At 40.0% G+C, this 241461-nt stretch overlaps 1 protein-coding gene, 1 non-coding gene and 2 pseudogenes across 2 annotated transcripts; 3 read left to right on the forward strand and 1 right to left on the reverse strand.

Annotated features, from left to right (window-relative positions):
• Positions 1 to 23151: 23151 nt before the first annotated feature.
• BMPR2 (bone morphogenetic protein receptor type 2) lies at positions 23152 to 196528 on the forward strand. Its single transcript, XM_035305333.3, has 13 exons — positions 23152 to 24347; positions 101132 to 101302; positions 103277 to 103447; positions 137517 to 137627; positions 138688 to 138779; positions 141753 to 141983; positions 143319 to 143433; positions 155407 to 155567; positions 156851 to 156998; positions 168706 to 168842; positions 182493 to 182665; positions 184982 to 186261; positions 189033 to 196528. The coding sequence occupies exons 1-13, from the start codon at positions 24272 to 24274 to the stop codon at positions 189278 to 189280; spliced, it is 3114 nt and encodes a 1037-aa protein (XP_035161224.1). The 5' UTR covers positions 23152 to 24271; the 3' UTR covers positions 189281 to 196528.
• LOC144576698 (RAD9, HUS1, RAD1-interacting nuclear orphan protein 1 pseudogene) lies at positions 133452 to 134295 on the forward strand (annotated as a pseudogene).
• Positions 149201 to 149308, reverse strand: LOC118154956 (U6 spliceosomal RNA). Its single transcript, XR_004745204.1, has one exon. It is a non-coding gene; the product is annotated as a U6 spliceosomal RNA (small nuclear RNA).
• Positions 196529 to 216092: 19564 nt separating the features above from the next.
• Positions 216093 to 223112, forward strand: LOC100399080 (ubiquitin-like-conjugating enzyme ATG3 pseudogene; annotated as a pseudogene).
• The last annotated feature ends 18349 nt before the right edge of the window (positions 223113 to 241461 follow it).

Below are 241461 nucleotides of genomic sequence, written 5' to 3' on the forward strand. Positions count from 1 at the left end.
AGCTCTGTCTCTTGCCTAATGTACCCTTGAAAGAGTTTTAAAGGAAGTTGCAGTCAGGTGCAATGGCTCATGCCTGTAACCCCAGCACTTTGGGAGGCCGAGGTGGGCAGATCACCTGAGGTCAGGAGTTCAAGGCCAGCCTGGCCAACATGGTGAAACCCTGTCTCTACTAAAAATACAAGATAAACCGGGCGTGGTACCTCACTCCTGTAATCCCAGCTACTCAGGAGGCTGAGGCAGGAAAATCCCTTGAACTTGGGAGGCAGAGGTTGCAGTGAACTGAGATCTAGCCATTGCACTCCAGACCTGGGGAACAAGAGTGAAACTCCGTCTCAAAAAAAAAAAAAAAAGACACTCCTGAGAGCAAGATGGGTCACCAGCATCTTTACTGGAGCCACCCACGAAAATTCGGCCAGGGTTCTCGATCTTGTGTCTACTCCAACCAGCACGGTCTGATCCAGAAATATGGCCTCAATATGTGCTGCCAGTGTTTCTGTATTAGTAAGGATATCAGTTTCATTAAGTTGAACTAAATAATCTTTCTTCAGAGGATTATCCAAGGCATCCACCCAATGAAAAACCATGATAGTTCTTTGTATATAAAATAGACATTTTAAAAAAAGGAAGTAGCAAGGCTATCTAAGCAAAATTTTCAAATTCTAGTATCTACTTTGAGACCTTCTACTTTGAGACATAAAGCTTAGTCTTAAGGGTTCCCCTCCCCTCACCTTTTTATACCCTAAAACAGCTTAAGATTTCAATCTGGTTTGGTTTTCAACAAACCAAATTGTTTACAAGGCCAGGTGCCTATAATCTCAGCACTTTGGGAGATTAAGGCAGGCAGACAGCTTGAGTCCAGGAGTTTAAGACTAGCCTGAGGGCCGGGCGCGGCCGGCCTCAAGGATAAAAGTGAGTTTAATCCCAGCTCCTTGGGAGGCCGAGGCGGGTGGATCCCAAGGTCAAGAGATCGAGGCCATCCTGGTCAACATGGTGAAACCCTGTCTCTACTAAAAATGCAAAAAATTAGCTGGGCATGGTGGCGCGCACCTGTAGTCACAGCTACTCTGGAGGCGGAGGCAGGAGAATTGCCTGAACCCAGGAGGCAGAGGTTGCGGTGAGCCGAGATCGCGCCATTGCACTCCAGTCTGGGTAACAAGAGTGAAACTCCATCTCAAAAAAAAAAAAAAAAAAAAAAAAGACCAGCCCGGACAACATGGCAAAACCCTGTGTCTAGAAAAAAATATAAAATGGGCTGGACTCGGTGGCTCATGCCTGTAATCCCAGCACTTTGTGAGGCCAAGGTGGGTGGATCACCTGAGGTCAGGAATTCTTCCAGTCCTGCTGGCAATTGATTAGATGGTGCCTACCCAGATTGAGGGTGAGTTTGCCTACCCTAGTCCACTAACTCAAATGTTCATCTCCTTTGGCAACACCCTCACTGACATGTCCAGGAACAATTCTTTGTATCCTTCAATCCAATCAAGTCGATAGTTAATATTAACCATCATGGAGGTCTAGCTATGTTGTTCAGGCTGGAGTGCAGTGGTTCTCAGGCATTACGGCAGGTGCGGTGATGCTCACTGCCCCCTCAAGCTCCTGGGCTCAAGCAATCCTCCCACACTAGCTTCTCAAGTAGCTTAGTCTAGAGGTGTGTGCCAGCATGCTTAACTTTTGAAGAACTGTCAAACTGCCTTCCAAAGCAGCTGTATCATTTTGCATTTTTCCAGCAGCAATATGTTGGGGTTCTAATTTATCCACATCCTTGTCAATACTTTCTTCTGGGCCAGGTGTGGTGGCTAACACCTATATAATCCCAGCACGTTGGGAGGCCGAGGCGGGTGGATCACGAGGTCAAGAGATTGAGACCATCCTGGTCAACAAGGTGAAACCCCGTCTCTACTAAAAATACAAAAAATTAGCTGGGCATGGTGGTGCATGCCTGTAGTCCCAGCTACTCGGGAGGCTGAGGCAGGAGAATTGCTTAAACCCAGAAGGCGGAGGTTGCGGTGAGCTGAGATTGCGCCATTGCACTCCAGTCTGGGTAACAACAGCAAAACTCCGTCTCAAAAAAAAAACTTTCTTCTGTCTATTTTAGCCATCTTTTGTTATTGTTGTTTTTGAAACAAAGTTTCGCTCTTGTTGCCCAGGCTGGAGTGCAATGGTGCCGTCTTGGCTCACCGAAACCTCTACCTCCTGGATTCAAGCAATTCTCCTGCCTCAGCCTCTTGAGTAGCTGGAATTACAGGCATGCACTACCACGCCCAGCTAATTTTGTATTTTTTAGTAGAGATGGGGATTCTCCATGTTGGTCAGGCTGGAACTCAAACGTCCAAAGTGGGATTACAGGCATGAGCCACTGCACCCAGCCTTACTTTAGCCATCTTAATGAGTATAAAGTGGTATCTCATAGTTTTGATTTTCCTAATGGCTAATGATGTTGAGCATCTTTTTAAATGTGTTTATTGGCCATTTGTACATCCTCCTTTAGAGAAATGTCTATTCAGATATTTTGTCCATTTTATCTTTATATGTTTATTTATTTTGAGACAGAGTCTTGCTCTGTCACCCAGGCTGTAATGCAGTGGCACGATCTCGGCTCATGGCATCCTCCGCCACCTGGGTTTAAGCAATTCCCCTGCCTCAGCCTCCTGAGTAGCTGTGACTACATATGTGTGCCATTATGCCTGGCTATTTTTTTTGTATTTTAGTAGAGACGGGGATTCACCATGTTGGCTAGAATGGTCTCGATCTCCTGACCTCGTGATCCACCTGCCTCGGCCTCCCAAAGTGCTGGGATTATAGGTGTGAGCCAGTGTGCCCAGCCTATTTTTTATTTATTATTATTTTTTTTTTTATAGAGATGGGGTTTCTCCATATTGGTCAGGCTGGTCTTGAACTCCTAACCTCAGGGATCTGCCTGCCTCGGCCTCCCAAAATGCTGGCATTACAGGCATGAGACACCGGGTCCGGCTTACGTTTTATTTTTTATAAGAAACCAGGTCTTGGGGGTCCAAAGTGGCTCCCGCCGGAGGTCATGGCGCTCGCGAAGGCGAGGTCATCAGTTCAAGGCTAACCTGAGCAACCTCATAAGCTCAAACTGATTGGCAAAAAAAAAAGAAACCAGGTCTTACCTTGTTGCCCAGGTTGGAGTGCAGTGGTGTGGTGTGATCATAGCTCACTGCAGCCTAGAACTACTGGGCTCAAGCCATCTTCCCACCTGAGCCTTCCAAAGTGCTGGGATTACAAGGATGAGCCACTGTGCCTGGCCCCATTTGTTCATTTTAAAATTCGATTTTCACTTTTAGTTTAGGATATTCTGTTTATGTCTTCAATTCATTTGAGAATTTCTCCTGATGCTTCTCTGTTCCTTAGAAAGCATGTTTTGTATTAAATCATTGTTTATTCGAATATGTACTGTATTTATTGAGGAGCTAACATATGTCAGACTTAGACTTGGGGTAAAGTTGCAGACCTTAAGGAACTCATCATCTCTCTTCCTAAGGAGATGTTTGGTGACACAATGCCGTAAATACTGTTGTAGACCTCACAGTAGATTAAAATGGCTTAACAGTAAAACCCCTGTGGGGATACAGACAAGAAGGTTTTAACTAACATTATGGAGAAAATACAATGGAGTTTTTGTGCGTGGAAAAAGTCAAAGTATACAAATTATATCTCTCATCAGTCACCACAGTACAGAAAACACTGATCACATCCAACATGAAGACAGCTGAGTAAGAGGTGCTGGCCTTAGAGCACAGCTTGCAGAGTAGAACAAACAGAACAAAGGCAATTTCCCAGTACTGAGTAAAACTGGGGCTTTTTGCAGAGCACTGCCCAAGCCTCTTCAACAATACAATTTATAAAATCTTTATTTGAAGTGGTCATTCAGAAATAACAGGTTTGCAAAGGATCACTGTTTTTGCCAATAGTAATAAAGGCACTGACCTCAAAAGTCACCTTGCATCCTAGCCAGACCTGCATGGTGTAAGAGAACAGGACACATGAAAGAAAATCATCATTGGACTGTACAAGAAGAGAACTTAAACAACTTAGCCATGTATGGGTAAAGCTTTCATAGTTCTTTTTCTTTTTCCTTTTTTTTTTCAATTTTTATTTTTAGAGACAGGGTCTCACTATTTTGCCCAGGCTGGAGTGCAGTGGCTATTCACAGATGTGATACCACTACTGATCGGCGGGGAGTTTTTGACCTGCTCCGTTTCTGACGTGGGCTGATTCACCCCTCCTTAGGTAACCTGGTGGTCTCCGCTCCTACGTGGTCACCATATTGATGTGGAACTTATGCTGACACCTGATAGCACCCAAAGCATACACTAAAGCCAAGAATTCCTGAGCTCAAGTCATCCTCCCACCTCAGCCTCCTGAGTAGCTGGGACTTACAGGCATGTACCACCACATCCAGCTCACCATTCTGTAATGAAGAGATAAATGAAAATAAATATCATAACCTTCTGCATATTGTTTATGGTTTGTTGCATATGGACATGTTTGTATTGACTGCAAATGAGAGCTTCTTTTTTTTTTTTTTGAGATGGCATCTTGCTCTGTAGCCCAGGCTGGAGTGCAATGGCACAATCTCAGCTCACTGAAACCTTTGCCTCCTGGGTTCAGGTGATTCTCCTGGCTCAGCCTCCTGAGTAGCTGGGATTACAGGCACCTGCCACCTTGCCTGGCTAATGTTTGTATTTTTAGTAGAGACAGGGTTTCGCCATGTTGGCCAGACTGGTCTCGAACTCCTGATCTCAGGTTATCTGCCCTCCTCGGCCTCCCAAAGTACTAGGATTATAGGTGTGAGCCATTGCACCTGGCCCAATATGATTTTTTTGAAAAAAGACATTGCAAATTTAACCTATGATAAACCAGAGTACTAAATAGAATGTTAACATATCCTGGAGGCTTCAATAAATATTAGGATTTAGTGCTGATAATTAAGCATCATCTGTGAAGTAATTTGGATTTTTATAATGAACAGAGAATTTACATAATTTTTTTTCTATTTCTTTTTGCATTTCCTTACCTTGAATATAATTTTTGTTCTGAGGCCGGGCATGGTGGCTCACGCCTGTAATCCCAGCACTTTGGGAGGCCGAAGCTGGTGGATCACCTGAGGTCAGGAGTTGGAGACCAGCCTGGCCAACATGGCGAAACCCCCATCTCTACTAAAAATACAAAAAATTAGCCGGGCATGGTGGCAACACCTGTAATCCCAGCTGTTTGTTGTTGTTGTTGTTTTTGAAACTCCGTCTCAAAAAAAATTTTTCTTTTTGTTCTGATACCAAAGACTACTTTTTAAAAAATTTTTGATTCTGAACTACTGTTTTTAAATAATGTTTATTTTTCTGATAAAAAATAGGCTAGCCATGGTGGCTCATGCCCCTAATTCCAGCACTTTGGGAGGCCAAGGCAGGTGGATCACCTGAGGTCAGGAATTCGAGACCAGCCTGGCCGACATGATGAAACCCCATCTCTACTAAAAAAAAAATTAGCTGGGTGTGGTGGTGGCGGACACCTGTAATCCCAGCTACTCTGGAGGCTGAGACACGAGAATCATTTGCTGTAAGCTGAGATGGTGCCACTGCACTCCAGGCTGGGTTACAGAGTGAGACTCCAACTCAAAAAATAAAATAAAATAAAATAAAATAAACCTGGCGTGGTGGCTAATACCTGTAATCCCAGCAATTTAGGAGGCCAAGGCAGGTGGATCACCTGAGGTCAGGAGTTTGAGACCAGCCTGGCCAACATGTTGAAACCGCATCTCTACTTAAAATACAAAAGTTAGCTGGGCATGGTGGCAAACACTTGTAATCCCAGCTCCTTGGGAAGCTGAGGCAGGAGAATTGCTTGAGCCTGGGAAATGGAGGTTGCAGTAAACCCAGGCTGAGCCATTGCGCTCCAGCCTGGGCGAGAAGAGAGAAACTTGGTTTCAAAAAACAAATGAAGAAACAAACATTGTAGGAGACCAAGGCAGAAAGATCTCTTGAGCCCAGGAGTTCAAGGCTGCAGTAAGCCGTGATCATACCACTGCACTCCAGTCTGGGTGACAAGGTGAGACCTTGTTTCTAAAAATAAATTCTATGACGTTAAAACATATAAATATATATAAATTAAAAAATAATATTTAAAGTCACCCATAATTCTTTTCCTCCCCAAACCAAAACCATAGAATAGGAATGCTACACTACTCCAGATTGTGAACAAATTTCTTTGGGAACATAAAGGACAAGGCAAGTAGTACTGACTGGGGATTTGGAGAATGCTTAACATTCTCCTGTTGTGAGGTGACAATTATGTTGGCTTTAGCCCGGAGAAGGGGCAGGGAAAGGCACTGAAGGTGGAGGGAATAGTCTGCAGGTAATGATAGAATCACTCTCTTATTTTCTTTACTTAGAAAGAAGGTAAAATTTGGGAAAGAGCCTGATACATTCTGAGAACTCTAAGAGGTTCAGTACGTCTAGACTATAAGAGGTAAAAAGGGGGATAAGGTTGGAAACAGTCTTCACACTCTTAGTTTTGAAGAAGCTAAGGAATTGGGCTGCTTCCTGTAGGACTGTCCTTAGTTATACTGAGATAGGCAAGGTAATTGACAACTGGAAGCATGATACTGTTTTTTAGCTCCTTAACTAGAAAATTATTACTTAGCCTAATCACTCCACCAGATTTTCCTCTGTGTCCTCATTTTTCTGTTACCAAAGTTGATGGTTAGAAAAAAAAAAAAAAAAGTCCTAGGCCGGACGCGGTGGCTCACACCTATAATCCCAACACTTTGGGAGGCCTAGGTGGGTGGATCACGAGGTCAAGAGATTGAGACCATCCTGGTCAACAAGATGAAACCCCGTCTCTACTAAAAATACAAAAATTAGCTGGGCATGGTGGTGCGTGCATGTAGTCCCAGCTACTCAGGAGGCTGAGGCAGGAGAATTGCTTGAACCCAGGAGGCGGAGGTTGCGGTGAGCCGAGATCGTGCCATTGCACTCGTCTGGGTAACAACAGCGAAACTCCGTCTCAAAAAAAAAAAAAGAAAGAAAGAAGAAAAACTCCTTATAGGAAGATGTAGGAAGACAAGATAATGGCAAATGTTGGGGCTCAGAAAACAATGTCTCAAAGCATGCTGCTTTGGCATGCTTAGCATGTTGAAATAAAGGAAATTAAAAGGCCTTAGAAATAGCCTCAGAACCAAGAACTTGCTTTCTCCTGTTTCTCCCCGACCCCAAGCTCAGGGTGGAATTCTCTGAAGCTCCCTTATCTGAAGCTCCTCCAGAAGGAACACAGTTGCTTTGATCACTGAAATTTTAAACCAGAGAGGATTAAATTTATATAGTAGGAAGGAAAACTGAGGAAAGTCACCTCATCTAGACAGATTTTTGTCACAAGCCACTGTCTGTTCTTCAGGTCCCATTCAGTTTTCAAATCAAATCATTTATTTACAAACTATTGCCTATTCTTTGGGCCCAGTCAACTCTCCCAAAAAATTATTTACTATTCCTCACAATTGCCTACATTTTTCCCATCTCCCTCTCCCTTCTTTCCCTCCCCTATAAAACTTCAGCCATCTGGCCCTTCTTTGAGGTTCATATTTTGTATGGCTCCTGCATGTTACATACACTTGCATGTTAATAAATCGGTTTGCCTTTTCTCCTATTAATCTATTGTCACTTTATTTCAGTGGACTTGAACCTTTAAAGGAGAAGAAAAAAAATTCCCTTTGCCATGACAAAAGCAAAAAAGATTTCATACAGACATTCTACATAAAGATTTGGCAAACAGAATGGATATGGAGTAATCCTTAGCTGTGAAACCATTCTAGTAATTGTTTGTGTTTGGCGCATTTTCTTAAAGACATTTTTTTGGCATATGGAAAAATTATTCTGTAATATTTGAAAGAGGAAGGAAAACCTCACAGGTCTGATAGCTTTATTTTTTATTCTGTGCTTTATGAAGAATAAATGTATGGAGTCTTTCTGGATGGTAGCAGACATGTTACAGGAAAGGGGTTCCAATCCAGACCCTGAGAAAGGGTTCTTGGATCTCCTGAAAGAAAGAATTCAAGGCGAATCTGTAAAGTGAAAGCACGTTTATTAAGAAAGTAGAGGAATAAAAGAATGGCTACTCCAGAGACAGAGCAGCCCCAAAGATTCCTGGTTGCCCATTTTTATGGTTTTGTTTTTAGATGAAGTCTTGCTCTGTTGCCCAGGCTGGAGTGCAGTAACATAGTCTTGATTCACTGCAAACTTTCCCTCCTGGGTTCAAGTGATTCTCCTGCCTCAGCCTCTCGAGTAGCTGGGACTACAGGAGCCCGCCACCACGACCGGCTAATTTTTGTATAGTAGAGATGGGGTTGGCCCATCTCATGTTGGCCAGGCTGATCTCCCAACTCCCAACCTCAGGTGATCCGCCTGCCTCGACCTCCCAAAGTGCTGGGATTACAGGTGTGAGCCACTGAGCTGGCCCTATTTCTTGATTATATGCTAAACAAGGGGTGGAATATTCATGCCTCCCCTTTTTAGACCATCTAGGGTAACTTCCTCACATTGCCATGACATTTGTAAACTGTCATGGCACTGGTGAAAATATAGCAGTGAGGACGACCAGAGGTCAGTCTTGTAACCATCTTGGTTTTGTTGGACTTTACCCGGCTTCTTTACTGCAATCTGCTTTATCAGCAAGGTCTTTATGACCTATATCTGGTGCTGACCTCCTATCTCATCCTGTGACTTAGGATGCCTTAACCGTCTGGGAATGCAGCCCAGCAGGTCTCAGGTCATTTTACCCAGCCCCTATTTAAGATGGAGTTTCTCTGGTTCCAACGCCTCTGACAGATATACACTGAAAAAATTGATTAGTATGGTAACTATATAATGGGGAAAAAAAATCCCCTGAGGAGGATGAGTCAGTAAATAAAAGGTAATCATGGTTCTGAAGGAAAAGAATGCCAAAAATTTCAGACATAGTAAGTCTAATGCTGGATGAAATAGAGACATGCCCTAAAATAAAATAAATGCCTAAAAGGAGGCTAATGATTAACTTTTTTTTTTTTTTTTTTTTTTTTTTAGTGACGAAGTTTCACCATGTTGGCCGGGATGGTCTCAATCTCCTGACCTCAGGTAACCCACTCGCCTCGGCTTCCCAAAGTGCTGGGATTACAGGTGTGAGCCACCGTGCCCAGCCATGATTAGCCTTTTTAAAAATCATTATTTAAAAAATAAAATTATTATTATTTTTTGAGACAAGGTTTCACTTTGTTGCCTAGGCTGGAATGCGATGTGGACTCACTACAACCTCTGCCTCCCAGGCTCAAGCAGTCCTCCCACCTCAGCCTCCAAAGTAGCTGGGACTACAGGCACATGGCAGCACACCTGGCTAATTTTTTTTTTTTTTTTTTTGTAGAGACGGGGTTTTGCAATGTTGCCTAGTTGATCTTGAACTCCTAAGCTCCAGAGATCTACCTGCCTGGCCTCCCAAAGTGCTGGGATTACAGGCGTGAGTGCCACGCCCAGCCTAATTGTTATCTTTATAGTTGAAACTTGTATTTTTCTCCATAAAAAAGTGTGGAAGTTTGTCTTGCTTTTTGAAAAATGTTGAGACCAAACCTAGACAAAGGTTTTATACTAAATTTGCTGTACAATTTGATTTCCTACTCCAACATGGGTTTTAAAATCAGTCTTTTATTTTCAGGAAAAAGGAATACAGTCAAGTAAAACAGATTTAAATTTTAAATCATGATTAGTTTTGTATTTGGAAAATAAAACCATCACATTTCAGCTCTAAATATCTAGTCAGTTTTAACTAGGGAAATTCTAGATTAAGAAAAAAGAAGGTAAGCTTTGACATGGGTATTTCTGTGCTTCAGGGGCCTGTAAAAGGATGAGTATGTACTTATCTTACATGGGGTGAAGGCTATGGGTATTACAGTAGCTTCATTATTACACAAATCCTGCTCTTGAAATTATTTGTATAATTTTTGCAAGCAGATAGTCCAGTGCAGTTATTTGGAGGTCACTATGAAGAGCCAGATAAATATTTATCAAAAGCCAGATAAACTAGAATGCAAGGCCATAAGAAGGTTTCTTTCTGACTTCAGTTTATTTCAAATGCTTATGCAACAGCCTTACCCTCTAAGTAAGAAAAATGTAGACATGCTTAAGAACTGGCAAAATATTGAACAAATATCAAAGGTTTGTTTCTGTGGAGTACATTATGTTATTCATATTTATTATGATTTTTTTCTAATTCTGAGGATAGAAGTATAAGCCTACACAGGATCAAATATTTGCCTTGTTTTGTGTCCTCAATTGGCTGGCTTTTCACTTCAGTGACTGTGAACATTTTCTGGGTATTTAGCAGTAAATGATTTAGTAATCACTGTCTGATACTATAAATCTTTCTGTGAAAATAAGATTTTCACACATTAAGTAATTGTACATGGAATAATTACAGAAAAATGCTTTATGATTTTATCACTTCTCTTTAGATGACTATGTTATGTTCATCATACTGAAATATAGAGCCTTTAAATATTAATATTGATATAGCATTTGTACAAAGTTATATACCCAGAAGGGATTTGATAAATGCATGTTTGTTGATTAACAACTTTTCTTAAGTAGTAGTACTTTTTGTTTTTTTTTTTTTGAGACAGAGTTTCGCTCTTGTTACCCAGGCTGGAGTGCAATGGCGCGATCTCGGCTCACCGAAACCTCCGCCTCCTGGGTTCAGGCAATTTTCCTGCCTCAGCCTCCTGAGTAGCTGGGATTACAGGCACATGCCACCATGCCCAGCTAATTTTTTGTATTTTTAGTAGAGATGGGGTTTCACTATGTTGACCAGGATGGTCTCAATCTCTTGACCTTGTGATCCACCCGCCTCGGCCTCCCAAAGTGCTGGGATTACAGGCGTGAGCCACCGCGCCCGGCCAAGTTGTAGTACTTTTATATAAGTTTTATAGTACTTCTGAGTAAGCTGGGGAGTCATAAAGGAAAAATCATATTCTCCAATCATATTAGGATTCATGTTTAAATGGAAGAATCTCTAAGCTTCTACATTCTGGCTATGACCAGTAGGAATCACGACATACTAAAAAAAATAATGTGGTTGGGTGCAGTGGCTCGTGCTTGTAATCCTAGCACTTTAGGAGGCTGAGGCGGTGGATCACATGAGGTCAGGAGTTCAAGACCACCCTGGTCAACATAGCAAAATCCTGTCTCTACTAAAAATACAAAAATTAGCCAGGCATGATGGCAGGTGGTTGTTACCCCAGCTACTTGGGAGGCTGAGGCAGGAGAATCACTTGAACCCAGGAGGCGGAGGTTGCAGTGAGCCGATTTTGCACCACTGTACTCCAGCCTGGGCAATAGAGTGAAAAAAAGAGTAATTGAGACCTAGAGAAGTGAGATGATATCCTCATAGTCACAGTTTTCCTGATTTAATATTTTTTCCCTACACACCTAATTGTTTCCTTTAATCACAAGTGGGAGAGATTTAGATGATTTGTTGACAAAGAGATACTCTGTGGATGCTGGATTTTGACATTCTGCTTTGGTTAAAACCAAAAACAAAATACAAAAAAAAATCTCTGAATTGAATTGATCCAGTAACTTGGTATAGTTCTCTTAATATAAAAATAACTGGTTGGGTGCAGTGGTTCACACCTGTAATCCCAGCACTGTGACAGGCCAAGGCAGGTGGATCACCTGAGATCAGGAGTTCGAGACCAGCCTGGCCAACATGGTGAAACCCTGTCTCTACTAAAAATACAAAAATTAGCCGGGCATGGTGTTGCACCCCTGTAATTCCAGCTACTCAGGAGACTGAGCATGAGAATCACTTGAACCTGGGAGGCAGAGATTGCAGTGAGCCGAGATCATGCCATTGCACTCCAGCCTGGGAGACAAGAACCAGACTTCATCTCAAAAAACAAATAAAAAAAAAAAAAAAAAAAAAAAATAAGCAAGCACAGTGGCTCACGTAAACCTAGCACTTTGGAAAGCCAAAGTGGGTGGATCGCCTGAGGTCGGGAGTTTGACACCAGCCTCGGCAACATGGCGAATCCCATCGCTACTAAAAAAAAAAAAAAAAAAAAACAAAAAATTAGCCAAGCGTGGTGGGTGGCACCTGTAATCCAAGCTACTTGGGAGGCTGAGGCAGGAGAATTGCTTGAATCCGGGAGGTGGAGGTTGCAATGAACCGAGACCATGCCATTGCACTCCAGCCTAGGCAACATACTGAGACTCCATCACAAAAAAAAAATAAAAAAAAATAAAAAATAAACAAATCTTGATGCTGATAAAGTACTCAAAAATTTCATATTCAGTTCTTCCATTTCCCACTTTGACCTTTTATTTATTTATTTATTTATTTATTTATTTATGTAGAGTCAAAGTTTCACTCTTGTTATCCAGGCTGGATGGCAATGGCGTGATCTCAGCTCACTGCAACCTCGGCCTCCTGGATTCAAGTGATTCTCCTGCCTCAGCTCCCAAATAGCTGGGATTATAGGCGGCCGACATGATGCCCAGCTAATTTATGTATTGTTAATAGAGACGGGGTTTCATCATGTTGACCAGGCTGGTCTTGAACTCTTGACCTCAGGTGATCCATCCATCTTGGCCTCCCAATGTGCTGGGATTAAGGGTGAGCCCCCCTTTTATTTATTTATTTTTATTTTTTTGAGATAAGTTTTGCTCTTGTCACCTAGGCTGCAGTGCAATGGTGTGATCTTGGCTCACTGCAACCTCTGCCTCCCAGGTTCAAGTGATTCTCTTGTTTCAGCCTCCAGAGTACCTGGGATTACAGGCGCCTGCTACCATGCCTGGCTAATCTTTTTGGTATTTTTAGTAGAGATAGGTTTTCGCCATGTAGCCCAGGCTGGTTTCGAACTCCTAACCTTTGGAACTCCTGATTCACCTGCCTTGGCTTCCCAAAGTGTTGGGATTACAGGCATGAGCCACTGCTCCTGGTCCTGACTTTTTTTTTTGAGTCAAAGTCATGAACTGTCACCCAGGCTGCTGCAACCTCTGCCTCCCAGGTTCAAGCGATTCTCCTGCCTCAGCCTCCTCAGTAACTGGGATTACAGGTGCCCGCCACCACACCCGGCTAATTTTTTTATTCTTAGTAGAGATGGGGTTTCATTATGGTGGCCAGGCCAGTCTCGAACTCCTGACCTTGTGATCCACCCACCTCAGCCTCCCAAAATGCTGAGATTACAGGAGTGAGTCACTGCACCCGGCCCTGACATTTTTATTTTTTAAATTTTTATTTATTTAGTTTTAGGCCAATCACTTTGACTTTTTTTAAACTACTATAGTTTCAGATAATTTTCTTCCAGTGGTCAGTCTTTGCAATTTGCCTTGTATAAGATGTAGCTTTGGTACTGCTGACTGAGGTCAGGTGCTCCAGACTGGCATATTAAACTTTATAAAATCTTTGTACTATTTAATGGTATATCAAGTAGTTCAATTTATTCCACAGAACTGGCAATTTTTAAAAATAAGCTGGGCACAGTGGCTCACGCCTGTAATCCCAACACTTAGAGGCTAAGGCAAGAAGTTGAACCCAGGAGTTCGAGATCAGCCTGGGCAACATAGTAAGACCCTGTCTCTACCAAAAAAGCTGTGTGTGCATGTGTGTGTGTGTGTGTATACTTTTTTTTTTTAGACAGAATCTTGTTTTCTTCCACCCAGGCTGGAGTGCATTTGCACGATCTTGGCTCACTGCAACTTCCATCTCCCAGGTTCAAGCAGTTCTCGTGCCTCGGCGTCCACAGTAGCTGAGACTGCAGGCACGACACCATGCCTGGCTAATTTTTGTGGTTTTGGTGGAGATGGGGTTTCAGCATGTTGGCCAGGCTGGTCTTGAACTCCTGACCTCATGTGATCTGCCTGCCTTGGCTTCCTAAAGTTCTGGGATTATGGGTGTGGGCCACTGTGCCTTGGCAAAAAAAATTTTAATGAGCTGAACGTGTTGGCACATGCCTGTGATCCCACCTACTTGGGAAGCTGAAGCGAAAGGATCGTTTGACAGGTAGAGGCTGCAGTTGGCTGTCATCAAGCCACTCCCAAAGTGCTGGGATTACAAGAGTGAGCCACTACGCCCTGGAAAAAAACCCTACTTGTTGGGGTTTTGGTGATTAGCATATTGGGGATTATTTTACCCATGGGTATTATGTTTGTCATTAGGCCTATTCACAAATATTCAGATGCTCTTTCTCATGACATGGTAGGATTACATTTTCTGCCCTCTTAAAGTTAGGTTTGGCCATCTGACTTTGCTGGCCACTAAAATATGAGTGTAAGTGAAACACACTGCTTCTAGGTGGAAGCTTTCTAATGGCTACAGCAAGACAAAAAACCTCTCTGATTTTGGAATTTAGGCACCATGCAACCATCAACTAAAAGCTGCTTTTTTTTTTTTTTTTTTTTTTTTGAGACAGTGTTTCGCTCTTGTTACCCAGGCTGGAGTGCAAGGGCGCGATGTCGGCTCACAGCAACCTCCGCCTCCTGGGTTCAGGCAATTCTCCTGCCTCAGCCTCCCGAGTAGCTGGGATTACAGGCATGCGCCACCATGCCTCTACCTCCTGGGCTCAAGTTGATTCTCCCACTTTAGCCTCTTGAGTAGCTGGGATCACAGGCATACACTATGGCCTGCTTTTCTTTTCTTTTTTTTGTAGAGACAAAGTCCTACTATGTTGCCCAGGCTGGTCTCCAACTCCTGGTCCTCCTGCCTCAGCCTCTCAAAGTGCTGGCATTATAGGCATGAGCCATCACACCCAGCCTAGTGAAATAATTTTCAAGAATTTGATTTCATTTATTCTTTAAATGCATAAATCTCAGACAAATTATTTTAGACTCTAATCACATAAATTATAACTATAAAGTATGAACAAATATATCCAGGGTGTGAGCAGAAGTTATCTATGAAAATTTTTCTTTATTAAGTCAATTCAAAAGCATGAATAATATTTCAAGTGGATCAATTTTTATTCACTTTTATAGACCCCTTATTTTGTTTAACTTGTTATTTTGACACACAGTGTTTATATCATACAGGTTAGGCCTTATTTACTCATTGACTCAGGTGCCTGTGCCCTTTCCCCTGATTTAGTCAGTATTAGTGAGTGGAAATATAAATCTAGGTTGGGTGTGGTGGCTCATGCTTGTAATCCCAGCACTTTGGGAGGCCAAGGCGGGTGGATCAGTTGAACCCAGGAATTGAAGACCAGCCTGGGCAGCTTGGTGAAACTCAGTCTTGACAAATCATAAAAGAACTTAGCTGGGCATCGTGGTGGCACACCTGCAGTCCCAGCTACTTGAGAGGTAGAGACAAGAGGATCACCTGAGCTCACCAGGTCGAGGCTGCGGTGAGCTATGATCATGGCACTGCAAGACCCTGTCTCAAAAAAAAAAGAATTAAAAAAAAATGTGTGTGTGTGTGTGTGTGTGTGTCCAGCAAACTCATAGTGTCTAACCAATAATATATATCTTAATTAGATTCAACAATAGTGATCCTAGGCTGGGCACTTGTGTATGTCAGACATACTAAGTTTGTTTCCTAAGCCAAAAAGTCTTTTCCATCAGATCTCTGACCAGCCATTGGTTCCTTCTCATCATTCAAGTCTCAGCTCAAGTGACACTTCCTCAGACAGACCTTCCTTGCTGAGTCCTTCTAAGGTAGAACTGTTGTCCCTCTCATTTTGTCTCTTCTTGCTAAAAGGTAACATGGTAAACACACCCTAAGTGACCCCCAATCTTCCACATCCTTGTTTAATTTCTTCCCCTTGAATGTAGGTAGAACCTGCCATTTATTTCCAACCAGTAGAATATGACAAGGGTGATGGGATGCCACTCTCATGATTATGTTGTTATAAAAGACTGTGTCTTAGCAGTCTGGAGCAAGACAGACTTTTTTTCCCTGTTGACTTTGAAGAAATAAGCCACTCTATTATGAGAATGCCTATGGAGAGGCTACGTATCATGGAACTATGTGGGCATCTAGGAGCTGTGAGCAACTTCAGAATTCAGCCAACAACGTGAATGAGCTTGAAAGGAGATTCTTCCCCTGTTAAGCCTCCGACTGGTAACACACTCTGCTTGACACTTTGCAGTCTTGCAAGACTCTGAGCAGACAGACCAGCTAAACTGCCCAGACCCCTGACATGGAAACTGAGAGATAATCAGTACATGTTGCTTTGAGCTGCTAAGTTTGTGGTAATTTGTTACACAGCAATAGAAAATGAATTTAAGTAAGTACCATCAAAGGATGAGAGGAAGGAACTTGTCTCCCTGTTCCTTGCTGTATCTCTAGTACCTGGAACAATGACTAGCACATAGTTCAGTAAACATCTGTTGGTTATATAAATGAATGAATGAATGTATGGTTGGAGAAGGATGGGATTGGATCCTAACAACATAGCTAGTGGCTATTGGCTAAGAAATAGTACTTTCAAATGGGTTTCACTCATCAAGGACTTCAGAGAGCAATAATACCTGACTTCAGTCATATCTGATTTTTATTTTAAGATATGCTTCACTGTGTTATATTATGTTTATACTTTACTTTTTTCTTTCTTTTTTTCTCTCTTTTTGAGACAGAGTCTCACTCTGTCACTCAGGCTGGAGCAGTGGCCTGATCTCTGCTTACTACAACTTCTGCCTCCTGGGCTCAAGTGATTCTCATGCCTCAGCCTCCAGTGCACCACCATGCCCAGCTAATTTTTTGTATTTTTAGTAGAGATGGGGTTTCACTCTGTTGGCCAGGCTGGTCTCAAACCAAAACTTCTGCTTCCTGGGTTCAAGTGATCCACCCGCCTCAGCCTCCCAAAGTGCTGGGATTATAGATGTGAGCCACTGGTTCCAGCCTGCTTTTTTTTCTTTTTTAATTCCAAGCCTTAGTAAAAATCTTAACTACATGTGGTATAACTTGAAGAATAAACGAAGGGTTCTGTATCTACTTTTTGAAGGAATGTAGAGCTCAGTGTTTGAAATCAGCAAGGAAAAGCTTTTACAAGACACCAGAGAGACGTCAAGAACAAATAAGTAAATTTGTGAAAAATAGAAGCTCTTCTCTGTGATCTTCCAAATGCTTGGGGAGAAGCTGGGTTTTCTTGCTGTCGGTCACTCAGAATGGGAAGTTCTGATGCTTTTATTTTGCTCGTGAAGAGAAGGGTGACCCCAGAAGCTAGATTAACTAAAATTTCCAAAGTTAGACTAAAGGAAAGGAAAGAAACGAGACAAATAAATTTAGGTTTCAAAAGGAAGGCTCTTTTTAATTTGTTTACTTTTTTTTTTTTTTTTTTTTTTTTAAAAAAAAGCTTTGATTGTTTTAGGAAGACAGAGAATTAAGGTTGCTTTCAGGCCCAAAGGATGTCAGAGAGGTCAATCTCTAATTTTGTTTTTTCTGTACTTCCCAACTGGATTTTCTTCTTTCCCTACTACTATACTTTGATCTTCCAAAAGGAAGCAATGCCCTGTCCTGTTTCTCAGTTTAAGCCTAAAGATAAAATTCTAAAGTTTCGAAGCTTTTAGTTGTCTGTTTTTCTGACAGTGCTAACTTCTATATTGTTTTTCTGCTAGAGCTATGAGTTTTTCTTCTATTTTACTTTGATACCACCCCTTTATTTTTATTTTTTGTTTTTATTGATTTTTTTTTTTTTGAGACAGAGTTTTGCTCTGTCGCCCAGGCTGTAGCGCAGTGGTGTGGCATGATCTCAGCTCACTGCAACCTCCACCTGATTCTCTGGCCTCAGCCTCTGAGTAGGTGGGACTACAGGCGCACGCCACCAGGCCTGGCTAATTTTTTGTATTTTTATGTGGAGATGGGGTTTCACCATGTAGGTCAGGATAGTCTCAAACTCCTGCCCTTGTGATCCGCCCGCCTCTGCCTCCCTAAGTGCTAGGATTACAGGTGTGAGCCACCACACCCAGATGATACCACCTCTTTATGACCATGATGTTTGTTCTTAGAAGTAATTGGTATTTCTAAGCCCAGGTAATTCCTACATGTCCTCAGTTACTTAACAATAAATTGGCCTTGGTTCTTATTTCAATTCTTGTTCTAATGATCTGCTTAGTGCCCCTCTGTCCCTTAAAACTAAGACAGTCCTCCAACTCAAAGCAGAGATATCACCCATGAGGGGCTATAATTCATAGTGAAGATAAGTCTTGCAGATGCTGTTAGTCTGTCCTCTTGAATTTCTGTGTTGCTCTCCTTCATTTCCTGCTTCTTTACCCCTACCAGGAAAAAAAGTCCTACTTGTTGGGGTTTTGGTGATTAGAGTATTGGGGATTATTTTATCCTTGGATGCTATGTTTAGTCATTAGGGCTATTCACAAATATTCAGGTTCTCTTTCTCATGACATGGTAGGATTACATTTTCTGCCCTCTTAAAGTTAGGTTTGGCCATCTGACTTTGCTGGCCACTAAAATATGAGTGTAAGTGAAGCGCTCTGCTTCTAGGTAGAAGCTTGTTAATGGCTACAGCAAGACACTGCAACACTAGCAATTAAATTTTATGATCCCTACTGTGGCAATTTTGAAAACATGTGTCTCAGTGAAGCCTTTACCAATCTGGGGACCTTAGTGATTACAATGAACAGTCTATGCAGTGGGTGCTGTGCTGAGCTCCCCAGATCCACCCCTTAGGTCTGAGGCTCTCTCCCAACTGCTGAAAATGCTGGTGGCTGACAGTGCTCAGCTGGGTCCCTCACTGGGAGCAGCTGTTGGGTAAAGAGAGCCCTTTTATCAAAGGTCACATCTCCTTTATATGTGCAGCCCACATCCAGTGACTGGTTAGTGTGAAGGTATAAGAACCTCGTTCTCTCTCTCAATTTAGGACAATGCTGATAGGCCAACCCAGCTCCAGAATTCCTGCAGGATTGGCTGATGCCTCAGTTGCAAATATGTTGCAGTTCAACTTCTCCCTCTGCCCAGTCTTGCATCCCTCAATCCCCACAGAGGTTGTTCTTGCCATCATTAGGTAATAACCCCTGCAGACAAATTTCAGAGTTTTGGGGTCTATTTCCTGGTCAACTGAAGTTGCGATGGGCCCCCTGATTTATATCAAACATGTAACGTGTGAGAAATAAACCTTTGTTGCAATAAGATGCTGAGATTGGGGGATGGTACTGTAATTTAGCCCATTCTGATTAGTACAGATGCCAAACCTTACCTGTACCACCAGTACTTTGTTCTCAGCTGAGCTTGACTTACATTATCTGCCTTTTGTCATGGACAAATTTCTTGCCAAGTCCTAATTCTGTTCTTTGATGTTCTTTCTCACTGTGAGTGTACAGCCATGTCACAACTGAGATATTAGAAGAAGGAACAGAAAAGGAAAGAGGGTACAAATCTAGCTGTCTGCCTACCAAGTCAGTGGCATGTATTTTTTCATGTGAATTTCCTAGGACCTTTTCTGTGTTCTATATAATTTATCGTACAGTACACTAGTACTCCCTCCTCCTTATCCACAAGGGTTATGTTCCAAGACCTCTAGTGGACACCTGAAACTGCAGAGAGTACTTAACTCAATTGCTGTAAACTGGAATACATTTCTGTTATGTCGTCCACTCACAAATTTAATATCTTTTCCATTTTAACTAAGCACTTATTATGCATTGTGGCCATCACTTTTGCAGTTTGAGGTGTGGCAGCAAAACTAGCATGAATTTGTTTTTTCTTCTTCACAATTCAGTTTCACTAATAGAATTATTATTATTATTATTTTTTAGCCAGAGTCTCTGTCACCCAGGCTGGAGCGCAGTGGCACAATCTTGGCTCACTGCAACCTCCGACTCTAGGGTTCAAGTGTTTCTCTTGCTTCAGCCTCCAGAGTAGCTGCTGGGATTACAGGCAGGCGCCACCATGCCTAGCTAGTCTTTTGTATTTTTAGTAGAGATGGGGCTTTACCATGTTGGGCAGCCTGGTCTTGAACTCCTGACCTCAAGTGATCCTCCTGCCTCGGCCCCTCAAAGTGCTGGGATTACAGGCATGAGCCACAGCGCCCCACCAAAGATTCATTCTTACCAGAGGTCTTAGCAACTTCAGCATATTTTTTTTTCCTTCCTTATTCAGTCAAAAACTGATGTTTTAACTTACAGGAAGCACTTTACAGCTTCTCTGTGCCTGAATTGCCAGCATCACTACTCTTGTGCTTTGAGGCCTTTATTAAGGAAAATAAGGGTTAGTTGAACACAAGCACTTGGATACTGCATCTTGCCATAGTCAATCTGATGAGACTGCTACTAAGTCATTAAGAAGGTTATAGCAGATACACTGTAAAAACGGATACTTCACATCTCAGCAGGACAGTGTGGGATGGCAGAGATTTTATCACAGCTAGTTAGAACAGTACTCAATTTAAAACTTCTGAGAGGGGTGAGGTGGCTAACACCTGTAATCCCAGTACTTTGGGAGGCCGAGGTGGGTGGATCACCAGAGGTCGGGAGTTTGAGACCAGCCTGACCAACCTGGTGAAACCCTGGTTCTACTAAAAATACAAAATTAGCTGGGCATAGTGGCGCATGCCCATAATCCTAGCTACTTGGGAGGCTGAGGCAGGACAGTCGCTTGGGTCCGGCAGGCAAATGTTGCGGTAAGTGGATATTGTGCCATTGCACTTCAGCCTGGGCAACAAGAGCGAAACTCCATCTCAAAAAGACAACAAAATAAAACAACAACAACAAAAAAAACCCAAAACAAAACAAAACTTATGAATTGTTTATTTCTGAAACTTTCCATTTAATATTTTTAGACCATGGTCGACCGAAGGTAACTGAAACTGTAGATAAGGGGAAACTACCACAAAGGGCACTTAATGTTTCTCGGAAAAAGTCTTAAGCAAATAAAAATTTAATGATGAAGTACTTGATCTCAATTTGAGGAACTTTCTGCATCTCTAACATACAAAAATCCAATTTCTCTTAGTGCTAGAAACTCTCAGTTCTTAAAAGACAAATTGTAAAACAATACTGGTTTCTGATTTTGGTCTTTTGGGCGAAACAAAATATGGTAATAAAGCTAATGAATCAGCCGGGGCTCAGCGGCTTACGCCTGTAACCCCAGCACTTTAGGAGGTCAAGGTGGGAGGATCACCTGAGGTCAGGAGTTTGAGACCAGCCTGGCCAAAGTGGTGAAACCCCATCTCTACTAAAAATATGAAAATTAGGCCGTGCGCCGTGGCTCACGCCTGTAATCCAAGCGCTTTGGAGGCCAAGGTGGGCGGATCACCTGAGGTCGGGAGTTCAAGACCAGCCTGACCCATGGTGAAACCCCATCTTTATATTAAAAAAAAAATACAAAAATTAGCCCGGTGTGGTGGTGGGCACCTGTGATCCCAGCTACTCGGGAGGCTGAGGCTGGAGAATCACTTGGACCTGGGAGGCGGAGGTTGCAGTGAGCCGAGATCCCACCACTGCACTCTAGCCTGGGTGACAGAGCAAGACTCCGTCGCCAAAAAATAATAATAATAAATAAGTAATACATAAATAAATAAAGCTAATGAATCAAAGCATATGCTCCTTGTCTTTTTTAAGGGATTTTGCTATGTAGAACTTTTCTTTGCCTAAAGGGTAAACAGTACAAACATATTTCAATTAAAAAGAGTTTTAGAATCCGGGGCTGGTATTGCTACAACCCCTAATTATGGAAGATGTTTAGTATGATAACAGAAACCAGTTTAAGGAATGTGGAGATTTATTTACATCAAATTCAGATAAAGAGATAAAAGTAGACTTGAAGAAGCAAGCAGAACATGACTTAAGGAGTCTATCTATGACTGTATCTGTGCCCTTGGCCACAATGAAAGACCAGCAAAACCAGCCTTCAGAATAACCGTACTGTCTGGTGGGAGATGGGAAGGCCAGACTTTACCCCTCTAGACCGCCGATCGCCCTCCTACGCGCATTTTCCACCTCGCAGCTAAGAATTCAACCCAGACTTCCGATCATGGCGCCATGTACGTCACCTTCTCCCCTCTCCGCCGGCAAAATCCCACCCACGTCGGCTGACCCCGCAGCGGGGTATAAGGGCGGGATGAATCCCCTCCCCTATCCTGGTCGCTAGTACAAACCAGATCGAAAAAACGCACTACACAAATCCTTGGAAATTGGGGTACCAATGGGACCTTCTCAATTCCTTGAGTGCAAAATGATCCCACTCTATCGTGACACAATTCTAGCTCAATTTTCCTTTCACGTGCCCTAAAAAGCCCTCAGGGTCCCCAGCCTTAGTGAATCCAGGCCCTGTCTCAGGTGGGCATCGCGCTGTACCGACAGGCTCGCGCACGCAGCGGGACGATTTACAGAATTAAGTCTTCTTTTTGTTTGTTTTCTGGCTTCGCATCCTTGCAAATATTCAATATTCCTGTCAGCTAAGGCTAAGGGAATGGGCGGTTGAGGCAAGCAGGACGTCGATTACAGCAAACACATCAATTTAGGGGTGGTCTTTCCAATTCCGGCTTTTGTTTGAGTCAGAGGGGAGCCTGAGGAGGCCAAGGTCTCCGGTTCTGGGAAAGGCGGGTCCATCCGGATTCTCTGGGCTGCGGAGAGGGAGGCACCAGCCCAGTGAAACAACAGAGGGCAGTTCTGTCCCTCAAGGCTTTCCTCCGAGAGTCCTGGGGAGACCAAGACGCCTCTGTCGGAAGAATTCCCGGAGCTCGGAAGTCTGCCGAACACTGGACAAAAAGATGTGGCCACCCTCTCTTAAACACACACGCGAATCCCAAGCCATGCACATTTGGAAGGCGTGTGTGTGTGTGTGTGTGTGTGTGAGAGAGCGAGAGACAGAGAGAGAGGCACACAGAGAGAGAAAGAGATAGAGATAGAGAGAGAGAAAGAGAGAGAGGCCACCGCTGCCCACCGCTGCCCCACCCAGCCCTCGGCCATTCAGGGGAGAGGCCCGAGGAGTTAGGGCCTCGGAGCCCTCAGCCAGCCCGGACGAGGGGCGGGGCCGGGCGGGGCCGTGAGCGCGCAGACTCAGTGCGGGCTTCATCGCGCCGCCAGCGCCGCCGTCGCCGCCCGCGCTGCACCACAGGCCAGAGACAGACTGGGCCGGGAAGAGCTGGAGACTGAGGAGGAGGCGGGGGCGGCGGCGGAGGCGGGGCGACTCCGGTGACCGGGAGCGCCGCAGACTGGCAGCTGCGGCGACTCCCCCCTTTGTGTCTGGTCTGCTCGGAGCCACTGGAAGTGCTTCCCGGAGGGGCGCAGGGTGTCTCGCTTCCTTGCTGCTCACCCTCTTCCCCGGCTACCTTTCTCCGCCCTCCCGCCGCCCCCCGCCCTCGGCCCGCGACGCCCGAGCTCCGCCCGGAGCCCAGAGCTGCGGGAGAACGAGGCGGCGGCGGCGGCGGCGGCGGCTTCCTCGGGTGGTTGTGATTCTCTCACAGGAGCCATTGACTGCAGAAGACAAGGCTTTCCTGGTGGAATTTACCTCAGGCAAGATCGGGCAGCCGGGATAAAAACCTAGGAAGGGAAGGGAGCACCGCCGGGAGGGCCAGAAGGGGCAACCGCTCGCACCCCCTCCGCTCGCCGTCTCGGGGAGCTCCGGCACGGGCCGCGACCCCTCCCCTCCCCCGCTCCACCTCCCTTCAGCCCTCGCCAGGGCTTCGCCGACCCTCGCACGATTGTTCCGCAAAGGCGTGGGGACTGTGAGCTTGTCCATGGAGGCAGGCACTTTTTTCGATCCAGTCGAGGAAGAGGATTTGTTCTCGAAATCACAGTGAGGGAAGCACCGAAGCGAAACTTAAGGAATCCTGCCTTCCTGGAGCCTCTGGCGATGCGACTTGGGCCGCCGGGCGCCGCCGCCGCCGCCGCCCGCCCGGCTTCGCCCTTCCCGGCAGTCGGGAACTAGTTCTGAACTCGTCCCCGGGCCCCGGATCTATCTCCGTCCTCCGCACCCTGGATATGTTTTCTCCCAGACCTGGATATTTTTTTGATATCGTGAAACTACGAGGGAAATAACTTGGGTGATTTCTTCTTGGATCCCTGCTTTCCCCACGGATATGCCTTCACTTTGGATGGCTGCAGCACCCCGTCCGAGGCGAAGGAACCCCCCCCAGCCGCGAGGGAGAGAAATGAAGGGAATTTCTGCAGCGGCATGAAAGCTCTGAGCTAGGTCCTCTCATCTGCCATTTGTCCTTTCAAACTGCATTGTGATACGGGCACGATCAGTCCACGGGAGAGGAGACGAACCTCCCGGCTGTTTGTCCGCCGGTATCCACTTCCCGCATTTCTTTTCTTTGCCCTCCTGCTTCTTGGCTGGCCCAGGGATGACTTCCTCGTTGCAGCGGCCCTGGCGGGTGCCCTGGCTACCATGGACCATCCTGCTGGTCAGCGCTGCGGCGGGTGAGTAGCCCCAGCCGGCGCGTCCCGGCCACTTCCCCTGCGGGTGGCGAGGGAGGGAGCCCGAAGAGGCCGAGGCCTGTGCTCACCCTTCTCGACGCGTCCCCCGGATCGCGGTGGAGTGGAGCCGCGACTCGGTGCCTGCGCGCCTGCCCCGTGACTTCCAGGGAAATCACCTTTAATATTCCTGTGTACTTTCCTATCCCCGCTACCATATTCCCACCCCACCCCCCTTCACGGGGTAAAAAAGACATATTGGGTGTGGTATCTTGACATTTTTAGCTGTGAGGTAATGCAAGGATTAAAAATAATATTTTAATCACCAGTGAACAGTATCTGTTATGAGATCTCAGGAAACAGACCTGTATATGTATTTTTTTTTATTATAAAGAAGCGGTTTTGGCTTCTAGTAAAAAGAACATCAACTAGAGAACACATTGAACCTTAGTTTTATATTTAGATCATGCTGGGAATCCATATTACTTTCATTATTCAGAAATGTTACCGAATGAATAGAAAAAATGTTGAGGAAGCCAGAACTGTGAGATTCTTGACATTTTATTATATGGTTTCCTATTCTTATCAGTGGTATTATTTTGTTCCCAAGTATTTTAATAATTATATCTCCATCTTTTCAACCTGGGCACTCACATATTAGATGCTTTTGGAGAATTACAGTACTGTTGGGCTGTATTTTGATAACTTTACTATTAGTCACCTGGCATCTATTTATTGGCTTTGCTGTCGAGACAACTTTGACCTGACATCAGACTTCTAGGAGATTTGACTCCCGTTGACACTTCTCTAAAGTCTAAAGGGAAATGGTAGTCATCCTTTCCTTTGGATATTTTCATTTCAGTTCTCAGACACCTTAGGAAAAAGACCTTATCTTCTATTTGCAACTCTTTTTTTTCTAGAGGTCTTTTAGGGATTCGCTTTTAGAAATTTTCAGGAGTGAATTCTACATACAACTGGTACACTTGGTTTATGATGAGCAAATGAATTGTGCTTTTAAAATGAATAAAGGACCAATGACCCTTTCCAATTACTTTTTTCTTATGATAAGTGTGTTTCACATTAAACAAATTTCTCATTGCTATGTTAGATACAAAGGTTACTTATTTCATTTTAAAAATCTGAACTAGGAAAATGATGAAAGAAAATTTGAAGTTTGCTATTATGCTTTTGATATTGTTGAAAAATGTCTACTGTTGATTAATGTCTGTTAAATTGGTGATAAATCCATATAGTTCTTTTAAAATAATTTGAATTTTGAATTTACTTTAAAACTAATATTTTAATATTTTTAACAATTGTAGTTCCTTTCAAAGTAAAAATGAATGATTTTTCTTTAAATTTCTTTATATTGTGTTAGCTATTTAAATTCTTTAGCCATAAGCCATGTGGTTCCTGTATAATATTGAATATGAGGCCTTAAACATTCCTTGAGCAGAAATCTCAGAACGTACACTTTTCAATGTTCTTTGTTATTCTTAACCTTTTTAGAATATAGATTCTCATTTATGGTGAAGTCCTCATAATATTGTGATCAGAACTGATAAAAGTAACAGAAAAAACATTGATTTAAAAATAATTTTTTTTGTTAATACAATCATCTTAGAATAGTGTGTCTTAAAAGGGAGAGTAAAAGAATCACTGCTTAAAAGTGGTTTTAGTCCTTTTTTTTTTTTTTTTTCTTTAGTATTGCATAGCACCAAATGACAAAATTTGTGAAGCTGGATTTCAGACCTGTAACAATAATGATAATAATCAGTATCTAAGTGCCTTTCATGCACCATCAGCTAGTCAAATAATTTGCATATATTTTTTTATTTCATCCTCGTGACAATCTATACCGTAGGTTATTGTCATTCCCCTTTTCCATAGAGGGAGAGTAAAGAGAATTTGAATAACTCACTATACAGTGGGTAAATTGTGGAGCCAGGATTACAGTATGTGCCCTTACATACCACATTAATGGTAAAACATCAGTAGCAGCAACAACTTCTCACTCTTATTGGGTATATGAGATGGAGTAATGCCTTCACCAGATCAACCTTTAAAGAGAAGCAGGGACACTTACAAGATGTTAGTGCAGCAGTGGTTATGCAAATGTCGTAGTTCTGAACATGTAAAACTTTGCCTAATATTGAAGTGGCTAGTGCAGCTTCATTAAATGCAAAGTGATTAAAGAGGGCCTGTGTGGATTTGGGTTACATAGCTCTAGTGATGTTAACTGGACAGGCACAAATAGTGCAGCTGAACAGGGAAAAAAACCCTAGAAGACTGATTGATAGCACATCCTTTTTTGGGGTCATGGATAAATTATTTCTTTGAATCCCTCTTTTTCACTTACCTGCTTCTTGGACTCCTTAATTCTTAGAACATGTTTTTTCTTTTCTTTTTTTTTTTTTGGAGGCAGGGTCTCACTCTGTTGCCCAGGCTGGAGTGCAGTGGTGTGATCTCGGCTTACAGCAACCTTCACCTCACAGGCTCAAGTGATTCTCCTGTCTCAGCCTCCCAAGTAGCTGGGATTACAGGCACGCACCACCATACCGGGCTAATTTTTTTTTTGTACTTTTAGTAGAGATGGGGTTTCACCATGTTGGCTAGGCTGGTCTCGAACTCCTGACCTCAAGTGATCCACCCATCTCAGCCTCCCAAAATTCTGGTATTACAGGAATGAGCCACTGCACCTGGCCTAATTCTTAGAACATTTTCTATGCAAAAATAGATGATGAAAAATAAGATGTGGCTGCTTGGTTTATAAATGAATTCTTAATAAAAGGATACAACAGCTATTATTTAAAGATCAACTTCTGTAATACATTTGAAATAATTCACTTGATTAGATTTCAATTTTACATACATCTCGAGAAACACACAGATTATCTAAAGTAAAATTCATCTATCTAGTTAATATTCTTGAGCAGTTAGTGAATATTACTGAGTAAAGTTTAGTAATCTTCATTTTAGTTTTTCTCAGTGTGGGTACTGCAACAGAATTACCTGGGTTTTTTATAAAAATGCATATTTTTGGCCCTATAGTCCAGAGGTACTGAATGGATATCTCTGGGAGAACCCCAAAAGTCTCAGGCAGGTGCTTGAGAAGCACTGCTTAACATCAGTCCTGATTGTTTGGATTTTTTTTTTTTTTGAGATGGAATTTTGCTATTGTTGCCCAGGCTGGAATGTAATGGCACAGTCTGGGCTCACCGCAACCTTTGCTTCCCTGATTGAAGCGATTCTTCTGCCTCAGCCTCCTGAGTAGCTGGGATCACAGGCCTGCATCACCATGCCTGGCTAATTTTGTATTTTTAGTAGAGAGGCAGGTTTCTTCATGTTGGTCAGGCTGGTCTCGAACTCCCAACCTCAGGTGATACACTTGCCTCAGGCTCCCAAAGTGCTGGGATTACAGGTGTGAGCCACTGTGCCCAGTCTGGATTTCTTTCTTTCTTTTCTTTTTCTTTCTCTCTTTCTTTCTTTTTCTTTCTTTCTTTCTTTCTCTCTCTCTCTTTCCTTTCCTCCCTCCCTCTCTCCCCCTCTTTCCTCCCTCCTCCCTCCTTTCTTTCTCTCTTCTCTCTGTCTCTTTCTTGCTTTCTTTTTTTTTTTTTTCTAGGAGTCTCACTCTGTCGCCCAGGCTGGAATGCAGTGGCGCAATCTTGCTTCACTCTAACCTCCACCTCCCAGGTTCAAGCAATTCTCCTGCCTCAGCTTCCTGAGTAGCTGGGACTACAGGCGCCCAGCACCACACATGGCTAATTTTTGTATTTTTAGTAGAGACGGGGTTTCACCATATTGTCCAGGCTGGTCTCGAACTCATGATCCACCCGCCTTGGCCTCCCGAAGTGCTGGGATTACAGGCATGAGCCACCATGCTTGGCTTGGATTTCTTAGATATGGTGATTCAGTGACATTTTGCTGCATAATTATTGGCAACCACAAATCTTAGTGGCATGCAGCAATAGGCATTTATTCTGTCCATGTGTCTCCTGCTGGGGTCCAGGCTAGAGAGAGAGGTAACGTCTATTTGGGGAAAGCTTGTGTCCTGGCATTGGCAGAAGTACAAGAGGCCAAGCCCAATCCTACCAGCATATTTCCAGACTCTGCTCTCCTAACGTCCCATTGGCTAAGTCATATGGCTGAGAGAGATAAGAGGTATCAAAGTACACTTTGCCTATAATGTTAGGCTAATGTAATATATGGATGTATAGTATATTGCAGAAGAATGAAGAATTGAAATCCTCAGTCAACCACACATAATCAGTAAGATTCTCCAGAAGGGAGGCTTTTCTTACCGTTTGAAGAGGGCTAAGCTCTTAATTAGATTTTTGCATTAAAATTATATAAACTTTGGTCTCTACAAAAGTTATTATTCTGGCATGTGGGATGATGTGATAGTAGTGGTATTGATGTGAATGGGTATATGAAATGTGGGGAGAGGGAACTGTTCCACACAAAGACAAAACCTTTCCTTTATTAAATGCCAGCTTTTTTTTTTTTAACAGTGAAAGAGAAGAAATTGAATATTGATCTCTGAAGGGTAAATTCTGACCACAAAAAATACTGAGTGGAGTCTGTGTGAATTAGTTAATTTTGAAATTGGCCACAGCACTTACTTTGGCACATACCCATATATTGTGGTGCTGTTGGATATCAAGTTTTGTTTCTTATTGTTTTTGTTTTGAGACAGAGTCTTGCTCTGTTGCCCAGGCAGGAGTGCAGTGGCATGATCTCTGCTCACTAGCCTCTGCCTCCCAGGTTCAAGTGATTCTCCTGCCTCAACTTCCCGAGTAGCTGGGATTACAGGCCCCTGCCATCATGCATGGCTAATTTTTGTATTTTTGTAGCGATGGTTTCACCATGTTGGCCAGGCTGGTCTTGAACTCCTGACCTCAGGTGATCCACCTGCCTTGGCCTCTGAAAGTTCTGGGATTACAGGCATGAGCCACCGTACTCGGCCAATTTTTTTGTGTTTGGTAGAGATGGGGTTTCACCATGTTGGCCAGGCTGGTCCTGACCTCAGCTGATCCGCCCTCCTCAGCTTCCCAAAGTGCTGATATTACAGGTCTGAGTCACCATACCCGTCTAGATTTCAGTTATGTATTTGCCTTGTCCTCCAAACTGATAATTGTTTCCAGAGGGTAGTGTTATGTCTTACTAGTTTTGTAATTTACCATATTGCTATGCACATAGAATTACTTAGTGAATGAATAATAAATTAAGAAATACTTAATGAATTAATAATAAAAAGGAATTTCAACCAAGAGTATTTATTCTAGGATTGTTTACTGACTCAAATAACATACTAGTAACTTTTTCTTTGTCCTCGTTCCTTTAACTATAAAGTATGTAGTTTAAGAGGTATAGTGAGAAGACCCCTGTTGTGAGTTAATGAGACCTAGATTCTATGTGATTCTGGGCAAATAGATTACTTAACATAGTTATCTCAGTTGTAATAATGTGGGGTTGGACTTGGTCATTTTGAAATACAGATTCATGGGTACCCCACTAGACCTACTGAATCTAAATCTCTGGACACTTGAGCCTGGGAATCTGCCTTTAATGCCCTTTGTGATTCTGCCTTTAATGCCCCCCTCAACCAGTAAATTTTAAATACCTTTGAGAACTACTGGTTCTAAGATTCTAACTCTCAAGTTCTGTAACTTTATTATTTCTACTTTTTGTGGTACTCTAGATCTTTTATTACTTAATCTGGTAAACATTAGGAACAAACATTTCTTAATTTGTGCATTAAGCAATTACCCAAAACCTTTTTCCTTTTTAAATATTTGCAGTGTAGACTGGGCGCAATAGCTCACACCTGTAATCCTGGCATGTGGGGAGGCCGAGGTGGGTGGATCACTTGAGATCAGGGTTTCAAGACCAGCCTGGCCAACATGTCGAAACTCCATCTCTACAAAAACATACAAAAATTTGGCTGGGTGCAGTGGCTCACACCTGTAATCCCAGCACTTTGGGAGGCTGAAGTGGGCTGATCACCTGATGTCAGGAGTTCAAGGCCAGCCTGGCTAATGTGGTGAAACCCCATTTCTACTAAAAATACAAAATTAGCCAGGCATGGTGGCACATACCTGTAATCATTCAGAAGGCTGTGGCAGGAGAATCGCTTGAACCCGGGAGGCAGAGGTTGCAGTTAGCCGATCGGGCCTGCACTCCAGCCTCTGCAACAGAGCAAGACTCCGTCTCAAAAAAAAAAAAAAAATTATTTTCAAAATCACTAATATGGGCTGGGAGGCTGAGGCTGGTATATCACCTGAGGTCAGGAGTTTGAGACCAGCTTGGCCAGAATGGCGAAACTCTGTCTCTACTAAGAATAAAAAAATTAGCTGGGCATGGTGGAGGCTGAGGCAGGAGAATTGCTTGAACCCAGGAGGCGAAGGTTGCAGTAAGCAGTGATTTCATCACTTCACTCCAGCCTTGGTAAAAGATCAAAACTCCATCTCAAAAAAAAAAAAAAAAAAAGTACTGGCCAGGCACGGTGGCTCATGCCTGTAATCCCAGCACTTTGGGAGGCCGAGTTGAGCTGATTATGAGGTCAGGAGATCAAGACCATCCTCGCCAACATGGTGAAACCCTGTCTCTGCTATAATACAAAAAATTAGCTGGGTGTGATGGTACGTTTCTATAATCCCAGCTACTCCAGAGGGCAGGGCAGCGGAATCGCTTGAACCTGGGAGGCAGAGGTTGCAGTAAGCCAAGATTGTGCCACTGCACCCCAGCCTGGTGACAGATCAAGACTCTGTCTCAAAAAAAGCACTAATATGAAAGATTATATGCATGCCTAGAATCACAATGCCCAACACTATACCTTAATCCTGCCTTGTGTATGAGTAACATTTAAAATACATTACCCAAATTATCAAGATATAGTGCAAAATGTGTGCAATCATTCACATCTTAAATGTGTCAATAGTGGACTTGGTGGAAGAATTATGAGACGTGATGAAGCATTGTGCCAGAGGCATTGGCCATAAGAATTGTAGATGAAGTTAGGTGTTTGAGAGAGTTAGACATTTGATCCACATCTGTTTCTGGAAGGTTAGATGTAAATGGAGGTTGAGAAATTTCAGTTTTTTAAAGCCAGATCTCATTTCCCCTTTCTCCTTCAAGACAGTAGTTTACCCTTATAATCGGTGTCAAAAATATACATGATCATGTACTTTCATTCTGCCCCAGTAAATTAAGTGTAAAATAGGATAATTTAGAACAAAATGTGTTAATGATAGTATAAGTGTAAAGGGATATATAAATATTTGGCCAGTAATCCAAACTCTCCAGTTTTTTGTTTCATTTAGATAAGGAAATAGTTAAGCCTTTCTATTATTGTTAATCTGTTTTCAATCCTTGCTTTTGTAGTTAAGAATAGTCTATGAGCAACTGGACGAGGTGGCTCATGCCTGTTATCCCAGCACTGAGGTGGGTGGATCACGAGGTCAGGAGTTCAAGACCAGCCTGACCAAGATGGTGAAACCCCATCTCTACTAAAAATACAAAAATTAACCAGGCGCGGTGGCAGGCACCTTCAATTCTAGCTACTCAGGAGGCTGAGGCAGGAGTATTACTTGAACCCAGGTGGCAGAGGTTGCAGTGAGCTGAGATAGCACCACTGCACTCCAGCCTGGGTGACGGAGACTCAGTTTCAAAAAAAAAAAAAGTCTGGGCAAAGCTGTATAATTGTAATAGACGCACCAGGCTAACCTTTTTAGGGCAAACTTTATTTTTGTTTTCATTTGAAAAATTAAGAGAAAAAAATGTTAATATTCATACAACTGTAACATTTTTTGTTTTGGTATATTCTAATTAAAAAAAGATGCATATATTTTTATATGGTTGTGATTTTATAATATCTATTATATCTGATTTTTTACATAGAATATGTCATAAGCATGTATATATGATCTTAATAACTATCACTTTTTCATAATTGTGTGATATTTCATTGAGTGTATTCCACTGAGTATTTCTTTTCTAATAAACAATGCCGTATTGAATACTTTTGTGCATATGTCCTGCTTGTTTTTTGGTTTATTTCCAAGTTCTTGTTTTGACCTATCAGCAGCATGAGCCAGTTTAATCCTTTTTTTTTCATCCTTCAAGTATTTTCTTCATTTGGCTTCTAAGATACTATTCTCTTTTTTTTTGAGACGGAGTTTCGCTCTTGTTACCCAGGCTGGAGTGCAATGGCGCAATCTCGGCTCACTGCAACCTCCGCCTCCTGGGTTCAGGCAGTTCTCCTGCCTCAGCCTCCCGAGTAACTGGGATTACAGGCATGCGCCACCATGCCCAGCTAATTTTTTGTATTTTTAGTAGAGACGGGGGTCTCACCATGTTGACCAAGATGGTCTCGATCTCTTGACCTCATGATCCACCCGCCTCGGCCTCCCAAAGTGCTGGGATTACAGGCTTGAGCCACCGCTCCAGGCCGATACTATTCTCTCTTATTTTTCTCCTACCTCACTATCTCCTTTGACAGTTTCTCCTTATGTCCCTAACCTAAATATCGTATTGTTTCAGGATTCAGTCTTTAACCCTTTTTTTTCCTGTCTGCACTCACCTTCTTGGTGATCTCATCCAGTTTTATGGCTTTAAATATTTCTTTCTTTCTTTTTTTTTTTGTGACGGAGTCTCACTCTGTTGCCAGACTGGAATGCAGTGGCGCGATCCCAGCTCACTGCAACCTCTGCCTGCTGGGTTCAAGTGATTCTCCTGCCTCTGCCTCCCAAGTAGCTGGGACTACAGGTGTGCACCACCATGCCCAGCTAATTTTTTTCTATTTTTAGTAGAGATGGGGTTTCAAGATGGCCAGGATGGTCTCGATCTCTTGACCTTGTGATTCACCCACCTTGGTCTCCCAAAGTGCTGGAATTACAGGTGTGAGCCACCATGCCCGGCCTCAAATTTATTTCTATCTCAGACTTCTTACCTTGAAATTCTGTTGCATGTAGTCAACTATGTATCTGTCATATCTACTTGGATGTCTCATATTCATCACAAACTTAATTTGTCCAAAACTGAACTTTTGAAGCTTCTTCACCAGTCCTGTTTCTCCTATGTCTTAGCCTATTCAGCAAATATCAGTTCTATCCTTCCAGTTGTTCAGGTCCCAAACTGGATATCTTTGTCTCCTCTCTTTCTTTTTTTCACATTCATATCCAATCTGATAGCAAAAACTCTTGGCTCTACCTTCAGAATATATCTAGAATCTTACTACTTGTCACCTCCACTGTGCTTCTACCTTAATTTAAAAGCCATCATCTTCTCTTACTTGTACTTTTTGTTAGACTCTGTTTTCTCTGTTAACATCTTGGCTTTATTACAGTCTCCTTCCAATATAGTAGCCTGAGTGACCCCCCCCCCGCCTTTTTTTTTTTTTTTTTTTTTTGAGATGGAGTTTAGCTCTTGTTGCCCAGGCTAAAGTGTAATGGCGTGATCTTGCAACCTCCACCTCCTGAGATCAAGTGATTCTCCTGCCTCAGCCTCTGGAGTAGCTGGGATTACAGGCATGCACTATCACACCTGGCTAAGTTTTGTATTTTTAGTCGAGATGGGGTTTCTCCATGTTGGTTAGGCTAGCCTCAAACTCCTGACCTCGTGTGATCCTCCCGCCTCAGCCTCCCAAAGTGCTGGGATTATAGGCGTGAGCCAGTACGCCTGGCCCTTTTTTTTTTTTTTTTTGTATTTTTAATAGAGACAGAGTTTCACCGTGTTAGCCAGGATGGTTTTGATCCCTGACCTTGTGACTCGCCCTCCTCGCTGGTATTACAGGCGAGAGCCACCTTGCCCGGACAGACCCTTTACATATATAACTTAGATAAGACATTTCTTTGCTTAAAACTATTGTCTTCCCATCTCACTCAAAATAATAGTCATTTAAAATACTGTATATGATTGGGCTTCTGCAATTTATGACCTCATGTGCCAATCTCTCTCTTGCTCAACTTTTATTGGGCTTTTAACTTTACAAACTAGGAAAAATTCAGAAAATTAAATATTTTATAAGAGGTTAGATTTAAGATACCTTATTTATATGATTTGACAGTGGCTACAATGAGTAAATCTATATTGGGGAAGTGAAGAGACACATGAGCATTCTCAAGTCTTTAGTATAGTCACTAAGTGCCTTAGATATCTATTACATTATCTCATTATCCTCTAAACAGACTGATCAGTACTATTATTTTTCTTTATTCTGTGGATGAGTAAACTGAGTAAATGCGACACTTGGGGATCAAGGTCAGGCCCCTATGGCTCCAAAGGAGAACATTCATATAATAAATACAGTATTAGCCTAAAGGTATAAAATATTTAGAATCTTTGCCCAGCTCAATGGGTCATGCCTGTAATCCCAGCACTTTGGGAGGCTGACGTGGCCTATCACAAGGTCATGATATTGAGACCATCCTGGCCAACATGGTAAAACCCTGTCTCTACTAAAACACAAAAAATTAGCCGGGCATGGTGGTGTGCGCCTGTAGTTCCAGCTACTATAGGAGCCGAGGCAGGGGAATCACTTGAACCCAGGAGGTGGAGATTGCAGAGAGCCAAGATCAAGCCACTGCACTCGAGCCTGACGACAGAGCAAGACTCCACCTAAAAAAAAAAAAAAAAAAAAAGTGGGCCGGGCGCAGTGGCTCAAGCCTGTAATCCCAGCACTTTGGGAGGCCGAGGTGGGTGGATCACGAGGTCAAGAGATAGAGACCATCCTGGTCAACATGGTGAAACCCCGTCTCTACTAAAAAATATACAAAAAATTAGCTGGGCATGGTGGCGCGTGCCTGTAATCCCAGCTACTCAGGAGGCTGAGGCAGGAGAATTGCCTGAACCCAGGAGGCAGAGATTGCCGTGAGCCGAGATCGTGCCATTGCACTCCAGCCTGGGTAACAATTGCGAAACTCCGTCTCAAAAAAAAAAAAAAAAAAGTAGTGGCCGGGCGCGGTGGCTCATGCCTATAATCCCAGCACTTTGGGAGGCCAATGCGGGTGGATCACGAGGTAAAGAGATCGAGACTATCCTGGTCAACATGGTGAAACCCCGTCTCTACTAAAAATACAAAAATTAGCTGGGCATGGTGGCGCGTGCCTGTAATCCCAGCTACTCGGGAGGGTGAGGCAGGAGAGTTGCTTGAACCCAGAAGGCGGAGGTTGCAGTGAGCTGAGATTGCGCCATTACACTCCAGTCTGGGTAACAACAGCGAAACTCCATCTCAAAAAAAAAAAAAGTATATATTTGGAAACTTTTAGGCATTTGAACATCTTACTGGCATTTTGATCGTGCTAGAATAATTGTCCAGATTGAACTATGTCTTAGGTATAGTCTCTTCTGTTGCTGTAAATGACAGCAAATATCTTAGGTTTTATGTGTAACATTCAAATGTTGGAAGATAGTAAAAAAATTCAAAATTCAAAGCTTTAGTTTTGGAAAAGAACACCAGTTAGAAGAGTGATGATGACATATTTAGTTGAGGATAAGTTTTTGATGTTTCCATGTGTTGTTAGTGATTAAAACCCCATGGGGCCAATCTAGTGTGAAGAAAAATTTTTTGTATTTAGTTACTTCAGAAATGACTGCATTGTGGTGATTAAAAAAAAGGCAAGATTAAAAACATTCAAATGATATGAAGAATTGAATTTATTCATGTTATTTTTTAAAATTTTTATTTATTTATTTATTTTAAGACAGGATTTCACCATGTTTGTCAGGCTGATCTTGAACTCCTGACCTCAGGTGATCCACTCGCCTTGGCCTCGAAAGTGCTTGGATTATAGGCGTGAGCCACCGCGCCTGGCCTATTCATGTTATTTATGGAAACAAAGTTGTATATGAGACATAACTTTTCTGAGCTATTTAATAATTTTTTCCTTTGGCTATCCCAATGTGTTAGCTTGATGAAACATTATCAAGAATGCTAATCTGTAAATTCAGTTTAGCCTTTCACACAAACTTGTTCCATTTGTACAGCTGTTCTTTTTTTTTCTCAACCTCATACCATTGACATTTTGTGTACAGCTATTCTTTAAGAATCATGGTTTGTCCATTAGGTTTATAAGAAATTGAGTTATACTGATTCGTTGCTAAGTCCTTCTTTTAAAAGCAAGATACATTTTACTGTATTCTACTCTAAGTGTCTAATAGCTTTTATATTTCACATTACCCTATTAATGAAAAGAGATTAAATTCAGTAACTGACAATCTTTGCTATATTAAATTTTAGTTATTTGCAGTTAAAAGTTTGGGCTGGGTACAGTGGCTCACACCTATACTCTTTGGGAGGCCAAGGCAGGAGGATTGCTTGAAGGTAGAGTTTGAGACCAGCCTGGGCAATATAATGAGAACCCTGTCTCTACAGTTTTTAAAAATTAGCCAAGTGTGAGTCTGTAGTCCCAGCTACTTGGGAGTCTAAGGTGGGAGGATCACTGGAAGCTCAGGAGTTAGAGGCTGCAATGAGCTGTGATCATGCCGCTGCACTTCAGCTAGGGTGAGAGGGTGAGACTTTGCCTTTTAAATTAAAAAAAAAAAATAATAGAAACTTGTTTTTGCTTTTAGGCTTTGATTTTATAATTTCTTTTAAGAAACTTAAAAAGAAAAAAGTGCTGTGGCTCATACCTGTAATCCCAGCACTTTGGGAGGCTGAGACGGGCAGATCACGAGCTCAGGAGTTTGAGACCAGCCTGACCAGCATGGTAAAACCCTGTCTCTACTAAAAATACACAAATTAGCTGGGCATGGTGGCGTGTACCTATAATCCCAGCTACTCAGGAGACCGAGACAGGAGAATTGCTTGAACCCGGGAGGCAGAAGTTGCAGTAAGCCAAAAGTCTGCCACTGCTCTCTAGCCTGGGTGACAGAGCAGGACTTCATTTCAAAAAAACAAAAAACAACCCCTTTTTGTAATTTAAGATTCTAAAATTATACAGTCATTGTAAAAAGAGTTTTTTAATAATAATTATGGCAAAATGTAGAAATGGTAATGAAGTACAGGGAAAAAAACCCCATCATCTCCTGTTTCTTTAATCCCATTTCCTAGATAAAACCAGTGTTAATAGTTTGGTGTATAATCTTTAATGCTTTTTTGTATAAATACCTGTATAATTACAATTTGCTTCTAAACAAGGTGGAATAATATTGTGCATATTGTACATAAAGTTTTGTTATTATTCCTGTAGGACAGCACTAGAAGTAAGATCATGTGGTCAGAAATTTTTACATTTAAAATCTTAAAATGAACTGCCAGATTTTCTTCAAAACAGGTTGTACTGGTTTTCATTTCTACCAGTAATATATGAGAATCTCCATTTATTTATTTATTTTTTTGAGATGGAGTCTCGCTCTGTTGCCCAGGCTGGAGTGCAGTGCCACCATCTTGGCTCACTGCAACCTCCCGCCTCCCAGGTTCAAGTGATCCTCCTGCCTCAGCCCCCTTGTAGTTGGAATTACAGGCACACGCCACCATGCCCAACTAACTTTTATATTTTTAGTAAAGAGACAGGGTTTCTCCATGTTGGCCAGGCTGGTCTCGAACTCCTGACCTCAGGTGATCCACCTGCTTCAGCCTCCCAGAATGCTGGGATTACAGGTGTGAATCACTGCGCCCAGCAATATAATTCTTTTCAATTTTTGCCAGAGCAAAATAATTGTATTTTGTTTGTTTGTAGTGCTTTAATTATTAGTGGATCCAAGCTTCTCATATGCTTCTTGGCCAGTTGTATTTCTCTGAATTGCCTTTTCATATATCATGTCAATTTTTCTAATGATTTGTTTCTTTTTCTTACTAATTTAAAGGTGTTGCTTTTATGATATAAATGGCTTTATACAAATAGAACTTCCTTTTTTTTTCTTTATGACATCTGATTTTGTGTTATCTTAGAAAAGCCTCTGCCTTATGTGCAACTACCAAAAATCCTGCCTTTAAGTAAGTAGTCTTTTTTTTTTTGGAGATAGTTTCTCTCTTGTTGCCCAGGCTGGAGTGCAGTGTCGTGGTATCGGCTCACTGCAACCTCCACCTCTCGGGTTCAAGTAATTCTCTTGCCTCAGCCTCCTGAGTAGCTGGGATTACAGGCATGCACCACCACATCCGCTAATTCTATATTTCTAGTAGAGACAAGATTTTTCCATGTTGGTCAAGCTGGTCTTGAACTCCCAACCTCAGGTGATTCGCCTACCTTGTCTTCCCAAGGTGCCAGGATTACAGGCGTGAGCCACCACAGCTGACTGGTGTGTATATATATATATATATATATACATTTTAATTGAGATAGGCTTTCTCCTAGGCTGGAGTGTGTGGTGGTGCAATCTCAGCTCATTGCAGCCTCTGCCTCCCAACTCAGGACATCCTTTCACCTCAGTCTTTCTAGTAGCTGGCATTATAGGTGTATGCCACCATGCCCAGCTACAGTCTATACTCTTAACTGCTACTGTCTCTTATATAGCCAAGTTGTCCTCTCATCATGGAATTCCAAATAAAGAAAGTGTCTCATTTTAGCTGAAGGTATCCTTTAGAGGCAGGTTATTTAATATGTGTAAAATATACTTCTGCTGATATGTTACAATATATTTTATGTGTGCAATGGCAAGTTAGGTGACTGATATCAATTGGGTAAAATGCCTGATCATTGGAACCCAGGCATTTCTGGCTTTTATTTAGAGCCATATTATTTTCATTTAAAAATGTCTAAGAACTGTAGTTGTTTGAGTTTCTAGCTGTAAAAAGTTGAAGGAGCATCAAATAGGTAAATAAATGACTACTGTCAATGACTTAAAATGGCTGAACATGTACCTACATTTAATGCATTCAGAACAACTTGGAATTAGAACCTAGTCTCTGCAGTTGGTGTATGGAAATACATAGCATTAACTGGAATTCTTTGTCATCCTAGTAGTCCTATTTCGCAGTATTTGATACACTTAAAATAAGAATATGGTAGCCAGAGATAAAGGGACAGAGTTTGGGAAGTCTGGGAGAGGAAGGAAACAAAATATTATACTAAGTTTCTCTCATACTGTCTGTCTACATCCAAACTGCCCAGCTTGGTCTAGCATTGTTGCCCTTGCCTTTGAGCTATATTGGAGTAGGCTCCAAAGCAGGGTGGGATTCTTTGACTGTAACCTCTGGGAATAATTAAAAACTTTTTTTTTTTTTTATAGAGATGGGTCTTGCGTATTGCCCAGGCTGGTGTCAAACTCCTAGGTGCAAATGATCCTCCTGACCTCAGCCTCCCAAAGTGTTGGGGCTACAGGTGTGAGTCTGTGCCCAGCTGAGACAGTAGTTTTGATGTTAGACAGTCTTGGGGCTGCTACTTGAAGCAAAGAATTTGAAAACAGGATTCTTTCTCTCTCTCTCTTCTCTCCTCTCCCTCTCTCTTCTCTCCTCTTCCTCTCCTCTTCTCTCCCTCTCTCTTCTCTCCTCTCCCTCTCTCTTCTCTCCTCTCCCTCTCTCTTCTCTCCTCTCCCCTCTCTCCCCTCTCTCCCCTCTCCCCTCTTTCCCCTCTCTCATCACCCAGGCTGGGATCCAGTGTCTCACTGCAACCTCCGCCTCCTGGCTTCAAGCAGTTCTCTGCCTCAGCCTCCTGAGTAGCTGGGATTACAGGTGCCCGCTACCACGCCTGGCTAATTTTTGTATTTTTCAGTAGAGATGGGGTTTCACCATCTTGGCCAGGCTTGTCTTGAACTCCTGGCCTCCTGATCCACCTGCCTCAGCCTCCCAAAAGTGCTAGGATTACAGGCGTGAGCCACCCCGCCTGGCCTTGAAAACAGAATTCTAGACCAGGCGCGGTGGCTCACGCCTGTAATCCCAGCACTTTGGGAGGCCGAGGCGGGTGAAGCACTAGGTCAAGAGATCAAGATCATCCTGGTCAACATGGTGAAACCCCGTCTCTACTAAAAATACAAAAAATTAGCGGGGCACGGTGGCACGTGCCTGTAATCCCAGCTACTCAGGAGGCTGAGGCAGGAGAATTGCCTGAACCCAGGAGGCGGAGGTTGCGGTGAGCCGAGATCACGCCATTGCACTCCAGCCTGGGTAACAAGAGCGAAACTCAGTCTCAAAAAAAAAAAAAAAGAAAACAGAATTCTAAACAATGAAATAAATGACAGTACCAGAAGGAAGTTAACAGAATATTAAAATTACTAAGAGAATGTATTCTGTGGGTTGCATTTATCATTCTGTAACTTAGATGAGCTGATTCTTGAAATCTTTTCAAGCCCATGTTACTTAGTTAGGTCACTAATTACAGAATTTGTTTAGAAGATGGCATCTGGTTAAGGTAATGAGAGATTCTTGTGAGATTCAACTGAGTCATATCCTCAGTAATTGTCTTGAGAATTGTCTTGGAGGATTCTGTCTTGGAATTTCTGTTGCTAATGAATGTTTCATTATTGTTTAAAGGAACCTGTTGTATAAAAGATTTCCCCTGGCCTGGCACGGTGGCTCACACCTGTAATCACAGCACTTTGGGAGGCTGAGGCGGGTGGATCATGTGAGGTCAGGAATTCGAGACCAGCCTGGCCAACATGGTGAAACCCCATCTCTACCAAAAATATTAAAAAATTAGCTGGTTGCGGTGGGATGTGCCTGTAATCCCAGCTACTCAGAGGCTGATGCAGGAGAATCACTTGAACCCGGAGGTGGAGGTTGCAGTGAGCTGAGATTCCTGACATTGCACTCTAGCCTGGGCAACAAAAGTGAAACTGTCTCAAAAAAAAAAAAAATTTTTTTTCCCTCAAAATAGCTGATATTCATAAAATATAAAGAGAACCATATTATATGCTTATTAAGAGTAACCAATGAAGTGAAATAGCTACTGTTTAACAAAAGTAACTTCCCCCTTTATGAGTGCCTGCTATATGTCAAGTAAAATGCAGTGTTTTTATTTTTATTTTTTGAAAGAGTCTCATGAGAGAAATGCAGTGTTTTTATATATATTTTCCTTTAATCCTCAGAATGGCTGAAAGGTAGATATTTTTTCTGTTTTAGAGTTAGGGAAACAGATAACAGAGAATAAGTACTTTGTCTAATGGTATATAAAAATAATTATTGAAGTATTTATTGAGTACCTCCTTGTGACAGGTATTATAGTACATGTTTATGTCATCTGATTCTTATATCTTTCTTTTTCATATGTTTATAAAAAATATAGGTTTTTTTTCATAAATAAGATTACTGAGGCACAGAGAGGTTAAATAAAATCACCCAAAGTCTAGAAAGTGACAGAACTGTATTTCAAGCCAGTATATTCTTGAAGTCTAAAAGTCTTTACTCAGCCGTATTTCCTCTCATGACTTTTTCATGTTGTAAGATACAATTGATCACAGTGACTTGCCTTTCAACTTTGAAATTCTGTAAATTTTTCTGTCTGTAAATTAAGCAAGTTAGGACAGATTGATTAGTATCTTTACATCAATTGTGTATAAGGAATGTTGATTCATTAGCAGAAAGATTACTATGCTTGATCAATTTTGTTTCCAAATTAGAATGTATTCACTGAATATCTACTATAGTTAACTGTGTTAGAGTATAGAAGTATGAATCATGGACCTGGAACTTAAGCTATTATAGAATAAGAACATAAACATGATGGTTTATGCTCAACTACTAAATTGTGAGTTAAAAAATACTCTAATTTAGAGTAAGATATATAGAATGCATATAGGTAGTAATAATTTGGGCAATGGATAAGTCACTGTGGCTGGACAGGTAGGGATAAAAGCTTACAATTCCTAGCTGTGCGTGCTCCCACCTGTAATCCCAGTACTTGGAGGCTGAGGTGGGTGGATCACTTGAGATGAAGAGTTCGAGACCATCCTGGTCAACATGGTGAAACCCTATCTCTACTAAAAATACAAAAAATTAGCTGGGCATGGTGGCACACGCCTGTAATCCCAGCTACTCGGGAGGCTGGGGCAGGAGAATTGCCTGAACCCAGGAGGTGGAGGTTGCGGTGAGCCGAGATCGCGCCATTGCACTCCAGCCTGGGTAACAAGAGCGAAACTCAGTCTCAAAAAAAAAAGACGAAGACAGATCATAGCTGGGCATGGTGGCTCATGTCTGTGAGGCTGAGGGAGCAGATTTTTGGAAGGCTGAGGCTGGCAGATTACCTGAGGTTGGGAGTTCAACACCAGCCTGACCAACATGGAGAAACCCTGTCTCTACTAAAAATACAAAATTAGCTGGATGTGGTGGTGCATGTCTGTAATGCCAGCTACTTGGGAGGCTGAGGCAGGAGAATCACTTGAACCCGGGAGGTGGTGAGTTGAGATCATGCCATTGCATTCCAGCCTGGGCAATAAGAGCGAAACTCTGTTTCAAAAAAAAAAGGAAGACGATTACATATAATTAAATGAATAAAGGAACAAGATCATTAGAGATTGTGATAAATGTCTACATATCAGGGTTATATTAGAGGGTAACTGGGGAAGGCCACTCACATTAGGTAAAGAGAGTCACTGAAGCCTGCTTTATGAGGTGAGACCTGAGGAATTAAAATCAACCAGATATGTGAATAATTGCAGGAAAAACAGTCCAAGTAGAAGAACAGAAAGTATAAAGGCTGGGAGATAAGAAAGTGCTTGATATTTCACAGGATCAGAAAGGAGCTTGTTGTGGCTCAAATGTTGTGAGCTAGGAAGAGAGATGCATGACAAGGGGTTAGACAGGCAAGCAGCAGCCAAATCATGTGGGGATTTGTAGGACATGGTAAAGATGAAAAGTTTGAATTTTATTCTGAGAAAGTGAGAAATGCTTTAGAAAGAGTTTAAGCAGAGTAAGTTCATAATCTAATGTTTATTTTTCAAAGATCACTCTGGTTTATCAGTAGAGAAGAATTAAGAAAGGAGCCAAGGAAAAACAGGAAGACTGGTTAGGCAGATATACTAGTCAGGATGGCCAAGGGTAGTGGCAGGTTGGATTTTTTCCTCTAGTACTGCCAACTAGAATTTTGGTATGATTGCATACCTACTTCTGTAATATGTTATTTTTTAAATATCAGAGACTCTTTATTGGATTTAGAATGTAGAGTCAAGTGCTGGGCTTGGTGGCCACTTCCTATAATCCCAGCACTTTGGGAGGCCAAGGCAGGAGGATTACTTGAGCCCAGGAGTTTGAGACCAACCCGGGAAACATAGTGAGATCCCGTCTGTACAAAAAATAAAAAATTAGGCTGGGCCTGGTGGCTTATGCCTGTAATTCCAGCACTTTGGGAGGCCAAGGTGGTCAGATCACCTGAGGTCAGGAGTTTGATACCAGCCTGGCCAACATGGTAAAACCCTCTCTACTAAAAATACAAAAAATTAGATGGGCATGGTGGCGCATGCCTGTAATCCCAGCTACTCAGGAGGTTGAGGCAGGAGAACCGCTTGAGCCTGGTAGGCGGAGGTTGCAGTGAGCCAAGGTCACGCCACTGCACTCCAACTTGGGCAACAAGAGTGAAACTTCGTCTCAAAAAAAATAAAAAAAAAAAAGAAAAAGAAAATTGCGAGGGCGTTGTGGCACTCACCTGTATTCCCAGCTACTCAGGAGCCTGAGGTGGGAGAATCACTTGAGACCTGGAGGAGTTCAAATCTGCAGTGAGCACACATCATGCCCCTGCACTCCAGCCTGGGGTGACAGAGTGAGACCCTATCTAAAAAAAAAAAAAAAAAAAAGAATATATAGTTGAATTAGTTAATTATTATTATTAATTTTAGAGTTGAGATCTTGCTCTGTTACTCTTAGGCTGGAGGGCAGTATTGCAGTCATACCTCACTTGAAATTCTGGGCTAAAGCCATCCTCCTGCTTCAGCCTCCTGAGTAGCTAGGGTGACAGGTATACACCACCATGCCCAACTAATTTTCTTTTCCTTTTTTTTTTTTTTTTTGGTAGAGACAGAGTCTTGCTATGTTGCCCATGCTTGTCTTGAACTCCTGACTTCAAGACAATCCTCCTGCCTTGGCCTCCAAAAGTTCTGGGATTACAGGGTGAGCCATCATGCCACCCTTAATGTAGTATTCTTTGACCACAGAATTAGATTTGATTTGATTTTTAACTGTTACAAAGCATTATAGAAATACATAGGCTGATTTTTAACTATGCCTTGACTGAAAAGCAAATTCTTTAAAAAATACTGATAGAGGAAGTAGTATTAGATTTTAATGGAAGATAATGATAATAGCACACATTGTTGTTTTTTCATAGTTAATAAGCATAATGGTTATACTTAATGAGAGTTTTAAAATGTATGTTTTTATTTCTATTTGGTGATTTTCATAACAAATTATACTTAGGGTCAGATCTTAATTATCTGAATAGTGCATAGTTTTAAATCTTTAACTTTGTCACTAGAAATTTACTTAATTTTTAATTTAGCTGCTAATTGTGAAATATTTTTGATTAGTATTTTATTCTTTTATTCATGTAAATCAACTTAAGCCTTTTCTCATTTAAATTAATTAATTCTAGTTCTTCTGTAATCTATTCTATTACTGAATTTCAAACTCCTAAATTATGCTTGATTTAGATAAAATGGTTTTAAACTGGTAACTTTAAAAAATACGGTTAGTTCAAAATAATATACATACATGACAGAAAAAATTCAAATTGTGAAAAGGCGTACAATGAAAAGAATATTTTATAACATTCTTATTATCTAATCCAGGCAAAGGTTGGCAGCTTTCTTTCAGTTAAGATGTCACTCAACCTATTGAGTATGCAAATGTCTGTTGTTTGCATGCCACCCAACTCAGCAGTAGTGAGTGAAAGGGAACTGATGAAGATTGCCAACAGTACCTCACATCTCATCTTCCCTTTTATGAAAGAGTAAAATTGGATGGCATGTGGTGGCAATACCTGAAAGGAACATAGTTCTAAGAGTGAATTTAAAGAGTTTATCATTTGTATTAATAGATATTTTTTATTCAGTAGGTGCACATTTTTCTGGTAGGGGATACAGTTTACTAAGAACTTTGCTGACGCATTTCAAGGCCAAGGTGTTAAATGAAAATAGATACAAGTGGTTTGTTTTGCTAATGAATTTTGGCAATAATGTGCAGTAGGAACACATTTACCAAGTTTTGCATGCCAGTTAAAATAGCTTTATCTTTTGTATAGGTTGTTAATTCTTAATACACATATAATACTTAGTCTTTTACTTGGTATAAGTCAATAAGATGATAAATCTTTATTATATAACATTTTAAGTTTATATAAATGAACTGTATTTTGGGGGTTTTATTTTTAAAGCAACAGGTGAGCCAAAGTGTTAATTTTTAACAAATACAGTGGAGAAAAATTTGTTGAGAAAGGTCCAGATTAAGGAATCATGCAGCATCAACCAGGAAGCCTCAACATAATAATTAACTCAGCTTCCTAACAAAGATATGGTTTAGTTTTTGTTGTAGAAAGATTTCAAGACTACATTTTCCTTTTGGGATTCTTCTGTATGATGCAGTAAAATGTTGGAAAGAAACAGTGGTAACTTAACATGAACATGCTGCAGAAAGGACTCAAAAGTGCTTTTTTGTAAAGGGCTCTATTGTTAGTACAATTTTGCTTGTGGGTCCTCTGTCTTTTAGGGTAAGGCTGTAAAGTCTAAAAGTTGGCAGTGTTTCATTAAGCTAATGCTGGATTATAGCCAGACATTCAGTCCATCAAGACCCCAAACTTCCCTAAGATCCAAGAGGAGCAGTTGGGGATGGGAATGAGGGGGAGATGGCAGGTGGAATAGGTTTTTTTCACACAGTAACTTTATGTATTTATTGTGTCAAATGAGTTTAGCATACTTGGATTAATAGAATTAATTTGGCTGGTCACTGTGGCTCACGCCTGTAATCCCAGCACTTTGGGAGGCTGAGGCGGGTGTATCATGAGGTCAGGAGTTTGAGACCAGCCTGACCAGCATGGTGAAACCCTGTCTCTAATAAAAATACAAAAATTAGCTGGGTATAGTGTTATGTCCCTGTAATCCCAGCTACTCAGGAGGCTGAGGCAGGAGAATCTCTTGAACCGGGGAGGCGGAGGTTGCCATGAGCTAAGATTGCACAACTGTGCTCCATCCTGGGCGACAGAGTGACACTCTGTCTCAAAAAAAAAAAAAAAAAAAAATTAATTTAAGCCTTGAATGCCCTTTACCTTTTTCTTCTATTGGCCTTCCCATTTTTTTCAGTTAATAGAAATAATACTGATAGCAAGACTTGCATATATATATATATATATATATATATATATATATATATATAATTATTTTTTTTTTGAGACAGAGTCTTGCTCTGTCACCATGCTGGAGTGCAGTGGTGTGATCTTGGCTCACTGCAACCTCCACCCCAGGTTCAAGCAATTCTTATGCCTTAGTCTCCCTAGCTGGGACTACAGGTTGCATGCCACCACACCTTGTTAATTTCTATAGTTTTAGTAGGGTTGAAGTTTCTTTTTCTTTTCTTTTCTTTTTTTTTTTTTTGAGACAGAGTCTCACTCTGTTGCCCAGGCTGGAATGCAGTGACGTGATCTCGGCTCACTGCAATTTCAGACTCCTGGGTTCAAACAATTCTCCTGCCTCAGCTTCCTGAGTAGCTGGGACTACAGGTACAAGCTGCCACACCCAGCTGATTTTATTTTATTTTAGTAGAGATGGGGTTTCATTGTGTTGCTTAGGCTGGTCTGGAACTCCTGAGCTCAGGCAGTCTGCCCACCTCGGCCTTCCAAAGTGGTAGGATTACAGGGATGAGCCACTGCACCCAGCCTTGGATTTTTAGTAGAAAGGGGGTTTCACCATATTGGCCAGGATGGTCTTGGTCTCCTGACCTCGTGATCCACTCATCTTGGCCTCCCAAAGTACTGGGATTACAGGCATAAGCCTTTTTTTCTTGTATACGTTTGAACAAAATAATACTTAGTTTTTTATTCAGAAATCTAGTTAAAAATGATACCTCTAGAAAGTTAATGTTGGACTCATTTTAAGAAAGAAAGATTACATAATAAGGTCATTTTATTTGTTCAGATTCTTTAGATTTCATATTTTTATACTACTGAACACTTATATTTATGTAGATGTACACTCAAGAGTGAGACATAAGGGCTTTTACTTTCTATATTTTATGTTTCTGTGGTACTTGAATATTATTTTACCAAATTCATAAATTTTGTAATTATTGTGATTATAAGTATAATTTTAAGCCCTAATAAAAGGACTTGCTATCATTTTAGAGCTAAAATTTGTCTTTTGCTAGATACATGGATTTACAGATGAGTGTCCAGTAGCAATGACCATCATTTATTTTATAAGTTAATAGTTAAGAAACATCAGATATTGGTGATACAGCAGTAAACTAGATAAATATTCCTTTTGGAGTTCATAATTCAGGTTTGTTACATGGGTTTTGTATATTGTGTGATGCTGAAGTTTGGGCTTCTACTAATCCCATCACTTAAATGTGAACATAGTACCCAATAGGTGGTTTTTCAACCCCTTCCTTTTTCCCTTCCTGCTTTTTGAGTCCCTGGTGGAGTCTGTTGTTCCAATCTTTATGTATGTGGAGACTTTTTTTTTTTTAAAGTCAGGGTTCTTGCTCTGCTAGGTTGGAGTGCCAGGTTGGATTGGAGACTCACTGGAGCCTCAACCTCCCAGGCTCAAGGAGTCCCACACCTCAGCCTCCCAAGTTGCTGGGAGTACAGGTGTGTGCATCACGTCCAACTACTTTTTTTATTTTTGGTAGAGACAGGGTCTTGCTGTGTTGTTCAGGGTGGTGTCAAACTTCTGAACTCAAGTGATCCTCCCAACTCAGCCTCCCAAAGTGCTGGGATTACAGGCACGAGCCACCTTACCTAGCCCTGTACACTTTTTAAACTCCATTTACAACAGTGGTTAGCTTTTTCTTATTGTGCTATAAATTGGACACTAATGAAGTTTTGTGGTCCTGAAGCCTGAAAAGAAAATCAGATACAATAGTTAGAACTGTTTAATTTTTCCATCATTTCCTCTATTTTTTTTTTTGAGACAGAGTCTTGCTCTGTCTCCTAGGTTGGAGTGCAGTGGTGTGATCTCAGCTCACTGCAGCCTCTGCCTCCTGAGTTCAAGTGATTCTCCTGCAGCCTCCTGAATAGCTGGGATTACACGAGCATGCCACCACGCCTGACTAATTTTTGTATTTTTAGTAGAGATGGGGTTTCGCCATGTTGGTTGGGCTGGTCTCAAAGTCCTGACCTCGTGATCCACCTGCCTCGGAAAGGGTTGGGATTACAGGTGTGAGCCACTGTGCCCAGCCTCTACCTCACTTTTCTTCATTCTATAGAAGTCCAGACAAGAAAAGGTTGATGATGGGGTGACTGCATAATTTGCAGGTCCCAGGGCAGAATAAAAATGAGGGCTCCCTTATTCAAAAAGCAGGAAAAATGTGCTGTTAAAGGTACTAAAATATATACCTTTTTTCTTTCCTTGTGATGTCCCTTCAACTTGTCATATTTAAAAAAATTTATCATCTAATGTCATTCTAAACAAAGAAAAATTAGAATTCTATATCATTAACATGAATTTTAAATGTGCATTTCCCATTTAAAATGCAAATAGAATATTTACCTCATTTGTGGAATCACTGAAATTATACAGTCATTTTGTGGCTTACACTTGCATATGTAGTTTGTTTTTACTAGAACAATAGACACTCTGTACAAACTGAGTGGCTTTCTTTTACTTCTCAATAAATACGTAGTCTACCAACATTTCACCTTCTGCTTTCTGATGAGTAGGGAAGGACTGACAGGAGAAGGAATTATGGGTGGCCCTATCTCTACCTTTCCTTTTATGTCATCATATCCAGCATAAGTGGTTGACTAATACAGGCAAGTAATAGGAGTAAGAAAGGATATGATAGAGTTCCTTGGTTGTTAGTTTCATAAAACACCATTGCCTTCTTTCTGTGTTCCAAGTAAGTTGTAGACCCTTGGGGCTGTGAGCAGCCTCCCTCCAATGAGAATTAATATAATTTTCTTTATACTCTATGGCTGGGGAAGAGGCTGTTATTTTATTTTGTTTTGAGAACACTTGCTAGTCCCTGTCAGGAGGATGCCAGATTGTAACCTGGGTTTAAGGAAATTGGTTATATGCTGTTAACCATTTATACAGTAATAAATTGTTTAATAGGAATTTAAGATCCAAGCTGTAACAGGAGTCCTACTGTTCTATTTTTCAGAAAGTGAACATAGTGTCATGAGTGTGGAATATTTGTAGCATATTAAAATTACTCTCTAGGTACAGTTAACTTATCCCTTATGGTTTTACCCTGCTTTAAGGGGAAACCATACAAAATTGAGCATCAATGAATAAATAAACCTCTGTGCCAGAGATTGGCAGGCTTTTTGGCTCATGGTGTCATTCCGAGTTAGGGTTAGGCACACGCTAGAGGCTGTGACTTGGTAATTCAAGTGTTTCACTTTGTTGCTACCGTGCACTGGCTGCTGTGCAAGGATATCAAGAATGGCCTAATAAACTTAAAGCTGTGGTAATGCTGTAATTGTCCGATAGTAGTGGTTGAGGCCTGGATTAGTGTACCTGAGTAGTTCTTTTCAGGTGCTATTCTTTTTTCTTACTTACTCTTTTGTCCAGGCTGGAGTGCAGTGGTGTGATCTTGGCTCACTGCAACCTCTGCCTCCTGGCTTCAAGTGATTCTCCTGCCTTAGCCTCCTGAGTAGTTGGAACGACAAATACACACTAATTTTTGTATTTTTTTTTTTCTTCAGTAGTGACAGGGTTTCACCATGTTGGCCAGGCTGGTGTTGAACTCCTGACCTCAAATGATCCTCCTGCCTTGGCCTCCCAAAGTGCTGAGATTACAGGTGTGAGCCACTGCACCTGGCCTAATTTTCGTATTTTTAGTAGAGACAGGATTTCGCCATGTTGCTCAGGCTGGTCTCAAACACTTCACCTCAAGCAATGCATCTGCCTCAGCTTCCCAAAGTGCTGGGATTATAGGTGTCAGCCACTGTGCCCGGCCTCAGGTGTTATTCTTCATGCTTGTATTTGTTCTGTTCATTTGGGGCACGTTGTTGGTTATCATAAATGTTGGTGTGATCAGGTACTGCTCCTTAATAATTCTGTATTTATACTTTATTCTGCATAACTTCTTTTAACTCAGGATTTCATAAGAAAACAAGATTGAGAAAAGCCCAATTTATTTGTTGTATAAAATAATGTATAGCTCTGAATAGTCATGTCTGTGATGTTGGGTGAAATGCTAAAAGACCATATCTTCTATGAAGTGCTTTTTACCTTTGCAGTTTAAGGTGGCAAAATAATTTCATATTCTCATTCCTCACAGAAACCATATGTTTGTGGTTGCTTCTTAGCTCTATCAAATATCCACCTAAGTACACCAGTAGGTTAACTTATTTCTCTTAAAAGGTTAGTCTTGACAAATTTTGGTATTAGCTTTTCATTATCACCAGATATTGACTGTACTGGCACAATGGTCTATAAAATATAGCGAGGAAACAAATCAGTATGAACCATAGCATAGTTAATAGGTCTTCTCCAAAGTGCTTATTTGGTTAGATAAATGTACATAAAGCACTTCACACTATGCCTGGTACAGAGGGTAGGCATGCAACAAATGTTTTTAGAATATATTAAAATTCAGTTCTTGTAAGCATTAGTATTAATTACATGAGGGACTTCCTGGCACTGTAATCAGTCTTCTATCTTTGAGATTTGAAAGGAGCAGGAAATAGGGCGTAGGACCTACAAGGGAACAGGAAGATTATCCATGTTTTTATTTCGCATTCCACTTGAACTATCTTGGAAACACAGGGTATAACATCAAACAATGGTTGTGTAAGTATTTTTTAAAATTTGTTTTTATCTGTTGCTTTATCTGCTTTGTGCTATATTATTGTATTCTATGTCTGGACATGTCTGGAAGGTTCTGAATTGATTCATTAATATCGGGGGTAGTGTGAGGGTTTCCTTGTCAAGGAGATACTGCGTTTTCTTCCTATTCCCATTATCCGCCAAAGGAACAAAGCACTCTTCTTAATTGTCCATCAAAACAGATATATGAGGCTGGGTGTAGTGGCTCACACCTGTAATCCCAGCACTTTGAGAGGCTGAGGGAAGTGGATCATTTGAGGCCAAGAGTTTGAGACCAGCCTGGGCAAAAAATACAAAAATTAACCAGATGTGGCTGTGCACACTTATAATCGGAGCTATTTGGGTGACTGTGGCACGAGAAGAACTTGAACCCAGAAGGCGGGGAGGTTGCAGTGAGCTGAGGTTGTGCCGCTGTACTCTGGCCTGTGTGATAGAGCAAGACTGTCTCAAAAAATATGTGTAAAATAAGATTACACATACATTTCAAAAAAAAATTACTTTCCAAAACCAAAAACCCCACAGGCATATGATCTCTGAAATAAGATGGACATGTTGGCTCATGACTGTAATCCTAGCACTTTGGTAGGCTGAGGCAAGGAGGAGGATCACTTGAACCCAGGGATTTGAGAGTTGCCTGTGCAAAATAGTAAGACTCTGCCTCTGTTAATTCAAAAACAAACAAACAAACAAACAAAAAAACCCAGGTGTATGATCTCTAAAATAAATAAATCATGCAGGTCAACCAGGATGTGGGGAGAACTCAAAAAGGTATATAAACAATAACACGTGAACCTAATTGTATGTATAATAAATGGATAAGACACTGAAGGGGTTGGGGAAGAAAATAACTAGTCTAAGATACTTTGGAAAATTATAAGGCTAAAGACCAAAAGAATTATATACAAATATGTGGTCTCATTAGTAAGTTTCTTTCTCATAGAGGTATGTGTTGGCAATTCTACTTTAAATATATACTTGTAGTGAACAAATAAGAAAATAATATGGATAATGAGACCTAGGTTCCTAACTTCTCCACTGAGAGGACCTAGAATTAGGTACGTCACAGTAGCAGTGATGATAGTAGTGCTCCAGATCTTGATTTCTTTCTTTCTTTCTTTTTTTTTTTGGTTGGAGTCTCATCCTGTCACCCAGGCTGGAATGCGTTGGGATGATCTTGGTTTACTGCTACCTCCACCTCCTGGTTCAAGTGATTCTTCTGCCTCAGCCTCTCTAGTAGCTGGAATTACAGGCACCCGCAACCACGCCAGCTGATTTTTGTATTCTCTGTAGAGATGGGGTTTGGCCATGTTGACCAGGTTGGTCTCAAACTCCTAACTTCAAGTAATCTGGCAACCTCGGCCTCCCAAAGTGCTGGGATGCCTGGCCCAAGATCTTGGTTTCTAAATAACATTCTCCACTAATAGGAACCCTAGAGAAATGATTGATTCCAGGACTGAAACAGGGAAAATCAAAATGAGCCTGAAACATTTAATGGTATCAGAAAGTAACTCAAAAAATGATAGGGACATATGAAAAGATCTAACCAACTTGAAGAGATAGTTCCATTGGTCAAAGCTGAGACTAAATAACCATAGTATTATATTAAAATCCATAGAATATAATAAATATCAGTGAGTCCATACTAACATAAACACACAAGGGAGAAAAGACAACTCTTTTTTGATTTTAAATAATAATAAAATGATAAAAATAATAGTAAACTTTCCTTTTAGAGCAATTTTATCTTCACAGTGAAATTGAGAGGCAGCTCATTTTTTTTTTAATAGTAGAATTTGGGTCAATAACTATAGAATGAATGATGGAAATAGAAAATTATCATTAGGCAGTGACCATGGCAGGTTCTTGTTCCAGGCAAGAATCAACCAATAGATGCTAAAATTAGTAGGTGAAAGCATGATAATAAGAAACATGGTATTTAAGTGGGCTCAAAGTATATTCCCTACAAAATACCTATTAATTACAAAGGGGAACCTTAGTTACATTGGAGAAATCTGGAGACACCACTCTAACCTGGTGACACATTGACATCTCTCAGAAGACAAAAATTTTGGCAAATTGAGTTTAAAGATTAATTGGCTTTTATTAGCAATTCATGAATCAGGAAGCATCCCATCTAAAGATATACAAAGACACTCCAATGAGCTGAGCAGAGGAGGCAGGCTTTATTGGTAGGAAAAAGCTGAGAAGACAGAAACAAAGAAAAAAAGTGATTGGTCGTTACAAAGTTACTTTCCTTACAGGGTTAAAACAGGGAACTTCGTTATCTTGTCAGCACAAGTAAACTGGGACCCTCTGATTGGCTGCTGTGAATCTCCTGTGTTTTGGAAAACTGGTCTATTTCATTGTTCAGTTTGATTATGTTGTACCTAGCAGGAGTGACTCCATTCAGGTTTTGTGTGCTCTGTTGGGGCCTAGTGTAGAAACAGCCCAGAACAATGGCTTTCTATACATTTGTTTAACATATCTCATATGCTTCCTGATGCAGGGCACTGAGAAGGACATAGGATCACCTCTGTCGTATTTTTTTTGCCAGAAAAGGTAATTTTTGTCTAAACATGAGAAAACAGAGACAAACCCAAATTAAGGAACATTCTGCAAGATAAGTTCCCAGTACTTTAAAAAAGTCTCAAAGTCATAAACAAGAAAGAACTGAGGGACTATTGCATATTGGGGTGATCTAAAGAAACATTACAGTTTGTGGGATTCTTAATTAAATCCTGGACCAGATAAAGGACATTAGTGGGAAAATTGATGAAATTCAATCTTATATTTAATTGTGTCAATGTATATTTCCTTGTTTTCACAATTATAAGTAATTATGTAAGATTTGTTAATATTAGGAGCAATTGGGTAAAGGTTATTCAAAAACTCTATACTATTTTTGCATTTTTTTCTGTAAGTATTAAAATATTTTCCAACTAAAAAGTTCAAAACACATGTATTAGAGATACATGTGTATGTGTCTCTAATAATCCTAAAGATATTTAAGATGATAGAAGGAATTCTTGAGATTCTTGAGATAATAAAATGAAGTCACACACACACACACAAAAATAAATAAACAAAATGAAGTCACCAAAAATCTTTCAATAAATTTCTGGGAGCACTTTTGGCACATTCATTCTTTTTTTTTTGGAATCAGGGTCTTACTCTCTCACCCAGATTGGATTGCAGTACAGCAGTGTGATGATGGCTCACCGAAGCCTCAATCTCCCAGGCTTGGGTGATCCTTCTTGCTCAGCCTCCCGAGTAGCTGAGAGTACAGGTGTGTGCCACCATACCCGGCTAATTTTTGTATTTTTAGTAGAGACGATGTTTTGCCATGTTGTCCAGATTGGTCTCAAACTCCTGGCCTCAAGGGATCCTTCCAAAGTGCTAGGATTATAGGCGTGAGCCACCGTGTCCTGCCTAGATTCATTCATTCTTGACAAATTTTACTTTAAAACTGTCATGAAAGGTGTTCTTTCCCCTGCCTAATAATTTTACTCATACAATAATGATTTAAAAATAATTCCTGCCCCATAGAAATTAGGTAGTAAAGTATTTGAATCTAAAGCAAGGAACTCCCTGACCTGACAAAAATTATAGACATAAGGTAAAAAAAAGGCAAATCCGCTTTAGATCGTGCCATTACATTTTTAGTCAAAAACCAAAACAAAACCCTCTGCTTCAAATCATTGTAGATTGAGGGAATTTTCAAACTAGAGAGGAGGGGTACTATATTTGAGTACAGAAAGCAAATATTTGAAGAAAGAACGTGTATGTTTCAGTCCTGCAAATGAAAAAGATGAGATTAATGACTAGGGTCTGTAAGTAGAATGGTTTGAGGTTGTGGGATAAATTGGGAGCCTTTAATTTGCTAGTGTCTCAGAGATTTCAGGGTGATAAGATGAAGAGTCAGTTAAGCTTTTAGAAAAGTTTTAAATTAAGACAGAGAGGAAAGAGCAACTGGGGGGAACTTCTGTGGGATGTGTTGATTAAGATAGAAAGGTTCAACTTAGAAAAGCTAAAAATGAATCTATACATTTCTGTATTCTCCAAAAATACTAGAGGACAGTTAAGAAATTTCTTTTTTTAAAAAATCCTCCAAAATCTAGGTGGACAGTTAGGAACTTTCTAAGGGAATTGTCTGTGTCAGAAGTTTGTGAGAATGAAGCTTTGACCTTTGAGCTTAACATTGGACAGTGATTCAAAGAATATGCAATAAATAGATAAAAGATCAGTGACTGGAGGATGGAAATAAAAGTTTGTGTTCATACTTTAAATCTGTCCATTCTGTAGAAGAGGATTGCCGATGGTTCCCTTTAGTAGTTCTGAATTTAAATAGAAAACAACAGGGAGTTGCAGAAGAACTTATTAATGTGCATTAACACTTGGACCAAAATTGGGAAATAGATAATGTGATAAACAGTTGACAGATTGGAATACTGTACCTGGGAAACAAGGAAGGTGGGAGAGGGATTGAACAGTTTTTAATGGTAGGTATAAAAGAAGATACCAGCACCAGATATCGGCATACCAATGTCCAAGAGATAGAGAGAACATCTGACTGTTTTTGAAATACTTTAAGACTGGGTCTTCCTATGTTTCCCAGGCTGAACTTGAAATCCCAGGCTCAAGTGGTCTTCCCACCTCAGCCTCCTGAGGAGCTGGGATTAGAGATGCATGTGACTGCATCCTGTTTCTGTTATACTTTAAAATATATAATTTATGTTTGGCAACTATAGTTCTCAATAAAAATATAAGCAGGAATTTTTAGTTTTGTAAATTTTATGATCTGGGTCTAATCATAAAGGGAAACTAGAGTTCATTTAATTGTTAACCACATTAGTTTAGACATTTTTTGTGCAAAGTTATTTTCTTATGTTATACCTATGATCTTCAGTAATTACTATTTCACTGATAGTTGTAAGAATATGAAATTAAGGCAGGAAGAGAAGTATTAGTTTAATGTGTACTATATGCTGTGTGTGTGTCTATACACTTATATGCTGTTGATTTTCATTGTCCATGGATTCCATATTTGCAAATTTTTCTACTCAGTGAAATTTATTTGTAAACCCAAAATTAATATGCATAGTATTTTTGTAGTCAGATAAGGACATTATAGAGCTGTGAGAAATGTAAGTCATGTGATGCACACTTTCTCAGCAGAGGTCAAATGAGGCCACATTCTGACTTCCTGTTTCAGGTCTCATACTATAAATAAACAAGTGTCCTATTCATGGCCTATTTAGTGCCATGTTTTACTCATTTTTGTGCTTTTTGCTGGTGATTTCACTGTTCAAAATGGCTCACAAATGTCATCCTAAAGTGTTATCTGGTGTTCCTAAGTGCAAGAAAGCTCTTCTTAACGGAGAAAACTATGTTAGATAATCTTCAGTCAGTCATGAGTTATCAGGCATGGATTATAGTGCTGGTAGCCAGGAGCTGAGTATCAGTGCATCAACAAAATATATTAAAGTGCCTTTAAACACACACACACACCCACCCACCCACCCACCCACACCAAAAAAAAAACATTATATATTGATCTGTTAATGCAAATGTGGTAAGCACAGGCTCATAGGAATCTAACCCTGTCTTTTCTCCTAGAAGCAATGGTTCAGTATTCACTAATTCAGTGTTTGCAATGACTATATAGAACATACTGTATGTGTATGATATCAATCTATCTGATATATATTACATATTGTTCATTATATATTAAACATGTTATTTTATTACTTTTTTTTTTTAAGACATGGTCTCACTCCATTGCCCAGGCTGGAGTACAGTAGTGTTATCTTGGCTCACTGCAGCCTCCCCTTTCCATGCTCAAATGATCCTCCCACCTCAGCCTCCCGAATAGCTGGGATTAAAGGTGTGTACTGTCATGCCTGCCTAAGTTTTTGTATTTTTACAAAACAAAGAGACAGGGTTTCACCATGTTGCCCAGGCTGGTTTGGAACTCCTAAGCTTAAGTGATCTGCCTGCCTTAGCCTCCCAAAGTGCTGGGATTACAGGCATGAGCCACCATGTCCAGCCTCATATTATTAATATATGTTTAATATATACATATACATAACAGGCATACCTTGTTTATTGTGTTTCACTTTATTGCATTTTGCAGATAACTGTGTTTTGAACAGATTGAGCGTTTGGGGGCAACTCTGCGTCAAGCCAGTCACTCAGCACCATTTTTCCAATAGGATGTGCTCTTTTCATATCTGTGTCATATTTTGGTAATTTTTGCAATGTTGTGAACATTTTTATTATAGGTTATAGTGATTGTGACCAGTGATCTTTGATGTTACTTATTGTAATTGTTTTGGGGCAGCAGGAACCACACCTATATAAAATGGCAGACTTAATTAATAAGTGTTTGTGTTCTGACTGTTACATCAACCATTGTTCTTCCTATTTTCAGGCCTCCCCATTTCCTGAGACACAAATATTGAATTTAGGCCAGTTAATAACCCTACAGTGGCCTCTAAATGTTCAAGTGAATGGCAGAGTTGCACGTCTCTCACTTTAAATCAAAAGCTAAAAATGATTAGGCTTAGGGAAGAAGGCATGCTGAAAACCAAGATAAGCTGATAGGCCTTTTGCTCCAGTTAGCCAAATTGTCAATGCAAAGGAAAAGATCTTGAAGAAAATTAAAAGTGTATTACCCCATTGAACACAAGAATGATAAGAAAGTGAAACAGCTTTATTGCTGATTTGGAGAAAGTTTAAGTCGTCTGGATAGATTAAATTAACCACAACATTCCCTTAGGTCAAAGCCTAATCCCAGAGCCAGACTGTAACCCTCAGTCTTGTTTTTTTTCTTTTGGAGATGGAGTCTCCATCTGTTGCCCAGGCTGAAGTGCAATGGCGTGATCTCGGCTCACTGCTGTCTCCACCTCCTGGGTTCAAGCAATTCTCCTGCCTTAGGCTCCTGAGTAGCTGGGACTACAGGCGTGCATTTTTTTTTTTTTTTTGTATTTTTAGTAGAGATGGGGTTTCGCCATGTTGGCCAGGATGGTCTTGAACTCAGGTGATCCGCTCGCCTTGGCCTCCAAAGTGTTGGGGTTACAGGCATGAGCCACCGTGCCCAGCCCCCTCAGTCTTCTATAAGACTGAGAGAGGTAAGGAAGCTACAGAAGAAAAGTTTAAAGTTAGTAGAGGCTGGATCATGAGTTTAGGAAAAGAAGCTGTCTATATAACATAAAAATGCAAGATGAAGCCGCAAGTGCTGATGTAGAAGCTATAGATTACCCAGAAGATTTAACTAGGATAATTGATGAAGGTATCTACACTAATAAACAGATTTTCAATGTAGGTGAGACATCTTTATGTTAGAAGACTATGCCATCTAGGACTTTCATAACTAGAGAGAAATCAATGCCTGGCTTCAAAGCTTCAAAGGACAAGTCAGCTCTCTTGTTAGGGGCTAATACAGCTGGTGACTTTAAGTTGAAGCCAATGCTTGTTTACCATTTTGAAAATCGTAGGGCCCTTTAGAATTATACTAAATATACTCTGCTTGTGCTCTATAAATGAAATAACAAAGCCTGGATAGCAGCACCTCTGCTTATAGCATGATTTACTGACTATTTTCAACCCACCATTGAGACCTACTGCCCAGAAAAAAAGATTGCTTTCAAAATATTACTGATCATTGACAATGCATCGGATCACCCAAGAGCTCTGATGTAGATGTATAAGGAGATGAATGTTGGTTTCATGCCTGGTAACTCAGCATCCATTCTGCAGCCCATGGATTCAGTAGTAATTTTAACTTTCAAATCTTATTTAAGAAATAATATTTCATAAGGCTGTAGCTACCATAGATAGTGATTCCTCTGATTCTGGGCAAAGTAAATAGAAAACCTTCTGTAAAGAATTCGCCATTTGAGATGCCTTTAAGAAAATCAGTGATTCATGGGAGGAGGTTAAAATAGCAATAGTAACAGGAGTTTGGAAGAAGTTGCTTCCAGCCTTTAAGGATCAGATGACTTTGATAGGTTCAAGACTTCAGTGGAGGAAGTTAACACAGATGTAGTAGTTCAAGAGAACTAGAATTAGAAGTTGATCTTGAAGATGTGACTGAATTGGTGCAGTCTCATGATAAAATTTTGCTCTTGTTGCCCATGCTGGAGTACAATGGCATGATTTCTGCCCACTGCAACCTCTGCCTCCCAGCTTCAAGCGGTTCTCCTGCCTCAGCCTCCTGAGTAGCTGGGATTATATGTGCCACCATGCCTGGTTAATTTTTGTATTTTTAGTAGAGATGGTGTTTCACCATGTTGGTCAGGCTGGTCTTGAACTTTTGACCTCAGGTGATCCTCCTGCCTTAGCCCCCCAACGTGCTGGGATTACAGGCACAAGCCACCATGCCGTTTAAAAGTTGCTTCTTATGGACGAGCAAAGAAAGTGCTTTCTTGAGATGAAATCTACTGGTGCAGATGCTGTAAACATTGTTTAAATTACAACACAGGGTTTACAAAATATTACATAACATTTAATAAAGCAGCGGCAAGTTTTAAGAGGTTTTATTCCAATTTTGAGAGAAGTTCTATTTTGGGTAAAATGCTATGAAACAGCATTGCATATTACAGAAAAATCTTTTCTGAAAGGAAGAGTCCATTGATGCAGCAAAGTTCATGCTTGTAGCAGGGCACGGTAGCTAACATCTGTAATGTCAACACTTTGGGAAGCCAAGGCAGGAAGATCACTATAGCGCTAGAATTAGAGGCTGCATGCGCTATGATTATGCCACTGCACTATAGCTTGGGCAACAGAGAGAGACCCTTTCCCTAAAAAACCCTAAAACCCAAAACAAACTTCATGGTTGTCTTATTTTAAAAAATTGCCACAGTCACCCCACTCTTCAGCAACCACTATCCTGATCAGCAGCTATCAACATCCAGGCAAAACCCTACACCAAGGCTGGGCGTGGTGGCTCATGCCTGTAATCTCATTTACTCAGATGGCTTAGGCATGAGAATTGCTTGAACCCAGGAGGCAGAGGTTGCAGTAAGCAGAGAGTGCCACTGCACTCCAGCCTGGGTGACAGAGTGAGACTCTGTCTCAAGAAACAAACAAGAAATTAAAACCTTCAACCAGCAAAAAAATTACAACTTGCTGATGGCTTGGATATTCACTGGCATTTTTATCAATATTTTTAAATTAAGGAATGTACATCATTTTTTTTTAAACCTAATGCTATTGCAGAGTTAATAGACTATAATATAAACATAACTTTTATATGCACTGAGAAACCAAATAATTCATGTGATTTGCCTTACTGTGATATTTGCTTTATTGCAGTGGTCTGGAACTAAGCCTGCAATATCTCCGAAGTATGCTTGTATTTCCTATCTAATCCTTCTAAAGTGTCCAGGCCCTTCCACATGAGGAATGAGAATAGATAAAATTAAGTGATTTGCTCAATATAATAGCCAGAACTAGGGTCTGGTTCCAGAGTGTACAGATTAAAAATCTCTTTTTAGATGACATTGTCTGCTTTGCCTAAGAAATACGACAAAGTCACCTGTAAATGCATCTTGACATTTAATTAGATGTGTTGACTAAAAGACTCAAACTCTGTAAAATATTTGGAGATTATTCTAAACCAAGTATGAGGGACCAAGAGCCCCTGACACAGCCCTCAGGAGATCCTGAGAACATGTGTCCAAGGTGCTTGGGTCATAGCTTGATTTTACATATTTTAGGGGGACAGAAGTTATAGACATCAATCAACATGTGTAAGATATACATTGTTTCAGTTCAGAAAGGCGGGACTTCCAGGTCATAAGTAGATTTAAAGATTTTGTAATTGACAGTTGGTTCAAAGAGTTATTGTCTAAAGACCTGGAATCAGTAGAAGGGAATGTCTGGGTTAAGATAAGGGGTCCATGGTTTTGCATAAGACCAAGGTTCTTATGCAAATGAGGCCTCCAGATAGCAGGCTTCAGAAAGAATGATTGTAGTATCTTATCAGTCTTAAAAAGGTGCCAGACTCTTAGTTGATTCTCTTCTGGATCAGGGAAAAGACCTGGAAGGGAAGTGGATTCTCTGGAGAATGTAGATTTTTTCCCCACAAGAGACAGCTTTGTAGGCGATTTCAAGTTATGGCAAATAAACATATTTGGGGTTAAAATATTTTTTTTTCTTTCTTTATCTGTCATGTTATGTTATGCCAGAGTCAGGTAGGAAAGTAAGCCACATTATATGGGGTTAAATAAAACCCCTCTGATGAGACTTTATGGTTTGTAAGGCGTGACTCCCCAGGTCCCACAGGTACAAATTTGAGCAGAAGAAAAAGGGCAGAGTGTAGTCCTCAGATGACAAGATTGGTAAGATTTCCCTCACATCTTTTGCCTTCATTTTAAAGTCAAATTTAACGTTCTGTACTTTTTTGTTTTAGCAATTTACTTTTTTATTCAGTGATTCACTTATTTAAAATGCCATGTACTAATTAGGATAACATTTTCTAGGTAGTTTTAAAAAATTTCTTTTGGGGCTGGGTGCGGTGGCTCATACCTGTAATCCCAGCACTTTGGGAGGCCAAGGCGGGTGGATCATGAGGATCATGAGGTCAGGAGTTCAAAACCAGCCTGGCCAATATGGTGAAACCCTGTCTCTATTAAAAATTTAAAAATTAGCTGGACGTGGTGGTGTGCGCCTATGGTCCCCCAGCTGCTCAAGAGGCTGAGGCAGGAGAATCGCTTGAACCCGAGAGGTAGAGATTGCAGTGAGCTGAGATCCCACCACTGCACTCTAGCCTGGGCAACAGAGCAAGACTCTGTCTCCAAAAAAAGAAAAAAAAAAAATTTTGGGATTTATGTTTGTTTTAAAATTTTTATACATTTTTATTTATTTATGTTTTTTGAGACAGAGTCTTGCTCTGTCACCCAGGCTGGAGTACAGTTGGTGGGATCTCAGCTCCCTGTGAATTCTGCCACCTGGGTTCAAGCGATTCTCCTGCCTTAGCGTCCTGTGTAGCTGGGATTACAAGTGTGTGTCACCACACCTGGCTAAATTATATATTTTTGTAGAGATGGGGTTTCAGCATCTTGGCCAGGCTGATTTAGAACTCAGCAGTTCAAAACCTTGTAATCCACCAGTCTCAGTCTTGGCTTCCCAAAGTGCTGGGATTATAGACGTGAGCCACCACTCCCCGCACCTCGTATTTTTTTTTAAAAATTAAGTCTTAACTGGGAAATGTGAAACAGTGAAGTATTTCAGTTTTTTTAAGTAAGATCTTAAATATTTAGAGTATCATCTGTCTCTAGAAGAAAACAATATGTTGTTGATTCTTTTGCTTCTCACTACTCTTACAATGTTTTTCCCTAAAAGCAATATGAGAAATTAGAAAAAAGGTTATTATAAACTATAAACACAAGGTGGGCAGACACAGTGGTTCATGCCTGTAATACCTACACTTTGGGTGGCTGAGGCAGGAGGATTACTTTAGGCCAGGAGTTTCAGATAGTGTGGCCAGCATAGTGAGACTTCATCTCTATTTTACATATTTTAAAAATTTTATTAAAAAATTAAAATAAACCCACAAAAGAATAAATAGTTATTTGCTCTGAAGGAATCAGAAGGTTTTCATAGTAATGCTTTTATCCCTTCCATTTCTTCTAGAGTTATAATTGAATAATTAATTGCCTAATGTTTACTGCTTATAATAATTACAGAAATTAAGATGTCTCTAACAAAAAATTAAATAGAGTAGAAAAATAAAAAAGTAGACTGAGAAAAAAATGCAAAAGACTCTTGACTATCAAGAGGTAGCTTTACAGACATCTATTCAAAACACATTTATTCTACGAAATAATGAGCAATTACAGAATTAAACTGGAAGGGAATATCTTTACTAAATAAGATAGTACAATTAATTAAAATAATTTATACAGGGAAACTGTGAATTTTATTGTTTGTCTTGAAACATTTAGACTCCCCCCTTTTTTTTTTTTGAGACGGAGTTTTGCTCTTGTTACCCAGGCTGGACTGCAATGGCGCAATCTCAGCTCACCACAACCTCTGCCTCCTGGGTTCACGCAATTCTCCTGCCTCAGTCTCCTGAGTAGCTGGGATTACAGGCACACGCCACCATGCCCAGCTAACTTTTTTGTATTTTTAGTAGAGATGGGGTTTCACCATGTTGACCAGGATGGTCTCGATCTCTTGACCTCGTGATCTACCTGCCTCGTAGACTCCTTTTTAACATTGCTTCCAGTTAAGGCTTTTGGGTTTAAGCTGAAGGATGAGGCCTGCTAACATTCCTAAATATGAATTTATAACCCTATACATTGGAGTATGCAAACATCTGTAGAAAGACGAGTTTTTTTTTTTTTTGGAGACAGAGTCTCTTGCTCTGTTGTACATGCTGGAGCGCAGCGGCGCGATCTTGGCTCACTGCAACCTCCATCTCCTGGGTTCAAGCAATTCTCCTGCTTCAGTCTCCTGAGTAGCTGGGATTACAGGCGTACACCACCATGCCTGGCTAGTTTTTGTATTTTTAGTAGAGACAGGTTTTGCTATGTTGGCCAGGCTGGTCTTGAACTCCTGACCTCAGGTGATCTGTCCACCTGAGCCTCCCAAAGTGCTGGGATTACAGGCGTGAGCCACCACGTCCAGCCAGGATGAGGAGTTTTTAAAGGCAATATTTAGTGATTGATTTCTTTAATCGATGAGATCCAACTTAAAAGAAACAAAAAGTTTCCAGGCTTCATTTAAAAAAGAGAAATTGAGGCTGGGCTGTGGTTCATGCCTGTAATCCCAGCACTTTGGGAGGCTGAGGAGAGTGGATCACTTGAGGTCAGGAGTTTGAGGCCAGCCTGGCCGACATGGGGAAACACCATCTCTACAAAAATAGAAAAAAATTAGCTGGGCGTGGTGGTGTGCACCAGCTACTTAGTAATCCCAGCTACTTGGGAGGCTGAGACAGGAGAATGGCTTGAACCCAGGAGGCAGAAGTTGCAGTGAGCCAAGATGGTGCCATTGCACTCTAGCCTGGGCTACAGAGTGAGACTTCATCTCAAAAGGAAAAAAAAAAGAGAGAAATTGTATTGAGGTCAGCTTGGACAATAAGACCGTGTCTCCAAAGTTGGGGGAAGAAAGTTTAAAACCAGGCCAGGGTCTATTTGCAGAGGTACGGTTATCATTGCAGAAGTCTTTTTCCCCAAGAAAATTAAGTTTGTAACTAGTACTCTTAGCACTTTCTATGGTATTTGATAGCAAAGCTACCCCCACTTCTTTTTTTTTTTTAACAAATTTGCATTATACAGGACTGAATGGTGCTTGCCAGAGAGGAATTTTAAAAATTTGGAAGTAAGGAGGTAAGTGGAACTAGATTTTATAGACGGTCTTTGCCCATTCAAAAAAAATAAAGACAGCTCCACTAAAAGATTCATAGATGTTGGGAAAACAGAATTGGGGGAACTTTTGATTTTCTTTTTTAGATGTGGGGTGGGTCGAGGAGGAGTAGTCAAGAAATTGGTAGGTGACTGTACAGTAAATAACATGTAATGTCATTTTAAAGTTTGTGTTTTTCTTAAGCTTGCTTTAGTGAGCAGGAAACCCTTTCAAAGAAACATGTGAATGATAGCCTATTTATCTTGTTGCTGATTAAAATTACTCATCATAAAGTTCTTTAAGTTAGCCATTTCCAGTGTCTGATCTTCAATGACACTTGTGTGTGTGTGTGTGTGTGTGTGTGTATATATATATATATATATTTTTTTTTTTGAGGTGGAGTCTACCTCTGTCACCTAGGCTGGAGTACAGTGGCACAATTTCAGCTCACAGCAACCTCCGCCTCCTGGATTCCAGCAATTCTCCTGCCTCAGCCTCCTGAGTAGCTGGGATTACAGGCAGGCATTACCACACCCAGCTAATTTTTGTATATTTAGTAGAGACTGGGTTTCACCATTTTGGCCAGGCTGGTCTTGAACTCTTGACCTCAGGTGATCTGCCTGCCTCAGCCTCCCAAAGTGCTGGGATTATAGGCGTGAGCCACCACATCTAGCCTGTATATTGTTTTAAAATGAAATAAATATAGGGAGCCAGATATTAGTAAAAAGTAGCAACAAAGATATAAGGACCAGATCATGACCCAAGGACTGTTAGTGGAGGGTTTTGCCATATTGACCAGGCTGGTCTTGAACTCCAGACCTCAAGTGATCCACCCTCCTTGGTCACCCAAAGTGCTGGGATTACAGGTGTGAGCCATTGTGCTCAGCAGACAGGTGAAATATTAAAAAATAACATGGCTAGGCTCAAAAATCAAGCTTAACATCTTCTTGGAATAGAAAGGCAAAGTGTTCTACCTAACTAAATTCTGGGGCCAGAAGTTGGCAGCATTTCCATGAGTTCCTGCCAGGCCAGCAGGGTCTAAAAGTGACCATGTGAGAAGGAGATCAGAAATTGGCTCCTACTTAAACCAGGGGGGCTCTGTCTTCTTGAAAGGATGCCAAAAAGAAAACAGTGTCTCATTTCTTGGTGTTAAAAGTTTTTTTCAGTGGCCGGGCACTGTGGCTCACACCTGTAATCCCAGCACTTTAGGAGGCTGGGGCAGGAGGATTGTTTGAGCCCAGGAGTTCAAGATGAGCCTGGGCACAGTGGCATGATCCTTATCTGTCTACAAAAATTAAAAAATTTCCTGGGCATGTTGGCGTGCCTGCAGTCCCAGCTACTCAGGAGGCTGAGACAAGAGGTATTGCTTCAGCCTGGGAGTTTGAGGCTGCAGTGAGCTATGATGGTGCCACTGTACTCTGGCCTGGGTGACAGAGTAAGATAGCCTCTCTCTAAAAAAGAAAAAAGATAAAAGGCTGGGTGCGGTGGCTCATGGCTGTAATCCCAACACTTTTCAGAGGTCAAGGTGGGTGGATTGCTTAAGGCCAGGAGTTCAAGACCAGCCTGGCCAACGTGGCGAAGCCCCATCTCTACTAAAGATACAAAAATTAGCTTGGTGTGGTAGCTCATGCCTGTTTTCCCAGCTACTCAGGAGGTTGAGGCATGAGAATTACTTCAACCCCAGAGGCAGAGGTCGCAGTTAGCCAAGATCGTGCCACTGCACTCCAGCCTGAGTGACAGAGTGAGACTCTGTCTCAAAAAAAAAAAAAAAAAAAAAAAAGACCCGGGCACAGTGGCTCAGGCCTGTAATCTCAGCACTTTGAGAGGCCAAGGCGGGTGCATCACTTGAAGTCAGGAGTTCAAGATTAGCACCAACGTGGTGAAACCCCCTCTATAATGGAAATAGAAAAATTAGCCAGGTGTAGTGGCGTGTGCCTGTAATCCCTGCTGCTTGGCAAGAGAAGTGCTTGAACCTGGAGGTGGAGATTGCGGTGAGCCAGGATCATGACATGGCACCCCACCCTGGGCAACAGAGCAGGATTTCATCTCAAAACAAATAAACAAAAAACCAGGCAGGGCATGGTGGCTTACGCTGTAATCCCAGCACTTTGGGAGGCTGAGGTGGGCAGATCACGAGGTCAGGAGTTCGAGACCAGCCTGGCCAACACAGTGAAACCCCATTTCTACTGAAAACACAAAAATTAGCTGGGCGTGGTGGCAGGTGCCTGTAATCCCAGCTACTCGGGAGGCTGAGGCAGGACAATTGCTTGAGCCTGGGAGGCGGAGGTTGCAATGAGCCCAGATGGCACCACTGCACTTTAGCCTGGGCGAGCAAGCTAGACTCCATCTTTCTCTCTCTTTATTATTATTATTATTATTATAGACTCTGTCTTAAAAAAAATGGACCTAAGAAATATGAGAATGAAGAGACACCCTTATTACCAGGAATTTAGCCAGTATACTCACTTGCTGTATAATGGTATCTGAAATATCCCCTATATCTTTACAAGGTTGGACTCTCAAAATGCTATTACAGGACCTAGTTTTGGACTGAGAGCAAGAGATAGACATGTTAAAAGAACTTTTAAGGCAAATTTAACACAACTTTAAGACAAACTTAAGAAATTAATTGAGCAAACAATTTTTTTAAATTTTGAGATGGAGTCTCACTCTGTCACCCAGGCTGGAGTGTAATGGTGCGATCTTAGTTTACTGCAACCTTTGCCTCCCGGGTTCAAGCAGTTCTCTGCCTCAGCCTCCCAAGTAGCTGGGATTACAAGCACCCACCACCATGCCTGGCTAATTTATATATATATATATATAATTTTTTTTTTTTTTGAGACAGAGTCTGGCTCTGGTGCCAGGCGCCAGGCTGGAGTGCAGTGGCGCGATCTCAGCTCACTGCAATTTCCACCTCCCCGGTTCAAGCAATTCTCCTGCCTTAGCCTTCCGAGTAGCTGGGACTACAGGCGTGCGCCACCACTCCCAGGCAATTTTTTTTTTTGTATTTTTAGTAGAGACAGGGTTTCACCATGTTGGCCAGGATGGTCTCGATCTCGACTTCGTGATCTGCCGGCCTTGGCCTCCCAAAGTGCTGGGATTACAGATTTTTTTTTTAGTAGAGATGGGGTTTCACCATCTTGGCCAGACTGGTTTTGAATTCCTGACTTTGTGCTCCACCTGCCTTGGCCTCCCAAAGTGTTGGGATTGCAGGCGTGAGCCACCACACCCAGCTGAAATATATGTTTTGGTGTAACATCAAATTTGCTTAATGTGAGCATGTATTACTTATTTAAAAAGTAAATTGTGGGCCAGGTGTGGTAGCTCATGCCTGTAATCCCAGCACTTTGGGAGGCTGAGGCAGGTGGATCACCTGAGGTTAGGACCAAAATGGTGAAACCCAGTCTCTACTGAAAAAATAAGAAAATTAGCCAGGTGTGGTGGCGGGCAGCTCTAATCCTAGCTACTCTGGAGGCTGAGGCAGGAAGATGGCTTGAACCTGGGAGGCAGAGGTTGCAGTGAGCCGAGATCGCACCACTACATTCCAGCCTGGGTAACAGAGTGAGACTCTGTCTCAAATTAAAAATTAAAAGTAAATTGTAGCTGGGTGTGGTAGCTCATGACTGTAATTCCAGCACTTTGGGAGTCTGAGGTAGGAGGATCACTTGAGGTCATGAGTTCAAGACCCATGTGGGCAACATAGTGAGATCCTGTCTCTACAAAAATTTAAAAATTAGCTGGGCATGGTGGCATGCATTTGCAGTCCTAGCTTAAGGAAGGTGAGGCAGAAGGATTGACTGAGCATGGGAGTTTGAGGCTTCAGTGAGCTATGATAGTGTCACTGTACACTAGCCTGGTAACAAGTTAAGACCCTGTCTCTTTAAAAGTAAAATAAAACAAAATAAATTGCTCTGGTTACCATATAGAAATTGGATTATGAAAGGATGTGGAGAAACCAGTAAGGAGGTCATTAAAGTTACTTAGGTAAGAGATGATGATAGTCAAGACTAGGATGGTGCATTGGATAGAAAGTGGTGTATTTAGATGGAATGGAGAAAATATTGAAGATGGGCTTGTCAAGGTGTCTCACACCTATAATGCCAGCACTTTGGGAGGCCGAGGCAGGAGGATCACTTGAGCCCCAGAGTTTAAGACCAGCCTGGCAACATAGTGAAACCCCATCTCTACAAAAAATACAAAAATTAGCCAGGCATGGCGGCATGTGGCTGGTACTTCCCAGCTACTCAGGAAGCTACGGTGGGAGAATCGATTAGGCCCAGGAGATTGAGGCTGCAGTGAGCTGAGATTGCACCACTGCACTTCAGCCTGAGTGTTGTAGCCAGAGCCTGTCTCAAAAATAAAAATAAAAATAAAAATTAAAAAATGGAAGGTATATTGGATTTAGCGATTAATTGGGTGTGTTATGTATTTCTGCAACAAAATTTTTACAGTAAGCAAACAGTGCTTTTGTGGACCAAAAATTAAAAACAAAAAACAAGAAGCAAGCCCATAATAAGGCTTTATTTTCCTCTGAACCTTAAGACTTTTTTATTGCTATATTATCATTTTTCTGTGATAGTTTGATTTCTTCACTTCATTTACATTTTTTCCATTCTCACAGTATTTCTCTAGTTAAGAATTATTCCTCTACTCTACCATTATAAGAAATACTTTTTATGGCTGGACATGGGGGCTCATACCTGTAATCCCAGCACTTTGGGAGGCCGAGGTGGATGAATCGCTTAAGCTCAGGAGTTTGAGACCAGCTTGGGCAACATGGCCAAACCCCATCTTTACAAAAAATATAAAAATTATCTGAGTATAGTGGTGTGCACCTATAGTCCCAGCTACTTGGGAGGCTGAGGGGTAGGAGGATCGCTTGAGCCTGGGAGGTGGTGGTTGCAGTGATCTGAGATCATGCCAGTGTGCTCCAGCCTGGATGACAGAGTGAGATCCTGTCTCCAATACATACATACATACATACCTGTTATTATTTCATCTACCCCCGATCTATTCCTATTACAGTTCAGTGTAATTTCCCCTAGGTGCAATTGTAATTTCATTTTTTTTTATATCCTCAACAAAGAGCTGTAGCTCCCTCCTGTCTGCAGATCAGTGTTTATAGGACAGAATACAACAACATTCTACTGTGCTAACTTTACCTTTTACCTTTCATTAGCACGTGCACACACATGCATGAACATGCTGCCAGAATCTCTGTCTCTATTTCTCTCTCTCTCTCTCTCTCTACATTGCCAGTCTCTCTCCCCTGTCCCCGGAGTCCCTCTCCCTCTCCCTCTCTCCCTCTTTCCCTCTCTCCCTCTCTCCCTCTCTCCCTCTCTCCCTCCCCCTCTCTCCCTCCCCCTCTCTCCCTCCCCCTCTCTCCCTCCCCCTCTCTCCCTCCCCCTCTCTCCCTCCCCCTCTCTCCCTCTCCCCCTCTCCCCCTCTCCCCCCCTCTCCCCCCTCCCCCTCTCCCCCCTCCCTCTCTCTCCCTCTCCCCCTCTTCCCCTCTCCCCCTCTCCCTCTCTCCCTCTCTCATTTCTCTTCCTCTCTCCTTCTCTCATTTCTCTCTCTCTGTTTTGTTGCTTTTAAGAGACAGGGGCTTACTCCATCTGCCAGGCTGGAGTGCAGTGGTACAGTTGTAGCTCATTGCATCCTCCAACTCCTAGGCTTAATCAGTTTTTCCACTTTAGTCTCCTAAGTAGCTAGGACTACAGGTGTGTGCCACCACACTCTGGCTAAGTTTTTTAAAAGTTTTTTTTTTTTGGTAGAGATGGGGCCTTGCTGTGTTGGCAGGCTGGTCCTCAACTCCTAGGCTCAACAAGTGTTGAACTCTGCTCAGCCTTCCAAAGTGATGGGATTCCAAGTGTGAGCCACTGTCCCCAGCCTCTTGCTTATACATGTATACACACAGATAATTGCTTATTGTCCATCAGAACAGAAAGATTTATCATTCCTATTCCTGTGGTTCTGTTCTTACTATTCTCAAATGCCTTTATACCTCTTGATATTTTGGCATTTCCAGCTTCATCACAAATTCTTCATCTTTCTACATACATCTAACTATAACCTTTGTATGTGCCCGTAGTGTTACTGGAAAGGGACCTTGATCCAGATCCCAAAAGAGGGTTCTTACACCTCATATAAGAAAGACTTTGGGGCGGGTCCACAGAGTAAAGTAAAACCAATTTATTAAGAAAGTAAAGTATTTTGTGTGACTTCAAAGCTTCTACTAGTTCCATTTGGCCTCATAAATATCTCTATAATGTATTCCTTTCGTATTTTCCTCTGTTCCTGCATTTATCAGTTCTCTCCCTATGTTAATGCAGTAGCTTTCTAGCTGGTAAATGCCCCTCTTTTCTCCTTCCCGCAATCTCCTTTTCACACTCTGCCAGAGTACTTTTCTAAAATACAAATCTATTCATTTTATTCCCCTGCTTAAAATTCTTCAGTAGTTCGCTGTGGCCTACAAAATGAAGTTCAAACTCCTTATCATGGCACATCCATCATCTTGTTTCTGCTTACATTTTCAGCATCATTTCCTAATACTCCCCCTTCCCCTCTCTGCATTCCAGTAACACTGAACTATTTATGGTTACTGGAACTTAACACGTTCTCTCTAAGCTTTTGCTTATGATACTCCTCTTGCTTGGAATTTCCTTCTCTCCAGGTCTGCCTTTTGAATCTTTACTTCTCTATGACAATTTAGCTCAAGCTATATTTCTGTGATGCTGATATTTTAAAATATTTCTTGATATTCCCTAGAGAGATTGGGCAGTATATTAGTCTGCGTGGGCTATGTACTAGTCCATTTTCATACTGCTGTAAAGAACTTCCCTGAGACTGAGTAATTTATGAAGGAAAGAGGTTTAATTGACTTAGTTCCACATGGCTGGGAGGCCTCAAGAAACTTACAGTCATGGCAGAAAGGGAAGCAGGCACCTTCTTCACAAGGCAGCAGGGAGAGAAGCATGAAGTGGGAACTTTGAAACACATAAAACCATCAGATCTCACGTGAACTCACTCACTATCATGAGAATAGCATGGGGGGAAACTGCTCCCATGATCCAATCACTTCCCTTCCTTGACACATGGTGATTATGGGGATCACGATTCTAGATGAGATTTGAGGGATGACACAGAGCCAATCCATATCAAGTTGCAATAAGAAACTACTGTAAAATATATGGCTTTAACAACAGAAACTTAGTTTCTCCCATTGTGGACGCTCAAGTCCAAGATAGGGTGCCAGCAGTCAAGTTCTGGTGAGAGCTCTGGGTTGCCTTCCATGGTGAAAGTAGGGAGAGGGAAATATCTCTCTCTTCTTTTAAGGTCATAAATGTAAGTGGATTAGGACCCCATCCTTAATACCTCATTTAACCTCACTTGGTACCTAAAAGCCCTATCTCCAAATATAGTGACATAGAGTGGGGATAAGGCTTTATTATATGAATTTTGGGGGAACACAGTTCAGTTATAGCAGTATGCAGGTGGATCACCTGAGGTCGGGAGTTTGAGACCAGCCTGACTAACACTGTGAAACCCCATGTCTACTAAAAATACAAAATTATTTGGGCATGGTGGCACATGCCTGTAATCCCAGCTACTCTGAGGTTGAGGCAGGAGAATCTCTTGAACCCGGGAGGCAGTGATTGTGGTAAACTGAGATCGTGCCATTGTACTCCAGCCTGGACAACAAGAGTGAAACAATGCCTGAAACAAACAAACAAACAATAAATTACGTGGAATAACTCTCATGAAGCAAAACAATACAGTAGTTTTTAAATGATAGATGTTAGTTCTCTTTCCCTTTTCATTAAGGCTTCTTAAGGGCTTACGCCATCAGAAAATTCCTTTAAGATTTATTTTTATTTTGTAGTTTGAAATGTCATTAATTTTCATATCACAGAGGTTGCCTGTGTTCACATATAAGCAGAAAAATAATTAGTATCTAATACCAGGTAATGATGTATTTCATCCTGGTTATTTGAGATTTTTCTGTATTGTGCTGTTTAATTCCATTAGCACAGTGGTATTTAAATAGAGGTGATTTTGCAATCAAGGACATTTGGGAATATATGGAGACATTTTTGGTTGTAACATCTAGGAGATGCTATTAACATTTACTGGTTGGAATCTAGTCATGCTACAACATGTCTACCATATGTGGGACAGCCCCCACAACAAAATCTGGCACAAAATGCAAGTAGTACTGAGGTTAAAAAACCCTAAATTAGCATAAATAATAACGAATTAAGTATAAGTCACAGCCTCACTCATTCTTTTTTAAATTATAGTTGTGTTGACTCTTTGTTATGTGATTTTTGAAAATGATCCCAGATTAGATGTTACCTAATACACAACAAATATGTGTATCTGTCTGTTTCTCAGATTCTGATCTTAAAGTATTTAAAGTCATTTTATCACATAGTGTTGGCATTTGTTTTGGAAGTTTTCACCTTATTTAAAAAATATACCAAAGGCAGCTGAAATCTGTGTGTTTTGTTGTTGTTGTTGTTTACTAAAATGATAAGGTGATGCTTAGCTGTTCAATCTACTTTGCTGTTTTGAGGTTTGACCTGGCTCTATTCCATAATCCTTTGAGACTTAAAATCATGTAGCCATCTGCCAGCTGGTAAGGTGGTATCTAGTAAGGATGTTTAAGAGTGTTGCCTTGCCAGATCTAGTGGCAGGCAAATCCTATATCTAAATTAACCTTTGGGGCTGAAAATCATATAGCCATCTGCCAGCTGGTAAGATAGCATCTGTCTAGGATGTTCAAGAGTGTTACTTTGCCAGATCTAACAGCAAGTATGCTCTCTGCTAAATTTTATCTTTACTGGACCTCCAGGATCTTTAGAACTTGTGTTAGTCAGGATTCTCCAGATAAACAGAACCAATAGGAGTAAGTAGATAGATAGGTATAGGTAGGTGGGTGAGTGGGTAGATAAATAGATACACAAGGGGACCTCTGAAAGGTCATGGGAAATGTGTATTATGGAAAAACTATGCATGTTTTTCAAAAATTTTTTGTGCCAAAATAAACTTCCACAGGATCTAGTTTGAGACACTAAGGAAGGATAAGACATCAGTTTGAAAAAATCTTCCTGTTAAAGCAACATGAATTCTGCTAAAATTGAAGCAAGAACAAACATAAAATTTATGGTGAAACTTGGGTGAAAGAATGGTGAAATCATTGATGATTTACAAAAAGTTTATGGGGACAATGCCTCAAAGAAATCAGCAGTTTACAAGTGGATAACTCATTTTAAGAAAGGATAGGACAGGACAGGTGCGGTGACTCATGCCTGTAATCCCAGTGTTTAGGGAGGCTGAGGTGGGCAGATCATGAGGACCAGCCTGACCAACATGGTGAAACCTCGTCTCTACTAAAAATATAAAAATTAGCTGGGCATGGTGGTCCATGCCTGTAGTCCCAGCAACTTGGGAGGTTGAGGCAGGAGAATTGCTTCAACCTGGGAGGCAGAGGTTGCAGTGAGCTGAGATCGTGCCACTGCACTCCAGCCTGGCGACAGAGTGAGACTCCATCTCAAAAAAAAAAAAAAAAAAAAAAGACAGGAGAATGTTAAAGATGAACCTTGCAACGGCAGACTATCCACATCAATTTGCAAGGAAAAAATTAACCTTGTTTGTGCCTTATTTAAAGAGGACCAATGATTAACAGCAAAAGCAATAGTCAACATCACAGACATCTCAAGTGATTCAGCTTACAAGATTCTGGCTGAAATTAAACTTGGGCAAACTTTCAGCTCAATGGAGGCCAAAATTATGGCACCTAGATCAGCTATAGACAACCAGTGCTTTCAATGGAAAAATAATTTTTTTTGAGATGGAATCTTGCTCTGTTGCCCAGGCTGGAGTGCAATGGCGTGATCTTGACTCACTGCAACCTCTGCCTCCTGGGTTCAAGTGATTCTTCTGCCTCAGCCTCCTGAGTAGCTGGGATTACAGGCACAGCAACCATGCCTGGCTAATTTTTTATATTTTTAGTAGAGACAGGGTTTCACCATGTTGGTCAGGCTGGTCTCAAACTCCTGACTTCGTGATTTGCCCACCTTGGCCTCCCAAAGTGTTGGCATTACAGGCATGAGCCACCGTGCCTGGCCTTCAATGGAAATTTTAAACAAATGGGATCAAGATCCTGAAGTATTTCTTGAAAAAATTGTAACAGATGAAACATGGCTTTACCAGTATATCCTGAAGACAAAGCATAATAAAAGCAGTGGCTACCAAGAGGTAGAAGTGGTCCAGTCAAACCAAAAGTGGACCAGTCAAGAGCAAAGGTCATGGCACCAGTTTTTTGGGATCTCAGACATTTTGCTTGTTTATTTTCTGCAGGGTCAAAGAATAATAACATCTGCTTATTATGAGACTGTTTTGAGAAAGTTAGTCAAAGCTTTAGCAGAAAAACACTAGGGAGAGCTTTGCTAGAAAGTCCTTCTCCACCATGACAATACTCCTGCTCACTCCTGTCATCAAACAAGGGCAATTTTTCAAAAGTTTCAGTGGAAAATCATTAGGCATTTAACCTGTAGTCCTGATTTGGCTCCTTCTGACTTCTTTTTGTTTCAAAATCTTTTTTTTCTTTTCTTTTTTTTTTAGAAAGCATCTCGCTCTGTCACACAGGCTGGAGTGCAGTGGCTGGCACATTCTTGGCTCACTGCAGCCTTGATCTCTAGGGCTCAAGCAAGCCTCCTACCTCAGGCTCCCAAGTAGCTAGGACTACAGGTGCACCACCATGCCCAGCTAATTTTGTTTACTTTTTATAGAGATGAGGTCTCACTATGTTGCTCAGGCTGGGCTCAAACTCCTGGATTCAAGTAATCCTCTCATCTCAGCCTCCCAAAATATTGGGATTACAGGTATGAGCCACTGCAGCCAGCTGTTTCCTAATCTTAAAAAAATCTTTAAAGAGCACCCATTTTTCTTCAGTTAATAATATAAAAAAGATTACATTGACATGGTTAAATTCCCAGGACCTTCAATTATTTAGGGATGGACTAAATGGCTTAGATCATCACTTATAAAAGTGTATTGATCTTGATGCAGCTTATGTTGAGAAATTTATATATTTTATTTTTTTGAGACAGAACCTTGCTCTGTCCTGTCTCAGATTGCAGTGCAGTGGCATGGTCATGACTCATTGTAGCCTCGACCTCCTGGGCCCAGCAATCCTCTCACTCAGACATCCCCCTCACTCCACCTGCCATAATAGCTGGGACTACAGATGCTGCACACCATTACACCTGGCTAATTTTTGTATTTTTTGTAGAGATGGGGTTTTGCCATGTTGCCCAGGCGGATCTCAAACTCTTTGGGCTCAAGCAGTCTGCCTGCCTCAGCCTCTCAAAGTGCTAACATTACAGGTGTGAGCCACTGCACCTGGACTATTTTTATCTTTTAATTTCATTTTTCCACAAATTTTTTGAAGTCCTCTTATGTAAGAGGAGATTTATTATGGGAATTAGTTCACATGATTTTGGAGGCTGAGAGGTCCCATGATATGCCATCTGCAAGCTGCCAGAGGACTAGGAAAGCTGGTGATGTAATTTGGTGTGAGTCCAAAGGCCTCAGAACCCAGGAAACCAGTGTTGTAACTCCCAATCCAAGGCTGGAGTCCTGAGAACTGGGTGGGCACTGGTCTAGGCCTTGAAGTCCTTAGCTCTGATGTTTAAAGGCAGAAGATTGATGATTCAGCTCAAGGAGTAATAGCAAATGTACTCTTCCTCTACTTTTTTGTTCTATTCAAGACCTCAACAGATTGGATGATGCCCATCCACATGATGTGGGGGGAATCCTCCTTAATTAGTCTATTGATTGAAATACTCTTCCAGAAATGCCTCTTAGACACACCCAGAAATAGTATTTTACCAGGCATCTGAGCATCCAGTTAAGTTGACACATAAAATTAATCCTCACAGTGCTATTATTAATATACTTTTTCTTTGGAAATTGGCGGTTAGATGGTAGAAGTGGAACCTAGTGGTTATATAGCCAGTCATGCAAAAGTATAGCACATGAAATTTTTTATAGTACATAATATTTGATAATGATGATAAATGAGTATGTTACTGGTTTGTGTGTTTACTACATTAAGACTTCTTAATCATTATTTTAGATTATTATACTCCTTCTACTTATAAATAAAAAAGTTTACTGCAAAACAGCCTCAGACAGGTTTTAAAGAAGAAGATGTTACAAAAGGAGGCATTGTTTTCATAGAGATGATAGTTCCATGAATGTTACTGTCCCTGAAAACCTTCCAGTGGGACAAAATGTGGAAGTAGATGTTAGTGATATTGATGAGTCTGACCCTGTGAGGCCCAGGTTAATGTGTATGTTTGTGTCTTAGTTTTTCACAAAAAAAAGCTTAAAAATTTTTAAATAGAAAAAACCTTACAGAATAGAGATATAAAGAAAGAACATATTTTTTATGCCTGTAATCCCAGCAATTTGGGAGGCTGAGGTAGGCAGCTTGCTTGAGCTTGGGAGTTCCAGGTCAGCCTGGGCAACATGGTGAGCCCCCTTCTCTACAAAAAAATTCAAAAATAAGTTGGGTACGCTGGGTACGGTGGCTCACACCTGTATTTCCGGCACTTTGGGAGGCCAAGGCAGGCAGATCACCTGAGGTCGGGGAGTTCGAGATCAGCCTGGCCAACATGGTAAAACTCTGTCTCTGTTGAAAAGAAAAAAACAAACAAAAAATTAGCTGGCTGTAGTTGTGTGCACCCGTAGTCCCAGCTACTTGGGAGGGTAAGGTAGGAGAATCGCTTAAACCCAGGAGGCAGAGGTTGCTGTGAGCTGAGATCGTGCTGCTGCACTCCAGTCTGGGCAACAGAGCCAGATCCTGTCTCAAAAAAGAGGCTAGGCACTGTGGCTCATGCCTATAATCTCAACACTTTGGGGGACTGAGGTAGGCGGATCACCCTTGGTCAGGAGTTCGAGACCACCCTGGCCAACATGGTGAACCGCATCTCTAAATACAAAAATTTATTTATATTTAACATCTGGTTAGACATGGTGGCAGTCGGCTGTAATCCCAGCTACTCGGCGGAGGCTGAGGCAAGAGAATCCCTTGAATCTCTGAAGTGGAGGTTGCAGTGAGCTGAGATCATGCCACTGCACTCCAGCCTGGGGGATAGAGCAAGGAAAAAAAAAAGAAAGAAAAAAATATTTTTGTATAGTTGTACAATGTGTTTGTGTTTTAAGCTAAGTGTTTTATTACAAGAGTAAAAATGTTAAAAAACAGTTAAAAATCACAAGTAAAAAAGTTAGAGTAATCTAAGGCTAATTTATTACTGAGAAAAGAAAAAAAAAATTTTTTTTTTTTGAGATGCAGTTTCACTTTTGTTACCCAGGCTGGAATGCAATGGCGCAATTTTGGCTCACCGCAACCTCTGCCTCCTGGGGTCAAGCAAATCTCCTGCCTCAGTCTCCCAAGTAGCTGGGACTACAGGCGTGTGCCACTGTGCCCAGGCAATTTTGTATTTTCAGTAGAGACAGGGTTTCTCCATGTTGGTCAGGCTGGTCTTGAACTCTTGACCTCAGGTGACACGCCCACCTTGGCCCCCCAAAGTGCTGGGATTATAGGCGTGAGCCACTGCACCCGGCCTTTTATTTATTTATTTGTTTATTATTAGAAAAATTTAAAAACTAAAACTAATGTTGTCTAAGTATAGTGTTTATAAAGTTTACAGTAGGGTACATTACTGTCCTAGGCCTTCACATTACTTACTGCTCACACACGGACCTAGAGCAACTTCTAGTCCTATAAGCTCCATTCATGGTAAGTGGCCTATACAGGCATACCATATTTTATCTTTTCATACTGTATTTTTGCTGTACTTTTTCTATGTTTAGATAGATACATTGATACTATTGTGTTATAACAGGCTGCAGTACTCAGTATAGCAGCTATTCAACTAACTTATAGCCTAGGAGTAATAAGTTACACCATATAGCCTAGTTATGTAGTAGGCTATGTCATCTAGGTTTGTGTAAGTACACTCTGTGATATTCATACAATGGAGTCACCTAAGAACAAATTTCTCAGAACGTATTTCTGTCATTAAGCCACACATGACTGCCTTTGGTATTGTTCCATGAAATTTTTGTTTTAGTTTTATGTTTATATGTTTGTACTTGGTCTGATTCAAAAAAAGCATTTCTTATACTACATTTCTTTCCACACTAAGTTAACTGTAAAAATGGTACATCACTGGTAATACTGATAATTAAATTGGCCATTTTCCTGAAAACTTAGTTTTATCTTGGCCAGGCACAGTGACTCACGCCTGTAATCCCAGCACTTTGGGAGGCTGAGGCGGGCGAATCCCTTGAGCCCAGGAGTGAGAGACCAGCCTGGGCAACATGGTGAAACCCCATCTGTATGAACAAAATACAAAAAAATAAGTCAGGCATGATAGCCTGTGCCTGTGGTCTCAGCTACTTGGGGTCCTGAGGTGGGGGGAATCACCTGAGTCCAGGTGGTTGAGGCTGCAGTGAGCACCGATTGTGCCACTGCACTCCAGCCTGAGCAATAGAGTGAGACCCCGTCTCAAAAAACAAAAACCCAAAAACTGAAAAAAAAAAAACCTCTCAGTTTTATCTTGACAAAGACATCTAATTTGCTTTTAAGTTTTAAAATGGAGACAATGGATGGCCTATCTTTTGAATTAGTGAGCTTGCCACCCCTGAAAACCTCTAAGTAGATCATCTGTCAAAAATGTTACATGTAGGATGAATTCCTGCTTTATTATGGAAAATTTGACTTCTAGTTCTAAGTAGTATTTTGTAATTCTAACTTATATATGTGGTCCTATTCCTAGAAAATGATGTATTCTTTTTGTACAGTTTTTCCAATGGTACTGAAAATAACCTCAGCCTGAATTGGCTTTATTAAACTTGGAAGTTTTCCAAGAAACATGACTTTAGAATTCTTTATTGGCCTTTGCAAGGTATTTCGCCTTGCAGTAGGAATTGTTTTCCACTCAGATCTCTTTTTTCCCTTATTTCCATGCTTTCCCATTTTACTCAAATGGAAAATTTTTCTCTTTAGTCAATTAGCATTTATTTTGGGGCTTCCTTAAATACACTAAATTTACTTCTTTAGGATTTCCAACCTGATCATTTGTATCTCTCCTAATATTTTCAGTTGTTGCAATAAATTTTAGCCTGTTTTATTTTATAAAATGGTTTTTATTCATATATACATATTCTTTTTTATAACAGCTTTATTGGGATATAATCTATATAGCATATAATTCAGCCATTAAAGTGCAGAATTCACTGCTTTTTAGCATATTCACAGAGTTGTACAAATGTCACCAAAATCAATTTTAGAATATTTTTCTTACACCACTAAGAAGTCCCATATCCATTAGCAGTAATTCTTCCTTCCCCAAGCCTCTGGCAACCAGTAGTCTGCTTTCTGTCTCAAATTTGCCTATTCTAGACATATCCTATAAGTTGAATCATATCATATAATATATAGTCTTTGGTGTCTGGCTTCTTTCACTCAGCATAATGTTTTTTTTTTTTTTTGAGACTGAGTCTCCCTCTTTTGCTCAGGCTGGGGTGCAGTGGCACAATCTCGGCCCACTGCAACCTCTGCCTCCTGGGTTCAAGCAATTCTCCTGCCTCAGCCTCCTGAGTAGCTGGCATTAAAGGCATGTGCCACCACGCCCAGCTGATTATTTTGTATTTTTAGTAGAGACAGGATTTCACAATGTTGTCCAGGCTGGTTTCGAACTTCTGACCTCAGGTGATCTACCTGCCTCGGCCTCCCAAAGTGCTGTGATTACAGGCATGAGCCACCGTGCCCCATCACTCAGCATAATGTTTTCAGGGTTCATCCATATTGTAACATATATCCCACACTTCATTTCCTTTCATTGCCCAATAATATCCTGTTATGGATATAGTACACTTTGTTTATCCTTTCATCAGTTGATAAACATGTAGTTGTTGCCACCTTTTAGCTATTATGAATAATGCTATTATGAGTAGTTTTTTTCATGGATATATGTTTTTATATTTCTTGCATATACCTAAGAGTGAAATTGCTTGGTCAGGTGATTAAGGTGTAAGAGTTCTTTTTATGGCTAGGCATGGTGGCTCATGCCTGTAATCTCAGCACTTTGGGAGCCCAGTGCGGGTGGATCACATGAGGTCAGGAGTTTGCACCTGACCAACATGGAGAAACCCCGTCTCTACTAAAAATACAATATTAGTTGGGTATGGTGGCACATGCCTGTAATCCCAGCTACTCAGGAGGCTGAGACAGGAGAATGGCTTGAACCCAGGAGGCGGAGGTTGTGGTGAGTTGAGATCAAGCCATTGCACAAGAGGGAAACTGTCTAAAAAAAAAAAGACTTCTTTTCATATTCTGGATACTAGTACCTTGCTAGGTGTGTGACTTGTAAATTTTTCCCCCATTCTGTGAGTTGTCTTCACTTTCTTTTTTTTTTTTTTCCTTTTTCCATCACAGTCAGAGCTTTGGTGGGTCTGTCTGTGAAAGGATGTCTTCACTTTCTTTATGGTGTGTTTTGAAGAACAGAAGTTTTAAATTTTGTTGACATTCTATTTTTCCTTTTGTTGTGCTTTTTTGGTGTCATGGCTAAGAAGCTATTGCCTAAACTAAGATCATAAAGGATCTACACCTATGTTTTCTTCCGAGAGTTTTATAGTTTTACCTATTATATTAAGCTTTTCTCATCCATTTGCAGTTAATTTTTGTTTATGATACAAGGTAGGGGATCCAACTTTATTCTTTTATACATGGATATCCAGTTATCACAGCATTATTTATTGAAAAAGGTAATTTTTCCCCATTGAATTGCCTTGGCACCCTTGTCAAAAATCAGTTCGCTGTATATATAAGGGTTAATCTCAACTCTGAATTTTATTCCATTGATGTGCATGTCTGTCTTTATATCAGTACCACACTGTGCTACAGTCTTGATTTGTTGCTTTGTACTACATTCTGAAATCAGGAATTGTGAATCCTCTAACTTTGTTCTTCTGTTTCGAGATGGTTTTGGCTATTCTGGGTCCCTTGTATTTCCATCTAAAGTAGCATCTTGTCAGTTTCTACTAGAAAGACAGCTGGTGTTTGAAAGAGATTGTATTGAATATGTAGATAAATTTGGGGAGTATTGCCATCTTAACTGTAAATATTAAGTCTTATAGTCAATGAGCATGGGATGTCTCTTCATTTGTTTAGATCATTTTCCATTGATGTTTAACAGTTTTCATTGTGTAAATCTTGCACTTCTTTTTTAAATTGTTTTTCTAATAATTTTGTTCTTTTGATGCTATTATGTATGGGATCATTTTCTTAATTTCACATTTGGATTGCTCATTGCTAGTGTACAAAAATACAATTGATTTTTATATATTAATGTATTCTGCAATGTCGTTGAATTTTTATTAACTAGTAATTTTTTGTAGGTCCCTTAGGATTTGCTTATATACAAGCAAATTTGGATTTTGTAGGTTCCTTAGGATTTGTTTATATACAAATATATATACTATATATATTTGAATATATATAGTATATATATTTGTATATGTTTATGTTTTTATATATATTTATGTATGTACACATATATACAAATACATTTGTATATAAACAAATCCTACGGAACCTACAAAAAATTACTAGAACTAATTTAATTTCAACAACATTGCAGAATGCAAGATGATGCCATCTTCAAACAGAGATCACTTTACTTCTTCCTTTCTAATCTGTGTATCTTTTCATTCATTGTTCTTTTTCTTTCCTCTTTATTTTTACTTTTTGCCTACTTTTCCCTGGCTAGAAGAATCTCCAGTACATGTTTGGATACATGTGGGGAAGCCAACATTTTTGTCTTGTTCCTGATCTTTGAAGGAAAAGTTTTCAGTTTTTCACCATTAAGTATGATGTTACTTGTAGGTTTTTCATAGATGATTTTATCACATTCAGAATGGTCCTTTCTACTCCTAGTTTGTTAAGTGTTTTAATCATGAAATGGTGTTGTATTTTATTAAGATATTAAATACACATTGATTAGTATTTATTTGCTTTCCCACATAGAAAATATTCTTTTTTTTTAGAGACAGAGTCTCACTCTGTCACCCAGGCTGAAGTGCAGTGGTGCGATCTCAGCTCTGTTGCATCCTCTGCCTCCCGAGTTTAAGCAGTTCTCCTGCCTCAGGCTCCCAAATAGCTGGGACTACAGGCGCACACTGCCACACTCAACTAACTATTTTGTATTTTAGTAGAGATGGGGTTTCACCATGTTGCCCAGGCTGGTCTTGAACTCCTGAGCTCAGGTAATCTACACCCATCTCAGCCTCCCCAAGTGCCAGGAGTAAGAAAATATTCTTAATACTAGTCTTTCAAAGTTTTCTTTCCTTATTTTCCCTCTTCTATTTTGAAGGGAAAGCAGGGATCAACATAAGAGTGCAATAAATACCTTTTTTGAAATTCAATACATTAAGGTTGAATTGTCACTAATTTCCTTCATTTAAAAATTATAAAATACACTGAAAGAAGGATAATGGAAATGTTTTCTTGAGGGAATCACATAATTTACCTGGATTAACCTGTTAGTTACAAAGGGTAAATGAATCTGAAGGAATTGTTATCATCCTCAAATTTCAATGATCTGTGACTTTATAGCTCATATGCGTCATATGGTTCCCCCAGCAAGAAATCTTGTACTCATTAGCAGTTATTCCCAATTCTTCTCCACATACACCTCCCCTATCCCAGCTGTAGGTAAGTACTAGTTTACTTTTGGTTTAAATATCTTCACCTATTTTGGGTGTCTTATATAAATTGAAATCTGTAAATTGTAGTGTTTTGTGATTAACTTCATGGTTCATCCATGTTTTAGCATATATCAGTACTTCCTTTCTTTTTTTTTTAAACTATGGCAAATCATATAACAAAATTCACTTTCCCAGCAATTTTCAAGTATATAGCACAGTATTGTCAACAGCATGCACATAGTTATGCGTCAGGTGTCCAGAATCCCCCTATCCTGGATGGCTGAAAGTCTACATCCACCAAACTCAACTTCCTACTTCACCCTGCCTCCAGCTCCTGGCACTAACCACCATTTTTCTTTCTGTTTCTGTGAGTTTGATTGCTTTCGATGCTTTATATAAATATGCATTATTTGGTCTTTTGTGACTGGCTTATTTATCTTAGCATAATGTCCTCAAGGTTCATTCCTGTTGTAGCATGTGACAGGATTTACTTCTTTTTAAAAGACTGAATAATATTCTGTCATATGTATAGAATACATTTTGTTTATTCCTCATCTGTTGATGCACATTTAAGTTGCTTCTACGGCTTGCCTATTGTGAATAATACTGCAGTGAACATGTGTACTGTGGACTGAAATACCTTCTTCTCAAATTCATATATTGAAACCCTAACTCCCAAGGTGATTGGGTTTGTAGATGAGACCTGTAAGGAGGTGATGATAAAGGTTAAATGAGATCATAAGGCTGGGGCCTAATCCAGTAGGGCTGGTTCCTTTATAAGAAGAGGAAGACACCAGATCTCTTTTCTGTACTATGAGAAGACGCAGCAACAACATGACCATCTGTGAGCCATGAAGAAAGCCCTCACTGGGAAATGATGGATAGCACCTCAATCTTGGACTTCCCAGATGGGTTTATACCCCTTAGTCTGTGGTATTCAGTAGCCCAAGCTTACTAACACAATGGGTGTGCAAATATCTTTTCTTCTGTTTCCAATTCTTTTAGATACACACTTCACCAATTCACCAACACTTATTTTCTGCATTTCTTTTTCTCTCTTTCTTTTCTTTTTTTTTTGAGACAGAGTCCCACTTTGTCACCAGGCACCAGGCTGGAGTGCAGTGGCATGATCTTGGCTCACTACAACCTCTGCCTCCTGGGTTCAAGCAATTCTCCTGCATCAGCCTCCCGAGTAGCTGGGACTACAGGCGTGTGCCACCACACCCAGCTAATTTTTGTATTAGTAGAGACGGGGTTTCACCATGTTGGCCAGGATGGTCTTGATCTCTTGCCCTCGTGATTCACCCGCTTCGGCCTCCCAAAGTGCACCGCACCCAGCCTCTCTTTTTCTCAAGACGGAGTCTTGCTTTTGTCACCCAGGCTAGAGTGCAGTGGTGCGATCTTGGCTCACTGCAACCTCCACCTCCCAGGTTCAAGCGATCCTCCTGCATTAGCCTCCTAAGTAGCTGGGATTACAGGCATCCAACACCATTCCCAGATATTTTTTTGGGGGCGGGGGTGGGGGTAGAGATGGGGTTTTGCCATGTTGGCCAAGCTGGTCTGAAACTCCTGTCCTCAAGTAATCCACCCAGTCTCAGCCTCCCAAAGTGTTGGAATTACAGGCATGAGCCCCTGTGCCTTTTTGTCTCACTCTGCCGTCCAGGCTGGAGTTCCATAGTACAGTCATAGCTCACTGCAGCCTCAAATTCCTGGGCTCAAGCAGTCCTTCTGCCTCAGCCTCCCAAGTAGCTGATATTATAGGTGTGTGCCACTGCACCCAACTGTTTTTTTTTCTGGGGATGGGGGTCTCACTATGTTGCCTAGGCTGGTCTCAAACAACTAGCTTCAAGTGATCCTCTCCCTCTGGCCTCCCACAGTGATGGGATTATAGGCATGAGCCACTGTGTTCAGTCCTGTTTTTCAGACAGTGGCCATCCAGTCGGGAGTGAGGTAATATCTTTTCGTTGTATTTGCAGTTCCCTGATGATTAATAATGTTGAGCATCTTTTCATAGGCTTGTTGGCCACTGTGTATATCTTTGGAGAAATGTCTATTGAAGTCCTTTGCCCATTTTTAAATCAGGTTATTTAGGGTTTTTTGTTTACCAAGGTGTAGGAATTCTTTATATATTTTGAATATTAACCCCTTATCAGATACTTAATTTATAAATAATTTTTTCCATTCCTTAGGTTTTCACTCTTTGATTGTTTTCTGTGTAGAAGTTTGATGTAATCCCTTTGACTATTTTGGTTTTGTTGCCTGTGCTTTTGGTGTCCTATGTGTGAAATAATTGACAAATCCTAGTGTCATTAAGTTTTCCTGCTATGTTTTCTTATAGCAGGGTTTTTTTGTTTGTTTTTCTTTTGATTTGAGACAGGGTCTCACCCTGTCACCCAGGCTGGAGTGCATGGTGCAGTCATGACTCACTGCCACCTCGACAGTGATTGTTTAAGCAATCCTCCCATCTCAACCTAATGAGTAGCTGGGACTATAGGCACATACCACCATGCCTGGCTGATTTTTGTAATTTTTGATATAGACAGGGTTTTGCTGGGTTGCCCAGGCTGGTCTCAAACTCCTGAGCAATCTGCCTACCTCAGCCTCCTAAAGTGCTGAGATTACAGGCATGAGCCACCATGTCCAGCCTCTTCTAGAAGTTTTATAGTTTTAAGTCTTATGTTTACTTCTTTAATGCAGTTTGCATTTTTAGTTGATTTTTGTTTATAGTGTAAGGGTCCAGCTTTTTTTTTGGAATGTGGATATCCAGTTTTCCCAGCACCATTTATTGAAGAGACTATCCTTTCTTCATTGTGTAGTCTTGGCATGCTTATTGAAGATCATTTGACCATATATGCAAGGGATTATTTCTGGACAGTATTCTGTTCTATATGTCTTTATGCCAGTGCCATGCTGTTTTGATTACTGTATGTTTATAATATGTTTTCAAATCAGAAAGGATGAGGCTTCCAGCTTTGTTCTTCTTTCTTGGGATTGTTTTGAGATTCCATATAAGTACATAATTTTATTTATTTATTTATTTATTTATTTGAGACAGGGTCTCTCTCTGTCCCCCAGGCTGGTGTGCAGTGGCACAGTCTCAGCTCACTGCAACCTTCGCCTCCCAGGCTCAAATGATCCTCCCATGTCAGCTTCCTGAGTAGCTGGGACTATAGGCACATGCTACCATGCCTGGCTAATTTTTGTATTTTTTGTAGAGACAGGGTTTTGCCATGTTGACCATGCTGGTTTCCAACTCCTGACCTCAAGTGATCTGTCCGCCTTGGCCTTTCAAAATGCTGGGATTACAGGCATAAGCCAACATGCCCAGCCCTGTATATAAGTTTTTATGTAGACTTGTTTTCAATTTTATTGTTTTCTTTTTTTTTTTCGAGACGGAGTTTCGCTCTTGTTACCCAGGCTGGAGTGCAATGGTGCCATCTCAGCTCACCGCAACTTCTGCCTCCTGGGTTCAGACAATTCTCCTGCCTCAGCCTTCTGAGTAGCTGGGATTACAGGCACGTGCCATCATGCCCAGCTAATTTTTTTTTTTTTTGTATTTTTAGTAGAGATAGGGTTTCACCATGTTGACCACGATGGTCTCGATCTCTTGACCTCATGATCCACCTGCCTCGGCCTCCCAAAGTGCTGGGATTACAGACTTGAGCCACCATGCCCGGCCTTCAATTTTATTGATTATACATATATCTAGGAAAGTAGTTGCTGGGTCATATGGCAACTCCGTTTAACCTTTTGAGAAACTTTCATACCTTTTTTCAAGGTGGTTGTACCAGTTTATAATGCCACCAGCAATACTGAAGATTCTAATTTTTCTATGCTCACAGCAACACTTGCTATTAGTTGTTTTCATTTAGCCATCCTAGTGCAGGTACTGTTGTAATTTCCTGTTAAAGTTTGATTAACACAAAATAAAATTTATTCTTTTATGTTTCCAGCTGGTTAACTTTTGGCAAATGTATACAGTTATGTAACTACCACCACAATCAATAAAAACATCCCCACAGTCTTCCCTCTTGTCTGTTTGCCATTGCTCCTGCTCCCACCCCTCACTCCAAGCAATGGTTGATGTATTTTCTGTCTCTTTGGTTTCATCTTTAGTATTTGATATATATGAAATTAATTTATTAATTAATACAAGTTAACTAATATAGAATTAGCTATTCGTTTAGCAGCATATGTTATACTTTTGACTTTTTTTTTTTTTTTAAAAGAGAGTCTTGCTCTGTCACCCAGGCTGGAATTCAGTTATTATCCTAATTTACTGCAGCCTCAAACCTCTGGGCTCAAGCCATCTTCTTGCTCCAGCCATTTAAGCTGTGACTACAGGCATGCACCCCCACACCTGGCTAATTTTAAAATTTTTTGTGGAGATGGGTTCTCATTGTGTTGTCCTGACTGGTCTTGAACTCCTGGCCTTCAGCAATCCTCCTACCTTGGCCTCTCAAAGTGTTGAGATTGCAGGCGTGAGCTACTGCATCCAGCACTTTTCCATCTTTAAAAACAAAAGCAAATGATCATACGAAATTAGACATTTTTGTATTTGTCTCTAATATTTCATATATGTATGTAGTCATATGTTGTGTAGTCTTTTGTGTCAAGTTTATTTCCTTTTATTGCTGAATAGTATTTATGCTATTGTGAGCAATGTTGCTATGAATGAATATCTTATATACTGGTATTGGTGTGAAGGTGTGTATTTGTTTCTTGTAGTATTTAAGAGTGAAAATTACTGGGGTGCAAGGTAAGTATATGTTTGCCTTTGTTAAGAAACTGCCCAACTTTTTTCCAGAGTGCCTATACTGTTTTGCATTTCCACCACCAAAGTATGAGAGTTCCAATTGCTCCATATACTTGCCTGGGTTGTTTTTTGTGTTAGTGTTGGTGTAGTTACATCAAGATTTTTTAAGACTTTAGTTAGGTGTGTTCTATATGTGAAACACTTTTGTGTTGAAATGTTTTGTGGAGATCACCAGTGATTTGTAGAACACTATAGATGTTCTTAACTGTTTTATGTAATTTTGGATGATATGGTCCACTGTTTAATTTACTTCTTTTCCTCTAGAACTAACTCTACATTTGGAAGTAGTGTATCTTATTTTTTTAATATTCTATAACAAAACCAAATAATCTTCTTAGTGAATTAGACTTTATTTATTTATTGAGATGGAGTTTTGCTCTTGTTGCCCAGACCGGAGTGCAATGGCGCAATCTCGGCTCACTGCAACCTCCACCTCCCAGACCCAAGCAATTCTCCTGCCTCAGTCTCCTGAGTAGCTGGGATTACAGGCATGCGCCACCACACCCAGCTAATTTTGTATTTTTAGTAGAGGTGGGGTTTCACCATGTTTGTCAGGCTGTTCTCGAACTCCTGACCTCAGATGATCTACCACCTCGGCCTCCCAAAGTGCTGGGATTACAGGTGAGAGCCACTGCACTTGGCCTAGACATATTTTAAAGAGTAGTAAATATGTACACACTGGCTATGTTGCATCAACATATATTTATTTATTTATATTTGCATTTATTTATTTATTTGTTTAAGACAGAGTCTCACCCTGTCACCTAGTCTGGAGTGCAGTCCGGCGATCACAGCTTACTTCAGCCTCTACCTCCCAGGTTCAAGCAGTTCTTCTGCCTCAGCCTCCCGAGTAGGTGGGACCACAGGCATGCACCACTATGCCTTGCTAATTTTTGTATTTTTAGTAGAGACGGGGTTTCACCATGTTGGCCAGGATAGTCTTGAACTCTGATCTTAGGATTCACCCACCTTGGCCTCCTGAAGTGCTAGGATTACAGGCATGAGCCGCTGCACCTAGCCATACATTTTTAAAAATGGAGTTATATTGGGCCGGGCGCGGTGGCTCAAGCCTGTAATCCCAGCACTTTGGGAGGCCGAGGCAGGTGGATCACGAGGTCAACAGATCGAGACCATCCTGGTCAACATGGTGAAACCCCGTCTCTACTAAAAATACAAAAAATTAGCTGGGCATGGTGGCGCGTGCCTGTAATCCCAGCTACTCAGGAGGCTGAGGCAGGAGAATTGCCTGAACCCAGGAGGCGGAAGAACGGTGAGCCAAGATCGCGCCATTGCACTCCAGCCTGAGTAACAAGAGCGAAACTCCGTCTCAAAAAAAAGAAAAAAATGGAGTTATATTATGCTGGTGTGTTTTCCTTTTAAAAATATATCATAGATTAGCCAGGCACGGTGGCTCATGGCTCGATCCCAGCACTCTGGGAGAGGCCAAGGCAGTCAGATCACGAGGTCAGGAGTTCGAAATCAGCCTGGCCAACATAGTGAAACCCCGTCTCCACTAAAACAAAAAAATTAGCTGGGCGTGGTGGCATGTGCCTGTACTCCCAGCTACTCGGGAGGCTGAGGCAAGGGAATTGCTTGAATCTGGGAGATGGAGGTTGTAGTGAGGCGAGATCATGCCCCTGTACTCCAGCCTGGTGACAGAGCAAGACTCTGTCTCAAGATAAATAAAAAATAAATAAATAATTTAAAAATATGTATATAGTAGATTTTTGCCCCCATGTCAACAAATCAAATCTAAATAATTTTTCATGTCTGCGTAGTATTTTATTTTGGGGTATATTATGATTATGATAACCTAAATACATTGGTAGAGAACTGATTACTGGCTGGGTGCAGTGGCTCATGCCTGTAATCCCAACACTTGGAGAGGCCGAGGTGGGAGGATTACTTGAACCAGTTTGTGTAACATGGCGAGACCCCATTATCTACAAAAATTAGACAGTCATGGTGGCATGTGCCTGTAGTACCAGCTACTCAGGAGGCTGAGCTGGGAGGATCTCTTGAGCCCATGAGTTTGAGGCTGAAGTGAGCCATTACTGCACCATTGCACTCCAGCTTGGGTGACAGAGCAAGACCCTGTCTCACACACACAAAAAGAGAGAACTGATTACCAGTGTTTACTATTATAAATATGCTCCAGGAAGTACACTTACATATATTTATTCTTTTTTTATATAAAAATTTGAAAGGGAATTTGGGGTCTTAGGAACATCTATATTTAAAATTGTTATTTTATGATACTCTCCAGGAAAGTTATAGAAAATTATGTAGGTTAAGAATATTTCTAGGATATTCAAAATTTAGTCCTCTTTTAAGAGTAGCTAATGAGGATGGCCACCCATTGCAACATGGGTTGAAAAATAGAGTCATCCAAAGTCTCATGGAATTCTTATTTATTTGTTTATAGGTTTATGACTTGTGTATTTACATCATTAGAATATAAACACCTTGAGGGTAGGTGGGCACTATCTTACTCCTAGCATGTTTCCTGGTTTGGAATACTGTCTGGCACATAACAGGCACTTAATAAGTATTTGACTGTTTAATGACTGATTTTTATTTAGACTCCAGGATATATATAAGCCTCTTAGAGGCTTGAGCCTGGCTTATCTGTTTTTCTGCGGTTTAGCTGTTGCTCTGAATTAGGGGAGAACGATATATCTTATTGCTGTTTTTAGAGAGTTTGGATTACCAGATATATTTGTCAGCTTAGAATTGGGGTGTGTGTGTGTGTGTGTGTGTGTGTGTGTGTTTGTTTTAATCAGTTTTGGTTGCCTTTCTCTTTAGGTGTCTGTACAAAAAAGAGTTAACAGGCCTGGGCTGGGTGTGGTAGCTCATGCCTGTAATCCCAGCACTTTGGGAGGCTAAGACAGGCGGATTGCCTGAGTTCAGAAGTTGGAGACCAGCCTGACCAACATGGAGAAACCCCGTCTGTTAAAAATACCACATTAGCCAGGCGTGGTGGTGCATGCCTGTCATCCCAGCTTCTTAGGAGGTTGAGGCAGGAGAATCGCTTGAACCCGGGAGGTAGAGGTTGCAGTGAGCTGAGATTGCGCTATTGCACTCCAGCCTGGGCAACAAGAGCTAAACTCTGTCTCAAAAACAAAAACAAAACAAAACAAAAACAGGCTTGAGACTTCTATCCTTAGAATGGCCTGCTTGCAACTTGGCCCTTAGCTGGCATCTAGGAATTTAGAGTGTTCCCACCATTCCCAAACTGCTAAGAGTTGTTTACTATGCCTAAAGTGTTTGTGCAAACAATATGGTTTCTACTGAATGCCTCCCTTTCTTCTGGGAATTTTGATACCTGCTAGGCTAAGTATGCCTATGTGACCAACCCCCAAATAAAAACTTTGGACACTGAGTTCTCTAATGAGCTTCCTTGGTTAAACAACATTTCACTTCTGGAGGAATTAAATGCACCCTATGTAACTCCGTGGGGAAAAGACTGTTGAAAGTTTACACCTGGTTTTCTCCTGACTTTAATTCATATGTCTTTTCCTGTTGCTAATTTCGGTTTGTATTATTTTACTGTAATACATTATAGCCTTGAGGCCGGGTACGGTGACTCTCACCTGTAATCCCAGCACTTTGGGAAGCTGAGGTGGGCAGATTGCCTGAGATCAGGAATTTGAGACCAGTATGGCCAACATGGTGAATCCCCATCTCTACTAAAAATACCAAAAAAATTAGCTAGGCATGGTGGCATGTGCCTGTAATCCCAGCTACGCGGGAGGCTGAGGCAAAGGAATTGTGTGAACCAGGAAGGTAGAGGTTGCAGTGAGTCAAGATCGCGCCACTGCACTCCATCCTGGGTGACAGAGGGAGACTCCGTCTCAAAAAAAAAAAGAAAAACAAAAAGAAAAGAAAAGTACGTTATAGCCTTGAGTACGACTATGTGCTGAATTTGGGCTCAGAGATCTCCAATACAACATCAAATTTAAGGACATCCTGACAGGTACCTTATGAAGATTTTAATCTTTTTTCTACTATGATCTTTTTCTGATATCATGAGAATGCTCAGCAGAATGACAGTTTAATCTGTTGTTTTCTGGATATAGGAATATATAAATTAAGGGATAAATATTTCATTTTTGAAAGAATTATTTGCTTTACAAAAGATTTCACCATAACATTGGAAAAATAGGAGACTCTCTTGATTTATTATAATTGAATTTAGAAATTTGAGTTTACACCAAATTTTATAGGGACAGTTATGTTAGATTAAGATAATCTGTTTTTCATATACTTCACAACATAATTTGTGATACTCTGAAATTTCAGTTGTATTTGTCCTGAGAAGTTTGTCTTTTGGGAAAGGAATACTGTTGCTTCAGTTATTTAGTTATTTGCCCCATTACTGTAAGGTTCCTGTGTTTTTTATTTTAGATAGTTCATTTTGACACTTAGATAAACAGAAGCCAAACATACAAGCATGCCCAGAATTAGTCCCTGAACTTCATTCCAGGGTAAAGATAAGGCATTTAGACTTCTCCAGTACAGATAAATATATTACAACTACTGAAAAATGGGTGTTATGTGACTTTTGTATTTTTAGATATAAAATGACAGTGAAGGTCTTAAAAAATTTATATCAACAAAACTGAAGGGAAAATTTATATTCATCCATAGATCCTACTTTTCAATTATAGATTAAGCCCAGGATTCTGTGACTCAGTAACACCTTTTAATAACATGAATGAAAAATATTTAAATTCCCTGTTATCTTGTTCAGCTCTACATTGTGTCTTGCCTTTTAAAAAATGGACTTTATGGCCGGGTGCGGTGGCTAATGCCTGCAATCCTAGCACTTTGGGAGGCCTAGTGGGGCGGATTGCCTGAGCTCAGGAGTTCATGACCAGCCTAGGCAACACAGTGAAATCCCATCTCTACTAAAATAATACAAAAAATTAGCCAGGCGTGGCAGTGTGTGCCTGTAGTCCCAGCTACTTGGGAGGCTGAGGCAAGAGAATTGCTTGAACCTAGGAGGCAGAGGTTGCAGTGAGCCAAGATGGCACCACTGCACTCTGGGAGACAGAACCAGATTCCATTTCGAAAAAAAAGGACTTCATTGAGGTATAAACTGCATATATTTAAAATGTACAATTTTGATGAGTTTTTATAATTGTATGTAGTCATGAAACTCCCCACCGTATTCAGCATATAGTACATTTTTATCATTCCCCCAAAGATTCCTTATGCCTCTTTGTATTCTATTTTCCCTTTGCCCTTAGCACCAGGCAACAACTGATCTGCTTGAGATTACTTTGTATTTTTTAGGATTTCATATGAATGGAATCTATATGCAGTTGTGTGTGATGTCTTTTGCTTTGCACAATGTTTTTGATATTATCCATATTGTTATGTATATCAGTAATCTATTCCTTTTATTGCTGAATAGTTACTTATGCAGATATATCACATTTTGTTGATCTGTTCATCAATTTATGAACAGTTGTTTATATATTATAAACAAACCACTATTGTATGAGTTTTTGTGTGATATATGATTATGTTTGATGGTATGCTCTGTATTTTTGTGTTTTTTTTGTTTTTGTTTTTAAAAAAGCAGAGATTGGTTCTAATAGCCAGGCATTGTGGCTTGTGCCTGTCATCCCAACTGTTCCAGAGACCAAGGCAGGAGGATCACTTGAGCCCAGGAGTTTAAGTCCAGCCTGGGCAACATAGCAAGACTGTCTCTTAAAATCATTGGTTCTAATAGTTCCTCTTGTTAGTGCCAAAGGGGGAAAGAAGCACAGCAATCATTTATTTATTCAGTAAATACTTATTGAATGCCAAGTATAATGCCATGTGCTAAAGACACAATGGTGAACAAGGACTCAGCCCCTGCTTTTATTTAGCTTATACTTTAATAAACTAAGCACATTACACATAGTAAGAAATATGGGGATTGTGTGAATAAGTATAGAATGTTAGGGAAATTTATGATAGAAAATCCTGCCTCAGTGGTCTGGGGTGATTAGAGTAGGATTCTCGGAGAAATGTTTAAGCAGAACAGGAAGAGGCTGGGCATGGTGGCTCACACCTGTAACCTCAGCACTTTGGGAGGCTGAAGTGGGTGGATCACGAGATCAGGAGATTGAGACCATCCTGGCTAACACGGTTAAACCTTGTCTCTACTAAAAATTCAAAAAATTAGCTGGGTGTGGTGGCACACACCTCTGGTGCCGGCTACATGGGAGGCTGAGGGAGGAGAATCACTTGAACCCGGGAGATGGAGGTTGTGGTGAGCTGAGATCGTGTCATTGCACTCCAGCCTGGGCAACAAGAGTGAAACGCCGTCTCAAAAAAGAAGAAAAAAAGGAACAGGAAGTAAATAAATGAGGCATTCCAGGTAAAGAGAACAGATGCACGAAAGCCTTAAGATGAAAAAGAGAATGGCACTTTATGTGTGCTATTTGGATGAGGCTGGAGGGATTTGCAGTTTCTATATTATGTGGGTCCTTGTACGACATCTTAAGGATTTTGAAAATTTTCCTGAAGTGGTAGGAAATCACTAAAAGGTTTCAAGCAAGGAAATGACATGGTCAAATTGCGGATCTTATTGTTGCAGCTTAACACATACTGTCATTTTTTTAAGTAAATTCTTTATAATCCCTTCATTTCCAGAAATTCTGCCCATTATTTAAAATTCTATTACTTCTAATAATAATTTTTAGTAATGCTAGGTATATACCCAAAAGGAAGGAAGTCAGTATATCAAAGAGATGTTTGCACTGCCCTGTTTGCTTCAGCAATGTTAACAATAGTCAAGATTTGTAAGCAACCTAAGTGCCCGTCAACAGGTGAATGAATAAAGAATATGTGGTACATACACACGGTGGATACTATTCAGCCATGACAAAGAAGGAAATTCTGTCATTTGCAACAACATGGATTGGAGGACATTATGTTAAGTGAGCCAGGCACATAAAGACAAACTTTGCATGTTACTTGTTTGTGGGAGCTTAAAATTAAAACAAACTCATGGAAATAGAGTATAAAGATGGTTACCAGAGGCTGAGAAGAGTAGTAGCAGAGGGAGTGAAGACAGGGCAGAAGTGGGGATGGTTAATGAGTACAAAAATATAATTAGATGGAATGAATAAGATCTAATACTTGATAGCACAACAAGGTGACTAAGGTCAACAAAAATTTATTGTACATTAAAAAATCTAGGAGTATAATTGGATTGTTCATAACATAAAAGATAAATGCTTAAGGGGATGCATATGCCATTTACCCTGATGTGATTGTTAAAGCATTGCATGTCTGTATCAGAATATTTCATGTACCTCATATATACCTATTATGTACCCACAAAAATTAAAAATAAAAAATTTTTTAGCAATAGATGCTACCAAGAAGATGAGTAAAATGTTACAGTAAGACTGGGACCACTACTCATTTTGTTATTTTCTTATTTCTGAATAAGTAAAAAAATTTTTTTAATTTTTATTTTTGAGATAGGTTCTCCGTCAGCTGGAATATAGGGGCATGAACTCAGCTCACTGCAATCACCACCTCCCGGGCTCAAGTGATCCTCCTACCTCAGCCTCCCAAGTAGTTAGGACTGCAAGCACACACCACCACATCTGGCTGACTTTTTGTATTTTTGGTAGAGATAGGGTCTTGCCATGCTGCCCTAGGCTGGTCTCAAACTCTTGAGCCCAAGCAAACTGCCGACCTTGGCCTCTCAAAGTTCTGGGATTACTGGGGTGAGCCACTGCTCCTGGCCCTGAATATGTAGAATTTAAATAGCCAGATACTACTGGAATACTAAAGTTTTAAATTCCCATTTATGTAAGAAAAGGCTACTTGCAGGAAGTAAATTGGGGGAGAAGGCAAGAGGCCTGGTGTATGATTTTTGGTTATAGTTCATAATCAAGTAACTTACCTAGTAACTTCTTATCTAGTTACTTGTTATCTAATAATTTGTTAGGTTTTTGAGCATTCATTTATAGTACTTGCTCTGAGGCTATGAAAAGAAAGTCTTTTTGGAGAAGCAGGGATTATCAGACCAATTTACAGTTGTGTTTTAATGGACAAAACCAAAACATGATTACAATTTGACTATTTTGTTTATATACAGTGTCTAGTATATTTATATAAACTATATAGAGCTGTGCTATCTAAAATAGCACTAGAAACACGTGGTTATATTAGTTGGCTTGGACTGCCACAACAAAATACAATAGACTCGATGTCTTGAAACAGCAGCAATTTATTTTTTCACAGCTCTGGAAGCTGGGAAGTCCAAGATCAAGGTGCTAGATGATTTGGATCCCTGGCAAGGGCTCTATTCCTGGCTTGCAGATGGCCACCTTCTCTCTGTGTCCTCACATAACATAGAGAGAGGAAGCAAGCTCTACGGTGTCTATTCTTACAGGGTACTAATCCTATCTCATGACGTTCTTGAAACCTAATTACTTCCAGAGGCTTCATCTCCAAATAACATCACATTGTGGGTTAGGTTTCAATATGTGAATTTGAGGGAAACACAATTCAGTCTTATAGCACTTGCAATTTAAATTTACATTTCAATTAATTAAAATTAAAACAATATTAAAAATTCAGTTCCTTAGTCACTAGTCGTATTTCAAGTGCATAATATCCGAATAAGATGACTGAGTGATGGTTCACACCTTAATCCTAGCGCTTTGGGAGGCCAAGGCAGGAGGATTGATTGAGCCCAAGAGATTGAGACCAGCCTGGGCAACATAGCCAGACCCCATCTCCATCCAAAAAAATACAACTACTGGCTACTGTATTGGACAATGTAGATTATAGAATATTTCCATTTTCACAGAAAATTATATTGAATAGTGCTGATGTCATATATGGAAGCCTGTCGTGATAGTTATTGATCACATGAAAGAGGTTAGTGCTATTTTGAGTGAGAAACAATGCTGTGATTGTGTCTTACTTGAAATCTGCTTTTCTCAGTAAACATCTATTATAGTTAACTCCATTTAGAAATGGAGAGTTTTTTGTTTGTAGGGAATGATTAGTTTTATTTTAAAGTGATTTTTGGCCCAAAATGGTTAGTTTTATTTTTAAGTGTTTTTGGGCCCAACTATTTGCTGTATTATTTTCATGGTATGTTCTTTTGTGTACTTTTTATTTTAAAATTAGAGTAGTATTGCTAATTACTTGTTTCAGATCTCATCACAAAGGACACTATTATTGGTTCTATTTATATAGCACTTTCCTTTTTATTTTTTTAAAGAGGGTGTCTCACTCTGTCACCTAGGCTGGAGGGCAGTGGCGTGATCTCGGCTCACTGCAACGTCCCTCTCCTGGGTACAAGCAATTCTCCTGCCTCAGCCTCTGGACTAGCTGAGACTACAGGCGCCTGCCACCACACCCAGCTAATTTTTGTGTTTTTAGTAGAGATGGGGTTTAACCATATTGATCAGGCTGGTCTCAAGCTTCTGACCTCAGGTGATCTACCTGCTTCGGCCTCCCAAAGTGCTGGGATTGCAGGTGTGAGCCGCCGTGCCCAGCCTATACAGCACTTTTCTTTCTTTCTTTTTTTTTTTTTTTGAGACAGAGTTTCGCTCTGTCACCAGGCTGGAGTACAATGATGGGATCTCAGCTCACTACAACCTCTGCCTCCCGGGTTCAAGCAATTCTCCTGCCTCAGCCTCCTGAGTAGCTGGGACTACAGGCATGTGCCACCATGCCCAGCTAATTTTTTTATTTTTAGCAGAGACGAGGTTTCACTGTGTTGGCCAGGCTGGTCTCAATCTCCTGACCTCGTGATCCACCTGCATTGGCCCTCCAAAGTATAGGCATGAGCCACCGCGCCCAGCCTTATGTTCATGATAAATGAGCTATACTCATTTATCATGAAAATGACATAATAGTTTTTCATGACTATTATCTGTTTCCAGTGATTTCTTCATCAATATATACTTACAATGACTTTTTTTAGAATGGAAGAAACAGAAAAGTGACATAAAGATACATTATTTTTAGCAAGCAATAATATGTTATATTATTCGTAGCAAGGTTATATACAGAGGAAGAGATAGAGAGATAAAGTACTATAGATAAGCCATTAAAGTTTTTGGAAACCTATGCTAATTTTCCTGTGTCATACTTTCAATTTTTCCCCCACCATCAAATAATAGAATGAGACAGTTCTACTCAAAGGACAAGACATAGGTTGCAAATCTGACTTTTTTGTATTTTGTGTTTTTTTTTTGAGATGGAGTTTTGCTCTGTCACCAAGGCTGGAGTGCAGAGCTCGGCTCACTGCTACCTCTACCTCCCATGTTCAAGCAATTCTCCTGCCTCAGCCTCCCAAGTAGCTGACATTACAGGCACCTGCCACCACACCCAGCTAATTTTTATAGTTTTTAGTAGAGACAAGGTTTCTCCAGGCTGGTCTTGAACTCTTGACCTCAGGTGATCTACCTGCCTCAGCTTCCTAAAGTGGTGAGATTATAGACGTGAGCTCCTGGCCTTGACTTGTTTTTGAAGTAAATGACTGATACCTTCAGTTTAGATGATATGGTAACACATGGACAATTCTGTATAAGGATACCTTCTTATTATTTTTTTGAGATGGAATTTTGCTCTTGTTGCCCATGCTGGAGTACAATGGCATCATCTCGGCTCACCGCAACCTCTGCCTCCTGGATTCAAGTGATTCTCCTGCTTCAGCCTCCCTAGTAGCTGGGATTACAGGCATGTGCCGCCACTCCTGGCTAATTTATTGTTTTTAGTAGAGACAGGGTTTCTTCAAGTTGGTCAGGCTGGTCTCGAACTCCTGACCTTAGGTGATCTGCCCACCTCAGCCTCTCAAAGTGCTGGGATTAGGGGCGTGGGCCACTGCACCCAGCCATAATGATACTTTCTGTTTAAAGCATTTATTTGCCGTATCTGTAATACTAATTTTTAAACATTTTGAGCTGGACAGAGTTGCCTGCAATCCCAACACTTTGGGAGGCCAAAGCAAGAGGATTGCTTGAGTCCAGGAGTCTGTGACCAGCCTGGGCAACATAGTGAGACCCTGTGTCTACAAAATTATAAAAATTAGCCAGGCTTGATGGCATATACCTGTGGTCCCAGCTACTCAGGAGACTGAGGTGGAAGAATCACTTGAGCCCGGAGGTGGAGGTTGCAGTGAGCCAAGGTTGTGCCATTGTACTCACACTGGGCGATGGAGTAAGACCCTGTCTCAAAAAAAAAAAAAAAAAATTTTTTTAAATTGAATGCTTAATGCTCTTTATTCTATCTCTGTTAGTGTGCTCAGTTAGAATTTGGCCTCTGCTCTATTCTTTCAGATTTTCTTCTTTATCCTTTCTGTATCTCTGAGTTTAACAGATGTTTAGAGTAGATGATAACCAGTGGTGATTGTTTCTTTCATGTGCACATTTATCTTTATTCAAAAAGCTGGCTTTCTTTTTATTTGACATGTATATTTTTTGCATTCTCTAAACCAATTTTCTTATACATTTGGGGCTTCAACTTGTTTCTGCCTATAAGCAGACTTATTTATAATTACAATTTGTATGCCTGCCAAATCTTCCCTGGGTACAAACTGGTTATCACTAGGTTCTAAAAAGTTTTTATAGAGTTAATTTGCAAAAAAGTTCTTCATAATTGTCCACAGTTTCTAGAGTTTTACATTTATGGACTTACCTTGCATGCAATATCTTGAAGATAGAAAAAGTGTAGGCTGTTCTCAAAATGTTGGAGTGAGAAAGTAAGATGTCTTGCTGCCAAATATAAAGTTGTTTTTATACTGTCTCTTTGCTCAAAACCCTTTTTATTTTTCTCCTTTAAGCCTTCCTTTTTGATTGAGTGGACTCTCTTCTAAGGTTATAGTTTTTTGGATACTTGCTTAGCAAACTTTTTGTCAGCTACTTGGCAAATCACTTCCACAACCCTCACACTCCTCTTTTTACTTAATTTTAGTTGTTTGGCAAATATCTGTAATTTTTTACAACTTTGGCAAAAATGATTAATTAGTGTAGCTGTATAGCTGTTAAATAAAAATAATAGAAATTATAAATCATGAGAAATGGAACCTTATTAAGAATTTTCTTTAAATTTAACTTTTAAGTTCAGGGGTACATGTGCAGGTTTCTATTATATAGGTAAACTTGTGTCATGGGTGTTTGTTGTACAGATTATTTTGTTACCCAGATATTAAGCCTAGTATGCATTAGTTATTTTTCCTGATCCTATTCCCCCTCCCACCCTTTGGTGGCCCCAGTGTAGGGGGTTCCCCTTTATGGTCCATGTGTTATCATCATTTAGCTCCCTTTTATAAGTGAGAACATGTGGTATTTGATTTTCTTTTCCTATTAGTTTGCTAAGGATAATGGCCCCAAAATGATGCAAACTCTGGAAGACAACCTAGGCAATACCATTCTGGACATAGGAACAGGCAAAGGTTTTATGATGACACCAGAAGCAATTGCAACAAAAGCAAAAATTGACAAATGGGATAGAATTAAACAAGAGCTTTCTGCATGGCAAAATGAACTATTAACAGGGTAAACAGACAACCTACAGAATGGGAGTAAAGTTTTGCAAACTATGCATCTGACAAAGGTGTAATATCCAGCCTCTATAAGGAACTTAAACAAATTTACAAGAAGAAAACAACCCCATTAAAAAGTGGGCAAAGGCTGGGCGCGGTGGCTCACGCCTGTAATCCCAGCACTTTGGGAGGCCGAGGCGGGCGGATCACGAGGTCAAGAGATCAAGACCATCCTGGTCAACGTGGTGAAGCCCTGTCTCTACTAAAAATACAAACAAAATTAGCTGGGCATGGTGGTGCGTGCCTGTAATCCCAGCTACTCGGGAGGCTGAGGCAGGAGAATTGCCTGAACCCGGGAGGCAGAGGTTGCAGTGAGCTGAGATCGCGCCATTGCACTCCAGCCTGGGTAACAAGAGCGAAACTCCGTCTCAAAAAAAAAAATAATAATTTGTCATTTCTTAATTTCCTTTATTTTAGCTTCACAGAATCAAGAACGGCTATGTGCATTTAAAGATCCATATCAGCAAGACCTTGGGATAGGTGAGAGTCGAATCTCTCATGAAAATGGAACGATATTATGCTCAAAAGGTAGCACCTGCTATGGCCTTTGGGAGAAATCAAAAGGAGACATCAATCTTGTAAAACAAGGCAAGTGATACTTTCCTTACCTAAGATGACTTTGTATTTTATACAATTGATATTCATCTACAATGGACATGGGAGTACGTTAAAATCCTTTTCAGAAAAACAGTGAATTTAAAAGTGTATATATAAGGCCAGACACAGTGGCTCATGCCTGTAATCCCAGCACCTTGGGAGGCAGAGGCGGGCACTGGCTAACATGGTGAAACCTTGTCTCTGCTAAATACAAAAATTAGTGCACCTGTGGTCCCAGCTACTCGGGCGGCTGAGGCAGCAGAATCACTGAACCTGGAAGGCAGAAGTTGCAGTGATCTGAGATGGGAGTACTGCACTCCGGCTTGGGCAGCAGAGTGAGACTCCATCTCAAAACAAACAAACAAAAGTGCATATTTATATATATATCCACAAGGCCCAAATTTATGAAAGGCTATTTATTTTTAGATTATTTTAAAAACAGTTTTCTTCTTAAAATGTTGTACATACCCATTCTATGAATTGTGGAATATATAGAAAACTATAAAGAAAACGAAAGCTACAATAATATACTCTTTTAAAAATATTTTTACCGGCCGGGTACGGTGGCTCACACCTGTAATCCCAGCACTTTGGGAGGCTGAGGTGGACAGATCACGAGGTCAAGAGATAGAGACCATCCTGGACAACATAATGAAACCCCGTCTCTACTAAAAATACAAAAATTAGCTGGACGTGGTAGCATGCGCCTGTAAACCCAGCTACTCAGGAGGCTGAGATGGAAGAATTGCTTGAACCTGGAGGCAGAGGTTGCAGTGAGCTGAGATTGCACCACTGCACTCCAAGCTGGCGAGTGAGCAAGACTCCATCTCAAAAAATATATATATTTTTACTGTATTAGTTTGTCTTCTTCAGGTGTATTTTTTATGCACCTTTATGTTACTATGTGCGTGTACTTTTTTAAAAAATTAGGAATGTATTGTATAAACAATTTCATATCCATTTTTTCCACCTTAATTATAAGCATTTGTTTCATGTCATTAAAGAATCTCTGAAAACCTATTTAACTTTTGCACAACATATGATTGATTGTACACATGTATCACAGTTTACTTACAGATTATTCTATTGGTAGACATTATGTTATTTTCATGTTTTCACTGTAATGCATAGTGAAACACAGTTGTTCAGTGAACAACTTTGAATATAATTCTTTGATTGTATGTGATTGTTTTCCTTGAAAGAGATCCCTTGATGTAGAATTATTAGGTTATAAAATATATGAATATTTTAAAAATTGTATAAAAATTTCCATGTGGCTTTCTAAAAGTACTATTCATTTATATTCCCTCCAACACTGTATGAAGGTGTCTGTGTTACTGAATCCTTTTTCTTATGTATATTATTTATGTATTTGTTATTTTATTTTTGAACAGTGGCACTCTGTTGCTCAGGATAGAATGCAGTGGCACATTCATGGCTCACTGAAACCTTGACCTCTTGGGCTCAGGCAATCCTCCCAAGTTGGTAGGACCACAGGCAAGCACCACCATGCCCAGCTAATTTTTAAATGTTTGTAGAGATATGGTATTCCTATGTTGCCCAGGCTGGTCTCAAATTCCTGGGCTTAAGTGATCCTCCTGCTTTGGCTTCCCAAAGTGCTGGAATTCTAGGTGTGAGCCACTGTACCCGGCCATACTATTTTTTAAACCTAGAACAATTTACTTGGTATAGACAGAAATGAAACCTTACTCTTGCTTTAATAATTCTTAGATTAATCATGCAGTTAAACATTTTGTTGGTGGCCTTTTTCTTCCCATGAAATGTCTTTTGTATCCTTTACCATTTTTCTGTTTCTTAAAAATGTTTCCTGTTGATTTGCAAAACTGTTTCCTAGCTTATATGTACTCTCACATTTATTGAAATTACTTCTTAGTTTGCTGTTTTTCTTTTATATTTCTTTCTCATATTGTCTACTAACTTCTTTCTATTAATATTGATTTATAGGATGTTGGTCTCACATTGGAGATCCCCAAGAGTGTCACTATGAAGAATGTGTAGTAACTACCACTCCTCCCTCAATTCAAAATGGAACATACCGTTTCTGCTGTTGTAGCACAGATTTATGTAATGTCAACTTTACTGAGAATTTTCCACCTCCTGACACAACACCACTTAGTAAGTAAAGTAACTAACTTTTCTTTGTATTTCCTTTCTCCAAAAATTTGCAAGATATAAAACAAACATAAAAAACATACAAGATTGAGGCCAGGTGTGGTGGCTCATGCCTGTAATCCCAGCATTTTGAGAGGCCACAGCAGATGGATCACCTGAGGTCAGAAGTTTGAGACCAGCCTGGCCAACATGGTGAAACTGCATCAATACTAAAAGTAGAAAAAAGTTAGCTAGGCATGGTGGCAGGTGCTTGTAATCCCAGCTACTTGGGAAGCTGAGTCAGGAGAATTGCTTGAGCCCAGGATGCAGAGGTTACAGTCAGCTGAGATTGCACCATTGCACTCCAGCCTGGGCAATAAGAGTGAAACTCAAAAAAAAAAAAAAAAAAAAAAAAAAAAATTAAGGTTAGTAGGAGTGAGAGGGAGAGCATCATAAGATTACATCTAGCAAACACCTGAAATCCAAAAGAGATGCACCAGGACTTCCAAGGCATCTACATAACTTTGGTAAAATAGAGTACTGGCTACGCATGGTGGCTCATGCCTGTAATCTCAGCATTTTAGGAGGCCAGATCAGGAGGATCTCTTGAGCCCAGGAATTCAAGACCACCTTGGGCAAGATAGTGAGACCCCATCTCTATCAGCACAATAAATAAATTAGCCAGACGTAGTGGCGCTCATGTTTAGTTCCAGCTATTTGGGAGGCTGAGGTTGGAGGATTGCTTGAGCCTGGGAAGTTGAGGCTGCAACGATTGTTCCACTGCCCTCTATCCTAGGTGACAGAGCAAGACTCTGTCTCAAAATAGTATAAAATATAGTAGTTTCCAGCCTATATGGAGGGAAATTTGGTTAAGACTAAACTACATGTGTGCTTACTCTTTTCACATTTCTAGGACTTTATCTGGAAATACACCTTCAATATTATGAATATACATAGACATCAAGTTGCTTATTGTAGTATTTTTTTGAGATGGAGCTTTGCTTTTGTTGCCCAGGCTGAAGTGCAATGGCGTGATCTCGATTCACTACAACCTCCGACTCCCTGGCTCAAGCAATTCTCCTGCTTCAGCCTACCAAGTAGCTGGGATTACAAGCATGCACCACCATGCCCAGCTAATTTTTGTATTTTTAGTAGAGATGGGGTTTCACCATGTTGGCCAGGATGGTCTTGATCTCTTGACCTCATAATCCACCCACCTTAGCCTCCCAAAGTGTTGGGATTACAGGCATGAGCCAGCATGCCTGGCCTGCAGTATTATTTTTAACTGAACAATATTAGGAAGTGAATGTTCAAGAATAGGATATTAGTTGAAATATACTGTGGTACATACATGAATGGAGTGTCAACTATACAGCTGTAAAAAAAAAATAAGATCTCTATGTACTAACCTAGTGATTTTCACAGGTAATATTAGATACAAAAAGTATGTATAATAGGCTCTCTTTTATAAAACTGGAAGGAAAATAAAAAAGCATATCTACTCTTGACTTATCTTTACAAAAAGAAACAAAGATTAGCTGGGCACGGTGGCACGTGCCTGTAATCCCAGCTACTCAGGAAGCTGAGGCAGGAGAATTGCTTGAACCCTGGAGGCGGAGATTGCTGTGAGCCGAGATTGCACCATTGCACTCCAGCCTGGGTAACGAGCAAAACTCCATCTCAATAAAAAATAAATAAATAAAATAAAATCTTTTAAATAAAAAAAAAAAAAAAAAAGAAAGAAAGAATAAATTAGAAAATAATGAACTTGCTTACTTATAAGGGATCCAAGGAATGGGACAGAAAGGATATGGAAAGGAGTGATGATGGGGTATAGTGGCTCACACCTGTAATCCTAGCATTTTGGGAGGCCAAGGTGGGCGGATCACGAGGTCAAGAGATCAATACCATCCTGGCCAACATGGTGAAACCCTGTCTCTACTGAAAATACAAAAATTAGCTGGGTGTGGTGGTATGCACCTGTAGTCCCAGCTACTTGGGAGGCTGAGGCAGGAGAATTGCTTGAAACTAGGAGGTGGAGATTGCAGTGAGCCGAGGTCATGCCACTACACTCTAGCCTGGTGAGAGAGAAAGGGACTCCATCAAAAAATAAAAATAAAAAAAAAAGGAATAACAGTTCTCTGAGTGTACCTTTTTGTATGTAATTTTTACTATTGGTATTGTGTAAATATTCTACATAAGCAAAAAAATTAAGTACCTAAGAATGGAAAGGAGAAAAATACCTCAAGCTGTAACCAAATTGAAATAAATGAACCCAATCATTTTTCATATTACTACAATAACTACACTGATAACAAAATTATTGAAAGATAAGGAAAAAAAACTAAAGAAAAAAGAACTAATCCAAGTGATTAGTTTATAAACACAGTATTTGACTATATATACTCTTTTGTGCAAGATGCAATATAAAGGATGAGGGAGAATTACAAACAAATACTGAACTAGTAGTGTGGGTAAAGTAGTGAAACCATTGTAGATGGATTATAGGATTAAGAAAATGAGTTCAAGTCGAGCTCAGCCTGAACTGTAATCTCAGCACTTTGGGAGGCTGAGGTGGGCAGATCAAAAGGTCAAGAGATCGTGACTATCATCCCGGCCAACATGGTGAAACCCTGTCTCTACAAAAAATACAAAAATTAGCTGCGCCTGTAATCCCAGCTACTCAGGAGGCTGAGGCAGGAGAATCTCTTGAACCTGTGAAGTGGAGGTTGCAGTGAGCTGAGATCGTGCCACTGTACTCCAGTCTGGTGACAGAGCAAGACTTCATCTCAAAAAAAAAAAAAAAAGAAAATGAGTTGATGTACTTGTATGTCAGGGTTCTTACAGAAGAAATAGGAATATACAATTATCAAATGGGGAGACAGAAGAAAAACCCATGCAAATAGATTGCAATTCGAGGTATCAGTATGGACTTATACTTAAAAAAATATGCGTATGTATGTGTTACATGCATGTATATGTGGCTCTATACATGTGTGTATATAAATAAATATATAAATGTATTTATACACACATGGCAAATGTATGTATTTTACATCTCTGTCCATTGAAAAGGATAAGAAACAGTAGTACCCCGGTAGCAGTGACCATGCATAATGCCCACATCTTAGTCTCTAATACCGTTCTCCACTAAAAAGGAACCAAGACTTCTTGGAAAAATGATTTATTCCAAGACTGGAGCAGGATAGGTGTAAGATAAACCTGGGACATCTTATAATGTTTTAAAATTTTTGTAGGAAAGTAAGGAAAGAGCCTGTAATCCCAGCACTTTGGGAGACCAAGGCAAGAGGATTGCTTGAGCCTAGGAGTTTGAGACTAGCCTGGGCAACATAGACCCCATCTCAAAAAAAATTAAAAAGTAGCCAGATGTGGCACATGTCTGTAGTCCCACCTACTTGGGAGGTTGAGGTGGGAGGATCACTTGAACTTGGGAAGTCAAGGCTGCAATGAGCTGTGATCAGGCCACTATACTCCAGCCTGGGCAAACGAGTGAGACCCTGTCTCAAAAACAAAAGGCAAAGAAAGGAAGGAAAGAAGTTCCTAAAAATATGATGGAGACTTGTCATAGGACAGAGGAGCCAGCTGGAAGGAACTCCCACTGACTAAATCTGGGTCATTTTGAGTGCTAAAACAATTAAGTACATTAATGAATTGTGAACTACTGTAAGAAAAATGAATCATGCATAGAATGTCAAGTGCCAACTGGTAAATGTAGGAATGCTGGAGTTGGCAGCTTATTATTCTTCAACCATTGTGTTAAGGATTGGATCAGGCAAGAATCATCAAAGGATCCTAAATCTAGGGGCAGTTTCAATGAGGAGCCAGGATATTTGCATGCCTCCCACATATCTCAAGGGAAAAATAAGTAATTATAAAATGGGAAAAATGGACACCTTGACCAGGTAATAAAAATTAACATCATTAATGAAGGGCATATGGAAATCCATTATACCTGGAGAAGGCCACATAACTAATTTAGAACTATATTCCAGTTAAGAATGCATAACCTGAATTCAGTCATGAGGTAGCATCACACAAACCCCAAATTAGGAATGTTCTGTTACAAGGAGGGGGATCATATTCTTCAAAAATGTGTCATGTAAGACAGAATGTGGAACAGGTCTAGGTCAAAGGAAGCTAAAAAGACTGGACAACTAGGCAGTGCCTGTCTTAGACTGAATGAGAACAATGAGATAAAAGACATTGTTGAGCCAATTGACAAAATGGATGACTAGACAACAATGTTTCAATGTTAAATGTGCTGAAGCTATTAACAATACTGTGGTTTTATCAGAGAATAACCATATTCTTAGGAAATAAATCTAAGAAGTGTTTAAGAATAAAGTACCATGATTATACTGTGTAATGGTTCAAAAAACGTGTGTGTGTGTGTGTGTGTGTGTGTGTGTATGTGTGTAAAGAGAGAACAAAAGCAAACAGAATAAAATGGTATTAGTAGGTGAATCTGGGTGAAAGAATATGGTGTATTCTTTGTACCATTCTTGCAACTGTTGTGGAAGTTATAAATTATTTCCAAATAAAAATTTAAACAATTCTTAGTTTAAAAATTTAAAATATAGCACATCTCAAGAATTTTCTTAGTCAGCAGATTTTATCAGACTGTACTCTGGGATCATCAGTTTTGGATTATTTCCTTTGATGTGTTGATGAAGCACTAAACTGAAAGCAATAGGAAATTTTCTTTATAACCATAGTTTCTAACTACTGAAGGCCATTAGCTTCTGTTTGGAGATTGTATTGGATACATTTATTTTCCACAAATAAAACAAGGTCTCTAATTTTCACTTGTACCTCTAGCTAAATAAAAGAGGGAAAGTGGCCAGGTGCTCATGCCTATAATCCCATTACTTTGGGAGGCCAAGGTGGATGGATCACCTGAGGTCAGGAGTTCGACACTAGCTTGGCCAACATGGTGAAACCCTGTTTCTACTAAAAATAGAAAAATTAGTCAGGCATGGTGGTAAACACCTGTAATCCCAGCCACCTGGGAGGCTGTGGCAGAAGAATCGCCTGAACCTAGTAGGTGGAGATTGCAGTGAGCTGAGATTGCTTACTGCACTCCAGCCTGGGTGACAGAGACTCCGTCTCAGAAAAAGAAAGAGGGTAAGTGAATTTGTTCATACATTATCCTCAAAGATCTTTACAGCTGCATTGCATTTCAGATTGTTACCTAGGTCTTAGTTTAGTTTACTATGACCCCAAAGTTAGGATTATTGCCTACCAGGAATCAGTAATGCTATTGCAATAAAAAAGGGAAGTGTTTAAGTAAAGTGCTCTAATTTGGAAGCATTAACACAGTTTATATTTTTTGTTCTTCAAACAAAAAAATTGAGTGAAGTTAAAGTTGGCAAACAAGATCAATTTTGGCTTTTGCATTAACCTCAAGAAAAATAACTACTGTTAAATGGACTGTCAGAGATTTAGTCCACAAATGCTAGGTGTTTAACAAAAAGAAAAATAGTTTTATTTTTGAAATTTAAAGAAAGAAATTAAAATATAAGACAGGCATGGTGGCTTACTCCCTTAATCCCAGCACTTTGGGAGGCTGAGGTCAGTGGATCACCTGAGGTCAGGAGTTTAAGACCAGCCTGACCAACATGGGGAAACCCCATCTCTACTAAAAATACAAAATTAGTTGGGCGTGGTGGTGCAGGCCTGTAATCCCAGCTACTTGGGAGGCTGAGGCAGGAGAATCTCTTGAATCCAGGAGGCGGAGGTTCTGGTGAGCCAAGATTGCGCTGTTGCACTCCAGCCTGAGCAATGAGAGGAGAGGAAAACTCCTTCTCAAAAAAAAAAAATTATAAAATTCAGAAACAGAACTTTTGCTCATGGCCATATAATAATAAATAGAAAGTTTGGTGATGGTGAGTTTTTTTCTCCTTTATACTTTTTCCTTAATGCAGGGCATGGTGGCTCATGCTTGTAATCCCAGCATTTTGGGAGGCAAAGGCAGGTGGATCACTTGAGCCTAGCAGTTTGAAACCAGTCTGGGCAACATGGTGAAACCCTATCTCTACTAAAAATACAAAAATTAGCCAGGCACAGTGGCATGCACCTGTGATCCCAGCTACTTGGGTGGTTGAGATGGGGAGGATCGCTTGAGCCTGGGAGGTAGAAGTTGCTAATGGCCGAGATTGTGCCACTGCACTCCAGCTTAGAGTACAGGGTGAGAACCTGTCTCCAAAAAAATTTTTTTAATGAAAAATTCCAGTTACTGAATATTTAACATAAAAATTTTTATCAAAAACACATTTTTAAATTACTAAAAACTGGCCAGGCATGGTGGCTCACGCCTGTAATCCAGCACTTTGGGAGGCCAAGTTGGGTAGATCACTTGAGGTTAGGAGTTTGAGACAGCCTGACTAACATGGAGAAACCCCATCTCTACTAAAAATACAAAAAATTAACTGGGCTTGATGGTGGCTGCTTGTAATCCCAGCTACTCCGGAGACTGAGGCATGAGAACACTGGAACCTGGGAGGTGGAGGTTGTAGTGAGCAGAGATCACACCATTGCACTTCAGCCTAGGCAACAGAGTGAGACACCATGTCTAAATAAGTCTCAAAATAAATAAAATAAAATAACTAAAAACTTGTGCAAACCTAGCAAAGAAAGAAGTGGATGGCTAGGCATGGTGGCTCACACCTGTAATCCTGGTTTTGAGAAAAATGATTTAAAATAATCTATAATCAGTCTTTTCCTCCCTTTGTCAGTTTCTGCTGGTATCATAGAGGTAAGAGAAGTTATATTTTAAATAGTAATTTAATATGTATTATAAGATGTTTTTTGTTTATTACAAAATCTGTGAACCTTGGCACTTCCTAATGAAACACTTTTAATATCATTCAATAAAGTTACGTGTTCATTTTATGGTATGTAAACTATACCTTAATTAAAATATTAAAATAAAATGTTCATTATTAAATCTTGTGAGAAGAGTGTTCACTGAAAAATTATCTCTATACTTCACATACCACATTTTTGTGATGGCTGATGAAGCCTTGCTTTTGCATAGCTTTTTGTTTGTTTGTTTGTTTGTTTGAGATATAATCTTACTTTGTTGCCCAGGCTGGAGTGCAGTGGTGCAATCTTGGCTCACTGCAACCTCTGCCTCCTGGGTTCAAGTGAATCTTGTGTCTCAGCCTCTCAAGTAGCTGGGATTATAGGTGGATGCCACCACACACAGCTAATTTTTGCATATTTAGTAGAGATGGAGTTTTGCCATGTTGGTCATGCTGGTCTTCAACTCCTGACCTCAGGTGATCCACCCTCCTTGGCCTTCCAAAGTGCTGGGATTACAGGCATGAGCCACCTTTTCCGGCCTGCCTAGTATTCTATATTTTAATAGTGCTATCACTTCCATAAACTTTTTAAAGATATTTTCTTAACATTTAGGTAGTTTAGTAAAAACCAGCCTAATGAGTAGAATGGTAATTGAAGTAGCTGTGTTTCTCTGACAGAGATGACTTACAGTTTATCTTCCTTTAAGTTTTTACTTATCATTATATTGGTAGACAATAAGTGTCAAGTGTTCATATTTTGGGCCCCCAACAGAGAATGTGTTAAAACTTTTAAATTTGAAATTATTTCAAAGTTATTTAAGAAGTTACAAAAATAGTACAAAGAACTCCCATATTACACTTTACTCACATTCACCAATTGTTAATATTTTGCTGTATTTGCTCTATCATTCTTCCCCAAATAGATAATATATACTTCATTATGTTTTCTGAACTTCTTGCAGATCAGTTGCAAGCATCATATCTGAATTAATATGTATGTAGTAATTGTCTTTTTGTCTGTCTTTTCTAATAGACTCTGAAGTTCTTTGTGAGAGGGACTTTTATAATGCCCCTTTGTCTCCACAGTGACTATAATTACAAGGCTTTTCATTTATAGTAATGATGAGATGTTTCTCTTTAAAATACATATTTTTGGCTGGGCATGGTGGCTCATGCCTGCAATCTCAGCACTTTGGGAGGCCAAGGCAGGCAGATCACCTGAGGTCAGGGGTTTGAAACCAGTCTGACCAACATGGTGAAACCTTGCCTCTACAAAAATACAAAAATTAGCCAGGTGTGATGGCAGGTACCTGTAATCCCAACTACTCAGGAGACTGAGGTAGGAGAAACACTTGAACCCACGAGGTGGAGGTTTGCAGTGAGCCAACACTGAGCCACTGTACTCCAGCCTGGGTGACAGAGCGAAACTCCGTCTCAAAAAAAAAAAAACAAAAAAACATATTTTTTAAATGAGATGATTTGAAAAAAATATTAAATAACAAACCACACCCAGCCTGAGTCTTTCAAGTTATCTACTCTGTTTAAAAAGAAAACCAGTCTTTAAGTAAGTTTATATCTATAGTATTCTTTTACTTTCTTACACCCTTAATTCATCTTCTTTTGTTTATAAATTTTAGAGTTTGAAAGAATTGTATAATTATTACAAAGTTTAGAAACTTATTTTAGAACAATTTCTTGATAAGATTTCTGGAATTGGTATAATTAACCTCCCTAACTCTAAAGTAAACAGGATAGTTAAGTCAACAGCAAAGCAGGCACAATTTTGTGTGTGCTTTTTTAAATTACATCAATCTAATTCATTCTATTCAGTGTTGATGGTGAAAGTCAGTATATAGATGTGGGATCCTTTTCTTTATATTATTTGTTAAATTAATAGTTGGATCCTTGATGAGAAATGAAGATTGAATTGCATCTGAAGCTGGCTTTAAAAAATCACATTCTTGGCTAGGCGCAGTGGCTCATGCCTGTAATCCCAGCACTTTGGGAGGCTGAGGCTGGTGGATCACAAGGTCAGGAGTTGGAGACCAGCCTGACCAATATGGTCAAACTACGTCTCTACTAAAAATACAAAAATTAGCCAGGCATGGTGACACACAACTGTAGTCCCAGCTACTCAGGAAGCTGAGGCAGAAGAATCGCTTGAACCTGGGAGGCAGAAGTTGCAGTGAGCCAAGATTGTGCCACTGCACTCCAGCCTGGGCAACAGAGTGAGACTCTGTCTCAAAAACAGTAAAAAAGAAAAAGAAATCACATTCTAATTCATTCTGTGTTCTTAAGATTAGAAATTTATATTTCCAGAGTCTGGCAGCATTTGTCTTTATCTCCCACCAATCTAGAAAACAAAGCCTGTATTCAAAGAAGCAGTTGTTGGCATAGGGCCATGGGTGGGTTATTAGCTATTGTCAATGTATAGTAATATTTCACTTAAATGAGAAGGCCTGAAAGTCTTCATTCAGGAAGCAAAACAATGTATATTACATTTTTATACCTTTTTTTTGAGACAAAGTCTCACTCTGTCACCCAGGCTGGAGTACAGTGGTGCGAACTTGGCTCACTGCAACCTCCGCCTCCCAGGCTCAAGCAATTCTCCTGCCTCAGCCTCTCAAGTAGCTGGGATTACAGGCCCCTGCTACCATACCCGGCAAATTTCTTTTTTTTTTTTTTTTTTTTTTTTTTTGTATTTTTAGTAGAGATGGGGTTTCACCATGTTGGCCAAGCTAGTCTCGAACTCCTGACCTCAGGTGATCTACCTGCCTCAACCTTCCAAAGTGCTAGGATTGCAGGCGTTATCCATTGCGCCCGGCCACATTTTTATACTTTTAAAAATTACTAGTGTAACATCTCATGTACCCTATAAATAAGTATACCTATTATATACCCACAAAAATAAATAATTAAAAAAATATTAGTGTAGAAGGCACAGGACAAGAAAAATAAAGGTTTGCATTATTTAGGAAAATAGTAATTCTTTAATGCAATAGTAACAAGATTCTATTTATACATTATTTTTTGTTCATCAGATAGTTTTCATTCTGAAGTTTTGCTAGCTCTGCACTTCTGAATGCCAGCCACTATCCTGTATCTACCTACCTACCTACCTTGCTCCTCTCCTCTCAAAAAGTAATCCTTTTTTATGTTGGGGTTCTTAAAATTTTACATTACTGCCCGGTGTGGTGGCTCAAGCCTGTAATCCCAGCACTTTGGGAGGCCAAGGCGGGTGGATCACGAGGTCAAGAGATCGAAACCATCCTGGTCAACATGATGAAACCCCGTCTCTACTAAAAATACAAAAAATTAGCTGGGCGTGGTGGCACGTGTCTGTAATCCCGGCTACTCGGGAGGCTGAGGCAGGAGAATTGCCTGAACCCAGGAGGCGGAAGTTGCAGTGAGCTGAAATCGCATCATTGCACTCCAGCCTGGGTAACGAGCGAAACTCCGTCTCAAAAAAAAAAGAACCTAAAAATGATGAACAAAGCAAAACCTTGTGACTGACCTGGCTTTCACTGAAGAACTTTTCATCTGTGAAATATAAGTCCCAAGCAAATATGCTGGAATTGACCAGTGTTTAAAAAATAAATATCTTCTGAAATACTGGACAGAATTGGATGTAGATCATGGAATTATTTCCATGTCTTTATTTCAACAACTGCAATTTTTCTTTTCTTTTTAAGATTTCCAATTCCATGTGTATCCCTCTCTTCCTGCCTTAACTGTGTGTCATTTTCTTATAATGTGCTTTCTGATTACTGAGCATTTTCTGCATATTTTATGTGCAAAAAACAATTATCCATCTAATAATCATTCAGTGGTTTCAGATACAAACATACTATAATAGAGTCATAGATACATGAAAACATTTCAAATACATTCAAAACCAACATGAAACTAGCCATGATTTGAGTAACAAGCATCTTTAAAATAATGTTAAATAGGCTGGGTGTGGCGGCTCACACCTGTAATCCTAGCACTTTGGAAGTCCAAGGCAGGCAGCTCACGAGGTCAGGAGTTTGAGACCAGCCTGGGCAACATGGTAAAATCCTATCTCTACTAAAATACAAAAAAATTAGCTGAGTGTGGTGGTGTGTACCTGTAATCCCAGTTACTTGGGAGGCTGAGAAAGGAGAATTGCTTGAACCTGCAAGGCAGAATTTGCGGTGAGCCTAGATCACACCATTGCAGAGATGGGGTTTTACCATGTTGGCCAGGCTGGTCTCGAACTCCTGACCTTAGGTAATCTGCCTGCCTTGGCCTCCCAAAGTGCTAGGATTACAGGTGTGAGCCACTGCGCCCAACCTGAAACTGTTTTCTAATACAAAGGTTTACTGCTGTATTTTCTTCTTGGGTTTTATAGCTCTTATATTGAGGTCTGTGATCATTTTGAGTTAAGTTTTATATATGGCATGAGGTAGGAAGTATGACTTTGTTCTTTTGTTTAATATCCAGTTTTCCAGTATCATTTGTTAAAAATAGTGTTTTTTCCAATTGAATTGTCTTAGCAGCCTTGTCAAAAATCAGTTGATCATACATGTAAGTGTTTATTTCTGAACTCTTAATTCTGTTCCATTGATCAGTATGTCAAAGATTAATTGATACTTAACCCAGGACCACACTGTCTTGAAAACTATTGCTTTGTAATTAGTTTTAAAATAGAGAAAGCCAAGCTCTCCAACTTTGCTCTTCTTTTGCTTTCTTTCTTTCTTTCTTTTTTTGAGGGAGAATTTCACTCTTGTTGCCCAGACTAGAGTACAATGGTGTGATCTCAGCTCACTACAACCTCCACTTTCAGGGTTCAAGCAATTCTCCTGTCTTAGCCTCCCAAGTAGCTGGGATTACAGGCTTGCACTACCACACCCAGCTAAATTTTGTATTTTTAATAGATACAGGGTTTCACCATGTTGGCCATGGCTGATCTGACCTTGGATGATCCGCCCTCCTTGGCCTCCGAAAGTGCTGAGGTTATAGGCATGATCCACAGCACCCAGCTTGTTCTTTTTCAAGATTATTATGGCTGTTCTGGGTTCCTTGCATTTCCTTATGAATTGTGATCAGTTTTCCATATCTGCAAAAAAGACAACTGGGATTTTGATAGGCAGTTTGGGGAGTATTGCTATATTAACAATAGTAAGTCTTATTAATAAACATGAGATATCTTTCCATTTATGTAGACCTTTGTTCATTTCTTGCAACAGTGTTTTATAGTTTACTCAGTGTACAAGTCTTACACTTCTTTGTTAAATTTATTCCTAATTATTTTTCAGAGTAGTTTTCTGTCTCTGGACAAGACAGCTGCATGTACTGTATATACCAGTTACAAGAAATTATTTTGCAAAAATTTTAGCTGTGGTAAAATACCCCACAGCTAAAATAAAATGTAAAATTTACCATCTTACCATTTTTAAGTGTACAGTTCAGTATAGTTCATATTGTCATACAATCTATCTCCAGAACTGTTCACCTTCAGGTACCGAAACTCTGTACCCATTACATAACAACTCACTATTATCCCTTCTCCTCAGGACCTTCAAGCACCCTCTACTTTCTGTCTGTATGAATTTGGCTATTCTAAGTACATCATATAAATAGAATGTCATATTTGTCTTTTTGCAACTAGCTCCTTTCACTTAGCATAATATCATCAAGGTTCATCCATCACAAGATGCTACACATGCTACAAAGCATGTTTTAGCATTTTCTTTCTTTCTTTTTTTAAGTCTGGATAATCCATTTTATGCAAATACCACATTTATTCATTCATCATGGACACTTGGGTTACTTCTACCTCTTGGCTATTATGATTAAAGCTTCAATGAATGTGGGTTTACAAATATCTCTTTGAGACCCTGGTTTCAGTTCCTTGGGATGTATACCAAGAAATAGAATTGCTGAATCATATGATAATCATGCTATTTTTAATTTTTTTTTTTTTTAAGAGACAGGGTCTTGCTTTGTTGCCCAGACTGGAATGCAGTGGTACGATCATAGCTCACTGTAATCTTGAACTCCTGGGCTCAAGTGATCCTCCTACCTCAGCCTCCTGGGTAGCTAGGATTACAGGCACATGACCCCATGCCTGGCTAATTTAAAAATTTTATTTTAGAGATAGGATCTTGCTATTGCTGCCAGGTTGGTTGTGAACATTTGGCCTGAAGTAATCCTCTCTGGGTGACATAGGCAGAGGGATGTTTGACACAGAAGAGGAGAAGACAGTGTGACCATGGAGACAAAGATTGGAGTAATGCAATGACAATCGAAGGAGTGCTAGGAAATCCAAGGAAAGCTGGCAGAGGAAAATAATGGACTTTCCCCTAGAGCCTCCTGGGTAGTGGCAGCTGTAGTCCTACCACCATCTTGATTTGACCCAGGAAACTTTACTTTATATTTCTGTTTTCTAGAACAATGAAAGGATAAATTTTTACAGTCAGCAAAGTTATGACAAATTTGTTATACCAGCCATTGGAAACTAATGTATCCCCAGAGAAAAGTTAACAAGCCATGTTTGCTTTTAGAAATGCGGAACAGTCTTGGTGAAGTGGCTTACACCTATAATCCCAGCACTTTAGGAGGCTGAGGTGGGCAGCTCATGAGATCAGGAGATCTAGACCATCCTGGCTAACATGGTGAAACTCTGTCTCTACTAAAACTACAAAAAATTAGCTGGGCGTGGTTAAACAAACCTGTAGTCCCAGCTACTCGGGAGGCTGAGGCAGGAGAATCACTTGAACCTGGGAGGCAGAGGTTGCAGTGAGCCAACATCGTACCACTGCATTCCAGCCTAGGTGACAGAGTGAGACTCAAAAAAAAGAAAAAGAAACACAGAACAAATCCATCTCACTTCTGCCTTCCAAATTTTTCTAAGTACATTGAGTTGGCTGATGCTACATTAAATCTGGAATCCTAAATGCAAGAGAGTTTAGAAAATGTAGGATTTTTACTTTTTAACCTTTGCACTTCAGGAAGGGACACTATAATAGAATGAAGCCTGAATGGATGTTAAGGGGCAGTCTGCCATATCTTATTAAAGTATTTTTTTCTCAGCTAACTCTCTGGGAGAATGAGATTTACAGAGAAGGCAGTAAATGGAGTGGAGTTTTTTTTTTTTTTTTTTTTTAAAGATGAATATAGAGGATATTTCTATTCCAGTCCAAAATTTCCTGTGTCTCTGTCAGTATTTGTTTTTTCAAGAAGCAGTCACAGTTTATCTGTGCCACTGCCCTTTAGCTTGCTGATCTTTCTTTGCCGCCTGCTCCTTCGTGCCTTCCTTCAGGCACATTTTAGTGTTTCTAGTCCATGGACTGTGGTGATGTCTTTCTAAGCACATATACAAACATCCTTAGGAGATCAGGTACAGTGGCTCATGCCTGTAATCCCAGCACTTTGGGAGGCCAAGGTGGGCGGATCACTTGGCTAACATGATGAAACCTTGTCTCTACTAAAAATACAAAAATGAGCTGTGCGTAGTTATGGGTGACTGTAATCCCAGCTACTCAGGAGGCTGAGACAGGAGAATTGCTTGAACTGGGGAGGCCGAGGTCGTAGTGAGCCAAGATCACACCACTGCATTCCAGCCTGGGTGACAGAGCAAGACTCTGTCTCAAAAACAAAAAAGATCCTTAGGATATTGTCATAGACTTCCCTTTTCCCCACCACCCCAATTCTGAGTTAATTCAGCTGACCAAATATTTGAGTCTAAGCACTCAAGGCCACCGGAAACTAATGTACCCCCAGAGAAAAGTTAACAAGCCATGTTCTGGGTGAAGTGGCTTACACCTATAATCCCAGCACTTTAGGATGCCGAGGTGGGCAGCTCATGAGATCAGGAGATCTAGACCATCCTGGCTAACATGGTGAAAACCTGTCTCTACTAAAACTACAAAAAGGCATGAAAACAGTTGTATTTTTTGAAAATGACTTAAACATCCATTTTAAAAAGTTATGCCATGGTAATAAATAAGAAATGATTAGCCGTAACACAGTGTATGGTGATGACATGGTTTGCCAGGGTATTAAAGTCGGACATGTACTCTCTCCTAGGGGCAGCAGCATGAGGTCTTTAGAAAAGTATTTGGCAGCTTCAGCATATCTGAGCAACATTTCTCAAGAACTTTTGTTTATGTAACTTCCTCTAAATCAATCAATAAATAAATCAATCTTTTTGCTGTTGTACGTGGCTTATAATAGAACCAATAGCCCGAGTTAACTCAGCTGCCCAGGTATTTGAGAATCCAAGCACGTAGGGCATTTAATAGTTTCATTAGAATGATTTTTAAATTACCCATTTCTAAAAATTATGCCAGAGTAATAAATAAGAAGTGATTAGCTATAACACAGTTTGTGGTAATGATGTGGTTTCTCAGGGTGTTAAAATTGTTTGTTAATGTCACAGGACCATGTGATTTCAGATTAGGTGAAACAAATTTTACAGATAATCACAGAGACCTCCGAGAAGTATGTTTGATACCACACATGCTTTGATGGTTCTAGTTCATTTATGTGTTTGTTGGAACGCATTGCATATTATACTTTTCTTTCCTTAATCCATTTAATGGGAAGAAAAACCAAGAGAATACATCCAGAAGATATTGGAACTGTATCCATTTTTAAAATTTTTAATTATTCTGCTCTTTTGGAGTTAGGCTATCTAAATTCCAAACCCAGTATTTTCATTTCTGAGAATTTATCCTACACATATAAATACATATATTTTTGAAATGATTGTAAACAAGAATATTTGTTATATTTACAGCAAAAGTGGAAAGAACTAAATGTACATCAATAGAGGTATAATGGGACATTATGAAGCTTTAAAAAGATTTTAAAGGCTCTCTCTGGACTAATTATAGAAGGACCCCCATGATATATTGTTAAGTATTGTGTATTTTCATACTTGCTTCTATATCCATAAAGAAATTCTGAAAGAATAAGCCACAGAATCTAGACAGTAATTGCGTATGTATGAGTCTGTGTGTATGGGGGAAGTTGGGTTGTTGGGATATGGGGGTGTGAAGACTCTTTACTTTTTATCTTAAAATATTTGTGTCAATGTATTACCTATTTAAAAAATTTTAAAATGAAAAATGTTTAAACTTCAGAAATATCTTGAGAGCAGAACATATCAAGATCTGACTTTCTGGGTAGAACTTTCTGCTTCTACACCAGAGAGTAGCATTTACACCAGGAAGATTCAGTTGCATGTAGTAAAGAGGTTGAAAGATATTTTACTGTGTCTGAAAGAAAAGTATGGTCCTGTAAATAAATAAATATAGGACATCTTTTTAAACTTTAAAATAGTATTCCTGACTGGTTATAACCACTGGTCAGTCTTCCAGACTAGCAGTAACTGATATGATTCCACCCCTCACTATTCTAGTCTTTTTAATTTTCAGTATAATCTTATTATTTTTTTTGAGATGGAGTCTTGCTCTGTTGCCTAGGCTGGAGTTCAGTGGCGTGATCTCGGCTCACTGTAACCTCCACCTCCCAGGTTCAGGCAGTTTTCCTGCCTCAGCCTCCTGAGTAGCTGGGACTATAGGCATGTACCACCAACACCTAGCTAATTTTTGTAATTTTAGTAGAGGTAGGGTTTCGCTATGTTGGTGAGGCTATTCTTGAACTTTTTTCCTCAGGTGATTGACTGCCTCACCCTTCCAAGGCACTGGCATTACCTGCATGAGCCTCTGCATGCTACTGTGCTCGACCTATTTCTAGTATAATCTTGTCCTTAGTGTTCCTCATCATGTATTTATTCATGCATTCATTCATTAAACAGGTATTGAATACACACTATGCATGCAAGCTGGTGTGCAAATATTGACAATAAAGAGGTGAACAGGATTTTGTTTTTCATCCTCTTTTTTACCCTCACCCATGAACTCCTGTTGAGGGTGTAAGGGTGGATATGTGGGGAAGGGATATAAGTAGATTGGAATATTGTACTTATGTCAATAATTACAATATTATGACATAAGTACTAACAGTATTATAAAGCATTTTATAAATACTCAAAATTTTGTGACTGAGTTAGGTATTTTTATGTATATTCTCAATATTTAAAAAATAAAACATCATCTTTTGAAAAAGGTGAGAACTATCCTTAAACCTTTGTTTAAAAATGTAAAATTTACTATTTTAATCTTTAAAAAAAAAAGAGTCAGGGTCCCATTTTGTCTCTCAGGCTGGAGTGCAGTGGAGTGGCATGATCATAGCTCACAGCAGCCTCAAACTTCTGGGCTCAAGTGATCTTTCCACTTCAGCCTCCCTGGTAGCTAGAATTTTTCTTGTAGAGACAGGGTCTTGCTGTGTTCCCAGGATGGTCTCAAACTCCTCGCTTCAAGAAATCCTTCTGCCTTGACCTCCCCAAGTGCTAGGATTACAGGTATGAGCCAGCATGCCCAGAGATTAACCATTTTAAAAAATACAAAATTTACTGTCATAGTATATTTACGTGCATGGCTTTAATAGCATTGTGTACATTCACATTGTTGTATAACCAACCTCCAGACCTCTTTGTCTTGCAAAACTGAAACTCTATAGGCATTAAACAACTCACCAATCTCCCCTACTAACCCTTGGCAATTACCATTCTACTTTCTATCTGATGAATTTGACTACTTTAGGTACCTCATATAATAAGGTATCTTTTTGTTACCTTTTTTTTTTTTTGAGATGGAGTTTTGCTCTTATTGTCCAGGCTGGAATGCAGCAGCACAATCTTGGTTCCTGAGTAGCTGGGATTACAGGTGGTCACCATCACGCCCAGCTAAGTTTTTGTATTTTATTTTATTTTCTTTTTTCTTTCTTTTTTTTTTTTGAGATGGAGTCTTGCTCTGTCACCAGGCTGGAGTGTAGTGGAATGATCTCACCTCACCGCAGCCTCTGCACCCACTTCCGAGTAGCTGGGACTACAGGTGTACACCACCACACGGTTAATTTTTGTATTTTTGGTAGAGACAGGGTTTCTCCATGTTGGCCAGGATGATCTCGATCTCTTGACCTCATGATCCAACTGCCTTGGCCTCCCAAAGTGCTGGGATTACAGGCGTGAGCCACCGCACCTGGCCAATATTTTGTATTTTCAGTAGAGATGGGGTTTCACTATGTTGGCCAGGTTGGTCTCGAACACCTGACCATAGGCCATCCACCCTCCTTGGCCTCCCAAAGTGCTGGGATTACATGTGTAAGCCACCTCACCCAGTCCTGGTTACTTTTTAATACTATTTTATGTACTGTTTTTCATAAATGGAGATATGAAAAAGCAGAAGACCACGTAGCTAAGGGAACAAAAAGAAAGGAATAAGATAATTACAAAAGTAAAACCAGTGGTAATTAAGAATACCTCAGGATAATTGCAAAAGTTAAAGGCAGTGGTAATTAAGAACACCCCAGGATTTAAGTAGCAATAGATGGAATTCCTATAATTTAACCTGGAGAGAAAGTTAGAATATAATTAGACTAAGACAAGGTACTAAAGATAGAAATAGATTTAAAGTTGTATTTTAAAGTTTATACATCTCACAAATGGTAAATAAATGTTGATCTTTGGGAATATTACATATCTTACTACACAAAACACCTGAAGTGCTTTGTTTTAAATAAACAAACATGATTACTTTTTCCAGTGTAAAAAATTCATTCTGTAGTTAGTAGTGGGATTCTGCTCATTATTTATAGACTCCTTTGTTTAGATGAAATTGTGTCTATAATTGTGATTAAAAATATGGACACAATTTTTAGAAAACTGAAAGTTATATATATTCATATATACCCATGTAAGATATTACATGGGCAGTAGTAGGCATACTAATGTATTAGTCAGCTGTTACTGATGATACTTCATCAGCAAGCCTCCCTAAGCTCAGTAGTTTTAACAACAAACATTTATTTTCATAATCATATGTCTGTAGATCAGCTGGATTTGGCTGATCTAGGCAGGATTCAGTTTCAGACTTCCGGATCAATTCATATCTTTTTGTCTGGGACCCAGGATCAGTGGGCAACTCAGGACAAGTTCCTATCAGTAATGGATTGCCTGCTTACAAGGAGTGCAAACCCAAGTATCCAAGCATCTTTTAGATTTCTGCTCACTTTATATTTGTCAGCTTCTCATTGGTCAATCAAGTTAAGTAGCCAGATTCAAAGTCAAGGAGAAAGGAGCTACACTCTATCTATCATGAGGCTATGGTAAGAAGGTGGATACATTTTCATTATAGGGAAGGGACAATTTTAGGAAACAAAGAGAGTTACCTTCTAAAGTTAAAAGATGTGTACACACACACACAAGAGATAGTACCAAATATATACTACTCAAAGATATAGGGGTGTGTGTGTATGTGTGTGTGTACATATATAGGTGTATAGTATATATATAAATGTATAGGTGCCAATATGTACGTGTGTGTGTATATACATATATATGTATATATACGTGTATGTATGTGTATATGTATATATGTGTGTATATATACAAAAGATAGAGTTGGATTAAAAATAGAACTTCCTGCATATGCCAGAATTTCTCCAGTGCTTCTAAGCAGGACATGTAAGTGCCTCTGAAACTCATTTGCAGACAGAAATATGTACAGGGAGAAAGAACGTAAAAGAAAAAGAAGGGTAAGGAGTAAGTAGGATTAGGGAAAAGAAGTGCCTGTTTTAGAGATAAAGTAGCAACAACAATTAATCTAAACTCCCCTTAGGGTCATCAGTGCCCTTGATACTCTGTTACTTCCTTACTCTCATTATATAAGGAGTATCGTTTATAGAAACTGAGCAATGTTGTTTTTTCTTTTGGAGACAGAGTCTTGCTCTGTTGCCCAGGCTGCAGTGGCGCAATTTTCACTCATTGCAACCTCAGCTTCCCAGGTTCAGTTGATTCTCCTACCTGAGTAGCTGGGTCTACAGGCATGCACCACCATGCCTGGCTAATTTTTGTATTTTTGGTAGAGATGGGGTCTCATTATATTGGCCAGACTGGTCTGGAACACCTAGGCTCAAACGATCCACCTGCCATGGCCTCCCAAAGTGCTGGGATTACAGGTGTGAGGCACCATGCTGGGCCTGTGCAAATGATTATGGACAGGCTTGAGAAAAATCAGTAACAATCTGAGGGAGACAAATTCTTTTTTTGTGTGTGAGATGGAGTCTTTCCCTGTTGCCCAGGCTGGGGTGCAGTGGCACAATCTTGGCTCACTGCAACCTCCATCTCCTGGGTTCAAGCAATTCTTCTGCCCCAGCCTCTCGAGTAACTGGGACTACAGTCGAGCACTACCATGCCCGCTAGTCTTTGTATTTTTAGTAGAGATGGGGTTTCACCATATTGGCCAGGCTGGTCTTGGACTCCTGACCTTGTGATCTGCCCACCTCAGCCTCCCAAAGTGCTGAGATTACAGACATGAGCCCCACACCCAGCCCTAAAATTCTTTTTAATATCTTTTCACAGAAGACCAGATGTGCATGTTTAGTAGGAGTCTTTTGTCAGATTGTTAAAAAAAAATTACAATAGATATTTTGGGGACAAGAGAACAATTGTGGGAACTCGAAAAGATGAATTAAAGATTTTGGTGGTTTTGGAAATGGATTAAGGATTATTTTCTGAATAGCATTAGTTTCATAAAGCCTTGTCCAGTTTATGCTTAAGATATATTTCCCTCCACTCTTTTTTTTTTTTTTTTGAAACACTGTCACACAGGCTGGAGTGCAGTAGAATGATTATGGCTTACTGTAGCTTCAGCCTCTCAGGCTCAAGCAATCTTCTCACCTCAGCCTACTGAATAGCTGGAACTACATGTGTGTGCCACTACGTCTGGCTAATCTTTTAATTTTTTGTGGAGATGGGGTCTTTGTAGGTTGTCTAGTCTGGTCTTGAACTAATGGGCTTAAGTGATCCTCCCACTTTCGGCTCCGAAAGTACTGAGATTACAGTCGTGAGCCACTGCTCTGAGCCCATCCTATCTCTTTATTCCTAAGCTTTTTTGTCTATTTTGTTCCTACACTGGGTGCATCTCTTTTTTTTTTTTTCCTGAGACAGAGTCTTGCTCTGTCACCCAGGCTGGAGTGCAGTGGCACGATCTCAGCTCACTGCAACTTTTGCCTCCCTGACTCAAGCAATTCTCCTGTCTCAGCCTCCTGAGTAGCTGGGACTATAGGCACCTGCCACCATGCCTGGCTGATTGTTGTATTTTTAGTAGTCACAAGGTTTCACCATGTTGGCCAGGATGGTCTTGATCTCTTGACCTCGTGATCCGCCCACCTCGGCTTCCCAAAGTGTTGGGATTATGGGAGTCAGCCACTGTGCCCAGCATATATATTGTAACTTTAAAGTTTAAAAAACAGAAATCAGGCCGGGCACAGTGGCTCATGCTTGTAATCCCAGCACTTTGGGAGGCTGAGGCAGGTGGTTCACTTGAGGCTAGGAGTTTGAGACCAGCCTGGCCAACATAGCGAAAACCTGTCTTTACTAAAAATACAAAAATTAGCTGGGCCTGGTGATGGGCACCTATAATCCCAGCTACCCAGGAGGTTGAGGCAGGAGAAATCACTTGAACCCTGGAGGTGGAGGTTGTAGTGAGTGGAGATTGTGCCATTGCACTCCAGCCTGGGCAACAAAAACAAAACTTTGTGTCTCAAAAAAAAAAAAAAAAAAAAAAAAGGGAAATCATTGTGGGAAATCAGAAAGCTAGAGCAAGGGAAAAAAACTAGGAAGCAGACCAGCAAAAATTTAGTAGGAAAAAAAACTATTCATTTTTCTCCGAATATCTATCTTGTTTTCCTTATAAGAGAGCAAAGGTTGCTATGATAATTAAAAGACCATGAAATGGATTGAGGGAGTTGCCCGCATGATGCGATTCATGTTTTGTTGTTCAGTCAGTAAATAACTGGAAGGCATAGCTTTCACTTTGATAGTCAGATTATTAGTTCATGGTAATTTTCTGAAAACAGAGGTCTTGAGTATGGATTCTGAATTTAGAATTGTCATCTTGTGGAGCAGTTAGGAAAATTGACGAGAGATCTTTGAGTGACATTCTTTGGTTTGGTTCTATATTGTGAGTCTTGTGAATTTTCTGTATTGTAAATTTTATTTTTAATTTGTTTGTTTTAAATAATGATTATTATAATGACTAGGTTTTCTATTGGTAACAGGCTTAAATGGACGTTTCTTACTCAATTAGGTTATTGGTGTTTTTTAAGAATTATTAAATACTTTTTTAAAAAGTTGTATAGAGTAACAAACACTGTTCTATCATAACTAAAAAGTCCAATCTTAGTACAATAGAGGTAATTAAACTAGAATTATACCAGAAATACTTTGAGAGCATATTTAATGGTATTTTCTTTATACTTTAATAAATGTTTTAATATACAATGGTCTGCAAATTAATTCTTCCATTTTTCTCATATTTTAAAAATTCCCAGTTTATTAAATTTGATCTTTCCGTTTTTTAAGGATTTTATTCCAATCAAATATAATTGTTTTAATTCATTCTTTAATAAAATAAATTGCCGAAATTATCTCTCCTAATTATAAAACAGCCAGTTAAAATACATTCTAAAGAAATTAAAATTGTAAATACTTACGAAGCTAAAAGTTAAGGAGGAGGGGCACTGAATGTCTTGACCATTTTTTCCTGTCTTTTCTAATATTTATCTCTCTCCTTCAGTTTTTCACTGTTTCTTTCATAATTCACTCATCATTTGAGTCATCAAATGCCTTAATTCAATTAGCAAAGTATGAGCTATTTTTCTTTGTTGTTGTTATTTTTTACTTTTTCTTCTGGGCTAGATCTATTAAAAATAATTAACAAGTTACATTTAAACCAGTCTTTCATATTCAGTATTAACTACTTGTTTGAAAAATTAAAACAAGAAATCTGCCCCCTCTCAGTTTGTTTTTAGGGCATTAAATATAAATATTAGTCTGATTATGATTACTGCCATTCCAGACATATTAATTAAAATAAATCAACATTGTTTATTTCCTATAAAAACATTTGTTCAAAATATTGAGCTCCATAATGAATTATAGTACAGAAACAATATTTTAACAATTTGGATTATTTTGCCAGGGAATCCATTTAACTCTGATCACATTGTTTTGGATTTAAATGTTTTTCTCTACTTGTATGAAAAATACATTGCTTGAAAACTACAAAAACTAATCCCCAATTTGCCTTTCTACAGAGTGGTAAAAGATTAAGGAGCTGTCATAACCACTGGTGTGTTATATTTAAGCTTCTCTTTGCCGCTTGCTGCACGTGTAACAGTGTTGTTCTTTCTTTGACACAGACCCAGACAAAGGCCTAGTGTAGCAAGGAAACAGACAGAATGCCTCCATTAGCGGCACCGGCCTGGCTCCAGGATTTGTAAACAGAAACATCCCAGGCTCCAATGAGACAGACAGAGGTTCCCTGTCTGTTCTGCATTCAGGAAGTCCTTGCTTGTATAAGCCCAGCTATTGCACACAGGCACATAGCAGTGTTTACATTTGGCTAAGTATTTTACTGAGAAAACTAATAGGGAAGAAAAAGAGGGTTTATTAGAGGTAGGAGAACAAGGCAATTCAGGTATAACATACATGTAGTATATGTTATATAATGATTAAGTGGAACTCGTATAATAATGAGAGAGAGATTCACTCTGATGAGGCAGAGGAATTTATCTTGATCACTGCTGTTTTTGCAGTCTATCTCAAAGTGTGTGGCCCACTAGAAAAAGGGAGTTTTTTTTTTTTTTTAAGAAACAGACAATAAAAAATAGGAGTTTCTAGTTAAAGGCCTCTTTTATTGCACATACATGTGAATACCCATATTGAAATATTTTACTGGCAGTTTTTCAGGGATCTCATATTTTTAGACTATGTGACATAGCCTTGCAAAGTTTTTATTTGAAATTTAACCAGTCATGGTTTATAATGAAACGGGAAAAGTTCCCTTGTCCTCCTTGCAGGGCATGTGATGTGGGATGTAGCTTGTTTCTTCAGTGCCCCACTACTTAAACCTCTAGGGGAGCATACAGATAGGCAGGCTGTGGGGCTCTGACACCACAGCAGTGTCTAGGGGTGAATGTTTACAGCTCCTGAAGTCTCAATGGTCATGTGTTACAGGGTGTTCTTTTGGTTTGCCATCTATAGGTGGCTTGTAGTAGCTCAGTTAGACCCTCTTCCTTATCACAAGGACAGAGGGATTTCTGTATCCCAGTGTTTCCTGTCTTGGTGACAGAATCGGATCACACTTGGGCTTGGACAATGAATGCAAGGTTTATTAGTAGAAGTAGCTCTCAGCAGATGGGGCAGCCAGAAGGAAGATAGTCTTTCCCTGGAGTTGGGTTGCTCGGTGGCCAGGGTCTCCTCCATCTGCCCCAGCCAAACTGCGTCATTTGGTTGATGGCCTGCCGGTGCCTGCGGTGTGCTCTTCTGGCGCCTGTTGGTGTGCTCTTCTGCTAGACTGTCCCTCTCGACAACCAGCAGCTTGCGTCTTCTGCCAGTGTGCTCCTCTTGATGTCTGGCCTGCTTGTGTGTCTGCCTGCTAGAGTTTTGGGCTTTTACAGTCCCAGGATGGTGGTGTGGTGGGCCATGGTGGTTTTGGAAATGCAACATTTGGGAGGGAAAGCGGAAGTGCCTGTTTTTACGTCTGTGGGGGTGGAGGCCTAGCCAGGAACCCATGTTTCTCTACCCAGCGCTTCCCCCCCTCCTTCTGTATTATTTAAAGAGTCCACCCTCTTCCCTTCCCAGCACTATAACATGTTTAAAATCTGTTTTTTTAATCCTCTCCAATGTATGAATTAATAATGCATGTTTTAGATTTTGAATTAATGAATATTTAATGTAAAACTTTTGTTGCATTTTCTTTTATAAATTTGAGAATAAAAGCAAAGAATGCTGAGCCTTCAAAAAGCTGTATGAGAAGACTCGTAATACAAAGTTTTGGAAGTAGAAGGACCTTAAAAGTCACTTATGAGGTCACTTATTTTTGTTTTATCGTTTAATGTATTTTAATAACAGGAATAACAGGAACAGCAAAAAAACAGCATTAAAAACATGTCCTTGCCAGGTGCGGTAGCTCTCGCCTGCAATCCCAGCACTTTGGGAGGCTGAGACGGGTGGAACACAAAGTCAGGAGATGGAGACCATCCTGGCCAACATGGTGAAACCCTGTCTCTACTAAAATACAAAAAATTAGCCAAGAGTGGTGGTGCATGCCTATAGTCCCAGCTACTCCAGAGGCTGAGGCAGGGGAATCACTGGAACCTGGGAGGCAGAGATTGCAGTGAGCTGAAATCACACCACTGCACTCCAGCTTGGCGAGACTCCGTCTCAAAAAACAAAACAAACAAAAAACCATGTACTTGAATGTAGGACAACTCAAAAAAGTGTAGTGAACAGATGGAACCTATTGTATGATTAAAATGCTGCAAACATAATTTATTTGCTGTCAATAAGAAATTTACTTATTTTCCCAAAAAATTGCAGGCATTGTCCAGAAAAATTTAACAGGTTTATTTATAATTGTTATGGCTAGGTGTGTGGTTTATGCCTGTAATTCCAGCACTTTGGGAGGCAAATGCAGGCAGATTGCTTGAGCCTGGGAGTTTGAGACCAACTTGAACAACATGGCGCTACCAAAAATAAAAATTAGCCAGATATGTTGGCTCATGGCTGTAGTCTCAGATGTTTGGGAGACTGACTAAAAATCCTACAAGCAGGTAAGGTGGATGCTACAAAATCTTTGTATGAAAGCTCACATATGTTTTTTAGGGAAGTCCCTTAGGGTTTTAAGTCTGTTTTCTGTAACTTTACATTCATTTACAACGTTAGGCCTTTCGTTTTCAAACCCCATGCTAGATTCTAAAAAACACTAAGACAACAAGCACATTGACAAATTAAAAACAATAGACAAAGAATGAGCTGGAAAACTGGAAAATCAGACAAAATAACTTTAAAGAACTCCAGTGATCTGAGAATTTCTAACAGGCCCTGAGAATATCACCCTAGACTAATTGATACTCAAAATGGTAACTCTAGTCTTGTAGGTGTTCAGTATATTTAGGGGAGCAGGAAAGATGCTTTGTATTCTTTTTTTTTTGAGACAGAATTTTGCTCTATCACCAAGCTACAGTGCAGTGGCGCGATCATGGTGTATTTCAACCTCCGCCTCCCGGGTTCAAGCAATTCTCCTGCCTCTGCCTCCCAAATAGCTGGGATTATAGGCACCTGCCACAATGCCCAGCTAATTTTTGTGTTTTTAATAGAGACAAGGTTTCACCATTCTCATCAGGCTGGTCTTGAACTACTGACCTTGTGATTTGGCCGCCTTGGCCTCCCAAAGTGCTGGGATTACAGACGTGAGCCACTACACGCTGCCAATGCTTTGTATTCTTAAGAGCATTTCATGATGAAAAATGATTCACATTAAAAAAAAAAAAATTTAATTGCAAGGTACTCATTTGCCTTACTCCCTGTGATCAATTTCAAAGATTATTCAAAGCTTTTAAGCGCTAGCTCTTCACCATTGTTTCAAGCTGGTCCAGCCTTTGGCCTGTGGGCTGCATGCGGCCCAGGACAGCTTTAAGTGCAACCCAACACAAATTCGTAAACTTTCTTAAGACATTACAAGATTTTTTTGGTGATTTTTTTTTTTAGCTTATCAGCTATTGTAGTGTTAGTGTATTTTATGTGTGGCCCAAGGTAATTCTTCTTCGAGTGTGGCCCAGGGAAACCAAAAGACTAGAGTCCCCTGCTTTAGATAATCAGTATTTGACTGTTCCACTAGTTTCCTAAAGAATATCTTCAATTAGTTCATATGTAGAATGTATATAGTATCTCACATTTCTATCCTAGTAGTATTTTACATGGTTTGTCTACACCTGACATGTATAGAAGATGTCACTGAAGGCTGTCTTTTTTCTTTTCTTTTCTTTTTTTTGAGACAGTCTTGCTCTGTCACCAGGCTGGAGTGCGGTGGCATGACCTCAGCTCACTGCAACCTCTGCGTCCTGGTTTCAAGCAATTCTCCTGCCTCAGCCTTCTGAGTACCTGGGACTACAGGCATGCACCACCATGCCCAGCTAATTTTTGTATTTTTAGTAGAGACAGGGTTTCACCATGTTGGCCGGGTTGGTCTCGATCTCTTGACCGCATGATCCACCCGCCTCGGCCTCCCAAAGTGCTGGGATTACAGGCATGAGCCACCTCGCCTGGCCTATCTTGTTTCTTATGCCAGATAAAACTGGCACTTATTAGGTTGGTGCAGAAGTAATTGCTGTTTTGCCATTAAACATAATTAAAAGTTTAACAGCAAAAACTGCAAGTACTTTTGTACTAACCTAATGTATGCTATAAGGCATGTTTAAATCACACCCCTTACAACCTTTATCTCTTATGGTTCAACTACTATTTTTAAGACTGATATTCTCATCATAACTCTATGAGGTTTTCTTCTTGGCAGTAGAAGAAATGAAATGATTGCAGAAGCTGTTGAGTTCTACTGCAAAGTAAGGGAGCTTTTTCATTTAGAATGTCGGCCTCTGTTTTTCTATGGGTATCACCCACAAAGAATTTGTTCCTATTATTTATTTTAGAGATATTAATTTTGTGGAGTAAAATATGGATCTTTTTCAGGAAAAAAAACTACCTGGTTGTGTGTATATGTATTTTTAACTTCAACTTTTATTTTGGATGCAGTGGGTATATGTGCAGGTTTATTAAATGGATGTATTGCATTTATGCTGAGGTTTAGGGTATGAATAATTCTATCACCCAGGTAGTGAGCACATTACCCAATAGGTAGTTTTTTTCAGCCCTTATCCCCTTTTGTTTTTCCCCCATCTGGTAGCCTCCAGCATCTGTTGTTTCCATATTTTTGTTCAAGTGTACCCAGTGATTAGCTACCACTTATTTGATAGTATTTGATTTTCTATTCCTGCATTAGTTCATTTAAGATAATGTCCTCCAGCTGCATCCACATTGCTGCAAAGGACATAATTTTGTGCTTATTTATGGCTGTGTAGTATTCCATGGAGTATATGTAACACATTTTCTTGATCCAGTCTGCAGTTGATGGGCACCTGGGTTCATTCCATTTGTTGGAATTAACTATTGTGAATAGTGCTGTGATGAACATATAAGTGTGTGTGTCTTTTTGGTAGAACAATTTATTTTTATTTTTTGGATATGTATCCAGTAATAGGATTGCTGGGTTGATTATATATTTTTTAGACTAGCCAATACTTTGTAATCTGGAGGTGTCATTAACAAAATCATTCACTACGTAGGTATTGCTGAACAGACATACGCATGTGAGATGCATTCTTTGATTGACAACTGCATTTATACCTTATAGAATCTGTTTGCAATTTTATTGTTGGCTCTGAAGGTTAGCTTCAAGCTACTGCTTATAAAGAGCATCCCAGACCTTTTGGGTTCTTACCGGGCTGATCTGTCTGCCTCTGTGGCTTTTTCTTTCTTTCTCTCTCTCTCTCTGTCCTTCTCTCTGTCTCTTTTTTAGCCAGTCAAATTTAGTAGTTGGGAGTTGTGTACCAACCTTAGTGACACCAATGTTAGTAAGTTTTGGTAAACCACTACCATTGGACCAGCTGTCTGTGGTTTTTCAACAACCCACACTATGCAGAATAGTTTAACTGTACTTAAGAACATCGTTTAAATGGTTTGTTCCCTTTCCTTGTTTGCTTCTTTAGTTAATTCTAAAGAAATCAGTGGATTATCCTGATGTTGATAATTCTTCCAAGACGTAAATAGTCAGTATATTTGAATTATTATGTGCCTGCTTTATTATTCTTTTAATATTTGAGAATAAGGAGAGATAAAAGGATAATAGCTTATCTTTGGGGTAAACCTCTTCGCCATTTAATACAAACTAGTTTCAGTGGTTACAATATGAAATATATATGAAATAATTAAGATGCCTGTGGTATGTTTAGATTTTTGTAGACAAAGGAAAATAGGTTGAAAATTGTCATTATTTTATTATGCATTTTGTTTAATACTAAGTTTAAGTAGACTTTTTGTTTCTGTGGTAAATCTTATGTATCATATGCCAGAATTTTTTTTTTTTTTGAGAAGGAGTTTCGCTCTTGTTACCCAGGCTGGAGTGCAATGGCGTGATCTTGGCTCACCACAACCTCCGCCTCCTGGGTTCAGGCAATTCTCCTGCCTCAGCCTCCTGAGTAGCTGGGATTACAAGCACACGCCACCGTGCCCAGCTAATTTTTTTTGCATTTTTAGTAGAGACAGGGTTTCATCATGTTGACCAGGATGGTCTCGATCTCTTGACCTCGTGATCCACCCACCTCGGCCTCCCAAAGTGCTGGGATTACAGGCTTGAGCCACCGCGCCTGGCCTTGCCAGAATTTTTTTTAACTCTCAGACCTTCAGAACAGCTGGGATCCAAAAAAGATAAAGGATAATTCCTTATTGATATCAAAGCAGGAATATTCTGTACCCATTTAATAAAGGAAATATCAATACTTCATACATTAAAACTGGTACTCCATCGTGAACTCCTAAAGAGCAAGAAGTGAATTCTTCTGTTTCTGTTTTTTTTTTTTTTTTTTTTTTTGCTTTTTCTTTTTTCTTTTTTTTGAGATGGGGTCTTGCTTTGTCACCCAGGCTGGAGTGTAGTGGCTTGATCTTGGCTCATTGCAACCTCTGCCTCCCAGGTTCAAGCGATTCTCCTGCCTCAGCCTTTTGAGTACCTGAGACTACAGGCCCTTGCCACCACACCCAGCTAATTTTTGTATTTTTAGTAGAATTGGGGTTTCACCATATTGCTCAGGCTGGTCTTGAACTCCTGCCCTTGTGATCCACCTGCCTTGGCCTCCCAAAATGCTGGGATTACAGGCATGAGCCACTAAGCCCGACATAAGTGAGTTCTTTTAAAATGATGGCATTTATTTTTCTACTTAGAGATAATACATATTTATTATAGAAAGTTTACAAAATATTTTAAAAATCACCCAAAAATCTTTGTTAATCTTTTAGTTTTTCTGTGCATAAGCATTTTATAGTAAAACATAGTCAGTCTGGGTGCGGTAGCTCACACCTGTAATCCCAGCACTTTGGGAGGCCGAGGCGGGAGGGTCATGAGGTCAGGAGTTTGAGACCAACCTGACCAATGTGGTGAAAACCCGTCTCTACTAAAAATACAAAAATTAGCCATGTGTGGTGGCGCATACCTGTAATCCCAGTTACTCAGGCAGCTGAGGCAGGAGAATCATTTGAACCTGGGAGGTGGAGGTTGCAGTGAGACGAGATAACAGAGTAAGGCTATCAGCATCATGTGGTTACCAACTGTTCCTCATTCACCGGTTGATGCCTCCCAGAAAAAAACACCGCCAGCCTTCCCAGAAAGCCCAGCTGCTGTTCCACCAACAACCACTGGAGGGCCCCAAACACTGCTATGCATCTACACAGCATCCCATCACTCACACTCGACAGGTGCCCAGCAAGCCCATTGACCACAGCACCATCACTTCCTGGGTATCACCTGATTTTGATACAACAGCAGGAAGTTTGTTCCCAGCCTACCAGAAACACCACCACCAAGACCGGGCGAGACATTTAAGTCGAAAATCTACCACTTCCAAGTTTCCACAGCTAACTTTTGAGAATCCACAATCTTCCAGTTCAGAGACATTGGGGACTCCTTAATCAGGGAGTTCCTTAGTCAATCAGAAAAGCCTGTTTCCAGAAGACCCTTAGTTCCAGTGCTCAGTCCCCAAAGCTGTGGGGACATGTCAGCTCAGGCACTTCAGAGCTTACCTTATGTGTTCATTCCACCTGATATCCAGACCCCAGAGTCATCGTCTATGAAGGAAGAACTCATTCCCCCAAATCAGAAGGAAAACAACATTTCAAGCTGCTCTCTTCACACTGGCACTCCCAGTAGCCTGGAGCCTGGACCTGTTCTGGTTAAAGACACCCCTGAGGACAAGTATGGAATAAAGGTCACATGGAGGAGAAAAAAAAAAAACGAAAAAAAATAAAGGAAATAAAATATCTATGTATAGTCATGAATCTATAAATTATTTAGTTTTGTATATGTGTGTATGTGTGCATATGTTTATGTCTTGAAAATAGTTTCTCTTTCAGGTTTAGTAAATTCTAAAATTAGTGTTTGGTGTGTGGTGTGTGTGTGTGTGTGTGTGTGTGTGTGTGTGTTTTGGAGATGGAGTTTTGCTCTGTCGCCCAGGCTGTAGTGCAATGATATAATCTCAGCTCACTGCAACCTCCGCCTCCTGGGTTCAAGTGATTCTCCTGCCTTGACCCCCTGGGTAGCTGGAATTACAGGCAAACACCACCATGCCCAGTTCATTTTTGTATTTTTAGTAGATGCAGAGTTTCACCATGTTGGCCAGGCTGGTCTCAAACTCCTGACCTTGCGATCCGCCTGCCTTGGCCTCCCAAAGTGCTGGGATTACAGGTGTGATCTACCACGTCCAGCCTTAGTTTTTTTTTTTTTAATTGAAGTAAAATTTATATAACTTAGAATTAGTCATATTAAAATGAAATGTACCACTCAACACATTCACAGTGTTGTGCAACTATTACCTCTATCTAGTTCAAAAACGTTTTCATCACTCCATAAGTGAAATACAGTATCTAGTAAGCAGTCACTCCCTCTTTCCTCCTCTCCCAGTCCTTGGCAGCTACTAACCTGCTTTCTGTCTTTATGGATTTGGCCTATTCGGGGTATTTTATTTCAGTGGAATCATAGAGTATTCAACCTTTTGTTAACTCCCTTGTATTGAATATACCACATTTTGTTTATCCATTCATCAATTTATGAACATTTGTGTTATTTCCACTTTTGGCTATTGTGAATAGTGATGCTGTGAACCTGCATGTGAAGTTTTCGTTTGAACACTTGTTTTCAGTTCTTTTGGATATATGCCTAGGAGTGAAATTGCTAGGTCTTCTGGTGATTCCATGTTTAACTTTTTGAGGAACTTGTAAACTTTTTTCTACTGTGTTTTTACCACTTTATTTCCCACCAGCAATCTGCAAGAGTTTTAATTTATCCACATCCTTGCCAGTGCTTTTGATTTTCTTCTTTTTTTTAACATTGTAGCCATGCTAATGTGTGTGAAATAATATCTCACTGTGGTAAAATGAGTTTTATATGTAGCTTTTCTGCCTGTAACTTACTCTGTATGTTATAAGGAGGTAGAATTATTAATATGTTATAAACTATTAATATCTTATAAATGGGCCAGGTACCTTGTCTCATGCCTGTAATTCCAGCACTTTGGGAGGCTGTGGTGGGCAGATCAACTTGAGGCCAGGAGTTCAAGACCAGCCTGGCTAACATGGTGAAACCCCATCTCTACTAAAAATACAAAAAATTAGCCAGGTGTGGTGGTGCACGCCTGTAATTCCAGCTACTCAGAAGGCTGAGGCATGAGAATTGCTTGAGCCTGGGAGGTGGAATTTGCAGTGAGCCAAGATTGTGCCACTGCACTCCAGCCTGGGTGACAGAGCAAGAGTCTGTTAAAGAAAAAGGAAGGAAGGAAGGATGAAAGGAAGGGAGGGAGGGAAAGGAAGGAGGGAAGGAAAAAAGAAAATCTAATAAATGGCCTGCAAATTAAGAGTATTTCAGTATTGTTTCAACAGATCTTTCTACAGAGATATAGTTTTGACATTTTAATAAGCAACTTCTACTTAATTTGATTGGGATAAATAAATTCATTAGAACAGGAATGTCCATCAGAGGAACTCTTTGCCATAGAGGCATCTTACTTTGCCACAGAAGCTTCTAATTTGAGTACAACATGCTTGATTTTGATTGAATATAAAGAATGAACGAAGATACTGGCAGTCATCAAGCACAGCCTCTGATCAGTATTACCAAACCTTGCATGACTACGTCTAGTAAAACGATGAACAGCTCTTTCATAGGGTAATTCATTCTATTTTAGACAGGTCTATTTATAAACCATGTTTTTCTGTATGCTGAACTAAAGATTGTTATCCTTAAAAATACACTAACTGGAACTGGTTATTTTTTCTTGGTCCAAATCAAGTCCATTTTTTGACATGAAGACAGCTATCATATCCTCCCAAGTTTTCTTTTTTTCCCTCATCAAATGCTTTCAGTTATTTCTACCCATCACAGTTCAGAGGTCTCATACCTTCACAGTTGTATTTGCTTTCTTTTTGATATGCTGTAGTTTGTGGCCATCCATCCTAAAGGGTATTTGCTCTAGATATGATCTGACCCACAGAATGGAACTTAACACATAAAATGTTTTCATGTTCATGATGGCCCTGTGATTTACTTATGTATGTTCCCATTCCATTCTGCAAATGCGTAAACTTGGGCCCAGATAGTTGAAGACACTTTCCTAAGGTCATATATTAAGTGGAAGAACTGAGCTTGAAGTCCAATTCAGATTTAACTGCCTGTAAAGCCATGATATTTTTATTAATAATAAAATCAATATTGATAAACATAACTACCATTTATTGCATAGATAACATATTCTTTTTTAAAAACTTTAAAGGTTTTCTAAGAGACATGGTCTTATTACATCACCCAAGCTGGAGTGCAGTGGTACCATCATGGCTCACTGTAGCCTCAAACTCCTGGGCACAAGCAATCCTCCTGCCACAGTCCCCTGAGTAGCTGGGACTACAGGTGCATGCCACCATGTCTGACTAATTTGGTTTGTTTGTTTGTTTTAGTGCCTGGGGTTTTGCTATGTTGTCCAGGCTGGTCTTGACCTCCTGGTCTCAAGTGATCCTCCTGCAGCAGCCTCCCGAAGTGCTGGGATTATAGGCATGAGCCACCATGCCCAGTCTGAAAACATATTCTTGACATTGTGCTAAGTACTTAGACTGCCATCTAAACCTCACAGCTAACTTGGGAAATACAGAGTACTATTTTTATAAATGAGGAAATTGAGGATTTAAAACCAAATGTGATTCTAAAACCATTCGATTCTAAGACTCTTAATATTATACCATCCTGTCCATGCTATTCCATGGCATAGCTGATATTTCAATAATTAGGAGCACACCTACTTGGTGTTTCAGTGTTCCAGATTTATATGGAATAGTCTGTATGATTATATAATTTGCAATTATCATAAATTTATTACTAATTTTTTCTTTCATTTCCTTTGATCCAAAAACATTACTGATTTGATTATACGTTGATACAGCCTTTCTGAAGGGCAGTCCTGTCAGTATTTAACAAAATACTTTTTTAAAAAATGGTAACATTTCAAAATTTGTTTTCTTTTAGGTCCACCTCATTCATTTAACCGAGATGAGACAATAATCATTGCTTTGGCATCAGTCTCTGTGTTAGCTGTTTTGATAGTTGCCTTATGCTTTGGATACAGAATGTTGACAGGTAAAAATCACCACTTTCTGTCCTATCGTTTATTAAACATGCAATTTAATCAGAATTTATTTTCTCCTTTTAAATTCCCTATGTTAAAAAAAAATAGTCTCAAAGTTATGCAGAATACACCCAGCCTTAATAATTATCACATATGGACAGTATTGTTTCATCTAAATTATCAGTCACTACCCCTTTCCATGCCACTGGATTATTTTGAAGCAAGTCACAGATATCATATATCTAATAAGTAGTTAATTAGTATTTATAGATATATGATATCTGTAAATATTATCTCTATGATATAATGGCTTTAAGAATATATATTCATAGTACCCTTTTCACACCTGAAAAAAATAGCAGTAATTCCTCAGTATCATCAAATGTTCAGTTGGTTCTAATAAGCTTTGGGTTTGATGGACTGTTTAGGAAATCAGCATTCATTCATTCATTCATTCATTTGAATAACTTCTATATAGTCTTCTTTAAAGTTTTTGTAATATTAAAGTTTTAAACTTTTAAATTAAGTCATCATGGAAGTGTCTCCCAGAATTTGGCCTTCATGCTATTCTGCATTCATCTGCATTTATAGATGTTAGCAAGTTTAGTAAATAGCTTTATTCATTGACATTAGGCATAAATCTTACTGCCAATCTTTCTGCAGCTCTTCTTTTTAACTGTAATATTGTAAAAAGCATAAAAAGATAATCATTTTTAAAAAACCATATATTAGGCTGGGTGCAGTGGCTCACGCCTGTAATCCCAGCACTTTGGGAGGCCGAGGAGGGCAGATCATGAAGTCAGGTTCAAGACCATCCTGGCCAACATGGTGAAACCCCATCTCTACTAAAAAATACAAAAATTAGCTGGGCGTGGTGGCGCGTGCCTGTAGTCCCAGCTACTTGGGAAGCCGAGGCAGGAGAATTGCCTGAACCTGGGAGGTGGAGCTTGCAGTAAGCTGAGATTGCACCACTGCACTCCAGCCTGGCGCCTGGCAACAGAGTGAGACTCTGTCTCAAAATAAAAAAAAAAAGGAAACCATATATTAGTAACCTTTATTCTATTCCTATAGGAGACCGTAAACAAGGTCTTCACAGTATGAACATGATGGAGGCAGCAGCATCCGAACCCTCTCTTGACCTAGATAATCTGAAACTGTTGGAGGTAAGTTTGCTGTTAGATTATGGACTCTTGTTTCTGCTATTATACTAGACCTGGAACAGTGATTTCATTCACTCATTAAGACATTCATTCATTTATTTAACCCTTACTTATTAAATAACAGTTTTTTGTCAAGGTCTATTCTAGATACTGGGAATATAGGTGAACAATACAGGTATGTCTCCTGGTGCCTATATTTGAGTTGGGACGTCTACAAACAGGTAAAGGAATGTATAATATAATTACAAGTAGTAGGAAATGCTATGAAGAAAAGTACAGTGGATAAGAAAATGATGAAAAGGGGGTTATTACAGAAAATATGGCCAGGCGCAGTGGCTCACTCCTGTAATCCCATCACTTTGGGAGGCCTAGACAGGTGGATCACTTGAGGTCAGGAGTTCAAGACCAGCCTGGCCAACATAGCAAAACCCCATCTCTACTAAAATACAAAAATTAGCTGGGAGTGGTGGCACATGCCTGTAGTCCCAGCCTAGGTGACAGAGCAAGACTCCATCTTAAAAGAAAAAAAGAAAATATACTTAGAAAGGGGTTGACCTTGAGTCCAGATTTTTACAGGGTATGAGAATAAAGACATGAAATTTTGAAAACAGTGTGACACCAAGGAATCCATAGTAGACAACAATTAAATATTCTTTGTATGCATATATTACATGTTTTTGTAGATACATAAGGCTCTTCTTATATATAGAATTTACGTTTCATTTGGTGATATCTCAGAAGCTACATTAAAAGTATTGCTATGATAAGTGTTTTTATGATCTTTATTAAGAGTGACTTGAAAACTATGATCCCCAAACCAGAGACTGTTAAATAATATATATGATAGATTTGCTTATATAAAAAATTGTAAGAACTTTCTGTTTTGGGAGAGACATTCCATAAACAAAGATAAAAGCCAAATTTGAAAAAAAAAATTCAACATACAAGGGAAAACTTGATAAAGAACTGATACAAATCAAGATGAAAGAAACATTCTATAGCAAATGGACAAAAAGGCTGGGTGTGGTGATACACGCCTGTAATCCCAGAATTTTTGGGAGCCAAAGTGGGTGTATTGCTTGAGCCCAGGAGTTCAAGACAAGCCATGGGCAACATGGCAAAACACCGTGTATTTGGTAAAAAATTAAAAAATTAGCTGGGTGGGTGGCACACGCCTGTATTCCCAGCTACTCAGGAGACTGAGAGGTTGAAGGATCACTTGAACCTAGGATGTAGAGGTTGTAGTGAGCTTGGGAGACAGAGACCCCTGTCCCAAAAAAAATGGACAAAAGAAGTAAATGTGGTGAAGAAATGTACAGTAAAATGTCCAGTTTACAAGGTTGAAAGAAATACTAATTAACCCATGGAAGTTTAACCATGATTAAGTCATAGAAACACTCCCCAAAATTGCTGAATTAACTATATATTGATACAACCTTTTTAAAGGATACTTTGTATAATTTTAACCTAGAAATAGCGTCTGAAATACAACATACATCCTTAAATAAATGATGGTAAATCCCTAACCTGTTTCAATAAAAAGCGAAAGCAATCCCTCAAAGCCAAAAATGACGAGAATGGGTTACAGTTTGCTGGTTCTTTGTGTGTTCAGTAATATTTTTGTATTCTGGATATTGTGAATATTGTGTTGTGGAGACACTGGACTCTTCTAAAGATTGTTGAGGTTTTTTTTGTTTGTTTGTTTTAGTAAGCATTTAACTTGGTTGGACACATATCACAAACTTGTCTGGGGCAGAAGCTCAAATCTCAGTTCAGTTATTTCATCTTTAGCTGGAGATTGTCTTGTACTTCTATTGAGTTTCCCTCTCTCTGACTTTCTCCTTTCTAGGGTTCTCCCCTCACTTGCCAGCAACTGTGGCTTTACTAGTATTTCCTGAGTTTCCCAATGCCAGAACAGTATTCTTTTCTTTTCTTTTTTTTTTTAATTGAGTCAGAGTCTTGCTCTTTTACCCAGGCTAGAGTGCAGTGGTACGGTCTCAGCTCACTGCAACCTCCGCTTCCCAGGTTCAAGTGATTTTCCTGCCTCAGCCTCCTGAGTAGCTGGAATTACAGGTGCGTGCCACACTCCTGGCTAATTATTATATTTTTAGTAGAGATAGGGTTTTGCCATGTTGGCCAGGCTGATCATGAACTCCTGACCTCTCTCATCTCAGCCTCCCAAAGTGCTGAGATTACAAGTGTGAGCTACCACACTTAGCCTAGAAACTGTTTTCTTTAGCAAGTTTAGTTCCACTGTACAGTGCTAACTTCAGCCTGCTCTCAGGCTAAAAGCCATAAAAATGGGTAGCTCAGGCTGGGCGGAGGCTCACGCCTATAATCCCAGCACTTTGGGAGGCCGAGATGTGTGGATCACGAGGTCAGGAGTCACAGAGCAGCCTGGCCAAGATGGTGAAACCCCATCTCTACTAAAAATACAAAAATTAGCTGGGCACTGTGGCACACACCTGTAATCCCAGCTACTCAGGATGTCGAGGCAGGAGTATCGTCTGAACCCAGGAGGCAGAGGTTGCAGTGAGCCGAGATTGCACCATTGCACTCCACCTGGGTGACCCAGTGAGACTTAGTCTCAAAAAAAAAAAAAAAAAAAAAGGGTAGCTCACCCCATGCCACTTTTTTCTCAAAGCCTTAATGACGCTCAAGATCTGTCTGCCTTTAGAACTTTTTTTTTTTTTAATTTTGTCCAGCATTTATAAATGTTATCTATGGGGAGGCTGGGTCTGGTAGGAGCTTCATCAGCCATACTAGAACAAAATTTATTGATTTCTTGATAATGGAATAAACTATAAGCAACAGAGAGCTGTGGCATTCCATATAAATTTGTACTTTTTTGTTTAGTAAATTTGATTGTTCAATTATGATACTAATACCTTTCTTTTTTTCTTCCTCTTCTTTTTTTTTCACTTACTCTTTGAACATGCACATGGGAATACCTTGCTTTCTTTAAAACACTTATAGCTGATTGGCCGAGGTCGATATGGAGCAGTATATAAAGGCTCCTTGGATGAGCGTCTGGTTGCTGTAAAAGTGTTTTCCTTTGCAAACCGTCAGAATTTTATCAATGAAAAGAACATTTACAGAGTGCCTTTGATGGAACATGACAACATTGCCCGCTTTATAGTTGGAGATGAGAGAGTCACTGCAGATGGACGCATGGAATATTTGCTTGTAATGGAGTATTATCCCAATGTAAGTACCTCATAAGCAATAAACTGAGGCTGGGTGCAGTGGCTCATGCTTGTAATCCCAGCAACTTTGGGAGGCTAAGGCAAGTGGATCACTTGAGGCCAGGAGTTCAAGACCAGCCTGGCCAACATGGCAAAACACTGTCTTTACTAAAAATACAAAAATTAGCCAGGTGTGATGGCACGCATCTGTAATCCCAGCTACTTAGGAGTCTGAGGCATAAGACTTGCTTGAACCTGGAAAGTGGAGATTGCAGTGAGCTAAGATGATACCACTGCACTCCAGGCAACAGAGCAAGACGTTGTCTCAAAAAAAAAAATTGACGTTTATATTAATTGTTAATCAGACTTCAGAGAGGACCACTGTATTGATGGAGAGAGCATTACTGACTCACAAGCTGGATTATTAATGGTCTGCAATGGAATAAGGATCTCACACCACAATGTGAATGAACTGTATTACTGATTATACTGTTTATTCAGCTTTCTTCTCTTTCTTTGTTACTCTCTTTTATAGTTAATTTTTTTGATAAGTTTTTTGATGAAGGAAGCAGTACTTTGATTGACATTCATTTTGATGCAAACTCCTTTTCTCATCAGCAACTGGTCATAGTTTGTAGATAAGAACTTTGAGCAGCACCAATACATAAATAGATATATTTACAAAAACCTTTTATTTTCTACTTAGGAACCATAACAATATGATTTATATTTGTACTGGTGAATGATACATGTTTTCTGTCCTAATTTTATCAAAGAATTGTTTAAAAGGAAAGAATCATTCATAATTTTTAATATTGGAGACATAAAAATTGATAATGTTTAGGCTGGGTGTGGTGGCTCACACCTGTAATCCTAGCACTTTGGGAGGCTGTGGTGGGCGGATCACAAGGTCAGGAGTTAAGAGACCAGCCTAGCCAAGAGTGAAACCTCATCTACTAAAAATACAAAAATTAGCTGGGCCTGGTGGCGCATGCCTGTAGTCCCAGCTACTTGGGAGGCTGAGGCAGGAGAATCACTTGAACCTGGGAGGTAGAGGTTATAGTGAGCCGAGGTTGTGCCACTGCACTCCAGCCTGGGTGACAGAGTGAGACTCTGTCTCAAAAAAAAAAAAAAAAAAAAAAATGATAATGTTTAAATTTCCCTTCTTCCCATCTCTCCTCTTCTCTCAGAAATGTCATATTAACTCTTTCAAGATTCTGAAATGTCGTAGTTCATTAGATCTTCATGGAATCCTAGCCTATTTTCAAATTCTTTATAAGGATGCTAACTTACTTCTTCATGTTAAAGTAAGTTAATTCTACCTTTTTTTCTCTTTTGCATTTTTCCCTCTATGTAGGGATCTTTATGCAAGTATTTGAGTCTCCACACAAGTGACTGGGTAAGCTCTTGTCGTCTTGCTCATTCTGTGACTAGAGGACTGGCCTATCTTCACACAGAATTACCACGAGGAGGTAAGAGAGTCAATAGGTGAAATTGACACTCGTGTGGGTTCAAAATTTACAACAGGAAATTTTAATTGTATCTTCAAAGTAAAAGTATCATTTATATTATTGAATATTTATTGTTAGCCAGTTGTTTGAAAGATTCAACATGAAATACATTTGAAATGTGACAGACAGAGTTTTCCCACGCAGCTGCCAAGATGGCAGAGGGGCAGTCCTAGTGCTTGATAGCTGAGTCCAATTCCTGGGCTACCTGGAGGCTATCATGACCCAGCAGAGAAAGTAGTGGTCATGTGCTGTGAGGACATCAACATTTCTGGCAGTTTCTACAGAAACAAATTAAAGTACCTAGCCTTCCTCTGCAAGCAGACAAATAGCAACCCTTCTCAAGTACCCTACCATTTATGAGCCCCTAGCCACATCTTTTGGCAGACCACATGCGGTATGCTCCCCAACAAGACCAAGCAAGGCCAGGCTGCCCTGGACTACCTCAGGGTGTCTGATGGAATCCCACTGCTGTATGACAAGGAAAAGCAGATAGTAGTTTCTGCCACCCTCAATGTTGTGTGTCTGAGCCTTGAAGGAAGTTTGCCTACTTGGAGCACTGGGCTCACAAGGCTGACAGGAAATACCAGACAATCATGGCCACCCTGGAGGAGAAGAGGAAAGTCTGTTACCAAAAGATCTATTACCAGAAGAAAAACAGTTCATGAGGCTATGGGAAAAGGCCAAAAAGAACATGGAGAATAAAACTGAAAAATATACCAAGGTCCTCTTGGCCCAAAGACTCCTAGTCTGAGCCCAATAAAGACTGTTTATTCTTCATGCTTGTCCTGGCCTGCCCTTTTTCCATTGTCATCATGGGATCTAGGGGACCCAGTAGCATCAGTCCAGGTGTCATAGGCAGCCTGGGACTTACAAAGCTAGAGATAAGGAATGGACCTTCGTCATTGTCTTTCTATTAGGTTACTTTAAACAACTCTAAGAGTTGTGCAGACATAGTTTGTCTATGACGTACTTGTTTGCAAGAGAGTTTCATAAAATAGTTATTAAGAACAAGCAGCTATTTCAGTTGCAGTATTAGCAGCCTGGGTGCAATGGCCCATGCCTGTAACCTTAGCACTTTGGGAGACCAAGGCAGGCGGATCACTTGAGCTCAGGAGTTTGAGACCAGCCTAGGTAACATGGTGAAACCCTGTATCTACAAAATACAAACATTAGCTGGACGTGGTGGCATGCACCTATAGTCCCAGACACTTGGGAGACTGAGGTGGGAAGATTGCTTGAGCCTGGGAGGTGAAGGTTCTTGTGTCAGTTTGCTGAGAATGATGGTTTTCAGTTTCATCCATGTCCCTGCAAAGGACATGAACTCATCGTTTTTTATGGCTGCATAGTATTCCATGGTGTATATGTGCCACATTTTCCTTGTCCAGTCTATCATTGATGGGCATTTGGGTTGTTGGTTCCAGGTCTTTGCTATTGTAAACAGTGCCACAGTGAACATATGTGTACATGTGTCTTTATAATAGAATGATTTATAATCCTTTGGATATATACCCAGTAATGGAATTGCTGGGTCAAATGGAATTTCTATTTCAAGGTCCTTGAGGAATTGCCACACTGTCTTCCACAATAGTTGAACTAATTTACACTCCCACCAACAGTGTAAAAGTGTTCTTATTTCTCCACATCCTCTTCCAGCCTCTGTTGTCTACAGATTTTTTAATGATTGCCATTCAGACTGGCATGAGGTGGTATTTCAATGTGGTTTTGATTTGCATTTCTTTAGTAGCCTGTGATGATGAGCATTTTTTCATATGTTTGTTGGCCTCATGTATGTCTTCTTTTGGAAAGTGTCTGTTCATATCCTTCACCCACTTTTGAATGGGTTTGTCTGTTAAACTTATTTAAGTTCTTTGTAGATTCTGGATATTAGCCTTTGTCAGATGGGTAGTTTGCAAAAATTTTTTCCCATTCTGTTGGTTGCCGGTTCACTCTAATGATTGTTTCTTTTGCTGTGCAGAAGCTCTTGAGTTTAATTAGATCCCATTTGTCTATTTTGGCTTTGTTGCCAATGCTTTTGGTGTTTTAGTCATGAAGTCCTTGCCTATGCCTATGTCCTGAATGGTTTTGCCTAGGTTTTCTTCTAGGGTTTTTATGGTGTTAGGTCTTATGTTTAAGTCTTTAATCCACCTGGAGTTAATTTTAGTGTAGGTGTCAGGAAGGGGTCCAGTTTCTGCTTTCCGCACATTGCTAGCCAGTTTTCCCAACATCATTTATTAAACAGGGAATCCTTTCCTTATTGCTTGTTTTGTGAGGTTTGTCAAAGATCAGATGGTTGTAGATGAGTGGCATTGCCTCTGAGGCCTCTGTTCTGTTCCATTGGTCTGTATCTCTGTTTTGGTACCAGTACCATGCTATTTTGATTACTGTAGCCTTGTAGCATAGTTTGAAGTCAGGTAGTGTGATGCCTCCAGCTTTGTTCCTTTTGCTTAGAATTGACTTGGCTATGCAGGCTCTCTTTTGGTTCCATATGAAGTTTAAGGTGTTTTTTTCCAGTTCTGTGAAGAGGGTCATAGGTAGCTTGATGGGGATAGCAGTGAATCTATAAATTACTTTGAGCAGTATGGCCCTTTTCACAATATTGATTCTTCCTAACCATGAGCATGGAATGTTTTTCCATCTGTTTGTGTCTTCTCTTATTTCCTTGAGGGCGGTTTGTAGTTCTTGAAGAGGTCCTTTACATACTTTGTTAGTTGTGTTCCTAGGTATTTTATTCTCTTTGTAGCAATTGTGAATGGCAGTTCGTTCTTGATTTGGTTCTCTTTAAGTCTGTTATTGGTGTATAGGAATGCTTGTGATTTCTGCACATTGATTTTGTATACTGAGACTTTGCCAAACTTGCTTATCAATTTCAGGAGATTGGAGCTGAACAATGGGGTCTTCTAAATATACAATCATGTCATCTGCAAATAGAGACAATTTGACTTCCTCCTTTCCTAATTGAATACCCTTTATTTGTTTTACAAAAAAATTTTTTAATTAGCTGAGGGTAGTGGCACACACCTTTGGTCCCAGATACTCAGGAGGCTGAGGTGGGAGGATTGCTTGAGCCCAGGAATTCTAGATTGCAGTGAGCTCTGATCATGCTAGTACACTTCAGCCTGGGCAATAGAGTGAGACGCTGTCTCAAAAAAAAAAAATAAAAAGAATTCATCTTCATACTCTGAACATTCTTCCTCCAAGATATACATGCGAGCATACTTAGAAATTGTTCTTTTCAAAAGAAACCATCCATTGAGTAAACAACCTACAAATGAGAGAAAATATTTGAAAACTGCACATCCAACCAAGGTCTAATATCGAGAATATATAAGGAACGTAAACAATTGAACAAGCAAAAAGCAAATAGCCACATTGAAAAGTGAGCAAATGATATGAATAGACACTTCCCAGAAAAAAGACATACAAGCAGCCAACTTGTATGATATGAAAAAATGCTCTATATCACTAATCATCAGAGAAATGCAAATCAAAACCACAATTATATACTTACACCAGTCAGAATGCTATTATTGAAAAGTCAGAAAACAACAGATGCTGTTGAGGCTGTGGAGAAAGGGGAACACTTACACATTGTTGGTGGGAGTATAAATTAGTTCAGCCACTTTGGAAAGCAGTTTGGAGATTTCTCAAAGAACTTAAAACAGAACTACCATTTGACCCAGCAATCCTATTACTGAGTATATATCCAAAAGAATACAAATAATTCTACCAGAAAGACACAGGTACTTCTCTGTTTTTCACAGCACTATTCACAATAGCAAAGATACGGAATCAACCTAGGTGCCCATCAACAGTGGAGTGGATAAAGAAAATGTGTTCACATACACTATCAAATACTACACAGCCAAAAAAACAATGAAATCATGTCTTTTGCAGCAACATGGATGGAGCTGGGTAGATTATGCTAAGCAGGAACAGAAAACCAAATACCACATGTTCTCACTTTTTAAGTAGGAAGTAGACCTTGAGTTCTTATGGACATGAAGATTACAGCCATAGAAACTAGGGACAGCTAGAGTGGGGAGAGATGGAGAATGGTAAGGGCTGAAAAACTTACTCTTGGGTACTGTGCTCATTAGCTGGGTAACAGGATCACTTGAAACCCAACCTCAGCATCACACTGTGATTACAGATAACAAACTTGCACATGTACCCCCGAGTTTAAAATAAAAGAGACCAGGTACCATGGCTCACACCTGAAATCCCAACACTTTGGGAGGCTGAGGCTGGCAGATTGCTTGAGCCCAAGAGTTTGAGACCAACATGGTGAAACCCTGTCTCTACAAAAAAATATAAAAAATTAGCTGGGCATAGTAGCATGCACCTCAGGAGGTTAAGGTGAAAAGATCGTTTGAGCCTGGGATGAGGGGTGGTAGTGAGCCAAGATCTCGCCACTGCACTCCAGCCTGGGCAACAGAGCAAGACTGTATCTGAAAAATAAATAAGGCCGGGCACGGTGGCTCCTACCTGTAATCCCAGCACTTTGGAAGGCCAAGGGGGGTGGATAGCCTGAGGTCAGCAGGTCAAGACCAGCCTGACCAACATCGTGAAACCCTCTTCTCTACTAAAAATACCAAAAAAATTAGCCGGGCATGGTGGCAGCACCTGTAATCCCAGCCTCTTAGGAGGCTGAGGCAGGAGAACTCACAAGAGCGAAACTATCTCACAAAAGTGTAAATACATAAATAAAAGAAAAATTTTAAAAATGTTCTTTTGATTCCAGGGCATTTTCATACTTTTTGAAGCCCATTTATGGACCTTAGGATAAGAACCTCTTAGCTAGGCTATATTATATTTTCCTTGTATTTATTTTGCTTAAGTGAACTATAATGTGTCATTCATGTTTTTAATTTTGTGGGTACATAGTAGTATATATATTTATGAGGTATATGAGTTGTCTTTTTTTTGAGATGGAGTCTCCCTCTGTTGGCCAGGCTGGAGTGCAGTGGTGTGATCTTGGCTCACTGCAACCTCTACCTCCCAGATTCAAGCAATTCCCCTGCCTCAGCCTCCCAAGTAGCTGGGATTATAGGCATACACCATCATGCCCTGCTAGTTTTTGTATTTTTAGTAGAGATGGGGTTTCCACCATGTTAGCCAGGCTGTTCTTGAACTTCTTACCTCAAATGATCCACCTGTCTTGGCCTCCCAACATGCTGGGATTACAGGTATTAGCCACCGTGTCCCTCCGAGGTTTTTGTTTTTATTTTAGAGGGAGTTTGTTTTCATTCCAGCCCAGGCTGGACTGTAGTGGGGTGATCTTGGCTCACTGCAGCCTCTACCTCGTAGGCTCTAGTGATCCTCCCACCTCAGCCTCCTGGGTAGCTAGGACTGCAGGTATGAGCCACCATGCCTGGCTAATTTTATTTTTATTTTTTTATAGAGACATGGTCTCCCTATGTTGCCCAGGCTGGTCTCAAACTCCTGGGTTCAAGCAGTCCTCCCATCTCAGCCTCCCAAAGTGCTGGGATTACAGGTGTTAGCCACTGTGCCTGGCCCCATGAGATATTTTGATACAAATATGTAATGTGTAAAAAAATCACATCATGGAAAACAGGATATCCATCCTCTCAGTCATTTCTCCTTTGTGTTAAAATAATCCAATAATATTCTTTTAGTTATTTATAAATGTACAATTAAATTATTTTGATTATTGTAACCCTGTTGTGCTATCAAATACTAGGTATTGTTTATTCTTTCCAACTATCTTAAAAATATGGAACACTTCACGAATTTGCACATCATCTTTGTGTCAGGGCCATCCATGTTAATTTCTGTGTTGTTCCAATTTTAGTATATATGCTGCCAAAGTGAGCACCGTTATTACTTCTTTAGTTTTAACATAACATGGATTTTTACTCCGTGGGTTGGTCTTTAGTATAAAACCCAATTGTATCTTTTCAAATATCAGTGCTTCTGTTAGATAAAATTAGGTTTGGCTAAATGTATCAGGGGTGGGGAGTAATAACAGTGGCTTCAATAAGAAAGAAATGTTTTTTCTCTTATAAGAATATAGAAAAGGAAAGCCTAGGATTGACTTGTCATCATCAAAGTATTATCAGGGCCTGAGCCTTCCATATTTCTTCTCCATCATCCTTTAGGCTTTCATTTTCTTTCTCCTTTTCCTTTTTTTTTTTAAGGTGGAGTCTCCCTCTGTTGCCCAGCCTGCAGTGCAGTGGTGCCATTTCAGCTCACTGCAACCTCCATATCCCAGGTTCCAGCTATTCTTCTGCCTCAGCCTCCCAAGTAGCTGGGATTACAGGCACCTGCCACCATGCCTGGCTAATTATTTGTATTTTTAGTGGAGATGTGGTTTCACCAGGTTGGCCAGGCTGGTCTCGAACTCCTGACCTCAGGTGGTCTGCCCACCTCAGCCTCCCAAAGTGCTGGGATTACACGCGTGAGCCACCACACCTGGCAAGCTTTCATTCCCCTCCCCCGCCAAGATAGAGTCTAACTGTCGCCCAGGCTGGAATGCAGTGGCTCAATCTCGACTCAACTGCAGTCTCCACCTCCTGGATTCAAGCAATCCTCCTGCCTCAGCCTCCTGAGAAGCTGGGATTACAGGCGTGCGCCACCACTCCCAGCTAATTTTTTTGTTTTTTTTTTTTTTTTTTTGGTAGAAACTGGGTTTTACCATGTTGGTCAGGCTGGTCTTGAACTCCTGACCTCCTGACCTCATGATCTACCTACCTCAGCCTCCCAAAGTGTTGGGATTACAGGCATGAGCCACCACGCCTGGCCTCAGCTTTCATTTTCAAAGTCATCTCAATATCGATCATGTCGATCAGCAGGGAAAAGTAAGAGAAGGTAAAAGGAATTACCCCTGTCAGTCTCCAGAGGTCCCACTTCTATGCTCGTTTGTTTCCCAGAACCTAGTCCACACTTAGCTCCAAAAGAGACTGAGATTACAGCTGTTGATGTTGTTTCCTGCTTGCATTGCTGCCTCAAATAATATTGGGTTCTGTTACTAGGTAGGAAGAGAAGAATACACTGTGGGGATCAGTCTTTGCTCGTGTTTCAGAGCTATGTGGTTATATTCCTTGTTACAACTGTGGTCTTCCTCAGCTTTCATGCATATTTTTGCTAGTTGTTCAGAGCATTTCTTTTTTTTTTTTTGAGACAGAGTTTTGCTCTTGTTACCCAGGCTGGAGTGCAATGGTGCGATCTCAGCTAACCGCAACCTCCGCGTCCTGGGTTCAAGCAATTCTCCTGCCTCAGCCTCCTGAGTAGCTGGGACTACAGGTGTGCGCCACCATGCCCAGCTAATTTTTGTATTTTTAGTAGAGACGGGGTTTCACCATGTTGACCAGGATGGTCTTGATTTCTTAACCTCATGATCCACCCACCTTGGTCTCCCAAAGTTCTGGGATTATAGGCGTGAGCCACCGTGCCCAGCCGCATTTCTTTAATACATTTGCTTTCTCACTTAGTTTCAATATATACCTCACCTCATAGACACCCCTAAGTTACTTTTGCTGTGATAGTTCTGTCTTTATGCTTTCTTCTACCCTCATCCCTTACTACATTTTCTTGTCATACTGTAGCCCTGACATTTTTTTTTAGTCTCTCTGACCTCTTTCGTGAAAGGAACTTTAATTATCAGTTTCTTAGATCTTTGTTCCATTGTATATTAGCATGGATCGTCTTTTGTAGCTGATGCTTCATGTATAAATAATTTCTCCTGAATAATTTATCCGTTCATTTATCTTGACATCTTGCTTTTCCTTAATACAGAATTGTCCAAAGTATTGCCTGTGTCAGCAACTTGATGCACTTTCTTTAGTGCTTTAGCACATCAACCATTGGACTGTGTCCACTTAGCTCTTAAATATTTTAATGCCTTTAAAAAGCTGGCTTAGCACAGAACTTAAAATACCATCCTAATCTTCCTTTTTAAGGCTTGCATAATTTAGCAAGGTTTCAAGTCAAATGTAGGCTGAAAAGAATGATTGCCATCAGATATTAAGTTTTATTTAAACAGCACTCTGAAACATTAGCTAATGTTACCACTAAATAAGGGTAATAGTTACCTTTTTAAAAACTAAGTACATAGTTTCTGTCATTGCATCTAAATATAGTAGCTATTTGAATATATGCTTTTTTTGAGATGGAGTCTTGCTGTATCACCCAGGCTGGAGTGCAGTGGCACGATCTAGTGGCACAATCTCGGGTCACTGCAACCTCCGCCTCCTGGGTTCAAGTGATTCTCCTGCCTCAGCCTCCCAACTAGCTGTGATTACAGATACCCACTACCATGCCAGGCTAATTGTATTTTTAGAAGAGATGGAGATTCACCATGTTGGTCAGGCTAATCTCAAACTCCTGACCTCAGGTGATCCACCTGCTTGGCTTCTCAAAGTGCTGAGATTACAGGGTGAGCCACTGCACCTGCGCAGAATTTATGGTTTTTACCTGATTATTTAAAAAATATTCCCAAGTACAGATGTTCCTTGACTTACAATGAGATTACATCCCAGTGAACTAATTATAAGGTGGCTGGACATAGTGGTTCATGCCTCTGATCCCAGCACTTTAGAAAGCCAAGGCAGGAGGATCAAAGTCCTGAGCCCAGGAGTTTGAGACCAGCCTCAGCAACATAGTGAGACCTCACCTCTACAGAAATAAAAAATTAGCCCAATATCATGGCATGTACCTGTAGTCCCAGCTATTTAGGAGGCTGAGGTGGGAGAATTGCCTGAGCCCAGAAGGTCAAGGCTACAGTGAGCCAAGATAATGCCCCTGCACTCCAACCTGAGCAACAGAGCGAGACCCTGTTTTTTAAAAAAATGGAAGAAAAGAGAAAAATGCCGTGCGCAGTGGCTCACGCCTGTAATCCCAACACTTTGGGAGGCCGAGGTGGGCAGATCACGAAGTCAGGAGTTCGAGACCAGCCTGGCCAACATGGAGAAACCCCGTCTCTACTAAAAATACAAAAATTAGCCAGGAATGGTAACAGGTGCCTGTAATCCCATCTACTCGGGAGTCTGAGGCAGAAGAATCACTTGAACCCGGGAGGAGGAGGTTGCAGTGAGCCGAGATCATGCCACTGCACTCCAGCCTGGGTGACAAGGGCAAGACTGTCTCAAAAAAATGAAAGAAAAAAAAAGATCATAATTTAGAAATACTGTAAGTTGAAAATGCATTTAACCTACTGAACATTATAGCTTAGCCTTAACTATCTTAAATATGCTCAGAACACTTATATTAGCCTATAGTTGGCCAAATCATCCAACACAAAGTCTACTTTATAATAAAGGATTGAATATCTCATGTAATTTATTGAATACTGTTCTAAAAGTGAAAAAAGGAATGAAGTATGGTTTCTACTGATTATGTACTGCTTTCAGACCACTGTAAAGTTGAGAAATCATAAATCAAACCCTCTGTAAGTGGGAGGTCATCTATATGCCTATACTATACTATTTTTACTTGAAGTGTTCTTTCACTGAATTCTGTTCTTCCCAGCATCTTCAGATATAACTTTGTTGTTTAGGGTAGAAATTCGGTAGTAAGGAATTACACTGTTATTACTTATTCAGCTATCTTTTGCTTCAGAATAAGGAAGAATTAAACCCATTTATTTATTTGTAATAAGATTTCCCTATGAATTTTTTCTATATTATAATAGCAATGCATGCTTATTACCAAAGAAGTATCTGACCAAAAAAATAGGCAACTCAGACTTCACCAGAAAAATTACTGTTAAGTAGTTTGTGTATAGTTTTTAAGGTCTTTGGGAGGGCAGAGGCATAGCACTGGTAATATGTATGTATAAATATCCATAGATTGGCTCACACCTATAATCCCAGCACTTGGGGAAGCTGAGGCAGATGGATCACATGGTCAGGAGATCAAGACCATCCTGGCTAACATGGTGAAACCCTGTCTAGTAAAAATACAAAAAATTATCCAGGGGTGGTAGCACGTGCCTGTAGTCCCAGCCACTCAGGAGGCTAAGGCAGCAGAATTGCTTGAACCCAGGAGGTGGTGGTTGCAGTGAGATGAGATCACATCACTGCATTCCAGCCTGGGCGACAGAGAGACTCTGTCTCAAAAAAGAAAAAAAATTTATAGATTGACTATTTTTGTTCAAGTTTAGAAAATATATATATAACTAATATCTTCTTGTGCTTTCCTTTGAGATATTTGCCTACTTCAGTGCTTTGCCCCGGGCAAAATTATTGTATGTTCCACCTCCCTCCACACCCAAATAAAGAAGATTTAAATGAGTACAGAGGGGAGTTTCAAAGGGAAAACTTGTCTCAAAAGGGCAGTCTATAGTTCTACTCATTGATTTGGTTTTAGTATGTAAATAATATTCCAATTTTTTCATAAGTTTTCCTAGATAAATATTAGCTCAAGATTGTACCACACAGCCTGGGCGCAGTGGCTCACGCCTGTAATCCCAACACTTTAAAAGGCCGAGGCGGGTGGATCACGAGGTCAAGAGATCGAGACCATCCTGGTCAACATGGTGAAACCCCGTCTCTACTAAAAATAAAAAAAAAAATTAGCTGGGCGTGGTGGTGCATGCCTGTAATCCCAGCTACTCGGTAGGCTGAGGCGGGAGAATTGCCTGAACCCAGTAGGCAGAGGTTGTGGTGAGCTGAGATCATGCCATTGCACTCCAGCCTGGGTAACAAGAGTGAAACTCTGTCTCAAAAAAAAAAAAAAAAAGATTGTACCACATATACTTATGTTGTAGCTTTATCCAGAGTAAGAAATGCAGCTCTTGTAGGAATTGAGTAGGAGCCAAGTTAATACAAGCTTTAGAAGACTGGAGAATAGGAAGTGGGTAAGGGAGAAAATGAGAAAGAAATCAACTCTTAGGTGAAGAAACTTGGTAACTCCTATTTTTTCTTCAAATAGTACTGTTGCTTAATTTTTTTTTATGTCAAGGATCATTATTATTATCTATAATTTCATTATTGGTGAAATTGCATTTGAATGCTCATACTTTGTTCTGATTGCTCTGTTTTTCTGTATACCTAGGCAGATACTTTAAATTTCAGAAATTGTGCTATAAATTTTTTTTTCAGTTTCAGAGCTATGGTTTTATTTAATATAAGGTTTATATAAGATTTCCTTATAGAGAGGAAAAATATAATGTAATTATATTTGGTGAGAGGCTTAGGTTAGATTCATTCTTTCAGTCAGCAAGCATTTACTGTGTGTCTATCCTGTGCCAAGCCTTTTAAATTCTGGTAAAATATATTATCTTTCTGCCTTCATGGAGCCTGTATTCCTATGATAAGGACTAAAAAAGTAATAGAAGGAGCATAACACTACTTTGCTTCTGTAAAATTAGAAAAACAAGTTTTCATATCTTGGTGAGAGATACCAATTCCTCTGCTTGTTCTTCCAAACCATTATAAAACTATTTCTGGTTAGATTTGAAAAGCTGAGGTGGGCTTAGAGATAGGGCTAAACCTCAGGGTAGAACTGGAATGTGCTGTCCCAGGTTTAATCTATTAAGCTGTAAGAGAACAGTTTAAGATTTACATTAAAATTTTGAGGCTCCATTAGTTTTTCACTGATACTTATTTTAGACAATCTGACCTTCTTGCTTTTTTCATGTTTATACCAAATATTCCTTTCTGTATTGCCTCTTTTTGCAGCCCTATACTATAAATGAAGAGAAAAAAAAAACAAGTGTGTGTTAGAATTTGAAGTGGCAGCATGTTTTTTAGTTTTAATGTTTAATTAACTATACATGTGATAGGAGTTATAAAATGTGTTAGAAAATAGTGATGAGTGTGAGTTTAAATTTTGATTTGTCTTTTTTATTAGAAAATTAATGGGCAGAAAAATAACACTACTTTTATATTTATGTAGTTCCTATTACCTGCATGTTTATTTCTTGTTCAATAATGCTTTTTAGTCATTAATAAATATTTTAAATTATCCAAACAGATCATTATAAACCTGCAATTTCCCATCGAGATTTAAACAGCAGAAATGTTCTAGTGAAAAATGATGGATCCTGTGTTATTAGTGACTTTGGATTGTCCATGAGGCTAACTGGAAATAGACTGGTGCGCCCAGGGGAAGAAGATAATGCAGCCATAAGTGAGGTGAGTGTATACAAAAGGTATCACACTGATGTACCTTGAAATAATAATGAATTTAATTAAAACATCTACCTGCTAGGCATGGTGGCTCATGCCTGTAATCCCAGCACTTTGGGAGGCCCAGGCAGGTGGATCACCTGAGATCAGAAGTTCAAGACTAGCCTGACCAACGGGTAAAACTCCATCTCTACTAAAAATACAAAAATTAGCTGGGCACAGTGGCACGCACCTGTAATCCCAGCTACTCAGGAGACTGAGGCAGGAGAATTGCTTGAACCTGGGAGGTGGAGGTTGCAGAGAGCTGAGATCATGCTACCGCACTCCAGCCTGGGTGACAGAGCGAGACTCAGGACAATTATTCTCATATACTGCCAATTACAGAATACTAGGAATTACAAAATTAGGAAATATAAAATACATCACCTAAAGGCCTTTGTAAAGTTCATCAGTTTACTTTGGAACTCACTGCCATTCCAAGTCATTTTAACAAGCATTAGGAACAAATTTGTAGGAAGCGATTTTTAAAGCAGTAGTAAAGTTACAAGTTTAAGATAAGATAGTCCATCTTTTGATAATCACCATTATAATGTGGAATATATCCTTCCCAGTTTTGTTCTCTGTATTCATATATACATGTCTATGTACAACATATATGTATTTTTGTGTTTTTTTTTGAGATGGAGTTTAGCTCTTATTGCCCAGGCTGGAGTGCAGTGGCACGATTTTGGCTCACCACAACCTCCACCTCCCTGATTCAAGCAATTCTCCTGCCTCAGTCTCTCGAGTAGGGATTACAGGCATATGCCACCATGCCCAGCTATTTTTTGCATTTTTAGTAGAGATGGGGTTTCACCATGTTAGTCAGGCTGTTGTTGAACTCCTGGCCTCAGGTGATCCACCCTACCCAGCCTCCCAAAGTGCTGGGATTACAGGTGTGAGTCACTGCGCACAGCTGTATTTTTGTGAATTTTTAAAAATATTAGGTGGCATACATATTGTTTTGTAATTTTCTCAGTGTATCTTACAGATTATTTATGTTGATATACATAGGAAAGTCTAGCTCATTCTTTTTGAATAATGAATAATATTCACTAATATTGATTTATCACAGTTTATTCAGGAAGGGCATTTTATAGGTAAAAAATAAGTTATAGAAAGGTTTGGTGATGTGGTTAGGGTCAAATAACATTGACATGACTACGATTTATGTGTAACTTCTGGTCTAATGTCTGTTCTTCAGAATATGCTACATTCTCGCTCTAAAAAATATCACTCTAATTTATCAGGTTGGCACTATCAGATATATGGCACCAGAAGTGCTAGAAGGAGCTGTGAACTTGAGGGACTGTGAATCAGCTTTGAAACAAGTAGACATGTATGCTCTTGGACTAATCTATTGGGAGATATTTATGAGATGTACAGACCTCTTCCCAGGTAAAAACTACTGTCAATAAAGTTAATATGTTTTGAAGTGAAACAGTTATATCTTCTTTCTCTACCTGTAGTACATAACTCAACTTTTACGTAAGAATCTACTTTCATCTAAACCTCTAGTTCATTGACGTCTAGTGTTTAGAAAAATTATTAGCAGAAGGATGCGAATCAGGAAATTTTTTTTAGAGTGTTCCATGTTTTCATCTGAGTGCAATTTAATTGATTGCCAGTAATAGCTTATTGAACTCTATTTCAATAAGCTTTAGCATTCAACATTTTTCTTTTTCTTTTTTTTTTTTAATTGCATTTTAGGTTTTGGGGTACATGTGCAGAACATGCAAGATAGTTGCATAGGTACACACATGGCAGTGTGATTTGCTGTCAAATTTGCTTCACCCACATCTGGCATTTCTCCCCATGCTATCCCTCCCCAGCTCCCCCCCTCCCCCGCTGTCCCTCCCCTATTCCCCTCAATAGACCCCAGTGTGTAGTGCTCCCCTCCCTGTGTCCATGTGTTCTCATTGTTCATCACCCACCTAGGAGTGAGAATATGCGGTATTTCATTTTCTGTTTTTGTGTCAGATTGCTGAGAATGATGTTCTCCAGATCATCCATGTCCCTACAAAGGACACAAACTCATCGTCTTTGATGGCTGCATAATATTCCATGGTGTATATGTGCCACATTTTTCCAGTCCAGTCTATCATCAATGGGCATTTGGGTTGGTTCCAGGTCTTTGCTATTGTAAACAGTGCTGCAATGAACATTTGTTTGCATGTGTCCTTATAGTAGAACGATTTATAGTCCTTTGGATATATACCCAGTAATGGGATTGCTGGGTCAAATGGAATTTCTATTTCTAGGTATTTGAGGAATCGCCACACTGTCTTCCCCAATGGTTGAACTAATTTACACTCCCACCAGCAGTGTAAAAGTGTTCCTATTTCTTCACATCCTCTCCAGCATCTGTTGTCTCCAGATTTTTTGATGATCGCCATTCTAACTGGCGATCTACAGTGAGATAGTATCTACAGTGAGATAGTATCTCAATGTAGTTTTGATTTGCATTTCTCTGATGACCAGTGATGATGAGCATTTTTTCATATGTTTGTTGGCCTCATGTATGTCTTCTTTTGTAAAGTGTCTGTTCATATCCTTTGCCCATTTTTGAATGGGCTTGTTTGTTTTTTTTTCTTGTAAATCTTTTTGAGTTCTTTGTAAATTCTGGATATCAGCCCTTTGTCAGATGGGTAAACTGCAAAAATTTTTTCCCATTCTGTTGGTTGCCGATTCACTCTAGTGACTGTTTCTTTTGCCGTGCAGAAGTTGTAGAGTTTGATTAGGTCCCATTTGTCTATTTTGGCTTTTGCTGCCTGTGCTTTTGGTGTTTTGGTCATGAAGTCCTTGCCTACTCCTATGTACTGAATGGTTTTGCCTAGATTTTCTTCTAGGGTTTTTATGGTGCCAGGTCTTATGTTTAAGTCTTTAATCCATCTGGAGTTAATTTTAGTGTAAGGTGTCAGGAAGGGGTCCAGTTTCTGCTTTCTGTACATGGCTAGCCAGTTTTCCCAACACCATTTATTAAACAGGGAATCCTTTCCCCATTGCTTGTTTTTGTCAGGTTTATCAAAGATTGTATGGTTGTAGATATGTTGTGTTGCCTCCGATGCCTCTGTTCTGTTCCATTGGTCTATATCTCTGTTTTGGTACCAGTACCATGCTGTTTTGATTACTGTAGCCTTGTAGTATAGATTGAAGTCCAGTAGTGTGATGCCTCCTGCTGTGTTCTTTTTGCTTTTGCTTAGAATTGACTTGGCTATGCTTCTTTTGGTTCCATATGAAGTTCATGGTGGTTTTTTCCAGTTCTGTGAAGAAAGTCAATGGTAGCTTGATGGAGATAGCGTTGAGTCTGTAAATTACTTTGGGCAGTATGGCCATTTTCATGATATTGATTCTTCCTAACCATGAACATGGAATGTTTCTCCACCTGTTTGTGCCCTCTCTGATTTCGTTGAGCAGTGGTTTATAGTTCTCCTTGAAGAGGTCCCTTACATTCCTTGTAAGTTGTATTCCTAGGTATTTTATTCTCTTTGTAGCAATTATGAATGGCAGTTCGTTCTTGATTTGGCTCTCTTTAAGTCTGTTATTGATGTATAGGAATGCTTGTGATTTTTGCACATTGATTTTATATCCTGAGACTTTGCTGAAGTTGCTTATCAGTTTCAGGAGTTTTTGGGCTGAGACGATGGGGTCTTCTAGATATACTATCATGTTGTCTGCAAATAGAGACAATTTGACTTCCTCCTTTCCTATTTGAATACTCTTTATTTCTTTTTCTTGCCTGATTGCTCTGGCTAGAACTTCCAGTACTATATTGAATAGGAGTGGTGAGAGAGGGCATCTTTGGCTAGTGCCAGATTTCAAAGGGAATGCTTCCAGTTTTTGCCCATTCATTATGATATTGGCTGTTGTTTTGTCGTAAATAGCTTTTATTATTTTGAGATATGTTCCATCAATCCCGAGTTTATTGAGGGTTTTTAGCATAAAGGGCTGCTGAATTTTGTCAAAGGCCTTCTCTGCGTCAATTGAGATAACCATGTGGTTTTTGTTTTTGGTTCTGTGTATGTGGTGAATTATGTTTATAGACTTGCGTATGTTGAACCAGCCTTGCATCCCCGGGATGAATCCTACTTGATCATGGTGTATAAGCTTTTTGATACGCTGTTGCAGTTGGCTTGCCAGTATTTTATTGAAGATTTTTGCATCTATGTTCATCATGGATATTGTCCTGAAGTTTTCTTTTCTTGTTGAGTCTCTGCTGGGTTTTGGTATCAGGATGATGTTGGTCTCATAAAATGATTTGGGAAGGATTCCCTCTTTTTGGATTATTTGGAATAGTTTCAGAAGGAATGGTAACAGTTCCTCTTTGTGTGTCTGGTAGAATTCGGCTGTGAACCCATCTGGACCTGGGCTTTTTTTGTGTGTTAGGCTCTTAATTGCTGCCTCAACTTCAGACCTTTTTATTGGTCTATTCATAGTTTCAGCTTCCTCCTGGTTTAGGCTTGGGAGGACACAAGTATCCAGGAATTTATCCATTTCTTCCAGGTTTACTATTTCATGTGTATAGAGTTGTTTGTAATATTCTCTGATGATGGTTTGAATTTCTGTGGAATCTGTGGTGATTTCCCCTTTATCGTTTTTTATTGCATATATTTGGTTATTCTCTCTTTTCTTTTTTATCAATCTGGCTAGTGGTCTGTTTATTTTGTTGATCTTTTCAAAAAACCAGCTCTTGGATTTATTGATTTTTTGAAAGGTTTTTTGTGTCTCTATCTCCTTCAGTTCTGCTCTGATCTTAGTTATTTCTTGTCTTCTGCTGGGTTTTGAGTTTTTTTGATCTTGCTCCTCCAGCTCTTTCAATTTTGACGTTAGGGTGTCAATTTTGGATCTCTCCACTCTTCTCACGTGGGCACTTATAGCTATATATGTTCCTCTAGAGACTGCTTTAAATGTGTCCCAGAGATTCTGGTATGTTGTGTCTTTGTTCTCGTTGGTTTCGAAGAACTTGTGTATTTCTGCCTTCATGTCATTGTTTATCCAGTCAACATTCAAGAGCCAGTTGTTCAGTTTCCATGAAGCTGTGAGGTTCTGAGTTCGGTTCTGAATTCTGAGTTCTAACTTGATTGCACTGTGGTCTGAGAGACTGTTTGTTATGATTTCAGTTGTTTTGCATTTGCTGAGGAGTGATATACTTCCAATTATATGGTCAATTTTAGAGTAGGTTTGATGTGGTGCTGAGAAGAATTATATTCTGTGGATTTGGAGTGGAAAGTTCTGTAAATGTCTATCAGGTTTGCTTGTTACAGGTCTGAATTCAAGTCCTGGATATCCTTATTAATTTTCTGTCTAGTTGATCTGTCTAGTATTGACAGTGGAGTGTTAAAGTCTCCCACTATTATTGTGTGGGAGTCTAAGTCTCTTTGTAAGTCATTAAGAACTTGCATTATATATCTGGGTGCTCCTGTATTTGGTCCATATATATTTAGGATTGTTAGCTCTTCTTGTTGTATCAATCCTTTGACCATTATGTAATGTCCTTCTTTGTCTCTTTTGATCTTTGTTGGCTTAAAGTCTATTTTATCAGAGATGAGAATTGCAACTCCTGCTTTTTTTTGCTCTCCATTTTTTTGGTAAATCTTCCTCCATCCCTTTATTTTGAGCCTTTGTGTATCCTTGCATGTGAGATGGGTTTCCTGGATACAGCACACCGATGGGTTTTGGCTTTTTATCCAATTTGCCAGTCTGTGTCTTTTGATTGGGGCATTTAGCCCATTTACATTTAGGGTTAATATTGTTATGTGTGAGTTTGATACTGCCATTTTGATGCTAGCTGACTGTTTTGCCTGTTAGTTGATGCAGATTCTTCATTATGTTGATGCTCTTTAGCATTTGATATGTTTTTGGAATTGCTGGTACTGGTTGTTCCTTTCTGTGTGTAGTGCCTTTTTCAGGAGCTCTTGTAAAGCAGGCCTGGTGGTGACAAAATCTCTGAGTACTTGCTTGTTTGCAAAGGAATTTATTTTTCCTTCACTTATGAAGCTTAGTTTGGCTGGATATGAAATTCTGGGTTGAAAGTTCTTTTTTTTAAGGATGTTGAATATTGGCCCACACTCTCTTCTGGCTTGTAGGGTTTCTGCCGAGAGATCTGCTGTGAGTCTGATGGGCTTTCCTTTGTGGGTGACCCAACCTTTCTCTCTGGCCGCCCTTAGCATTTTCTCCTTCATTTCAACCTTGGTGAATCTGACTATTATGTGCCTTTGGGTTGCTCTTCTTGTGGAATATCTTTGTGGTGTTCTCTGTATATCCTGGACTTGAATATTGGCCTGCCTTGCTAGGTTGGGGAAATTTTCCTGGATAATATCCTGAAGAGTATTTTTCAGCTTGGATTCATTCTCTTTGTCACGTTCAGGTACACCTATCAAACGTAGATTAGGTCTCTTCATATAGTCCCACATTTCTTGGAGACTTTGTTCATTCCTTTTTGCGCTTTTTTCTCTAATCTTGGTTTCTCATTTTATTTCATTGAGTTGATTTTCGACTTCTGATATCCTTTCTTCTGCTTGGTCAATTCGGCTGTTGAAACTTGTGCATGCTTTGTGAAGTTCTTGTGTTGTGTTTTTCCGCTCCTTCAATTCATTTATATTCCTCTCTAAGTTGTCCATTCTTGTTATCATTTCCTCAAATCTTTTTTCAAGGTTCTTAGTTTCTTTGCATTGAGTTAGAACATGTTCTTTTAGGTCACGGAAGTTTCTCATTATGCACCTTTTGAAGTCTGATTCTGTCATTTCATCACACTCATTCTCCGTCTAGCTTTGCTCCCTTGCTGGTGAGGAGTTATGGTCCCTCATAGGAGGTGAGGTGTTCTGGTTTTGGGTGTTTTCCTCCTTTTTGCGCTGGTTTCTTCCCATCTTTGGGGATTTATCCACCTGTCGTCTGAGCAGTTGCTGATTTTCCAGTTGGGTCTCTGAGTGGTCCTCCAGATTGTTGATGATGAAGTATTTCTGTTTGTTAGTTTTCCTTCTAACAGTCTGGCCCCTCTGCTGTAGGACTACTGAGGTCCACTCCAGGCCCTGCTTGCCTGGGGTACACCTGTAGCAGCTGCGGAACCGTGAGGGTTGCTACCCGTTTCTTCTTCTGCTATCTTTGTCCCTGAATGATGCCCGCCACATGTCAGTCTGATCAGTCCTTTGTGAGGTGACTCTTTGGATATATGGGGGTCAGGGAGGTGCTTGAGGAGACTATCTGTACTTTATACTTGAGGAGACAGTCTGGGTTCAGCTGTGCTTGCCGTGAAACTCAACCCCAAGCCTTTCTAATTGCTGTTTCGTTTGTTTTTGTGGGGGTGGGACCTGCTGAGCCTGATCACCTGGCTCCCTGCCTCAGAGCCCTTTTTTTTTTTTTAAGTTGAATGGTTGACTCTCTCCTGGGTGTTCCAGTCACCTGCTGAAAGGGCGCCGGGATCTGTGTGATTTCCTTTGCAGCAACCCACTGCGCCGGCTGGAACCACGTTACTGCCCAGGAATATCCTGGCCTGGCTTTCTGTTTAAGTACCATTTAATCAGATGAATGTGCTAATCTCCCTTCCAAATTTCCAATTGCCGGTTTAACAGGGCAACCAAATCAGTGTATTTTTTATGGAGTGCTGCTGCACTGCGGCCCCGGCCCAAACAGCCGCACCGGCCCAAACAGCCATGCTGGCGGCCCGTGCAGCTCCTACACCTGGGAATCTCCTGGTCTGTGGGCAATAAAGATCTGTCTGAAAATGCGGTGTCCACTCACCATCTGCAGTTTCACTGGAAGCTGCAATCCTGAGTTGGTCCTACAGCGCCATCTTCTCTCTCTCCTTGAGCTGTGTCCGGGTAGCAGCCAAGTTGCCTCTCTCAACATTTTTCTTACGCACCATCTGAGTGTTGGAGACAAGCTATATTTAGGATGTTTACTAAGTTGACCCTGTAAGGAATTAGAAGCAATGAATTATTTGTAAATACTTTCTCTTTTTCCTTTCTTTATTCTCCCTTTCTTCTTCCTTCTCCCTCCCATCCCTTCCCGTCCCCTCCCCTTCCATCCCTTCCCTCCCCTCCCCTCTTCTTCCTTTCAATGAAAGAATACTCATTGGCTGAGTGTGGCGGCTCATGTGTGTAATTCCAGCACTTTGGGAGGCTGAGGCTGGTGAATCACCAGAGTTCAGGAGTTTGAGACCAGCCTGATCAATATGATGAAGCCCTGTCTTTACAAAAGATAAAAAAAACTTAGCCAGGCTTGGTGGCATGCATCTGTAATCCCAGCTATTTGGGAGACTGAGACAGGAGAAACACTGGAACCCAGAAGGTGGAGGTTGCAGTGAGCCAAGATGGTGCCATTGTACTCCAGCCTGGGCAACAAGAGTGAAACTGTCTCAGAAAAAAAAAAAAAAACGCTGGGCGAGGTGGTGGCTCATGCCTGTAATTTCCATACTTTGGAAGGCCATGGCAGGCAGATGATGAAGTCAGGAGTTTGAGACCAACCTGGCCAATATGGTGAAACCCTGTCTCTACTAATAATACAAAAATTAGCTGGGTGTGGTGGTCCCAGATACTCGGGAGGCTGAGGCAAAAGAATCACTTGAACCCAGGAGGCAGAGGTTGCAGTGAGCCAACATTGCCCCACTGTACTCCAGCCTGGGCAACAGAGCAAGACTCTGTCTCGAAAAAAAAAAAAAAAAAAAAAAAGAATACCCAGATACCCATTTAATTGAATGTTTGTTTGAGGCTTACTTGAAATAGCCAAATGAATTCATAGTTTTTCTGCCCTTCTTAGGGATTGTATTATTATATTATCATCTAAAAACTTTAAATCTGCTGTTGCATTCTTCTAGAGGCTGTACAGATGATTTGATCTTTGTGGCCTCTGTCTTTTATTAATAACACCACTAAAAGCATAGAAAAAGGAACCAGCATTGGACAAGTTTATGAAATGAAGCTATTTAAAAAGATTAATAGTACTATAAAGTAATGTTTAATGCTTAATGTCTTTAAAGCAAAACAATTCAACTCCATTATTAATGTTTTTAAATTAAATACATATACAGATACATATAACTGTGTGTGTGTGTGTGTGTGTGTGTGTATTATATATATATGCACTTTTTTTTTTTTTTAAGAGACAGAGTCTCACTCTGTCACCTAGGCTGGAGTGTAGTGGTCTGATCACAGCTCACTGCAGCCTTGACCTCCCCAAGCTTAAGTGATACTCCTTCCCCAGCCTCCCAATTAGCTGGGACTACAGGCATGTGCCACCAAGCCTGGTTAATTTTTGTATTTTTTGTAGAGACAAGATTTCACCATGTTGCTTAGGTTGGTCTCAAACTCCTGGGCTCAAGTGATCCGTCCACTTCAGCTTCCAAAAGTGCTGAGATTACAGGAGTGAGCCACTACACCAGGCCAAACATTAGTTTGTAATTCAAAAATATAATGAAATAAATCAGTGATTATTTAGATTAACAGGTGCATCAGTTATTATTTAGAAGTGTATTTTCAGGCAGGCACAGTGGCTCACACCTGTAATCCCAGCACTTTGGGAGGCCGAGGCGGGTGGATCACGAAGTCAAGAGATCGAAACCATCCTGGTCAACATGGTGAAACCCCGTCTCTACTAAAAATACAAAAAATTAGCTGGGCATAGTGGCGCGTGCCTGTAATCCCAGCTACTCAGGAGGCTGAGGCAGGAGAATTGCCTGAATCCAGGAGGCGGAGGTTGCGGTGAGCCGAGATCGCGCCATTGCACTCCAGCCTGGGTAACAAGAGCGAAACTCCGTCTCAAAAAAAAAGATATTTTGGGCAATTCTGAAGAAAGTGAGATTATAAAATTTCCCTTGAGCAATCCAGTGATAGAAGGAAATTCAGTAAGGTTTTAAGGAAATCCAATAAGGTTAATATCTTCCATGATAAAGATGTTTGTCATTAACATTCACCTTTGTGTCTCCAATACCTAAAACTAAGTTAGTGGTAAACAAGTTTCAGTTGAACAATTAGATTTTCAACTGTGAAGATTTAGTGGAAATTTATTTGGTAATTCTAAACCATTGCATTCATAAAAGATTGTACTTCAATTTGCTGTAGCAAGTTTTAAAATTATACTTTGGGTCTAATTTTTTAAAAGAGTAGTAAATTTTTAGTTATTCTACTAAACCAGCATTTGAAAAAACAGTAAATAACACTTGGAAGGTATGTGTATGTGTTGTGTGTGTGTCTCAGAGACAGTTCAGATATATTAATAAATATCTTACAGCTCACAGATGGTATAGGATAAGGTTTTATCATATGGGGTTTCAAGGAAGAAAGTGATATACTAACTGGCATTATTAAATCCTTTATCTCTCAAGTTCAATGTTGATGTTATTGATCAACACTAAGTATTTGCTTAAATGTTTACAGTATGTGAAAATCACTTGTATTTATACATAAGGCAGTATATTACAATAAACTTGGGCAATGCAATGTAGATAATAGAATTAATCTTTGTAAATCTTTTTTTAATATTGGTGGAGGGCAAGTATTTATGATTTGTTTTGAGTATTCAAATAGAAACTTAAATGAAATATAAACTTATTTATAATGCGATTTCCATCTGGGTCATTAGAACTTTGTATTATCTCCATGTGAATGATATAAGGAAGGTGGCAGACTGCCATTTTGCCTACAGGAAGTGTAAAACACGAATTGTAAAATGACTTTTCTGAGGTCGAGATGAAGCCAAGATTAGAACCTAAATGCCTTATTCTCCTCTGTTGGTGTTCTTCCTTGTAATTTATCCTGTCATTTTAATAGGGTGGGAGGAGGGGTAAAGAGACAGGAAGAGTTTCTTGTTCTGTGTTCTTTGCCATGATTTCTACTAGACCATGGGTTTTCACATTGTTGGTTCCAGAGGTTTTCTATGTGATTCAATATGTTATATACATAAACTTCATTTTATTATCATATTTTGTAAAAATCGAAAGCCTGACATTACAGTTGATTGTGCTTATTTGCAATGAATAGGGTTATTAAACAGTGAACAAAATAGTTAATAATATTTAAGTCCATGATCCTAAAGTACCTGTTAGTTAAAAGGAATTTTTAGGGCTGGGCATAGTGGCTCACACCACCAGCAGGCAGAAGTATGAGACCAGCCTGGACCACATGGCAAGACCTTATATCACTACAAAAATATTTTTTTTAAATTAGCTGGGCGTGGTCGCACACTCCTGTAGTCCTAGGTACTAGGGGGGCTACTTGATCGCAGGAGTTCAAGTTACATTGAACTATGATCATGCCACTGTACTCCATCCTGGGTTACAAAGTAAAGACCCTGTTTCCTTCCTGCCTTCCTGCCTTCCTGCCTTCCTGCCTGCCTGCCAGCCTGCCTGCCTACCTCCCTTCCTTCCTTCTTTCTTTCCTTCCTTTTTTTTGGATGAAGTCTTGCTCTGTTGCCTAGGCTAGAGTGCAGTAGCACGATTTCAGCTCACTGCAACCTCCACCTCCCGGGTTCAAGCAGTTCTCCTGCCTCAGCCTCCTGAGTAGCTGGGATTACAGGCATTCGCCACCACACCCAGCTAATTTTTGTATTTTTAGTAGAGATAGGGTTTCACCCTGTTGGTCAGGCTGGTTTCCAACTCCTAACCTTGTGATCTACCTGCCTCGGCCTCCCAAAGTGCTGGGATTACAGGCGTGAGCCACCACACCCAGCCTCTTTAAAAAAAAATTGTTTAAAGTATATTGACTTTTTTCTTTGAAATGACCATTATTATAAATATTTTTGTGACATTTGATACTGTCTGGCACTATGATAGAGCCAATGACGTATTCAACCCACCCATTTATATTTGGTTCTATAGACATATTTGTTGTACTAGGTCCTGGACTTTTTTCTCATCTTCACTACCCTCTATGGGGGGATCAGTGTTGAGGCCTATTTTCAAGTATTATGTATGCCTTATAAACGTAATAGTCTTTGTCCCCTGAATTTAGTAATATCAGAAACCATTTAAAAATACCTATCCATCATTGAAACTACCATTTGATTTATCAACAAATATTTGAGACTATTCTAAGCAAAGCATTTATTAATAATGCATTGGGCTGGGCATGGTGGCTCACACCTATAATCCCAGCACTTTGGGAAGCCAAGGCTGGTGGATCACCTGAGGTCAGTTCGAGACCACCCTGGCCAACATGGTGAAACCCCATCTCTACCAAAATACAAAAATTAGCCAGTGTGGTGGTGTGCATTTGTAATCCCAGCTGCTCGGTAGGTTGAGGCAGGAGAATCACTTGAACCCAGGAGGTGGAAGTTGCAGTGAGCCAAGATTGTGCTACTGCTCTCCAGCTTGGGCAACAGAGTGAGACTCTGTCTTTGAAAAAAAAAAAAAAATTGGCTGGGCTCAGTGGCTCATGCCTGTAATCAATCCCAGCACTTTGGGAGGTGAGGCAGGCAGATCACCTGAGGTTGGGAGCTGGAGATCAACCTGACCAACATGGAGGAACCCATCTCGACTAAGAAAAAAATAAAAAAAATTAGCTGAGCATGGTGGCACATGCCTGTAATCCCAGCTATTCTGGAGGCTGAGGCAGGAGAATCGCTTGAACCTGGGAATCGGAGGTTGTGGTGAGCCGAGATCCAGCCACTGCGCTCCAGTCTCGGAGACAAGAGTGAAACTGCATGGTGGCTCACGCCTGTAATCCCAGCACTTTGGGAGGCCGAGGAGGGTGGATCACCAGATCAAGAGATCGAGACCATCCTGGTCAACATGGTGAAACCCCGTCTCTACTAAAAATACAAAAAAATTAGCTGGGCATGGTGGCACGTGCCTGTAATCCCAGCTACTCAGGAGGCTGAGGCGGGAGAATTGCCTGAACCCAGGAGGCAGAGGTTGCGGTGAGCCGAGATTGCGCCATTGCACTTCAGCCTGGATAACAAGAGGGAAACTCCATCTCAACAACAACAACAAAAAGAATTATTAAACCTACAACAAGGTCTCTTTAGGATTTCCAAATTTACCTGAAGGGGCTAAAAAACTAAAAAGATTGTGACACAGTTTTTTTGCTTACTTAGTATCAGAAATACCCCTGTTATTCTATCATTTATGGTAACTGGAAATTTTATTCTGTCATTCTTTTCTACAAATACACAGGGGAATCTGTACCAGAGTACCAGATGGCTTTTCAGACAGAGGTTGGAAACCATCCCACTTTCGAGGATATGCAGGTTCTTGTGTCTAGAGAAAAACAGAGACCCAAGTTCCCAGAAGCCTGGAAAGAAAATAGCCTGGTAAGAAAAAACTAAATTATTAAAGAGAAGACTTATGACTGAATATATTTTAATGTTGTTTGAGGCAAAAATAGATAATGTTAATTGTTTTTGGAGTTGCCTAATGCCAGAAATCCAACTTGATTTTTATGATGCTATACACTTTCAAAATGAAAAAAGTCACAGTTTTTTGTTCCGTTTTGTTTTTCTCCAAGCATAAAATACTATTTAGAGAGAATAACTACTGTTTCTTAAGTTTACCAGATTAAGTAACAGCTGGATTAATTAACATATTGATTTTAGTCATTATTGAAATTTCTTCTTATTCTCTTGATAATAATACCAAAAATGTTAAGTAGCACAGACATACATAATCAGTGGCTAATGAAAATTTAGGCTAGACCTGAAGAAAACCAAGGTGCAGCCTATGAATTCTGCTTATTAAAAATATAATTCACAACAATGAAATATCTTCAGAGGCCCCTGCCATTTGAATAAGTTGCTGTTACATCACTGAAAACATCTTACAAATTCACATATATGCACTCATATAATTTTTTAACATAAATAGGATCATCTAATTATCCACTATCATTTCTGAAGTTTATTTCTTAAAGACTTTTTTTAATGTCAGTACCTCTAGATGTTTGTGTTTCTCTCCATTTGGTCAGTATTCCATTGATAATATAATCATCCTATTGGATGATATATCATAATTATTGTATTAAAAGGGAAAAAACTACCTCTTTCTACTATTGCTCTCTGTAAGTAACTCCTTTTAGTAATCTTTTTTTCTCTTCCAAAGATTATCATTATAACTTCAAATACTCTATTCTTAAGTTATCTCTCATTTATTGTCTCCCAGTTTGTAATATTCTATTATTAAATGATATATGCTTTGTCTGTAAATTCATCTAATATTTAAATAAAATAACCAGAAATTTGTAGAATTATGATTATAAAAGCATTCACTGCACAACAAAGTATTGTGCTTGGATTTATAAGGAATAAAAATTCTACATTAGTTACTACAATCTCCCCTGCTGCTTTGGGTAGAATGTTTCAAGTTATCATCCATCACTTGAGCCCAGGAATTTGAGGCTGAGTTAGCTATGATCACACCACTTCCCTCCAGCCTGAGCAAGATCCTGTCTCTTTAAAAAAATATAATCAAGTCCCAACTGCTCAGGAGGCCGAGGCAGAATTGCTTGAATCCAGAAGGTGGAGGTTGCAGTGAGCTGAGATCACCCCACTGCACTCCAGCCTGGGTGGCAGAACGAGACCTCATCTAAAAAAAAAAAAAAAAAAAAAAAAAAAAAGGCCAGGCGCATTGGCTCACGACTGTAATCCCAACACTTTGGGAGGCTGAAGTGGGCAGATCACAAGGTCAGGAGATCAAGACTAGCCTTACCAACATGATGAAACCTTGTCTCTACTAAAAATATAAAAATTAGCAAGGCATGGTGGTAGGCACCTGTAATCCCAGCTACTCAGGAGACTGAGGCAGGAGAATCGTTTGAACCCGAATGTGGAGGTTGCAGTGAGCCGAGATTGCACCACTGCACTCCAGCCTGGGCAAGAGTGAGATTATGTCTTAAAAAAAAAAAAATTGGCTGGGCGCGGTGGCTCACACCTGTAATTCCAGCACTTTGGGAGGCCGAGGCTGGTGGATCACAAGGTCAAGAGATTGAGACCATCCTGGCCAACATGGTGAAACCTCGTCTCTACTAAAAAAATACAAAAATTAGTTGGTCATGGTGGCGTGCACCTATAGTCCCAGCTACTCGGGAGTCAGAAGCAGGAGAATTGCTTGAACCCGGGAGGCAGAGGTTGCAGTGAGCCGAGATCGTCCCACTGCACTCCAGCCTGGTGCCTGGCGACAGGAGGAGACTCTCTCAAAAAAGAAAAAGTCATCACCAGATGATTTCTTTTTGATTTCCTGTCATCTTTCTTTTTCTTGTTTTTAGGTTCTACTCAGAAGCAGCATTAAAAATCTCATGTCATTCTCTTTCTTTAAATGATGCTTTCTTTGATGAAGTTCCTCCTTAAAACTTAAGTAATATGTATTAGTATGTGTGTGGTGGTAAACATTATGAATCCTTGCATGTTTAAAACTGTTTTTATCTTTTGCTCACACTCAAGTAATAATTTGGCTGGATAATAGTTTCAGTATCAAAATTGTTTTGCTCACAACTTTGAAACTACTACTCCATCATTCTCTAGCCTGCAATCTCCATGTGCTCTAGGCTCTAGTCTCCAGTCTATTGAGAATTTCAGTGCCATCCTGAATCATTCCATTGCATTTTTTGTTGTATCTTTGTTTTGTCCTCTTAATTTCTTTTCTCTATAAGCTTTTAAGACTTTATCATTAGAACTGTGAAATTTCACCTTGATGTATGTAGGCATGGATCTTTTCACACATTTTGGCTTGGCACTGGATAGGTTTTCAGTTTGAAAATTCAGAGGAATTTTCTTTTTTCTCTCTCTCTCTCTCTTTTCTTTTTTTGAGACAGGGTCTCGCCCTATTGCTCTGGCTGGAGTATAGTGGTGTGATCATGGATTACTGCAGCCTTGAACTCCTTGGCTTAAGCTATTCTCCTCCTTTAGCCTCCTGAGTAGCTGAGACTTCATATGCATACCACTGTGCCTGGCTTTTTTTAGTTTTTGTAAAGACAAGCGTCTTGCTGTATTTCCCAGGCTGGTCTCAAACTTCTGAATTCAAGCAGTCCCCTTACCTCACCTTCTCAAAGTGCTAAAATTACAGGCATGAGCCATCATGCCTGGCCTGGTATTATTTTTTTAATTCTTTCTTAAACTTTCAATTCCTCCTTCTGAAATTCCCACTAGACAAATATTATACCACCTGACATCCTAGGAATCAATTTTTTTGGTGTGTTTTCCACTTTTCCCCCCCTCTATGTTTTCCTTTTCTTTCCTTTTTTTTTTTTTTTGAGACATTGTCTTGCTCTGTTGCCCAGGCTGGAGTGCAGTGGCAGGATCTCAGCTCACTGCAACCCCCGCCTCCCAGGTTCAAGTGAGTCTCATGCCTCAGCCTCTCAGGTAATTTGTATTTTTAGTAGAGATGGGGTTTCACCATGTTGGCTGGGCTGGTCTTAAACTCCTGATCTCAAGTGATCCACCCAACCCAGCCTCCCAAAGTACTGGGATTACAGGCATGAGCCAGCATACCTGGGCTCCCCTACTACATTTTTCAAGATTTACCCAGCTTTACCTTCAAATGATTCATTTAGTTTTTACTATTCTTATATCAGTTATCTATTAATTAAAGTTTTAGCTTCCACAATCATATTTATATTTCCAGAAGCTCTTGTTTGCCTTTTCCATAGCAATCAGTTCTTATTTTCAATATGTAATAAGAGTGATTCATTCTGAAGGTGTTATTTTTAACAAATTAATTTTCTTGGCTATAAATAACAAAAAGTGAAAAAATAAGCAACTTAAATGATTTTACTATATATTTTCACATTTCAATTTTAGATTGTCTTGGTAGGACTAGAATAGTATTTCCATTTTGGATCCTGACTTAAGTGGAGTGATGTCATGTCAGAGAAAGGCTAGAGAGACATTATATGTTTCCATACAGATTTAGAATGAGCACTGTCTTCATTGGTTATCTTTGTCAGTAGGTTACTTTCAAGTTTGGCTTCTGTTTGAATCAGATTGAAATCTTCTTTGAGTATGTGGCAATTGAAGAGCATGTTGTTAAGCACATATGTCCAGAATTGCTTCCAAACTACAGTCCCTGCTATGGGAACTGAGACAGATCTTTAAGAGGTCCCTGACAGCAGGTGAGAGGCTGAATTCATCAGAGGTGCCAGCCTCACAATAGAGTATTCCTAAAAGAAAATCTGTTGGCAAAATTTTATTCTAGCAAAATACAACCTCATCTTTCTTAAACTGTTTTATTTCACCAGTGAAAATGGGAACTATTATTTTGAAATGCCTCTTGGCAACCCTATTGTTACGGGATATGCATCATATGCATATTTACCTGAAAACTTTTTACTTCCAGTATGGAGTAGGTTGCCAAGTAAGGGATTCATAATACTTGGTTCACTTCCAGTGAATCCATTTAATTCTAATGTGCTACAGTCAATAAACTGCTTCTTTGCAGTGACAGTCCAATACTAGAGTTAGGTAGCAAGTACATAGTTTATAAAAAGAGAAATGCAGCTATGTTCAAAGAAGGCATTATTGCTTTCATAGTTGCATTGAGATTAAGAAACATTCTTTTAGTAGTAAAACTCAAAATCTTTCAAATATTAATGAATATAAAAACTAGTTTTATTTTATAAACTGCCAGGGACTCAAACATAGATTAGTCAATAAAGGGGTGGGGGAAGAATAGTTTCCTAATAAAAATGAAAGCATAGAAAATAGTCTAAAGGAATACATGAAAATGTTAAACCCTAGTTATCTCTGAATATTGGGTTTATAAATGACTTTTTCTTTTTTTTTTCTGTTTGTTATTTTCCCTTTTTCTTCATTTCATAAATGACTTCTTCCTGTATGTTTCAGAATTTACAGGAAAAATGAACTGCTTTAACAATTATATACACACAGTTGTTTGTTCTTTTGAGACAGAGTCTCGCTCTCTCACCCAGGCTGGAGTGCAGTGGCGCAATCTCAGCTCACTGCAACCTTTGCCTGCCAGGTTCAAGTGATTCTTCTGCCTCACCCCCACCCCCAGAGTAGCTGGAACTACAGGTGCAAGTAACCACGCTCAGCTAATTTTTGTATTTTTAGTACAGATGGAGTTTCACTATGTTGTCCAGACTGATCTCGAACTCCTGAACTCATGATCCTGCTGCCTTGGCCTCCCAAAGTGCTGCAGTTATAGGCATGAGCCACCGCACCGGGCCAGTTTTGGTTTTTTGTTTATTTGTGTTTTGTTTATTTTTGTTTATTTGTAGAGACAGAGTATCACTATGTTGCCAAGACTGGTCTTAAACTCCTGGCCTCAAGCAATCCTCCTAGCTTGGCCTCCCAGAGTGCCGGGATTATAGTCATGAGCCAACATGCCTGGCCCCCACACACAGTTTAAGGCTTTTTTTTATATTAAAATATTTTAAACTGGTAAAACAAAAAATTATAGGCCACGTTTATTTTAAAGTAGCTTTTTTTCTCCTACATAATATGTTCAACTATAATTTTTTAACTGTACTACCATTCTTCATGTTTTCCATTCTTCCACAGTTTTTTTGTTTTTGTCACCCATACTAGAGTGCAGGGGGACAGTAGTAGCTCACTGTAGCCTCAAACTCCTAAAGTGCTGGGAGTATATTTATGAGCCCCCAGCCTCTTTTCCAAACATTTATACTCCATTTCTTAGTCTGTCTTGAATTCTTTCTTTCCTCTCTTAAAATCACTTGTCTGGCTTTTCTTTTTTTTTTTTAGACGGAGTTTCGCTCTTGTTACCCAGGCTGGAGTGCAATGGCGCAATCCCGGCTCACCGCAACCTCTGCCTCCTGGGTTCAGGCAATCCTCCTGCCTCAGCCTCCTGAGTAGCTGGGATTACAGGCACGCGCCACTGTGCCCAGCTAATTTTTTGTATTTTTAGTAGAGACGGGGTTTCACCACGTTGACCAGGATGGTCTCGATGTCTGGCTTTTCTTTATTCCTTAGTGTTAGTTTTGTATAACCTCTTTTAATCAATAGTTTTATTTTAATATATTTTCACATAAAAGCTGGGAGCTTAGCAAGGCATGGTGGGTCATGCCTGTAATCCCAGCACTTTGGGAGGCTGAGGCAAGTGGATCACTTGAGGTCAGGAGTTTGAGACCAGCCTGGCCAACATTGTGAAACCCTGTCTCTACTAAAAACACAAAAATTAGCCAAGTGTGGCGGCACACGCCTGTAATCCCAGCTATTCAGGAGGCTGAGGCGGGAGAATCGCTTGAACCCAGGAGGTGAAGGTTACACTAAGTAGAGATTGTGCCACTGCATTCCAGCCTGGGTGACAGAGGGAGACTTTATCTCAAAAAAAAAAAAAAAAGGCCAGTACATGGCTCATGCCTGTAATTCCAGCTTTTTGGGAGGCCCAGGTGTGTGGATTGCTTGAGGTCAGGAGTTTGGGACCAGCCTGGACATGGTGAAACCCCATCTCTACTAAAAATACAAAAACTTAGCTGGATGTGGTAGCAGATGCCTGTAATTGCAGCTACTCAGGAGACTGAGACAGGAGAATCGCTTGAACCTGGGAGGTGGAGGTTGCAGTGAGCTGAGATTGTCCCACTGCACTACAGCCTGAGCAACAGAATGAGACTCCATCTTAAAAAAAAAAATGTGGCAACTCTTCCTCGGTTCATGTTTGCCCTCTAGTCTTTTTTTTTTTTTAAGGAATATATAGTACATTTTAGAAGAAACTACCACTGTTTTCCACATATTTTTAGTTTTTCCATTTTCTCTTTTGCACAAAATCTACAGACTACTTCTGTGATTCAACATTTTAAATAAAATAAAACATTTTTTTCGTCTGACACAACCTACATTAAGAAATACAACTTCAGTCAGGTCAGTAGTGGCTTATAGTCCAAGCTACATAGGAGGCTGATGGAAGAGGATTGCTTCAGCCTAGGAATGTGAGACTGTAGTACTATGATCTTACCTGTGAATAACCACTGCACTCCAGCCTGGGCAAGATAGTGAGACCCCATCTCAAAAAAAAAGTAAAGTTTACATCATTACACAGCATAATACTTAACCTTACTACCTGCCCTAGATCATCTTAGTGTTTTCTGCTCTAGTCTAGAGCATTTCAATTTTGGGATATTGGTAGAGTTGTTTGTTTTAAACCACTGAGCTGATTTTATGACCCACCCACAAGACCCAACTTGGATTTTCCTTCCTTTGGGTAAGAAAGATTGAAAAAGTTCCTTGTTTATCTTTTCTGTTCTTTTTTTTTCCCTACTTGTCTTTCCTCATCAGTGTTAATAATACCATTCCCTTTAACTCATTTACAAAAGCATGAAGGTATCATTATTTATCTGTTTCTAGAGTTAGAGTCCCCTTTCAAAGGGGACATCAGATTTTGCGTAAATATTTGTTTTCCATTCTGATTTATTCTCAAATTTTTTACATTTAAAGAGCTATAATTCATAAACTGCACATATTAAAGCATACATTTAGTATGTTTTGACATATGTATACACCTATAAAATCATTATCACAGTCATGATTGTGAACATTTCAATTACCCTCAGAAGATTTCTCGTGCGCTTTGTAATCTCTTCTCACCTTTCTCTGTCCCCCGTGAGTCCCCAGGCAACCAGTGATCTGCTTTCTGTCACTAGAGATTAGTTTACATTTTCTAGAATTTTATATAAATGGAGTCATATAAACGTACTATTTTTCTGGCTTCTTTCAGCATAATTATTTTGAGATTTATTCATGTTCTTATGTGTATCCATAGTTTGTTTCGTTTAATTGCTGAGTAGTATTTCATTGTATGCATATAATATGTTTGTCCATCTACTGGTGACACATATTTCACTTATTTCCAGTTTCAATTGTTATAAATAAAGCTGCTATGAATATTCTTATACAAGTCTTTGTATAAACATATGGTTTATTTACTTAGGTAAATACTTAAGAGTAGAATGGTTGGATCATGTGGTAGGTATATGTTTAACTTTTTAAGGAACTGCCAGTTTTCATGGCCAGGTGCAGTGGCTCACGCCTGTAATCCCAGCACTTTGGGAGGCTGAGGCCAGTGGAACACCCGAGGTCAGGAGTTCAAGACCAGCCTGGCCAACATGTGAAAGCCTGTCTCTACTAAAAATACAAAAATTAGCCGGATGTGGTGGTGCATACCTGTAATCTAAGCAACTTGGGAGGCTGAGGCTAGAGAATCATTTGAATTCAGGAGGCAGAGGCTGCAGTGAGCTGAGATCGCGCCACTCCAGCCTGGGCAACAGAGTGAGACTCTGTCTCAAAAAAGCAAAAAGAAACCCTGCTGGTTTTCTAAAATAGTTGTGCCATTTTTACATTCTGGCCAGCAGTGCATGAGAGTTCCAGTTTCTCTACATCTTTGCAAACACTTGGTATTGCCAGTCTTTTTAATTTTAGACATTCTTTTTAGGGGGTGGCGATGGGAGTACAGGGTCTCACTGTATCACCCAGACTAGAGTATAGTCCTGCCTTCATAGCTTACTACAGCCTTGACCTCCCATGCTAAATAGTGATCCTCACACCTTAGCCTCCTGAGTAACTGGGATCACAGGGGTGCACAACCACATCCAGCTAATTTTTTTTTTTTTCTTCTTAGAGTCTTGCTCTGTCACCCAGACTGGAGTGTAGTGGCGTGATCTCAGCTCACTGCAACCTCCGCCTCCTGGGTTCAAACAATTCTCCTGTCTCCCTCCCGAGTAGCTGGGACTACAGGTGCCCACCACCACACCTGGAAAATTTTTGTATTTTTAGTAGAGGTGGGGTTTCACCATATTGGTCAGGCTGGTGTCGAACTCGTGACCTCAGGTGATCCGCCTGCCTCAGCCTCCCAAAGTGCTGGGATTACAGGTGTGAGCCACTGCACCCAGCCCATCCAGCCAATTTTTTAAAAATTTTTTCTTCTTTTTGCACCAGCGTCATCGACCATTTGGTGTTTTATTGGAGAAGAAGCCATCCAGCTGATTTTTAAAATTTTTTGTAGAAATGAATCTTGCTATGTTGTCCAGGCTTGTTGTCTTGAACTCCTGGCCTCGAGCAGTCCTCCCACCTTAGCCTCCTAAAGTGCTGGGATTACAGGCATGAGCCACCATGCCCAGCCTAGATTTATAATTACTATTTTATGCTTTTCTCTCTTAAATAAGAAAAAAGGAGGAGGCTATATGTGATGGCTCTTACCTATAATCCTAGCACTTTGGGAGACCGAGGCAGAAGGATCATTTTGGCACTGTGGTGCCTTAGCCAGGCACAGTGGTGCTTGTCTGCAGTCCCAGCTACTCAGGAGGCTGATGTTGGAGGATTGCTTAGGTCCAGGAGGAAGGCTGTGACCTGTGATCATGCAGCTGCACTACAGCCTGGGCAACAGAACGAGACCCTGTTTTTCTGTTTTTAAAAAGAAGTTACAAACCAAAAATATAATAATAGTGGCTTTTATATCTACCTAAGTAGGCTTTTGGCTTCTACTTATTGTCTGATGTCCTTTGATGGATTCCCTTTAGCATTTTTTGTAGGGAATATCAGCTTTTTTTTTTTTTTGAGACAGAGCCTTGCTCTATTGCCCTGGCTGAAATGCAGTGGCATGCCTCAGCGTCCCAAAGTACTGGGATTACAGGTGTTAGCCACCATACCCAATCTCAGTTTTTGTTTATCTGGAAATACCTTAATTTCTACCTCATTAGTTTAGGATAATTTTCCTTGCTATAGAGTTCTTGGTAAACAGTTTTTTTTTTTGTTGTTGTTGTTGTTGTTGTTTTCAGCGTTTTAAGTATGTTATACCTCTGCCTCTGGCTTCCATGTTTTCTGATAAGAAATTGGCTGTTAATCTTATTGAAGATCTCATGTATGTTTCAGATCTCTTCTCTAGCTGTCAAGATTCTCTCTTCATCTTTGGCTTTTCACAGTTTAATAGTAGTGTGTCTCAATATGAAACTCTGAGTTTATCCTACTTAGAATTCATCAAGTTTTTTGGATATTGGATATGTAGATTCATTTCTTGTTTTTTGTTTTTTTGAGTCTAAGTCTCACTTTGTCACCCAGGCTGGAGTGCAGTGGCATGATCTCGGCTCTTGGCTCACTGCAACCTTCACTACCCAGGTTCAAGCAATTCTCCTGCCTCAGCCTCCCAAGTAGCTGGGATTACAGGTGCCTGACCCCATACCTAGCTAATTTTTTTGTTTTTAGTAGAGACAGGGTTTCACCATATTGGCCAGATTGCTCTCAAACTGCTGGGATTACAGGTGTTAGCCATCATACCTAGCCTAGATTTATTTATTTTACTAAATTTGGGGAGTTTTGGCCAGGTGTGGTGGCTCCTGCCTGTAATCCCAGTGCTTTGGGAGGCTGAGGCAGGTGGATCACCCAAGGTCAGTAGTTCAAGACCAGCCTGGTCAACATGGTGAAACCCCGTCTCTACTAAAAATACAAAAATTAGCCAGGCATGGTGGCAGGTATCTGTAATCCCAGCTACTTGGCAGGCTGAGGCAGGAAAATCACTTGAACCCAGGAGGCAGAGGTTACAGTGAGCCGAGATTGTGCCACTGCACTCCAGCCTGGAAGACAGGGCAAGACCCTGTCTCAAAAAATAAATTAGGGGTGACGATCCAAGATGGCCGATTGCTAACATCCCGGGATTGCACCTCTCAGTGAAGGCGCTGAGAACTAGAGGACGCCACACTTTCAGACAAATTCTGGTCGTTCACCGAGCGACTGATCCCCAGTGGAGGAAACACACGGGTCGCCAGCGCAACTCTCGTGGCCGGCACAGCGGTTCCGGCCGGCACCTTGGCTCGGCAGCTCTCAGAGCAGAGTAAACAGGTTTGGAGGACCCGCACAGGTCCCCAGCACAACACCAGAGCCCGGTGTAGAGGCTGTGATGGCACCTCGGCGTGGCAGCGCTCGGCGCAGAGTAAACGGTTCCCCTTCTGACCGAGGTTTGGAGCCCCGGGAAGGCAGAGTCACCTACTACGGACACAAGAAGGAAGCCCGACAGGAGAATCCTGGGAAGAAAAGCACCATCAGTTTTAACGACGCTGCTCTGGCCCTGGGAACTAACAACCTGGACGTCCACTCAAGAGACCTAATCTGAAAGTTGGTAAATTCAAAGACGACAGGAGGATAAATTTACAATGACGGGAAGAAACCAGCGTAAAAAAGCTGAGAATACTCAAAGTCAGAATGCCTCTCCCTCTAAAGATGATCACAGTTCCACATCAACAATGGAACAAGGCTTGATGGAGAACGAGCACATCCCAATGATGACAGAAGTACTCATCAAGGAATGGATAATAACAAACTTCGGTGAGTTAAAAGAACATGTTGTAGCCCAATGTAAAGAAACTAGGAACTTTGAAAAAAGGTTTGATGAAATCCTATTGAGAATAGACAACTTAGAGAGGAGTATGAATGAATTAATGGAACTGAAGAATACAATACAGGAACTCCGAGAAGTATGCACAGGTTTAAACACTCGAATTGTTCAGGCAGAAGAAGGGATATCAGAGGTCAAAGTCCAACTTAATGAAATAAAATGTGAAGAAAAGATTAGAGAAAAAAGGATAAAAAGGAATGAACAAAGTCTCCAAGAAATGTGGGACTATGTGAAAAGACCAAATTTACGTTTGATAGGTGTACCTGAATGCGACGGAGAGAATGAATCCAAGCTGGAAAATACCCTTCAGGATATTATTCAGGAAAATTTTCCTAAACTAGCAAAGCAGGTCAATATTCAACCCCAGGTAATACAGAGAACACCACAAAGATATTCCTCAAGAAGAGCAACCCCAAGGCACATAATCATTAGATTCACCAGGGTTGAAACGAAGGAGAAATTACTAAGGGCAGCCAGAGAGAAAGGTCAGGTTACCCACAAAGGCAAGCCTGTCAGACTTACAGCAGATCTCTCAGCAGAAACTCTACAAGCCAGAAGAGAGTGGGGGCCAATATTCAACATCCTCAAAGAACAGAACCTTCAGCCCAGAATTTCATATCCAGCCAAACTAAACTTCACAACTGAAGGAAAAATAAAATCTTTTATGAACAAGCAAGAACTCAGAGATTTTATTACCACCAGGCCTGCTTTACAAGAGCTTCTGAAAGAAGCATTACACATAGAAAGAAACAACCAGTATTAGCCTTTCTCAAAATATACCAAAAAGTAAAGAGCACCAACATAAAGAAGAATTTACACCAACGAATGGATCAAACAGCGAGTTAACATCAAATGGCAGTAACCCTAAATTTAAATTGACTAAATCCCCCAATCAAAAGACACAGCCAAAACCCAACGGCATGTTACATCCAGACCCGTTTCACATGCAAGGATACACAAAGACCCAAAACAAAGGGATGGAGAAAGATTTACCAACCAAATGGAGAGCAAAAATAAATAATAAATAAATAAAAAGCAGGCATTGCAGATCTTGTATCGGATAAAATAGATTTTAAAGCAACAAAGATACAGTGGTAAAAGGATCAATGCAACAACAAAAGCTAACGATCCTAACACCCAGATACATAAAGACTTAGACTCAGTGAGACAGAAAATTAATAAGGATATCAAGGACTCGAACTCAGATCCAGAACAAGTAAACTTAATAAATATTTATAGAGCTCCCCACTTCAAATCCACAAAATATACATTCTTGTCCATACCACATCACACCTACTCATAAGTTTAAATGAAACATTGATTGGCCATTATTAATACCCATTTTTTTTAGAATAAAGCAACATTTCCATTCTCTCTCCCTCTTTTTCTTCCTCTTTCTTCCTCTCCTTCACTCCTTTTTTTTCTTTCCTTCTCTCAAAAAAAAAAAAGAAAAAAAGAAATCAACTTGTAGACCTCCAGATCCAGGTTGGCAATGTCTTTCTCATTGCCTGATTTCCTTCCTTCCCTTCTCTCCCTCCCTCCCTCACTCCCTTTCTTCCTCCCTCCCTCCCTTCCTGCCTTCCTCCCTTCCTACAAAATAAAAAAAAAAAAAAGAAAGTAAAGGTACAGGAAATGTAAATATCAGAGCAGGCACAAAGCTTAAAGCTTAATTGAAACAAGTCTGAAGGGATTATAGATGACAGTCTACCAAACTATTCAAAGTCTGTTTTTAAAAAGGGAGTTAAAACTAGCTTTCCCCAAAAGAGAGACTGTTGTTCATTGCTAATGTATAGGAGTACTACAGCATGGGACTGTTTTTGATACTACTGCTGTGGAACTAGTTTAAAGAAGACATGTCTGTAAATTTTAAGGTTGGAATGAGGCACTCTTTTTTTTTTTCTTTTCTTTTAAGGCAGAGTCTCACTCTGTCACCAGGCTGGAGTGCAGTGGCACAATCTTGGCTCACTGCAACCCCTGCCTTCCAGGTTTAAGCAATTCTCCTGCCTCAGCCTCCTAAGTAGCTGGGACTACAGGTGCACACCACCATGCTAGCTAATTTTTTTATGTTTTTAGTAGAGATGGGGTTTCGCCATGTTAGCCAAACTGGTCTCAAACTCCTGACCTCAGGTGATTGGCCTGCCTCAGCCTCCCAAAGTGCTAGGATTATAGGTGTGAGCCACTGTGCCTAGCCAAGCACTCTTAACTAAGGGAAAAGGAGAAAAGCTCACCTAGAGATAGAAGATAGCCAAATGCCCCAAATTCCATCAAACTCAAAACTTATTTTTGAGGCGGAATTAGTGGCTATCGATTGAAATAACAGAACTGTGAATTAACAACAATGACATAAACCTGTGGCCTTGAAAAAACATCTGCGACTTACTGTTGTTTACTTTTGTGAATAATTCTTCAGGGAGTTAAATTAAATCTTGCTTGCTTGCTTACTTGTTCATCGCCTTTTGAGAATGTGTTCCTTTACAAATCCTTGAAGCCTAAAATATGTTATTGTATGTAAAATACTGGTTAGGGAAATTGATTTTTCTTTTACCTCATATTGTGAACTGAAAAGCTCGATACTTTTTTTTAAAGACACACAGTTTGACATGTACTTTGTCTTACAGGCAGTGAGGTCACTCAAGGAGACAATCGAAGACTGTTGGGACCAGGATGCAGAGGCTCGGCTTACTGCACAGTGTGCTGAGGAAAGGATGGCTGAACTTATGATGATTTGGGAAAGAAACAAATCTGTGAGCCCAACAGTCAATCCAATGTCTACTGCTATGCAGAATGAACGGTAAGACCCTAAGGGGTGTGGCATCTATCAATCAGTATTAGAAACTGAGACCTAACAAAGAATAGAAAACAAATACTGTTAAACCAGCCTAATGGTTCAATGATTACCTCGTACAATCTAAAGTTATCATTTGTCTTTCAGTATTCCTATTTACTGAACATTTTTGTTTGGTATAAGTACAAAATGAAATCTGCATTTTTTTTTATATGTAAAAATATAGTGAAAGAACTTAGTATTTCTCTATGGTCTAACTTTCCTGCAATAATAAAGGTAAAACATTTTAATAACTAAAAGTTCATAAGCACTTCTATATAAATTGTCTCATTTATCCTTTGTTGTTATTATTCCTTCCTCCTCTGCTTTTTTCCTTAAGTCAATAGAACTGTGAACTTGCCTATCTAACGACTGTCACTGATGCTACCGTTTCTAGACTTTCTATCTAATACTCTTTCTTATAGAATACACTACTACTACATGAAAGCAATTCAAAGGTCTTTCTATTCCATCATGAATATTATTTTATAAGACATTTCCTTTATTAGAACTATGATTTTTGGTTTTAAATAAAGAGACTTTAAAAAAAATCACTACAATTTGGAACTTTCTACGTCTGTATTTCTTTGTTCCATGTTTGGGAGAAAAGAAAGCCTTTCTATGACTTTGTCATTTTGTCTAATACATGTTTAAAACTTTCAGAAAGGCATCCAGGAAAGCGGTACTGGCGAAAATTGAAATAAAAATACACTTGATTCTTGAAACTTTTTTGGGGGGAGGGGGAACTGAGTCTCACTCTGTCACTCAGGCTGGAGTGCAGTGGCGCAATCCTGGCTCACTGCAATCTCCCCCTCCTGGGTTCAAGAGATTCTCTTGCCTCAGCTTCCCCAGTTGCTAGGATTACAAGCATGAGCCACCTAATTACAGGCCCAACTAATTTTGTATATTTAGTAGAGATGGGATTTCACCATGTTAGCCAGGCTGATCGTGAACTCCTGACCTCTGGTGATCCACCTGCCTTGGCCTCTTAAAGTGCTGGCGTGAGCCACCGTGCCTGGCTGTGAGCCACTGTGCCTGGCCTATTTTCTGTTGTTCTAATTTGTGAAAGCTATTTATATTAGCCATAGGTAAAAAATGTGGTTTGTACTACTTTTGTATAGGTTAAATTAGTTTCAGATATAAACTTATACCTTATATATCAGCAAGTCAGGAAAGGTAGACACTGGCAATTGTAATCATAAGTTTTCTCACTTTCAACATACCTGAGGACAGTCTTCTGCTTTCATCTCCCCTCATCTCTGTATTTCCCATGTCCTCTAGTATGGTGTTTATACTTTTCTCAAAAGTCAGCTAAAGCTTTTACTTCGAATGCTTTCAAACTTTTCTTTAATGGTAAGAAAAGAAACCCTTGATGCCCCACCTTGATTTGGCCATTTTTTTGCCTCCCATGTCATTCAGCTTGACCTTCTCCATGCATCTTCTCATCTCCGGTCTCTACTAATGATTTCCCATAGTTACTCTAACTCTACGTTTTATTTTACTGAATCTTACCCTCCATGTCTCCTTAGCTTCCTTTTCTTGTACTGTTTAACAACTCTTTCTTCTTTTCCTCCTGTCATCTCCCTTATAAATAACTGTCACTCCCAAGGAATGACAATGACAGTGAAAAACCCATGATAATTAGAGAGCAGTTCTGAATCTTTGGTTCTTTATTTGAACATCACATTCTTCCTTATACCTTGGGCTCAAGGACTTTTGCTCAAATGGCTCAGACTACTCCAGAAAGATATGTGCCATTGCTAGGGCATGCCTCTTAATGGAGGCCTTTGGAACAACCTAAAAGCTTATATTCTTTTTACCATTTGGCCATTGGAAGATAATTGACAACATACCTTTTGAGTAGGTACTATGCATCTAGAATTATGGAAGTAAAAAAGAAACATATGCCATGATTCTTCCTTTCATAAAACATAATGTCTGGTTGTATGAATATACAGTTCATAAATAGATATTTTGTGATGTTATAAAACTATAGGAGAGATTTTTTAATTAACTCTTATAAACCAAAATAATGGACATTTATAAAAATCATATCTGATTCACATAAATTTTTCAGTAGGCTTTATTCATCTAAAACTAACACTTAAGTTATTAATTGATACTTGATTATTTGATTAGACTTTTTAACTAACCTTTAGAAAAATATATGTTTGGAAGAAAATGAAAAACAGCTCAGACTTTAAAATCAGAGGTGTTAAACTTGGAGAGACAGTTTGTCATAAATGTCTGTTCTCAATGTGACACTTTTTTTCTTTCTTTAAGCAACCTGTCACATAATAGGCGTGTGCCAAAAATTGGTCCTTATCCAGATTATTCTTCCTCCTCATACATTGAAGACTCTATCCATCACACTGACAGCATTGTGAAGAATATTTCCTCTGAGCATTCTATGTCCAGCACACCTTTGACTATAGGGGAAAAGAACCGAAATTCAATTAACTATGAACGACAGCAAGCACAAGCTCGAATCCCCAGCCCTGAAACAAGTGTCACCAGCCTCTCCACCAACACAACAACCACAAACACCACAGGCCTCACTCCAAGTACTGGCATGACCACTATATCTGAGATGCCATACCCAGATGAAACAAATCTGCATGCCACAAATGTTGCACAATCAATTGGGCCAACCCCTGTCTGCTTACAGCTGACAGAAGAAGACTTGGAGACCAACAAACTAGACCCAAAAGAAGTTGATAAGAACCTCAAGGAAAGCTCTGACGAGAATCTGATGGAGCATTCTCTTAAACAGTTCAGTGGGCCAGACCCACTGAGCAGTACTAGTTCTAGCTTGCTTTACCCACTCATAAAACTTGCAGTAGAAGCAACTGGACAGCAGGACTTCACACAGGCTGCAAATGGCCAAGCATGTTTAATTCCTGATGTTCTGCCTACTCAGATCTATCCTCTCCCCAAGCAACAGAACCTTCCCAAGAGACCTACTAGTTTGCCTTTAAACACCAAAAATTCAACAAAGGAGCCCCGGTTAAAATTTGGCAGCAAGCACAAATCAAACTTGAAACAAGTAGAAACTGGAGTTGCAAAGATGAATACAATCAATGCAGCAGAACCTCATGTGGTGACAGTCACCATGAATGGTGTGGCAGGTAGAAACCACAGTGTTAATTCCCATGCTGCTACAACCCAATATGCCAATGGGACAGTACCGTCTGGCCAAACAACCAACATAGTGACACATAGGGCCCAAGAAATGCTGCAGAATCAGTTTATCAGTGAGGATACCCGGCTGAATATTAATTCCAGTCCTGATGAGCATGAGCCTTTACTGAGACGAGAGCAACAAGCTGGCCGTGATGAAGGTGTTCTGGATCGTCTTGTGGACAGGAGGGAACGGCAACTAGAAGGTGGCCGAACTAATTCCAATAACAACAACAGCAATCCATGTTCAGAACAAGATGTTCTTACACAGGGTGTTCCAAGCACAGTAGCAGATCCTGGGCCATCAAAGCCCAGAAGAGCACAGAGGCCTAATTCTCTGGATCTTTCAGCCACAAATGTCCTGGATGGCGGCAGTATACAGAGTAAGTGGAGGGATCATATAATCTCTCCTGTGTGTCTCTTGGGGCCATTTAAATAACTACTTAGAATCAACTCAATAGATATATTTCAGCTAGTGATTATTTACCTTTACCACTTTTGTAAATAAGCCATTTGAGGCTGGGCAAAGTGGCTCATATCTATAATCCTAGCACTTTGGGAGGCCGAAGCAGGTGGATTACCTGAGGTCAGGAGTTCAAGACCAGCATGGCCAACATGGCAAAACCCCATCACTACTAAAAAATACAAAAATTAATCCAGGCACATTGGCTGACGCCTGTAATCCCAGCACTTTGGGAGGCCAAGGCCAGCAGATTACTTGAGGTCAGGAGTTCAAGACCAGCCTGGCCAACATGGTGAAACCCCATCTCTACAAAAATACAAAAATTAGCTGAGCATGGTGGCGTGTGCCTGTAATCCTAGCCGCAATCATGACCCTTCACTGTAGCCTGGGCAAAAGAGCGAAACTCCATCTCAAAAATGAAATAAAATAAAATAAGCCATTTGGTTGGGCCTCAAAGGTAATTAACTGTTGTAAAGAAAAAAGTAATATTTTTTGTCATTGATAATTAAAAAGTCAGTATCACAATAGTCAGAATAATTACCAATTTAATATGTGCTTTATGTGGCTGCTGCTTTATAATGCAACTCATATACTTGCTATGAAAAGTTGAAATTAAGTAAATACTAGTTCAAAAGCTCCAAGTAATTTTATGCCAGTATAACCCTTGAAACAGTTTATTGCACATATTAATATCAATTATGTCTACATTTAGATTTTATCAAACTAACCTTAATAAATCTTAAAATTCCAGAGAAATTTCAGAAAAATTACTATAAAGAAACTGTAGCTGGGCACAGTGGCTCACATCTGTAATCCCAGTGCTTTGGAAGACTGAGGTGGGTGGATCACTAGAAGCCAGGAGTTCAAGACTAGCCTGGGCAACATAGCAAAAACGCATCCCTACAAAAAATTTAAAAATTAGTTGGGTATGGTGGTGCATGCCTGTAGTCCTAGCTACTTGGGAGGCTAAGGCAGGAAGATCACTTGAGCCTAGGTGTTCAAGGGTATGGTGAGACATAATTACACCACTATACTTCAGCCTGGACAAGAGAGTGAGACTCTGAAAACAAAACAAAACTGTAAGATTCTTCCTAGTTTCTTAGTATTATCTTTTTCAAGAGGTATGTGTTGAATCTCTCACATACCTATACCTTTTTTTTTTTAAGACACGGTCTCACTGTTGCCCAGGCTGGAGTGCAGTGGCAAGATCATGGCTCACTGCAGCCTCAACCTCCTGGGCTCAGGTCATCCTCCCACCTCAGCCTCCCAAGTAGCTGGAACTCCATACTTTACTATGATACTATGAGCCCCATAGCATCTTAAACAAATAACTTAAACTGATACTTGGTTTCTTGCCCTAAAGGGATTGCAATACAAATCAGGAGAACTCACCAAAATCTGTAGCAGTTATTGTTATACAAAATGATTTTTATTTTATTTTATTATTATTATTTTTTAGACAGAGTCTTGCTCTGTCTTCCAGGCTGAAGTGCAATAGCATGATCTCAGCTTACTGCAACCACCACCTCCTGGGTTCAAGCAGTTCTCCTGCCTCAGCCTCCCAGCATGATCTCAGCTCACTGTAGCCTCTACCTCCTAGGTTCAAGTGAGTCTCCTGCCTCAGCCTCCCCAAGTAGCTGGGATTACAGGCATGCACCACCATGCCCCACTAATTTTTGTATTTTAGTAAAGGAGCGGTTTGCCATGTTGTCCAGGCTGGTCTTGAATGCCTGGCCTCAGGTGATCTACCCATCTCAGCCTCCCACAGTGCTGGGATTACAGGCATGAGCCACCATACCTAGCCGTTTTCTCTTTTAGACTAAGGCATTTATGAAAAAACGTTATGCTTTATGATTATTAGGGCTACAAAATGGGCTGAAAGAAGGATACAGATCTCAAAGAACAATCAGTAAAATTTAGCCACTTGCTTAAGTGGCTTATATTATAGACCAGTTGACCGACCCTTATTGCAGGGCTCTGAGTCAGTCAGACGTCAGACATGGGAAGAGGAAATAACTAGAATATTTGTACTCTAATATTTCTGTCATTCTTCTGAAAAATATTGTATGCCAGGTGCCTTTAAAATTTGATCCAGGCCAGGCATGGTGGCTCACACCTGTAATCCCAGCACTTAGGGAGGCTGAGGCGGGCGGATTGCCTGGGCTTGGGAGTTCAAGACCACCCTCGGCAACATGATGAAATCCCCCTGTCTCTACTAAAATACAAAGAATTAGCCAGGCATGGTGGCATGTACCCGTAGTCCCAGCTACTTGGGAGACTGAGACATGAGAATCGCTTGAGCCCAGGAGGTGGAGGTCGCAGTGAGTCAAGATCGTATCACTGCACTCCAGCCTGAGCTACCAAAAAAAAAAACATTGATCCACCTTGAGCATTAAATACAATATTAAGTACATTTTACTAAAACCAGAAGATTTAAGAATACAGCTGAGAGCTTTAAATTTTCTTCCCTGTTTTTGTTTTTTATGTTTTTCCTTGTCCTATAGAATAAATCAGTCAGTACGTTGGTTAAGCTTTGCCTAGAAAAACATTGCCTAGCATTATGAATTTCAAGAAATGTTCATTAGCACCCTCTTCAGACATTGGTTTGACCTTTTCTTGAGTTACATCCCTCACCCTTTATTTCTTAAGTTTGTAATGCAGTTCATTTTTCTGCACTTTTATTTTCAATAGGTGAGTCAACACAAGATGGCAAATCAGGATCAGGTGAAAAGATCAAGAAACGTGTGAAAACTCCCTATTCTCTTAAGCGATGGCGCCCCTCCACCTGGGTCATCTCCACTGAATCACTGGACTGTGAAGTCAACAACAATGGCAGTAACAGGGCAGTTCATTCCAAATCCAGCACTGCTGTTTACCTTGCAGAAGGAGGCACTGCCACAACCATGGTGTCTAAAGATATAGGAATGAACTGTCTGTGAAGTGTTTTCAAGCCTACGGAGTGAAATTATTTTTTGCATCATTTAAACATGCAGAAGACGTTTTTAAAAAAAAACAAAACTGCTTTATCCTCCTGTCACCACCCCCTCCCACCCCTGCAACAAGGACTTGCTTTAAATAGATTTCAGCTATGCAGAAAAATTTAGCTTATGCTTCCATATTTTTAAATTTTGTTTTTTAAGTTTTGCACTTTTGTTTAGTCTCGCTAAAGTTATATTTGTCTGTTACGACCACAGAGTTATATGTGTGCGTATCAAAAGTGGTCTCAAAATATTTTTTTAAGAAAAAAAGCAAAAACAATATTGCTGATAATCAGTTTGGACCAGTTTCTTAAGGTCATTAAAACAGAAGCAAATTAAGACAGGTTTGACTACAGTGGTGTCTGGTATTCATGTTTTATTTCTGGGCACAAGCTAGTTTTTTATGTTGATGTGTTCCTGAACATATTATCTGTTGGACATCTTTTCTCTTGTGTTTTGTTTGAATGTGCAATAGTTTATAGGCCACAAGTAAGCTTTCTTGTAAGCTCTCTTCCTAATAGGGCATATTTTCTTCCATAATATAAGCATTTTTTCTGCCCCATCTCCCATACTTTTGTAGGTCAGTTCTATGACAGTGAATTTTGCACAGGAGAAGCAGCTACCTGATTTCTCACTTTCTCCCTCCTTGTGAAGGAGAATGCAGAAATATTGTCTCAAAGGGCTCTAAAGAAGAAACTACCAAAACCTTATTTTAAATGCCATTGCTTTTAACCTTCCAAATCCTAAATATTTTCTTCCAGGCATTTTAATAAACATATTTGCTTCTGGTTTTGGGAGTTCATAAGAGAGAATAGAACAAAATACAGGACATCAAATATTAGCCATTTCCCATTTTATTTTTCTATGTATGCTCATGTTCCATGTTCATTTATTTAAGAAATACATTTTTATTGGTAAGCTTATGGAGCTATACTTATGAAATTTTTAAGTAGGTAAATAAATGGTTAAGACAAAATAGTGTTACAGCCTTCATTCTCTGAATAGGTCATCTTTGACTCATAAAATTACACTTACTGTTTATTATAACTTCAGAAGTAATTTATAGTTCTGAATCTATAGTATCATTTACTCTGTTCCTAAGCAAAGACTGGTGACTTTATCTGAAAATGATTCCTCTTCCCATGACCTAAAACACTGTGTGGAAAAATCATTCAAGTGGCATGCCAAATCCCTAATGGAAGGAAGGGCTTCTGTCAAACCTACCTTTTTTGAGCAGACTGAGACTAAACTTCTCTTTTCAGAATTATGTTACCTTCTTTAATTCTGTTTTCATAATTTTTCCTTTTGCCAGTTTTTCACATTATTTTTGATATGTGAGCAACATTTATTATTTTGACTTGAAATCATTGTTTTTTAAAGCTTCTCTTCTTTCATTACTTATAATCTTCTCTACAACAACCTCTACATGTTTTTTTTTAATAAAGTACTTTCTGTCAAATAGGGGACTTTTTTCTAAACACAAATTATTTTCCATCTTTGCAAACAATGATTTCACTTAAAAATTTTTTTTTAATTATCAGATTAGTTAGTAAATGTCATATAGTTAAGTTCTAAGATATTTCCAGGGATTAAAAGGTTAAGAGGAAAACAAAAATCACCAAATTTCTGATTTAGGTTTTTATCTCCTGAACAATATTTTTCACTATATTCCTCCATCTCATCACTTAGCTAAAGACAGCCTAAATTTCCCAATTTTCTGTCCAAAATACTTGTGATTTATTTGTATATAAGCCATCTCATTTGCCACGTGCTGTGATCTTACAAGTTAGTTGTTACTACACACACCATTTATTCAGCTAGATTGCTGAACACAGTTCTGGATTCTTAGAATTAAGATTATTTTATTAGTGCCCAGAATTCCCACATTTTGTGTTTTATTGGACCTTATCCTGATTCAGATCCGTAACCGATTTTCAGTCTTATGGCATATAATTTTTTTCACAGTTACTATTCTTTTAACAAATTATTTCTATCTTTTCCAGTACATTTTCACTTAGTTCTCTTGACCTGAAATATCTTTCAGATGCATTTTAGGATATTCTTTTCAAATATTTGTAGGACAACTTTGAATCAAAATAAATTATATTCCTTCTCCAATTTGAAGCATTGAGGATAGACAACCATTTGAGGCCTAACTGATCTTTTCCTTCCAGAAGAATTATCTTATGTTCTGCTGTATTTGTATTTAGGCCAGTTGATTGTAGGTTTTCCAACATTTTCTACTATTTGGAAAATGATAACATAATGCCTTAAAAAATTAATATGCCAGATTAACTGAATAGTTTACCATTTCGTTCAAGCATGTTTAAAACAAATAATTTCCTTTCACCAGTTTTTCTTAGTAGACTCTTGAAAAGTAGGAAAAGTGGAAAGTATATATTATTTTAATAAATTTTAAATTAAATTATACATCAGACTTATAATCTGTAAGATACAAGCAAGCAAAATTATTTTAAATGACTTAATTACTTGCTAATATTCATCTGATAATAAATGTTTCTTAAAGTTGACATTTAACTGCCATCACAAAATTTTACATGTACAAAAGTGGGTCCTTTTGAATAAAAGATTATTCAACTAAAAATATTAAAATTTATTTCACTAGATGATAATGTAACCTTAAAAGCATCATAATAGGCTGGGCGCGGTGGCTCACGCCTGTAATCCCAGCACTTTGGGAGGCCGAGGCGGGTGGATCATGAGGTCAAGGGATCGAGACCATCCTGGTTAACATGGTGAAACCCCGTCTCTACTAAAAATGCAAAAAATTAGCTGGGCATGGTGGCGCGTGCCTGTAATCCCAGCTACTGGGGAGGCTGAGGCAGGAGAGTTGCCTGAACCCAGAACTCTTTTGTGCGTAATTGGCAAAAAAGAAAAAAAAAACTGTTACCAGTGTAGGAAATTACGAAAAGGCACATACTGAATGCTGAAGTATACATATACTAGTTATTTTAAACCTCAGAGCAACCATATGAGCATTATAGTTAATATCCCCATTTTACAGATAAGGAAACCGAAGCTAAGAGAAACTAAGTAAATATGCCCAAGATCCACATCTAGTAACAGACAAAGGTGGGATTTCAGTCTGGGTCTACCTCTCTCCACACTGTTTCATCCGTACCACATTGCCTACAATGCCATATGACAGGATGTGTAATGGGCTAAGGTTTATTTTAAAAATTTAGTCACTGTAGTCTGGCATAATTGTTATTTGTATATAAGCCAAACCACATACTTTAATGATTTGAGAAGTTAGGCAAATATAAGGTATGTAGACATAATCTATGCTGATTGTTGCTTGAGAAATAATTGCTAATTCAAGACAAAACTCAATCCTCTATCTCCCATCATGAATCTTAAAATCATTTCACTTCACTCACAACATTCTTATGTTGCAGAACTAAAGGTAAAGTAAATTTCAAGGAAAAAGATAAGATAGCTTTTGGGAACAGCGACTTTTCTCTAAATTGATTCCATAGTAGACTTGGGGGAATTAATTTAACACAAAATTTCAGTCTCATCAATCCTTTGAATCCATCTTCAAGACTTCTGCTTTTAATAAATTTAGAGAATTTACCAATCCATAGAACTAATAGAGTAGGATATAGGAAGGATACAAGGATAATATCCTTTTTATAAAACAGTTTAGTGTAGCTTCTTTACATGTATCCAGTTTTTCCAGAAAATGTGCATTGGTTCTGAATGTAAACTATTTAAAGAGAGAAAGGAACAGTCAAGTAAATGTGGGCTTCAGTGGGAATTATCACAAAAATTGGCAAGTATTTTAATTTAAATTATTTTCAAATTTGACTTCTACAGCCAAATGGAATTAGTAGGCTGTAGCTGTTATTCTGAAATTTCCCAGTCTCTTTAAGTCTCTCCTGAAAATAATTTAAAATAGAAACATATTTCAAGGAACTTTTAATTTCCTTTTTCATATTTATGGACATGAATATTCTATTGGAGATCATTAACTCCTAGAATTTGAGAATATATTTCTATACAACATTTTACAAAGTTATGTTGAACTTACTACCTGTTATGTGCAGGTTATTTATTTTGTAACTATTCACAGATGGCTTCATATATTGCTTTATCTTCCCAGCTAACTTCTTAAAGTTAGAATCTATACATACATGTTGGTTATCTAGACCAGTCATCCTAGAAATTGTGTAACCTCTCACATAAACCCCAAGAGATTTTCAGAATGCAGTGTTTCAAATATACTGTTTACTGGCAATTTACTTTTCAGCACATAAGGTTGCATTTTAACTTTTACATTATGAACTTTGCAAACTTTACCCAAAGCTACCTTGCATGATTCCCTCCTAAATATATTCCTTGATTAAGTAAATCTGGCAAATCACTGTTTGAGCTAGTTACTTCAAATTTCGAGAAGGCTTCTCTACAAATTTCCAGATTAACATACAAGAAGAGGAAATCACAGAGCATTTAAGTGCACTTTCCTTAAATCACCTCATAGTTTATGTCTCACTTAACTCTACACCTCAGTTATCTGATTGGTTGTCTGTGTCAGGATAGTTTTCTTCATATCTATTCCGTCTCTCTCCTCTTTGATCTTAAATTCTTTTCTTTTACCCAGTAGGACCCAAAAGAGAGCAGCTGGTCATCATCCCCAGTATTCTTAGTCTTCAGTATGCTTCAGGCCTCTCAATGAACACTGAAGCCTCAATTCTTCAGACAAAATGGCTTTAGATCTTTCTCCTCAGTCCTATTGTAATGACTTTATTTTTAAGAACATAAAATTATATTTTCTTTTATATTCAAATTCATGACTCCAGTTAAGTAACCGTTTGATAGTTTGAATTGAGAGTTAAGATGTTTCTATTTGAAACGGATTCAACCATCATACTACCAGCAAATCAGCTCTTAATTTTTGTATTATCTAACATTTTCTATTATGGAATTTTATGTTTTTATATTCTCACTAGTTATAACTAAAAAGCCATGCATACAGAATTATATATCATTTTGCCATTAAAATTTTTTAACTTACATTGCAGCAAGCTTAGTTTTATGATTGAGCCACAACATTTTACATATTTCTTTGTATCAAATATTAAATGCTAAATGCAAGATTAACTTTCAAAAGCAAACCTTACATTAATCAGGTATATCTATGGACATTTTTGTAGACCACTTTTGAAATACTTATTATTTTGCAACAGACTGGAGTATAACAGCTTTTATTTAACTTTTAGGTGACTCATTTGAATGTGCATATAAAGAAAAACTTAGAAATTTATCTCATGGCAGATACATTTGAAAGTACTTCAGAAGAATTTATGCTGTGTATTAAAACTATGCTCAAAATAAATCATATCTTAAAAATTTCAATTCTCTTATTGTGATGTTTATAGTGTTACTATTAAACATTGTGAACATACACTTTCATTTTTAAAACAACTTGAAACCCATTTTAAAATCTGGGTAAGAGAAGGAATCTTCAGAACCAAATCACATCACTAGGGTGTCCAGTTTATGACTGAATTTTTAAGCAAATTGGTGTATTTGAAACTACAACTTGATTTGTTTTTCAGTTTTAAAAGGCAGCATGTTGGTTTTATACATTTTATTTTTACCTTTAGATTTCAGAAACATCTTCATGGTTTTTTTTTTTTATATCCTTGCAGTAATTGGTAACAATCTTCATGTTTTAAGATTCATTCTATAGACATCATATTACTTAAAAACTCAGGGCCCTTTTCATCCCTTTGTACACTGAAAAAGTTCAATTGGTAGCAAATAAGCAGTTAGATCCAGTTGAATATTTAAAGTGTTTGTTGCACTGCTCATTTAATGTTTCACCTTACTTGACTTTTTCACATAGAATATCAGATTTTATTAATCATAAAAAGTTACCCAGTTCTGTAATTACTGAACAGAGGGAATGACTCAACTAATTTGCTACATGTTGCAACAAACTTAGGCCTATAGTGCTGGAGCACTGATTTAAAACGATTTACATTTCTGTTCTTTGGTCAAATGACCATACATGATATGGGACAAATTGTTCCATTTTGTTTGTTTTTAATAAGATAGTAAAGTAGTTCCTCTCAGATAGGATTTTCTCCAGAGACAATTTAGGGTTATGAAGCGTTCTTCGAAAAGTGAACTAAGTATTTTACAACTTTAGTAATAACTTGAATGGTTTTGAGAAAATAACCTATAATATTTATCACATTGTCAGAGTGAAACAATTTTTCTTTGAATCAGACAAGTTCAAGCTCTAAGTTGATATAACTTAAAATCCTAGAAAGTTATCCATAAGCAGTCTCTTGTCTCAGGCTCTTCACCTTATATTACCAATCCTCTCAAGTATGTAAAGGAAACATTTTTAAAGAAGCTTAAAAGTAAGAAAAAAATACTAAAAGATGCAATTCAAAGATGGATAGGTCCCAGTTTAACATTGAATTGCTTGACTTCTGTGGATTTTCTTTTTCTGGCCACATTTATTTATTTAAGCAATTTTTGTATGCCTTGTCATTTTGTTCCATAGAGATTATATTGTATCAGTGTTTATGTAAGCTGGAATCATCCTCAGTTTTCTGTTGATAATTTTTCAGATAATGATACATGGATAATTGTAAAATACACTAACTCTTAGGGTGTTGTAATAGCTGAAACAAGGAGATGTGTAGCTGCCATGCTTTTTTGAATGGATGGGAGAAACATAAGCTACAGAGTATTCATTTTTGAGGATGCTTTTCTGGAAAAAGAAAGGCTAGAAAATATTCGCACTTCCTCAGAACCCTCTTTCTTGTTAACGGGTATCTTTTGTTGGTGTGTTTTGCTCTTACATTACAGATAGACTGTCATATATGAGTTTATGAATAATTTCAGTTATTTTGCTTTTGTATAAGCTGTCTGAAACCTTGCTATGCTGTATAAGTTGTGTTTGATGGGTCAGTGTGAGTATAAAATAAAGCAAATCACTCTTCTTTTGTATTATCTATGGATGCCACTATGAAAGCTGACATTAAGCCACTAAAGAGTTTTCTATGAATAAGTGTAAGTAAATGCTTTGATATATATAAACCTAAGTAAAAAGATTGTATTGATACAGAGACATTGGAGAAGGAGATTTTAAGGCAGTTCTTTAGGTTAAAAAAGGCTTGCTGTAAAATGGTGCATTATTCCGTTTATTAAAGATCATATTAATGACAATAGTAATTGTGTTTTTTTATTTTATGAAGTCACCAGAAATTATTATGATAATTAGGTTGTTTGCATTAGAATAGTAAATGTTCTATCTAATATGACTTTCATAACTCAGTATGATACATTTTTAAAAATCAACTAAATTTAGTATAATAGTTGCTATTCTATCCTGGCTAACACGGTGAAACCCTGTCTCTACTAAAAATGCACAAAATTACCCGGGTGTGCTGGCACACACCTGTAGTCCCAGATACTCTGGAGGCTGAGGCAGGAGAATCACTTGAACCGGGGAGGCAGCGACTGCAGTGAGCCGAGATTGCACCACTGCACTCTGGCCTGGGTGACAGAGTAGGACTCCATCTCAAAAAAAAAAAAAAAAAAAAAAAAAAGTTGCTTATTTTCTGACCACCTCTTATGCCAGGCACTGTGTTATTTTACATACATTGTTAATAATTCCCACAACAATCCTGCAAAATATGTGTTACTATCCCCTTTTATAAATGAAGAAACAAAGTCAGAGAAATTAAGTACTTTGCTTTGCCCAGTCACTGAACTGTCAAGTGATGAGATTCTAATGCATTTTACATTTTGCTTTGAACTGCAGGTTTCAACCTTTTATTTTTGGCAAGAGAAACTCAAAAATAAAAATAAAAATAGTTCAGTAGTTAAGAGTAACCAAGAATATCCTTGGAGTAATTGAAGGGTGCAGAAAAGCTAGCAGGTACCAAAACAGCTATTTCTATTGGCCTAATATTGTGTTTGTGCTTCACATCATCAAATCTTTTTGGTTGGATCTTTGTATCTTTTAGAAGGCCTTGCTAAAGCAGAATATGAGTTTGTGATGGCACACATTGTTTGTCTCCAGATTAATTCATTGTGTTAGCTAAGCGTCCTGGAGCAGGATCTCGTATCAATTCATGGGGCAACCATCTTTAAAAGGGTACTGGGCCACTTACTATATGCAAAGAGAACTTTTGCCTGTGGAAAACATGACCTACTCCCGTAAATTCTGTTGTCACCTTAAATAATACTTTATTTTAGGGATAGAAGAGATTTGGGGTATCCAAACCTTTGGACTCATATGCATATGCATATGCATAACCTTACAATCTGGTATGTTACAGGTAGTATCACTGCAGTTTTCTACAGAACCCACTATGTAATATTCAAAATTATACCTAAATGTCCTTAGAGAAAATGTAGCGACCTGGGAAAAATGTGTAATAATAACCTGCTGAACCTTTTGATAATGACTTGCCACAAGTAAAATATTTTCACTTACACCTCTCTGATTTACCTGGTTAACATCCTTCTCTGCAAAAGAGCTAATAAACTAGTGATTAATCTTCCTCTTTATTCTACAGTGTCTTTCAGATCAAAGGCCAACTTTATATTCTAGCAGCTTTTATTTTATTGATATGATTTATTATTACTTTTTCAAAATTGAATCATTGCTGCACTGAGAAATACTAAAAAATATAATATGATCCTTGCCTTTCCTTACTTAACAATTTCCTGGATTGGCCTTATCTCCTCCATGCCCACCTAGGAAATTATTGCATCCAATTAAGATAACATGTAAGTGCCCAAATAAGTGGTAAATTATATGGTCAATATGTGTTTGAAGAGTCAAAGAAGACTTCAGTTGAGGAAATTATTGTTGAACAGGGAATCAAAAGGATGGATGAGATTTCAACAAAAAATGAAGACAATATTTGAAGTGGCCAGAAGTAAGGGAGGACATGGACTGGAAATAAAGCAGGCAAAATAGATCCAAACTGATACACCTTTTGAAAGTGTTTGGGCTGCTGTCATAGACAATACAGAGAACAAAGTTTCTGAGGAAGGAAAGACCTTGGTAGAAGCAATATGATGAAGTTTGGACTGACAAGTGTGCAGGATAGATGAGAATGGGAGGGACTGCACCGGGGACATGAGAGAAACTACAAATAAAATGCAATTTCCATTGTGACTAGTAAGTCCCATTTTCAAGGGGCATCAAAAACATTTTTTTGAACAACCAGTGTGTGGCAAGTGCTCTTCTAGAAGATAAACAGCCCTGCTCTCAAGTTGCTCACAGTAGATTTGGAAAAAAATGATAGTACAAATTCAAGTGTTACGGAAGTGAAAGCCCAGGATGTTGTGAGAGTACTTGGCAATGATACTTAATCCAGTCTTGCTGAATCAGGTAACTTTTTGGTAACTTTGATGACTGTCAAAATGTGAGTAGGAATTAAGAGATGAGCAATGACTCTCTGCCTGAGAGGGTAAAGTTTTTTCAAGGGGATGAGAGGACATTCAGTGAGAGTAGGATTTGAGATGTTACGTGGAAAGATGAAGAGAGATGGCTACACACACAGCTGTTGCAGAAGGGTTAGCATGGTATTCTTAGTGTCTGAACTTACCCTAGAAGTCACGGAATAATTTAAACGATGGGTTTCCAAAATAGATAACTCAGTTGGTAATATATAGAATGAATTGAGAGGAAGGGAGAAACATAGAAATACATATACCTGGCCAGGCATGGTGGCTCACACCTATAATCCTAACTAACACTTTGGGAGGCCAAGGCAGGAAGATTGCTTGAGGCCAAGAGTTCAACACCAACCTGGACAACATAGCATGACCCTGTCTCCATTAAAAAAATAAACAAAAAAGAAAGAAATACACAGAAGAGTTTGGTCTTGGTGAGAGATAATGAAAGCCTTAAACCAAGGTTGCTGTCAGTGACAGCAGAGAAGAAGGAGCAGATTGAGTCTGTGTTAAAGATAATCAGTAGGACCCAGTGAACCATTAAGATGAACATTGGAGAGAAAAAGACTGTTAACTTCAGGGTTCTAATTTGGAAAGGGAGAGAAATGAAAAATTTCAGGAAATGTGCAGCTGACAAAGGGTCTTTCCTTTATAAGTTTTAAAAATATAAAAATTTTGATATATTCTGTCTTGTTATTACATCATGTGTTCAAATTTTTGGTTCCAAAAATATAGGTAGACAACTTTCACCTATGGTCTCTACAGAAATGTCTCAAGAACCAAGCCTCCCTGGGTAAGTCACACAGAAACTCAGTTTGATCTTTTTGAATGAATGTGTTATGAGACCAACTTGTTGCGCACAGGATTTGTACTAGGAAATTTTAATGAAGTGGCCCTGTGCCTGCACTTTAAAGATGAGTATGAAGAGCAGCCTTGAAAGGAACAACCTGTCCTGAAATGGGTGGTGGAAAGATGGTGAGGGGATTGTATCAATTGTAGATATGTGATCTTCCAAGTACAGCTCCCTTCTCTTGCCCAGTGCTTCCCTCTCCCATCAAGTCCTCAACTAGCTTAACTTCCCAACACTGGAACTCTTCGATTCCTGTCTACTTAATTAGAAAAGAAGGTGACAAAACTTCAAAACTATTTTCTATTCAAGGAAACATGTGTCCCTTATTTGTATGTTTAATTATTTTTGAAATTGTGATAAATGGGACAGATAAAAGGGAAGTTTTCCTTTGTTTACTAACTTTTCCAATGATGATTGAACTAATCAATCCAATCTTTTATATAAAATGTCATGGAAAATACGCTTAAATTCCTAAGGAAAAAAAGTATTTAGGGAAATGCATTATTCTCTTTGGATGTCATGCAGAACTTCAGAACTACTGGGTTGTTTTTTTTTTAAAGAAACATTTTAATAGCCAGGCACAGTGGCTCATGCCTATAATCCCAGCACTTTGGGAGACTGAGGTGGGTGGATCACCTGAGGTCAGGAGTTCGAGACCAGCCTGGCCAACATAGGGAAACCATGTCTCTACTAAAAATACGAAAATTAGTCAGTCAAAGTGGCATGTGCCTGTAATCCCAGCTCCAGAGGCTGAAGCAGGAGAATCACTTAAACCCGGGAGGCGGAGGTTGCAGTGAGCCAAGATAGTGCCATTGCACTCCAGCCTGGGTAACAGAGCAAGACTCTGTCTCAAAAAAAAAAGAAATTTTTTTTTTTGGTAAATAGGTAAGTTAATTTAACTGGCTTATTCATGATATTTGGTGATGCCATCTAGAAGTCACATCTCACTTTTAGAAAAGTAAAACTAAAAAAAAGTAAGTTAAAATGATTACATCTATCTCATTCTCTTAACTCCCACTGCCCTTTCTTAGCTGAGTTTCAAAACCCCACAGTGACTATATATAGTTTCTCCCTTCTCCAAGCAATGTTATACTTTGCTGCCAGTCATCTTTCTTGATGCTCTTACCAGGTTACCGGGTTCAAGCTCCTCAACCTGAAATTCCAAATTTTCTACCATATAGTAGCCATGTACCTTCCCAACCATATCTTACTCTATTTCTACTTTACACTTTATTAAGCTACTTAATTTCCTTACTAAATTGTCGGTCTTTTGCATCAGGAACAGAGTCTTATCAGTTTTTTCTGTTTCTGAAGTACCAATATTTAATTTAATGCTATTTTGATACCAAAATAGTCTTATTTTTATTTTAAAGTGCATTCTCATTTAACCTCTATTAACCAGGCTTCTTAGTACTCTAAGTGCTTTGAGTCACTCTGTGCTGGAAAGCAATTTAACTGTAGGAAATTTATTTAGTTATTCTGTGAGATTTGTGGCACATCTTTCTGGTTAAAAAGGACAAAATAATAAGCATTGAGGGAATGTATGGATGTGCGATATATACGGAGAACTTTAGATAAATGAGTAGCAGTATTACCTACATTCAACATGGTTGAATTGGTTCTAAAACCAATCATGGTTTTAGAAAGAGTAAAGATAAATTTGGAAAATAGGTCTTTCTTCAATGCTTTTACCTTTTTGGTTTTTACTACAGTGTTTCTATTTTTTACTTTTTCACTTTCGTTAATAAAACGGTAAAATCACGTTTCTCTGGTGCTCGGGGCAAATTTGTGCACCACTTTGACCACTAGGCGGCTCTCTTATTTCATGCTCTAGTAACCCGAGGCCTCTTCGTTCTTTTCAAAGGATACACAGATACCTCTGTTGTCAATTTGGTTCATAACATTTTCTTATTTATTTATTTACTTGAAACGGAGTCTAGCACTGTCGCCGAGACTGGAGTGCAGTGTCACCATACCATCTAGGCTCACTGCAGCCTCTCTGCCTTCCAGGCTCAAGCAGTTCTGCCTCAGCCTTCCTCGTAACTGGGACTACAGGCTTGTGCCACTACGCCCGACTAGTTTTGGTATTTTTATTTTTTATTTATTTTATTTTACTTTATTTTTCTGAGATGGAGTCTTGCTCTGTCGCCAGGCTGGGCGCGATCTCAACCTCTGCCTCCCAGGTTCAAGCAATTCCCCTGCCTCCGCCTCCTGAGTAGCTGGGACTACAGGCGCGCGCCACCACGCCCAGCCATTTTTTAGTATTTTAGTAGAGACGAGGTTTCACCACGTTGGCCAGGATGGTCTCGATCTCCTGACCTCATGATCCACCCGCCTCAGCCTCCCAAAGTGTTGGGATTACAGGCGTGAGCCACCGTGCCCAGCTATTTTTTAAGACAGAGTCTCACCCTGTTGCCCAGGCTGGATCTCGGCTCACTGCAAACTCTGCCTCCCAGGTTCAAGCTATTTTTGTGCCTCAGCCTCAGAGGGCGCCATGCCGGGCTAATTTTTGTACTTCTAGTAGAGACAGAGTTTCACCATGTTGGCCAGGCTAGTCTCGAACTCCTGAGCTCAAGTGACCGGCCCACCTCTGCCTCCCAAAGTACTGGAATTACAGGTCAGCATCCCCAGCCAAGAAGAACAAGAAGAACCCCATTCATGTTCTTCTTGATTATGAATACTCAGTAGGACAGGCTCTGTGAACACCATTTACCTTTAAAGAGTCCAGTGCTGGGCCAGGCGCGGTGGCTCATGCCTGTAATCCCAGCACTTTGGGAGGCCGAGGCGGGTGGATCATGAGGTCAAGAGATCGAGACCATTCTGGTCAACATGGTGAAACCCTGTCTCTACTAAAAATACAAAAAATTAGCTGGGCATGGTGGCACGGGCTTGTAATCACAGCTACTCAGGAGGCTGAGGCAGGAGAATTGCCTGAACCCGGGAGGCAGAGGTTGCGGTGAGCCAAGATCAAGCCACTTCACTCCAGCCTGGGTAACAAGAGCAAAACTCCGTCTCAAAAAAAAAAAAAAAAAGAGTCCAGTGCTTTCCATGGGCTGAGAAGATTTGGGCTTAGCAGAGAATCTGGTGGTTACTTCTCTCCAGGACAATGCAAATAACCAAAGCCAGGCCTGAATAAGCATGACACTGCTACCCTCTGACTTCGCTTTCATCCCACAGTAAAATATAATTTATAATTTCTGAGACATCAGAAAAGGTATCTAGATGCATAGTCATTCACACAGTTTCATGGAACCCTAGCATTTGCCAGGATTCTATCAAAGTTGAGCAAAGTTCCATGAAAGCCTTTTATATACAAAGTTAGGCTTTAGAGCTTTTAAGAAACCGTTATTGACGTTAGGTTTCTTTTTGTTTTTTGCTTTGTTTTGTTTTTTGGAGGGGTCAGAGTCTCACTCTGTGACTCAGGCTGGAGTGCAGTGGTGTGATCACAGCTCACTGTGGCCTCGACCTCCTGGGCTCAAATGATCCTCCTGCCTCATCCTCCCGAGTAGCTGGGAGTATAGGTGCATGTCACCACACTCATCTCATTATTATTATTATTTTGTAGAGATGGGGTCCCACTATGTTGCCCAAGCTGGTCTCAAACTCTGAGCCCAAGTGATCCTCCCACCTCATCCTCCCAAAGTGCTAGGATTACAGACTTAGTGAGACACCATGCTCAGCCAACTCTGGCTTTCTTGATATTTATTTTTTTAATAGGTTTAGTGAGTAAAAGTGCAGTTTTGCTACATAGATATATTGCATAGTGGTGAAGACTGGGCTTTTAATGTACCCATTGCCCAAATAGTGTACATTATACCTATCAAGTAATTATTCATCTGTCACCCTCCTCCCACCCAGTGTCTATTATTCCACTCTCTATGTCCATGTGTGCACATTATTTAGCTTCTATTTATAAGTGAGAGCATGCTGTATCTGACTTTCTGTCTCTGAGTTATTTCACCTAAGATAATGACCTCTAAGTCCATCCATGTTGCTGTAAAAGACAGGATTTCATTCTTATTTATGGCTGAGTAGTATTCCATAGCTTTGTTATTGTGAATAGTGCTGATACAAACATTACAAGTGGAGATATCTTTTGATATAATAATTTATTTTCTTTGGGGTAGATACCAAGAAGTGAGATTGTTGGGTTGAATGGTAGTTTTATTTTTAGTTTTTTGAGAAGTCTTCATACTATTTTTCATAGAAGTTGTACTAATTCACATTTCCACCAACGGCGTATAAGCATCCTATTCTCCACATCCTCATCAACATCTGTTGTTTTTTTTACTTTTCAATAATAGCCATTCTGACTGGTATCACACTGTTTCTTTTTTTTTTTTTTTAATAGAGATGGGATCTCACTATGTTGCCCAGGCTGGTCTCAAACTCTTGGTCTCAAGCAATCCTCCCACCTCATCCTCCCAAAGTGCTGGCATGATCATTGTAGTTTTAATTTGCATTTCTCTGATTATTAGTAGTCTTGAACATTTTTCATGTTTGTTAGCCACATATATGCCTTCTTTTGAAAAATGCCAGATGGGTTTGGTGGCTCATACCTGTAATTTCAGCACTTTGGGAGGCTAAAGCAGCCAGATTACTTGAGTTCAGGAGTTCAAGACCAGCCTGACCAACATGGTAAAATCTTTTCTTTACTAACAACACAAAAATTAGCTTGGTGTGATGGCAGGTGACTGTAATCCCAAGTACTCAGGGGGCTGAGGCAAGAGAATCACTTGAACCTGGGAGGTAGAGGTTGCAGTGGGCTGAGATGGCGCCACTGCACTCCAGTCTGGGTGAGAAAGATAGAAAGAGAGAAAAGAAGGGAGGGAGGGAGGGAGGGAGGGAGGGAGGGAGGAAGGAAGGAAGGAAGGAAGGAAGGAAGGAAGGAAGGAAGGAAGGAAAAGAAAGATGCCTGTTCATTTCTTTTTCCAGCTTTCTAATGGGGCTATTTATTGATGTTGTTTTTTTCTAGTTGAGTTGTCTGAGTGCCTTGTAGATTTTGGAGATCCACCCTTTGTCAGACATATAGTTTGCAAATATTTTTTCCCATTCTGTAATTTGTCTCTCTCTTTCTTTCTTTCCCTCCCTCCCTTTCCTTCCTTCCTTCCTTCCTTCCTTCCTTCCTTCCTTCTTCCTCTCTCTTTCTTTCTTTTTCTTTCTTGATGGAGTCTTGCTCTGTTGCCAGGCTGGCGCTATCTCAGCTCACTGCAACCTTGACTTCCCTAGGGCTCAAGTGATCCAAGTGATGCTCCCACCTCAGCTTCCCAAGTTGCTGGGACTGTAGGTGTGTGCCACTACATCCAGCTAATCTAATTTTTTGTAGGAACAGAGTCCCACAGTGTTGCCCAAGCTAGTCCTGAACTCCTAGTCTTAAGTGATCTTCCCAAGTCAGGTTCCCAAAGCACTGGGACTACAGACTTCAGCCACTACACCTGGCCAATTATTTCTTTTGTTGTGCAGAAGCTTTTTAGTTTAACTAGGCCCCATTTGTCTATTTTAATTTTTGTTGCATTTGCTTTTTAGCAAATGAATTTCATAAATTATTTGCTTAGGCCAATGTCTAGAAGAGTTTTTCTAGGTTTTCTTCCAGGATTTTTATAATTTCAGGTCTTACATTTAAGAATTTAATCCATCTCGAGTTAATTTTTATATACGATGAGAGATAGAGATCCAGTTTCATTCTACATATGGCAATCCAATTTTGCCAGCACAATTTATTGAATGAGGTATCCTTTCCCCAGTTACGTTTCTGCAAAGTTTGTTGAAGATCAGTTGGCTGTAGGTATGTGGCATTATATCTATGTTCTCTATTTTGTTTCACTAATCTAAGTGTCCGTTTTTACATCAATACCATACTGTTTTGGTTACTCTATCTTGTAGTATAATTTGGAGTCAGGTAAGGTGACATCTCCCGCTTAGTTCTTTTTTGCTTAGGATTGCTTTGGCTAGTCGGGCTGTTTTATGATTCCATATGAATTTTTGGATTGCTTTCTCTAATTCTGTGAAAAATGACATTGGTAGTTTGATAGGAATTGCTTTGAATCTGTAGATTGCTTTGGGTGATGTGGTCATCTTAATGACATTGATTCTTCCAATCCATGAGCATGGGATGTTTTTCCATTTGTTTCCTCTGCAATTTCTTTCATCAGCGTTTTATAGTTCTCCTTGTAGAGATGTTTCACCTCTTGGTTAAATATATTCTCAGGTATTTTATTCTTCTTTTAAGTATTATAAGTCGGATTGAGTTCTTTATTTGGTTCTCAGCTTCAGTGTTATTGGTATGTAGAAATGCCACTGATTTTGGTACATTGGTTTGTACCCTGAAACTTTACTGAAGTCATTAATCAAACCCAGGAGTCTTTTGGAAGATTCATTAGGGTTTTCTAGGTATAAGACCAAATCATCAGTGAATAGATATGATTTTAATTTAGATGCCTTTTCTTTCTCTTATCTGAATGCTCTAACTAGGATTTCCAGTACTATATTGAATAGAAATGGTGAAAGTGGACATCCTTGTCTTCTTTCAGTTCTTAGGGGAATGCTTTCAACTTTTCCCCATTCAGTATGATGTTGTCTGTGGGTTTGTCATATATAAATTTTATTATTTTGAGGTAGTTTATTTGAGGGTTTTTACTAGGAAGGGATGCTGAATTTTATCAAGTGTTTTTTCTGCATCGATTGAGATGGTCATATGGTTTTTGTTTTTAATTCTGTTTATGTGGTGAATCATATTTATTGGTATCTGTGTGTTGAATCATCCTTGCATCCCTAGAATAAAACTCAGTTATTGTGTTGTGTTATCTTTTCAATGTGATGTTGGATTTGGTTAGCTATTATTTTGGTGAGGATTTTTACATCTATGTTCATCAAGAATATTGGCATGTAGGATGGGCACATTGGTTCATGCCTGTAATCCCAGCACCTTGGGAGGCCAAGTCAGGCAGATCACCTGAGGTCAGGAGTTCACGGTCAGCCTGGCCAACACAGTGAAACCCCATCTCTACTAAAAATACAACAATTAGCTGGGCATGGTGGCGCGTGCCTGTAATCCCAGCTACTTGGGAGGCTGAGACAGAAGAATCCCTTGAACCAGGGAGGTGGAGGTTGCAGTGAGCCAAGATTGAGCCACTACACTCTAGCCTGGGTGACAGAGCAAGACTCCATCTCAAAAAAAAAAAAAAAAAAGAGAGAGAGAGAGAAAAGAAAAGAAAGAAAAAGAATGTTAGAATATTGGCATGTAGTTTTCCTTTTTGGTGGTGTCCTTGCCTGCCTTTTGTATCACAGTGATACTAGCTTTGTAGAATGAGTTAGGGAGGATGCCCTCCTCCTCAATTTTTTGGAACAGTTTCAGTAGGACTGGTACTAGTTCCTCTTTGTAAGTCTGATAAAATTAGGCTGTAAATCCATCTGGTCCTGGGCCTTTTTTGTTGGGAGATTTTTAAATTACTGATTCAATTTCACTGCTCATTATTGGTCTGTTCAGTATTTTCTATGTCTTCCTGGTTCATTCTTGAGAGGTTGTATGTTTCCAGGGATTTCTCCATTTCCTCTAGATTTTCTAGTTTATGTACATATATAGTCATAGTAGTCTCTGATGATCCTTTTTATTTCTGTGGTGTCAGTTGTAACATCACCTTTATCATTTCTGATTTTGCTTATATTAATCTTCTTTGTTACTTGGATAATCTAGCTTACAGTCTATCAATTTGTTTATATTTTCAAAGAATTTTCTCATTTCATTGATCCATTGTTGTTGTTGGTTTTTGAGACAGGGTCTTCTCTATCACCCAGACTGGAATGCAGTGGCACGATATGGCTTACTGCAGGCTCAACCTCCAAAACTCAAGCCATCCTTCCACCTCTGCCTCTTGAGTAGCTGGTACTACAGGCACATGCCATCACATTTTGCTAATTTTTGTATTAGTTGTAGAGACAGGGTTTCATCATGTTGCCCAGGCTGGTCTGAAACCCCTGGGCTCAAGCAATGCTCCTGCCTTGGCCTCCCAAAATGCTGGGATTACAGGTATGAGCCACTGCGCACAGTCTGTATTATTATTTTATTATTGGTCTCAATATCATTTAGTTCTGCTCTGATGTTTGTCATTTCTTTTTCTCTGTTAGCTTTGGGTTTGGTTTGTTCTTGTTTTTCTAGTTCCTTGAGGGGTGACATTAGGTTGTTAATTTGAGATCTTTCTTTTTGATGTAAGCATTTAATGCTATAAAATTCATTCTTCCAACTGATTTTACTGTATTCCAGAGATTTTGGTATGTTGTGTCTCTGTTTTCATTTATTCCAAAAAATTTTTAAATTTCTAGACTGAGCACAGTAGCTCACACCTGTAATCCCAGCACTTTGGGAGGTGAAGGTGGGAGGATTACTTGAGGCCAAGAGTTCAAGACCAGCCTGGGCAACACAGCAAGACTCCATCTCTACAAAATTTTTTTTTAAATTAGCCAGTCATTGTGGCATGTGCCTGTAGTCCCAGCTACTTGAGAAGTTGAGGCAGGAGGATCGCTTAAGCCTAGGAGTTTGAGGCTGTAATAAACTATGATCATGCCATCGTACTTAAATGTTTGTGACAGAGTGAGACCTTGTTTCAAGAAGAAGGAAAATAAAAGTGTTTAAAAACGTCTACCTTAATTTTATCATTTACCAACATTTAAGATCATTCAGGAGCAGGGTGTTAAATTTTCATGTATTTATATAGTTTTGAGAGTTTTTCTTGGCATTGATCTCTATCCTTATTCCACCATGGTCTGAGAAATACTTGATACGATTTTGATTTTTCAAAATATATTGAGACTTACTTAGTGGCCAAGCATATGGTGTATTTTGGGTAGTGTTCCATGTGCAAATGAGAAAAATGTATATTCTGCCATTGTTCTCTGAGCATCTATTGAGTTCATTTGGTCTAGAGTTCAACTTAAATCCAGAGTTTATTTGATTTTCTGCCTTGGTGATCTGTCTAGTGCTGCAAGTAGAGTGTTGACGTTCCCCCTACTATTGTACTGTTATATTGTTGTCTATCTCTTTTCTTAGATCTAGTAGTATTTGTTTTATGAATCTAGATGGACCAGTGTTGAGTGCATATATATTTAAAATTGTTGTATCTTCTTGTTGAAACCTTTGTCATTATATAATGACCTTCTTTGTCTTTTTTTTTTTTTTTAACTGTTGTTGATTTAAAGTATGTTTTATCTGATACCATTACACTTCAATGTTGGTGACAGAGTGAGACCTTGTTTCAAGAAGAAGGAGAAGATGAGGGAAAAGAAAAGTGTATTAAAATGTCTACCTTAATTTTATCATTTACCCAAAGATCATTCAGGAACAGAGTGTTCAAGTTCCATAAACTTTCTTCACTTTTTGTTTCCATTTGTGAGAAATTTCTTTTGCCACCCCTTTATTTTAAGTCTGTAAATGACTTTACTCATTAGGTGGGTTTCTTGTAAGCAGCATGTGATTGGATCTTGTTGTTGTTCTTTTTTTTTTTTTTTGAGATGGAGTCTTACTCTGTTGCCCAGGCTGGAGTGCAATGGCATGATCTCAGCTCACTTCAACCTCTGCCTCCCGGGTTCAAGCGATTCTCCTGCCTGAGCCTCCCCAGTAACTGAGACTACAGGTACATGCCACCACACCTGGCTAATTTTTTGTATTTTTAGTAGAGACGGTGTTTCACCATGTTGGCCAGGCTGATCTTGATCTCCTGACCACCTGCCTTGGCCTCCCAAAGTGCTGGGATTACAGGCGTGAGCCACCGTACCCAGCCTAGTGTTCTTTTTATTTTATTTCATTTATTTTTAAGATAAAGTCTCATTTGGTCACCCAGGCTGGAGTACAATGGCACAATCTTGGTTCACTGCAATCTCACCTCCCGGGTTCAAGCAGTTCTCTTGCTTCAACCTCCCAAGTAGCTGGGATTACAGGTGTGTGCCACCATGCCCAGCTAATTTTTTGTAGTTTTAGTAGAGATGAGGTTTCACCATGTTTGCCAGGCTGGTCTTGAACTCCTGACTTCAGGTGATCCACCCACCTCAGCCTCCCATAGTGCCTGGATTACAGGTGTAAGCCACCATGCCTGGCCTGTTGTTTTTTTTTTTTAAATCCATCTGCCAGCCTATATATTTTAAGTAATGTATTTAGTCCATTTATATGCAGGGTTAATATTGATATGTGAAGTTTTATTCCTGTCATAATGTTAATTATTACTTAGTTGCTTTGTAGTCTCATTTGTGTAATAGCTTTGTAAGATCAGTGAGTGTTGTACTTTTGTATGCTTTTATGGTGGCAAGTATCACCCTTTCATTTCTATGGTCAGAACTCCTTTGAGCATTCCTTATAGGTCTGGTCTAGTGGCAACAAATTTCCTCAATGTTTGCTTGTCTGGGAAAGACTATTTCATCTTCATTTATGAAACTTAGTTTAGCAGGATATAATCTTGGCTAGCAGGGGTTTTTTTTTCCCTTAAGAAGACTGAAAATAGGACCCTAATCTCTTCTGGCTTATAAGGTTTCTGCTATGAAGTACTTTATAGATGATTGGATGCTTCTCTCTTGCTGCTTTTAGAATTTTTTTCCTACATAGGCTGGGCGCGGTGCCTCACACCTATAATCCCAGCACTAAGGGAGGCCGAGGCAGGTGGATCACGAGGTCAAGAGATTGAGACCATCCTGGTCAACAAGGTGAAACCCATCTCTACTAAAAATACAAAAATTAGCTGGGCATGGTGGTGCGCTCCTGTAGTCCCAGCTACTCAGGAGGCTGAGGCAGGAGAATTGCTTGAACCCAGAAGGCAGAGGTTGCGGTGAGCCGAGATCGTGCCATTGCACTCCAGTCTGGGTAACAACAGCGAAACTCCGCCTCAAAAAAAAAAGGATTTTTTTCCTATATAATGACTTTGGATAGTCTGATGGCAGTATAACTTGTTGAGGTTTGTCTTGCAAAGTTAAACAAGGCATATTGTTCTCTGAGCTTTCTTTATCTCTAAGTCTTCTTTTATGTCTAAGTCTCTAGCAAGACCAGGGAAGTTTTCCAGAATTATTTTCTCAAACAGGTTTTAAAAGATTTTTCTGCTGGGTACAGTGGCTCACACCTGTAATCCCAGAACTTTGAGAGGCCAAGGCAGATGGATGACAAGGTCAGGAGTTCGAGACCAGCCTGGCCAAGATGGTGAAACCACATGTCTACTAAAAATACAAAAATTAACTGGGTATGGTGGTGCATGCCTGTAGTCCCAGCTACTTGGGAGGTTGAGGCAGAAGAATCACTTGGACCTGGGAGGCAGAGGCTGCAGTGAGCTGAGATCATGTCACTGCACTCCATATCTAGCCTGGGCAATAGAGGGAAACTCCATCTCAAATATATATATATACATATATATATATATATATATATATACATATGTATATATATATATATACATATATATATATATATATACATATATATATATATATATATATATATACATATATATATATATATGGCTAGGCATGGTGACTCATGCCTGTAATCCCAGCACTTTGAGAGGTCAAGGCAGGTGGATCACCTGAGGTCAGGAGTTTAAGACCAGCCTGACCAACATGGTGAAACCCCATCTCTACTAAAAATCCAAAAATTAGCCAGGTGTGGTGGTGCATGCCTATAATCCCAGCTACTCAGGAGGCTGAGGCAGGAGAATGGCTTGAACCCAAGATATGAAGATTGCAATGAGCCAAGAATACCCCATTGTCCTCCAGCCTGGATGACAGAGCAAGAAGACTCCATCTCAAAAAAAAAAAAAAAAAAAAAAGATTTTTACTCTTTCTTCTTCTCTTTTAGAAAATCTATTATTTATAGGATTGGCCATTTAACCTATACCCGTGTTGAAGTCTTTGCTCATTTAAAAAAATTCTTTTTACTGGCTGTGCATGGTGGCTCACACCTGTAATCCCAGCACTTTAGGAGGCCGAGGTGGGTGGATCATGAGGTTGGGAGTTCCAGACCAGCACCTGGCTAACATAGTGAAACCCCGTCTCTACTAAAAAATACAAAAAAATTAGCCAGGCAACTTTTGTGGCGCGTGCTTGTAGTCCCAGCTACTTGGGTGGCTGAGGCAGGAGAATCACTTGAACCCAGGAGGTTAAGGTTGCCAAGATCATGCCACTGCACTCCAACTTGGGCAACAGAGTGAGACTTCATCTAAAAAAAAATTCTTTTTTCTTTTTTTTTTGAGACGGAGTTTCACTGTTGTTACCCAGACTGGAGTGCAATGGCACAATCTCGGCTCACTGCAACCTCCACCTTCTGGGTTCAAGCAATTCTCCGGCCTCAGCCTCCCGTGGAGCTGGGACTAAAGGCGCGCACCACCATGCCCAGCTAATTTTTGCATTTTTTTTTTTTTTTTTTTGGAGGAAGGAAGGGATGAAGGAAGGAAGGAAGGAAGGGAGGAAGCGGGGAGGGAGGGAGGGAGGGAAGGGAAGGAAGGAAATCAAGCAATGAGAGAGACATTGCCGACCTGGGTCTAGAGGTTTACAAGTTGATTTCTTTTTTTTTGAGAGAAGGAAAGAAAAAAAAATAAGTAAAGGAGAGGAAGAAAGAGGAAGAGAAAGAGGGAGAGTAAATGGAAATATTGCTTTATTTTGAAAAAAATTGGGTATTAATAATGGCCAATCAATGTTTCATTTAAGCTTATGGGTAGGTGTGATGTGGTATTGACAACAATGTATATTTTGTGTATTTGAAGTGGAGAGCTCTATGAATATTTATTAAGTTTACTTGTTCCGGATCTGAGTTCGAGTCCTTGATATCCTTATTAATTTTCTGTCTCATTGAATCTAAGTCTCGTATCTGGGTGTTAGGATCGTTAGCTCTTGTTGTTGCATTGATCCTTTTACCACTATATCTTTGTTGCTTTAAAATCTATTTTCTCCGATACGAGAATTGCAACTCCTGCTTTTTATTTATTTATTATTTATTTTTGCTCTCCATTTGGTTGGTAAATCTTTCTCCATCCCTTTGTTTTGAGTCTTTGTGTATCCTTACATGTGAAACAGGTCTGGATGTAACATGCCGTTGGGTTTTGGCTGTGTCTTTTGATTGGGGGATTTAGTCAATTTAAATTTAGGGTTGCTGCCATTTGATGTTGACTGGCTGTTTTATCCATTCGTTGGTGTAAATTCTTCTTTATGTTGGTGCTCTTTACTTTTTGGTGTATTTTTAGAAAGGCTAATACTAGTTGTTTCTTTCTGCGTGTAATGCTTCTTTCAGAAGCTCTTGTAAAGCAGGCCTGGTGGTAATAAAATCTCTGAGTTCTTGCTTGTTCATAAAAGATTTTATTTTTCCTTCAGTTGTGAAGCTTAGTTTGGCTGGATATGAAATTCTGGGCTGAAGGTTCTGTTCTTTGAGAATGTTGAATATTGGCCCCCACTCTCTTCTGGCCTGTAGAGTTTCTGCTGAGAGATCTGCTGTAAGTCTGATAAGCTTGCCTTTGTGGGTAACATGACCTCTCTCTCTGGCTGCCCTTAGTATTTTCTCCTTCGTTTCAACCCTGGTGAATCTAACGATTATGTGCCTTGGGGTTGCTCTTCTTGAGGAATATCTTTGTGGTGTTCTCTGTATTACCTGGGGTTGAATGTTGACCTGCTTTGCTAGTTTAGGAAAATTTTCCTGAATAATATCCTGAAGGGTATTTTCCAGCTTGGATTCATTCTCTCCGTCGCATTCAGGTACACCTATCAAACATAAATTTGGTCTTTTCACATAGTCCCACATTTCTTGGAGATTTTGCTCATTCCTTTTTATCCTTTTTTCTCTAATCTTTTCTTCACGTTTTATTTCATTAAGTTGGACTTTGACCTCTGATATCCCTTCTTCTGCTTGAACAATTCCAGTGTTTAAACCTGTGCATACTTCTCAGAGTTCCTGTATTGTATTCTTCAGTTCCATTAATTCACTCATACTCCTCTCTAAGTTGTCTATTCTCAATAGGATTTCATCAAACCTTTTTTCAAAGTTCCTAGTTTCTTTACGTTGGGCTACAACATGGTCTTTTAGCTCACCGAAGTTTGTTATTATCCATTCCTTGAAGAGTGATTCTGTCATTGGGATGCGCTAGTTCTCCATCAAGCCTTGTTCCATTGTTGATGTGGAACTGTGATCATCTTTAGAGGGAGAGGCGTTCTGATTTTGAGTATTCTCAGCTTTTTTACGCTGGTTTCTTCCCGTCATTGTAAATTTATCCTCCTGCCGTCTTTGAAATTACCAACTTTCAGATTAGGTCTCTTGAGTGGGCGTCCAGGTTGTTAGTTCCCAGGGCCAGAGCAGCGTCGTTAAAACTGATGGTGCTTTTCTGCCCAGGATTCTCCTGTCGGGCTTCCTTCTTGTGTCGGTAGTAGGCGACTCTGCCTTCCCGGGGCTCCAAACCTCGGTCAGAAGGGGAACCGGTCCCGTTTACTCTGCGCCGAGCGCTCCCGCGCCGAGGTGCCGTCACAGCCGCTGCCGGGCTCTGGTGTCTTGCTGGGGACCCGGGCCGGTCCTCCGAACCTGTTTACTTTGCTCCGAGAGCTGCCGCGCCAAGGTGCCGGCGGAACCGCTGCACCGGCCACGAGAGTCGCGCTGGCCTCCCGTGTGTTTCCTCCACTGGGGGATCTCCTGCTCCGTGAGCGACCAGAATTTGTCTGAAAGTGTGGCGTCCTCTAGTTCTCCGCGCCTTCCCTGAGAGCTGCAATCCCGGGATGTTAGCGATCGGCAATCTTGGATCGTTTCCCCTAATTTTTGCATTTTTAATAGAGATGGGGTTTCACCTTGTTGACCAGGATGATCTCGATCTCTTGACCTCATGATCCACCCACCTTGGCCTCCCAAAGTGCTGGGATTATAGGCGTGAGCCACTGCACCCGGCCTCTTTTTTCTTTATTTTTGTCTCACTTAGTTAAATCAAAGGACCTGTCTTCTTCTGCTAAATATTTTTCTTCCGCTTGGTCTAGTCTATTTCTAAGTCTTTCATCTGTATTTTGTAATTACTTCAATAATTTTTTATTTCTAAATGTTCTGTTTTTTAAAGTATCTTATCTCTTTAGTAAGTTTTTTCTTTTTTGTGAATTTGTCATTTATATCCTGAATTGTTTCTCTAGTTTCTTCCTGTTGGTTTTTTCACCTTTTCTTTCTTTCTTTCTTTCTTTTTTTTTTTTTTTTGAGACATAGTCTCACTCTGTTGCTCAGGCTGGAGTGCAGTGGCATGATCTCAGCTTATTACAACCTCCACCTCCTGGGTTCAAGCAATTCTCTTGCCTCAGCCTCCTGAGTAGCTGGGATTATAGGCTCATGCCACCACGCCTATCTAATTTCTGTATTCTTAGTGGAGACAGGGTTTCACTATGTTAGTCAAGCTGGTCTCAAACTCCTGACCTTGTGATCCACCCGCCTCATCCTCCCAAAGTGCTGGGATTACAGGCCTGAGCCACCACGCCTGGTGGTTTTTTCACCTTCTATTGGATCTTATTAAACTGCCTTATGATATATATTTTGAATTATTTGTAATTTCAGAATTTTCATTTTGATTAGTATCTATTGGTAGAGAGCTAATGTAATCTTTTGAGGTTGTTGAAATACTCTGTTTTCTCATACTGCCAGAGTTCTTACATTGTTGGTTCTTTCTCATCTGGAGAATATCTCACTTTTTAATTTTGAATTTACTTTCATTTGGATGGGACTTTTAAAATAATTATCCCCCTTGAGGGTGTGACTGTAATGTATGTTATGAATGATTGGTTGGGTTCAATTCGGAGTGCTGTCAGAGGGCCATGGTTCCGTGTGAATTCCTTGTTTATAGATAGCCTTAGTGCAGTGGCTTTCTCAAATGCTGGTTGTAGTAGCACCATGCTGGGCATATTAGCAGGCTCACTACCTTCTGCAGGGCTGAGCTTATGAAGGTCTTAGGAAGCTTACCTGGTTCATAGCACTGCGCACTTCTGTCAAAAGGTTTTGCATTGGGTTGTGCAGTTCCACCTCTAGGCCAGCAGGTGGCAATTATGAGTAAGAGTCAGATGCTGAGGGTATGTGCTTAATCTTTATAGGGAGGGGCTGTCTATTATCTCAGGTGATGGGCTGATCTGTAGGTTGGCTGATCTGTGGAATGCAGGATGCCTTGAGTTCCCTGCTAACCCCCAGGAAGAGGGGACAAAGCTGGGTGGAGCTGGACTGCTAAGCTCACCTTTGGATATCCCCATGATAGTGGAAGCACAAGCCCTGATGAAGCTAGTCCGGGACTTATGATGAAATGAGCTGAGGTTTCCATCACAGGCAGAGAAAGCTGCACCAGCTCCTTGTCCTGAGCAAGCAGGAATGCAATCTGCCTCCCAGTCACACCCCTGTCCTGGGGCTTTGTGACTCTGAGATAGGCAATGTTGTTTATCTCTAGGCTGCAGTATACCTGAGGGCTGCAGAAATGCCTGTCCCAAGGTCTTCCACTGAGATGACTGCCCATGGAAGGGTTCTCCCTTCAGCTGAACACAGACAGCTTTGTGGCTTCCTTGATCTCTACTGCAGGAAAACTGCTGCTCCATGTAGAGCGGGAGAGGGGCCCCACTCTTCATGCAAGCGAGGCCCAGGGTGGTGGTAGGAACACTGCCAGTTGGGGTGCAGCCATTCCTAATAGCCCTGCAATGACCATCCAGAGGCACACCTGTGCCAACTCTCCACAGGAACACCCTGGCTATGTATACAGCAATGAATGTAGGGGAGAAGTCCCTCTCTCTGTGCCCCTTCTTGAGCACCAATGCTACCTGCCCACTGGGTGGAACCACACTCCTCCAGCACCACACTGTATCTCTGCTAGAAGGGGCATAGTCACATTCAGTGCACAGACAGGGAGCTCTCAGGCACAGGAGAGCCCGTAGTCTCATCTCCTTTGTCCCAAGGTGTGCTTTGACACAGTGTACACTCTCTTCCCCTATGGACAGTTTGTCCTGAGGGTTAGACCTCGAGCAACCCCGCAGCTCCCCCTGGATCCCACTAGCCCTTGCTATAGTCTGAGCAGGTGCTAGGGAATGTTTGCATGTGACCCAGTAACGCAGCAACAAAAGGGCTGAGACTCCCTGGGCAGGACAGAGGCCCTTAATGGATGCACAACCAGTATGGCACCCACCACCTCAGCTTGGCTCTAGGGGCTGGGTGAGCAATCCTGCATGAGCTGGCAACCTGGTGCTCTGCCCTCAAGAAGTCCTCAAATCACTGCTCATATTGGTGCCAGTTCAGGAGGGCAGAGGGGCTCTCCAACAGTTTGGAAACCAACCAGCAGTCTGCTGCAGTGAGGGTGAGTGAAAGGAACCAAAAACATCCCCACCTACCCTTTCCACAGGACTGCAAGTCCCTTGGGGATTGTCAAACTCTTGCTTCCCTCTTTTTCCTGTGCCCCAGCTTCTTCCTTATGGGTTTTGACACTCTTCCCTCAGTATTCTGCTTGGGCCACAATTATTCACCTTTGGTTCTTCTCTCTGAGGAGAACTGGCATTCAATGTTTCTACTCAGTCATCACTGACCTTTCTGTTCCTCTTTCCCATGTCAATTTCTACTCATGGCTGTTGGATAATTCATATTTTCTCTCCAGATCTACTCTCCACTCTGCTCTCTGCTGCAAGGAGCTGACTGGTTTGATATTTATTTATTTATTTTGTAAGAGACAGAGACTCACTCTGTTGCCCAGGATGGAGTGCGGTGGCATGATCAGGGCTCTCTGTAGCCTCAGACTCCTGGGTTCAGACTCCCAAGTAGCTAAGAATACAGGCACATGATACCATGCCTGGCTCATTTTTTTGTTGTTGTTTTGTAGAGATGGGGCCTTACTATGTTGCCCAGGCTGGTCTTGAACCCCTGACCTCAAGTGATCCTGCCACCTTAGCTTCCCAAAATGCCAGGATTACAGGCATTAGCATAATGCCCAGCTGATAACTTAATGTTTTGAAGAAACAATTTCTGATTACTTTTTCTCCTTATTTTCTCTTCTCTGATAATTTCTACCTAAAAATTGCATTCTTACCAACATTCAGAATTGTTGAAGAGCCTTCAGTGTTTCTTTGTATGTTATCATAATAAAAACAAAAAGGTACTTTTTTTTTTTGAGACGGAGTTTCTCTCTTGTTACCCAGGCTGCAGTGTAATGGCGCGATCTCGGCTCACCGCAACCTCCGCCTCCTGGGTTCAGGCAATTCTCCTGCCTCAGCCTCCTGAGTAGCTGGGATTACAGGCACGCGCCACCATGCCCAGCTAATTTTTTTTGTATTTTTATAGAGACGAGGTTTCATCATGTAGACCAGGATGGTCTCGATCTGTTGACCTCGTGATCCACCCGCCTCGGCCTTCCAAAGTGCTATTTTCCTATTACTATAAAGCTTTTAGAGTCTTTAAGTTTCCATTAAGATTCCTCTAGATGTGTAAACTGCCTGAAGGTTCTCCAATTATAAGAACTTATATTATATTGGAAGTTTTAGGTGATAAATGAAGCTACTGATAGCTGCTTTACTAAAGATGAACATGAAATATTGAGGAAAGAATTAGACATCACTATATCTATCCTGATAAATCAAAATACTCCCAAATAATCTGGGGAGTGCTGTGCTATCTATCATGGATTATATCTGACTCAGCAATTAACTTTCAACCTATTGGGGTGCAGGAGGAGGAAGCTCCATCCTTTCAAGGGGATTTACACTTAAATAGTTTATAGTTCTCATCCCAAAGCAGATTTGAAGAATTGAAACCAGGCCGGGCATGGTGGCTCATGCCTGTAATCCCAGCACTTTGGGAGGCCAAAGGGAGCGGATCACATGAGGTCAGGAGTTTGAGACCAGCCTAAGCCAACATGGTGAACCCCTATCTCTACTAAAAATACAAAAATGAGCTGTGTGCAGTGGCCTGCACCTGTAACTCCAGCTACTCAGGAGGCTGAGGCAGGAGACTTACTTGAACCTGGGAGGCGGAGGTGGCAGTGAGCAGAGATTGTGCCACTGCAATCCAGCTTGGGTGACAAAGCCAGACTCCATCTCAGAAAAAAAAAAAAAAATAGCTGTGCATGGCATGGTGCATACCTGTAATCCCAGCCACTCAGGAGGCTGAGGCAAGAAAATCTCTTGAATCCAGGAGACAAGGTTGCAGTGAGCTGAGATCTCACCACAGCACTATAGCCTGGGTGACAAAGTGAGACTCTGTCTCAGAAAAAAAAAATAATAAAGTAAAAATTTGGAAACCAAAAAACACGGAATCAGAACCAAGATTCATCAATTCACAATTTGCATAAAATTCTGGAAATAGCCTTTCCTAAGGTATGTAGAATTTCAGTAAATCATGCTCTATCTAGACCTTCCTCTCAATTACTTCTGATTTTCTGTATCATGTGCGTATCTGCATACAAGAGGGAATACTTTAAGCTCTATTCTCCAGGAAAGGAGGAAAAGCTTGATGAGCATAGGGCTAAATTTAGCCAGCCAGCTGTGTTTTGTTTGGCCTGCAGAGTATTTAACATTTGTTTTTATTTGAATGCCTTTTAGGTGGGACCTGGACCTTCCCCAAACCCAGCAACTCCCAGTTGTCTTAACCCAACTAGATTTACCCACTTATATTACCTTCCTAACCTTTGTAATCTTTGGTTTGTGCCTGCTGTAAGAACTTTCATCGCAGACATATTGTGAATAGAAGAGCCTAGAGGAAATGCTTGGCGTTGCGAAATTGAGAGGAGGGGAACTTAAAAGGAGAGCCATCTCTGGCTAAGACTCTAAGACTCTGACGCAGGGCAGATTGTCTTCCCTCTCCATGGCGCACACTTGTCTTCTTCCACACAAGTCCGTGGTTACTCTATTTCTCCATTCTCCAGGCCACCATCTCTCATTCAAACCTGTACCTAAATAAGGTTCCAGTACTCATTCATGGGATAAATGACTCCCCCAAACAAAACAAAACAAAACTGTGGCTTATCCTAAACCTCAAATAAACTTTCATTATATAAGCATCACCAAACAAATGGGGTACTCAGAATCATCATACACTCAGCTTGGTTGTTTGCACAGAGGCTTCTCTAAAATCCGTTTTTCTTTTAACTTGATACGAGAAATAGGAAAAGTGGAAAAGGAAAGCCATGCTTGAGAAAAGGAAAGTGAAACAAAAAGAGTTTTAATTCAGGCTTCCAGAATGGTAGGACCAAGGAAGAGGTCTTCAGGAATATTTGCTCTAAGTCAAGCCCCTGCCTCCCTGCTGAGGCAAAGAAGTACGAAACTGTGTGCTAGTAACTTCAGATACTCACCCCAGTGCCCTTCACCTTCACAGTCTTATTTGTACTGTTTCTCACTCAAAATTTTTCTGGTGCTAACTCTGGGCTATTTATTCTTAGAGTCATTCCTGTCAAAGAAAGCAGTAAATAATATCCTTTTATCTATTTAAAATTAATGAGGCCAGGTGCCGTGGCTCACATCTGTAATCCCAGCACTTTGGGAGGCCAAGGCGAGCAGATCACTTGAGGCCAGGAGTTCAGCTTGGCCAACATGGTGAAACCCCGTCTCTACTAAAAATACAAAAATCAGCCGGGCGTGGTGGCACGTGCCTATAATCCCAGCTACTCAGAAGGCTGAGGCAGGAGAATTGGCTGAACCCAAGAGGCGGAGGTTGTGGTGAGCCGAGATGGCACCATTGCACTCCAATGCACATAGGTAACAAGAGCGAAACTCCATCTTTCAGTGAGCCAAGATCACACCACAGCATTCCAGCCAGGGCAACAGAGTGAGACTCTGTCTCAAAAAATAAAAAAATAAAGTTAATGAAAATCTTCCCTATAGTTTTTTCTTCTCCAAACTACAAAATCTCCTTCTCCCCATCCCTTTAGCTTTTTTCTCATATGTCTTATTTGAAAACACTCTCCTCATTTATTGCTAAACTTTCTCTGATTTATCTTCACCTAAATTATGGGGGCCCAAATTTGACTTTTAGTATTTTCAACTTTAGTATACAATGGATAACTTACAATTTTATATTGAGTAAGGTTATTGATGCTACTGATCCTGTTAAACTGCCTTTTCTGGACCAAAATGTGAGTGAAATTCAGACTAGAATTCAAAAAGTGTAGAATTTATTTTTCAACATACAAATGTGCCTCTCTTTAAGCAAATCTACTACCTGAAAACATGACTTTATAGAACAAAAACTGATTCTTTAATTAAAACGACTCACCAATATTTTTCATTAATTAGACTCTCCTCCAGTACAAATAGTCTTTTCAGTTACACATTTATCATGCAAATCCACATGCACCTGTATAATTTGAGAGGGTGAGAAGAAAACTATGTGCAAATTGAAGCAATAAAAGAGCTGCCAATTTTATAGGAAGTAACAATATGTCCTTGTGTCACGTAATTATTCATTGCTCTTTCCTGCACCTTCCTTAATAAGTCTCCATCCAAAAGCAAAATTAAAGGGTTCATTTCTCTCTCCACTAGACTAAGTACATAAACTCCCCCCCAAACAGATAGTGGGTAAACAGAAAGGAAATTAACTGCTCAATTAAAAAAAAAAAAAAAAAGTAGGCTGGGCCAGGTGGCTCTGGCTTACACCTATAATTCCAGCACTTTGGGAAGATCGCCTGAGGTCAGGAGTTTGAGACCAGCCAGGCCAACAAGGCGAAACCATCTCTACTAAAAACATAAAAATTAGCCAGATGTGGTGGCACATGCCTGTAATCCCAGCTACTTGGGAGGCTGAGGCAGGAGAACTGCTTGAACCTGGGAGGCAGAGTTTGCAGTGAGCCAAGATCACACCACTGCACTCCAGCCTGGGCAAAAGAATGAGACTCCATCTCAAAAAAAAAAAAAAAAAAAATTAGCCAAGTGTTGTGGCATACACCTGTAATACCAGCTACTCTGGAGGATTGAGGCAGGGGAATTGCTTGAACCCAGGAGGCAGAGGTTGCAGTAAGCTGAGATTGCGCCAGTGCACTCCAGCCAGGGCAAAAGATTGAGACTCTGCCTCAAAAAAAAAAAAAAAGTGTGTGTGTGTGTAGAGAGAGAGAGAGAGAGAGAGAGAACTACTAATGACCAGAAAAGAAACAGCACAGGGGGCTGCTGCTCAGTGCTGATGTGACTCAGCAGCAGCGGGGACATCTTCTGACTCCCCGGCCCCTGACCTGGCTGCCCTTTCCATCCCATCACCAGCGGGCCACTACTCCAGCCCCAGAATGCAGAATGTGATTAACAAACACAGGCTGGGCGCGGTGGCTAATGCCTATAATCCCATCACTTTGGGAGGCCGAACCGGTGGATCACAAGGTCAAGAGATCGAGACCATCCTGGTCAATATGGTGAAACCTCGTCTCTACTAAAAATACAAAAAAATTACCTGGGCATAATGGCATGTGCCTGTAGTCCCAGCTACTTGGGAAGCTGAGGCAGGAGAATCGCTCGAATCCAGGAGGCGGAGGTTGTGGTGAGCCGAGATTGTGCCATTGCACTCCAGCCTGGGTAACAAGCGCCAAACTCCATCTCAAAAAAAAAAAAGAAAAGAAAAGAAAAGAAAAGAAAAACAAACACAATGAAGAGTAAGGCCCTGGAAGTGGTTGAGCACCTAACCCTGGTCCTCAAGGAATCAAAGTTTAAGGAAACAGATATAATCATCCCAGAATAGTTTGTGGCAGCTGTAGATCACTTAGTCCACCACTGTCCAACATGGCAATGGGCTACAGGGGAAGAATTGAAAGTGAAGGCATACCTACCAACAGGCAAACAATTTTTGGTAACCAAAAATGTGCCATGCTATAAGCAGTGCAAACAGGTGGAACATTCAGATGAATTGGAAGCTATCATTGAAGAAGATGATGATGATGGCAGATGGGTAGATACATATGACAACACAGATATTACAGGAATAACCGAAGCAATGAAAGAGATCACACTGGAAAACAAAGACAGTATAAAATTTCAAGATTGCCCAGCACTGTGTGAAGAGGTAGAAGAAGAAGGTGAAGGAGAAGCTGCAGATACAGAAGAATATGAAGAGAGTGGATTGTTGGAAAAAGATGAGGCTACCCTAGACACAAGAAAAATAGTAGAAGCTTGTAAAGCCCAACTGATGCTGGCGGGGAAGGTGCTATTTTGCAAACCAGAATTTACTACCTTTACATCGCTTATGATGAATACTACCAGTCTCCGCGATTAGGGGTTGTTTGGCTATGATGAGCAATGGCAGCAGAACGGTTGAGCACATGTATGAAGACATCAGTCAAGATCATGTGAAGAAAATGGTGACCATTGAAAATCACCCTCATCTCCCACCACCTCCCATGTGTTCAGTTCACCCATGCAGCCATGCTGAGGTGATGAAGAACATCACTGAGACTGTTGCAGAAGGAGGGGGAGAACTTGGAGTTCATATACATCTTCTTACTTTCTTGAAATTTGTACAAGCTGTCATTCCAGCAATAAAATATGACTACACGAGACACTTCATAATGTAATGAAGAAAGCATAAAATCTATCCTAATTATTGGTTCTGATTTTTAACGAATTTACCCATAGATGTGACCATTGACCATATTCATCAATATATACAATTTCTAATAAAGAGACTTATATGTTTGTGCATTAAATAAAAATATATTCCACTACCAGCCTTATTTGTTTAATAAAAATCAGTGTAGGCTGGGCATGGTGGTTCATGCCTATAATCCCAGCTCTGGGAGACTGAGGCAGGTGGGTCACTTGAGGTCAGGAGTTTGAGATCAGCCTGACCAACATGAAGAAACCCCTTCTCTACTTAAAATACAAAATAAGCCAGGCATGGTGGTGCATGCCTGTAATCCCAGCTACTTGGGAAGCTGAGACAGGAGAATCGCATGAACCTGGGAGGTGGAGGTTGTGGTGAGCCAAGATTGCACCATTGCACTCTAGCCTGGGCAAAAAGAGAGAAATTCTGTCTCAAAAAAAAAAAAAAAAAAAAATCACTGTAAAGAGAAAAAAGAAGCATGAGTGAAATTTTTTTATTAAACCTTGTATATTTAATCATAACAATAATAAATAAATAAACATCACAGTACAGAAAAGGAAAGAAGTTGAAACTTTTAAATTATATTAACTTTTTTCAAATATAGAAAAAAACATATGCCTATATATTAGTGTGTTGCAGTCATGAATAGTGATATTGCAGTGTATTAAATAAATAAAAATAATTTTAAAAGAAAAAAGTTCAATTATAATATGTTATTTAAATTTGGTAGTATATTTCATGTATGAACTAAAATATGCACTAACCAGACAAGATGTTACATCCTGCAGTTTGCTGTCTATTTCACTGTCTCAAAATTTAAACACAGGCTGAGTGTGGCAGCTCATACCTGTAATCATAGCACTTTGGGAGGCTGAGGTGGGAGGATCATCTGAAGTCGGGAATTCGAGACCAGACTGTACAAGATGAGACTCCCATCTGTACCGAAAAAATTGTTTTAATTAAAATAAAAAATAAAATTTAAACACAAATGAAACTTTGATCACAGTGTGATCTGTTTTTCAATTTCTACCACCACATGCCATCTTGTATTTTGAACCTCCTGTTTAAATTCAAGAATATGTAGTTCCACAGGGATCTGAAATACAAACTGCTCCCAAAGTGAGCTAGAACAATTCTAAGCTGTTACAAACACACTCCTGACATGACTATTGCAGCCGAGTCAGCATGTGTCAGGAGCCGATTGTATAATTGGAGATTCTCTTAATTAACTTTTATGTAAAATAAAATGGTTATTGAGACATAAGCAATATAAATGTGTTAATTTGAAGCTTACATTAATAAAACTCAGTAATAGCCACAATTATTATAGAATTCGGAACAACAAAACAAATTTGGAGAGAGGAATGTTCTATCCGTGACATTGTTTAGAACTAAAGTCTCATGGTGGTAATAAAAAGCAGATCAAGGCAGGCAGATCACCTGAGGTTGGGAGTTCGAGACCAACCTGACTAACATGAAGAAACCCCATCTTTACTAAAAATACAAAAACTAGCCAGGTATGGTGGCGCATGCCTGTAATCCCAGCTACTCGGGAGGCTGAGGCAGGAGAATCACTTGAACCGGGAGGCGGAGGTTGCAGTGAGCCGAGATCATACTATTGTGCTCCAGTCTGGGCAATAAGAGCAAAATTCTGTCTAATAAAAAAAAAGCAGACCAATCTCTAGGCTTTTATTCCTGTTTTTTGTTTTGTTTTTGAGATGTAGTCTCACTCTGTCTCTCAGGCTGGAGACAGAGCTTGTCTTGGCCTCCCAAAGTGCTGGGATTACAGGCCTGAACCATTGTTCCTGGCCTGTGTTTTTAAATAAACTTTATTTTATAGAGCAGTTTAAATTCCCAAAAAAATTGAGTGGAAAATACAGCATGTTCTCATATGACCCCTTCCCCACACCAGCCTCCCTCACTATCAACATCATGCACCAGAGTGGTACTTACATTACAATTGATGAATCTACATGCACATATCATCATTATCACCCAAAGTCCATAGTTTATATTAGAGTTCACTTTTGATGTTGGACATTCTGTGGGTTTCACAAATGTATAATGACATGTGTCCACAACTATAGTATCCTACACAATAATTTCATTCCCCTAGAAATCCTCTGTGCTTTGCCTATTCATCCCCCTCAATCCCAGGTAACCACTAATCTTTTTTTTTTTTTTTTTTTTTTGAGATGGAACTCTGTTGCACAGGCTGGAGTGCAGTGGTGTGATCCTGGCTCACAGTAACCTTCACCTCCTGGGTTCAGCCTCCTGCCTCAGCCTCCAAGGTATCTGGGACTACAGGCATACACCACCATGCCTGGCTAATTTTTTTTGGTATTTTTAGTGGAGATTGGGGTTTCACCATGCTGGCCATGATGGTCTCGAACTCCTGACCTCAAGTGATCCACCCGCCTTGGCCTCCCAAAATGCTGGGATTACAGATGTGAGCCACTGTGCCCGGCCCACTAATCTTTTTATTGTCTCCATAGTTTTGCCTTTTCCAAATGTCATATAATTAGAATCATACAGCCCTTTCAGATTGGCAGCTAAGATTACAGACATGCACCACCATGCCTGGCAGGTAGGCATAAGTTTTTTGACTCCTTAGGGGAAATAGCAAGGAGTGCAATCACTGGATCCTATGTATGAATGTGATTAGTTTGTAAGAAACTGCCAAAGTGTCTTCTATACCATTTTGATATCCCATCAGCAATGAATAGGAGTTCTTGTTGCTCTGCCTCCTTGTCACCATCTGTGTCATCTTTTGGATTTTAGCCATTCTAGTATGTTTGTACTCATATCTCATTGTTGTTTCCATTGGCAATTCCCTAATGACTTATGATGTTGAGGATCTTTTCATTGCTTATTTGTCTTCCATGTATATTCTTGGTGATGTGTTTCTGTTCAGGTCTTTTGCCCATTTTTTATTCAGATTGTTTTCTTACTGTTGAGTTTATTATTATTTATATATTTTTTAAAGACAGGGTTTCACCATGTTGATTGGGCTGGTCTTGAAATCCCGACCTCAGGTGATCCACCCACCTTGGCCTCCAAAGTGCTTGGATTACAGGCGTGAGCCACCACGCCCAGCTTCTTACTGTTGAGTTTTAAGAGTTTTTAAAATTTTTTTAGTGACCAGAAATTATTACAAACTTTATTATTAAATGACACATAATTATAGCTACTTTTCTTTTATTTCAATTGGTTTTTGGGAAACAGGTGATGTCTGGTTACATGAATAAGTTCTTTAGTGGTAATTTCTGAGATTTCAGTGCAATTATCACCAAATCATGAGCAGTGTATGAGCAGTGTACACTGTACCCAATGTGTTATTCCTCATGCCCCCTCACCCCTTCCCGAGTCCCCAGAGACATTGTATCATTCTTTTCTTTTCTTTTTTTTTTTTTTTTGAGACTGAGTCTCACTTTGTCATCCAGGCTGGAGTGCAGTGGCATGATCTCGGATCACTGCAGCCTCTGCCTCCTGAGTTAAAGTGATTCTCCTGCCTCAGCCTCCCAAGTAGCTGTGATTATAGGTAAATGCCACCACTATTTTTAGTAGAAATGGGGTTTCGCCGTGTTGGCCAGGCTGGTCTCAAACTCCTGACCTCAAGTGATCTGCCCACCTCAGCCTCTGAAAGTGCTGGGATTACAGGCGTGAACCACTGCACCCAGCTGTCCATTTTATCATTCTTATGCATTCGAATCCTCATAGCTTAGCTCCCAGAGTTTTAAGAGTTCTTTGTGTATTTTCAGCTGAGCGTGACAGTGTGTGCCTGTTGTCCCAGTTACTTCAGAGTATGAGGCAGGAGGATCCCTTGAGCCAGGAGTTCTAATCCAGCTTAGGCAACATAGCAAGATCCCATCTCTAATAAATAAATACATTTTAAAAATAGTTATTTGTATATATTTTTTAAAAACAACATTTTTTTTATTTCCCATGAGACAGGGTCTCACTCTGTTACCAGGGCTGGAGGGCAGTGATGTGATTACAATTCACTGCAGCTTCAACCTCCCAGGCTCAAACCATCCTGCGTCACCAATCCCTGCTAATTTTTTTTTTTTTTTTTGTAGAGATAAAGTTTGCTATATTGCCCAAGCAAGTCTTGAATTCCTGGGCTCAAGTGATCCATCCGCCGTGGCGTCTCAGAGTGTTGGGATTACAGGCATGAGCCACTGCACCCAGCCAGAAAACACTTTTATCAGATATGTCTTTTGCAAATATTTCCTCCTAATCTGTGGCTTATCTTCTCATTCTTTTGATGAGCTTTCAGTTTTGTTTCTTCAAACCACTGTTTCATGTGACATTTTCAATTTTTAATTATTGTGTTAAAATACACATAAAATAAAATTTACCATCTTAACCATTTTAACTCTACAATGGAGTGGTATGAATATATTCAAAATTTTGTAAATATATTCACAAAACCATCACCACCATCCACCTCTCTCTTTCATCTTATAAAACTAAAACTCAGCCAGGTACAATGGTTCACGCCTGTAATCCCAGCACTTTGGGAGGCTGAGGCAGGCAGATCACCTGAAGTCAGGAGTTTGAGACCAGCCTGGCCAACAAAGTGAAACCCCATCTACTAAAAATACAAAAATTAGCTGAGTATGGTGGCACGCACCTGTAGTCCCAACTACTTGGGAGGCTGCGTCAGGAGAATCACTTGAACCCAGGGTGGGGCAAGGCAGAGGTTGCAGTAAGCCGAGATAGGGCCACTGCACTCCAGCTTGGGGGACAGAAAAACAAAACAAAACAAAACAAAACTGAATCTCTGTGACAGTTTTATTTTAATTCAATCCAATATGGAAATATTTTATATTGGATAAGACTTTTTTTCCCTTTTAAAAAATAAAAATGTTATTATAAAAGCAACATGTATTTCTAATGGAAAATTTGAAAAACACATAATTAGAAAAAAGAGGAAAAACCTATGAAAAACTCTGGCACCAGGAAGGCTAGTGGCCTTGGACGTAGTCTGGAAACCGCACCCTTAGCCGGGACAATTTGACAGACAAATACATTAGAAGCATAAAAAAGATACTCTTTGACCCAACAATCCTTGTTTCGAAATGTATTCCAAGGAAATAGTTGGATAGGTGCCCAGAGAGTCAAATGCAAAGATGTTCTTAATTGGAAAAAAATGGCAAACAAGCTATATTTGTTTTCTAGGGCTGTCATAACAAAGCACGGCAGATCAGCTGGTTTAAACAACGGAAATTTATTTCTCACAATTCTGGAAGCTAAAGGTCTGAGATCAATGTGTCAGCAGGATCTTCACATGGTCCTTGTAAGTGTCTATGTTCAAATATCCTCTTTTTTTTTTTGAGACAGAGTCTCATTCTGTCGCCAGGCGCCAGGCTGGAGTGTAGTGGCACAATCTCGGCTCACTGCAACCTCCACCTTCCTGGTTGAAGCAATTCTCCTGCCTCAGCCTCCTGAGTAGCTGGGACTACAGGCGCACGCCACCATGCCCAGCTAATTTTTGTATTTTTAGTAGAGATGGGGTTTCACCTCATTGACCAGGATGGTCTCAATCTCTTGACCTCGTGATGCGCCCGCCTCAGCCTCCCAAAATGCTGGGATTACAGGCTTGAGCCACCTTGCCTGGCCTCAAATATACTCTTTTTTTTTTTTTTTTTTTGTGAGCCATGATCGTGTCACTGCATTCCAGCCTGTGCAACAGACCGAGACCCTGTCTCAAGACAAAAAAGATTTGAGGTATCATGGACACAGCACTAGATAACTGACATATATAACTTCTTTGTAAGTCATATTTATCGTTACGCAATGTTCCTCTTCTTTGTTTCCATATTTTAGCCTTAAATACTGCTTTATTCCTTAATTTTTTTTTTAAGGGGAAAAAAAGAAAAAGAGGGAAAAAGGAATATTACTTCATTCCTAAAATGGGTTTCAATAATGGCCGATCAATATTTTGAGTGTTTAAAGTGGTTAATGCATATTTTATGTGTTTAAAATGGAGACCTCTATTGTGTTTATTTGTTCTGGCTCTGAGTTCAAGTCCTGGATATCGTTATCAATTTGTTGTCTCGTTGAATCTAAATCTCATTATGTGTCTTATGTATCTGGGTGTTAAGATCTCTTATTGTTACTTTAATCCTTTTACCCTTGCATCCTTGTAGCTTTGAAATCTATTTTATTAAGTATGAGAATTGCAACTCCTGCTTTTTATTTATTTATTTTTGCTCTCCATTTGGTTGGTGAGTTTTTTTCCATCCCCTTGTTTTGAGTCTTTGTATATCTTTAGATATATCGTTAGATTTTGTGGATAATGTATATTTTGTGTGTTTAAAATGGAGAGCCCTATTGAGTTTATTTGTTCTGGATCTTAGTTCCAGTCCCGGATATTGTTATCAATTTTCTGTCTCGTTGAATCTAAATCTCATTATGGGTCTTATGTATCTGAGTGTTAAGATCTCTTATTATTACATTAATCCTTTTATCCTTGTATCCTTGTAGCTTTGAAATCTATTTTGTCAAATGTGAAAATTGCAACTCCTGCTTTTTATTTATTTATTTTTGCTCTCCATTTGGTTGGTACGTTTTTTTTTTCCAACCCTTTATTTTGAGTCTATGTATATCTTTGGATATACCGTTAGATTTTGTCTGTCTCTTTTGATTGGGAGATTTGGTTGATTTAAATTTAGGGTTGCTGCCGTTTGATATTAACTGGCTATTTTGTCCTTTCGTTGATAAAAATTCTTCTTTATGTTAATGCTCTTTACTTTTTGGTGTATTTTTAGAAAGGGTCATACTGGTTGTTCCTTTCTGTGTATAGTGCTTCTTTTAGAAGTTCTTGTAAAGCAGGCCTGGTGGTAATAAAATCTCTGAGTACTTGCTTGTTCCTAAAAAATTTTATTTTTCCTTCAAATGTAAAGCTTAAATTGGCAGGATATGAAATTCTGGGCTGAAAGTTCTGTTGATTAAGTATATTGAATATTGGCCCCCACTCTCTTCTAGCTTGTAGGGTTTCCGTTGAGAGATCTGCTGTAAGCCTAATAGGCTTACCTTTATGGGTAACTTGATCTTTCTCTCTGGCTGCCCTTAATATTTTCTCCTTCGTTTTGATCTTGGTGAATCTAACGATTATGTGCCTTGGGGTTGGTCTTCTTGAGGAATATCTTTGTGGTGTTCTCTGTATTGCCTGGGGTTGAATAGTATCCTGCTTTGCTAAATTAGGAAAATTTTCCTGGATAATGTCCTGGAGAGTATTTTCCAGCTTGAATTCATTCTCTCCGTCACATTCAGGTACACCAATCAAGCGTATATTAGGTCTTTTCACATAGTCCCATATTGCTTGGAGATTTTGCTCATTCCTTTTTATCCTTTTTTCTCTATTCTTGTCTTGTCGTTTTGTTTCATTAAGTTGATCTTCGACCTCTGATACCCTTTCTTCTGCTTGATCCATTCGGCTGTTTAAGCTTGTACATATTTCACTAAGTTCTCGTGTTGTATTTTTCAACTCCATAAGTTCATTTATATTCCTCTCTATATTGTCTATTCTTTTCAACATTTCATCTAACCTTTTTTCCAAGTTCTTAGTTTCATTTACATTGGGTTAGAACAAGTTCCTTTAACTCCCAGAAGTTTCTTATCATCCACCTTTTAAAGCCTACTTCAGATAATGGAACACAGTCCTTTTCCATCAGGGCTTGTTCCGTTACTGATGAGTCCTTTTCCATCAGGGCTTGTTCGGTTGCTAATGAGTCCTTTTCCATCAGGGCTTGTTCCGTTGCTGATGGGTTCTGATTTTGAGTATACTCGGCCTTCTTAGGCTGTTTTTTTTCCCTTCATTGTAGATGACCCGCCTTTCTAATTAGTTTTCTGAGTCGACGTTCGACTTATTGATTCCCAGTGCTGGGATCTGAGCAACCCACTGTGGCAGCCTAAATAGCAGCGGTAAGACTGATGGTGCTCTTCTGCCCGGGAATCTCTGGTCTGGCTTCCCTCTTGAGTCCGCAACAAGCGGCTCTGACTCCCCGGAGCTCCAAACTCTGGTCAGTAGGGGAAGCAGTCCCGTTGGCTCTGCATGAAGAGCTGCTGCGCCGAGACGCCGGCAAAACCGCTGCGGCGGCCACAAGAGTCGCGCTGGCAACCCGTGGGGCTCCTCCACTGGGAATAGGCTGATCGGTGAGTGACGAAAATTCGTCTAAAAGTGTGGCGTCGTCTCCTTCTCTGAGCTTTCACTGGGAGCTACAATCCTGAGCTGTTAGTGGTCGGCCATCTTCTAAATATCCTCTTTTTATAAGGGTGCCAGTCATATTGGATTAAGGCCCATTGATGACCTCATTTTAACTTAATTATCTCTCTAAAATCTTATCTCCAAATACATTCTGAGGTACTGGGGGTTAGGATATCAACATTTGAATTTTGAGGGGACACAATTCAGCCAATTATGCAAACCTAATCTAAGAATTGAGAATTAGTTAAATAAATTAGGATGCAGTCATACAATAGTTAAATCATACTTTTTAGCTTCTATATGAATGTTTAATATCACCATTAAAAATGGCCTTAGGGTCAGGCACAGTGGCTCATGCCTGTAATCCTTGGTGGATATGGAAGAAGTGAAAAGAAATCAGGATGTTGCCTACCAACATGCCTCTCCTCTGGGAGGCTAAGGTGGGTGGATCACTTGAGGCCAAGAGTTCAAGATCAGTCTGTCCAACATGGCAAAACTCCTTCTCTACTAAAAATACAAAAATTAGCTGGGCATGGTGGCACATGCCTGTAATCCCAGCTACTCAGGAGGCTGAGGCAGGAGAATTGCTTGAGCCCAGAGGCAGAGGTTGCGGTGAGCCGAGATGGTGCCACTGTACTCCAGCCTGGATAACAGAGTGAGACCCTGTTTCACAAAACAAACAAACAAACAAACAAACAAACAAGGACTTAGGGTTATATATGACATGGAAATAATTTCATGACATATATTGTCAGTGAAAAGAACAGGCTACAAAATGTAATACGAGTAGTATGATTCTCGCCCTTTCTATATGTGAAATATAGAGACAAATGCACAGAAAAATGGCTAAAAAAGTTCACTACATTTTGGGGATGATATGGGTGAGTTTTCTTTGTTTATGAATATTTATTGCTTAACTGGACATTTAAATTTTTACCACACTAAGTCTTTGGCATACATGTATATATAATAATAATTATTATTTTTTGAGACAGGGTTTCACCCTGCCACTCCAGCTGGAGGTCAGTAGTGTGATCAGGGCTCACTGCAGCTTCTGCCTCCTGGGGTCAAGTGATCCTCCCACCTCAGCCTTCCAAGTAGCTGGGACTGCAGGCACATATCACCACACCTGTAGGTGTGAGCTCACAGCCTGATAGGGCTATTTTCAAACTTGAGGAAAAAATTTTAAAATGGAGTGGGTTCCCAAAAAGAAAGGAGAGTGACTGTGTCCAAAAAGGTGGGGTGGGAGGAGACAGGGTGGTCTGAAGTTACTTGCCTTTTTATTAGTTATTGTTTTGTCACTGGCCACCTTCATTATTCATTGAATTGAGTCTTCCACTATAAAAAGCATATAATCTGCAAAGATCTCTGTGATTCCTAGATTTGGAGACAGAGGGTGCCTATTTATGTCTCATTTTTTGTACAGATGACGTTTCACCATGTTGCCCAGGCTGGTCTTGAACTCCTGGGCTCAAGCAGTGCTCCTGCCTCAGTCTCCCAAAGATCATAGGCATAAGCCACCGTGCCTGGCCAGTCTTTGCAATATTTTAGAAGAACCCCTGCCCCCAGCACACACATGCAGACACGCACCCTAACTAAAGAAAGAAGAGGGAAAAGTCTACCCCGTGCCTAAAACATGTTTTAGAAAACAATTCTCTAGTCATGTAGTTTTCCTTTAGCTATTTCTGCTTTCTGGTTGCTAGGGTGAGTTTCAGTGGGATATGAAAGCTTAATGTTCATTACTGTTTCTATTTGCCCCTATATAGTAATGTCCTGCTCATTTAATGTGCAATGATGTGCTCAGTGTACTTTTATTCCTTTTTGGAAGCTCTTTGGAAAGGTTTTTGCTTAATCGTAAGACATTGCCAAAGCCAATGACATTATGATTGAATGATTCAACTTGGTTTAACACTTATGATCAGACAGACTCTGAGCTCTCTTCTCCAACCTGGTGAGAAAATTTTAAAATGGAGTGGGTTCTCAAAGAGAAAGGAGGGTGACTGTTCAGGGTCCTGATCTCTGTGATTTCTAGCTTTGGAGGCAGAGGGTGCCTATTTATGTCTCAGTTATGAGAGAATTGACTGCAGGCATTTTTCTCCTGAAGTCTGTGATTTCTTTAGAGACTGGGCCTACCACTCCAGTTATTTTCTTCTAGGCCTGCCCTTCCTCTACTTCTGTAGCTTGGGTAATTTATGCACAAAACAGGCAGTGTTTGAATAAAAGGACAACATCTATGTCAAGATACAATAAAATAATTAGAGGTTACCTGTGTACATGATTCTACATGCTAAGCTTTCACTTTGCATAATATACCAGCATGGCCACTGAAACTGTTATTAATGAAGTGAAATCCAGCCACTCCCCTGGTTGTTACATGGAGTGGTGACAGATTTAGCCTCACTACACCTGAATAAGTAGGTAGTATACAACAATAGCAGAACTTGAAATTTTAGTCTTACAATAGAAGGGGTATCTGGTGTTAAGTACCGTGTCTACACCTCTGACAAGTCTTGAGAATGCCTCTAGAACTGAGAATCCTCTGCAGAAATGAGAGTCTAAGCTCTGGGAATATCATGAGATTCCCAGGAGGGGGTACTATGTATAGTGAGGGTTGAAAAAAATGCTCAAGGGCAAGATCCATATTTAGGGACAGAAAGCCAACAAAGAATGCACAGTAGAAATGGAGCTGGATGTGGTGGCTCACACCTGTAATCCCATCACTTTTTGAGGCCAAGGCAGGTGGATCACTTGAGGTCAGGAGTTTGAGACCACCCTGGCCAGCATGGTGAAACTCTGTCTCTACTAAAAATACAAAAATTATCCAAGCGTGGTGGTACCGGCCTGTAGTCCCAGCTACTTAGAAGGCTGAGGCAGGAGAATCACTTGAACCCAGGAGGTAGAGGTTACAGTAAGCTGAGATCACACCACTGCACTCCAGCCTAGGCGACAGAGCAGGACTCTGTCTCAAACAAAAAAGAATACACAGTCGAAATGGAATAAGAGCAAGAGGCAGGAGGAGAACTAGGATAGTGCTGAAATGTTCCACAGAGATAAAGACAAAATTTCAAGGAAAAATGTATGGACAGCAGTGATATAGATCTCAAAGAGAGGTAGAAGGAACAGGTCAGTGGGCTGTTTGTTAGGCAATCTTTGAGAACCTTAGTTGTTTGAAAAGTAAGTTAGAAAAGCCAGAAAATAAAGATTACCTGGTTAAGTGGAATTAGTGGATGAAGAAGACTTTCAGGAAGTTTGCTAGTAACATGAAGGTGGAGGGCAATGGTGAGATATATTAAAACAAAGTTAACGTTCAGAGTTTGTGTTCAGATTAGAATTTTTGCAATTAAGTCTCTTAATTAGATAGTATTTCATCATTTCTTTTTCTTTTTTTTCATATTATATAGCACATACTTCATAGGCAACTTCTTGCCCTTGGTTTCCCAAATTAACATAAATGCTTAGGTGGATTTGTCCATGTTCAGAGCAAAGCAATGAGGATGCACTCCAGAGTCCTGGCATTTTGTTCTGACCCAGGGTCAAATTTGAGGTAATGATAATACTCTTGGTGAACAGCATGGATGTTGCAATATCTGATCTATCACATTTCTGCCAGCAAGCCTCAATTAGGAATGTTCTTCAGGTGGGTTCTTGCAGTGACCCTTACTTCTTGTAATACTTGGAGTGGGTGGATATGTAAGAAGTGAAAAGAAATCATGATGTTGCCTACCAGCATGCCTCTGGTAATACCATCCTGAACAGAACTCATGTTTACTCTTGTTTGATCTTTGGTCAGACCTGGATAGTATTTAGATAAGGCATTATAAGTCTTTCTCCAGGCTGTCAGCTCCTTGAGAGCATGAGCCATGTCTTATTTGTCTTCAGAGTCTTAGGCCTGGAACAGAGCAGGCCCTTAATAAATATTTGTTCTGTTGGGCACAGTGGCTCACACATGTAACCTCAGCATTTTGGGAGGCCGAGGCAGGCAGATCACCTGAGGTCAGGAGTTTGAGACCAGCTTGGCCAACATGGTGAAACTTCATCTCTACAAAAATACAAAAAATTAGCCAGGCGTGGTGGCACACGCCTATAGTCCCAGCTACTCAGGAGGCTGAGGCAGGAGAATCACTTGAACCCAGAAGGAAGAGGTTGCAGTGAGCTGAGATCGTGACACTGCACTGCAGCCTGGGTGAAAAAGTGAGACTCTGTCTCAAAACAAACAAACAAAAAACCTCATAAATATTTGTCCGAATGAATTTGCAATCAACTACTTGCTCACCACCCTTATTTTATATATATCTTTCTAATCTGGGATATGATAAAATTCTATTTGTGTCATGGGGCTTGAATATTGTTCTAATATTATTCTAAAATATTAGTGATGAAAGAGACCTTAGAAATCATTTACTATAGAGTCGTTTCATTTTGCAGAAAGGAAAACTGAGGCATTAAGAGGTTAAATGACTTGTCAAAGTGGCAGAGATAGAGCCAGAAGAATCCAGGTCCTCTTGATTCCTAGTTTGCTATTAAACACCTCTAAGCCACCAAGAAGGTTGCTTCTGCTTTATTTTATACTACATTTTTTCTTTCTCTCTCTTTTTGCATGCTTTTTTTTTGGCCCACTTGAACACGAGATCAACATGCAAATCAGAGAACCTGAAACTTTTGAGAAAAATGAGGACTGTTGGGTTGTGGCCCAGCACACAGGGAATGGAGGTATGAGAACTTTATCTTTCTATGGGTTTACTCAAGTTTCCTGGGCCTTAGTTGAATGTGAGAGCCTTTCCCAGATACAGGCATTTTTTTCTGGTCAGTGGATGCATTAGAAAGGCAGGAGACTAAGCTGGGCGTGGTGGCTCACACCTATAATCCCAGCACTTTTGGAGGCTGAGGTGGGTGGATCACAAGGTCAAGAGTTTGAGACTAGCCCAGCCAACGTGGTGAAACCCAGTCTCTACTAAAATACAAAAATTAGCCCAGTGTGGTGGTGCACATCTGTAACCTCAAGAGCAAGACTCAGTCTCAAAAAAAAGAAAGAAAGGCAGGAGACCTGAGCTCTTACCTGTCTCTGTTATCATTCCTGTGGCCTCCAGAAAGTGACATTTCCTCCCTGGGCCTCAGTTTCCTAATATGTAAAATATAAAACTTAGATTACATGAGTTAAAAATTTTTTTCGCTCTAAAATCCTGTGATTCTACCTTCTGAATTATGAAGGATTTAATTTTTTTTCTACCTTCCATGTAAAAGCCATACTTAAGTCCCATGGAATTTGATCACCCCTACCTTTTTGTGTGAGTGTTGACAGGCCTTCTCTGCTCTATTAGGTATAATTGGAATGATTTAGTTTTCATTTCAATGGTTTCAATGATTGTTTTCCATCTGTCATTCTACCAAAGAAGTAATTGGCACAATGGTTAAAGAACTGATCTATAACTCAGTTCTGCTGGATCCCTTTCCAAGTGTTACCTTGCAAATCTCTAGACCTCCTCTCCTCTATGTCTCACTCATACAGAGCTAGATGCCAACTATGGATCCTATCTTCTTTTGCTTCTTTTGGAATTGGGAGAGAGGTCATAGGATGTCCTCAGGATCAGGGATCCAAGGAGATGCCTGGAAGGAAGAATGTGTACTCTCAGTAAAGAAAGGGAAAGCTGCCAGGTTGCTGACTCTGCTATAGCAGATGACAAGGAGTTAACTGCAACCTAACTCCTCTCCTCAGGGTGGGGGTTACTGGCTTTGCATTGTCTTGGCAAAGTCCTGTAGACATGTCATGGCAGCCTATCCCTTGCTTTCTTCTGTCTACATGCCTACACACCCAGGGACGAAGAATCAAGGGATCAGTGTTCTGGCTGCCATTGAAAGGATGCTCTGTCAGAAGCAGAGACATGACTTATTCTGAGGATTACCCTGATCTGCAAAGCTGTAGAGTGCATCGTTATTTGTTACCTGGACTTAAAGTAACACAAGGCCCAGCGTCGTGTTACTTTGCCTCTAACAGACCTTTCTTGAACTGACTGTTTCATGCTATCAGTCACTTAACATCTATGAAGCACTGACCTTAGCATGAAGGAAAAGTTGAAAAGGAAGAGAAACCATGATCTCAGGTAGCAACGACTAAAAAATTGCTGTAAGAATAGAGAATGCACAGAAACAATATGTACTATAAAAACAAGTGCAAATTAACATAATACATAGTATTTCCAGAAATGTTTATAAATCAATTGCAATGATGAAACCTGGATGGAGTTAATCAGAAGCATGGCACCCAGTGGGATGACTTATAATCATGAAGGGAAGTTAAATAACTTGCTCTAGATTGTGCAGCAATAAGAGAGGAACTGAAACTTGAATCCAGGCACTGTGACTCCAAAGACATTTAATGTTGTACTAGATTGCCTCTCTGAAGTTAAAGAGCAAGGGAAGAAAACTACCCTAGTGCAGTGGTTAAGAGTATGACCTCTAGACTCAGACTCCCTGGGATTCCGTCCTGCCTCTAGCATTTACTATCCACTTCTGGACAATCCACTTAATATTCTACCCCTTCTTTTCCTTATCCATAAAAATAGGGATAATAGGCCAGATGTGGTGGCTTACGTCTGTAATCCCAGCACTTTGGGAGGCTGAGGCAGGTGGATCACAAGGTCAGGAGTTTGAGACCAGCCTGACCAACATGGTGAAATCCCGTCTCTACTAAAAATACAAAAATTAGCCAGGTGTGGTGGTAGACACCTGTAATCCTAGCTACTCAGGAGGCTGAGACAGGAGAATCACTGGAACCCAGGAGGCAGAGGTTGCAGTGAGTTGAGATCGTGCCATTCCATTTCAGTCTGGTGACAGAGTAAGACCTGGTGTCAAAAAAAAAAGGGGGGGAAGGGATAATAGTAACTGTGTATGAAGTTGCTAAAAGGTATAAATGTGGTATATAGTATGTACAGTATGCCGCCCAGTGCCTAAGACATAGTGATTGCTCAACTAATGTTAACTATCAATAAAATGATTATTATTATCCTCTAAGAACCTGAAGTCCTGCCAGGATAGTAACTCTAATTGCCAGAATAAGAAGGGGAAGTTTGGGTTAAGGTTATTTTACACTCAGAAGTCCCCTGCTCTTCAGTTAGAGAAGATTTAAGGATCAGTAAATTACACTGAGGGAAGTGAGGAGAAACTGGGGGAAGTTCTAAGAGAAGAGTTAACTCAAAATGTCAGTCTTATAGAGCCTAGAAGAAAAATCATGTCAGAAGGGAGAGAAAGGAAAGGAAACCAAGGCCCTGGTTAGTGTAGGCCCTCTTGGGTTGTGGGCAAGAGGGTGCGGGATTGCCATTTTATTAGTAACTTATATATTGTGCATGAATTTAACTTCCCTTTTGGTTTCCTCTTTTCATCCTCACTATTACTAGACCATGCACATATTGACAAGTCAGCTATGCTGCAACTCTCCCTCAGAACAGTACATGCTTAAAATCAAGTTAGTAGAGATTTTAAAAGGACTTCGCTTTAAAAAGCCAATAACGTATAGAGGGCTGTCATCATTCTTAAGTCAGGGAGCCACTAGTCCACTACAGGTCTTTTTTCGTAGAGAGATCTTCAAGAAGAGGTCTTTGTGCCCCATATGTAATGACTACTTAGGAGCTGAGTCAAACAAAGAGTCTTATTTTAGTTTTCTAAATACCAAGTCTGGGCAGGCCTATGTTTTCACTACATAGGAGGAGTCAAGTATCTTTTCACTACATGGGAGGGGTAAGTGGTTATGATTTTTCATATGTTAGCTGCCTAAGTCATTCTGCTGGGTACCATGGCTCAGTTAATTTTCTCAATTAATCAAGGACTACATAAGTGGGGGCAAAGCTACACCCCACTGTGTGTGACAGAAAGTAGTGACATGGCACTCCGCCCTTTGAATTCATTCTGTATTCTGGGCATGGCTAAGTGATATTGAGAAAAGATAGCAGTAATCATTGATGACATTAGTGCTCTTAAAACCATTAGCTCACAAATACTTATTGACAGCAGTAGAATATCTGTAAAGAACACAGTATTTGGCAAATAGTAGAAGCTCAAATTTTGCTGACTATACGCCAATGTTTGGGCTGTGCATTTGCCAATATGCAGCATTTAACTGCATTTCTTCAAACAAAATTCAACTATATCTTTAAAGTAAAAGGACAGGAGAAAGGGAATGAATTAGATACCATGTCATTTGGATGTATTTTTCTCTCTTTAGCTTCCTCACTGTTAAGAAATCCCAGCTCCAGTTCAGCAGTGGTAAAGTGATTGCTATTACCCAGCAACGACTGGTGTCTGTGAGCTCATGTTGAGCGGTTGTTACAGAATTTGAAAGGGCAAGGCATATTTCATGTACTAGTCCTCAACCATCTCCATCAAGCTGTCACCATAGAGACTGAGAAGTTAAAGACTTCCTTGCAATCATCTTGGAAGAGAAATGTCTATTTCTGGCTGATGCTTGGCCTCTCTGGAGTGGAGTTTATAAAGAATGTCTTACTATCTGCTATGTAGTGAGTTAGGACAAAATTTGGAGCAACCTTATGGGGTAAGATAATCAGCACTTTTAAAACAGAAAAACCTACTTAGGTTAGCGTAGAGCTAGAGCCTACAAGTCAGTTATGACCTGGATAGAATTTAGGGACTCTGGAAATCACTAATCTTCATGTTCTGTGGCATATAAATTATGAGAATGGTTAGGGCAAGGAACTAGTTATAATCCAGAAAGAGGTAGGCAACCTATGGGACAATCATCACCCTGAGATTTTCTGCAAATAGTTGTCATAAACTTAAATATCGGTTACCAAAGATCATAAGGTGTAAACAACTTTTTTTTAGCTGCTACTTTCTTCAATCCTTATAGATAGATAAGACCAAGAACCTCTTCATAGGTTGCCATTTTTTGCCTCTCCCGTAATGCCAATCAAATGGCTTCTTAAAGTAATCTAATTTGGTTTTCTAGAAAGATGAGAGTTTAGTCTTTCAAATAGCCTGTGTTAGCACTGATTCTGAAGCCAAGCAGGACCCATGGAAAAGCAGAATTTATTTCAGTCTCTTTTACCTCTTGGAACATTAATTCCATAAGGAAAGCACTTTATTAAATTCCGCTGACATAGGAAGCTTACAAAATGTGTTTCTTGTTGTTGTTGTTGTTGTTTTTAACTATATTAAACAGTTTTCTTTGGGCTGAGCATGGTGGCTTACACCTGTAATCCCACCACTTTGGGATGCCAGGGTGGGAGAACGGCCTGAGCGCAGGAGTTCGAGATTAGCCTGGGCAACAAAACAAGGCCCCATCTCTACAAAAAACCCACAAAACTTATGTGAGAATGGTTGTATGTGCCTGTGGTCCCAGCTACTTGGAAAACGGAGGTGGGAGGATTTCTTGAGCTCAGAGGTTGAGGCTGCAGTGAGCCACGGTCACACCACTGCACTCCAGCCTGAGAGCAAGACCCCGTCTCTAAAAGGAACACAACAAAAAACAAACTTTTTTCTTTGGTTGCTTCCAAAATTGCATTGGAATCCATTAAATTTTAAAATACATACTCTTGGGTACCACAAATTTACTTCAAGGAATTTATTCCAGACAAATATTCCCATTAAATGAAAGTCTACTCTGAACTTGAAGTGCTCAGGCTAAGGACCGGGCACGGTGGCTCACACCTATAATCCCAGCACTTTGGGAGGCCGAGGCGGATGGATCACGAGATCAAAAGATCGAGACCATCCTGGTAAACATGGTGAAACCTCGTCTCTACTAAAAATACAAAAAATTAGCTGGGCATGGTGGCACACGCCTGTAATCCCAGCTACTCGGGAGGCTGAGGCAGGAGAATTGCCTGAACCCAGGAGGTGGTGGTTGCGGTCAGCTGAGATCGCACCATTGCACTCCAGCCTGGGTAACAGGAGCAAAACTCTGCCTCAAAAAAAAAAAAAGAAGTGCTCAGGCTAATTCCTGCACTTGGCTCCAAGAATGCTAGGCAAAAGACTAGCAAATTCTCTTTTGGAAAAAAAATCAACAACACAACAAAGCACATATGGGAGCCCTACAATGAGGCAAGTGGATCCTGCTTGATGATTCCAAAGTGAAATCTACCAGAGGACAAGTATTATTTGAGTATACAGAG

The sequence above is a fragment of the Callithrix jacchus genome, chromosome 6 (genome assembly GCF_049354715.1).
Source record: "Callithrix jacchus isolate 240 chromosome 6, calJac240_pri, whole genome shotgun sequence".
Classification (NCBI taxonomy): domain Eukaryota; kingdom Metazoa; phylum Chordata; class Mammalia; order Primates; family Cebidae; genus Callithrix; species Callithrix jacchus.

Coding starts and splice junctions, on each gene's coding strand:
- BMPR2 (XM_035305333.3), top strand. CDS start 24,272: ATGACTTCCTCGTTGCAGCGGCCCTGGCGGGTGCCCTGGCTACCATGG. Junction 24,348..101,131: donor GCTGGTCAGCGCTGCGGCGG/GTGAGTAGCCCC, acceptor CCTTTATTTTAG/CTTCACAGAATCAAGAACGG. Junction 155,568..156,850: donor ATAATGCAGCCATAAGTGAG/GTGAGTGTATAC, acceptor CTAATTTATCAG/GTTGGCACTATCAGATATAT.